At 44.8% G+C, this 248951-nt stretch overlaps 6 protein-coding genes and 1 long non-coding RNA gene across 13 annotated transcripts in view; 3 read left to right on the top strand and 4 right to left on the bottom strand.

Moving 5' to 3' along the window:
- Nucleotides 1–228, bottom strand: part of IQSEC3 (IQ motif and Sec7 domain 3) — a 100630-nt gene extending 100402 nt beyond the window's left edge. Inside the window, exon 1 of the mRNA XM_021389394.1 lies at nt 1–228. Within this exon, the coding sequence (XP_021245069.1) occupies nt 1–220 (220 nt within the window). The 5' untranslated portion in view covers nt 221–228.
- Nucleotides 20674–61697, top strand: WASHC1 (WASH complex subunit 1). Of its 3 annotated transcripts, XM_021389343.1 has the most exons (13): nt 20674–20830; nt 32641–32794; nt 35794–35863; nt 50285–50396; nt 51077–51223; nt 55383–55519; nt 56353–56488; nt 57324–57528; nt 58021–58185; nt 58473–58631; nt 58764–58824; nt 59281–59349; nt 59930–61697. In XM_021389343.1, the coding sequence occupies exons 2-13, from the start codon at nt 32749–32751 to the stop codon at nt 60051–60053; spliced, it is 1431 nt and encodes a 476-aa protein (XP_021245018.1). In that variant the 5' UTR covers nt 20674–20830; nt 32641–32748; the 3' UTR covers nt 60054–61697. The 3 variants fall into 3 exon arrangements, with proteins under 3 accessions (XP_021245018.1, XP_021245001.1, XP_021245011.1); XM_021389326.1 differs by lacking the exon at nt 35794–35863; XM_021389336.1 differs by lacking the exons at nt 35794–35863; nt 58764–58824.
- On the bottom strand, nt 61643–81962 carry DDX11 (DEAD/H-box helicase 11). Of its 2 annotated transcripts, none has more exons than XM_021389313.1 (27): nt 81843–81962; nt 80075–80209; nt 79474–79710; nt 79046–79132; nt 76395–76552; nt 75170–75215; nt 74546–74653; nt 73917–74004; nt 73239–73441; nt 72473–72625; nt 72339–72385; nt 71393–71472; nt 70381–70425; nt 70187–70254; nt 69613–69651; nt 69236–69359; nt 68662–68796; nt 68096–68208; nt 67220–67292; nt 66759–66862; nt 65863–66012; nt 63834–63902; nt 63572–63672; nt 63066–63150; nt 62409–62484; nt 62077–62231; nt 61643–61943 (listed from the first exon to the last, which is right to left on the bottom strand). In XM_021389313.1, exons 1-27 carry the CDS (start codon nt 81867–81869, stop codon nt 61920–61922), a joined length of 2730 nt encoding a protein of 909 aa, XP_021244988.1. In that variant the 5' UTR covers nt 81870–81962; the 3' UTR covers nt 61643–61919. The 2 variants fall into 2 exon arrangements, with proteins under 2 accessions (XP_021244988.1, XP_021244996.1); XM_021389321.1 differs by lacking the exon at nt 81843–81962 and adding an exon at nt 80321–80425.
- LOC110395215 lies at nt 63679–73395 on the top strand. Its single transcript, XR_002436257.1, has 2 exons — nt 63679–65146; nt 73200–73395. It is a non-coding gene; the product is annotated as an uncharacterized LOC110395215 (long non-coding RNA).
- LOC110395182 (zinc finger protein 501-like) lies at nt 80678–142743 on the bottom strand. The gene is made up of 13 exons (XM_021389347.1): nt 139495–142743; nt 138360–138453; nt 135178–135385; nt 134713–134860; nt 134253–134325; nt 133413–133674; nt 130489–130712; nt 122739–122854; nt 120047–121024; nt 116585–116656; nt 85208–85367; nt 84119–84225; nt 80678–83150 (listed from the first exon to the last, which is right to left on the bottom strand). Exon 13 carries the CDS (start codon nt 83134–83136, stop codon nt 81718–81720), a length of 1419 nt encoding a protein of 472 aa, XP_021245022.1. The 5' UTR covers nt 83137–83150; nt 84119–84225; nt 85208–85367; nt 116585–116656; nt 120047–121024; nt 122739–122854; nt 130489–130712; nt 133413–133674; nt 134253–134325; nt 134713–134860; nt 135178–135385; nt 138360–138453; nt 139495–142743; the 3' UTR covers nt 80678–81717.
- On the top strand, nt 85364–89851 carry LOC110395185 (acrosin-binding protein-like). 4 transcript variants are annotated; one of them, XM_021389364.1, is made up of 5 exons: nt 85364–85852; nt 86794–86826; nt 88069–88284; nt 88676–88770; nt 89321–89851. In XM_021389364.1, the coding sequence occupies exons 1-5, from the start codon at nt 85819–85821 to the stop codon at nt 89813–89815; spliced, it is 873 nt and encodes a 290-aa protein (XP_021245039.1). In that variant the 5' UTR covers nt 85364–85818; the 3' UTR covers nt 89816–89851. The 4 variants fall into 4 exon arrangements, with proteins under 4 accessions (XP_021245039.1, XP_021245045.1, XP_021245031.1 ...); XM_021389370.1 differs by having other exon boundaries at nt 86744–86826; XM_021389356.1 differs by lacking the exon at nt 86794–86826 and having other exon boundaries at nt 85364–85791.
- The window catches only part of TMTC1 (transmembrane and tetratricopeptide repeat containing 1), a gene marked incomplete at its 5' end in the record, with an annotated part of 152534 nt that continues 54128 nt past the window's right edge, over nt 150546–248951 (bottom strand). The window contains 15 exons of the mRNA XM_021395874.1: nt 150546–155746; nt 156487–156564; nt 157431–157553; nt 157897–158034; nt 158365–158509; nt 159145–159280; nt 162492–162594; nt 167950–168058; nt 176179–176322; nt 193551–193664; nt 201578–201742; nt 215419–215540; nt 230025–230214; nt 242270–242373; nt 243682–243763. Of these exons, the coding sequence (XP_021251549.1) occupies nt 155606–155746; nt 156487–156564; nt 157431–157553; nt 157897–158034; nt 158365–158509; nt 159145–159280; nt 162492–162594; nt 167950–168058; nt 176179–176322; nt 193551–193664; nt 201578–201742; nt 215419–215540; nt 230025–230214; nt 242270–242373; nt 243682–243763 (1894 nt within the window). The remainder of the gene's footprint in view (nt 155747–156486; nt 156565–157430; nt 157554–157896; nt 158035–158364; nt 158510–159144; nt 159281–162491; nt 162595–167949; nt 168059–176178; nt 176323–193550; nt 193665–201577; nt 201743–215418; nt 215541–230024; nt 230215–242269; nt 242374–243681; nt 243764–248951) is intronic.

Here is a 248951-nt window from a genome sequence, read left to right as displayed (position 1 = left end):
GAGGGCCCGGGGGCGGCGCGGGGGCGGCGAGGGGCTCGGCGGGGGCCGGCTGCTGCCCGCGGAGGTTGCGGTTCTCGGTGCTCAGCTCGTCCAGCCGCCTCTCCAGCTCGTCGATGCGCTGCCGCTGGGTGTGGATGAGGCTCTGCTGGTTCTGCACGATGGCGGTGAGCTCCTTCAGGTAGAGCACGGCGCGCACCGGGTTCTCCAGCAGGCTCTCCATGCCCCGGCTTCCGGACCGGGCCCCTCTGCCCGGCCGCCGGCGCTCCGGCGAGAGCGGCGCGGGCTGCGGGGAGGCGCCTGGCCGCCCCACGCGCGCACACGCGCACACACACACACTCACACACGCTCGCTCACACGCGCGCGCGCACCCGCCTGACCAACAGGGCCCGCGCGCGGGCACGCGCGACCGGCGGCCGCTCGCTCACGAGCGCGGGGAGCGAAGCCAGGCTGCTCCGCGCCCGCCCCGGCCCCCACGCGCCACGCACGGCGAGGACGGGGGAAGGAGAGAAGGAAGAAAGGGGCGGGCTCCGCCGCCCAGACCCCGCCCCGCCGCGCACGCGCAGGGGGGCGGGGGGAGAACGGCGGCGGGGGTCCCGGTGAGGTGCGCGGGTTGAGATGCGCTCGCCGGTGCTGAGGGGAAGGTGTGGCGGGAGCGGGCTCCGCCTGGAGGCTCTCCGCATCGTAGAGCCTGTTGCAGCGCCCTGTCCTAGCGGCATCTGTAGATGTTGCTTTGGTGTTCGTTTTTTTTCCCGTCGTGCTTAAGTGACTAGAACAATTTGGGCTGCTTTTGTCTGCCCAACACTCGTGGTTTTTTTTTGTTTTTGTTTTTGTTTTTGTTTTTGCTTATCTTTTTAACGTGCAGAAGGCAGGACCAAAGATGAACCCGAGGGAGATGAACGTTGGAGAAATCTGCTGCATCCTCATACATGGAATCATAGAATCATAGAATCACCGCAGTTGGAAAAGACCTCCAAGATCGTGCAGTCCAACCATCCACCTATCACCAATATTTCCCACTAACCATGTCCCTCAGTGCCACATCCACACACTTCTTGAACACCTCGTGGGATGGTGACTCCACCCCCACCCTGGGCAGCCTGTGCCAGTGCCTGACCACTCTTACAAAGAATTTTTTCCTAACATCCAGCCTGAATCTCCTCTGGTGTAACTTGAGGCCATTTCCTCTTGTCCTATTGCTAGATATATTGGAGAAGAGGCCAACTCCACCTTGCCACAACCTCATTTCAGGCAGTTGCAGAGAGCAACACGGTCTCCCCTGAGCATCCTCTTCTCCAGACTGAACAGTCCAAGTTCCCTCAGCCACTCCCTATAAAGCTTGTGCTTCGAACCCCTCACCAGCTTTATCGCCCTTCTCTGGACATGCTCCAGGGCCTCAATGTCTTTCTGGTAGTGAGGGGCCCAAAACTGAACACAGCACTCGAGGTGCGGCCTCACCAGTGCTGTACAAAGAGATGATCACTTCCCTACTTCTGCTGGCTGCACTATTTCTGATGCAAGCCAGGATGCCATTGGCCTTCTTGGCCACTTGGGCACACTGCTGGCTCATGTTCAGCCGAGCGTCAACCCAGGTCTGTTTCTTCTACACAGACTTCCAGCCACTCTGCCCCAAGCCTGTAGCATTTCTTGGGGTTGTTGTGGCCAAAGTGCAGGACCCAGCACTTGGTCTTGTTGAACCTCATCCCATTGGCCTCAGCCCAGAGATCCAGCCTGTCCAGATCTCTCTGTAGGGCCTTCCTTCCCCCACGCAGATTCACACTTCCTCCTAACTTGGTGTCATCTGCAAACTTACTGAGGGTGCTCTCAATGCCCTCATCCAGATCATCAATAAAGATACTGAACAGGACAGGCCCCAGCACCGACCCCTGGGGAACACCACTTGTGACCGGTTACCAGCTGGATTTAACTCCATTCACCACCACTCTCTGGGCCCAACCATCCAGCCAGTTCTTTACTCAGCAAAGAGTGTACCTGTTGAAGCCACGGGCTGCCAGCTTTGCCAGGAGATTGGTGATTCATTTGAAGCTTTGGTCTCCATCAGCTTCTTAGGAAGAGAACAGGACTCCGTGTGGAGTTCTGCTTTGGTGTGCAGAGCTGTGGGTCAGAGACGAGATAGGCAGGTCCTCTGCTGTTTATTGTCATGCAGATTTGTCCATAGCTCAATAAATGCCTTCCCTGCCTTTCCCCATCCACAGCTGTAAGAGTTCGCAAACTTGGGTCTGACAAGCTATCTGCATGCTTTCTACCATATCCATTAACAAGTGGTCTGGCTAAGGGTTATATCCCTATTTACAAGAACTCCAGTGTAGATCCACAAAGAATTTTGATGATCTTTGTGAAGAGTTAGAAGCAGCAACCTTTCCAATCACGGCTGGTAACAAGCAGCCAGACCTGCTCCTAGGCAAGCACATGATTCAGCTGAGCATATGAAAGTTCCAAGTTCACAAAACAAAAATCAACTATTTTATGAATACCATTTTGAGAGGGTGGAACTACTTTCATTTTGCCTTTTCCTATCAGCAAAAACAGTACCGTAGCAAGGATCTCCTGAAGTGCAGAAACTGAGAAATGTAAAGAATCTCAGTTTCTGCAGATGAGCAGAAAGGTGTATTTTCAGTCTTTTCTGTTCACAGATAGCCTTGAAAATGTAAACTGATGGAAACAGGATCACCAGGATTAGAAACTCTTCACAGATTCCTTCTAAAAAAGAACTGCTATTCACAGTTCTTTACAGCAAGCACATAGATGGCTTTGGGGCATCATGAAACATTGTTGAATGTCCCCTGTATGCTGGAGGAAGACCCCAGAGAGAACTCTAAGAGCATTCAAATCCCACACGCTTACAATTTTATTGGAAAATTTTAAGGAAGACCTTCCATTGCCTAGTTTGTCATTGATGTCTTGTGATGGGGGTTTGGCCGAGCAGGAACTGAGCAAGGTGAGATATGGTTAGAGAGGAATGTGAAAAAAGGCACACACAGAAAGACAGGAGAGGTGAATGCAACAAAGATGTTTCTTGAGAAGTGTGGAAAACGTTAATTAGGAAATTGTGCTGGCATGTGGTCTCCTTTCAGTGACACAAATGAGCAGAAACAGTTCAATCCTTCCTCACAAGTATGGATTCCAGAGAAAACAGTGGAAATAATGTACTTTTGGCATTGACACATTTTGGGACAGAACTAGGGATAGCTGTGGTTGAAGTTGTGTGTACATACGCACAGATATAAAAGAGCTACCTTGTCCCTGTAAGGAGAGACTTTAAACATAGATTGGTTCTCCTGCGGAACAGATCAGCCATGCATAAGTACAGGTGAGGGTTTGACATGCTGGAAAGGAGCTCTGCAGAGGAGGACAGGGGTGTGCCAGTGGAAAACAGGTAGACCATGAAGCAGCAGTGTGCCCTTCTAGAGAGAGTGCAGCAGAGGGCTGCAAAGATGGTTAGGGCCCTGGAGTATCTCCCTCATGAGAACAGGCTGAGAGACCTGGGGCTGTTCAGCCTTCAGAAGAGATGACTGAGGGGAGATCTTATCAGTGCTTATAAATATCTAATGGGCAGAAGTCAAGTGGATGGGGCCAGGCTCTTTTCAATGGTGCCCAGCGACAGAACAAGGGGCAATGGACGTAACTGGAACATAAGAAGTTCCATGAACATGAGGAAAAACTTTTTTACTTCAAGAGTTACAGAGCATAGGAACAAACTTCTCAGAGAAGGTTATGGAGTCTCCTCTGGAGATATTTGAGACCCACCTGGACACTTTTTTATGTAGCCTACTCTAGTGAACCTGCTTTAGTGGGCAGATGGACTACACCGTCTCCGGAAGTTCCCTACAACCCCTATAATTATGTCATTCTGTGATTCTATGATTCTGTTTTAGATCTCAGGGGCTAGCCCTGTACGCAGTTCTGAATTCACACTGGACATAATGTTCCTTTACTGCCCAGTTGGGTAAAAGCAGTGGCAAAAAAAAAAAAAAAAAAAAAAAAAAAGGTCATGGACACTGTGCTGGCCCATCCACATACAGTAAGATAGGTTGTGGCATATATTCTTAAAGAAATAGTAACTAAAGAGAAAGATAACCCTGGTGTGAAAGGTCAGGGATGGGACAACACAGCTTGAAAGTCCCATGTCATGGTGCTTGAATGCTTATTGGTTGATGTTTTACTGCGGACCTGATATATTTATTCATTTTTTGCAGCTTTTATTTGCTTGACTGGCCTTGCTAGCCCAGTTTCTGCTCATAAAGCTCTGTAATAAATTAAACAGACAAAGACATACAGCCACAGATTGGTAAGTGAAAAATAAATAAGCTAGGAGAATCAGAGAGAAAGCAGTTTTCTGTATGGGTCTAGTGACTGGTAGACAGAAATTTTAAGACTCAGCCCTGACCTTCCAGGTTTCTACAGAGAACATGTACCAAAGAAAAATGCAACAGAATACTTTTGTGCCTAATATGAAAGACTACGCAGGGGTCTACTTATAAAATTTCAAGTTGCATAATCCTTCCTAATAAGAAAATTCAGTGAAGACAGTGTATTCGTTCAAGAGGAACGTGCAAAGATATCAGAAGAAATTTAATGTCTTCTTTTGCTCGGTAAGCAAGATTCCTGCATAGCTAGGAAACGCCTCCTCTTTTATCCAGCCATCACTGTGTCCCTTTGATTACATTGCCACAATGCCTAGCATATATCATTTGAAAACTCTGCACATTAGTGAAGTAAGCTTTACTATCTGTAGAAGATGAATGCTAGGATTGTAGCCATCAGAAATAGGGACATGGGGACACAGAGTGGTTAAATAACTTGTCCAAGGCCACACGGGAGGCAAGGCTGGGGGGGAGAGATCTCTGATTTAAGGCATCTTTGGCATTTAGCCCAATCATCAAGTCATTAAATGCCGCTGTTTCTCTTTGTAGGAGAGACGATATATAGAGGAAAACAGTGGTGAAGATGATGCAAGTATGAATTCTGCTAAAACTATTTTTGCTATAGCTAATTTGTTGGTATTGTGTTTTACAAAGTCCTGATTCTTTTCGGTCCATTCCAGAAAAAAAAATAATGAATAATAATGGATTAATTATGTTATTATGGAATAAAGTGGTTCCCTTATCCACTTAGCAAGGTGCTTGGGCGTTGCACAGACAATTACAATTAAAGTACAGCAGTAGTAATTAAAATAAGCGTGCATAATAAAAACAAAACAAAATGCAAATGAATAAAGCCCCAGGATTTAATGGAACAGTCTAATACTACAGGATTTAAATTTATATTTATTTAGCTATTTACTTCAGTCAGAGTAGAGTGGATCCACAAATAAGACTATACTAATAAGCATACATGATATGGAAGGTAGAAAAAATTTTAGTGTAGAGTGTTCTTGTAACTTTTTCTGAGAGGTTCTAATCCCTTTCCAATTTGCAACAGCTCATTGAAACTTGATGCGAACAAATTGTTCCCACCTTTTGACAAGTAGAGACTTCCCATGTTTTTCCATTTGAAATTCTATTCCAGGCATTTCCCACTTCTCAATTACATCTCCTTTTCCTGGACAGGAGCTCCAAGAAATCCAGGTATTCTTCTCTCAGTTTCTTGCACTGATCTCATTCTCCTGCACATTGTTGGCTGAGGGCTTCCCAAGTAAAAACTTTCTCCTGGTAGTTCAGTATCCATAGTGCTACCAGTGTGAGATACAGCTTAGGTTCCCAGCTATGATTTTATTGTCTTTTAATCATAAGCTTATGATAGTTTTGTGGTTTTGTTTCTTATACATACTTCAATAAGACATGTATTTCTATTGTCTTTCTTTTAGGAGAATTATGCACAAGCACACCTGAATACAACAAAGATTATTGATATCAAGTCTTTACAGCCCAAGGAATGGCAGGTATAATGTTGGCCAACCCACGTGAACTCACATTTTCTCCCCACTTCTTCCTGTTCCTCTTAAACTGTGAAAGAAATTTGAGTGAAATCATTACATCCAGTGGTGTTTCCCAATTTATATATTCTCATTCAGTTATTAAAAAGAATGTACAAGGAAGCATTAGACAAATAATCTTAAAAACGAAGAACTGAGTAGCAAGAAGAGGGGTAGGGAAGGAGAAAGGGAAAGGGAAGGGGAAGGGGAAGGGGAAGGGAAAGGAGAAGGAGAAGAGGAAAGGAAAGGGAAAGGGGAAGGGGAAGGGGAAGGGATGGGAATCACAGTCTTCTGTTGCCATCTTCCAGTCTGATTTCCGGGGGAAGATGGGGCTCTTCCACCCCCACTTGGAATTGAACAGCTGCTTGAGAAGAGATTCTTAAAACTACTCATAAACAGCCTACAGAACAAAAATTTCCTGCAGGGATTAGATGAATAATTTCAAAATAGAAGATAGAATCAAGACAATCACAATGTACTCATACATAATTCATGCATGGGAAAAAAAATCTGCATCTCCTAAATGCTTCTTTCACTCAGACTTCTTTCACTTAAGGCCTCATCCAAAACTATTCAGATCAATGAGAGATGTTTCAGCATCTTGAGTCTAAGCGAAGTTAGTATCTGCTTACACCTGTTAAATAGATGGATAAACTGAAGCTAAGACCATGTGTGTTGCCCGTGATCACAAAGGGCACCATTGTGGGTCTGTAATCACTAAGAACTGGAGTCAAGAGCAGTATTTCCTCTAATTTAGATGAGGATTGAGTAAAGGCAGGAGGAGTCCTCTGGCATCCTACTTTTGATCCTGCACCAAAAGACTCGGTGGTATAGTCTGCAGTCTTACCTATGTACTTTAAAATGAAATCTACAACATGCTGAACTATTTCTCTCATGTTAGGGCTGTCAAATTGTTAATTTAAACTGATACCATGAAATCAGAAGCAAAGGGAAAATATCTTATTCTATAAATCAAACATAAAGAGCTGAGATGTGGTAAGCACAAATGCTTCAGTTTCTATCATTGCTCTTTTTTTTTTTCTCTTCAGTGGAGTACAGCTAAACTGACATATAAATATTTCAAAACATCTGCTCATCAAGAAAAAGGTATGAATTCTGTATTGTAGCCTTAGCTGAGATGTGTAGTTTTGACACATTTGAAAATCTTGACTATATTTGAAATGTGCTATTGCAACCTTGCATTATTTACTGCAACTTTAAAGAATGAAAGTCCCTATTTGGAATGCACTTTCCTTTTTAATGTGGCTAAATGTTACATTATTTCCTGTCTTTTTCATGAAATAAATCTTTGCCCACTTAATTGATTAATTCTAGAGAGGAAAAGCTGTGCAGAGACATTTTCTTCTGTGTCAGTCAGGGTTTTGTTTGAACTGACAGTTGTTGAGTTCTTTATAAACACTGCGGTAAAATGAAAAAGGTGGAAAATGGGCTTAACTCTCCAAATCTTATCTGACCAGTCCCACTGACTTAAGCAAAGATTTTCAGATGGGACAAGTTTGTGTGATCTGACCTTGCATAAGACACACCAAATAAAAATAATAATATTTTTAAAAATGGAATAGTGTTAAGTCTAATCTTATACTTCAAATAGAAGATTTTTCTGCAGTGGCAGAGATCAAATTTTAGTTAAGAAAACAGCAAAAAAAAAATATCAACATGCATGAACAGAATAAATCTCAGTTAAGGCTACAATATACCATTTTTCTGATGAGCAGCTGTTTTAAAATATTTATATGTCAGTTTAGCTGTACTCCACTGAAGAGAAAAAGAAAGAGCAATGAAAGACACTGAAGCATCTCCATATCTCAGCTCTTGCTTTATTTATTTTGCTCTTGATTTATAGAACAAGATATTTTCCCTTTGCTTCTGATTTTGTGATATCAGTATGAATTAAAAATTTGACAGCCCTAAAACAAAGAGAGTTCAGCTTGTTGCAGATATCTTTTTAAAGAACATAGGCAAGACTGCAGACCATGCCACCTGGTCTTTTGGTGCAGAACCAAAAGCAGAGTGCCAGAGGACTCCTCCTGCCTTTACTCAATCTTCTTCTGAAGCAGAGGAAGCGCTGCTCTTGACTCCAGTGCTTTCTGATTGCAGACCCAGAGAGGCATCCTGTTTCACCTTGAAAGAGTGGCTTGTTTGGTCTGTACTTGTATTATATAACAAGGGTAAGCAGATGCTGACTTTTCAGGGAAATTTAGGCCAGGACAAATCAATAAAACATCTGGCCCAACACGTTACATAGTGTAATCCTGCGCAGCTACTGAACCTGGAACTTGAACTTATTAATAATAGATCTCCAGAAATGCCTCTGGTACCACTATAAAGGTAGTAAAATGTAGAGAATTTGTCTCATTCCTCAGTATTATGTTCCCGTAGTTAATCCCTGTCAGTGTCGACAGGTTGGAGTATTCTTCTCATTTGAATCTATGCTTTCTACTTTGCAGCCATGAGTATTTAAAGAGCTCTTTACTCCTAAAGATTTACTCTCCTTGAAGGTGACTGATCAGATCACCTGATGATATTATTTTTAGCAAGCTAAACATACCGAACTCTTTAAATGATGCTTTTTTTTTTTTAAATTTAAGTCATTCTTATGGATTTTGAGATAATTCTTCATACTTGGTGATACACAGTGTGGTTCATGTTAAGGTAAGCCAAATGTTTGATGAAGAGGTCTCTGTTCTAAAGTGTTGCTGTCTCTTTTTGCTTATAATTTATGGGATCAGGCTTACCTTGGCCTTCAAGTCTGCTTATCAACAGGATCGGTCTCACTGCAACATGCTGACGTGTGATAAATATTTCTGTGGTTTATTTCAGCACCTAAAATAATTCTAAGGAGCAAATGCAGAACCAAAAAGGACCCTATGACTCAAAACCAAAAGAACTTGCTCCTGACTTTTCTTTGAGGAACATGACACAATTATTTCAGACAGCTACCACCATCCATATTCCTGCAACTGACTCCGTACAGCAGAACTTCTGTCTGCACAGCTTCTTTCAAAGGATACAAAAGACCACTCTGTTTTAGGAGGCCCAGCTGTAAGAGCAGGAGGAGGGTCAGACAGTGGTAGACCTCTAGTTTTTGTGTTATAGGCATTAACCTAACACAAGAAAGTTGTAGTGATTATGTACAGACTCTGTGTGCACGCTACTCTGTCCTGTGAATTTCTTCACAAGCAATGGGATTTTGGCAATGGTTGAAGCCAATCTAGTGATAAGGCAAGCAGCTAAGACCTTACAATGTTTTAATTTGGCCAGAGACAAATTCCCCACTGGTTTGCTTGGTTACTATATTTGTCCATTCCCCCCTGTAAAAGCAGCCTTTTCAGAAAGTGGGTAGAAGCATCTCCTCAAACAATATTGCACTCATTTTTAATGTATGGGAAAAAGAAAGAAAAAAGAAAAAAAGAATCCCAAAAGCTCACAGCAACTCCGCTGCTTCTCTTCATCCCATGCAGAGATGACAGTTGAGTTACTCCCTCCCTCTGCAGCACTCTGCAGCACTAACCTTGGCAAAGTGGAAAGAGAAATGGCAAAAGATGAGAAGTTTTTTTTGCTGGAGGGAGGTAGGGCTTAGGAGCCGAATAGCATGTGGATGGTGAAGAGAGAAAAATGATGTGAATTGGGAAGCATGATACACAGGGAGACAGATGCAGAATTAATAGGGTGCAGGGAACTGAGTATAAATAGGCTGTTAGTCATTGGGGTGGGCAGAACTGAGGCAGGGAGACTGATGTTTGGTCTGCAGGCAAGACTGATGTGGAAGTTGTGGAGGAGAAGTGAATGTTCATAAAGAGGCAGAAAGGTGCAATGGCAGGAGGTTTCTGAAGTGTTTCTCAGTAAACTGAAGAGATTGGCTGAGTATATGTTATAAAGACATGCTGAGTATGGTTGAAAGGAAGACTCCGAACTCAAAAGTTAGGATGAGATCTACTGTGTAAGACTTTAAGGACATACTAAGTAACAGCCAAAATCAGATGCCTAGGAAAGATAATTACAATGGGAGCAACACAAAGTGATGCTTTCCCCATATATGCTTCCAGCCAGACTTCCTGAGCTGAGGGTAATATCCTTGCAATTAAAAAAAAAAAAAAACCCTCAGTGCATTTGTACCAGCTTGGCTGGTCTCCTTTTGCACCTGTCTGAAATGTTAGCATTCACCTTATCCTTCAGCAGGAAGCCTCAAGAATTTTGCTTCAGCTTTATTTACCTAGCAGGTAATGCAGAACTGAGGAATGCCGATAGCATTGCATACCTGAATGAGGAATCAAGGCCACAGGAGCAAATAGAATCCTCTCTCCAATGATGTCACAACAGAGGACCCTGTAGGTACCTGGGCTGGGTCACAAGACAATGCCAGTCCTTCCACTGACTCAGTCTTAGTTTCAGATCTGTATCCTAAAGTAGCCAGAGTTGTTTGTGGATGTCTTAAGTTATGATTTGTTTAAAAGCTTCCCATCTGTTTAGGTTTGTACTGTTTCATACGCATTTAAATTACTGCTGGATGGATGTGGTAGAATGATGATTTTGGAAACATTCTCATTGTTTTTTAATTTCTTATGTGCTATGTTTTCTACAGAGATCAGCACAAAAAGGCAAAACACAACCAACTGTGACAGAATGTATAAAACAGCATGAGCTGCCTACAGATAATGAAATGAAAACCATCCGAAATAGTAGATACCGATGTGAATCATGACCAATAAGGCTATTTGTAACAATAAACATCATCTATGTCATATAAACAAATCACAAATATTTATTAAGATAACAAACAGATTATTAATAGGCAGACATCCCAAACTCAGATCACATCTTTCAGTCCAAGTACATAGAAATTAGCAGCCAAATCTGCCAAAATAAATTCAGCAATCTCACAGAGGTCATCACACCTAACAAATAAAAAGAGAGAGAGAGAGAGAGAGGAAATGCACAAAAGAGGAGAAAGCAGATAAGCATATTTTTTTCCTTCTACCAATATGACATAGTTTTAGAGGGATCGGGCTGCATTTAGTGCTACTAAAGATGATACAAACATGATGATAGAAAGAAAAAACTGGAGGCAGGGGTGAGGGAGAGGCTTCCCCTGGTATCTGAATCTCTGACCCCAATCCTGCTCCAGGCAAGTAGGAACATGAGACATCATTTTGGAATCAGTGGGTTCAAGCTACACACAAAAATTTGTCTAGCTGGAGCATCTGCTTCCAGTTGCCAATTTTTACTAGTCTTTCAGATGCAGATAGGTTTTGTTGATATGGCATGAGTTTTGCTGTTGTGAAAAAAAAGGAACAGAGTATTGACTAGTGGTTTCAGAATGAAGATAGACAGATTAAAAAGTGAAATCAATTCAGTTTTCAGGAGGAGCTAAATAAAAACAGTCATTGCTTAATGCAAACCTAGCATCAACGTATCAAGCAGGTGACGGATCTCCAGCCCTGAGCTTCTGGAAATTGAGAGGTCGAGGTTGTAGCAGCAGAGGGAATTCTTCCATAATGTACATCTGTATGTTTCACAGCACATGTTTCAGGACATAAGCAGTATTATACCAAACTGAATGGAACAGGCATAGATAATACTGTACGTGACTGAAACAATGTTTTGAGCATTAATTTATTGTGTATCCGTACCTTCTGTGTAGGTAATGACGCACACTCAAAGCCAAGCTCCCACTGCCTTGGCATGGATATTTTCACAGAGACTGTAACACAGTTTGATAGTCCACCTGTCCTGGCTGGGACTCTAGAAAGGAGCAGGAGCAAAACTACCCTATCATTGCTAGTGCTGGCTCAGCTAAATCCAGGGAGTTCCTGTAATGGGAGCCCAAGTGGAGACAATATTCTGGTGACTCTGTCATCTTTACCACAGTGTTAATTAACCCTCTTCATCCTTGCTGGCACTTCCAGTGGCATCACTGCTGCTTCAGCTGAACCGATAGCAAGTTCTGACCAGAGCTTGTTCGTGCTTAAGCATCTATGCTGCAGGCTTCAAACTGTTTGTTCAGTGGGCTCCTGGAAAGTTCAAACCCTCTGTTAGAGGAAATGTAAAGCTAAAGGCAAGGGTTCACTACATGACTGCAAAGTCAGAGAGTAAGACTCTTATTGACTTTAGTGGGAGCTATGCTCTCACCCTGTATGATGCTTTTCTAGTGGTTCTGGAGTAATGGTGAATATGAAGTATTTTGCAGCAATAATCAAGGTGGAGTAACGTGCCACAGTTTTCATGGCTACCAGGAATAATGCCCCAAATAAAATCAGGAGCTCTCAACTGAAAATACTAGTCAGCACAGTAAGAAAGAAAGGGCTGCTCCTACTCCCTGCTGGAGCCAATGCCATTGCTGCCAGGCCAGTCTGAATTTTAAGGATTATTCTTGTAGCTGATTTATATTTTCATTTGCCTTCTGATAAGTCCTGCTTACTCACTTTGAGCTACCCAAAATAATTCCACTTTTTTCTTTATGTTTATACATTTGAATCCTTTCAGATGTTTCCCAGTTGCAGACACTGTTTTGTGAAGGTCCTGAGTCCTTTGACTCCCTTACAAACCAGTTTCCTGCTCCTAATACTTTTTGACTTACCTGTCCTGGCCATCTCTGTGCTTAGCCTACTTCCCTGTCTGCTGGAAAGGTCAAGGCCAGAAGTCCCTCTCCCCACACACGAACACACCCATTACCACCTACTTTTAATGGTAGGAGTACCCCAAGGCTTTTGCAGGCAGAGGAGACCTGCACGGTTTCAGCAGACAGAGAAGGATGCAGCTTGTCATTGCAATTCTAGCTCAGCACTCCTGCCTGGCAGCAAAATATTCTGAAAATAAAATGTATAGAGAGCACACCCCCACCCCCAAACAAACTTACTGCATTTCTGGGATTAAACTTGATTTTCTGCATTCAGTGTGAAATTCAAGGGCATATTCATTATTTACATAGATTTGAGATCATGTCTTTGTTGATGACTGAAGCTCAGCCTGAACTGAGAGGTTTGGAGGTTGGCTGTGGTCCTATCTCCCTTCCTGCTGGAAATTTTTGGTGCCTGGCTCATTTCAGTGAATGTACTCACCCATGACCAAAGGCCATGTTGAAACTGATGAAGTGAATTGTTTGTCATAAATTGTTTACTTGCCAAAATAAGCATTCAGTGAATGCAAAATTATTTGCAAATTTGAAATGCACTCAGTAAACATGGACATTTAAAACAATGAGGACAACATCATAGGAATGCCAAATTACTTCTTTTGTGTATGTGTGTTTTTGAACATACTGCTTGGATTTCCCAGATGAAATCACAAGGCTGGGAGGGACAGAGGGGAGAGTTCTACACCATCACCCAGCTGCAGCCCTTCTATTTCAGCAGCCCCTGCTCAGGATGCTCACATGGACCACGACAGACTCATGTCACAGAGGTCATAGACTCATGTCATGTGCCACAAAGGTGCGCTAATGTAGCCCATTTCTCAAGGGAGAGGCTTTAACATTGGAACTTAAGGTGCACCCCCTTCATGCTCCCCAGTTCATAGGAAACTCTCCACACTTGTGATTTTGGAGGGTGTACTTTTTTCTAATCCTTTTGTCTTCTCCCAAGAACAGGGAAGAAAGGAATACAAGGGGTAGTTATTGATGCTTAACTTATTTTATTTTTTTTTAAGAATGAGTTATGCAGTTTAGCTAGCACATAGAGGTACTGTTAGAAATATTTATCAGATAAATGCACTGATTTTATTATGGAACAATGACAAAAATACTTACTGTTGAAATGGATATTGTGTCGCATACAATATTATTTTTGCCTGTTGACATCTCTCTAAAATGGAGGGAGGAATTAAAGGCTGAAGTAGGAAATGTATATCCTACTGCTTTGCAAATGAGAAAGAAGATTGTATCTGTAGCTCTTAGAAAAAGAATTAAGGACTCAATGTTATAATACAGATGCAAAGTAAATTCATGTTTCTAGGGAAGAATCTTGTGAAATTAACAACAGTTATTGCAATGCTATTAATATAGCATAATTTTAAGGACCACCAGGAAATTTGGCCTGCAGCACGAAAGAGTTATAGTACTCTAATGCGGTAAGATTTGAAATGAAAAAAGAAAACTTCACGTGAATACTTAACAGCAATAGAAAGCATTTGAAAGATTGAAATGCAAGAGTGATAACACCACTAGAAATGTTTAATACCTATTTCACTGCTCATTCAGAAAGGATACATATCACATAAGAATATCAAGTTTTCTCTAGATCTTCAGTTGGGTAGCAATTAGAAAATTACCTCTGAAGGTGATGCCTAAGTTCTTACGTGAATCTAGTCCTTTGCTTTTATTGCTCATATCTGGAAAACAGTGTCAGAATTAACACTGTCCCCAAACAACCAAATAGATAATAATTTACCTTAAATCTGTGTTTGCTTGGTTTTGATTTACCAAATACACTGAAAGGTTTGTTCTGGGGTTGACTTGGGGAAAAAGCAGAGTTTAATTTTTAGAATTCAACAACTGCATCAAATAATCAATTATTCACACAACCCTGCCATTTCAACACCCACTTAAATCCTTAAATAGGAGCTGCGAGTAACAGCAAAGAGTTTGGATGAACTTCTTCTCACAGGGGTGAGTCTTATTCCCACAGATTATTGATTTCTTTTATTTAGTTTTTATATTTGAAAAGATGAAAAATTGTTTCCAGCTTGAAACGAACTCTGTAGGAACAAGTTTTTATTAAAGGATTTTTTTCAGTTCTTTTCTTTTTTTATCACATATTACTTCATTTTCTGAAATATGCTTCTGGGAGGCAATGTCAAAAGTACAATGAAATGGTACCAGACTGAGTTCTAAATGATGGTGACAATAATTAAAATGAATTATCTCATCAAAGCTTCCTTTTTCTTTTTCTATTTCTTTTTTTTTTTGCTTCCCTCCTCTCATTATTCAGTTTGAAAACAAGCTGTCCTGAAGTGTCACACCGTCACTATTTAGACAAACATTTGTCAATAGACTCTTAATGTATACTAATATTTGAGTAGGCTTTTTAATGTAACATCTTTCTCTGGTTATATTTAACTCTAATCTTTAACATAGGGTCCTACCTCTCTTTTCATGCTTCTCTTTTTTATTAGCTTTCCAGATATATTCAGAAAGCCCCTAATTTGCATCCAACAATGACTTATGCCTTGAAGCATTAAAATGTACATTTAAAAACATCGGAGCTAATAGTAGAAACTGATAATACGCTATTAAAAGTTCCTGGTTTAAATATACGTGATTTGAAAAATATGAATTTTTTAAAGAGCTATTTAAAAAGAGGAGGAAATGTTCTTGAAAATTCCATTCCATCTTTTTTTCCTTTAGGAATTAAAAGTCCAGAAGATTAAAAAAAAAAAAAAAAAAGTCAGGTCCAAAGCTGGGTGGAGAGAGTACAATGAATTTTCATCGGAATCCTGACATTTGTTTGAGAATTTCAGAATAGACAATAAATAAATAAATGTCCATGTTTTTGGGACAAGGTCAACTGTTCAGCACCCATGTAGCTCTAAAGGAACTTGGTGGATATGGTCAGGATCAGAAGAATGATGCAAACGATGACTTGCTAACATAGTGAGTCAGTAGTTGTGGCTCCTTAGTTCTTGGGATAATGTCCTCTTCAGGCAGCAGAAGGGGATTAGTCAATCCATGGCAACTCCTGACTTTTATAATAGCAATAAAAGCATGGCTCAGCAACGGGCATGGGATTATGAGTAAACATTCAGTAAGACTGGATCAGAGTTTGTATCTGAAATGAGGTAGAAGACATTTCGTATTTGGGAGTGTACGCAGCTCCTCTCAGACTTCTATGTGTTGACTTCAAAATCAAGCCCTGTGTGTTTGCTAGGAGCATGGTTAAGAGGATGCCTTAGAATACTTGTTGCTTTTGTCTTATGGTCATGGCTGCTCTTAATATTTCTCTCTTTATTTTTTTCTAAAGGCCTGGTGCAGGATGTTTGATCTATTGTCGGGTAGCCTAGTGGGAATACTCTGCTCAGTTACGCAAGGAGCAGGGATTTGATCCCTAACTCCTGTTATCATGCTCCTAGGAATACACGGTTACAAAAATAAAAGCATTAGCCTGCAGCCATCCTGCTGTGTGCCATGCTCTTGTCAGATCTCACATGTTCAGCAAGGTCAGGCCTGCTAAGGACTCACGTGGGTGGGGGGTGCCATGGGGATGTGGAAAGGAGACACAAAATAAAAGACCGTGCATGAAACACCTTCCCCTTCTGTGCTCCACCTTACAGAGCTTCTATTCTGTCTCCTCTCTTGTCTACTTTTGTTTTGTTACTTTCTGTCTCAGACGTGCCATTATTTCCTAAATGTGCATTTTTTTCCTTTTTTTTTTTAAGTGAGCAAAGGCAATCTCTGTGCATATGCGAACTGCCACAGCCTGAGCCCTACATGGAATGCTGCAGCAGTTGGTGCCCTACAGAACAAGCAGCAGTCTGATGGACAGTGCAGGCATGGGGTCTCAGAAGAGCTTTGGCACTCAGGAAAGATAAGTAATGTGATGCTGGCAAGTGGCATTTCAAGCCGTGAGTTTGGGATGAGGAGGAGGAAAGTGAGGCAGAAGCAGAAGGGGATGAGGAGGAGGAAAGTGAGGCAGAAGCAGAAGTGGATGAGGAGGGACCACAAGAGGAGCAGCAGAGAGAAAGGCAAAGGGTAAGAGATGGTGCTTCTGTCAACTTCAGGCTCTAGTTTGCTCCATTACACTGCATCTTATCCCAAATCTTCCTTAGTAGGGTAAGGCAGTTTGAGGGGAGGCACGTGGGAGAAATGTCTTGCACAAATCTGAGTCAGCAGAAAGCTTGTACAGAAGGATAGGTGGCTGCTTTTTAGCACCTGAAACAACAACACTCAGAGGTAACAGAAATACTGAATGTCATACTTAAAGCATCTACAGCTTCCTAAAAAGTATGACAGTGCTTAGCAGATTGCTGTTCCCAAACGATAGAACATCATTTAGTAACGTGTAATTTCAGCATTCTGAGAGCGTTCACTGATCATTACTGAGCACTGAGGAGGTGCTAGTTGTCACCAGACACAGAAAAAGGAAGAGATGTCCAAGCAGTATCCTGCCTGCTCCTCTAAGACTACCACAAAAACAAAAAAAAAAAAACAACCCAAAACATTAAGAGTCAGGCCTGGAGCAAAACCTGATGTCCAGACACTTCTAAACATTAGGTGAATTTAATCCTATGCCCAACTGCAGTAGCAAAACTCCTCAGATCTGAGAAACTGCAAAACTCTGGGGAAGTCTGAAATAAGATCCTATCTCTTTTCTGGCCCTCCCCTGACCTTGTGCAGAAACAACTCAGCCAGCTCTGCCTGCATGTTTGACAAATGCTATTCAAGGGGCCAGGAGAAATTTCCGGCATCTTCAAAATACACAGTCACAGCAGCGCTCTATATTCCACTCACCTTCCCTTTTTGCATTTTCCCTTCAGGTTCTGAGTTTTATGTTATTAAATTCTGGTGTAAAACATTATAATAAATAATAAGTAGCAATATTTTCCATCCTAAAGATATCAAAGGTGGAAAAATGTTATCGTTTCCATTTTTCTAGTGAGGAAAGTGAGGCACTAATTACTTGCCCAAGGTGACTTTGCTCAGTAAAAGATACTGCAGCAAGAGAAAGAGCAAATTAATTTAATGTTTTGAAGGCTGGGTGTTAGTTTTTTTTCTCAAGAAAAAGCACTCCGGTGGAAAAATGCAGTTTCAGAAAAGTGAAAATGAGTTGAAATACAATGTGAAACTAAAAGAGCTGGCTCTTGCACATAAATTGGTGGCTGTTCCACAACAATAGATGAGTGATCAGTTTGTGTATTGCAATCAAGAAATATATGCCTTTACGTGAGTTCTGCATGTAGCAGAAGGGCTTGAATGTTACTGTGACAGAAAAGCTAACAGACAGAATAAGCACTCTAGAGGGAAAACAGGGAGAAGACAAATGCCCCGAGCTGCTTTGGATCAGCCCCACTGCTCACAGTGAGGATCAGTACAGACAGCAGAGCCAAGCGTGCAAAGCCTCTGTGCAGCCTGCAAGAAGAGCAGTGGAAACAATCTCTTTCATTTCTCCCACAGGCCAAGGGCAAAACCAGATCTGCCCTGAGGGTGAGGGAGGGTCTGAGCCACTACCCTGCCATGGCAGAACAAAGTGCCTGGAAGTGCATAAGCAGGATCTCTTCACAGCAATCCTGACTAGAGTCTCCTGTTGGTATCGACTTGGGGAATGGCACTGGGAAAGCTGGAAGGCATTTTCCAAACCAGCAGCTAGCGTATTTCCTAATTGCAAAGTCCCTGAAACACTGTCATGCATGACTTGGCACACCACTCAATGCTTCTTCTGGCAACCTATGAAAACTGACGTCTAACTGACTGAATGGGAAGAAGGACCTCTGTCTAATCCTCCCTCACCTGGGCAACAATGCTCAGTAGCATTCCCTGTGCTGGGGGAGAAAAATCCTGTGCCTGGTTTTATTTTTCTTTGCTAAAACTTGCCAGCATAAAGCAGAGAAAGGGGAGTTTGGTGGATGTGGGTGTCAGCCAGCTCCTCAAGGATCCCATCCTCAGTACCACAGAAGAATATGCAGCAAGATGTTATGAAATGCAAACATTAAAGAGAGAGAAGAAACCATGTCCACAGTGCTGCTCAGCCTCTCCCTGCCAGCTGTGTGGGCTGAGAGAAGCAGACAGACAGAAACCATGCCCCCAGCCTGCCTGCATGCCTGAACTCATTGTGGCACATAGCCGCTGCTCTCCCAGTTTGCCTCTGGATTATTTCTGTGCTGGTAACACCTACACATTCCCAGTCAGTTAGGTCTTGTCTGCACAGGGAAGATGTTTGATGTGTGTCAGGGTTACACAGGAGTTCACTATGATTTATGGCATCTCGCCCACTAACGCAGTCTCCCTGGTGCTTTGTCCAGTGCACCGCTACGCTGCTGTCACTTCTTCCTCTGGGCTCACCGTGTCCCTGCTGCTCTTCCACCCATCCATCTCTCTGCCTCCCCAGCCTAAGACTCACTCTCTTCCCTCTATCCAGTTCTGTTAGCTCTCTTCCTGCCTCGCACTGAGGCATTTGGCAAACCTGCTGTTTCCCCATCCTCAGGCTGAGAGGGGAACACGAGAAGGGGCTGCATCAGCCTGCCTCCACCTTCTGCTTCCTCTTGAATTTTATAAATGCAGAATTGGATTTTTATCTGAGCAGCAGAAAGCATTTGGAGGTCTTTCCGTCAGCAGTATATAAATAAAAATGGATCAGAATAGATTGGATTGTTGCTTCTTACATCCGCTTCCCTATTTTGTCTCTGACAGGTCCCGACACCCACACACATGCTCCTTACTAAGACTTTGCTAGATCTCCTTTTTTTGTCTGCTTTGAGTTTTGGCATGATTTTACATTCCTCCCTCCCTTTTCAAAGCTCTTAGCCAGGCTCAGAGGGCTTAGGCCTTTTGCCCTGACACTCTGCATACTGATGGGCCTTACCAACCCCATCATTAAAACATCACAAAGGCAACCACCTGGGCAAGGCTCTGCCATGGGCAAGCCGCAGCTGCTCATCTCCTCTGGGGTCTGTGAAGTCCAACACTGCTCCTCCCCAGCAGCCTGCAGCAAGTGACTCTGACTGGACTTCCCCCTGTGATGGAGCAGGACCGAGCCAGAAATCTGCAACAGGCATTTAGGTAATGCATTTGCCCTTTTTCCTCAAGTTGTATATGCATGAGCAGACCCCGATTTCTTCAAATGTCTTCACTGTTTGAAGAGAAATGCCCTCTTTTTTTTTTTTTTTTCCCTCTGGTGCGCTGTTTTTAATGCTATGTATGAATCACAAGCATTCCCTGTGTGCATTCCGAAACTGATATTTGCTATTCAAAGAGTGGTAAGGTACAACTGGTTAAGTTACTCTTGAAGAATTGTTTCTGATCCTGAAGTGGAGGAACATGCAAATACCTCTGTCATGCGTAGCATATACCCCTTCAAAGTGTGGTTTTAATATTTACAGATGCAGTACTGAAATACACTTTCCATGAATATTTGTGCTGGAGGAACTTGATTGCTTGAATGTGCACATTAAGGGAGTATAAAAGCAACACGAGAACAAGCGGGGAGAATGTGCTTTAAAAAAAAAAAATAGAAGAAAACATTCACTATTTTATAAAGTCAAATTTTAAATCGCTCGACTCAAACATGAGCACTGGAGAGAAAACAAGCAAGTGTATGAGTCAGAGATTCCCCTTTTGTTTGCTGTGCTCAGCAGCAGATCCGTGGCAGCAGACACGCAGCAGGGCACAGAAGCAGGGCTGAGAGCAGAAATAAGCAAACTCCATCTGCAGAGTTTTCTCTCAGACGATGACTCCACAACACATGGGTGGGAATAAGACTGCTGTGCCAGCACCCTTTCCCCTCACAGCTGGGGCACTGCTCACAGAAGCACAGCGTTGTGACGGCAGCCTACAGCCTCCCTCACCCAACACCCAGCAGCACTCCAGTGCCCTGCTGGGGCTTGGGTCACGCTGTTAGGCTACCCAACACAGGGATGCCAGCAGTACCAGGAAGGGCACGAGCAGGACAGGGAACATGACATCTGTCCCTTCTGGGCCAGGAGATCGGGCACGGGTAGGACCGAAGGATGCCTCAACATGGCGAACGGCCCCGCCCGCCACGTGCCTCCCACCTCTCTCCCCCACTCTCACCGCGCGCATGCGTATCCCCACCCCTCCTCCCTCGCCTCAGCCGGGCGCTCCGGAGATACAGGGGGCTTCCTAAGCCGGGCGGAAGTGACGTAAACTAGGGGCGGAAGTGGGTTTGGGCGCTGCTTCCCGCTTGTTGCTGGTGTGTGGCTGGCTGGTGGCAGGTGAGGGGCGCTCGGCTGGGTCGCGGGGTCGGGGCCGCGTCTGGTTCTCTCCCCACACACCCCCCCGCTGCGTCTGAAGTGCCGGCCTGCAGCGGCAGGTGGCCATTGCCGCGTGGCTCTGCCCGTTTAACGGCCGGGCTCACAGAGCTGGCGCGGGGCACCCGGGAGGGCCGAGCTGAGGCTCGGGGCACTGCGCAGGGGCGGGTGGTTAACGTTGTTCCCTTCTGTTGTGTTTGGAGGACGCTCCGTCACCCCGCAACCGGGACCTGGTTCAGAAATGAGAGCCCCGATTTGGCTGCATGCACTCTTGTTGCATGCAGAGATCACGGTTTTTTCTGAGTTGGACTCAACTGCAAAGAGTCAGAGCTTGTAAAAGTTCCTTGCCTCTGTGTCTGCTTTGTGGGGACAGGGAGCTGGGTGCTGCGGCCAGAAGGCTGGCATGAAAAACAGACAGAAGTGTCTGAGACAGGGGGCTAGAAGGTTGCAGGGTGCAGGTTAAGTCATTTTTGCTCAAAAAGTTAGCTGACACGTTGTAGCAGAGTTGTGGTTTCTGCCTTATTCTGAATACCAAATGGAAATGATCCAGGAGACTCCTGGAGCCTGTTGGTGATAACTTTGTGGTCCAGGTATTGGACATGCCAACTAGAGGTGAAGTGTTACTGGACCTTGTGCTCACCAATGCGGAGGAGCTCATAGAAGAGGTTAAGACTGAAGGCTTAGCGACTTCAGCGACTGTGCCCTGATTGAGGTTGTGATCTCAAGGAATGCGGGCCTGGCAAAGAGTGGAGTCAGGACCCTGAACTTCAGGCTGCTTAAAGAACTATTGGATGGGATCCTCTGGTAAACTGTAGGAACAAAGGAACGGAACAGAGATGGTAACACGCTAAGATGCCTCTCGGGGTGCTCAAGAGCTCTCCATTCTCCAGCAGAAGAAATCAAGCAAATTAGGCAGGAAACTGTCATGGCTGAGAAAGGATGTACTGATCAAACTGAGGGAAAGGAAGGAAAAATATAAGCAGTGGAAGCAGAGATGAGTGGACTAGGTATAATTTAGGGATGCTGTCTGGATGTGCGGAGATAGGATCAGAAAAGCCAAGGTGCAGATGAAATTAAACTTAGGGATGTGAATAATAACAGGAAGGGATTCTTTAGATACGTTGGTATAAGAGACAGGCAAAGGAGAGTGTACTCCTTTTGATAAATGAGAATAGAGAAATAGCTTCCTCAGATGTGGAGAGGGCTGGAGTATTTAATGAGTTCTTTGCCTCAGTCTTCACTGCCGGGCTTTCCACATCTCTCATGTCCCTGAACCTCTAGGCAGGAGTTGGAAAAGCAGAATCTCTCCCACTGTAAGAGTGGAGCAAGTCTGAGACCATCTCATGAGGCTAAATGTATACAAATCTATAGGGCTGGCTGACATGCATCCCGGGGTTCTGAAGGAACTGGTTGGTGTAGTTGCCAAGTGACTCACCATCATGTTTGAAAAGTCGTAGCAGTCAGGTGAGGTCCCCGATGACTGAAAAAAGGGGAAGATTACTCCCATTTTTAAGAAAGGCAGAAAGGAATTCCTGGGGAATGACAGGCTTGGTGAGTGTCATGTCTGTGCTTGGGAAGATCATACAGCTCATCATCTGGGAAGCTAGGTTAAGGCATATGCAAGATGAGGAGGTGTTCCATGGCAGCTAGCATGGCTTTACCAAAGGGCAGATTGTGCCTGACCAATCTGGTGGCCTTCTACAATGGAGTGATGGCTTTGGTGATCAAAGGAAGGGCAACTGATGTCATCTACCTGGACTTGTGTAAGGCCTTTGACGTGGTCCCACACTACATCCTTATCTCTGAGTTAACAGTTCTATGTCCAGGGGGAGGCCAGTCACAAGAGGGGTCTGTCTTGGAACCAGTGTTTGTTAACATCTTTACCAATGACACAGATGGTGAAATCAAGTGCACCCTCAACATGTTTGTAGGTGACACCAAGCTGAGTGGTACAGTTGACACAATAGAAGGAAGAGATGCTGTCCAGAGGTACCTGAAAAGGCTTGAAAAGTGGGCCCACAAGAACCTAATGAGGTTCAACAAGGCCAAGTGCAAGGTGTTGCAGTTGGGTTAGGGCAATTCCAGATATGTCTTCAGACTGGGAGAAGAACTTGTTGAGAGCAGCTTGCAGAGAAGGACTTGGGGTTCTGGTGGATTAAAAAGCTGGGCATGAGCCAGGAGTGTGCTCTTGCAGCCTGGAAGACCAGCTGTATCCTGGGCTGCATCAATGGAGAGGTGGCCAGTAGGGTGAGGGAGGGGGAGGTGATTGTCAAGGGGGAAGGGTTTTAAACTAAAAGATGGAAGATTTAGGTTGGATGTCAGTGGGAAATTTTCACCAAGAGAGTGGTGAGACCCTGGCACAGGCTTCCCAGAGAAGCTGTGGGTGCCCCAACCCTGGTGGTGCTCAGGGCCAGGTTGGCTGCTGGGGGGCAGCCCTGCCCACAGCAGGGAGGTTGGAGCTCAGTGATCTTTAAGGTCCCTTTCAACCTAAGCCATTGTGTGATTACTATGCACCATCAACTAGTTCAAAGAATCGCACAGATGGTAGATGTAATCTATAGTCACCCATCAGGGCATCAGCACAGTTCACTATCTAGGGGAGTGCAAAATCGTTTTAAGTATGCATTGCCTTTAAGTTGCACAAGGGCAATGTTCCCCACTCAACCTGGTAGCTGTGGTGGTGTACTTATTGGTTAAATAAAACCACGATGTCACTGCTTGTGAGTGAACCCAAAACGCTGTTGTAATAAATGCATTTACTGTATTAATCTGTTCAAAAGAAAGGAATGAGTCAGCCAACAGTAAAAAAGACCACGGGGCTGTTAGACGTAGCGGTGCATATGAAGAAAGGCCGCTGATGGACGTGGTGAACACTGTGAATCTACATCTAGCACTGACAAGCACTTGCTGGTATTTATTTTAGTACAGAACAGAAGCTGCATTGTGCTGAGGTTTTACCCCTCAATTTTTGTGGTGTGGTTTCAATGCTGAGTGGTTGGACAGCACCTAGGTTTTCCCGGAGGCTTTCTACCCACCCATGGGGGAGAGTAGGCTGGTTCATGACTTCTGCAGCCTAGCTTCCAGCAAAGTGTATGGGACAGTGCCAGCTGTGGTGGTGGTGGCATTTTGCGTAATGCAGGCAAATGTCAGCTGGCCGAAGATGACCTGTTTGTTTCATTTAGGTTGTGCAGTGTGCGTTGCTGGCAGTGTTCTACAGACTGCATTGACCTCTCCTGGAACAGACGAGGTAGAAGCTGAAAGTGTCGCTATTTCTTGCCAGTCCTCTGAAACTGGGAGACTTCCATGAGCAGAGAAAGGAAGTGGAGCGGGTAGTGCTGCTCCTGCCAGGGGCAAGGGCTGGAAGCAAACTGACTCTGGCATGTCCTTGTAGAGACTTTGTGCGTTTCGGTCGTCCTGGGAATCAGAGATGCTCTGGTCAGCTGTCCCTAGACTTCCTCTAGGAAGTCTGGCTACAGACTGGCAAGCTCTCATGGTACTTAATTGGTCTGTCTCTTGTGAGTAGCAAGCTGGGATGTAAGGGCTGCCCAATGTACCTTTTTGTTCCTGAAATGCTTTGGTTATGGAGGAACAGCCACGCCTCCAGAGCCCTCAGGCCGAAAAATGCCTGCAGCGCTCCCAGAGCAGCACAGGCTGTTCTTGTCATCTGTCCTTCTTCCGTCACTTTGGATATTCAAACTGAGTTTTTAATCTTCATTCTTTCAGATAAAGAGTGGTGTTCTTTTCTCTGAATTCTGGAACTCATTGGCAGGATAACAGAGAGCAGATAATGGCTGGGATTTGCTGTGTGCTCAGGTTTCTGGGTTTGGTAGTGCCAGGTAGCCGTAGTCACCACATGATCAGCCTGAGTAGTGAAAGAGAATGGTCGGAATTGAGGGCTGGGGAGAAGTAGTTTAGAAATAAGCCTGAAAGCAAAGCAGATTTTTTATTTGTTAAGATTAAAGCTACTCTGCAAAGGAAGAGGAGGATTATGTCTGAAATTACGATATTTTCTGTGACCATGGTGTATTAGCTTGAAGGGAATCATTTTTATCACTCACAGAGCAATTTCTGCAGCTGCTCCGATCTGCTTGGACCCCTTCACAAGATTACCCTTGCCTGAAAATAGTCCATCCAGCAGCTTGTTTAGCGGGTTATTGATTCTTCAGGTGTCTCTCATTTGACCCAGCTTTTTGTCAACTGTGGTCATCCAGCCCACTTCGGGGAAGTGTATGGTTGTTGGATTATGCACTTGTTGCGGTGGTCTGATAGAAGAGGAGAGCAGGCTGTCATTTTTCTGAATCAAACTTTCAGCAGGAACCTCTGCAGCAACGCTTGCGGTAGCCTGCTGGTGGAATGCTCCAGCATTTAAGAGAACTTACTGCAAGGGAATGGACCTCAGTGGGTCGTTTGGCACAGCCAGTAGCTGCTGTGTTGTTTAGGCATGCAGAAACAAAGTTTTTAGTTTTAGGAAGTTGGATGAACAGATGCATCAGGATGCTTGGGCTGGGACTAGTTTAGCCTAGATGCCTGTACTGTAGTTGTATCTAAGCTAGTTACTTAGTATTCTTTTATATAGTGGGAGAGAGAGAAGGGCAAGGCAGGTAATTAGAACATACTGCTTATGGTCAATTTTGGTTGGTTACCTTAGCGTAAGATCAATTATTTGTTGGAGTACCTGATTGACTCCGTTAATGATGAAAGCCAAGGGTGCTGAGCAGAGTGCGTTGTCTCATTAACGATAGATATCAACATCTGTCCATCAAAATGAGCTTCGTGTATCCAACTGAAGGAAACTGTTTTCAGCCTCAGCTTAGAGGACGAGGCTTTCTGCAGCTCTGTGCTTGTGGGAGTGAGGGCCACTGCCTGTGCTTCTCAAAGCAGAGCTCTGTGTTAAGAGGAAAGGTTACTGTGAAGACAGTAATGGCTTAGAAGCTGTTGTAGCTTGTGGAGCTCAGATGACTGAGGGACAGCTCTGAATTCTTTTAAGTGCCTGCTGTTCCGGTTCTGTTTAGAAAATAATCTCATGTAATAGCATTTCTGTCTTCTGGAGAGCTAATATCATTTGATTTTATGTGATTCAACTTTAAATGTCAAGTATTGTGCCATTTGCCCGGGAGTTGCTATATGCTATCATAAAGCTGGACTCAAAGATCTCGAATCTTGACTCTTACTCTTCATACTAAGTGGAATAGGGCAGAGTAGCATGTGGAAAAACAACAAATTTAAGAGTATCTGAGCAGTTTTTAGGGAAGAGGGAGAGGGTTTGATTTTGAGAATGATCACCCAGTGTGCTAGTGGATTTGTTCAGGCACATGCTTATTTGATCCAAGAGCTAATGCTGCTGGTGGGAAACCAAATCCTTCAGTTTATGTGCATTAGTTAACTAATCAGTAGTGTCCTTACCTTAATATCATCTTGCTCCTAGATTTCATCTGTCTCGAGTAGCTGCAATAGTTACTGTTTCTTTCAGATCAAAGTATCTGAGCCAAAGGTATTAACAGACTGAGAAAGTCTGTGAGTCTTTCTTGAGAAAGACTGTGTTAAGTACAGGGCTCATGCTTCCCTCTGTAAATTTTTGTCAGGCCAGTGCTTTTTTTGGTAGGTCTGAGTGCTCAGGAAGGATCACGTATAGCTGAGATCGCCTTTTGATCCAGAAAGAGCAGAGAAGGACAAACTCAGAAGTAGCCAATGGTGTTGTAGGTCTTTGACCATGTCTTATGGTGCAACATGATGTTTGTGTGGTGCCCAGGTGTACATGGCACCATGTATGTGCCAACTGCCAGTAGGTTCACACCACATGGATGTGGAGAACGGCGTTACATCACTGTGTCTGGTGGTTAGCGGTGGCTTTGTTAACCACTGTGGCACAAAAAACTTTTCTCCCGGCTGCTGCTATGACTGATGAGGTGAGATCACTTTGCTGCTGTCATTTCCTAGCAGGATATTAGTCCACAAGGCCAGGCTGGAAGTATGAGGTGGTTGATCCTGAGTAAGTATTTCACTTTCTAACACTGGAGCGCAGGACTGAACATGGCTTTTACAGCTGCAGCTGGGTTAGCTTTGTGGTACAGGTCTGGCCTTTATGTTTTCTGCTCCTTTGAGAGACAGTGATAGCATCCAAAGCTGCTCGGTTTCCAGCCAGTCTTTGTGGCTGAGGAGCTCCAGTTCATTGATTGAGAGTAGGCAGAGTGGGAACAGCTGGAACTGAGAGCTCCCTTGGTTCAGAAGTGGTACTAGGAAGTAAAATCCTAACAGGCACCAGGCCCTGCCAAAATGGAGAAACCCTGCTCTTTATAGCTTTGTCAAAATAGCTGCTAGAGGTCTTGAGAGTCAAAACAGTCATGTCTGCGACGGAGTTTGAGGATGCTACTACGAGAAATGTCGAGTAACATGAGCACCCTGGTGGAGTACAGCCTGCTATAGGGTCTAATTATGGTCTTATTAATGCTTTCTTTCATCACTGCCTTCCAGCCTTCAGATGGTGATTAGACCTATTTATAGGGGCAGACTTCCTTAATATTCAGCACAGTGCACCTCTCACCAATCAAATCAGTACCATCTGCATCTTTGATTGCTGCTTAATAACACTGCAGAACATGTTTAATTAAAAAATATAAATAGACTTTTCATCCTCTTAACTTAACAAAGTGCTTCTGTCTTCCTCCCTTCCCCTCTGTTCCCCCACCCTGCCCTCTTGGCACAGGGGCTGTGGTGAAACCCTCACCTCACTCGTGGAAATACATACCAAGTTACAGGTATGACTTTCGTCTATCAAAGGAGACTGAGCTTTGTGATAAGCTGTGCACCAAACCTATCTCTGTTCCATCTTCTGGGTGTTAACCCACAGTGCATTTGTGCCTTGGTCTGTTCCCAGCGTGGAGCCAACCCATTGGTGAGGATATGCAGACTCGTGCTTTATTGCATGTTGCTTGTCTCTGTGTCTTTGCAGGTAGTCACTGATCTTTTGTTGGAGACCTACAAAGGAGAGGCAGAGGGCTAGAGCGAGTTTGTCACTTCTTCTTGGGGCTGTTACTGCATATGGGAATTAAAGGCCGTTACTTGGTGCTGCCTTTCCAGTGCAGAGATAGAAGCAGCGGCACAGCAATTTCTGAAACAGCTCTTGTATCTTTGAAGAACACACACTGATTTTTTTTCAAAGTATTTAAGTGCTGTTCTTCCCCTGACCCCTTTTTATCCCTTGGAGCATGTTAAGGAAGCAAGTATTGTTGGTGGCTTGCTTTTATTCTCCTTTATTTTCACAGCTAAGTACGCGTCTGGTAAGTGCTTGTATATATAGCAGTCTCTGCCTGTGCTGAGGGAAGGCAAATTATTAATCCGTGCGTTTGTTTGTGATCCCTTGAAGAATTAAGGTTGTATAAGGTTGTGGGGCTTTTTTTGTTTGCAGATAATCATCTCAGTGATCTCCTCCATGGAGCATTATTTTGAAGGAGTTTTCCTTCTCTTACAGCCTGTGTTTGCTCTGTAACGAGTTCTCCTGGGCTTAGCCTCTGCATGAAGAGTTTCATTCTTGGGCTCAGAGGGAAATAACCCAAGAAGCGAAGTAGGGGTTGTGTTTCTCTACTTGGAGTGGTCAATTGTGTGCTTTCTTCTGTGGCTTCAGAGAACTGCAAGTCTATCCGTAGCCACTGGAATATTTATTAGACTTAGCTGTGGTGGTTGAACAGTCTGACTGGTTGCAGATACAGGCTGAGCATTCCAGGTTTTCCAGGTATATATCGTGGTGCAAGTTTTTTGGGAAGGTAAGACATTCTGTGAGAGACTGATGTTGCCTTTCCCGCTGCTGTTGTTTCCCTCAGTTTTTGCTAGTGCGAGTGCTGGAGCTGAGAAGGGACTGGCTTTGTGCAAAGGAGATAGTCAGCAGCCCTGACAGCCTTTATCCCAGCTTACTTGAGGTTAAAGGCACAGACAGCTTCAGGCAGAAGTGCAAATGTGAACAATCACTAGCTCAAGTCAGAACTTCCAAATCAGGATATCGCACACGTAAGCAGGAGGTGCGGTGAGAAAACAGTCTTTTTCTCGTTCTTTGCAGCTTAATAAGGCAAATGAGGTTATTATATAACACCAGAATGCATTTTTCTTGATCATGAAAGTTGACATAGAAAAAATAATTGAATAAAAACTGGCTGGAGCCCCCAGATGCTTCAGCTCTTCTCCAGAGCCTCTTTGATCACAAAAAAAAGAGCCTCCGTGCTGCTTGCTCTGCCTTGTGCGGCCCACAGGTGGTCATACCACTAATGATGAGATCTCCTGGGTGATCTGACATCTGCTTTTCTGAATCATACTTGCCTTGGGGTTTTATATGCCCGTTTCTCACTGTAGCGTCAGAGCATTTCTTGTTGGCCTGCCTTCATAATTCCAGGATGCAGTGCTTTCTGCTGACACATGCTAGCTCCCTCTTTAAGAGTCTAGAGAGATAACTGAAACCAGTTTATTGCTCTGCTGGAAGGCACTTCCAGGTGAAAGGCGTGAAGAGTTTATTTGTGTCTTTGGTGTGTGTTAGTTGAAGGCTTGGTGTCCATTGGGCAGGATGGGAAAGCTGAGACATTTCTCATCTGCAGCACTTAGTTTTTAAGTAATGCTTGATTGTGATAATGGAGCGTGGTAAGGAGATTGGCTGCTACTTTTTTGCTACGCTGATGGCTGAGATCAAGGAAGAACTGGTCTTGCTGAGTGACATTTGGTCTTTGCTTCCCTTCCTGCCTTTGACTGGCAATACTTTGAATCTTTCCCATTAAAATCTTCCTTATACCTGGAGGCCTCTTCTCTCGGAGGAGGCAGCCCTGCTGTTATTCTAAGCACACGGCCAGGTCTTTACTCAGAGTGCTTGTAAAACTGGCTTGCTTCCCCAGTTGGTTTGCTCACAAAAAGTAATTTTTCCCAGCTGTAGCAAGGGATTTTAGCCTTCTGGTCATTTAGAAAGCTGTTGCTGTTTTTGCTCCTTCATGCTTTAATCTTGTTGTTTGTTACCTTGCACAGAAAGAATATTCTCTTGTAGGAATTGCTGTCAGATACAGTCTACCACAGCTCTCTGGTGTGGTGAATTGTTTTTAGGAAAGGTGAGAATCTGAAGCTCATGTGAGAGGCTGTACCAAGAGCCTGCAAAGCTGAAGTTTACTGATGGCCAAAATGTAAGAACAGAGGCAGGAACACCTTGAGCCTTTCGTACTTTGCCCCACCAGCATGTGTTAGTTTTTTTGCAGGGCAGCACTGGGACATGAAGGGCAGTTTGTAGCTTCTGAGTGCAAGGAGATAAACAGCTTGGTAATGGCTGGGGAAGTGGTGCCTCAGAGTATGGGCCTCTGTCCATTGGCTGCTGAGTGGAGCGTGGCTTTAGAAAGGTCACCAAAAGAATAAGGATTGGTGAGAATCTGGGAAATGATATTGGGACTGCATAATCTCATCTGGTTCCACAGGTGAGAAGCTTGCCCTTGTTATCCTCTGGGGCAGGATTACACGGTAATGGTTTTGATAAGCAAGTTTAAGAAGTCCCCTTCTTGCCCCTGCTTCCCACTCTGTCTCACGGCTGGGCGATTACAGCTGTTTCTCTGGCTGCAGTAAATTGGGTCATTGAACTGATCCAAGTTTAAAATAGGCATCGCGAAACTCTGCAATATCGATGCAACAAATGAGTTGTGACCAGTGACAGGCAGGATCATAAACTTGTTTTGCTGCTGAAGCCAAAGTATCTTGCAGCTGCACGCTCACTGTGTTGGCCTGTCGCTTTGTTCCACTCGATCGCTCTGGTCAGAGATCTGAAAGCAAAAGGATTCAAGCTTGGTTACGGTCAGCAAATGAAAAAATGCCATCTGAGAATTAGCTGCCCTCCTTCTCAGATTAACTTGTATGCTTTACAAGTCAAAATAATAATTTCCTGTCTGCTGAATAGGCACAGTCACGAAGTCTAATCAGTGTGCAAACATTGCTGCTAAAGAGGGTGGGTGGATTCAGAGCCTGCTGCCAGTGGTGCATGAAGTGAAACAGAATGGGCCCAGGCTTCCTGCGGCAGCGCCAAACCTTCTGATGGCTGGGCTTGATTTTGCAAATTTGTTGTCTGTGGAAAGGCTCCTTGGGCTCCTACTTCTTTTTCACTTTGCGTGATTCATTTTTGAATTAAAAAAAACCAACAACAACAAAACAATGGAAGACCCACACCACATTTAGAGATGGTCTTTCCCAGCTGCTACAATAGGATCAGAGAGGGTGCTGCAGGAATGGCTGCAGACACATCTAATCGGATAGCCTTGCCTTTTGTGCAGCAAGACAGGGAAATTAAAAGTGTGTGAAGATCCCTGTAATTTTCACCTGCTAAACTGCTGATTGATGCTGCAGCTATCTCTTCAGGCTCTTGTTTTCTGAATTCCTCCAGCCTTGCTTGTGTTTCTGGGTTTCTTAACCTGCTCTGCGTGTCCTTCTTTGGGAAGGGGGAAAGCCTTCCTCTGTCATTAACAAGGGTGCAGCATCCGTGATGCTGTTTGCACACCGCAGTGCTCCCTGGAGCAGCTCCTGGTAACCTCCGAGTGCCGCAGGGAGATGTGTGCATCCTGAGACAGATCTGTCCATTCCTGATACCTGGCACTGCCATCCTGCTTTTGTTTGTTTGCATTCGCCTGAGTGAATATTCAGTTGTACAGATGTACGGCACCCTGCATGATGAAAACTCGTAATGAGCAGCTGTATGTAGATGGTGGGTTTTTTACAGTCTGAGTGAGCAAGACACATATAGACAACATATTTGAAAGGATTTGCTTAGGCCTAATAGCAAAACTTCAGAAAAATGTATGGATGCTCTCCTCTGTTAGATCAGACTGTCCAAGCAGTTATCTATTTGTGAGTTTACAATTTCTAATATGATCAGAGTAACAAATTTTGATACCGTCCTCTATGATGAGGAACTTTTTGTTATGGGAGGCAGACTGAGGGAACAATGCAGGGAGACGTGAGCACAGCTGGCAGCATGGAAGCATGGATGGTGCGTAGCCTTGTCCTTTCTCAGTTGTAGAGCAATGCTCTTGGCTTGGCTGTATCTATGAGCATGTGTAGCAATCTGGTGCATGTGTTGAAGACGACTGAAACATGGCAGTGACTGTTTAGGTCTCATATCTGAAAGGATCCTGAAATAAGGAGGCTTTTTGCAAGGTAGTTACCAAAGAACAATCCAGTCACCAGAAGTAATGAGCTGCTCTTGGGAGTCTCAGAATGGAAGAAGTCTCATTAACCTACTTGGAGCAAGGGCATGTGTGCACATGCATGCCCTGTCGTTTTTTTAGCTGCCGTTCTTGGAAGGGAGCAGTGCTTGTGTTTCTTGGAGCAGAAGTGTAAAATGAAATACTGCGTTTTGCTAATAGAGTTGCATGACCTGAAATATATCCATCTGGAATATGAGAATGGGAGGAGAGGACAGGGTGATTTCTGACAAATCTTAATCACCAGCCTGAACTGATTTTGCTCCAAAGTGTGGCCTTCGTTTTCAGCATAATATTGAACAGAAAAATTGTTAATTATCATGCTAAAAATAAAATTGTGGTTCCTAAGATCATTCATGCAAGCAAAAGTCTCCCACCTTTGCTGTAGCTACCTTGGGTTTCTAAAAAAATCGGTACATCAGCCTTATAATGTGCCTTCCTCGTCAGCTCACTGATGACCTTGCAAACACTTTCCTAAAATAGTTAGGGGGCAGAGGGTGAAGTCTCTGAATAAAGCTGTGATACAGTGGAAGAGTGTTTACTATAATACTCTTTTTGCTTTTCCTTTAGGCACAATGACTCCAGTGGCACAGAAGCTCTTTCTGGAAGGGCAAACATATTCCATCCCCCTGATCCAACCAGACTTGCGCAGAGAGGAGGCTGTTCAGCAGGTGGCAGATGTACTTCAGTACCTGCAGAAGGTGGCAGATGATATTTTCAACAGGTATGGTTCTTTCACGTAGGGGCTGGGGGGCTAGCAGTTGGCAGTTGGAAATGGACTTCTGTGATAATGCTAGTGCAGTGAAAAGGCGCTGCATTGGCAAACAATGGAATTTCAGAAAAGAACTGGATGTACTTCCATAAAAGGTTGTTGGATTCAGGTGCTGTCAAAGTGAAGCATAATCAAATGTCTCATGTTTGCAAGAGGTTGTTTGTTATTAGTTTCTAATTCAGTTGCAGATTCCCACAAATTGCACTGCTACTTCAGCTGTGGTTATCTTTGATTCTTTCTTGCTCATGTTTTAAATGGGAGACTTTGTTATTTGGAGTATTTTGAAGATCTGTCGTCTTGAGTTACTGTACTTGGAGCAGTAGAGTAGAAAGTGTCTCTTTGTTCTGATCTCTGGACTTGCAAGCTGTTCTTGAGCTACTTTTGTAATTCTGTTTTTGTATGTTGTTGGGAGAGCAGAGTGCATGAGTACCCGTTCTTCTCATCATGATCTCATAATCTATCTAAACTGGTGTCTTCAGCAATTCAACCCAGGGCTGTCACTTCTTGTGCACAATCGTCTTTAGGTAGATAGATCTGTAATACTACTTATATAGCAGATCAGAAAGATTCTTGGGTTTTCTTTCAAATTATAGTTTGTCTAGAGTCTTCTTCATCTGAAGCCATCTTTGATATGTCAGTGCCCTGAGACAGCGTGTCATATCACTGCTACAGAAACGAGAAGATCAATGTTTGTCTTCTCAGAGACTGAGAGGCAAAAGCACTTGCTTTGCTTTCAGTGGGGCTCATCACTGCCTAGTATGATTTATTATGGTGCGAGTAGGAATATGATGTTCTTTCTTCTTTTGAGTTGTTGCTTTGATTGCTTTTTTAAGGGCAGATTGAAGTCCTTTAGTTTTTGATAGCAGTACTTTGAAAGACTGCCTCTGAGGACAGGGTAGCCATGAAGGCTGAGCTCAGGTCACTGAGGTAAATAAAGACTTTCCTTTGGAAGAATCTTTCTTTAGACAGGGACTAAAGGGCTCCTGAACAGAGCTGTGTGTAGGCTGGACTTAATTGAACAAAAGGCCTCATTCTTTTGTGTGCTTCTCAGTATGGGAATTCATGACATAAGGATGGGAAAAGACTTTACAGAGTTGCTACAGACACCTGGATGGCACCCCTCAAGCCTGGTACTGATTGGCAGTGCTGTGCCTCTCTGTGGGTCAAATAAAGCTATTGATAAAGCAGGAGTGATTCTTCCTCCTCTTCCCCACTCCCCACCCCCCCTTTTTTTTTTTAAGCCCACTGCTTTGTAATGCAGTGCCCTGTAATTTCCCTAGGGAGGCAAGCCTGTTGTTTTGTATGCAAGTCACTTCTGAGTCCTGAGCAGTGACTGCGATGCTGTTCCCTCATTCTTCGGTGCACTCATGACTTTTAATTACCAATTTTTTTCCAACAGCAGAGGAGGCTTCGTTGGGCTTTTTGTTTGCTTTGCCTTTCCTCTGAGGTCTTGCCTCTCTGATATAATTAATAATGATTTAGTAATTATGCAGGCATCTGATTAAAAGTTCCATGACCTTGGTTGTTCCATGCTTATCAAGGGGCAGAGCTTTCAAGGTGAGAACTTTGCCTCTTAGTGAAGAGTGACCTTTTTTCTTCCCTTTCCTGAGATAAGGCAGCTCTATCTTCCATTTCCAGGAAGGAGCTGCCTTATCTGGGGAAGCTGACTGCTCTGATTTGCAAAACATTTGCTTGCAGTGTTGATGGAGAGGAAACTTGTTCTTTATGGCAGTCTCAGCTGAGTGTGTCAAACTCATTACTTCAGTGCTACAAAGATGCAGATGTTCTGTAGGAGCTGTTTTGTAGGAGCTATTGGGTTGGTACTGTGCTTCTGAGAGTGTCAAGCCAGTTTGTAATTTGTGGAAGGTGGAGTGGAAGAATCTCCCTTATTCTCCACAAGCAGTTATTTTTTCCATTGTTAGCTCATCAAAGTTTCTGCTTTTAGTTGTTGCTGACATGGTAGTTGAGTATGAATTCTTCAAATGAAAATGTCCGTCCTTTGTGCAAGGGAGGTGAGCTTTTCCTCACTTCATTTGGTGAACGACTGAGGGCAACTGTGGTACTGTTGTGGTCATAGGAAAAATACTCAGGGAAATTACCATGAGAAATTTCTGCCAAGCTGTTATCTCCCAAAATGCTCTCAGACAAACTGACTTGCTGTTAGATTTAGCTATGGCAAGTTATGTGGTGAATGGGGTACTTGGGAGAGTTCAGTATTTTGTAGAGGTTCAAAAGGATGTGCATGTGCAAAAAATTGGGTCAAGTACAGCTGAGACCCAGAGATGCAGTGGGGGCAGCCTTGGAGAGCAGATCTAGCAACCCATAGCAAGTAAACCTCCTCTGTACCTTGCTAACAGCGCACCTGGGCTGTGAGCTGGAAACACTAAGAGGGCAGCATCCCTCTGGGTCACGTTCTTAAACCATGGAAGCAGGGACCCATCCTACGTCCTTCAAATGGAGAATAGCAAAGTACCATGTTCTGCAGGGGGAAAGCCCTGACCCTGGCAGGCTCTTAGTTGCTGGGCAGTAAAGGTTGATGTCTTCTGTCTCTACTGTTAACAGTCTGGTTAGGACTCTTAGGAAGTCCTGTCCACTTGGTGCTGACACCAATGCGTGGGGTAGTCAAGAGGCTGTGTGTACTTCCTGGGGTTGTGTTTTGGAGTAATAGAAGTTCTTATTTTGTGTATGTTAACTGAATTCATGTAATTAATCTGCAGCGGAAGCTGCAGAGAAGATCAAATTCATTGCCTGCAGCTATTGAGATTTTAATATATATAATTACTGCTGAAAACATAAATATTCTAACACATCCAATCTGGCATAATATCTATATGAGTTTAACTCTTGGACATCTAAGGAGGGCTTCTGACATGGGTCGCAGTAGACAGAATGACCAACTTACACACTCATTTAATCAACAGTATCTCATCTATTTGTTTCTTCATTACCAGAGCTTTGGGTGAAAGCTTGCGTTGGAATCGTGTGCCGTGGATTTTTATTTTTTACGAAAATGTTATTGTGGTAAGTACTTAAGAATGGTGATGGATTAAGGTTTTCTGATATGGCCCCTTGGTTAGCTAGGTCTGCCCTCCGGGATTTCTCAGTTGCTGGAGGGAGTTTTTGTTGCCAGGAGATGTTAATAACCTCTAATATGTCAGCTCATTATTCAGACCGTACACTTTTGTATAACAGATTTGTGGGAAATTGCCTATCCGAGTTATCTCATTTAGTGTGATAGCAGTAGAAAGAAAACAATTACTTGGTGTGGAATGTCATTATCAAGGTTGTGGTCTCCTTTGCCTATAATCAAGCTATAAGTTGTGCAGTATATAAAGTTTCTCACGAGCAACAGAGCCCTAAGGAAAGTTTGGGACAGGAATAACACTGAGATGTACACAGGGAGTACTCCATGAGATGTGTGCCCTGGACAGAGCTTTGACGATGATTGCCTGTCAGTCTGGCTTGAAAATGAAAGTGCAAAATTGAAATTGAAAAGACGAAACCTTAATTGTGAGGTGCGTTTCTTTTAAATTCATCTCTGTCATTAATCCAGATCATCAGTAGTGGAAATGGATGACTAAGTATCTCTGTAAGAATGTATTTGATTTAGAAGTATTTGATTTGGATTAACTAATGCATTTCTGAAATGCACGTATTAGTTAAGCAGTTATATAAATTTGCAAAGAAGAGTCTTGCTGTGAACTGTGTTGTCCTTTGCTGCACACTGTGTCTTAGAGCTTCAACACTGCATTGCATTTATTCCTCTGCTGGCTGTATGGGTTTGATTTTACCAGTAAGAGAGATGTCAAGCAGGCTCCATTGTGATGGGCTCCCTTGTGATAGCTTTACACCAGGAGACAGGCTCTAGCACGGAGGGTTGGTTTTTCTCCAGATCCCTTCATAGACTTGCTAATGTTGGAAGAAACCTCTAAGATCATCCAATCCAGCCGTCAGCCCATCCCCACCATGCCTACTGACCACGTCCTTCAGTGCCACATCCACATGGTTCTTGAACACCTCCAGGGACAGTGACTCTACCACATCCCTAGGCAGACTGTTCCAATGCATCACCACTCTTCCTGAGAATAAACGTTTCCTAATATCCAGCCTGAACCTTTGCAAGTGACAAGACCCTTGTAAAGCAACAAGTCACCCCATGGTACTTTGAAGGCTTCCCAAAGGCCATCTGAAAGAAAATGCTAGTCTAGTTTAGTTACAGCATTTCAGGAAAGAGAACTGAAGATCCTGTCATTCATTACTAAGACTAAGCAAAAATGGTGAGGTAAAGGAGTGGGTGCATGGTCTGCAGCTGTGGGGACATGGAGCATGGGGAAGACAGAGAGAGAAACGTTGCCTGCAGATATTGATTATTGTTGTAGAGGCGCATCCAAGTAATGTGGAATTTTTGTAAATGTGGCGTGCTGTTTTTAAGAAACTGCTCAGTTGTTTTAGCTCTCGTGGTTTTCTAGAAGCTGAATTTGAAAGCTTGTAAAATGGAGCTTGAAAGATGTTCCAAAACTATTGGGAAGGCTTTAGGAGTTGGTATATAGAGGGTCAGGTCAGCATGCCTGGATGGCTGGCAGTAGCAACTATCCCATGCACTGTAGTAGAGGGGAGGGATAGCGAATGTTCTGTAGGAGTCCAGATTAAGACTTTCTGGATGCTGCTAAAATCTCTTAGCTTAAAACTCCGTATGACTTGAGACTGAGACTCCATTCAGATGCCTTGACAACTCTATGGAGTGACGAGGTGGGGAGCACAGTTCCAGCTGTCACAGCTTGAAATGAAATTGGAGTAGTAGGAATGTTGAGACCGAATGGTATTAAGTCCTTAAAAGATCTTTCCATAAAAAAATGAAACAAAGATGATGGACAGAATTCTTGCTCATTTCACAAAGTGCTGAAAATCTGTGTCTTTTGGACTTCCAGAGATTAAATGCGTCTTTTGAAGGGGAAGAACAGAATGCTAAATTTGACTCTGCAAGGTTCTTTTTACGGCATTGTCATTGAAATGTAGTGATGGTTACTTAAGCCCCTGCTCTCAGTCTAACATCAGCTCTTCCACACCAGTTTCTGTCACTTGCAGTCTGTTTATCTTTGAATCCCATCCCCCAAAAAGGACGCTGATCTATCTGTTCTGCTTTAAGAGATTGAACGGCAGGCTTGGACTTGGTAAGCTGTAGCCTTCTTTATGCTAACAAAGCCTTCAGCGTGGTTTAAAATGAGCAATTTAAAGAAATGATTGAAGTGCTTCACCCTCAATATCCTCCTCCAAGCAGACTAAAACTTGTCACACCTAATAGTAAGTGTGCAAATAGAAGAATGTTTTAATGAATAACTGAGCGACTGGGTCTAGGCATTAATGCAAAGCATTCTCAAAGCATGAGATGACTTTGCATTAGCTACAGAAAACATTCTTTGGGGAAGATGGGCTCTTAATGCTTCATTCTGTATCTGAAAACAAAATGAGGGAAAGTTGTGTCCAGGCTGCTGAAGTGGCTACCGAGGAGCACAAAAGGAAACACAAGTCTTAACTATAATCTCAGTTACTAAAAATAAAATGAGTGGTTTAGGTGCAATCATACTAAACTGCTGATATATCAATTTGCTTTAAGTAGTTTTTTTTTTTAAAAAAAAAAAAAGAATAAAAATGCAAGAGTTTCAGAAGTGTTTTCCTGCTTCTGGATTTGGTCTCAAGGCTGCTTAGAATAAGGAGTCAGGCAATAATTTCAGAATAAGTTTAACTTCGGTGCATATGGTTTATTGTTTTGTGCTGGTATGTACATATTTTTTAACCCTAATAGCCCTGTTTGTGCTGTGTGCCTTATTGCAGAAAACTCATTTTGACTAGCAGCTTTTAAGTTTGGTTGAAGTAATTGGTGGTGTTTGGCTTATATGCTTTGTTCATTTATGAGTAAGGAGAGATCCAACATGAGCTTCTGTAAGACTGATTGGTGTGATGCCTTGCAAAAGGGATGTTGTTGGCTACAATTGTACAAGTTGGATTTTCTGAGAAGAAGTGTCCCAGAAATCTGTGATAATCCTAAAGCACATTAAAAAAACATACTTCAAATCACAGGAACTTCTTGCTTTGTAGATTCTGTTCATGCAGCAAAACTGCATCTTGAAGAAACTCATTAATCAGATAAACATTTAGTCCGATCACATGCAGATTGTATTGGTTTTCTGACTTAACTTTTATTGCTTTTTGTTTGTAATGGGTTTTTATATATCTGTGGGCTAAAATGGGTTTACTACCATCTATAGATTCGCTGTGGCTCAGCTCAACTTCTCTACAATTTTTAAAGAGCTATGATTTTAACATGGGAGTTGCCACATGTAGTAGCTGCCATTGTTTGATATTCAAAGACTATCTTACAAAACAGATAAAGCCAGTTTCAAAATTATCTACAGAAATAAAAGCTGTGGCAGGAAGACCAAAAGAAGCAAACATTAAACCCATTTGTGAAGGCGAGAAGTAATTATCTTGATAAGCATTGCTTTATTTCAACAAATGTTTTAAAGCACAGTCGATTTGAGGCCAGAGCTGTGACTAAGTTGAAGGATGGGTCATTTTGTATACTTTAACAGCTATAAATTGACTTCAACTTTTGTGAAGCCTAAGAGCTTATAGCTGTCTGCTATTGACTTAGTTGCTTACTAAACTTTTTCTGGAATGAGAAGGTAGCATGGAGTTCGAACACTGTGGAATTGTAGTGATGCCTTTAGAAGCTTGTGGAAGTCAGAAATAGTCTGATTTATTAACACAGTGAGGTTGTTGATGGCTGGAAATAGTAATATCTAGAGCCTGAGTAGCATATCCAGAAATAATAGTGGTGATGTTGAAGAACCTCACACTGAGCCCTAAAGCTGAAGGCTTTTCTGCATAGGAGGAACACTAAGAGCCCTTTGAGAAACAAAGATTAAAAAAAAAAATTGTCAGGGGATGGAAATGCTGGTGATCTGTCTGTGGTGCTGTTCTCTCAGGAATTCAGTGGAGGTGCCCAGAGAGCAGAAATGGTACTGACATCCCAGGCATACCTGTGAGTGACTAACGCAAAGAGCGCTCATGGCAGAGTCTCTTAGTGTGCAAATGTTAGGTATACTTCCCTAATGCCTTTCCTCAGTTCTTGTGCCCTGAGAACTTTCTCCAGAACCGACCACGGCAACACTTATGTCCTTCTGAAACTGCTGTTTGTGCAGCCAAGTAAGCTTCTCACCCTTGATGGTGTTCTGGATGAAGTGCTTAAAGTGCTCTGGACGGCTGTGGTTTGGAAGGAACTGGATCCATTTCATAGGATATGCAATGACTGAGATTTATCCAGCAATAAGTTACGTCTACAAACTAAGGCAAGAGTTGTTGTTAACAGAGGTTTGGAAAAGATCTGAGGAACCTTCCCATCCAGGGAGGCATCCCTTTCTTCCCACTGCTACCTCAAATGGCTGTAACTATTACTCTTGTCTGGAAATAACCAAGGAAGAGCAGATCTTAACAAGTTAGTGTGTGCTTCGCAGCAAATAAAATCTTTCCCTTTTCCCTTGTTTTGTAGCCTGCAGGTATGGCAGTATTGTCTGATTCTCCCACTCTTCCTGACACAATTGTCATGTTGTTCTTTTCTTATACAAAGTGATAGCTCTACCTTCTCAACCAGCTTCAGATGCCGGACTCTCACACATGTGTTGGAATCATTTTCTCTTCCTATGGATGAGTTTTGTCTATTCAGTCAGCCCTGAAGGAAGAGATGCAAACAAGTCACTTTGTTTTACAGGCATGACTTCCATCAGGGATCTAGTGTGGAGAAAACTGTCTGGAAAATAACACCAAGAGGCTTGAAATGTGTATTATTGACTCCCACCTCTATAGATGGGAGTGTGTGCACTGTGGAGAGAGTTGGGGGAGGAAACAGGAGTGCCAAAGGTCTGTTCTTCACAGTTGACTGGCAGATTAAATTCTCTTTCAGCGGTCCTTCTTTTTGACTAGCTGTGGTGCTGTCACTGGGCTTTTTCAGAATGAGGTAGGTTAGAGTTTGGGTGTAAATGCAACTGACGGTTGAGACAGAACAACTCTTTTGGAGACAGTAGATTGATTTGCAGATGATAATAGAGGAAAAGTAAGAACTCTTTAATCTAAATCCTCCAGATAATCACTTCATTGAGGGGATCTACCATGCTATGCCATTAGGGAGAGGAGAAAATGAAGTATTTAGAAGCAGTGTGTGTTAAAGAGAAACCCTAGGAGGATAATGTAGTGTCTTCTGAGTTCAATGCCATTCTTAATTTATTCAAGAATATGATCCTTATTCTGGATTAATACATATTTTAAAGGGCAAATGCATGGTTTTATTTTGCTTTGAGGAATTTAATTTTAGATCTGCCATCAAAGCTGAACATAAGAAATGCTTGAGGGGCCTAAGAGGCATGACAGGACATTCCTTGTAGAAGAGAAGGTAACGCTGTTGCACTTGTGCCCAGCGTTAGTGCAGCAATAATAGCTTCTTTGGTTATCAATTAAATGTAACACGCCAGTCATTCCAGTAACTCAGCATCAAGCCCAACTAAAAATTTCTTGTTCTTTCTGTTGCTTTGGCCCAGTGACTAGATTTTTTTTGTTTTTTCTTCCACAACAGCACTTTTGAAAGTGGCATCTTGGGTTTTGTTGGTTCTACACCAAACTCAGGACTTTTCTGTGTGACTTGAGAGGTAGTTTGAGAAACTCCTAACTCCTGTTGGGTTACTGAGCACTAGGCAGGGCTTCCTTTGTTCTTTCTAGCTTATGGACAATTTAGGAAACAAATAAAAAGCCATCGCCAAAATCATACCTTTTATTATGCTTCGTGCTTACTTTGTTAGCTGGGATTAGGGGTTTAACTGCTGCTGAAGGCGTTAGTCTGTGAGAATATTTATTGTGTTAGTATTTTACAAATAGAGTAGACTAGCACTATGAATTTGTGGTCCTGGAGGTTTTGTGGTGGGGAGGGAGGATTGCAAAGTATACTGTACACATTTGTTGTGGTATTATTGTGAAGGTAGTATTTCCATTCTTAATGACTGTTTGCAAGTCACCACTTAAGGAAGATGAATTTGAAAGGACGCTGAGGAAAATTAAATCATACATCTAGAACTATTCTCAAGGTGATATCTGATCACTGAGTGCTTCACTGAAATGATAGAGCAGCAGTCAGACAAAGCAGAGAGGTTCTGCTCTTTGATTTGGTTACAGAAAGCCTTATCTCTGGAGCCCAAAGTTTTTTTGGGGGAAAAGTAACTGGAAATCTCTTGGAAGTACTTTAATCACTCAGGAAAGGTGTCGGATGAAAAGCATGATAAAAAGTTACTCTTATTTCGTGAAGCACTTAGGCTCAAATTGGCTTGTTGATGGGTTTATTGTAGAAGGTGCCTTTGGAGATTTGAGTGTGAATGCAATTGATTATAGGAAAATAAGGCAGTAGCATGAAACAGATCCTGCTTCTGAAGCGCAAGTATTATGAAATAAAAGGCACTGCTGGCAATAAATAAAGAAATAAATGTTTCTTTTAAAAGAAAGAGACCCTTTTTGAAAGATCTGTTATGAGAAGAAGTTAAAATTGGAAGCATGGTTGAGAAAGGGAGAAGTTTTGTAGTTATCAGTGAGGTTTCTTAACTAGCAAAGACCTGCTGACAATTTCTGAGAAAGCGATTCTAATGTGGTTGAGCTTCTTTTCTTTGTAAGACAATTTGGTGGGGAATCTTGTGAGTCAGTATTGGTTGTCACAGGATAGTGAGGAGGATCGCGGGTGAACAGAAGCAGCGAGTGGCTGTGCTCAGTCCATAACAGTCTCTGCTGTTCCTTCATGGTCAGTCTCTGCCTCTTCTTCTCCATGGGCTGCACTCTGGCTGGCCTAGGCTGCTCCTGTGGGGGCTCTCCATGGGCTGCGGCTCCTTCAAGCCACGTCCGCTGCTGCACTGTGGGTTCCTCCATGGTTGCACGTGGTACCTATGGGCTGCAGGGGGACAGCCTGCTCCCCCATGGGCATCTCCTCTGGCTGCAGGGAGCTTCTGCTCTGGGCCTGGAGCATCTCCTGCACTGACCTCAGTGCTCACTGTTTCTCTAACATTTTTGCACTCCTCTTTCTCACGTGCTGTTGTGCAGCAGATTTCCCCCTTTCTTGAATCTGCTCTCCCAGAGCACACCAAGCAGTGCTCGTGTCTCAGCTCTGGCAGCAGTGGGTGCCTTTTGGAGCAGCAGGAGCTGGCTCTGATCTGACATGGGGCAGTGCTGGGCTGCTCACAGTGGCCACCGTTCAGGCCTCTGCTACCAAAACCTTGCCAGGTAAGCCCAATACAACACCTTTACATTAGTGCAGCCCACGTAGTAGAGCCTGCAGGGATTTTTACTAAATCAGTTCTCATCATTGCCCAGCTGGATGTTGCTTACCTTGGTCAGGAGCACTGATTTAAAACTACTTAGGTGCTATCTGCAAAAGCTGGGAATAAAAAGGAACTTCCTGACCTTCTGCTACAAACCAGCCTGTCATCTTGTTCTGCATGCTTGAGATGATGTGGGCTTCCTTTCCCATGGTGAGGAAGACTCCGCAAATGTCAGTCTTGCTTCCCTACTCCATCACTGTGTTGTAGCAAGGCTGCTCTGGCTCCAAGTGAGGCAGAGAGTGGGGAAGCTGCCATGGGCTTGTAAGTGCTAGGTTCCTTCTGTTACCGCGTTCAGGTGAAGCTCAGAAGCTTCAGCCAGTTTGGGCTGGTGGCTCAAGCATTTTTTTCTCACAGCCCCACTTGGGAGAAGGCACGCATCAGACACTTAGATCCAGAGTGATCTGTCTTCTCTGACTACTGCTGACAGGAAATGTGGAGTGAAATCTTGATTAAGAGTAAAGGGTGTAACAAAAGAGTTGTTTGAGTAGAATCAGACATGGTGCCGGAATGAAGACTGTGAAGGAGTTTCTTTGACATTCAGTGATCCAGAAAAAGCTGAAAGCTGCAGTTCACCACAGGGTCACCTGGATTCCACGCTGAAGTTCCCTGTGGTTCTGTGTGGTGATGCATATTTTCTGATCTGTGAGAACAGAAATGAAGATCTTTGGCTATTCTAAGAAAGGAGTTTTAGCGAGAGAAAGGAGCAAGAGAAACCTAATGTTTGTGTGCACAGTTGATTAATTTAAGATTACAAGGTGCCAAAACACCTTCTCAAGCTATTTGCCAAATATGATGCATAACTTCAAGCAACATGGAAACAAAATTCAGTGTTTTCCTTTTGACAGCCTCATAAAATTCTGTCCAAACAAGGAGCAACCTTCCTTTCAGTAGTGATTTAAAGAACCACAAACCAAACCAACCAACCAAAAAAAAAAAAAAACACTTAAGGCTATTACTAAAAAGATTGAACTTCAGTGAGTAAACATTCATGATAAATTTGCAAGGAGGAGTGAAGACGATATAGCTAACAAACCAGTTACACTACTGAAGGCATCGTCTGCCTGGTATTTCATGACAATTTCCGTAGATATCACTGTGAGGGTAGAACCTATTGTGCTTATACATCCTAACATGTGGAAAAGTGGTTTGACCAAAAATCAGCCTGTATAATTAAACTAAGGGGTGTACTTACGTGATTTATTTGCAAACACAGTCTTTTAACTCAGTATGTATTTATTTTGAAGAAAAGAAAGGCTGTCCACCTTGAGATCAGCCCATGGTGGGAGGCAAGTATACAGGCTAGGTTAATGAAGAACTCGTCTGTGGCCTTTTGGAAAAAGAGAAGGCTTTTCTGGAGAGGAGAACAGTGCTGCAGTGATAAGTCAACATTTAAAACAGTTTCCATTTCTGTGTAAACTTAAATCACGGTGAATTAAGTTCTTGCTTCACCTTGTGAAGTTCTTTTTGTGTGAGAACATGACCTCTGAAGAGCGGTGCAGAGCGGATCACGCTGAGGGTAGCCTGATAACCTTGATCACCCTCCAGGCTGAAAAACTGTTTGGCATTGCGGGAGTGGGGCAATATGCGAATACTGAAACACCTGCAAATCAGGCTTAAGGAGCAATCAAAGTGTGATAAACATTAATTAGTATAATACCCAAACCCTTAATGGAGGAAGGAACATTGATTGCACTGTCTCACTTGGGATTTCTTTCTGCCAGAGACGATGTATGATGACAGCTTCTGATTACACTTACTCAGACATGAAATAAGACTTTAAAAACTGCTTAAATATGAAGGAGAGAGAAGAGCAGAAAGCAAACAAGTTGATCTTTCTTTGAGTGGCTGAATGTATTTGGCTTTCTGTAAAAGCGTGCGTTTTTGCTTTTTGCCTTCCCGACTTCTGAGGTGAACTGACATTGTGAACTGACTTTGAATGCTTCCCCGGATTGCTGCAAACAGTAAACATTTTAGCAGCTTTTCTCTTGCCCTCTTCATCTCAATTCTGTGGTGTTGCTGGCTGCTGGGTAGAGTCATTCTATGGGAGTGGTGAGAGGGGGGCTCCGGCTTCTCACAGTCCATTTCTGGCTCTGCTGATTGTTGTAGTAAGGCTGTTTGTAAAGAGCACTCTAGTGCCTCATAAAATGTGATCCTTTGTTAGCCAGCAAGGATGCACTGAGATATTCTAGCATAGCTCTCTTGGCTTGTTTCAGCCTAGTGGACTCTGCACCTAAGCCCTTAGTTATGGGTACCAGGGGGTGATACTTGATGTTTCCCCATCACTTCAGCAACCTGAAGAGTCATAAAAACCCATGGCCTTCTTCCAGTGAGATTCTTACACAAATTGAATGTTAAAAAGTTTGAGCTTTTATTCTTTGCCGCAGCATACAGATGGTTGTAGAAAAGAGTAATGACGTATTTCCTGGAACCCACGGACGAGTGGGCTTTGTAGCAGGAGGAGGAAGATGGATACCTAGTGTCTCAGCACCACCTTGCTCTGCTTTCATCGTGGAACAATGTATTCCCTCCCATGGGCTGCAGGTGGTCTCTGGTCACCTTGCCAGTCATTCTCTTACTTTCAGAAACGCACTGAACCTTTTCCTAGAGGTCTGATGGTATATCATTGGTCAGCAGTTTGGAAGGATACATGGAAGCCGGCAGTGTTATTCTTCACCATTACTCTGTTTCAGCACCAGGCTGCTTGTACAGTCTGGGGATGTACTAAATTTCAAGAACCATAAACACCATCCCTTGTGATTCACACCTCCTGCAGTAAGGGAGGAATTTAATAAAGCCACTCTTTGTTAGGAGAAAAAAAAAGCAGCTTGACTTTTAGGCAAAAAGCCAGGGGTTTATAGAACAAATTTACGGTATGTACCTAGAGGTTTAGAATAACAATGCCCAGCATCTCCCTGCTATCTCACAGGACCGGAGCCTGGGCTGGGAGGAGACCAGAAGTCTGACTTGCTGTGATGTGAACAGTCCTCATTTAAGCAAAAAAAAGTCATTTAATACTTTGGCTGCCTTATCCTCCTGTGCAACCTCGTTTCTCATTCTGCTCTGTAATGTTCTTTCTCCTTGGTTGATCGCTTACTTTTGTACTTCAGACATGAAATTGAAGTTCTTTGGTATTCCAGAGAGGTTTGCTCCCAGACTCTGTTGCCTCACCTTTCTCATTCACCTTGATGTGGAGTTCACCTCTTCGCTCTCCTATGTCCCAAGTTTTGTCATCCCTGTCACTTTTGGGTGATATGTGTGCTGAACATGGACAGGAAAGGGTCTCCTTCTGCTGTGACACTTCCCTCCAGCTCAGTTCTGTCTTTCCTCAAGCTGCTTTGTTCAGTCACCTTTCCGGTAACCTGTCAGCCTACCTGCAAACCTGCCCTGATTTTAATATTTTTTTTCTGATGCTGTCTGATCCCAAGCAAATATAAAAGTGATAAAAGTCTCAATTTTTATTTGGCACTGTGGAGTGCATGGAGACTGAGAGGAATATGTGGTTATTACCTCAGCAGGTCATTGACAGGAAGCATCTTGTGTCCTTCATGCCAAATCCCAAATGCTTCATGTCTTTTTCCCATGGGAGTAAGAGAACAATAATCTTTCCCCTCTGAGCAGGCACAGATAAAGCAGAGGAGATTTCTCGGTAGCTGCCTGAATATGAGGATTATCAGAGAAGTTATAAGGAGATAATAGGAAATGATAAACTCTGTGGCTGCAGATGGGCTAGAAGATGCAGGCTTGTCAGGGCAGTGTTGAGGGGGGAGGGAATATTCCTGAGAACTGCTGAGGGTGCTTAGAGGGAGTCTCCTCTGAAATGGGGAAGAGGACAAGGCAGCAAGGTGAGGCTTTAGGAGAAGGGAGACCTCAGCTGAAGGTGAGGGGTGCATGAGGCTTAGCTGTATAAAGATTTTAGAGGGACAGAGGATGTGAAAGCTTGAGTCAAAGCAGCTGAAAGATTGGCTTTAATATCTGCATAGATAAAAATAAAAGTCAGTATGGATTAAGAGATAATCCACTAGATAGATTTAATCTGCCACATGTATTACTTCCCCGAAGGAAAGCACTGGGACGGGAAGGTTGGCTTGGCTCTGAGCCTGGGTTTTGAAGGCAGGTGAATATATCCGTTCTTCTGCAGACCCCTTTTTCCCTTGTCCTAAGGCATGCATACTGTCTGAAGCAGGGGAGGGCTGTCCCTGTGCGTTTCCTGCTTCTTTGTAGCTCTAAAGTCGCATTGAATCTAACTACAGGAGTTCCTGAAGCAGAAAAGAGTACCAAGAGCAAAGTAACACAGCAGTGACTAATACGATGAACGCAGGGTAGCTTCAGACAGTGGTGGTGTTCTCGGCTGCCTGGGAACAGGATGCTGAGGGGCAGTAATGAACCATTTTATTAATGTTCACCCTTCCTGCCCATCTTCCTGTTGCCTTTCATATGGACCCACTCCTTCCTAAATGGAGACTGAAGTCCAAATGCAGCCCTGCTTCAAACGCTTTGCCCTGTAAATCCTTGGGTACGCGGCCCTCCAGCCCTTCGTGTTTCTTGTCTTAACAAACACCACTTTGACTGTAACTTGAACTGCACACACATAACAGTCATACATTCCTAGGAGCCTGTACATGTGATGGAATTTTGTGGATTGGTCAGATTGAGAGGGTTTAATCATTTTGTGATTGTTAGCTTGGTCAGCAAGAAATAAAGCAATTCTGGTGTATATTCCTTCTGTGTTGTGTTTGGTGAAGGTGAGCCTCAGGTGAAGGTTTTTGGCAGGTCTCCTAATGTCAGTCTGGCAAATCCTAGAGCAGAGATCATAGGAGAAATTACAGGGTGCTGCTGGGAGCAGCCAAAGTGATATTTAAAACACCTCAGCTGGGGCTGGACAACTTCCCCAGCTTGTGGTGGGAGCAGGCAATCTGTACAATACTGCCATTCTATGGATGACTGCAGTCACTCTTTAATTATTTGGGAGTAGAAGGGAAGGATGAACCTGTAGTTGAGTTCCTTCTTTCCCTTCTGGGTGCATCATTACTCTTTGGAGTCCAGCTCGCTGCCTGCCATGGCCTAGCATTGCCCTAGGTCTTTGGGGATTTTTTTTTTTCTGTGTTGCTGCAGAGATACCCTGTGGTGCTCAGAGTTTTGGGGCTGGGGATGTACTGCAAAGTCTTTTTTCTTCCTGGGAGGAGAAGGAGTGAGTATGGGAAGGGAGGGGAAGATGTGATACCTGGGGAAGGAGTGGTGATAATGTGGGGCAGGTAGGGGAGGGAGCGAGGGAAGAAATTGCTGCCTCTCTTGACCTACTTGCATTCATGGAGCAGTAGGATGGAGAATGGTTACCGGTACTCAGGCCTGCACTTGCATGAGCAATTGCTTAACATTTCCTTTTGGAAGAGAAACGTATGCCTTGTTTGCCCCTGAGAACTGGGTCTAGGAGTCAGCAGAGTGCTGACTGAAAGTGTTTGACACCTTGTCTTTACTTTGAGCTTCGGGAAGGCTTTTGCTGAGTTCTTTTAGGACAGAGGTCTACTCACAGGTGAGCGGGAAAATTACATCATTGATTTGAGGGAGAGAGGCAAAGCAGAAATAAGTGACCAATTTTTTTTCATCTTTGAAGGAAGTAAAAATAGGCAGATACCCCCAGGAGCAGCGCTGGGAATGAGGTCAATCAATACGATTATGAAACATCTGCAAAAGAAGTGAACTGTGAGGTGGGAAAATTGGCTGGGAAGAACAGTTAGAAGAGATTTAGGTCCTTGGGAAGCATCTCATGCTTGAACAAGGCAATGGGACAGCCCTGTGACAAATGGAGTTTGCTGCAGACAGGTGCTAGGAAATGCACACTGAAAGGAGCAACATAAGCTACTCTGAGAACTATCAAGTATATAAATGATGTGGACTTCCTCCACTGAGACGGAGGGAGGGTGTGGGAAGGAAATCATGAACAGATTTGCACTTAGTGTTGGTACAAAACACAAGCTGTTAGGCTGTATTTAAAATAAAAGGATGGAGAAGTGGAGGATGCTACGGAGAGGCGGGATCTCATGAGGTTCAGTTTTGCTCATCTCCCACTCGAAAAAGAGTAGAACAGGCTGTGTTGCTCTCCTGCCCTGTGCACAAGGAAGCATTTTCATGCCTTCAGAAAGAGGGGTGTGTGGTTATAAGCAAGCAGAAACACTTAAAGCTGGCTAGAGAAAGAAGTGGGGATCTTTCAGAATGAAAGGAGGTGAGCTGGCTGCTCATATTTCGTTTTTTCTCTAGCTGCAGCCAGCAGGAGCCTTTAGTAGAGTCCATTTTTGTACTGAGAGAGTGCATTGCACTGGGTGAAAATACTCGAAAAGACAGCTTTGGTAGAGCTGGAAAGTGCTGAAGTCAACTTTGTTACTAAAAGGAGTTATACAGACAGAATGAAAAAAAGGGGCATAGGAGTTCTCAGCTTAAATGTGGGGTACTTGGAGGTGGAATTTAAAGATAATGCCGGGATTGATTTTTACAGGCACAAAATGGTTCACTGGAACTCGTTGCTACAAAACAATGCTGAAATGAAGTACTATGTCTCCTGAAAAATTGCGTAGCCATAAAAATACTCTGTGCTGGTTTTGCTAAAGCGATGAAGTTTCAGAGCAATTGTTAGTGTTTGAGCTAGGAGTGGAGATGCACCGAGGAGGAGGAGGAGGGTCTCTTCTGAGAAGGTTGTTGTCAGTGATAACTGGCTGTGGCTTTCTTATTAGCTGTATCTGCAGTGAGGCACGGGGTTTTCTGCGCTCTGGTGTCCTGCAGTTCTCCATCTTACTGTGCTGTGCCTCAGTCAGTGAAGAGAGTGTTGTGCAGAAAGTCACAGACTAGTCTTTGTTGCATGTTGGAGCACATGAGAAACTCCTAATGGGACCAAGACAAGAGTATCTCACTCAGAACTGTTTTGCCTTGGGAAACAAGCCAGACCGCTGAGACTCGCATCCTTCCCCTTGGTGTGGCCACTGGCTCTTGCCAAATAATCTCTGGCTTTGGATGCTTACCCTTTAGCAATGTCCTTGTTCCTTAGGATCTCTCAGCGGGTGGAAACCAGCCGGGCACAGCTTCAGGCAATCAGTGAGAGAGTCACGCTCGCACAAGCAAAGATTGAGAAGATCAAGGGCAGCAAGAAGGCTATTAAGGTAGTGACTCCAATGGAGGCTGTATGGCCTCCCTCCTTCTTTCCACCTTCTGTCTTTACCCCTGAAATAAGCTCTGCAGAAAAACAGATGCTGCCCATCCGCTTCTCTGTGCCTGGCTGTCGAGCAGGAGTTGTGATGAGAATCCCCATTCTGACAAGGCCAGTTAATGATTCTTAAACCCATGGACCACCCAGCTCCTGGCCGTATGAGGCCTATATAAGTTGCCTTAGCTACTACCTTTGAAACAGAATGGCTTTGTGCTTTGCTATGCCCAACATCCTCTCATTTCATGATCTTACAATCTTGCATTATTTGAATAGAAGCTGCTGTTAGAGAGCCTCCCCTTCAGTGCATGTTTATCTGCATGACCTGTGTAAAACTGGTGGAAGTCTTCTTTTTACCATTCCTGCTGTATTTAATACAGTGTTTCTAGTTACCTTCCTGCACTTCAGAAGCCTTTTTGCCTGTGGCCTCCTGCTTCTTACACAGAGCAAATTTTTGGCACTTCAACCTTTAAAATGGATGGTCCACGTGATGGGTTCTGTAGAAAGAACCCTTAGGAGCCCGTTGACTCCAAGGCTCTCCATTCCCATAGGCAGCCTTAATCTACTCCACGTGTTTCCGTAGCAGAAGATTGCTTAGTTGCTGGCGTTTTGAAATCCCTCCTTGTCTCTCTACAGGTATTTTCCAGTGCCAAATATCCTGCCCCTGAACGGCTGCAGGAGTACTGTTCGATTTTTGCTGGTGCAGAAGACCCAGCTAAACAGAAATGGCCAAGACACAAGATCCAGAGCAAGCACCGAATGCTAGATGAAAAATCCTTGCAGGTAAGGAGGTGAAGAAAAGACCATGAGATGAACAAGTAAAGAGAAGTCTCCTTGATGAAGCAGAGTTTTAGGTGTAGATGGGGAGCTGAACAGCTGTTGTCTGCAACAGGTAGTGTTGAAGGAGGTGGTGGTGTCACGTTCCCTTTTTGTTTGTGTACTGACTGACAGGGAGATGCTTCTTAAGGAGGTCTGAGAAGCGATAGGTTTGATGTGAAGGAACGCCCCAGCAGCGTGGGTCAAAGTCTCCTTGCCTGGGTTGGAAGGAAGAGAGGACAAGTTGCTGTCTTTAAAGGTTACTGCATGTGAGCTATGCCAGGAGTAGCAGATATGCTCTTCCTGGCAGGTCAGGGTTCAAGCTGGCAGCTTCCCTGCTCTCTTCCCTTTAATAGACTTGCTTCTTCATCCTTGTATGCCTTGGCCCAAAAATAAACCTACCACTGAATGTTTTATCGCACTAAACTTTCTTGAGTTTTAATGGAGTTGAGGCCTCTATACAGCGAGGTAGTTATGAATATTTCAGCCAGGCCGGGAAGGGGGGTTGCTGGCCGAATGGACAGCTGGCGCACTTGAGCAGGGTTTGTGCATCCTTCAAGGCCTGGCAGTAGCACAGGGCACAGCTGCATGGGACCTGTTGTCGGTCGGCCGGGGCAAGCCAGCTGCTGTTGTGCTGGCTGTCTGGTGGCCCCGTCCTATCAAACAGCCTGTGGGGAGCAGAGGTACACAGGCATTGGCAAAGGAGGGACTGGTACTGATGTACAGCCCCTCACACAGGGAGGACACTGAAAAGAGAATCAGCTGGTAGAGGCAGCGCCCCACGAAGAGCAAATGGCGTGCCCGTTCGACTGGCCTGCTGGTAAGCTCTGCATGCTCCTCCTTGCAGCCTATTTCACTCACCTGCAGTGCCACCCCTTCCCTCAGCCAGGCGATCTCTGTACCATTGCAGAGTTCTGCTCTCCATGATTAAGGCTGCCATCACCACAGGGATTTTTGCAGATCCAAAGGATGTTTGTGCTTCTTCCCCTCCTCCTGCGACTCAGTTCTCCCTTTGGACTGTTTCTTTTTTGGGAGGGCCTGTGGCTTTGTCACCCACAACTCTTTTGTGGGGTAGGACAGTGCTGTGCTGACAAGTGGCTGTCAGCTTATGAAAGATAGAAGGGCCTGCAAGAGTGGCAGCTGCTGTGCAGCGGGGCTCATTGTGGTCCGAACACCATCCAGGGGACAGGGCCTTCTTAACCACAGCTGAGCATGAGCCTGATGTGCCTTGCAGTAATGAAATGTGACAGAGAGAAGTCTAATGTTTGCATTTATACCCTCCTCAATTATTCAGGGCTTTCAGCAGAGGCTCACCGCCTGTTTTCACTTCTAATGAGGGTTTCTTTGCTGGGAGCAGTCACAGTGGCCTTTGCTAACTTCACTGACACACACACACACACACACACACACACACACACACACTCCCCGTCAGGAAAGCAAGCTCTGCTCCTGTCATTTTGAGGGTAAGTAATGGCGGCCTGTTCTGAGTGCTTAGGGTTTGTGCTCTGGGGCAAAAGCATTTGAGTTAGAACTGGATGTGATTCTGCAATTTTATTTAAAAAATGCTTCCCTTCTGGGAAATTCTCTTTTGCCCTCCGCTCCACAAGCAAATGAAGACTCAGCTGGTGAGAGGACAGAGGCACAGGTTGGTAACATAAGCACTGATAGATAGGAATACTGGAGATGGGGTCCTCGTGGTAAGCCTGATTCACTTGCTTGGCATGTGGCTGTGCTAGCAGCTAGGCACATTTAAATGTGAGCTGGCTGCAGCCTTTTAGGGCTTCTGAGGTGTGGGCACTGCCTTTATGGATGGGATGTGTCTGAGTGCTGAGGTGCCCTTCGGGAGGCTGGAAAACAGGGTCTTCCACCAGAGTGTGGGAGACACAGTCCATCTGGGACTGGGGAGAGCTGCAGATTGCTGGAGACACCTCATTAGACTCCAGCAGTGTCAGTAACTTGAGCTGTCCCTGTGAGCTCTTCAGAGTCCACCATGGGTGAGGGCAGACCCTTCCTAACCTTTATCTGCTTTTCTGGCTAGCCTCCATTAGCATGAGAGAGAAGGGGGTTTCTGATGCATCCCTTCATTTCCCAGCACAAGAATGGACGTTTAATTAAACCTTTAGAACCAGAGTGACTTATATATTGTTAACCATAGGCTCTTAGGAAGAAAAGTGTCCGGAAGTGCACCCTACACAATCCTGCTAGGTGCCAAATCACCACATTCAGGTGTTTGAGCATTCAGGCACACTCCATGACTTCAGTACATTGAGGCTGCTGAACCTTTGGCTTACGGTCTTCATGTCACTTTAAGAAAACTCATCCTTAAATGATGCGTCAACTTGCAGAATTCACAGTTGCAGGATATTATTGATGGCAGGTACCTATTCTAAATATCAAAACAGATCTAGATATTTTAAGCCTCGCACTTTGGCATTTAAATTAAAAGGATTTACATTTCAGAGTAATACGCTTTGTGCTTTTACAACTGCCTTAGATTAGACTTACAAGTAAATGTAGGTACCGATTGGTTTCTCGCTCCACCCTTAAAGTGACGCACAGTTTTCTAATGCTAATTGAAATCTACAAAGAGAGAATTAAAAAAAAAATATTTGACTTGAGGGCTAAGTGTGTGTGAACAGTTCTAGCAAAAACGTCAGTACTCCCTCATGCTTAAAAAATTAAACGCTGTAAAATGAATATTAATGATCAGAAGGGACCTTTATTTCTGGGCCTCTGATACTAGAGTCTCTAAATAACAAATTACGCATGTGTTTTTGCCTACTTGCTGCTGCAGAAATGCAAAGTGTTTATTTCAGTGTATTTTTCACAAGTTGGAATCTGTTATTTGGAGGGGAAGAAAAAAAATCAAAACCTCCCAGTGTTTTCTTACAGCGTTTGTAGACTCAGAGCACCATACAAACTTTTAGTGGATATGCTGAGCTGTGACTAAGCCATTTCCCAGGATTTCTGACTATCAAATGCAAACCTGAAATTTCCATCAGGAGAAATTGCTTATGTTGCTGAGCTGTGGTCTTAAAACGGAACCAGCAATGGTCTCCAATTCCCCCCTACAAGTACAAGGTACATCTAATGATGCTGGAAGTAGCGAGTCAATAGAAGGCTGTGGACGGCGTGTGAAGCTGTATCAGCATGGAGCTGCGAGGCTGCTGCTTGTCCCAGTTTGACTGAAGAAAGAGTTGTGAAGGTGCTGAGGAGGGATGTGGGGAGGGGTCTAGGATGAGAGTTTTTTGTTACATAGGCTTTCTCTGGGTTCAGGGACAAATTCCTTTCCTCCCTGTGGTGTCGTGCATGCAGCAGTGTGTTGTGGTCACTGAACATCATCCCCCAGAGCATCTGGCAGCGGGTGCTGTCACGCTAGCTGAAATGCTGGTCTGATCTGGGATGGCAATTCCTGTGCTCTATAAAAGTCAAGCAGTTCAGATGTAATAAGTTCTTTTCTAAAGGGAGTTCTATATATTATGCATGAAGTTTTAGAACCAAGAGAGAGGAGATTTCAGTTCATTAGAGTTGAAAACTCCTGCAAATCCCTCAGGCTTTGCAAAACCATCTGGCACGTTCCATCCTGCGCGCTCCCTTCTGCCTGATCTCTTGCCTAGTGAAGGCATGCGATTTTTCTCTAACCTTCCTTTGCCTTCTCTGCATACCCCACTAGTGGGATCACCTCTCCTAAAACATCAAGTGAAGGCAGCAGAGGGGAGGTAATAAAGATGTTTGAGGACTCTGCTTGCATGAAAATATCTGGTATCGCCCAGCTGGAGACACTATAGCAAATGGCTTGTTCAGACAGAGATGCTCAATCCCTCCCTCTGGTTATGGAGCCCAAATGGTTGTTTTATTTTGGTGGATTCTTGCTACTGAAACACCAACTCAGTATAACCCATCTGTGGCACCAAAAGCAGATTCCATGAACCTGAATGGATGATATTTGTAACCTGGGGTTGCAGTGTTGTCCATGTGCTTTCTTGCTCAAAGGGAGGTAGAGAGGGAGAGGTAGGGTTCCCAGACTTGATAGTGGAACCAGTAGTGTGGGTTTTGGTGGCTGGGGGGAGCTGTCCCATTGGCTCTGCTTTTAGTGTTTTGCTACTCGTTATCTGTCCTCTTGCAGGAGAAGCTCAAGTATTTCCCTGTGTGTGTGAACACCAAAATTCACCAGGAAGATGATGCAGAAGAAGGTCTTGGCAGCCTCCCAAGGAACATCAGCTCCCTCAGCTCCCTGCTGCTCTTCAACACCACGGAGAACTTGTGAGCTGGCTCAGTACCATGCTGGCCACCTGTCTCTGCTTGTGCTCAGAGGAGCTATCCCTGCCCCAGGGCAGCAGTGCTGCTTGCTTTCCTAGGGATCTTGCTTAGCAGATTCCTGATAGGATAGGGTTTGGTAGCTCCCAGCTAGCAGCCCTTTTTCACTCACTCTGCCCCATGAGTGGAATCCTCCGCTCACCTGCTTTCAACCCAACTTAACACTTCCTTGCTTTTTCCTGTCATCCACATGCAAGTTCTGACCAGCCTTGAGAGCTGCTGCCGCTTGTCCTCTGCCCTATGTGCCTGCTTAGGTACTGCTCTTTCTCACAGCAGCGCTTGACCACTGTCATGGCTTTAATATCTCCATTGCAGTTTCCTTTCCCATCAGACTTTGCCTCGTGGCTCTTCTTCTTACCCACACTGAAGAGCTTCTGTAAGTCCTTGTTGAGCTTTCAGCTGAACCTCCTCTTTCTTCCCAAGCCACTGATTATTTCTCCTCTTTTTCTTTCCTCCTCCACTTAATTAATAAGGCACTTGGAGAGATTGTTGTCTCGCTGAAGGTTTTGAGGCAGTCTCAGGCCAGAAAGTGGGAGGAGAGCTAGATTATGGTGGCAGTGTGGTGGGGCTTTGCTGCGGGATGAATGTGTGTGCTGGAAGAGTGGAGAACTGATAGGCTCCTGTTTGTGGAGGAGAGAAACAGGAAAAAGGGCTAGGAGGAGACAGAGGGAGGGCCCAACATGTTCCACCTGCCTGAGCAAGTTGGGAGCTCTCCTTCAAGTCCTTCTTGGCTAACGCTGTTGAGATGGCCTCGCTGAAATGCTTGCCCTCTGCCCTAGGTACAAGAAGTATGTTTTCCTGGATCCGCTAGCTGGAGCAGTGACCAAGACCCATGTGGCTTTGGAAACAGAGACAGAAGAGAAGCTCTTTGATGCTCCTCTCTCCATCACTGAAAGGGGACAGCTGGACCGGCAGGTGAGATGTAGCTGAGGGGATGCAGTTGCTTCCCCTTCAAGGGCATGTTCTTAGCTTTCTGAGAGGAGGAGAAGGCTTTTGTAGGGTGGAGAACAGTAGGGGAATGCCCCCCACACGGCTGCACGGTAACTTGCTTATCAGAAGGACCTTGCCTATTTTTGTGCCTGAAGTCCTGATTTGGGCTTAATGGATGAGCCAAAGCCCTCAAACTTGGCAAGTGTCTCTCAAGCATTTGCTGGATGGTGTGGGAAGTGTCATCTAATATGGATTCACCTTACTGCTGGACCTAAAAGTTATAGAGGAGTTTGGAGGCTCCATCGCTTGATCATCTATCTCTTTTGTGCTAACTCCTCTAGAGGAGTGAGTGTGAGGTGCCAGGGCTGGAAGGTGCCTGGGGGATGGCTCATGCCCCATTGGAAAGGCCAATGAGCCTGAACCCCAGCCTGAACCAGCCTGGGGTTGGTGCTTGGTGTGGACATGAAGCAGGCAAGGCACCAGTCTATGCTGCCCCAGCATGGCTGACCTTTTACCCAACACCCTGTAGTGGCCGTACCTAGGGCTTTATTGGTGTGATTTATTGGTATGATTGAATGTGGTTTGGGGCTGGAGAAGGGAGGCTGGGAGCTTGTCAGGTCAGACTGGAGGAGAAAGCATTGTGTTCAGCAAACAAGAGCACAGAGTTGTGTGGCCAACTGAGGGCCAGCCACTGAAGCAAGGCCCACCCATGAGCCCAGCCTTGACCGCCACCCAGGCTGTTCTCTGCAGTGCCCCTACTTGCTGCAACGGAAGATGAGTGCTTTCACTGCGTTGTCTTTTTATTTTGTGTTTCTTTTAGGTAGCTGAAAATTACTTCTACGTGCCAGATCTGGGGCAGGTCCCTGAGATCGATGTGCCATCCTACCTGCCAGACCTGCCTGGCATTGCTGCAGATCTCATGTACAGTGCTGACCTAGGCCCTGGCATCGCACCATCCGCTCCAAGCAGTGCTATTCCAGAGCTACCCACTTTCAGCACTGAGTCAGTGGAGCCTTCACAAGCAGGTATTTCCAATCGCCATTCCCAGGACCCTGTGAAGGATGAAGTGGGGAGGGGTTTGCTGAAAGAAGGTGGATACAAGGCAGAAAGTCCCTTGGTGGAGAGGTCAGAATGGGTGCATTTGGGTCTGAGTCAAAGCTGCAGCATGCTCAAGTGCTGGCCCGACTCGGCCCCTCACCTCAGGTGACTGCAGAGGTGAAAGAGCAGTGTGCAGGGAGGGTCTGGCCTCAGGGCAGGAAGGTAGGAATCCCTTGGGTGAGCTGAACAGGCCCAGTGGAATGGAGCTGGGGAATGGAGCTGGGGAACGCAGTGGATCTCAGGCCTTGCCTTGGTCATGTCTGCTGTAAGAGATGCTGTACAGGGTGAGAGTGCTGTACTGTGTGGTGCGTGCTGAGGGACTTGTGTCAGTTGCTGCTGAGGCATGCAACGCTCTCAGCGGAAGCTCTGAGATTGATGTCCTCTGAGACTGTTCAGATGCAACTTCTTTCATCTTTCAGACCTTCAAGATCCTGGGCTCTTGCCACCTCCCCCACCGCCACCACCCCCACCTCCTCCTGTTACACCAACCATTGTGCCTCCTCCACCGCCCCTGCCACAGCCTACAGCCGCCTCAGAACCAGCCCGGACAGCAAGTGAGGACAGCAGCAAGGCTATGCCTGCAGGTAAGGGCTGTGCGTCTCCACAGCTTCACCACCAGTATCTAACTCAACTCCTTAGCTTCAGCTCACGCCCTCAGTCCCCTTCTAGAATGACCTCTTAGCCTTCAGTTTCACCTTGGCAGGCCTCTTGCTGGCTGAGCTGAGTGCGAGCCTGTCACTGAAGGTGTCTGTGTCAGGCTCACAGTCCCAAAAAAGAAGATGGCAGGGCATCAGAGCAGCTCTTTCTGTGGCGATTTGGCTGGGCTTGCAGCTGTACCCGGGGCTGATGTGTGTCCTTCCTGTCCCTGTAGCTTCGGTCCAGGGAGCCCCAAAGGAGGTGGTGAACCCCTCAACTGGGCGTGCCAGTCTCCTGGAGTCCATTCGCCAGGCTGGGGGCATTGGGAAGGCCAACCTCCGCAGTGTCAAGGAGAGGAAGCTGGAGAAGAAGAAGCAGAAGGAACAAGAACAAGGTGCTGAGGCTCTTCTACAAATCTAGTCTTCCTTTCTCTCTGCCCTGGGTTGGGGGGATGTAGGTCTGGAGGGAGACTGGCATCCAGGAGCACAAGTACTATACAGAGCAGAGTGGTGTTCTCTCCTTACAGGTTGGCCTCAGTATTCCCATTCAGACAATGCTCTGTGGATTTGTTACGCTCCATCTGCCAGGCAAGCGTGCATGTTCGTGGTGGACACCCAATCTGTCTTAGGACATGTTTAGGAGTTCACAGGTGCTGCATGAGGGACAGGCAAAGGAATCTCTGGAGCCAAGAGAGGGACAGAGCTGAGCTGGTTAGAGCACGTTGGTTTGGGTGGGTGCTGAGGGTGTTGAAACATTTGATTTGGCAGAATGGGACTGCAGATGCCCAAGCCCTCTCGTTTTTGGAGCAGTTCCACACTTAAATTTCCCCAGCTAATGTTGTTATTATCCCACAGTGCCTGGCTTCCTGACTTGAAACTGGGCTGTACTGGGAGGGGAGGATAGGGGGTGTGTTATGAGGCTGAAGACTATATTATTTTTCCTTACTCTGAAAAGACTATTCCAAGAAAATGCTTTCACCTTACTGCTAGGTTCAGGCTGACTCTTCCTTCTCATATGACTCTTGGGGTTTTGCTCTGTTTCAGTGAGAGCTACGGGACAAGGTGGAGATCTGATGTCAGACCTTTTCAACAAACTGGTGCTGAGGCGCAAAGGTACTGTCACACAGGGTGGGCTGCTCTGTCCCTCTAGGAAGGAGGTGGGGCTTTTTCAGATACCTCAGTTCTCAGCCACAGCCCCAGAACAAGGGGTAGAGACTCCTTCCTCGGCCCACGTGCCAGGGCATGGCTGGGAGAGAATTTGCAGAGGGATGTCAGGGGCATCTCCCATCTCAAGACCAGCTGGAGACAGCAGAGGGAGATTGTGTGCCCCAGGTAGCTAATGGGCTCTGAAAGCTGCCAGTGAGGGGCTCTGCAAGGTGAGGGTGAGACAGCGCTATCCTTCAGAATTTCATCAGTGCAAGGGGAGCTGGTCCCCTCGCTCAACTTCAGGGCATCTGTGTTGCCCACAGAGGGCAGGGGAGGGCATGGACCTGCTCAGATGGAGCTTTGCCAAAACCAGCCCTCGCAAGGAGCTGTGCTGCTGTTTAAGCACATTGCAGTTCTGCTTGCTTGGGTCACCTGGCTGCTGAGGGCACAGTGCTGTGAGGCATTGTGTTTCACCTCACCTTCACTAAGCCTGTGTGTTCTCTCAGGCCCCAGGTGCCACTCACTGGAGCTTTTCCTTTCCTCCCAGGTATTTCAGGGAAAGGGCCAGGAGCCTCAGGAAATCCCGATGCTCCTGGAAGTCCTGCTGGTGCCTTTGCTCGTATGTCAGACTCAATACCACCCCTCCCACCCCCACAGCAGCCCCCGGGTGAAGAGGATGAGGATGACTGGGAGTCGTAGATGATAGCAGTTGTGCATCAGCATGAATCCCAGGACTTGTGAACTATGCACCTTTGAGTCACCAGTCTGGAAGTATCTGCAGAGGGTGGGCTCTGGCATGGGAGGGGCACCCTGTCATTTCTTCCACAAGAGGAGGAGCAGGAACCAACCACTGCCACATTGTTATCCATGAGGAGTTTTCTGCTGTCTGCTGTTCTCCACCCCAAATACTACATTCCAGCTAAAATGCTGCTGCAGCTCACAGTGATTCAATAAATCCTGCCTTAGCTGGAGGGCAGTAGGGCAACTTGCGCTTAACGGATCAGAACAAGTATTGTTCCTGATTTAAAGGGCCCTTGATCTTGACTAATGTGTCTGGTGATGACTGCAGAAGCATCTCTGGCAGGCGAGCAGTCCTTGCCGCGTTTGTTTCTGCTGCTTGCCTGCTGAAGCTCATGCTTGTTTGGGTGTTGCAAGTCCTGAGTTCTTGAAGATGAAGCTGGATAGTGATGAGTGAATAAGAGAGGAAAAGAGGGTCTGTCTGTCCCTTTCATTGAAGAGTCTAGTTACTGGTGCCTCTGTACTTGGTTTCTTTCTCTCCCTGGCTTATGGCGATTCTTTGGCTGTTGCTTTCTGAAAAATTGCAATAAAACTCAAGGAAGCAGGTCTTTGCAGCCTTTACTCTGGTAAAGGAGAGAAATGTGCTCAACTAAGAGTAGCTTCAGGGAAAGCCCATCTGTCTCCTCGCAGCTCAAGCTGGGGCTCACCTTACACCACCACCACCAATCGCAGGGCAGGAAGGCACCAGCTGTTTACAAGCCCCCTACTCAAGCTGCTGATTTTGCTGGGGTTCAGGCAAAGCTCATCCAGACTGGGAGTTCTGTACCTCCAGAAGGGGCAGCAGACTCAGAGCAGAAATTTCTCAGAATACAGCTGCATTTGCCCCTGTGGGGCCAATTAACACAGAGGGAGCAGGTACAAGCTCCATGTCTAAATTTAAGTGCTTTCTTCACTGTGAAGAGCATTGAGAGGTAGCATCCAGTTGCTGAAACCGGCAAGGAGGCAGAACAGCCTCTTTGAACAGCCTTGTTTGTGATGACAGAAAGAGCCAAGAGCAGCTATGGGATTATACAGCCATCTCTGTTGTTAGCAGTTACCCCCAAGCTCAGGACCCAGGAAAGAACCTCTAGGAAGCTGCACCAAAAAGAAGTTTGACCATTTTCCACAGAAGGTTACTATGAGTTCAGAAAAGCCTGTATGCAGTAAAAAGCACAGAGTAATCCTATGATTAAACGTGATTATTCCCCTTGAAAGAACAACTCAATCCTTCAATCTAGTACCAGCTTGAAGTAAGGTAGAATGAAAGAATGAAAGAGATTAAAGAGCTGCCCCACATCTTACCTGTCTTACTGTGTAATTCCAACATGATACAAACTAATGGCTTGTTACCACAAAGCTAACAGCTGAAAAATTCCACAAGAATTGTGAACTTCCTTTGGTCGTCAGGCCCCTCTAAAGTTGGTGGTTATGTGACAAAAATAATGTGTTCAGTCAAAATAATCATAATCCCCACACTTAAGTGTCTGGGTTGAAAATATTTAATAGTCTTAAATAAAACCTTAACAGCTGTAAACAAATAGGAGCCTCCTGCTACCTTCACCAGTGTCACTCCTGCAATGGGTTTCCCTCATGGCAGTGGTGGGGAAGGCCAAGTGCTCACACTGAACAACAAACAAAGGGGGCAGAGAGAAGATTAACAAACTTCTTGGAACAGAAAAACAGGAACGTGCGTTGCTTCGGGTGTTCTTCAGAAGGTGTGGTTCACAGAGTTGACCTACAGCCCGCTCCTCTGGTCTGCATCAGTCTGATTTCCCTCGGTGGAACTAGGAACACGTGAAACCAGATAAGGTTGGGGCAAATTAACACTAAAGCGCCAAGCTGAAGGTTTGAAAAAAAGTACAAGTGAATACAGTGGGAAACAGTTTCTGCAGCAGTATGTGAGAACCAAATTCTGACCTTTCTTAACTCTGCAAAAGCTGATCCAAAGGCAGGCTTGACCTGGGTTCTCTCCCTGATCCACTGCGGCAGCTTGTTAAGGATGGCAGGGCGTGCGTACCTGTGGTCCAGGAGCAGGATGCTTGCAAAGTCCTTCTGGTGGCGAATGGCTCTTCCTGTACAGAGTGTGCAGCTGCATTAAACTGCTGTACTGAGCTGTTAGTTCCCAGGCAAGTAAGCTCATGTATGCATCATCTGTACTCAGAGTGATTGGTTCTGCTTCCTTTTTCCCACCCTGCTTTGATGCGGTCACATTTTGTATCCCCCAGCCTGTCCAAGGAAGGATGAATTACCTATTGACTGGTTTACTGCCTTCATGCACAGGTTTTCAATCAGTGCTCTGCTAGGTGCCTGGCCAGCAGCTCTTGGCTGGAAAGGAGAAATAGGTCAGAGTGAACACAAGACAGATGTTAACCAAACTAGGGAGAGTCTTAATGAAGAGGTGAGGTAAACAAATACTTTTATCCTGGTAGAGTGAGTGGGTATCCACACAGACCCCAAGCTGAGAGTAAGGAGGGAAGAAAGGTTGCAGTTTTTGAAAATGATTTCGAGCAGTTGCGGAGAGCAGAGCTCTCTAGCTGCCCAGGAACAGCATCTCTGGTGGGCAGTGAGTAAGCACAAGTACACCAAGAGAAGAGAGCCTAGCATACACCTTCTACCACCTTGCCACCACCTCGCCACCACCTCTGCTGTGAAGGGACCTGCCTCCTCTTGGAACTCACTTCCCAGGGAGCCCTGGTGTTGCTTCCCTCCACTGACCCCTGTGCATAGGGCTAACTGCATACATGCAGCATGGAGATGGCTGTGCTCCCACTGCCACAGTCTGAGAAATATGGACAAGCTCAAAGGAAGAAAAAGTCTTTGAAGGCAACAGTAGAACTCGTGTGCCAGGAGGGAAGTTAGTAGTAAAAATCAGAGTTAAAAAAAGCAGAGGTGTACGTGTCTGTTACCATCGTTTTATCAAGCCAAGTCATTTTCTCTTGAAGCTCTGGAGATTTAATGTTGGGGTAAGGCATTCCCACCATAATCACACACCTGCAAGGGATGAGGGAGGACCACATTATTCTTAACGTCTCATCCTAAAGCACTTTGCCAATAAGACTGATAAATTAGAGGTCACTGTACCCCTGAAAGACAGCCAGCCTTGAAAACCAAAGGCGGCAGTAAAACACAGCAGGCTGACAAGCACACTCTGAACTGGAAGCTGCAGAAGGATTCAGGGTGCCAGAACAAGGAATTATCTAGCACAGCAAGCCTAACTGCATTACTCGCATGAAAAGTACACTGGACAAGTGAGTTTTACATCACCTGCAGACTCTGTCCCATTGGCTCAAGCATCAGCCCCAGCCACATGATTCCCAGATTTTCTATCTGTGCAAGTACGGGTGCATCCATCCTGCTTAGAGTCACTGCGCTACGAGCCAAGCGCTCGCCTCAAAAGGAGCAGCCACCTTACCTTCCCAAGTCATCCGAGAAGTTGATCCCTTCACTCATTTTGCCTCCAACTACAGAAAGCAGCAGAGCCCCCGTCATCTGGCCTCCAGCCTGGCTGCAGCGCTGCAAGGGAGGGACCAGCAACTTAGACCAGAGCAGGGAAGATTTCTGTGCTTCAGAAACACACACATCTTTCCTAGCTAAAAGCTGCAATGCCCTCTTTACCAGCGCTCCCCTCTGCAGATGAGATGATTCACTCCCACCACCCTGCCAGCTCTGCTCACCTTTATGCACTTGGCATACTCCGCCAGCACCTGCTCCACCTGGTTTGCTTTCTTAGGCTCCTGAAAGATCTGTCACAGACAGTGCATCAGTTGCAGCATCAGGAAGCAAGCAACAACAAAACAAATCATTTTACTCACGTGCCATTAAAAAGCACACGGAACTAACACCAGGGAAGGGCAAGTTTACTGTAAGAAAAACCACACTTAACTGACAGCTTTCCCCTCTCCCCCTGGAAAAGCAGGGCATACTTGGTACAGCACTTCTCAGCTGAAGGAGAAGGGAAGCAGCAGCTTCTCCTGCCCTCCAGCATTCCCTTCCAGCTTAGGCTGCTTTGTCTGATGCTACAAGAAGTCAGAAGTCATCTGAGAGATAAAAGGCTGGAAAGCACAAGCCCTTCTTCCAGAAAGAGGCGCAGCATGAAGGAGAGACTCTCCAGCTGCAAGGTCTTGGAGGACAGTGATTGGACCAATTAATTTGAATCACCAGTTAATTCTGTGTAGTAGTTCTTTAGCCCAGGAAATATATTAGTTTCCTATGCACAGAGTAATATTTCTTTACGTTATTCCAGCATACCTAATGGGGTTATAAACAACAAGTTACTGAAAGCCCTTGCAATTAATTGAGCTGGCTCTCAATAGGTGCTGCACCTTGGCTTAAATCACAAGTTATTTTTCTGGTAAACAAGAAATGCAACATCTGTCTTTTCTGTGACAGTAAAGAACCTGTAGGACGCGTTCCCTTTTGGTTAGCAAGGAGTGCTGTGAGCATTTTACCAGCCAGAGGCAGTCTCTTTCAGTAGAAAAGTAACTGGCAATTACAAATGTAAGCCAAATCTATTTAATTCATTAAACAGTAGCTATTTAATCCTCTGATTTAAATTAATTTTTCCTCTGTAATTTAAATAGAATCTCAGTGTGATCTCACCACAGCCACCTCAGGAAAGACTTTAACCTTCCTCTTCTATGATATGATCTTGTGTGTAGGCAGCTGAAAGTCACACACCGCACTGCTACCAAATTGCTTTGCTAACGCATATCCAATTTGCTGGAGACTGCAAAGGCCAAACAAGAACAAATCAGCTGAAAGGCAGAGCAAGCAGCATGACTGTGGTGTGAGCCCTTGGAGGTGCCAGGCAGACCGTGAGGACTCCCACAGAACACACCTGAAAGACGCTTTGAATGACAGCTGTGCAAACCCTTGGAGAAGCTGAAGCGTGGTGTTTCCACTACAAAAACCTACAGGCAGATCCACCTGCCAGGATGCCTGCACCAAGGCTGTGAAATACTGGGACTGTGCTCTGCTAATCCATGAGGTAAGTTATTAGCTTTTGATAAAAGAAAAAATCACATGACAAGATAGCTGTCGTTCTTTTTTTTTTCCTGGCACATGACCAAGGTCCCTACATCACCCCCCAGGACTGTCAGACTGCCTAAGCTTCAGCAGCACCAACCTTCAGGTACCTGGGGCAGTACTTGCACAGATTTCATATCTGCAGTGATCTCCCTATTTAATGTTTCTCATTGCTCTTCCAAAAGCAGTCACCACTGCTGGTCTTTCAGTTCTCAGCTCTACACTTCTACCAGAAAAATACCAACAACATTTGTCTTACGAATTGCAGGCTAGTACAGTTCTGTCTGTCCCCTGGCCATGCTGGTCTGTGGTCAAGGGACACACAGCTGAGGCTGGGAAAAGCCAGTTTCCTATAAGAGCTCAATTCGAACAGCTCCCCAGATGCAAGGGAACAAGCTCACTGGCTACAGAAAGCAAAGACTGGCTCCCCCCATGGCCACTACAGACCGCGCTCTTAAAGAATCTATAGCTGCATTTAATCTAATTTAGATCCCAGCTCCGTGATCAGCCGCCCGGGAAGTATCATTTATTCATTACTGGAGGGATTGGCTAGATAAACATCCGCTCTGCTCTGCAGAGTACGAGAACAACTCAGGGAGAGGCCTGTAATGCATAGATAATTGTTTGACTTTTGAAGCTTCTATTTGCAGTACCAACTGCCCCTGGCTGCACAATTACCTTCTTCTTAGTTGCCAGGCGGGTGAGCAGCCCTGTTTTCTCCCAGTGCGCGTACACCTGCTTCTCGTAGTCATAGGAGGGGAAGAAGCACACCACACCCCCTGGGACCACATTGCACAGGTTGCAGAGGATTCGGCCTGTCTCATCCATCTGCAAGAGAGAGACAAGAGCATATTGCAGCTGACAGGAGCTCCAGCTAATGCCGCTCCAATTCTGTGCACGATCCCAGGATCGCACCTCCCCTGTGACATGCATCGGTGGAGGAAAAATGTGGGAAATATGCGAGGCCTGAGAGGTGCCAAGGGAGCTGGGAATTGCCAAAAAGCTGTTCACTGCTTGGCTTCTCCTAATTCAGAGTTTCCATTGCCTGTGTGGAGCACTGGTCACTCAGGAGGGTCTGTGCCTGTTGTCCCAGTGGATGGAAACATGTGAGAAGAAGAGATGTGGAGAGCTAGCTAGCACACCTGGTGGGATTCAGAACAGACCTAGCACCTTGTGCTGGGTGCTAACTGACTGAGCAAAGGAAGAGAAAAGTGCAGAAACATCTGATATCACCCCGTGATTTGGGTTGCAGTCTGCAGGGCTGCTCTGCTCCACTGACAGAGACCTCCAGACTGGGAAGTAGTCAGCTCTTTCTGGTGTCCAGCGTACAAACGCAGGATCTCAGTACAACCAAACAGTTGCTAGTCTTCCTAGTCTCTGAAAGATTCTTGCAGGCAGGCAGCTCAACACCACACTCTTCTTTCCCAATTACCTGGCAACACACCAGCCCCAAATCCCGCGTATTGCCCCTCCCATGGCCTTTGATCATTGCACCTCTTGAAAGTACAGCGTCCTATGAAACATAGGCAAGTGAACCAAAAAAAGATACACTTAAGAAGAGAACAAAGACTGACCATCTGGGGTAGGTCTCTTGTCTGGTAGGTGAACTCCAGCTGCTGGTTGGAAGGACCGCTGCAAAGGACTATGGGTAAAATGTTTTCTGGAGGGATCACATGTCCTGGAGACAAAAACAAGTAGTGAGAGTCAACATCGCAGCCCTGTGCACCAACACTGCTAGCTGAACAGCATCACCTGTGTGCGGTGACACAGGCACACGTTTGTCTGTCTAGGCCACAGTATGTAAGTCACTCAGCTGCTCTGGCCTCTGCTACCCAAGCCCCTGGGAAGAAGGTGAGGTGCTGCCTGCTGCTGCTGGCCAAGAGCACTGAGGAGCTCAGTGGGAGGGAACAAGCACCCACTGCTGCCATGATTTCTAGGAAAGATGATGTGTTGCATAGCGTGCTGACAAAACAGCACCAATGGCAGAAGGTTCGACACAGATTACAACTATTCCCTGTTCCCCCAGCACACTCACCACAAGAGAACTCCACGATGCGTGCAGGATCCACACCAGCACAGGACAGCAACTGCTCTCGGAAATCAGCCACCTGTGGACCGCAAGCCAGAGAGGAGTGAAGTCTCAACAGACACTGCACCAACAACCCTGATACTACTCCTTGAGCACCAGCATTCAGAGAAAGCTGATGAGCTCAGTAAAGGGGATTGCGAGCATGGAAAGGAGATGAGCTTTCTCCATGATGTGAAAACTGAGGGCATGAGAATGCTCAGCCAGCAGCCATTCTCTACTCCCAGGCTTGTGGGACCTTCTGCGCCCCTGCCTTGATGCCTTCTGCTCAGGCTAATCCCAAGTGCCCAGGAGCAGAACCTCAAGCTGTCCCAGGCAGAACAGGCAGCACAAAATGCAGGCAAAAGGCTCCCCTTTTAGTGCCCTTGCTCCTGAGCCCTGCTGTGGCCCCGCTATGTGGGTCAAGTTCCCTGCATGGAACCCCTCCTCTCTTTGCCCATCGTGCTCCAATTTCAGACCTCTCCAGGCCCAAAAGCCCACTACCAGGACTCCCAAGCACTGTACAATCCACATCATGGACTGCAGCTATATCCTCTCTCCAAGTTGCAGTCGGAAGGGTTCAAAGTTGGAGTGGAGGCCTTCCAAAAAAGGCCACTGCTTCTCTAACGTCCTGCACTTCACAACTTTCTTCTATCCCTTGTCTTTACAAGAGCAAAGAGAAGATTTCAAGACATTCCTACCCAGAAACAGAAATGGAGGAGGAGGTAGGAGAAGTCTTTTCCCACACACACCACAGGAGGTGAGAAGAGCAGTCCCAGTGGGACCAAGCTCTTATCTTTCTGTGCCTGCTTGTAGATAGCACCAGAGATGTCCTTACTCCCTCACCGGCTGCATGGTGCCCCCAGCAATGATTACAGCACGGCATTCTTTCACCACCTTGGCAAAGTGGACAGCTGGATTCAACAAGAGGAATTTGAGGCTGCTCTGACCAATAGTGCCTGGAAAAAAAGAGAGGCGGCATTGTGAACGACCTGTGACAAACAGGGTTACAAGTGATATTCCCTCCTGCCCTGGACACTCTAGCAGATCCCCACCTCTCAAAACAAGGTCCTGCTATTCAATGCTGCCATGGCAGCAATAGGTAATGACAGCCTCAGAGTTACTTTCCATTTCCTATTCTTCCTGGAGCTGCAAAGAGGTGGACTGAATTGCAAGATAAAACCCAACATCCGAAGTGGGAGCTGAGATCTGCAAGCCCTAGCCCCAAAGCCCTTGTTAAAAATTCCTTTGGATTCATGAGAGTCCTTGCAAAGCCTGAGCCTGCCAGCCTCAGCCAAGGCAGCACAGGTACATTCTGGTAGGACTACAGACTCACGATCACCTCCCTCCTGCTGGTGAAATGGCCTGTTTGTAAGTCACGTCTCCTCTCGACAGCTCTCCTATTCCAGTACCTTGCCTGTTGAGAATGACTCGACCATCTTCATTTGCATTCGTGAGGGCTGAGAGAAATCCCTCGATGTGCATCAGAGGAGAGGCAGCTCGGAGCTGGTCACTGTCAGCCTCCACGGGAGGGCTCTGGAGAGGGTCTGATAGCCAGAAAAGAAAAAGAGAGGCAGGCAGCATAGGCTACACTAATAAAGACAGTTCTGAGTGCTAAGTACAGATGGAACACAATATCCAAGTTTCATCTCATTGCTAACAAAAAAAAAATCTAGTTTCGTAGCTGGCACCCCTAAACAGTTACCCATGATAGCTCAAGTTGGAAAGCCAGCAGGACACAGCAGTGCAAAGCTTAAGTACATGCGGTATAAACACTGAATCATGCCACTCCACTTGGTAGGGACCTCAGGAGATCTAATCAAATGTATAATTGCTGAAGTCATCTAGTCAGATATATTAAAAACACCTCTGCAGTACACCTCCTGCAGTCTCTTCGGTTCTGCCCTCCCCTTTCCCCCAAGCAGATGCACATTCCACGTCCTCACTTTGTCCATGAATGCACAAGTGGAGGATGTCTGAACTCACTCTCTTTAGAAGATCCCTGCTGGAGAGTCAGAAGAAAGTTCTGCAAGCCAGCCAACTTCTGGTTCTCCTTGTTGGTCTTCACAGCTGGAGCAGGATTGCCATATCGCTCCACAAATCCAAAAAGCTGCCAAGCAAAAGCCATAAAGACTAAGACTACCAACAGCAGGAAACAGATAAGATAGAAACAGCTTTTCTGGCCTGGCACAGATAAGGTTCCTTGGCAGGTGTTCACAAACCAGCCCAATCAGAATCTGTCAGCAAAATCCAAGGCTCCCATTATTTTTCCCACCTATCAAATCAAAACCAAAACAAGACTGATGCTTCCCATCAAATCAAAACCAAACAAGTCATTGACCATAAAGCTGCAGGGGCAGTACCTTCCTACTGATGAGGCTCTTCTCACAGTAACGCTGCACCTATTGGAAAAAGACAGAAAAAATAACTGGTGCTCAGCCTCCCATCTCCCATCCTGCTGCCCTCAGTCTGAGCCCAGCAGGGATATCACTTGCTGTGCTCGCTGTTCTTTTGGGGAGCGGTGGACAGTGAGAGTTCCCTCGCAGACAACATTTTATTACAAAGGCACTGCTTCTAGAGTGGGAATCTCTTTGGTTAAGGCACTGTCTTTGGAGATTTGAGGGATGGGTTAGGTTACTGGAGTAGTAGAGCTTCTTTACCTTCAACCTTTACAGTTTGGCTTTGTGTACAGACAGCGTCTGCACGCATATGCACTTAATTGCTCGCTTTCCTCTGCCCCAAGACCACCCATCCAGCTTTAATGCACTGCTAACCAGATAGTAGCAGAAGAGTTCTCTACAACAGGGAAGCATGGAGAAGCTGCTAGAAAGCAGATACTGCCATGTGGCACTTGACCCTTCTTCTAGCTCTCACACAGGTTTCCTGATAACTTTGAATAAGCCATCAGCTGTAGCATACGGAAAACACTTGCGCTACCTTGAAGAGGTTGATATTGTCAATCTGACTCTGAAATAGGAAGTCATTGATGGATTTCAGCTCTGTCCCTAAAAGAAAAGGACAAAAGGAAAAAAAAAAAAGTAACTTATCAGCTGGTGGGCCTGCAGCCCCTTATTGCCTACATACACGTCCACACCCAATGGTACTACCCTAGATGTTTGCTAAAGTCTTACCTGTTTGGGAAACTGCCTGGCAGCTAGGGTTTTGGTTCACATTTCCTGTAAAATATTAAAAAAATTCAAGGAAGGCTTACTATGAGTCTGTCTTAATGTTAAGCAAGGAGCTTAAGCAAACAACTGAGCCGAAAGCACAGCACAGTACAAAAAAAACCCAAAGAACTAAGAATCAATTTCACATCTGGAAGAAGCAGCTATGCAGAGAAAAATGACAGCTCCTGCTCAATTTTTCTTTCCTTTGCAGGACAGCCCCACACTGTAGGACAAGTGTGCTGCCACATCCTAAGAAATGCCACCTACATTCCTTCTACAGCAGGAGGCAGCAGGTAGGGTGGGTGCATACAAATGCTTGCACAGTCATCATGCTGCAAAGATGAGGGATGAGGGATGCAGTGCATCCCTCACCCCTCCTTAATGCAGCACCAGGAGCTGTGAGGTGCACAGGCTGACAGGTGATTGAAAAAAGGGGAAAACCTGAGGACCGTTCCACTCTCAGACCCTGGCAGACAGAACAGTATTAATCGCTGCCATTCACTGTGCTTTATGTGCCAGTGTTTAACACCCACCTCACAACTCACTTTGCAGCCTCAATCATGAAGCTGTACACAGGCTGCAGGCTAATGAAAGCCCTGAGCTGAGATGACACAGGAAGATTATTCTGTGCAGCTTTTGTGCTGCGCTGATTGCTGTCACATCTGCTGTATTCCTCACTTTGGACCCCACCACCTCCCCAACTCATATCAGATCTGAATATCACACAGGAAGAGGGGAACCGCTCCTACCAACTTACAGCATCACCCGCTGCTCCTCAGCTAATGAAAAAAGAGAGGGGGTCAGACTGACACCGTAACCTCATGTTATAAAACAGGCTGAGAAATGCTATTACTGGTACCCAAACATGAGCAACAACTCCTCACAGCCTGTGCAGGGGCAGGAGGGACAGTGCTCCAAAGAAACATCAAATGCCTCTGAGTCTCTAAGCATCCACAGAGAGAAATGGCTTGCTTACCTCCCAGCATGACTACAAACCGCTCCAGCAAATAAAGGATCTGCTTAATGTACATTAAGTTCTTTGCCTTCAAACGTTTCCTATGAAAAGAAAAAAAAAAAAAAAAAGAGGTATTAGGCCCCAAAATATCTTCAAGGACTAACACACAGCTTCCTAAGCTGCAGAGACAAGCAACTCAACTCCCCTTAATTTGGGGCAGAAAAGAACCCAGACAGAAGTAGCAGATTCTGCTGCGTAGCACTTGGCCCTACTTCCAGGCTTCACACAGGCTTCCTGATAACCTTGAACAAGCCATCAGCTCTGCCCTACATAAGACATTTGCTCACACTCCCTGTTTGTGTCAGAGCTCTGAACACCCTACTGACAGCCACCCCCCAGCACTCACCCATGCAGCCCAAGTGCTTCGCTGTTCCTACAGACGCCTTTATCCTCACACACAAATTACAATGGCAGTGATGCCCAAAGTCTCTGCTGTGGTAATTCAGTTATTAGCATCGAGCACAATAATCAGCCACTGCAGGTATGACAAGATGTGAGATTTGGCCACAGTGAAAAAACAGAGCTTCCTCCTCCCCAGAGCTTCCTGCCTCTTCTATATTGGGAGTCAGCACATGAAAGGTTAAGATCCAGGAGATGAAAGGCTGGAGCTTTCATAACTCTGCATCACAAAGCAGGCATGATTAGAGAGAGATTGGGAAAGAAACAGAGTGTAAGGAAAAGCCAGAATCCTCAGGGTATCCCCTTTCTCACTGCTTAATACCAGCCCCAGGAGTCCGACTTAGATGGGTTCTAGACAGAGATAATGATGCAAGCGGCTTTTCATCTGCAGAAGTATTAATGCAAATAACCTTCCTCTGGGAAAAAGCAAGAAAGGCCGTGCAGACATGAGACAAGCCACAGCATCCATGCTGCCTGCTGCTGTTACATTCTTCTCTGAGATCCTCACCTGTATCGCTCCATGTACTGCAGCAGCTGGGAGTGGGCACAGCACAGCTACAAGAACAAAAAGCAGAGCTGGTATTAGAGAGGAGTCAAGAAAGGGCGCTCACCCCACAGTTAATGGGCCAGACCGTGACTCACCTGAGAGCCGCTGACCTCCGCGCTATGGATACAGGTGATGGTGTCTATGAGGTTGTGGGCCTCATCGATGATTACAACCTGGTCCTTCAGAATGATCCCTGCAGCGCTCCTGGTAGCCTCATGCAAGAGCATCTGGTAGGGCAGCACCACCAGCTACAGGAGAAGAACACAATGCCCTGGTTCTAGCTCTCATCCTGACAGACTTAGAGCACTCACCAGCTGCTCATAATGCGCCTACATCAGAGGGTCTTGCACAAGTCCATCAAGTTACTTACTCTTATTATGGGAGAAGTAGCAAAACAGACAGGAGAATGTGCTTGAGGGGAAATGATTGTGCATGCCGATTCCTGAACTTGTTTGACCCCCATATAATTATGGTAAAATCAACCTAGAAGTGCAACAGCAGGTTACCTTCCTAATCTCCTTCTAAGGACTGAAAGCATGTCTTTTGACAGAGAACCAAGCAAGGAAGAGCAGTGGCAAATGCTTAAACTACAAACATGTGCCTATATCACCCCACTTACTGAATGCTTCAAGTATTTCATAATGCTTGGCCCAAAACTGAGACACACTTACAGCCTCCCTACTAACTTGAAACAGGTACTCTCACTTTCCTTTTTCTTTTTCAGCAAAACTAAACCTGACAGAAACACAACCTGTTTACAGACTCACAGACCACTGTGCAACAAAGTGCTGGTTTGCTTTAGTAATTGGTTTGTTCTTACAGGTCTTGGCACTGTTTCCCTAAGCAGCGTCCACACCTTACCTGAGCAGCAGGAATGGCATATCGACTCCCATAATAGGGGCAGGCTTTGGTGTCCCTTCCCAAAGTCACCAACTGCTCGATATCCTTCACTTCCACTAGAACTTCATCGCGAAGAAACTGCATTTGCTCGTAGGAATAAAATGGGCACACAGTGCGACTCACGCGTCTCTTCTTCCCTTCAACCTCTGCATCATTCTTCTTTTCTGACAGCAGAAATCAAAAGAAAGCCATGAGTACTACTGAAAAGTCTAAACCCACTGCTCTTCACCCTTGCAGCAATACCTTCTGAACTTCAAAGCAGGCTTTGTCATTAGTATTTGACCCATCATCTATTGAAAGACATTGCCATCCTCACTGTGGGCACTGCTCTTGCAGGTTAGATTAAGTCATGTGACATTCCCCCGCATTTCTAGCAGTACGTTACAAAGACAAGCATCCTTCCATTGCACAAGTCCTGGCCAATGCAAGACATTCAGCAAATACATACGGCTCTTGGTGTACTAACCTGGAGTACAATAGGCAAAAACACTAAGGATCTCTAGCTCTGCTCCCCCAACTTGCCCTTTTCAGACTCCTATTGCTCCCTTGCTAGAACTGACTGGCAGAGAGCACTGCCGGCAGCCTCTCACTCCCACCAGCTTTATCAGCCATTGCTTCCCCACCCTGAAGTGCTCATACCATGTTTGTTCTTTTGCATCTCCGTGCAGCGGTCATTGATGAGCTGCAGAGCCCCCAAGCGGCGCACCTCCTCATTCACACACAGGTTCTTAGACATGCAAAGAGAGGGGGCAGCAGGTTGAAGAGTGCCCACTGTGCACCCTTGGCTGTAAAACAGACTTCTTTAAAGCAATCCCAGGCCAGATTCCAAACCAGAAGTCAGGCACCTTGTGTACTTGCTGCTACAAATATGCTCAAAACCCGAAAGAAATCAGTAAGGAGACAAAATAAGGAAAGGTGTCCTCAGATGGCTCACTGCTGCACAACTTCTAAAGAAATGCTTCTAAGGAAACGCTAGCAGAATTAATATCTAAACGAGTGCCTTCCCAGTGACTCAGGCATCCATAATCTTCCACATCAGAAGAGGGAAAACAGACTTTTGCGTTTACATCAAAGGGCAAATGGCCAAACAGCTCACAGAAAAAAGTACATCGCACGGATCTATATCACGACACATGACTAGCTTTTCCACTGGAAGACTCACCTCAGTCCCTGAGATGCCTTCTGAGCTGTCACATCCACACACCTCCTAGCAAAGTCCTTCATACTGAATGAACACACACTCAGTGTGTTCATACCATACCACATACCTGCCTGGATCCCAAGGAGACCAGACGCGTGTCTTTGCCAAAAGGACTTTTCTGCACTTCGTGCACAAACTGAGACAGCTGGGAGTGAGTGCGGCTGCAGTAGTAAATCTACAGTGAGGAAGACCAGAGAAAGATGAAAAGAATGCGGAAGCCAATCTCCTATTCTACAACCAATCCTGCAGGGAGGCAGCCAAGCACCTCAGCAATGTTAATCTTGCTCAGGCCTTCAAAACACAAAGGAAGGCATATGCTGGAATGTCACCATACAACTGCCAAGGCCAACAGCCTTATCTTTACTTTCTACTGTGCATTTGTCCTTTGTTCCCATTGAATTTTCCAAGCCCATATAATAACTGGGACTCACTGTTGTAGAGTGATGAATATGTGCTTCTTGCAGCAAGCCACAGAAAAATTTCAGCAGTGTTAGCAGAGCAAACTGCTTAGGCAGCCAGTATAGCCCAGAAGGAGATGAGAGCAGCAGAACTGGGTGCTATTATCAACAAACTTGGCAGTCCTTGGATGCCTAAATCCCTCCATACTGCATTACCCTGGGAAGGGTGCAAGGAAGCCATAATTCTTTCACACTGTTCTACGAGGTGGCACAATCTACCCTCCTCATCTCACCTTTGTCACATGCTCTTCTTCCAAATCGTCATCATCTTCCTCCAGCCTAAGAAAAGACAAAGTCCAAAGAGTTTCCTTTCAGCATATAGTCACTGGGAGCTAGAACCGACTGATGCTCTACCACAAGGCAACAATCTCAAGGGAGGTGCTTGTGTCATCAGGAAGTAAATCAAAAATTGACTTTTTAAGAATATTATAGGTGGGCACAATCAAGCCAAGCCTTGCTCTTTAAAAGAAAAAATGTCTGTTGGCTTGTGTCTTTAGCAACTTCAAGAAGCATCTTTTTTTTTTTTTTTAATCTGGTGTTTCTAAGCCCCAGGCATAAACTAATCAGAGCTATACTATCCTTTGGTGTGCTTATTTATTTATATTTATATAAGCATTCCCCTTAGAGACAATTTACCACCCTCAAGCTGTTGCGTGAAGAAAAAAAAAGTTTCAGGAAGATATTTAGCTGCTATACAATTCCTCAAAGGCAACAGCAGTTTAATGCTTAGTAACTACTTCATTTATATGTAGCTTAAATGCTTTGCAATTTTAAGGCAGGAGGATCTGTCTAGATACTAATTAGTAAATTTGTATTTTAGATGTATTTGACTTTTCATGCTGAAGTATGGCTTCTGGCTTTCTGCATAACGCAAAAGAAACAATTGTAGGACAGAGAAAAGCGTGCCCTTGGTTTTCATGCTGTAGCTCAGTCTTCAGAAATGTGACCTTCTCTCCCTTCAGAATATCAAAAGATGCCACTGCTAATCTGAAGAACTGATAGCTTCCTCAGATGCCCTGAGGAGCATTTTGCTTTTCTAATGCAAAAAAAGTTCATCTCAAGGCACTCGCCCAGCATCCAGAGGCACTCTCTGGGAAACAGACATGGATAAAGGCAGGACGTTGTCATGCATTTTAAGAAAGATGCGCTTTCTTAGAAGATGCTAGAGGCAGACCACAGTAGTGGGAAAAAAAGCAATAACAACAACAACAACAAAAAGCAAAAAAAAAAAAAAAGAATCCTAACGAAAAAACAACCTACCAACCAGCCACTACCACAGCTTCAATGGGGGAGAAACTCCAGATCTGCTCAACACAGAGCCACCTATATATCCAACACCGTAAGATGCTCAAGAAAGCAATCACTGCTGAACAGCTGAATTCCCTTCAATTAAGGCCATCCAAAAATGATAAGGAAGGCATTTCTTTGACAGGGAACCCCCTCAGTCCCTGTCCTTACCCCGATGCCACTTTCTTTTCCTCATCACTCTCATATTCAGCAAGAATCAGCTCCTCCTCGTTGTGATCTAGCTGCTCTGGGACAGCTGCTCCAGCTCCCTCTGACAGAATCTCCTTGCTGAGCTGAAGAAGACGCTTTGTCTCATCCTCCTCAGATCTCTGAAAGGAGCACACAATCTCATTATTTCTCACACAGGGAAGCAGCGCTTGCATCACTTTATGCCACCAGCAGTTCAGAGGACAGCTCAGTCCCTTTCCCATAGCACAGAGAAGGGATTGCTGAGCACATCCCCAGCAGGACAAGCAAATGCACCACGAGTGCCTGAAGCAATTCAGCCCCATGCAGTGCAGGTAACAGCAGCAATTGAAGACTTGCCCACATAGAAACCTTCTGTGCAAAAGGCCCTCTCAACACCTAACTCCTGAAGTGACCGTATGCCTGTAATCCAGTATTAGCTGCTTAAATTAGCCCATAAAAATGACTGCCTCAGAAAGAAACCGTGTAAATAAAAAAAGCCAACAACCAAGCAAACACATAAGGACATAATCAAATAATCCACAGTTAACCTAAGGCTACAATAAACTCAATACTTGTTTTAGAATATAGAGCACAAGATTTCTCTTGTTCTTTTTTTTTCCCCCAGTTATGTGGTCCTTATTCCAACACAGGTCTATCCCTCTGCAGAAATTCTATTAAACTGTTGAAGAACAGTTTTTTATTAATTTGCTGTTCTGATAAAGAAAAGCTCCTTCTTCAGTCTCAAGACAGTGCATTCTAACTTTAATGAGCATTCCATCACTGTGGCATGATAAAGAAAGGCAGTTTACAGAGACTATGGAATAGCTGAAATAGCTGCTTTTCCAAATTGTGTATCATTTCTGAAATTTGCTTTCATCCCTTTTTATCATATTTCTCATTTCCCACGCTTTTCATTCTCCTTTAAGAGAAAGAAGTTCTTTGTTCTACTTGGTTTTGATTCACCATTCACCTCTGAACCTTTGATATTTATGCTACATCCTTTTGACAGGAGTTGACACAGCACTTGAGATGGAGTACACAAACAGCCTGGCTGCCTTATAAGTGCCTGTTTACGGACCTGAAGTGGGTATTTCTGGGAAGATTAAATCATACCATCAAAAAGCTCTTCAAGTTAAGGTTATTGGAGCCAGTTCACTCAATTAAATGGCAGAAAAATACATGTCAACTTTCTACATGTAGAAAAGAGACACTTCTGGACAATACAATCATATTTTCGCAGAATCATAGAATCATGAAGGTTGGAAAAGATCTCTAAGACCATCCAGTCCAACTCCAACCCAACACCACCATGCCCTCTCCCTTAGTGCCATATCCACACGGTTCCTGAACACCTCCAGGGATGGTGACTCCACCACCTCCCTGGGCAGCCTGTTCCAACGCATCACCATGCTTTCTGAGAAGAAATGTTTCCTAATAACCAACCTGAACCTCCCTTGGTGCAACCTGAGGCCATTCCCTCTAAACCTATCGCTGTAATCTGGGAGAAATGGCTGACCCCCACCGCACCACAACCTCCTTTCAGGTCATTGTAGAAAGCGATAAGGTCTCCCCTGAGCCTCCTCTTCTCCAGACTGTACAATCCCAGTTCCCTCAGCTGCTCCCCATAAGACTTGTGCTCCAGACCCTTCACCTTCTTCAGACACACTCCAGCACCTCAATGTCTTTCTTGTTGGGAGGGGCCCAAAACTGAACACAGTACTTGAGGTGCAGCCTCGCCAGAGCTGAGTACGGAGGGACAATCACCTCCTTGCTCCTGCTGGCTGTGCTATTTCTGATACAAGCCAGGATGCCATTGGCCTTCTTGGCTACCTGGGCACACTGCTGGCTCATGTTCAGCTCGATGTCAGCTAAGACCTCCAGATGCTTCTCCTCCATGCAGCTTTCCAGCCACTTTGCCCCAACCCTGTGGCACTGCATGGAGATGTTGCGACCAAAGTGCAAGACCTGCAACTTGGCCTTGTTGAAGCTCATGCAATTGGCCTCAGCCCAGCAACCCAGCCTGTCCAGATCCCTCCGTAGGGCCTTCCTACCCTCAGGCACATCCAACACTTCCTCCCAACTTGGTGTCATCTGCAAACTTACTGAGGGTGCATTCAATCCTTTAATGCAGATCATCCATAGGGATATTAAACAGGGCCAACCCCAATACTGACCCCTGGGGAACACCACTCATGACTGGTTGTCAGCTGGATTTAACTCCATTCACCACCACTCTCTGGGCCCGGCCCTCCAGCCAGTTCTTCACCCAGCAAAGAGTGTACCAGTCCAAGCCACGGGCTGCCAGCTTCTCCAGAAGAACTCTGTGGGAGACAGTGTCTATGAAGGTAAGCAAATACAGTGCTGAGCAAAGTACAACCAAAGCCTGACCTCACTATTTATTGGGTCTTCTGTTCCTGCAATCAGCCATGAGCTGCGCAGAGAAGCTGCGGGTGCCTCATCTCTGAAGGTGTTCAGGGCCAGGTTGGATAGGGCCTTGGGCAGCCTGAGCTGCTGGGTGGCAGCCCTGCCCATGGCAGGGGGGTTGTAACTAGATGATCTTTGAGGTCCCTTCCACCCCAAGCCATTCTATGATTCTATGATACTGTGATTCTAACCTCTGCAGGCCAACTCACCTTCCTCTTTGCTGCATATTTTAACTGCACATTATGGCGGATTTTCTCAAGACGTTCTTCTCGCTTTTTCCTCCTGATCTGCTCTTCCTGAAACAAAGGGAGAATGATGGAAGGATGAAGTCTATTTAGTCCTATATAACAGGCATAATTATTTTGCTATTACCTTGAAATAGGAAAACAAACAAACAAACAACTCTGAAACAAAACTGTCAGGAGTCCCTTACTCCTTGCATGCCTATGAATGTTACTATGCTGACAGCAACCATCCTATATCTTATGCAACTCACACAGGAACGCCTCATCCCTTTTTAGTGACAGAGAGTCCTGTCAAAGGTGATGACCACCAAGTCACCCCCCGTGATGTCACCCATTCTGCACCTTACACCTTGCTGTTTTGCCCCCTTCTCTACACATGAGCATTTCTCAACCTTCAGTCTGTGCAACAAATCCTGCTCTTCTTTCTTCTGCACAAATGCCGTGATCCAGTCCGGTTCCCCAGACACGTCCCCGCTGTTCGGACACGCCGGCCCACCAGACGCCAGCAGCTGCTTCTCCTCCTGCCCGCTGTTCTCTGGTGCCATAAGCCGTGCCTCCTCCTGCTTCTTCTTCTCCTCAAAGTCACGGAGCCAGGAGAGGGCCCCGCAGATGAGGCTCAGTGATTTTCCCTGGTATTGGAAACAAAGAGGACAAGCCACACACAGTGTCACTGCTGTCACCGGCTCCTCCACAGAGGAGAAGCACCCGGCAACAGCTCCAGCTGAGTGGGGCCAGGCCAAGGCCATGCATAGAGATACCAATGTCACACTTTACAGCCCTGCAAGTGGCACCTTTCTGTTTTTTCCCCACAATTCCAATACCAGCACCGCAGACGTGGCTAACACGTCTCTGAAGCAGGAGCCCAGACTTTCTGCTTGTGCGGTGATCGAGCCCGGCCTGCCCTGCTCCCCTTCCCCATGCACTCTGAGCACCGTCCTGCAAGCGGCCCTGTCCCTGTGTCACCCCCTGGTCGCTGCTCCCCCCGCTGCTCACCGTGCCCGTGGGGCTCTCGAAGATGCCGACCCGCCCGGCCTCCAGCGCAGCGTACAGCGCTGCCATGAACTGCTCCTGGATGCGGTACGGCGTGTAGGGGAACGGGAAGTGGGCCCGGACGGGGCCGCTCACCGCCTGCGGGCACACGGACACAGCCGTGAGCGGGCACCGGGCAGCACCCGCCTGCCCCACCGCCCGCGCCGTCCCCGCTCCCTCCCAGTCGCCAGCTGCCAGCCCGCCGCCCACCTCCGCCGCCCCGCCGTCCATCCCGGCCTTCCCGCTTCGAACCGAGCGCCGCGGGAACCCCGCCCGCTCCCCGTGACGCGGGGGGACGGCCGAGCGCGGCGGAAAGTGCCCGGAGGGGCGGACCCAGCGGCCGACCCGACTCTGAGTGGAGGATTTCCCCTAACATCTAACCTAAACCTCCCCTCTGTTAGTTTATTTCCAGCTCCCCTTGTCCTGTTACTACCGGGCTGTGTATAAAGTCGGCCCCCTGCTACGTGTAAGCTCCCCTCTCGCACTGGAAGGCCGTAACAAAGTCTCCACGGAGCCTTCTCTTCTCCGTTCCCATTTATGCACACACAGTGACACAAAACAGGATCATACAGAGGAAAAAAAAGGGTTTATTTAGGATGGAAACACATCCATAATAAAACATAGCAATATAGAGAAGGTTTCTGTAACATACAGTCATTACCACAGTACTACGTGTAAATACAGGAATTCCTATCTTAACACTAAGCTTTACACGTTATTACAGCACAAACAATAGGGAGCTAAAGAGTTCTCTCTCACAGAAAGGACTACAAAATTGCAGACAGTCTCTGGACTGCCAGTAGGAACCCATCAGATATACTGGGTGCAACTCACACACACGTGTAGGGGGAACCCTTTTTTTTTTGGTTAAATAAGGTAAGGCCACTGTTTTGCCCACGTTTTGTTGATGTCCCTAATAGGAAGGTGTTAAAAACTAAGGAGGACAAAGCTGCCAAACACTGCTTACAGGCAGTGTTTCATCTGGCCATATTTGCACATCCACGTCTTCTGGGAACGGCCCCATCAGTTTTGCTTTACTCAACCATTTTGTCAGCCAGATGTTGTATATGGAGGTAGGAATTCATTGTCCCATGTAGGATTTGGAAAACAAGGAAAAACAAAACAGGTTGAGGTTCAGCTCCTGAGTTTCAGACTCAACTGGAAGTGCCTGCTCAAACACTGGGTCAACCTACCATGTTCATGGAAAATATGAGTTTCTAAGTCTACTACAGTGCCTAACAAGCCAGAGTTTTGAACTAGAGCCAACTTAGAACTTTTTAATTTGATCTTTTATTTAGTTGAAAAGTTCTTTTGAAAGCCCAGTTCTTCTGCTTGTATTCTACCACATACTCACAGTCCCCAAATTACCCAGAACTAGGTCTCCCTTGAGCTCTCAGTACTCTTTCTAAACCACCAGTACGAGGCTCCCAAGATGAGCTCCCTGACCTCATAATTTAACATACCACTGGTGTTAAGCACCCAACCTTGACACTAGAGCTGCTATGGTGACTCCTTAGCCTTTTGCCACTGTAGTTCTCAGCACCCACATTTTTCATGTGCCCTCAGACACAATCAAATTCTGTTTTTGTTTCCTGCTCCAACCAGCCCTATGGGAGAAGAGAGCAGGAAGAGAGAGTTCTACCTACAGTACATTTATAAGGTTTCTTGGACACATGGATTTTCAAATGCACTTTAAGTGTCGAGCTTTTACGGAAGCTTTTCCCACACTCACCACACTCGTAGGGCTTGGATCCTGCATGGATCCTCAAGTGTGCACCAAGGGCTGAGCTATGCCGGAAGGTTTTCTCGCATTCCTCGCATTTGTAGGGCCTCTCCCCACGGTGGATCCTCAGGTGGACATTGAGTGCTGAGCTCCGACGGAAGCTGTCCCCACACTCCACACAGATGTAGGGCCGCTCCTCCACGTGCGTCATCTGGTGTTTGACAAGAGTGGGGTGGTCGCTGCACCGCCTGCCGCACTCAGCGCACTGGTAGGGGCTGGGCAAGAGGCTGCCATGGTACAGGGGCAACGCCGTTCCTCCATGGATGCGGCGATGCGTGGTGAGTGCCGAGCTCTGGCTGAAGCTCTTCCCACACACGGGGCATTTGTAGGGTTTCTCGCCTGTATGCGTCCGCATGTGGGTCACCAGCGAGGAGCTCTGGCGGAAAGTTTTCCCACATTCGGTGCACTCGTAAGGTTTCTCTCCCGTGTGGATCCTCTGATGCCGAATGATGGCCGAGCTGTCCCGGAAACGCTTCCCACATACCTGGCACTTGTGGGGCTTCTCTCCGGTGTGGACCCTCCGGTGTATGATCAGGGAGGAGCGGTCACTGAAGCTTTTCTCGCACCGGGGGCAATGAAATGGTTTCTCACCTTTGTGGCTTCTCTGATGGACGACGAGATGCGAGTTTTGGCTGAAGCTCTTCCCGCACTCAGTGCACTGGTAGTGTCTCTCTCCCGTGTGGGTCCGCTGGTGCCTGATCACGTTGGACCTCTGGCTGAAGGTCTTCTCACACTCGTTGCACTGATAGGGCTTCTCACCAGTGTGGATCCGCTGGTGTTTGATCAGGTCCGAGTTGCGGGTGAAACTCTTCCCACATTCAGAGCAGCTGAAGGGTTTCTCTGCCAGGTGGATTCTCTGGTGCTGGCTGAGATACGAGCTCCGGCTGAAGTTCTTCCCACACTCAGGACACTCATAGGTTTTCTCTCCCACCTGCTGAATCCAAATGGTGCCATTCCCACACACGGGCGGGTCTGGCCTGTCCCCAGCAAGGACCACCTTGCTGATAGGGGTGCCACCACCATCCTCACACTCCCACACTGCCATCACACAGGGAGCTCCCTTTCCCTGCCTCTTTCCAAAAGACAGCTTCACCTGGTTTTCCATCTCCAGCTCCTGCTTGCAGTCTGGTCTTTCATCAGAGCCCCCGAGGGTATCTGTAGCAAGTCTTCTGGAGGTGAATGGGTGCAGGTCAGCTCTCACAGGCCCTTCCTGATAAAGCTGGCCCGTCTGTGCGTCACCCATAATCTGGCTACCTGCTGGAATGAACAGAGGAACTAGCAATGAATAAGCCCCTCCACTTCTCCTCCTGTTGTCTGTGAATCACTGCTCTTCTCCAGCATTCCCATGCTTAATCAAGGAAAGAAGCAGACAGCACCACAGAAACATCATCCCCTGCTAAGCAGAGTACTTTTCTTCTTTGCAGTCATAAACCTTTTCCTTACAAAGAAAACCAGACATATTCTGCAGCAAATTGTACCTCGATTTTGTCTACAGAACAGATAGGCAACTCAATGGAATGATAAACTGTTTTATTAATCAAGCAGGGAAATATTCATTTAGACTGAAAAATTCTGAGGCTCCAGATTTGTGTTTGTGTGGAGAACACAACTGGGAAATGAATCCTAGCAGATTAGCTGGAGGGCACTGCTTACAGAGCCAACATCATCATCTTATGTGTGGGAGGTCAGAAGCTGAGCAGAATGCATCAGGATAAGCCCCTCAGGTTTTGAGTCAGTTGATCTGTTGATTTGGAAAGACAACACCACAATGGTTACACTGAGGCCCAAAGTTCTGCTTATAACACTCAGGGCTGAAAAGTGCTCACAGTACAAATAAAACAACAGCACTGGCCCCCGACACAGACCCCAGGACAGCTGACTGACCAATAGCACATTAAAAATATTGTCAGAGTGAAAGGAAGAAAAAGCCACCCTGTGGTTATTTATGCCTTCTAACATTCCAAGTATAGATCTTTGCTGAAAAAGACACAGTATTTGATTTCATTCCAGATAGACTCCTTTTTAAAGGGTCTTGGATTCCCCAGGATTGCGTTTCATCTTTGCCATACCCTGCCTATAAATCTTCCTGAGAGCAAAGTCTATGTAGTACAGGAGCTGAGATGCAGGATGAGCGTGAAGCATGCAGCACAACATAACCAGATTTTCAGCATTCACTCTTTTATTTCTTCCCCAGGCATGCGCTATTCAATTTCTCAATTTCTCACCTTGTGAGCAGTACCTCCACTGTTTCAGCGTTCCGTTCCTCCTGGCCACAGTGCTGTTTCTCTCCACTCTATCCACGAGGTCAAAGCAAAGTCAGGGACAGCAGCTCCTGATCGGAGAGGGAAAACAGATGTAACAAATACCATCAGTTCTAGTAGCGGTGTCAAGAATGAGATTTAGGAAATGAAAGCATCCTAGGCCAGAGTAAAATGATACTCAGAAACACAAGTCAGGGTTGCTGCTGTTCTGCCACACGCACCGTGACACTGCTGGTCAGGTCTGCTAGCCAGGGCCGCTCACTCAGCAAAGACAGGGATGGCTGCACATACTGCAGAGAGTTGCCTGTCAGCTTGCCGAGTTTTGTACAGAAGCCTCAAGCCATTTTCTCCCTGTCAACTTTCTTCCTGCTGAGTTAAATATGAACACGACACAGTACTGTTCTGAGGTGGAGGGAAAACGCTGCCCGCACGCATGTGCTGACTTCTGCATCTGCCTGGAGTCTCCTTCATTGCTTTCATGGAGGAGCATTTGCTCGGTGGCTCAGCCAGGCACACACAGGGCTGAGGGAGGGATTTCGATCTGTTCACACATTAGCAGAAGCAACAGCAGACCAAAGGCAGAGTTTCCCATCCTGTTCTCCAGCAAAATGGCACTGTGGCTGCCTCATTCCTGACAGAGCCCTGGGACACAGGGCTGGAGATGAGCTGAAAAATGCAGCTACACACACCTGTCTGTGTGTAAACACTGACATCATTTGGTTTGGGCAGTTTTGCGTGCCAACATACAATAATCTCCTCACAGAGTAGAAGTACAGCATACAGGAGTGGGTTTTGTGGGATAGAAAATTAGGTCACCTATTTAGATCTGTGCTATGTTTGCACAGCAGTAGAAGACTGAGGCATTTTCAGATGCTGACTTCTGAACACCCAGAAAGGTACAGATTAGAGAAGGAAGATGCTTAAAAACTGCACATGTGAATACCAACTCTGCAACAGCACTGCATCATTTCAGTTACATGGCTTCACACCGTGCCACTGGAACATGGCAGGGAAGCTGAACCCTTCCTCCCCATGTGTCCCCCTTCAACCTACAAGGCAGCACTGTTAAGCAGGTAGGCCTGACCCCGCTGAGGCATCCTGATGGATGGAGGAGATGGAGAGGAGAGCCACCTAGAAAGCTTCAGTGCCTTTCTGCTGTCGTTCAAGAGCAGCTCCAAGAAATGGTTAATACATACCCCAAAATGGTGAGCACCTGCAGAAGAAGAAAGCAGATAGAGAGCTTATTTAGTGAAGCCATGCTTGGACAAGTCCTCAGGCAACATCATGGCTGATGAGACATCAGTTAGACAAGGAAGGAGGGAGATGAGCTGCACTGAGCTCCTGACATGATGGGCAGAGGCCCAAAGGGACTGCCCCATGAAGGACACAGCTGGCAGGGCACAGGGAGCCACCGAGACCCCAACCCTTGGTGAGGCAGAAGTCTGGAGGGCATATGTCTGACACAAATCCAACAAACAGCTGCTGCTGGGTACACAGGGTGGGAGGAGAACGGAAGGAAGGGACAATAGAGCAAAGAACTAAGGTGTCTGTGACACCACCCAATCTCACCAGCAACGAGGGAAGCAGGCTGTGCTCCCCACTGCTCCCACAGGAGGGAGGACACGGGCAGGTGACAGGTTAGCTCAGGCAGTGCACACAGTGCCATGTCAGCCACACGGGCTCTCCTGGTTCTGTTTGGTGAGTAGAAAATGTCTCCCCTTCAGGTCAGGGCATGAGGAAGGATGACTGACCTGGCTGCTCTTTGCCTCCTCAGCCCTGGTGTACACCAGTGTGGGCACACTGGAGGCGAGAGGAAAAGAAAAGGGCACCCCCAAGCACCTCCGATACACAGATCTCAGATGCTTACAGTTTTGCCAGTCCTCATCCATCGGGACTGGTATGTTATTCATCAAGGAGAGATAGGGAGGGATTGCTGAGCTGAGGGAGGAGGATTTGGAGCTGGACACAACTGGGCAGAGGCTGGGGCAGGGGTGGAGACTGGAGATGTGACACAGCTTGGCACACAGACTGGAAATGAGAGCAGAGACTTGGGCTCGAACCACCAGCTAAGAAGGGAAGAACAGGCCAGATGAGGAGGTAGGGGAGGCAGAGGGAGATGTGAGAGAGGATCTTGGATAAAGGCGAACCAAAGGTGATAGAGTTGGAAGAAATGGTCAGAAAGCCATGGCCTACCAGGCCACATCCTAGTGAGAGGCTGTGGAGAGGTCCCGTATTTCCCGGTTTCCTCATTCCCATACTTCTGTAGATTTCCACAATGTCACTTGGCAGTGTCTCATTCTCATTTAATACTGTTTCACGGAGGGCTCAGTAACCTCTGCGATTGTTTCATGGGGGAAAGTGACACACTTTTATTTGATCCTGCTGCATCTACAGGCATATAGGTGTTAATAAGATGGCAGAGATGTTAACAAGATAGAGGCCCTAATTCTTGAGTGTGCCTTTACAAAAAAAAAAAAAAAGACAGATTAACAGACTAATCCAGAGGTTGCAAAGTCAAAGACAGTGCTTAGATCATCCCTAAATCGCATTCATTTTGCAACTCTTGATTTGTTCCCTCTGTGCACACAGTAACACAGCTCTCACTTATATTCTTTTCCCATGGATTTTGGCTGCTTTAGTCCTGGGATGCCTTTGCAACGAGCAGCTATTCAGTAAGTTGTCACCCTTACTGTTCTGTGCTTGATTTATGTGCAGATCCCATTCAAATGACTCTCTACCTTGTGAACTTTCTATACACTCTACATTTTAGTGTTTCACAGCTGTTAATTCGTTCATAGCGATTTTGCAAATAGCAAAACGAGGGCAGAGAAGGATTAAAGTTAAAAATATCCACTACTTTCAGAATCTCAGTTTGAGATGCTTCAGCCCTGTCTTCTCAGAGTAGATGCTAATGTAGCACTTACATTTAAAACACAGCACATGCAGACTCCAAAACGCTAGGAGACCTCAGCCTTCGTATAAATGGCAACCCACGAGGTAAGGAAAATTCCATCAACAACACACTGAGAAACCTGGCACTTGCCTAGAATCACGCAGAAGCCTCTGTGGTGTAGCCAGGAATAAAATCTACTTCTTGGAAGAGTACCCACAAAACTACCCTTCCTCTTCCAGCATCTTCCTGCCTCCTTCTTCCATACACTCATGGGAAATGAGGCAGATGTCCTAAATGCAGCACAAGCCTATCTTACAATCTTACTTCCCCACCTGGGGCAGGTCAAGTCTCTACAATGAAGGGACACTGAAGTCCTAAGGAAAGAAGAGCAGCTTGCTGTGCACTTACTTAAATAATGAATAAAAAGCATATGCACAAGGAGATGAAACTAAGGTTGCATATGACACTTATATTTGGGCTCATCTAGCCTCCAAATGTTTGATTTTGGCAGCTTTCATAATGTTCTTTACAGAGAAGAAATAGCTTTAAGTTTTGCACGTGGGTTCAGTGAATGCTTGGACCATTTTAAGGGCATATTCATACCTGTTGGGGCACGCCTCATCAACTTAAGAGGTTACACACTTAACAGAGGAAGAAAATTTGCAGACACAAAAGTCTTGAAAGGAAACCATCTCCCTGTTCCAGATCTGACAGCAGAGCTGCATTCTCAGTTCCAGCCACAACTTCCCAGACCTTCCTCCCAGCTCAGGACTTCAATCTCTAGAGATTTTGGTGAAGGCCCCTCAGCCATGCACCGTCCCCAAAATACTATGCCCCTGCTAGCATGGGCAGAGCTGGCCCCCTCCATGCCTAGACCTCCATTTTGACCCTCTCACAGCATTCTTCTGGACCCTGCATCCAGAGAAGGCAACAGAGGTCTGGGCTCAGCCTGACAGCTCTTCTGAGTGTTCTAGGGTTAGCATTTCCTCCTCCTACCCCCCTGCACTTCATTTCTCACCAGTGCTGTCAAGTTGGGGCCGCGTTGCTGGCCCTTGGAGTGGAAAGGCACAGCAACTGGGCACACCGCTCTCCAATGATGAGTACCGCCAGTTCTTCAGGTCCCTTCGGGCCGCCCATCGTGCCAGCACTGCCTGCCACCTCCGCATGCTGTATGGCTGCCAGAACCCCCTGGTCCGGAGACTGGATGAGTATGAAAACCATGGAATCATCCCCAAAGGTAAAGGCAACTGCAACTGCCAGGGAAGGCAGATAGATAGGGGTACTGCACGGCCAGCACTGCACCTCTGTGCTGGGAGGGGACTGAGACTTGGGAGGTAAGGGTAAAGTAAGGAGGTAAAGGAGAGGGCAGGCAGTAATCCCAGGTGAGGAGAAAGCATCTGCTCCCGAGCACCTTCCCTTACACCTGATGGCAGCCACATGTCCTTAACACCAGCCTCTTCTCATGGCTTCAGTGGCAGAGATGACCAGGAAACAGTGGCGTTTCTCTTGAGCACATGAGGTTTTCTAATGGAGAGACGTCTTTGACAATGAGGTTATTACTGAGGGTTGGTGGGACCTCAGCACTGGAGTTTACCTCCAAGTCCATGTCTTCATTTGCCTTTTTCTAGGGCCCATATGCTCTGAACTGACAGAAACTTCCTTCTTCCCCAACTTCTGCGCCTTTGCTTTTTATCGCTGCACTACAAAAAGGTATTTCATTAAGGTGAGTTATTCAGCAACTTCCCAATGACCTTGATGTGCTCTGGGCACTGATAGGTGAATGTGAAATGAGGAAATGGGAAGACAGAGGCTAAAGACAGGGAAGGTAGAAGAGAGCTGTGGGCAGCCCATTTGTCAGGGGCACCCACACCAAGCTGACCGGTGTACACAGGTGGCACTAGCAACCACCTGCCAAAAAGGAGACTCTGGGGAAGGTATTCTTGAAGAAAATGAACCTCTGAGGACCACATCAGCCCTTATGTCCAGCTCTCATTCCCAAGCAAAGAGAGATAACAAAGCTACTGCAGGAGAAAGGGTGAGTTGTGCAGGCTTAAAGGGAAGGTAACTGGGAGTCCCAAAAGGAGACTTTCAGGGAGACACGATCAGGAAAGGAGAAGGTTTCTTTCCCTCCTTGGGCTTAAGGGAGCTCATCTTGGCAGGGAATGGGAAGGATGGAACAGCACTGTGAGTGCCAATGTCACAGTGCAGGGCAGTGGCCGGGTGCCTGTTCCTCAGGCCCACCGCTTCTACAGCAATGTTTTTCTCCTCCACAGAGGACTGCATGCCCAGGAGAGCACAAGGCCAACCTGGGCAGCACACAAACCTTCAACAACATGGCCCTGAGCAGTGATGCAGAACTGTCTGCTACCTTCAGCCCCCAGCCCATTTTTCTCACCTCTCCTGCAACCACCCAGCCATCCAGCTCCAGCCCTAACATGGAAGGAGCAGGCATTTCCAGCTCCTCACCTGATGGCACGCTACAGCTGAGGAGCATGCAGCCTTCCGCCTCACATCCCGCAGAGGTGACAGTCAGCAGCCAGCAGCAGGGACAGCTGCCCACCACTGACATTGAGGATCTCCTCCTAAGGCTGCAGGACAGCCATGTGCAGAGCTTGGTGCACACAATGAAGCAGCTGCTGGCCATGGGAAAGGCAGTGATGGAGGAAGAGCTGCAGGCTGCTGCCCTGAGGCTGCTGGTGGCCCTGAACAACGCAAGTGTGTCTCAGGGGGCAAACAGCACTGATACACAGCATGGAAGAAAAACGTGATCAGCAAAAGGGATGAGCCACTGTGGCTTAGAGGGGATGTATGGGAACAGAGAAAGCAGAACCCTCCTTCCCAGGCCTGAGGCACCATCAGGGCTGTAGCGCTTCCTCAGGCCAAGGGTGAGAATTAGGGAGAAAAGGCCTCTTCTGAGGGCAAGGGAAAACCCAAGCCCAGGATTCAAAGATAAAGATGTTATCTTCTCAAAAATAATTGTCTCAAAGATGCGTTGTTCTTTCCTACACAAGCTGTTCATCCACTACTGTCTGGTCTGAACATCTCCATCCTTGGACAGGGCAAGATGGAAAGAAGTAATTCTCTTCCTAGGTGGGGTTGTACCACCGCCATCACTAGCTCTCCTTGACAGAGAGATAGCGTTTGTTATCTCCTTCAGTGATTGCACGGGAGAATGCTGGCCTTTCCTCACCAAGGAGAGGTGTTTCTGCTCAGAAGCAAGAAGAGAAGAATCTTTGGACACATGTGTGTGAATACACATGCACGGACACAAAAGGAGTGCTCTCCCTGCAGAAGGCCCATCTCCCTGCAGAGGAACTGCCGGTCCTGCATTCTACTGTACCAGTGTAGGCACATGGTTTGTGGCTACTTCCAAAATAGATGCTGAGATATGAGATAAACGTTCATGTTAAGGAACTCCTCTTGTCTCTCAGAAAGTAAGTAGCAGAGTCTCATTCATGGGAACTCTGGCTGTAGTGCTGCTCCTTTTACAAACACTGACCATACCTGTAAGTAAAACCATATGAAGCCACCCATGCTGACAGCAGGGTGGGAGCTCCCTGGGGACCAGCTGTGGTTTTCTGCACCTCCACTCACTCTGAGTTCAGAGCTGCCTCGAAGCTGCTCAGAGATCAAGCGGTCAGCTTCAGCTCTCAAGAGAGCACTGCTGAACAAGAACCTCCGTGCACTTTACCCCACAGGCCTTGTGTAACCTCCTCCTCTGAGGGCTGCGAGGAGAGAGGAGCAGTGATGCACCACACCGGGTGCACTGCCTTCAGGGCAAGGATAGCCGTGCTTCCTTCACCCTGCCTGAGTGACACATACAGTAACACGCAGAACATCCGACCATTGGAAGAAGCCCTTAGGACAGCTCCCTCCTCTCAGACCCTCCGCTGGCCCCGGGAAATGGAACCTTTTCCAAGGCCGATGGAGGTCACAGGCGGGACCGCCAAGCGCAGCGCCCGCTGCTGCCGAGGCACCATGGCTGCGGCACGACGTTCCCCCGGCCCCGGCACCACGGCTGCGCTCACCTCCCTCCGCTGCTGGCCAGCAGCCCACGCGTGGGCCGACACGCCTTTCTGTTCCGGATTTAGCGATCCCGGCGCTAATTCCGTCCTCCATCGGCTCTGACCGGGACAGAGGCAGCCCGGAGCTGCCCCGTGTGCCCGCGGCAGGCAGCTAGCGCCGTTCCGCTGCCCCCCCGGCCGCCCCTCTCCCGGCGCTCCCCGGCAGCGCCCCGTTGTGTCCCAGCGGGCGCGGCCCGGACCCGCGAGTAGCCCCTTCGGAGCCGCCCGCGCCTCCTCCGCCTCAGCGCCGCCCGCTGTTGTGGTGGCGCGGCCGGACTTACCGCGGCAGCGCCATGTGCGCGGCGATGGGGCCGGGGCCGGGGCTGGGGCCGGGCGATGCGGAGGGGCCGCCGGGCAAGGGGCGGCGCGGCGCGGAGAAGCGTTGCTGTTAACCCGTGTGCGCCGGGGCGGGGGGAGCGGGGCCCGCCCGCGCACCTGCGGCGACCGCGGCAGGAGGCAGCAAGGAGGCAGCCTGTGGGGTTCCCGTTGTCCGCGTTCCCCGCAGTGTGTGTGTGTTACTGTACCCTGGTAAAGCCCGGCTGCTTTCTGTCCTCTTAGTGACAGGACGGTGTCACCTTCCTTCACAGAATCATAGAATGGCTTGGGTTAGAAGGGACCTTAAAGCCCACCCAGCCCCAGGCCTCCGCCATGGTCAGGGCTGCCACCCAGCAGCTCAGGCTGCCCAGGGCCCCATCCAACCTGGCTGTGAGCGCCTTCAGGAATGGGGCACCCACAGCTTCTCTGGGCAGCCCGTGCCAGGGCCTCACCGCCCTCCGTGTAAAGAATCTCTGCCCAACATCTTACCTAAATCTCTGTCTTTTAGTTAGCAATGGCTGACCCCAGAGGTAGACATGAAGCCTGAGCAAAGCTCAGAGCAGCCGCCTTTCTGCCAAGGGAGGACTTTGCACAGACAGCGCATTCCTGTGAGCCCTGCCCTAGCCCCACCAGCCTGGTGTGAAGAAGGCACCTCTCCCTTGCACACCTTTCCCTAGCACTTTGTCCTCTGCCTCCCAGGAGCGCACCTCAGTGAGCATGCTGCGTCTCACCACTTGCAGCTTAGCTGAGATGTCAGTGGAATTTTCAAAGCAGTACCTGGGTGTTAGCTAAAATGCCCTTGATCAGTTTAAACACTACTCAGAAAACTCTGATTTTATGGAATCAGGGAATCATTTGAGTTGGAAGGGACTCTTAAAGGCCATCTGGTCCAACCTTCCTGCAGTGAACAGGGACACCCACAGGTAGATCATGTTGCTCAGAGCCCTGTCCATCCTGACCTTGAGTGTCTCCAGGGACAGGGCATCCACCACCTCTCTGGTCAGCCTATTCTAGTGCCTCACCACCCTGACTGTAAAGACTTATTCCTTATATCCAGTCTAAATCTCCCCTCTTTTGGTATGAAACATTTTCCCTTGTCCTATCACAACAGACCCTGCTAAAGAGTCTGTCCCCTTCCTTCTTACGGCCCCCCTTCAGAAACTGAAAGGCCACTCTCAGGTCTCCTCGGAGCCTTCCCTTCTCCAGGTGAACAGCCCCAGCTCTCTCAGCCTGACCCTTGTCCCTTCCATCCCTGGGATCATTTTTGTGGCCTTCCTCTGGACGCACTCCAACAGATCCACATCTCTCCTGTGCTGAGGACTCCACACCTCGTTGCAGTACTCCAGGTGAGGTCTCAACAGTGCAGAGTAGAGGGGCAGGATCACCTCCCTGACCTGCTTTTGATGCAGATACGTTGGCATTCTGGGCTGCGAAGGCACACTGCTGGCTCATGCTCAGCTTGCCATCCACCAGTACACCCAAGCTCTTTCTGGGACACGGCACTCACTCTGTAAACAAAGAGATTTTGCTGTGCATTTGGGCAGAAGGCATCTCCACACCTTTCCAGTACTGACAGCAGGCCCACAGTGGGACAGCACCAGGCCCAACGCAGCATGGCCCAAGCAGGCAGCTCTCACGCCATCACACAGCAGAGCTGGCCAGTTCCCTTTCTGCTAGCAGCTGCCTGCATCGGGTAGAGGTTCCCTTCTCCAGGAATTCAGCAACAGCTGCCGTTGCACTTTCTCAAAGTGCCATTTACGGAACATTAAGCTTTTGCAGAGGTTTATGCGTCTCTGCTTTCTGTAACTCCTTTCTCAGTACCGTGATACCTGTGGACAAAACCAGTAGAGTTTGCTATCAGACAACAACAAATGGCTTTTCCAAGCCATATTACCTCTCCTTCCTCCTACCTTTATCACAAATCAAGTCTTACAATATTTTGTCTGAAATTGAGGGCAAGGGCTATTAATTCCAGAGAACAGTGTCACACATCAGCTGCCACTGTTTTCTCTGCCTGAAGGTCAATAGCAACAGCAACTGTATCATACTGTATGGTAAAAGGAAGAAAAGGGCACATTAAAAATTAGAATTTAAATATAAACTAGTAGAGAGGAAAAAGGCTGACAAGCTTTACCACGCTTCTTCCTGACTGTACAAATATGTCCGGATCAGTCATAGTGCTGAAGAATCCAGCACTTGCTCTTCTTCGTGCAGATGGCAACCACCCTTGTATTTGTCAAGATTTTGGTGCAATGCCTCTCTACCCTCAAGTGAGTCAACACTCCTCCCAGTTTAGCATCATCCACAAATTTACTTCATATAGCTTCCAGATCGTTATTGGAGTAATAGATAAAAATCATTAAAGAGAACTTGTTTGAAAACGGAGCCCTGCAGAATCCCACTAGTGGCAAGCAGGGAAACTGTCAGGCCATAGCAACATGGCCCAACACAGCCATGTCTCAGTTGTCATGGGATGTCCTTAGGGTCACACCCGCCATGGCTTCATGATGTTACGAGCCAGCTATCTGCCAACCCTTATAAATACGGGGACCCTGACAACAGAACCCCAGTCAGTAACTGACCTGCGACTTGTGGCCATCTTCTGGCACGAGAAGCGGCTTACATAGGAGATTTCTCTCCTGCCTCAGTCAGTGGAGGAGTATGGATCCTCCTCCACCAAAGAAGCTCAGGCTTCAGGGGAGCAGCAGTGAACCTGAGCCAATGGATGCTGATCCTCCTGAAGGCAACATCGAGCCCATGGAGGTAGATCTGCCTCTGGAAGAAGAACCAATGGACGTGGATCCATCTCCACCTAGGCAAGGCAAGCACTATAACATCATGCTTGCCAAGAGACACAAGTCACCACATCCACTGGCGGTGCACCAGGAGCTCTCAATTTGCATCTCAGTGTTGAAATGTCATCATCTGCCAGAAAGCCCCAGCACCAGCTGCTGCTCCCTTCACCCTTCCTGCCCCGTCTCCCATCCTCTTCCTTTCCCAAGACCTCTCACCTCTTCTTCCCCGAGCTCTGAGGAAAAGGGAAGGACTTGAACTGGGACTGGTGTCCTCTGAGATGCTGTGCTGGGGACAACAGGAGGAACCCAGAGGATGGGCCTAAGCTCTCTGCAGCCTCCAGGTGGGCAAAGAGGGCAAGACTGGGAATGTGTCCTCTGTGCTGCTGCACCAGGACAACAGGAGGAACCCAGCAGATGGCCCTGAGCTCCCTGCAGCCTCCAGGTGAGCCCTGAGGAAGAGGGCAGGACTGAGACCGGTGTCCACTGAGCTGCTCTGTGGACAGCCCCAAGCTCCTTGCAGTCTCCATGCAGTGTCAGAGAAGTTACAGATGCAGCTGTTCCTTTGGAGAAGCAGAGGACTTGGGTTTGGATGGGAAAGATGGCTGAGGTTCAGCATGAAGGTCCATTCCAGTTGCTCCATTTGGACTTTTTTTCAAGACAGGGCAATAAACAGTTCAAAAGGACAATACAATTTCAAAAGACAATAATAATAATCATAGAAAAAGTAAAGCTACTAAGTGCGTCTCCATTTCTGGTACTTTACAGTTTGCCCTCCTGCTCTCCCCAGTGCAGAAGAGCTTTGCCCCATGGGGTGAGGCCCAGTGCAGGCCTCAGGGCTGGGGAGGGGCCCAGGCACACAGCAACCTGGAGCAGGCTGCAGGCACTGCCTTTGCTCAGTGCTGGGCACAGAAGACCGAGGGGGGAGGGAGGGCAGCAAGGGTGTCCCCTCCTCTCACTGCAGGGTGGCACCAAGGGATGGGAAAGGCCTCAGCAGCTCCTGGCACCTGGCAGTTGGTATAGAGGGCAGTGGTTGGCCAGAACCAAGATGGCAACAAACAGCAGCAAGAGACGCCCAGAGTTTCAGCTGCAAATATACTGCAACCATGTGAACCCACCAGCCTAGGGGCCAGCCTGCCCAGAAGGAGTGGAGGCAGCAGCCTAAGCAACATTCCCGCTCATACACCTACAGACGTGCACAATGGCAGGGACCACCTGCAGGACCAGTTCTTCAGATACAGGAATTATTGCTGGCTGTCAATCAGCCTGATGGAGCACAGCTCCCCCTAAAAACCATGTCCAATTGTGCCTTCTCCAGAAATACCATTGCCAAAGCAGATGAGGCCAGGTGAGGACAGTGGGGACAAGTGCTCAGGTTCTAGTTATCAGGCAACATGGACAAACCCTGTACCAAAAGAGAAGGATTCCTGTTTATTTAGCTCTAGCTGTTGCTGTCCCTGTTACTTGCAGTAGAGTTGGACTAGATGACCTTTCATTGTCCCTTCCTACTCAAACAATTCTATGATTAATTTGGCTGAGATTGAGGACCAATCACTAAAAGACACAATATCCAACAGCACTCTCAAAAAATCTTTCACTAGCCTACATGGGATGTGTTTGATCACTTCTCCAATCCTGCACATGATATCTGTATCCAGTGAGGATTCTACTCATAAACAAGGAATTTGGAAGTATTTAAAACAGAAAAGAAAAAAAGAAAAACAGACAACGCTCGGTGAAAACATGAATCAATCTGAGTATTTCAGATGTAGCTACAAATCCCCCTTCCTGTTGTTACTAGCAGCTGTCAGCCTTCCCATGACATCCATGATTCAATAGCAATACTACCAAGCTGTTGCTACCATGCAGACACCTTCTTTCTTTGTAAGACAGGGGAAGTACAGTATGTCTGCGAGGGCCAGACAACACATGGCTTTTATAAATACTCTCTGCATTCCTGAGAAGCAACAGTGTGCTGCTATCTGTCCTATGCAGCATTCTTGAGGTCAACTCAACGGACTAGGCATCTTACCTGCGCATTTCTCTTCTGTTCTCATTGGAGCACTTGTGGAGGCAATAGCTGACACCCACAGAGTTTGGGAAAAGTGGGATTTTACAGGGACTAGACCTTTCCCATTGAAGTATGGGTTGAGGCAACTACACTGTGACAAGGCATGAGCCTGCACGATGCCCTGCCCAAACTTGGCAGTAGTAGAGTCACTATTTCCTAGTTTGCTTGGTTTGGCAGTCTCACAGATGCTAAGAGTACCGTCCTTCATTTAAGGATTCAAGTCTTTAAAAAAATATTTGTTAATTAAGGGAGAAAAAAGAAGTCCAACCCACCTTAAGTAATCCTGAAAACCCAAGCATGAAAACAGAATCAACAATTCAGTGAATCCAAGTTAATTAGGATTTTATGCCAATATTTTGCAACTATTTATTGAGTTTTTCAAAGCTCACTAAAATGGAGCCAATTTTTCCAGCTCCTTCTGAAATGAATGGTTTTGTATCTCAAGTTGGCTACAGGTGGCTGGAAATCTTAATTACTTGTTTGCCCATTAGCAATATCTTTCAAAACAGACAGCATCTGACTTTGTAATTTACAGGTATGCTGCTTTAGAGATTTTCAGAAAACTAAGAGATGTGTGGATGTATCAACAAGGAGCTCTGGTTTCTTTGCAGGTAACTTTCAAAGAAAACAGAGCACTAAAATATTCTGAAAGACACAGTAAAAAGTTTCTCAAAGACCTTACTCTGCTCCTAGTGCAGTGGTTTCAGGACCGGAAGAAAGTCAGGTTTATTTTTCTATAAGCATAAAAAACCAAGCTTGTTTTTCTTCACTTCCATGTGTACAGCTGAGGAGTCTCATTATTTTCACAAGTAATAGGAAAGTAAATCTCTGACTAGGCTATGAGGCATTCAGAGTCTCTGGTTATTCAAGTGTCAGCAGCCAAGAGCAGCAGTTGCTGCTGCAGAACACCAAGATGCACGGCACAGAGGTGATGCAAGTGGAAGAAGATGGTGCTGAAAAGATAAAAATACCTTACAAATAGTCAACAAGCTGGCAAGGCAGGAATCTTAGAGGCCCGAATGGCAGTGAAGTGAGTGCCTTCATCACTGGAACATCACCACTCCAAAGAAAGGAAGAGGTGGTACAAGCTGGGACAGAGAGTTGAATGCTCTACTGGAGATTCATATGGAACACAACAAACACCCCTTTTATCCCCATATTGCTCTGTGGCCATAGAGTTCATCTGTCAGCAGTATCAAAGGTATTCTCCAAGTGTATTTCCTGGAAATACAGCCTGATACAAAGGGACATAATTTCTTTTCTCCAAAGTGAAATAGATCTGAAAGTGCTTTTGAAGTATCACCAGATTTGGTACATGCCTGGCACTCAATATTTTGGCAACGAGTATCCCCATGAAATTCCTTCCCCCCCACAACAATAAAGGCTCACCCCTTCTGACCTGAGCATCACTTCTGCACAAGCTGCATTATTGGTGGTACATGAAAACTGTGGCTATAGACAAAGCCACCATTCAGCCACAGCCAAAGATGAGACATCACAATCAGGCTAAATATAAATGTATTCCCAGCATTACGGTAAGCACAACCTTCATGAAGACTTTTGTACCATAACACCTTGCCACAGAATCCAGAACACTGCTGCTTTTACCACGGTGACACACCTATGCTGTACACAACCTAGCCCAACCCCTGCCTTTCCTTCCAGAGGCTGCCCATGGACAACCCCTGTGCCTCTGGCTTCAGCAGCCCCAGCAGGGCATGCTCTTCTCCAGAGAGCTGGCTTGGGCTACTGAGGCCAGGGGAGAAGAGAAGGGCCATTCTGCCCCAGTTCTTCTCAAGTCTGATCCTCTCAGGCCAGTTCTCACCTTAATCCTCTTGATAATAGTGTGTGTCACTCGTTTTTTTTTCCTTTTCTTTTGCTGTCATGGTTCTTACAAAAAATGACGAACAAAATGGCATTAGCTGTCTTAACAGCATGCAAAATGCCTTCCAGGAGCTCCTACTTAGTCTGCTCAACCTCAAGATCTTTTCAGGCACTACATCTGGTCTGATTTTTGGGTGGTGCTGTGTGGAGCCAGGAGCTGGACTCGATTATCCTTATGGGTCCCTTCCAACTTGAGATATTCTATGGTTCTGTTATTTGCAGGCTTCATCTCCATATTCTTCTTGTCTCCCCAAAGCCTCCCCTTGAGGAGTTTGCACTCCAAAGGTGCCAGAAGCCTGCCTTCCCTGGCAGGCAGAGCTCTGAGTCCATGAAGCTTCATCCCACATGCAGACTGCATCTCACTGCACTTCAGTATCCTTGTTACCCATGAAACAGTGTAACTCTTGCATAGCTTCATCTGTATTTATAGGCACCAAGATTAATCCTATACTGGAAAGTCTGCTTCTCAGCCACCTCTTGAAATAAAGGGAGATTGCCCATGTTTTAAAGGCAATCTCTTAAGCTCAGCAGCAGAAGGATCTCTTTCAAGTCCAGTAGCTTTTTACAGAAATCTCAAATATCTTAATTCCATTTTTCAGTTGACTTTTCAGTATGGGATATGCAGGATTAGATGTCACAGGCTGGAATCCTCCTCATCAGCCGTTGCAAATGGTTGGAAATCCTGGCCTGAGCTGCAGCTCCTTGCTCAGCCCGCTCTGTGTTGCTGCCTGGCACAGCAAAGGTGCTAACGCTACATTCCCTGTAGTACTGCCATGGGGAAATGCAAATAATGATGCGACGCCGCAGTGTAATCTCTGCCAGAAAAACAATGTGTAAATTTATCAAACCATGGCAGTTATTCACCCTGATCTGGCAGCATGAATTCTATTCTTTTCCAGGTTGATATTTTGAACAAACAGCTCACTCTTAGATGATTTTTTTAATATTTGGGTTTTTAGGAAGCTGCTGCACGTACATACCCTATGTTTTCCATTTGCATTGCTCTATACCCACACAAGCCTGTTGAATTCTCCAAAGAATATCAGATTGCAGTGCACTTTGCACAGCCATTCTGTTCCCTCCAAAGACCAGGCCATTCTTCACAGCAAACTCCAGCCTGAATTGGTAATGCGAGCTTGCTGTGTAATTCCCTGACTACTTTACAGTGACAGCCTTAATGTGTTTTTATAATCTCTCATCTTTTACTGTGCCTCTGCAAGTTCACTCCACATTTCTGAGAGCAAGCAATTCCCTTTTCTCATATTTATATGCATTATATTTCTGGGTTTCTTTATCTTGTGTAAGTCATGTTTTCAAACCTAATATTGGCTCTTTTTTTTCCAGCAGCTATAACAAACTAAATATATAACAAAGAATATAAGAGCAGGGCAAACATACATCCGTGCCTGACTTGCTCTCACTGCTCCTCCAAGGGGGCAAGGTCATCTTCTCCACAACACTTTCTAAGTGGCTTTGTAGGTTTATTATATAACTCGCATAAGCAGCTGTTGATATCAACACAATTATTTGAAACATAGGCATTACTGTGGCTGGGAGCAAGATTAAACTTTGTGTCCTGCTTATGAGGAGGACCATCCTAGAAGCACTTTCCATCAGGAATTCTGTGGATTTTTAAAGATTTTAGGTGGTATTCTAAATCTGAACTTTTATCCAGTTGGGTGGTTAAACCAGCAGTTAGGCTCTTGCTCCTAGAATACTTAATTCAGTCTCACGTATAGCTCAGTGACATTAATTATTCCACTGTCTTGGAACTAATCCACAAGTCTAAGCAGTTTGCAGATATGTTTTGTAATACAGCCCCTATGAATTCCCAAGAACAAAGTGGAATGAATCGTTTTATTTTCTCACTAACGTTAGCTGTGCCTATTCAGCATCAAATCCAGGCTGAACAGAGACTTAGGCAAGAACTAGAACTGCCCTGAACACACAAGTAGAGGTTCAAAGGCCATCATACAGTTGTAAAAATGCAATGAAAATTTGTCCAGGAATTTGATGTCTGGCTGTCTCTCAACAGTCTCCAAACTGATATGTTCAGTAAGTCCTATCTAAGTAACTAAAGGCTGCTGTGGTTTCACGTTCCTGATAGTGCAAGCATAAGGCCAGATTTTCCTTTTCCATGTCAACATCAAGTGTGAAATCCATCTTTTTTCTTTCAGTTCGGGATCTGTGACATAATTTCACAGATCACACTTGCATGTACTCCCACTGGATTTCTAAGGTGGGCCTTGGTATGAATTCTTCTGGTAGTTTCCAACCTCAATCCAAATTTTTGCTTTTGGAGAACAAGACACAGATGGATGTCAGAGACCTGCTAGGGACCAGATGGATCCCAGGTTGTGACTGTACTACTCAGGGATTATGTAAAGCAAAACCTATTGCTTACTTAGGGAGCCTCCTACGGTTTTTTCTCTGAGTTGGGGCACAAGCTAACTCTGCACTGTTTAAAGGCAGCTCTGGTAGGATTCCTTACCAGAGCAAAGTCTTTTCCTACAATAGTGAGAAACTGTCTTGTTAAGATTTCTGGTATGGTTTACTCCAATTTTGTTGAGCTAGATTAGATCTTACTGTTACTACGGTGATTTTCTCTGTTATTGTAGATATTATACTTTATTGTAGATCTTTTCAAATGTAATAGAGGAATTAAGGTTCCTGCTGGGACCGTGCAGTCACAGGAGGCTTTACATTACTATTCATTCAATTACTGCAATTATTTTAGTATTGGGCTTTACAGGAGCTTTAATAAGGTCCTCCACATCTCCCATACAAGCATTGCTGGGAGCACTGGAGATTATTTCACATGCATAATACAAAAAGTTTTTTCCTCCACACCTGAAGTGTTTTCCTAGCACATAGCACTGCCATTCCTTTACCATGTATTTTATTACTTGAAGCATTACTTGACTGTCTGGAATGTAAAACTAGAGTTTTTTCATAGTTATAGGGTACGTTTATAGTCTTTCATAGCAGTTTATAATCTTAAACCACAAAAAAGTGACACATAGACTGAAGCAAAAAATACCATGGCAGGAGTGCAATGTTCCGATTCTTATTTGTATATACCAGAGCAGTCTCATTTTCTTGTCATAGTTATCCAATGGACTATCTACAATGGTTTACTGCCTGCTGGGTAATGGTTCCTTTCTAATCAATTTTAGATTATTTTTCTCCATATTTACTCATATCTTCCTTCACAGCCCTTTTAAACCAAAATCAATTTCACTTTTGCCTCAGTCATCCTGGCTGTGTGTGGACAGACTCTTGAAATTCATTCCTGGAATCCCACTTAGAGCCTGCGCCATATTTATCCGGGTCCTAAACACACACATGCAACACATTCAGCTTGTCAGAGAGCCTAGCCAAGGCACTTTGTCACCATCTGTGATTCATTTCACAATTGCTACATCTACACAGAGATCCCAAACAACTCTGGAGCTCAGTTCTGCGTTTCAAGCAGCCCAAGTCTGCATTCACACACAACATGATAAGCCCATCCCCAAGTGCTTTTCCAGTCTCTTACTATGACCAAAATTAAATTATTCCTACTCTGCCTTTGCAGGGGAGAAATGAATTTACTTTGAAAGCTGGGGAGCAATCCTTTCATGCAGTATTGCCTTGGGCTCCACCCTGACATTATGGAGCCATGTGCTTTCCAAGGAGGCAACTTCTACCAAAAGTCCTGAGTCCAACACCTCCTGCAGCAACACCCAGCATGAAGGATAACCACAAAACAAAACACAAGCTATGAGGAAAGGGTCAACACAGAGGCATGTGCTCCTCCTCATGCAGTGAGGACATCTCCAAAGCTTTTGGAGGTATGGGTATGTTTAGCACTGAATCCCAGTGAAGGGTTGAGGTAACAAATGTACATGTAGGCTCTAACTTACCTATGGACTCTCAGCTGTCTGGAACAGTGATCTATGACATTTGCATGAGTTGCACTCATGTGAGACCTGTGGTTATTTTTGACAGTGCAGATCTTTGGATGAAGCAGGAGGAAAACCTTTAGGTTTTCCTAAAGATTGCTAGCTTCTGGATGTCTCAGTGCTGGAGCTCCTTCCAAATGAAGGCTGCTTTCTTCTCTGTGATAGGGGAGTTAAAAGAAATAACTGCAGGGTAAGTGAAAACATTGTGGTTGTAAAGAAATATAAAAGAGGGAGTCTGGATCCCAATGGCAGTGCAGAGAGAGGAGAGACAGATTTCACATAATGGATGGGGAGAAATAGAGAGGGGAAAAAAGCCAAGTCTTCAGAGGTCTGAAAAAGTTAGTAGCAGAAATATAGTTTATGTGTATGCAAGTAAATCCTACTCTTTTTCTCCATCAGCAACTTACTGTAATGAATTATGGGGAATAGCTGATAAGACTTAGAAGTACAGATAAGTTGATATTCTCTGTTATTTTTTCCTGGCCAGCCATAAAGATGTCTGTGTCCTGAGATAACAAATAAGTGAGCTGGCTTAACGGTGAGAAAAGATTTAATCCTGACTTTCCATCCAAAGCACCATTTGGACAAAGGAATGGAAGAAGCTTAAAAGCATCCTTATTGGTCCATGGAGGGCCTCAGAGGTCACACTGCCTTTGTTTGGATGGGGGATGATGCAGCAAGAATACTGTGGCTGTGAGTGGATCCCCAAAACAGCCTGAGAGCTGCCAGTCTCAAGAAAACCCATAATCTGTTCAGACTGGGAGCTGTATGGATGAGCTGGTATCTCCTTGGAATGGTGTTTCCCAAACTTTCTAGACACACACCTGCTCTCAACTTTCTTGGTTCATCCACCTTCAAGTGATCTTAAATGTTCACACTGTGGTTAGACTTCCAATGTAATTTAAATATGCCCCTTAACATTACTAAATCAAGATCATTTCATTTTATTACTTAAGTTTTATGGTTGCTATTTTTTTCAATGGAAATTTAAGACTTATCTACGGAAAGAGTGCTACGCAGACAAGGAAGGCATAAGAAAAACTCTTTTCTCCAAAGTATGATTCAGTAATGAATTTGTATGTAAAAAACTGGAGAGATTGTCTCTCAGAAGGGTTGTTCTGTGCTTGTTTAGAGGCAGACAGTAGGTTTCCATTAAAAAAGAAGTATGATGTGGAGAGAAGCTTGGGTTAGTGGTACTCAGGTGGATGCCTGTTTGCTTAAACATCTTTTCATCTTATAGCTCCTTGGAGAAGCAGAGGGGCCATGTTTAAAGATACGAGCAACTATTTGAATGTAGTGCCCAAGTGCAAGGAAAAAATCCTGTATGAAACCTTAAAATCTAATGTTTCTGCAAAAGTTCTTTTTTGAATGGTTGGATGTCATCTTCCTCCTAAGGGAAACGAAGAGAGGAAAAGAGAGGGAGAGGGGAGAGAGAGAAGGAGAGGAAAGAGAATTATAGGAATTAGAGAGGAAAATTGTGAAGATGCAGGAGTAAAGAGAAATAGGGGGAAAAAGACAAAAGCATTTAAGATAGAAAACAGCTAAAAATGAAGGCAGCATATAGGCAAAAGAGTAGAAAAGGAGGATCAGCTTCCCGTGGCAAGAAGGGAAGTGGCCAATATCCTCACGAAGCCACTCTATAATCATCAAGTGTCTTGGAGCTCAGGGAGGTTCCTGGTGACTGGAAAAAGTCAAGTGTCCCATTTACCTTCCAGAAGGACAGGAAGGAGGATCCAGGGACAGACAGATAGATCAGCCTCCCATCCTGGGCAGGTTACAAAGCAGATCCCAGCACATGATGGATACAGTCATTACTTTCAGGTGATTTGCTGACTTACCAATGTCTGACCATCTCTAACCAATATGACTGTTCTGTGATGAGGTGGCTGGCTCTGCGGACAAAGCATGTGGTCAATGCTGTTTTCTTGATGGTGCTACAAGTAGTGTCTGCCCCTGTCTTGTAAGAGGATACAGAGAAGCCAGAGCCAAAGAAAAGGTCCCTTCCAAAACACTTCGATCTCAGCAGTGAGATGTCATTGGAGCCTTTCATAATGTTAGTAAATATATGTCCCTAAACGTGTTGTATGCAACCTAGTGCAATTCTTGCCCAGATGGGAAGAGTTCTGGATAACTAGGGAGTAAAAGACTTGTAAACTGCTGGGCTTCTACACATGGTTAATAAATCATGTTTTATAGAGTGATTTTTACTGTATATTTGAAAAGTGCCATACATTTATAATAGAATGGTTCTCAGAAAGGTTAAATGTGCCACTACTGAAGAAAATGTATTACAAACCTGCTACTGCTGGAAGGGCAACTGCTCTTTTCCATGAAACCAAAAACAAGCTAAGGTCTTGAAAAATGACAGGCAGGAGCCCAGCTCTCACAGCAAGATGTACGTGCTCTGTTCCTAGATAGCAGAAATAAATTTGAAGGAAAACAGAATTACTGCTGCAGAGGCAGCCAGCTGGGCTGGGCTGTTCTCAGAACATCACAGAAATGCTGGCAACTCTGTCTGAGTATGCCAGACCTGAGATGAGGTCTTTAGCTAAATGAGATGATGGAAGACTCAGTTGCCACTATTTAGGCAGGCGCCATTTTTGCATGTCTGTAAATTATGGTTCCATTAGGACAAAAAAAATCCCCACTAAATAAGTCCTCAAATACATTCTTCACCACTCTGCTACCAGTAATGAAGTCAAAGCTGATGTTGTAAAGCAATTTAAGAGCGCTTTAAAATCTAAGATGCAGAGGTATTTTACAACCCACCACACATTTTGTACATCAATGCATCTGTCACAGAAGAACATTCATTCTACAGCCCTGAGGCTGTGACTACCTAGTACTCACAGAGGGCTTGCAAAACTATTTATAGGAAGTTTTTCTTAAAAAAAGACCCTCCATCTTTAAAAGGTGCCATCTGAAAGCATCTAAATCCAAGGAGCTATCAAGTAAGTTTATGGATGGTTGTTCACTGATGACATTTTCACAGTGACTGAAATCATTAACCTGTCACAGAGAATCACTTGTCAAAGAAAAGTCTGTAAGGGAGGGGTGATTTTTTCCTTTTTTTTACCCTGGAGAATCACAGAGCACTTGTACCAAACGGTATGTTTGATGGACTGAAAGAGCTGCACCTCAAAAAACAGAGAAGGAAGAAGAAAGTTGTCATTGCCAAATTGATGGGAATGGCTTCCTAACTCCCACGCATGGGAGGATATTTCCCATGTCTGCACGTTCGGATGTGATGCTTTCCAGAAAGACTATGTAACGAGAGGTTTCTATCACTCTTCCCAGCAAAGCGCCTGGATATTTCAATGAAAGACCAAATCTGCTGTTCCAGTACAGCTAGTTACACCCTTGGATCTCTTGGGAAGCAAGGGTAATGGAAGCGCACCAGCTCAATGGCTGGAAAACACTATTTCTCAAAATTTCTTATTTGGGTAAGTAATAGATACACCGTGCTTTTCTTTGGTCCCCTGGATGTTACTGCTACATATTTTAACATGGCAGCCTATAACTTCTGAGCTAGCCCTGATGGATGATGTGCTTGGACACAAACTAACCCCAAAGTTTTGGACAGCATTCAAGCGTTTTTCACCATGTTATACAGTGAGCACCAGTACATTAGAAAATCCTTTTTATTCCTCTTTCTGCCGGCATTTCCAAGGGATGCAACTTTTTGTAGCCGTAAGCAAATCCTACAGAATACCAGTGTTTGAGTGGCCATTTTCATTGCTGCTGCATTGCGTACTTACCCAGGACAAAAAAGCCATCATGTTTGTTACTGCTGCTTGTGACTCAGACTAATACTAAGTATTGCAAGGGTGAAAATTATGGAGATCCCAAACAATTGTGTAGTCTGGAGGGAATATTTCTCCTTAAAACGTGGGATTCCTTGTGATCTATTGAGGCAGAGCTGTTTTTTGAAAAACTGCACTTGGGAAGGAAGAGGTGGTGACCACTAAATGCTGGATTAAAATAACCTTAAAAAACATTCCCAAGGATGTTACCTCATTTTCAGTGAGGAAGTGAACTCGATATACAGAGGATTTGAAGAAGTCTTGTAAGAAACACATTCCCACACACTGGACATTTCTAAGCATCTCGGAAGACGAGCTAAGAAACATCAATCTGCCATAGATGAAAAACGTAGAAGAAGCCGTGAATAAAAATGAAGATGTCTCCTGAGGGTAAAAGAGATGGTTAAAGATGGCTTCTCTCACTATATGTCTAAAGAGTGTATTAAATCTAAACCAGATCCATTCCAAATAACTCCCATACAGAGCAGCAGAGAGAGAGAAAAACTATGCGTAGAGGTCCCAGTAATAAAAAAGACAGCAAAATTTAACTTTAGCCCAGTATGCCTCCCCATTATTTCACTGGCTGTTTTTTAGAGAGTATCTTTTATTACACATGCTTTTTATGAGGGTCCTTTATTTTTTTAGGGGCTTTGACAAAAGCATGTTTCCTTTTAAGATGCTGAAAGCTGTTTTTGAAATAGCTGCTACTAAATTGTCTAAGGCAGAGCAGAATACGGCTTTCTTCTGTTGAGGGGGATGAGCAGTTTTAAGAGGGTCATATTTCTTTAAATGAGGCTGGACACATTTTTTTTTCAGCAGAAGTAAATTTAAAAAGTGTTTGTTGCTGTATCATCTCATTTTATACTCAGAAATTGCTTTTTAGAAAATATAAAGCAGTCGGCAATATAGAAGGAAAGTCAACCCTTAATCTAAAACTCTGGGGTGTAAAAGCATTCAACTCCAATACTGCATATTTGCAAGGTTTGCAGTTAGCATCCTCAAAAGCTTCTAGAAGGAACAGAATGACGCAGGTTATATTCCCCCTGAACAGTGGCTCTTCTAGTACAGGTTGCTGCGTGTTTCCAAGAGAACCAGCAGTGTTATCATGAATGCATTGCATAATGAGATCTCAAAATCCGAGGAAAAGGGCTACTGAAAGAGCTCATCAGCATCTCCCACGCTAGCTGGGTTGGAAGCTTTATCCTTTGGCCAGAGTTTCCTCCCAGGTGGGAAACGACGCAGCTGTTTGTCACTCAGCAGGCTCCGTCCCTATCACACAGGCCCAGAACTGCACCTCATCTCACATGTGGAAACCAACAACAAACTCATTTTCTTTTCCTTAATCTGAGCGCTACACAGGACAACACACAGTCTCTAAAATAGAAGTGTTTTGGGTTTTTTTCCCCTCCAGCTGGAGGCCGGTCTGCAGCAGCATACCCCAGGGGTGGGTAGTGGGGCCAGTACTGTTTGACATCTTCATTAACAACCTGGATGAGGAGGTACTGAGAGGTTGATACATCAGTGGGTTGTGCTGCCATCCAGAGGGACCTCAACAGGCTGGAGAAATGAACTGGCAGGAACCTCATCAAGTTCAACGAGGCAAAGGGCAAAGTCCTGCGCTTGAGGAGGAACGATGTCATGCAACAGTACATGCTGGGAAAAAGAGAGCTCAGCAGGCTCCTATCCATGTGTCAAACACCTGATAAGAGGGAGCAAGGAAGACAGAGCCAGGCTTTTCTCAGAGAGGAAGGATAACAAACAGTGGGCACAAACTGAAGTACAAGAAATTCCAGTTAAACAAAAGAAATATATATATATATATATGTATGTTACTATGAGGGTGGTCAGACACTGGAACAGGCTGCCCCGAGGGGTCGAAGAGTCTCCATCATTGGAGGTATCCAAAACCTGACTAGACACAGCCTTTGGCAACCTGTTCTAGGGCAATTTCTGCTTAGGGCAGGACACAGACCTTTTTAGAGCATTTCTCTGACAGATGCTAACCCAGACCTAGAACTCAGGTTAGCCCTGGAACAGCAAGTAGACCTCTACTAGGTCATCAACGAACCTATTTGTGATTATCTTCATACTACGCTCAAGATGAATCAGTTGGAAGTTTTGCTGAATTCTAGACTAGGGCTCTGAAGACCCAAATTAAAATCTAAGCACTTTATGATTTTATTCTGTTGGCCAGCAGAGGGAGGAAAGAGAGAGAAAATGGAAAGAAAGTCATTCGTGATTTTCTGAGGCCGAATAGCAATTCTCTTTCATATCGGCACCAGGACTTCACTGCCTCAGGGCCAAACTCTCGCTTGTCAAAGCTGTGATAACGGATAAAACCACATGAGATTTAATTATTCTTTAGGTACTCAAACACACTGAACATCCTGCTATGTGGCTAATATCAAGAGGTGAATCCAGCTGTAATCTTTGCTGGCAGCTGACACATCACTGCAGACAAGTGGACTCAGCACAGGCTTTCATACACCTAGAATTGCATTTGATGTCCTAAAGTCTGTCTCATTTATTTTTTGTCCCCTAGCAAGGCTGTGAAGTGAACAAATGAGACCCCTCTGGCCATTCACAAGGGTGTTCTCTGACAGAAAGTGAGAGAGCACTCTTCGGTGTTTTCTTCTAACAACTACCCCTGAACCGCACTCAGGACTGAATGGGGGGAGTTGGGAGACAAAATGCCCCCGTGCCCCAACCTGCCTGTTGCTTTCAGTGCCTTACTGCCAAGGGAGGGGCTGTTCTTTCCCCTCCTGCTTCCCTATTGCTAGGCAAAGTAAGGACTCACTAAGTGTTTTGTTCATGTGCAATGCTAAACCAACTAATTTTAGCCCCACAAAAATTAAGGCTGCAGGACCTGTCCCCACCCATTCTAACAGCTGCATTTATCTACTTTTTTTTTTTTTTACCATATCTATATAGCAAAAGGCAATAAACGACACATTTAGTGATGAAGGATATAGACAGAAAAAACAAAGAAACAAACAAAAAGAAAAGAAGCTATAGTTTGATCTAAAATTAGATCATCCCTATGTCCAACTTCAAATGCTGTTATTGGCTTTGGCCCAAGGTGAATAGGACACAGGTTGCACTATTGCACCAACGCTCTTCTGAAATAAAACTACGAGCTGCACCACACATCTCCATTAGTCACTCTCCTCCTCCATAAGTCCTTGCTGCCAGTTTTAATAGAGTTCTGCTCACAAAAGAGTATTTGCAGGAGTGCACAAATGGTGTAGAGTCCCATGTGCGATCTTCAGAACTGAATGTATGGCACGTAGAAGCCAGTCAGTCAATCAACCTTCAGCGACACAGTTTCTTCTGCACATAATTGCCTCATAAAAGGCCCTTTGGAAAAATTTTGCTCAGGCTTGAGCCCGGCTCTTGATTGAGATGTCTGCAAAACTTCTGCCTGAGATTTGTAACTTGCTATGCAAACTCATTACTCTACATAACCTTTTCCAGAGTGTGAAAAATGCATTGCCGTTGGAAATCTTTCAACAGAAAAATGGCAAAGAAAAAAATGATGAAGAGCCTCTCTCCTTGCTTTGTTATTTAAATGTGTCAGAAGTTCCTCCCAGCTATATTTGACAGCAAACAAAGAAAACACGTGTTGTACACTTAAAAGCTGAGATACAATCAAGGATGGAACACATCCTTCTCTAAGCTTAATCCGAACTCTAAAGGAACACAGTCGCATGTCCACGTGGTGGCAGCAGAGGAGGAAAGTGAGAAATCATCCAGAGGAAACCCGAAGACAAACGTTAGTGACCTGAGCCAGAGTGTTTCTTAGTTAAACGCGTGCTGCTGTATGCATTTTCACAATTAGGTATGACCCTCCCAGGAATCATACACTGAGCATCTACCTGTGGCTACCCAAATCCAGGCAGAAGACAGATGACCATGCAGCAGCTCAGTGAGACTTTGTCACTTGGCACTCTGCAGAAACCCCAGGACCGGGTGATCACATGGAACCCAAACCATGTGGCATCCTTCACACAGCAAGCTGGCCTAGAGGTATTCCCCAGCCCCTTGCCACGTGCATGCATACACATCTTCTCTCTCCTGGGAAGACTGATTCAGCTGTCACAGATCAAGGATAAAGAAAAATGAGCTTAATAAAAACAGAGACAGACAAGGAAAACCCTCAAGCAACTAAACTGAGGTTTTCTACTCTCAGAAATACCTGGTATAATTGAGTCTGTTGCATCTTTTAAAGTCATCTTTGTATCTTGAGAGCCAGGTGGGTGCACCCTTCTTCTGTCCCATTGCCATGGAAGGTTCCAATGGCTAAATAAGAAACCTGACAGTACCCAGACTCCCCTCCAGCAGGACTGTGGGGGTAATTCCAGCCAAGTCACCCCTGCATGTATCTCCCAGGGAGCTATAGGTGAGAAGTAGCCCACAGCATGTGTTTTTCTAAACTTTATACTTTACTTTGGTGCAAATAATAGATGAATTCCTGCTGAGGTAGAGAAGAGAGCTGTAGGGAAGAGTACTCCTCTTGCTTTTTGCAGGAATTGTAATTTCTCAGAAATTACTGATATGAGGAAGGGGACAACTGCAAAGGAATTCAACTCAGTTCATCCCTGTTTAAGTGTTTTCCCTTCCTGAACACAAAGAGAGAATAGATCCCTTACAGCTGGTTTCAGAACCAGGCATCTCAAGCAGCACTGTGCTCACAAAGAGGTAAGCTCCTTTTCCAACCTACACAATGCCACCAGTAAATGAACACCAAAGGAAAGGCCTGAGCAGTCATCTCATCACTTCCAGCTCCACAGGTACCATCACATATGATGGAGTATGCCACTGAGGTACAGTATAAATGTCATTCTCCATAAGGACTGCAGCTGACTGCTGACATTAGCATTAGGAAGGCAGGACCTTGGGCCTTAGGCCACACTCTGCAATCACACAGGAGAAGGACAACAAGGATCGTCATAGCTTAACACAGAACAAGTTAATTAATCGTATCACTATGCAGTGCCACTTTCCAAAGGCATTTTGAATACAGGAGAAGCCAGTTCCTATCAGCTCTACTCAAGCTCCAACTTGTTTCCAGCTTATATAATCATGTTTTTAATAGACCAGGTAGAAGTTAGTATTTACTAAGCCAGAGTCCTCTATTCACACAAGTATCACACACAAACTATTTATGCTACCCTCGATACACATGAATTTCAGGGCCTGCTAGTCAGCAATAGATTTTTGCAGCTTTTTACCGAAATAGGGCATTTAATGGGTCCATTCAGGAATAGCAGCCAAGCAACTGTAAGTTCTTCCTGAGCAGGCAGGCCCAGCTAATTTCAAAATGGATTGCTCTATGAAGGAAGGATAGCACATCCCAGATCAGAGAAACGGTTTACAGGCCCAAGTCTCACATAAAATAGTCTCTTGGTGAGAGATAAACAGTTTTAAAATGTGTCAGAGAAACCATTAGGCGATAAAAATTCACAGAGCAATTTTGCCAGAGAAAAAGCATAAATAAAAAGTGCATCATTTCTTTCCCAGACTTTCTCGCAAGTCAGCTGCATTCAAAGAGATATGCCACAGCCAGAGTTGAACTAAAGGCAATTAAAAAGTGTTGGCTGTCTTATATCAAACTTGCAGTTTGTACTCAGCACTTTAATTAAAGGCAGCAATTATATAAATGGTGCCACTAAGTGGAGGGAGAGCAAGGAGTACAGCAAGCATAGATTAAATCCTGTATGCATCTTGAGAAGAAAAAGAGCAACTGATTCGTATTTGTGTGTGGGTGCATTCATTCTGTATCCAAAGAAAACTTACACACAAAGAGCTGGCTTGCTCTTGCAAGGAAATGTAGATGCTAAAGCAGCTTCCAGCCAGTTTGGGGGAGGGAAAAGTGGCATCTCATCTACTTTGCTTCAAGGACATGCTGATCTGCTTTTGAGCTTGTAAGTTTTAGCTATGTCAGATGTTTCAGATTCTTCTCAGAGGCCTTTCAGTATATATACAAATACGACAGGCTACTTAGAGCATTAAAAGGAAGAAACCTCAGCCCCAGCATTAGGAACAAGCTATTCTGGGAGAAAAGTAATTAAAACGCTGGATTTTGTCTATAGTTTTGTTGGTTTTTAGTTTAGTTTAGTTTTGTTTTTTTTTTCCCTTTAAAGAAGCTTCATGCCACTCATCTTAAACCAGCAGTTGCTAATGTGAAAAGAAAATGTTTATTCAATCAGCATCTTGTAGTTGCATGCTGAACTACTTTTAAGTAAAGAGAAAAAAATCTACAAAGCAAGAAGCGTGAAACAGGATGACATCCCCACTGCAATTAAGCAGAACGTCCCTCTGTGATAGGAGGATCAAATTTATGCAGTAACTGCTAATGGTAGGACATTCTAGAAGCATCAGGACACACTGTGTTCCTGGCTACTGAAGCCTATTCGGGATTTCATAGTCTCACTTCTTGTGCCATGAAGAATATGCACAGAGTGCTCAAACACATCCAGCTAATACCCAGCAGGAGCCCTCCCCCGATCTCTAGACTTTAAGACACAAACTGCAGAGTTCACAAAACAAGAAAGCCAAGCTAGCTTGAATCACACCTTTGGGCCAGTGGAAGAGCTGGTGGCCAGATCGTACCTTCTGATTTTGAACACCTCTGCTGGCAGCACAGACAAAGTAAAGATTAGTTTACTGAACCACTAAACTCATTGTGCCCTCTTTAAGTGGAAAAACATCTGTACTGTGGGATTTGTGCACAAAGATGTGTTTCTAATGGGCTGAATCAGGAATAACATCTGCAGCGTGGTAAACCCACAGTCCTGGAGAGCAAAGATATTCCCACAAAAGCAATGCTGTGTGGATTAATTTATAAATTTTCTAATGCATCAACAAGTTTAGAACTGAAGAAAGGAGTTTGCTAAGGTCTATGCTTTCAGGAAATACTTGTCACTCTAATTATACAATTCCACCCTTCACCAGCCACCCAGCCACTCTGTTTAGTATCTCAGTCTCTTCTTTCAAAAAGTGCAAAACAGTTCTCGGTTCTGACATTCTCTTTCCTCCTATGAGTACTGGAAAAATGGAAACATCACTCCCATTTTTAAGAAGGGGAGAAAGGAAGACTTGGAGAACTACAGACCAGTGAGCCTCACCTCTATGCCTGGGAAGATCATGCTGCAGATCTTTCTGGAAGCAATGTGAAGTCATATAAAAGATGAGAAGGTGGTCTGAGACAGCCAAGGGCAGATCATGTCTGACCAATCTGGTAGCCTTCTACAAAGGAGTGATGGCATTGGTGGACAAAGGAAGTGCAACTGACATCATCTACCTGGATTTCTGCAAGGACTTTGACGTGGTTCCACAACATATTCTTATCTCTAAATTGAAAAGATATGGATTTGAAGGGTGGATTGTTCAGTGGATAAGGAATTGGTTGGATGATCACAACCAGAGTGTTGTGGCCAATGGCTCTATGTCCAGATGGAGGCTGGTAACAAGTAGTGTCCCCCAGGGGACCATCTTCAGACCAATGCTCTTCAGCATCTTTATCAACAACATAGACGGTGGGATTGAGTGCACCCTCAGCAAGTTTGCTGATGACACCATGCTGAGTGGTGCAGCTGATACAATAGGAGGAAGGGAAGCTATCCAGAGGGACCTGGACAGGCTTGAAAAGTGGGCAGATGAGAATCTAATGAGCTTCAACAAGGCCAAAAGCAAGGTGCTGCACTGGGGTCAAGGCAATCTCAGATGTATGTACAGACTGGGAGAAGAACTCACTGCGAGCAGCTCTGTGGAGGACTTAGGGGTCCTGGTGGACAAAAAGCCGGACACGAGCAAGCAGTGTGTGCTTGAAGCCTGGAAGGCTTCATCTGTAGGAAGTGCTGCACCTCACACTGGACTAGAGGCTCTCTCTTCTCTTACCAGACATCCCTGTTTCAAACAGATGGTCCAGAAGGAGAGCACGCAGCAGATCTTGGAGGACAATGTAAACAGCAGATGCCTTACATGTTCATTTTAATTATAACTCTGAGCTAGAAGTCCAAATTATTTTATAGAATGACAGCTTCCTTACAAGGCAAGTAGTTAACCCTCCCTTAGTACCCGGGCTGCCCAGTTATAGATTAGTAAAGAAAAAAATGGTCAGATGAATGTTTATTGCTTCTCTTCAGCTTTACCAGAAGTTTTCCTTAAATTTCAATGGGAGGAAAGTGTAAGCTAAAAAAAAAGCCCCAAAGGCAGGCTGGGGATCCTGCTGCTTCCACAGATGTGCCCCACAGCCTGGTCTCACCCTGCAGCTCTGCCTAGTACACCTGGGATGGCCTCCGACTAGGCATCACATCCTCTTCTGGGATGTCAAATGCCTAGTGACAGGTTTCCTTCTCTCTATCTGCCTGCCACCAAGAGCAGTGGATGGGTGACCCATCCTATCGTTGCACCTCTGAAGATTTCAGTGAGTAGATTATTTACTTAATGCTGCACATGTTTTCACAACAAAAAGTCTCAGCAGTCTGTGACACAGCGCTGAATTACAAACCCTAAGCTGCTCTATTTTCACAGCTGAAGATGCATTGGGGAAATCATATCTTTGAGCCAAAAACCCACACCATGGTTGCTGTCATGGTGGAAAAGCAATTTTTTAAAGTTAGTTATAACACAGAAAGTCAGTCATCAGTAACAGCAGCATGATAAATACTGCAATTTACAGCTCCACTAGCTCAGGAGAACTATTATTTCTGTAAGGATTGACGGATGTTTTCTGACTTGTGCTAGCATATTTGAGGTTTTCTTCTAGAAGTAGCATGGGACAGTGACTAAAGAGAGAAGGGTTTCTTTAAGCAACAGAGAAACTAGTATTTGGCAAGTCAAAAGGTCACGGGTAACTTCTAATTTATTAAACTATTGTACCTGAATGGCAGACAGCATAAAGGTAGGCTGTAGCACTTAAGCCATTTTGGCAGCAGATGGTGGGCAGGCTCTCTTGGTCAGAAAACAGCCATGAGGTTTCTTCTTCACAACCACTCATGTTCATATTTCCATATTTAAGTGGACTACAACATACAGTAGATTGGAAGAGAGCATGCCATTTTCTGTGTAAAGAACAGATTTGTATGTCGTGCAATAGTGCTGAAAGTGGAGGAGACTGATGCAGGCAGTAGATGTTTCTTGGCTTGTACATGCATGCATTTGCTTGTATAGATATTATTCATAAATACACTCACTTCCAAGTCTAGTTTTTATCTAAAGTTTCTTGGGAACCAGTAGCTAACTCAGCCACCACTTTTCCTTCCTGAAGTATTCTGTGTCTATTCAAAAGTATACTTAAAACCTTCCATTAAAAACAAAAAAAAAAAAAAGACCAAAAAATTCTCCCAAACTCCTGGCAAACTGAATTGTGTCAGTGTGGCCTTTCTAATCGAAGTTGAGGCTAAGAGCTTGTCATACAAAAATCTCTCCAACACTTGAAGGCATATTTACAATGGATGAGCTATCATGCCAAATTCCAGGTTGCTAAAAAGGAAGAAAAGTACCACTATTGCTAAAACACTTCATCTTTGCTATCCATGCTATGGCAGCAGCATTTAAAAAACAACTTAACCCTGGTAAATCAGATTATCTGAGATGAACTGGAGTTACCAGTTTTATTTTGACAGACGAGTACCAGTTGTGGAAAGGACTTGATATTAAACATGCACCTAACTCCTGAAGAAGCATGCATTCTCTATGCATATCTCTGAATTTAACATCTTCAGAACTACAGCACCACAAAACATGCTGCAGTAAAAAGATTTCTAAAACTGACTGCTCAGTTTTGAAATTCCAAACCAGAAAAAGTCTACAGAAAGGTGGCTTGAATCACACATTTTACCCTATGTACTCCACAACTTCTTAGCAGAGAAGAAACCTGAAAATTTTTCAAAACCTGAAAATCTCCAGTTTAAGTTCAGATATTTTGGTTTGTGACTGATGAAGTCCAGTCTCAGTAGGCTGAAGATATAGACTGTTGGTGACTCTAGATGGAAGTTGTCACTGATCCAGTATGCAATACCAACCAGCCTACAATGCCCATAGATCCCAAAGATCAGTGGCCATCCATAGAATCACCAAAGTTGGTAAAGACCTCCAAGATCATCCAGTCCAACCATCCATCTATCACCAATATTTCCTCACAAACCATGTCCCTTAGTACCACATCTAAATGTTTCTTGAACACCTCCAGGGACGGTGACTCAACCACCTCCCTGGGCAGCCCGTTCCAGTGCCTGATCTCTCTTTTGGAGAAGTACTTTTTCCTAATATCTAACCTGAACCTCCCCTGGCACAACTTGAGGCCATTTCCTCTCATCCTGTTGTTAGTTACGTGGGAGAAGAGGCCACCCCCACAAGTTCAGAGTCCCCTGAGAGAAGGAGAAAAAAAGAAAGCAGAGACTTACCACGTGTCAACAGCATCATAGGCTTATAAATCCAGCAAGTCCAGGGGGAGCATGGCTTTGAGCCATGGCCTGGGCAGGAACATCTGCATGCAGCATAGCACTCCCACCCCTTTGTGGTGATACATGCCATGCAAATGTTGCCCCAGTAGCTCTTTACAGGTGTTGTTCTTTTCAGTATTTTGTCTCAAGCAGTTCACGTAAGCCCCATAGGGGCCCCCTGAAGCTGGGAAATGTGCAGCTGGCAGACGGACTTACCTCAGTCAGCCCCCTGATTTTCTTGCCTCTTGACTCACTGCTTCGTCCCCCCTTCCTGCCAGCATCCCATAACTGCAAAGCAGATGAGAAAGAGCTTTAATAATGCATGTGTTCTCTCACTGTACACGCTGAATGCCTGAGAGCACTGTTTTAATGAGTTGAGTCTGCCTTTTTCTCAGTAATACTGTCTGAGGCCACAGCACACTCAAACTGAACATCTTTTGAAGGCAGTTTCTGGGAAGACAAGAGGGGAACCCTGCAAAGAGTCAGGGAGCCAGGGGGATGGGGCAGCTGCTTTCCTCCGGCTGCTTTGACCCAGGATCTCTCTCCTTGAGGGCAGAAATCCTATTACACTTGCATGTAGTTAAGCAGTTCTTAAGGGGACTGGCATTTTCTTTGTGGATACTGTTACCATGGTATAGTGAGATCCATACACCCATTTATCCTCCTTATTCAATGCTCTGCTTTCATGCCCTATCTCTGTCTAGATCACATTCTCCCACTGCTAATCACTCATCCTTTTTCCTTCCCCCAGTTCCTGCCCCGAGCTACGTATATTAGCCAGAAAAGTAACTTCTCTCAGCTCTATCCAAGCACTACATTCGGTTGTATAAAACCTAAATTATATACTGCAACAAGATATTCGTTTAACAAGAATCTGTGCCTTTTAGGCAAAATATAAAATCTTTCTTTCCTTCAAATCTAAGCCCCTGCTATCTCTAAAGGTACATTACTTTGCTACCAGCACAGAGGTGCATATCATTAGTGCTGTGCACACAGACGGCAGGGATGGGCTGCAGCACTGCTCCCTTGGGACATGTCTGCTTAATTTTGGCTCATTAATTTGAATGGTTGCAGTACAGCTGAGACAGGTAGAATAGGTGACCACTGCTATTCTCCTGACCACATCCAGCTTACACTTACACCCTAAAGTCACAGGTAAGTCTGCTTGGAAGAGCTTGCTTCAAAACCTGTTGAAGACAGCAGAAGCATTCCTAATCCTTACGCTGCATTTCAGTCAGATAGGAAGCAAACTGCCCCAAAGGTTTGCTGCTCATTTACCTGGTAAATGATAGTTTTCTGCAGCTCCAGGAGTGCCAGATTGTTTCTGGAAGGAAACCCACTTAAATCATAGTACACGTGCACGGCTTTTACAAGCATAGGGTTGTTGCCCTTCATGTTTGGCAACAAGCATGTTTCTCCCAGGACTACCCTGTTCATCTGAGTGCTGAGTAAGGAAAACGAAAATCATTTTCAGTCTAAAGTACTCCATAGTTTCACAGGGAAAACCCAAGGTTCACAAGTAACATTTGCTGCCAGCAATGCTCATGTTCCAAGACTTAGAACCTTACATCATGCCGACAGTGTGGGGAGTCCCAGTTGGGGACTGCTTTCTGTGCTATGCTGACAGAACCTGGACTTTCATTTCCAAAAGTTTTCTGCTGTCATGATTAACACAGAGTCCAGAGGTGGATCAGTCACTCACCTTCTCAGGAATCAGATCCCAACATGGACTGAATTTACATAAAAACTACAGATTTGGGCTGTATAACAGCTTAGATGAAACATTCAAGACCAATGCCACCATCACGGGCATATAACAATATAACATATAACATATGTTATAACATATACATATAACAAAATTGAAGATTCAGCAATATCATGGTGGTACTACAGATTTACAGGGTAAATACATAGTTAGAGCCACAGGTATCATGCATGTGCGAGCAGCTTTGGAAGGCAGATGACAAGCTCTTCCATGACTGCATGCACACAAATTACCAGGTACACACCAAAACCTATCTTACTGCCACCATTGCCCGTACTAGCAGCATGCTACTGTCAGGAAGCTCTGGTTTTATGTAGACACTTGGGGAACAACAAGCTCACTTATTTTTTGCCAGGACTGACAAAATAGCTTATAGCTTGTCCAGTTCTTCATGCTAACAATCCTTCAGCATTCTGAGGTGAGAGGACATTACCCACCTGAAGTTGCAGTGTGCAGCTGCCAGAACTCATTTTTTCCATCAGCCTCCACAGAAGTGCTGACCCTTATACTACAGGTTGACCAGCCATGTCTAGAACGCCAGGGCTGCCCAGCTGCATTCAGCCAAGCAAGGCTTCCCACGTGACTTCCCCAGTTCTGCACTTGTTGCAGGCTCCAGCACATGGAATGGATCCACTACTGGGAACGTGCATGTCTCTAGAATTATTTCCATACTGTTAGCATTTATTTTTTCAAAAATAAAGAAAACAGAGTGAACTGATGTGCTTCAACACCAAACTGATACCAGACTTGTTCTCGACAGACAGATTGAAAGGTTCCAAAACAGCCCTCTGGTGGGATTGAAGCATCTGCATTGGAGAGCTGGAAACATTTTGCTCTTCAAAAGAACAGAAGATATCCATACAGACGGTACTAAAAAATAAAGATGTCAACTAATACAAGTTTAGGAAGGACTTGAACCTTGACATCTTAGATGTGTAGAGGCTGGCCAATATGTTGTGGGTAAGTGATTCTCCTACATGTTTTTCGGGAGGTGGCATTTCTCAGGTAAGAAGCATTCGTTGATTTATTTATTCATTTCAAGTCAAAGCTGTTATTTTTGAAGCGTTTCCCTTATAGTAAGTTTCCATTTTCCAAAATTAGTTTGTTAAAATGTTCTCAACCAGCTCCAGTAACAGCAAATCAAACAGGGCATAAATAACTGCAATCCCACCATCATCAGCTTTCACTGGTCACAAGAAGTGTTAGCATGAGAAAGGAAAGAAAACTGCAAGTGAGCAGTATTTACTTTCCTCAGATGTCAGTAATACAGAGGATGAGTCTAGGCAAGGAAAAAATGCTTAAAAAAAGAAGCCCATGAAATACTTGCAATTGGCAGAGCTGGTTCAGAGAAAACCATAGAGAACTTTAAGGGCTGAGGTACGACACATCCCCTATTCCCTTTCACTCACAGCGGGGCTTCTGGATCATGTGATGAGAGCTAAACTTTTAATAACAGGCTCCTTTTATCCATTTTCTGTGCCCCAGGAAAAGGCTTGACCTTCTAGTAAGAGGAGCCAAACTCTCAAGCAAACGTTAACGCAGATGGACTGAACTGTTTGGCTTTCTGCTTCCTGTTTATAAGTGTCCAGTTCCAGAGAGTAGTTATTAATTAATCAGAGGTCAGTTACATGGTGAGACCAATTGCTCTTCCCAATATACATCTATTTTAAACTAGTTTTTTGGTTAGTCTTTTGTTTAGAGAAACAGTCATCCCTCAGGAGCGTTTCTATATTTGGCTTAGTGATGTGAGAACTGCAGAGATAGGAGGACTACTGCCTAATGAGAAGTGCCTGGAGTGAGCACTGAATTAACTTGCTACAGTTTTAGATACATGAGAGCACGGAAGACTATCCTGACACCATCTTAGGGCAATAACCTTAGGGGAAAAGCAGAAAAAATTTCAAATTTACCTGCCTGTAATCTTCGATACTACTTTAACAACAGGACTTCTTCGCAAAGCAGACAGGGAAGGACCCAGATCATTACTTAGATTGGCTGCTGCCTTCCATCTCACTTTCTGTTGGCTGGTGATATAGCTCTTCAAGAAGGATTTTGAAGCCTCGTTATCCCACAGATTTATCAGTTTTGAAATGAAGGGTGAGGAAGCTGCTACTAGAGAACATGGTAAAAGATTATTTTCTGGCCACATCAGTTTGCCGAAAATAAAATACTGTAGTTGTAGTCATTGCCAAGTACAATTTGACACTCAGCACCTATGCTTACTATTTCCAGTGACATATTTTTAATCCAAAACATTTGATATTTGAAGATGCTAGTGATGCCAAGATGGCTCTGAGGTCTGTCAAGAGGTGTGTCTCCAGTGGCCTATGCAACATCGCTTCCTGCCCAGGATGAAGCGAAGCATACTGCAATGGCCAAATTGCTCCCATGCAGTATATGAATGTGTATCTCATACTTCAGTGAGATTACTTCAACAACCAGCTTTCTAAATGTCTACGTATGTGGGAGGAGAACAGATGGAGGCAGTGGGAGAACCAGAAAAGCCATTGCAGTAAATACTTCTGTGCCCAAAGATCCCCATGTGTATATGGCACAAGGCAGCTTTGGTACTCATAGCAGTACCTGCTCAAACTGCATTTCATACAGAGAGATGAGTAGCAAGAAACAAAGGGTGTGAAAAAATGAACTTATATAAGTGTCCTCCCACATATTTATGATGGTGGAAGTCAGGATGTTCTGAGTCCAGGTCACTTCCACCTAAGAGGCCCTTGATGACAAACCTTCTCTCTATGTTTCTTGGGAAGCCTGCTGACACTTGACTCTTGCCTCAAAGAGAGATGTGATCCATCATAAACACTCAATCCCAAATGCAGATCCTTGCATCCTTAGTTACAGTCTTTAACAGCCTTCAGTTTATTTCCTGGGCACTGTCAAAACAAAATACAGAAGAAAACAATCATATCACTTGCCTGAACCTTTTTCTGCATGAATTTCCTTAAGCAGGCCTGTTGATACTGGAGAAAGCCAAGACTGTAATGCTAGGTTTAAGTTCTGTTGTTTGAAATGAAGCTTGCTTGGCTTCTAAGCACAAATACTACATGGAGTTTACACAGATGTGATCAACCAGAAAAAGGGCTACAGACTTGAGAAACAACTTGAACTCTGAAGAGTTCAGACTGTGAGGTCATTGGTTTGCTAGAGCAGAACAGAATGGGACATATAAGGCAGCATCTAAGCTAATACCTCCTTTCCACAAGTTTGTAGTAGGGAATGAGCACAAGACTTCAATCACTACATTCTTAATACTACTATTCTTAATGATCATTTCTCTCCAAAATCAGGTAGATCAGACACACTAAATACTTAATGCATCGCTTAACATAAAAAAAAAATAAAAATAAAAAATAAAAGAAACTTAATAGCATGGAATAGAAGTCGCCTGCAAAATAGGCCAGGCTGGGATGTAAGCCTTGCACTTTCTCCCTTTCCTCAAGTCCTGTTGAAGCAGAACCTCCAAAAATGCAGTGTTAGAAAAGATTTCCCTTTCTGAAAGTCTCTTAGTACCAAACTTCTGGTGCCATTCAGGTTTGAATTCGTGCACTGGACTACAGCACAAGTTGAGAAGACAGTTGCCATGCTGCACATTCAGGCCTGGGAAAAGCAGCCCAGACAGACTTGCACTGTTCCCAGGCACAGACCTGCCATGAATAAAACCTCACATCCAGTACATTTGATAGCAACAGCATTCCTAGGAAGGAAAAGATATTGAGCTAGTAGCTCCAAGTACTATCAGAAATCCCTCCTGGAGCATGGAAGCGTGCCACGTAGAAATCCCCATCTGTCTGCAAAGAAACTTAGAACGGTTCCTCTGTTTCTCCCACCCCAGCATTAAGGTAAGCGTTCTCTCACATATTAACTCTTTGGTTAGTCCAAATTCTTCATACAACATCAGCTGGCCATGACAGACAGATTTCTTTCAGTTCATAAGTCCAGGACTTCAACCCAAATAATGGATTTTAATGGGGCTATAACTCTCCAGTGGCAGCTGCTGCACAAAGCAAAGAACAAAGTCACAATGCTGGCACATTTTACAATTGGCTCTTATTTCCTAGGGATAGCTATCAAAATGTGAGCCAAGGGAAAATGGGATTGTAATGCCCGTTAAAGAGAAAATGTCAAAGATGGGATACTGGTCTGAATCTATTTCAGGCATATTATTCATTACTTCTGAAGTTAAGCTTTCAAACAGTTCAAAAGTCTGTGCTATTGCCCAGTGAATGGAAAGTTATCTCTTATCCTAACTAAGCATAATAAAGGAGGTAGAAAAGGAAACAGATGAAAGTGCCAAAAGATTTTTAGTAGCACAGTTAAGTATTGCCATTTTTAACCCCTCAGTTGTGCCACATTCAGCAGTCTAACAGGTTATATGATGACAACTTTGCCCAGAGGCGTCAGGTTTGTCTGATGTTTGCTGGAGAGAAGGTACAGGTAACCCCAGTTTTCCTGGCAGTTTTTGAGGAACTTGGCCAGTTTGTTTTTTTAACATGCACTGTAATACCTATAGATTCATTCAAAGACATCTGAGATATTTGCAGATTTTAATGCGGGAGTTCTGAGAGTCAGAAGAACTCGGGTACCCACCTCGTGGTATTTCTGCATCTCAACCCGCCACCAGGATACTCCATCTTTCCTTCCCAATCTGTACGGATGGCATCCTGGCATCATTACAGCTCTCAGCATGTCTCCTTGGGATTTTTCTGGATATTGTCAGGTCATAGAAGGAATAAGAAAGTAAAGCATGAAATTCATGTTTAATACTATGATTTAAATGGGCTAGGACAATTCTCACATGACATGATGTGTTCAACTAGAGGATGAGCCAATTGTGAAAGCTGCTGCATCCCTATTCTGCTAGGCCCGACCTTGTTCATCATAACCTGGTAAAACTCAATTTCATTTTATCCTCATTTTAAGCTTCAGCATATTGCACATCAGTCAGTTTTACCCAAGCTAGAGCTTAAGAGAGTTCTGCTTCTACGTATGTTTGGAGAACATCTATATGGAAAGCCTCCAGAAAGCCCATAAATGTACTTTGTAAATGCGGACATTCTTGAAGCTTTAATCAAAATCAAACAGCTCAGTTCATCTTCTTTAGAGGGAAACAATGTACAGCTTGCTGTACCTTGGACTGTGGGCATCAAGTAAGTTTAGTCTGTTGTTTAGACTGGAGAAGGCCCCGGGGAGACCTTACTGCTCTCTTCAATGACCTGAAAGGAGGTTGTAGTGAGGTGGGCATTGGCTTCTTTTCCCAGGTATTAGCTATAGTACTAGAGGGAATGGCTTTAAGTTGCACCAGGGGAGGTTCAGGTTAGATATTAGGAAACATTTCTTCTCAGGAAGAATGATAATGCATTGGAACAGGCTGCCCAGGGAGGCAGTGGATTTACCCTCCCTGGAAGTATTCCAGAAATGTGTAGATGAGGCACTGAGGGAATGTTTTAGTGATATGGTGGTGATGGGTTGATGGCTGGAGTGGATCTCAGTGGACTCTTCCAACCTTGGTGATTCTATGATTTAAGTAGTATTTAATTCTAGAAGTAGCATGGCTGATGGAACAAAGCGTGACTTTCACCACAGGCCCAAGGCTCTGGAGGAACCCAGGAGACCTCAGGGCACTGCACAGCACAGCTAGAAGCAAATCCAAGCACAACACCACTGTAAAAATGCCACTTGAGAAGTATCTCATATGTAGTCAAAGCTCATACAAGTTACTCTGTGGAAGGGCAGAAAAGTGGGCAACTACTCACATTTTAGAGATGCGCAATGCCAGTAACACAGCTGCAATGAGATCAAGTCCTGATGAAGCAGCAAGCAGAGCCTCCAGCTCTTGTTCTGCAAGATCTGCCCTACTGCTAGCCAGCAGACATTTGTGCAGTTCATTGCTTGTCATCAACTGCCTGAACTCTGCCTAGAAGTGTAGACATTTTGTTTCCTATGGCTGTTCTGAAAAATTGCTGAACTACTAAAAAATTAATAAATTGAAAATGAGATGGGACAGAGAATTGTCATTATTCCACCTCCACTGCTAGGTACTTCCAATTGTAAAGAACACTAAAATATTTTGGGATTTTTTTTTGCTCTCTGAATTTTCCAGCCTCTTTCTCCCCCATCATACCATCATCCTAAAATTTGACATGTCAGCATGAAAGACCAAATTCATGTTTTAGATTCCTCAATAAAAGTGATTTGGTTTAGACACAGGCACCCACTGACTTCTGTTGCTCATTGGACTCTGGAGGAGTAGAGAAAAAGAAAAAAAAAGGATGCTGTTTCAATATGTTGGCATATAAATAGACATAGGAATCTAGTTTAATATACCCAGCCTTGAAAAACTGCCAGCCATAACAAATGCTATTACATAGCAGTGAGTCTGTGTGCTGGAGGATGCTCTAGGGAGACATCTATTAGACTCCTGTTAAGGGAAAAGTTTGACTGATGGCCCCATTTCTGATGGTATTTTCCTCTGTCCTGCATATAAATAGTTGTAATAGTTAAAACTGCTATTCTCAGCTATAATAGGCATAATTTTAGAGGGTTTTTTGTATGCTTTTATAAATGAGCTCTCAGAGGAAGATAGCTGTGGAGTGCTCTAAGTACTCCTTAGCACATCCTCTCTCTTTTCTGCCCTTTCCCTTTCACCTCAGAGTTCCCTGACATGGTACATTTAGAACTTTTTCTCTTATCACTGGTGTGATGTAAGAGGAGGGTCTACACAGAATGGCTATTATCTAAAGACTTTCTCCAGAGGCATTACTTTATCCTGAAAATATTTGGAGAGCAAAATTTCCATTCATTGGCATTCACCCAAAAGGTTCTCAAAGGCTGATGGTGAATTTCTCCGCCACCCTTCACCTTGATGTCAGTGTGGATGCCTGCCCAGGAAAAATCCTTCTGTATAATTCCCTTATAATTTCTATAGTCACAATAAAAGTTTAACTTATATAAAGGCAGAATTAATTAAGGGGAAGAAGTTCAGGGGAGGGGAAGAAAAACTCATCAAAGAGCTGGGAGCAGGAACATCATCTCAGATCAGCACACCCAAAATAACCTCTGCAAGATCTAGCCTTCATGAGTTTTCCCCCTATTCCTTTCCCATTACTTCCCCCTCCCCATTTACATTTTGTACCAACAGCTTCCAACTAAATCTTTCTGCTTTCAAGTTGATGCGTGATACTTCCATTTGATATCCCTATTCCTTATGTTGCAAAAATTAGTAGCTAAACATTCCTTCATATCCTTTCTGTGCCCCTTATGGCAGCCCATAAAGCCATTGCCTTTCTCCTCCATTACCTTTTCCAGCCTGTTGAATCTCTGTAGTCTCTCCCTGTACAGTGCCAGACCTACCTCTGGACACACGTCATGCTTCCCTGTACTTCTAAATCATTTTGAACCTTCTCCCCAGACCCTAAAACTTCAGTGTCATTCATTCCCTCTCCATATAACACCTTCTGCCACAGAAGCTGTAGGTGCCCCATCCCTGGAGGTGCTCAGGACCAGGTTGGATGGGGCCCTGGGCAATCTGATCTGCTGGGTGGCAGCCCTGCTCATGGTGGGGAGTTGGGACTTGGACTCGATGATTTCTGAGGTCCCTTCCAACCCAACCCACACTAGGATTCAGTGCTACTGCCATGACATTTCACTTCATTATCTCATAGATTTTGCAGCACATGGAGAAAAGGGGATTAACTTTGAATCAGAAGCTGCTACTACCACAAGTGTCACAAGTTTCTTTCATTACGGCTTGCCCAAATACCACAGCTCATTGCCATACAGTTTGTTTTATCATTCCCTAGTGGACTAATAGGGTAGCTCTCCTACAGGGTCAGTGCAGCACACACACAGGGTTTAAGGGCTGCAGCCAAGTTTACAACTCAGGCTCTGGAGCTAAGGCCTGTACCACACACCAGAGTCATGCAATTAGAGATGACAACCCTTTCTGAAACTGGCTCAAGTGAAACAGAAATTTCTAGGACTGAGCGTCCTCAGCTGTATCGTTTGTTGTTAGCTAGCACTTTTCTTCCTCTTCGACTCTCTTCATAAATCCCAAGAAATGGCTCTTGGCAGTTTGGTGTTGTCACTGACAGATGTTTTACTATAATCTTAGCCATATTCTTCAGAGATGTTCCGAGTAACCAAGCACTCTGTGGTTCCCACATACCCTGATGAGGAAGGAACAGAGATAACCTCCCGGAGCTCTTCTAGCTTCACTTCTGACACACATTCCATGGATCAATGCACATTTCAGCGATAAAAGCATCAAGAAAAGACAGAGCTTTATATGAAACCTGCCATTTCTGCCTATGATTGAAAACAGTCTAGCAGGTCAATAAATGTAGTAGGAAATGGTTTTCCAGTGTGGGAAACATGCACGCACACACATACTTGGAAACCAGTTCCTTCCCTCTCTACCCCCACAGGTATTATCATAATATTCAAATTTCCAGTAAATCCAATATCATGGGCAAAAGCACAGCTACTACAGACATGGGAAAGGCACACACAAATAAAAAGCATAGGCTTAAGCTCTTTGTTTTTAAGCAGACCCGTTCATTTTGGCCAGTGTATATATAAAAATAATGTGTCTATCAGTACAATTTAGAACCATTCAAGTTGGAAGGGACCCTTAAAGGTCATCTAGTCCAACTGCCCTGCAATGAACAGAGACACCTACACAGCTAGATCAGGTTGCTTAGAGCCCTGTCCAGCCTGAGAAAGCTGGACAGGGCTTAAAAAAAGCCTTAAGAAATTTAATAATTTCTTAAGTTCCTTCATGCAGACTGTGTACAGGGTCATGATGTAGTCCTGTTGCCTTACCCTCAGAGACTCGGGCAGCAGACACAAGGTGGGCAACAAAGGGTTGAGACACCAGGTCATAGAGGAAAGCTGACTTGCTTGCAAATTTGTGTTGAGCTATGCTATAAATCCGGTATCTATTAATCTGTTTTTCAGGTACAGGTTGGTCAAGTGCCTATGCTAATCCTTAATAATTTGGGCAGCCTGGTTTAGTGGTTGGCAACCCTGCACTCAGCAGGGGAGTTGAAACTCGATGATCTTTGAGGTCCTTTTCAACCCAGGCCATTCTATGATTCCAATCCAACTCAATGCTCACTCAGAGCTGAGGAAGAAGCAGAATTTTTTTTCCCTTAACCTTGCTACCAACCTTTGACAAGGGTTATGAAAACTTACATTTTGGTCTGTGCATTCTCCGGCTCTCCAGAAACACAGCAGGAGAGCAGGATTAGCCTGCAGCTACACACACACAGAGTGCAGTAAGGCTCAACACTTGTTAAATAAGAGACCAACTCAACAGAGAAATATTTGGAAGCATCTCAGTAGTTTTAATAGAGCAGGATGAGAGAAAACAAGATCACTAATGAGAACACTATGTCCCTTTAGTGCAAATAGAATGGGGTTGTTCGCCTCCCAAGGCAGCAATTTTTGAAGTCGTGCCCTCTTATAGAACAGCTTTAATTCTGTTTAAGCGTGATTTCTTCTACAGCAACATTTATGAGCTTTCTGCTCAGAGTGGATGCATACACCACACGTGTCTCTGTGTACCTGCATGGGATACTGACAGCACCAAGGGGGAGAGGGAAAGCAAAAAGCTGAGCCCCCCAGGTTGAAAACTAATGAGTTAATCATACAGCTTTGCACAAGAGCAAGACAAGGGCTCCTGCCTGTATGCAGCATTGCTGGAGGACACGGTCCCTGTGCTTCCAGCAGGCAACGGCAATGTGAGCATGCATGCATCCATCTGGAGGAAGGTAAAGGCTATGGGTTAAGCCATAGGAACTTGTCTATAAGTTAATTTTAAAGTTGTTTTGCATTCAGAGTAAGCCCCACATTCAGGTCACAGCAACACCACGGACCTGCCATGGCTTTGAGCTCGCCCAGCAATGAGCAGTGCAGTTAAGACAAGCCTTCAGGGCTTCCAGGAACCTCATGTGAATTTCCAGCTAACCAGCGCCGGAGCTGCTGGGCTGATGCAAGGAAAGCAATCTCACCTCCCATTGCTTTTCCCTTCAGGGAGCCTATTTTTATCTCAGTGGTGTGATGTTTTGCAACACCAGCAAGGATACCAATGGGAAGAGCAAAGCACACACTGCATGCCAACACCCTGGCTATAGCACAAGTCCTCAAACAGAGCTGGTAGCACCTCCCCTTCAGAACATACTGCTTTTTGAAGCTGTGAGCAATAGCACTTTCTGATTTGTTGCCAGAGCCACTGGCACCCAGTAACTTTAGGGTGCTTCAAGGCTTTCCCCCAGCACTGTCATAGAATCATAGAATCATAGAATCATAGAATCATAGAATTAGCAAGGTTGGAGAAGACCTACAAGATCATCCAGTCCAACCATCCACCTACCACCAATAACCCCACTAAACCATGTCTCTCAATGCTATATCTAAACATTTCTTGAACACCTCCAGGGACGGTGACTCATCCACCTCCCTGGGCAACCCATTCCAGCACCTGACCACTCTTCCAGAAAAGCAGTATTTCCTAATGTCCAGCCTAAAGGCACCCTGGCGCAGCTTGAAGCCATTCCCCCTCATCCTGTCACTAGTTACAAGAGATAGGAGGCCGACCCCCAGCTCACTGCAACCTCCCTTCAGGTAGTTACAGAGAGCGATAAGGTCTCCCCTGAGCCTCCTCTTCTCCAGACTGAACAGTTCCAGCTCCCTCAGCCGCTCCTCATAAGGCCTGTGCTCCAGCCCCCTCACCAGCTTCGTCGCCCTCCTCTGAACACACTCCAGCACCTCAATGTCTTTCTTGCAGTGAGGGGCCCGAAACTGGGCATGGTACTCAAGGTACGGCCTCACCAGTTCTGTGTACAGAGGGATAATTATTTCCCTACTCCTACCGGCAACACTATGTCTGATACAAGCCAGGATGCCACTGGCCTTCTTGGCCACTTGGGCACACTGCTGGCTCATGTTCAGCCGAGCGTCAACCCAGGTCTGTTTCTTCTACACAGACTTCCAGCCACTCTGCCCCAAGCCTGTAGCATTTCTTGGGGTTGTTGTGGCCAAAGTGCAGGACCCAGCACTTGGTCTTGTTGAACCTCATCCCACTGGCCTCAGCCCAGAGATCCAGCCTGTCCAGATCTCTCTGTAGGGACTTCCTTCCCCCACGCAGATCGACACTTCCTCCTAACTTGGTGTCATCTGCAAACTTACTGAGGGTGCTCTCAATGCCCTCATCCAGATCCTCAATAAAGATACTGAACAGGACAGGCCCCAGCACCGACCCCTGGGGAACACCACTTGTGACCGGTTACCAGCTGGATTTAACTCCATTCACCACCACTCTCTGGGCCCAACCATCCAGCCAGTTCTTTACTCAGCAAAGAGTGTACCTGTCCAAGCCACGGGCTGCCAGTTTCTCCAGGAGAATACTGTGGGAGACAGTGTCAAAGGTTTTGCTGAAGTCTAGGTAGACCACATCAACAGCCTTTCCCTCATCCACCAGGTGGGTCACTCAATCATAGAAGGAGATCAGGTTGGTCAAGCAGCACCTGCCCTTCACAAACCCATGCTGGCTGGGCCTGATCCCCTGGTTGTCCTGTGAATGCTGCATGATTTCCCTCAGGAAAATCTGCTCCATAACCTTCCGTGGCACCGAGGTCAGGCTGACAGGCCTGTAGTTCCCCGGATCCTCCTTACGACCCTTCTTGTAGATGGGAGTCACACTGGCAACTCTCCAGTCTTCTGGGACCTCTCCAGTTGACCGGGAACACTGATAGATGATGGAAAGCACCTTTGCTATCTCTCTCCTCCACCAGCTCCCTCAGTACTCTCGGGTGGATCTCGTCCAGCCCCATGGACTTGTGGCAGTCCAGGTGGAGTAGTAGGTCTCTGACCGTTTCCTCCTGAATCATGGGGGGTTTATTCTGCTCCCCATCTGAGACTTCCAGCTCAGAGAGTAGAGTGCTCTGAGGATAACTGGCCTGACTTTTAACGACAGACGTAAAGAAGGCATTGAGAACCTCAGCCTTTTCATTGCCTCAGTGGCCACATTCCCAGCCATGTCCAGTAAAGAATGGAGATTCTTCTTGGTCCTCCTCTTACTGTTAATATATTTGTAAAAGAGTTTCTTGTTCCCAAGATGTCATAGCATCAGATGCAGAGAAAATTAAATGCTTCATTGGTGGGAGGAGGCATAAGTAGGACAAGGCTGTTTGTTGTACTTAAAAAGCAGCAACAAGGTGACAGAACTCCTCGCCCAAGATCAGGGCTCTGGTGATGCTAAGTACATGCATAAGAGTGTAAGTAATCATTTCTGCCCTGAGAGATTCAGTCTAAAACACAGATGTTTCAGGAGACTCACACATGTTACCAGGCATGACACATAGCTGCTCCCCAGATTGATTAGCTTCACCACCTTCTGCAGATGATGTGCAGTGGCCTCTTGCCCTCAGACACACCCCACAGCCACGCAGTTATTGTGTGTGGATGCCTCTTCCCATAGATTTGTGGACAGCTTCGCTGGCTGCTCTTGTGCCAAGACCCCTGGTGCAGTGCTGCTTCCCCATGGCATGTTCTGTGCAGCATCTGAGGAGAGGCACAGAGCGCTCAGTTTAACGTACAGCTCAGTAACTGTTATCGTGGCCAAACACTTACCGCAATGAGAAGCGAATATGCTTGTATGAATGTCAGATAAAGGAGTTAGTGGTCAGCATCCAGCTCAAGGAGCCCTCAGGGCTCTGAACATATTGTATGAAACCATATGTAAAAGCTGTATGCGATGAAAAAGCATCTAACTCCAAGGAAGATTTACAGCTACAGAGCAGAGCAGTCCCCCGTATGAACTGCCTGACCTCCAGTAAATCCACAAAAGCCATTACAGCCTATGGAGCATCAGGGTCAGCAGCTGGTTGTGTCAAATCTGAGGGGATGGAAGCTCTCCAGCCAGCTCTCAGGATATTTGTGGGAATGGTCTGGCTACCATTCAAGTGATAACTTGTTTTGGTAACTGGTTTTAACTCAGAAGAGAGTTCTCCCTTAGTCAGCACCTGTACTAACATTTCTCACAGGTCTACATGGGACTATGAATGGCACCATGAGGGAGAGAGACAGGCAGCTGCAGCACAGAGCAGGAGTACAACTGCTCATCTGACCCGAGAGTGGAGCAATACCCACACTTTAACATAGACTTTAATTTCCTGCTCATAACTACAGCACACTACGGGGAAAAAAAAAAAAAGCATTCTTGTTAAGTCTTCCATTTTCTGTAATATAATAAAACGCAAGAAGGATAGAAACATGAAAACTGTCCAGGATTAGCTCTTTCCCAAGAAAAGTTGTGGGACAATCCCTACTATTCACCAAGTGGAGAGAATTGCATTCTTGGCTGTATGTATGTGTGCACAGACAGGGAAGGAGGAGGGACAGCGCCTTGAAAGACAAATGTTTTGCATCAGCAGTTTCCCAAGTGCAGCTACCTTGAGCCAAAGGCCAAAGTGGAAAATTTCTCTAGAATGACAAATCCATTTATTTAACATGGGGGGTGGGAGGGACTTGAAGCCATCTGATGGCTCTTTGAAGTCTCTTGAATCATATCAGATTAAACATGGTGGAGGAGCTGATTTCTCCATTTGCCAACAAAACTGTAAAGCCACATTCACCTTGACCTAAGGAGGAAAGAAACTACTGGGAAAGATGAGCAGAATAGGTTGGTGCAGGAAAGTGGTTTGACAGCACTGGGTTCACACGAAGCACTTTGTGAAGGTTTGCTCCCCTCATTTCTGTTGTGAGGGAGCACCCAGTTTGAGAACAGGGACCTCTATATTTGTAAGAGTCTCCTCAGTTTCATGAAATAAGTCCCCATTCACCAATACATATTATGAATTATTGTTTCTCTAGTACGTTCTCTGGAGCAGTTCATCCCGCAGACTCGAATACCTAGATACATACATCCACAAGTCCAGTTCAGTGCTGTCCCAGACTGCCCTGTCTATCAAAGCATGGGTCTGGCAGGAATTTTCAGCAGCAGCTGGTTTTACTGAGAAAGGTATTTGTCCAAACATAATATTCCATTTAAGAGACAGAAGTGTTAAATATAAGACTTATGCTTCTGAAACTCCCATTCCAATTTCTACTAGACTTTTTTTTTTTTTTTAAAAAAAAAAGGGGGAAGCCATGAGGAAGAGAAGGAATAAGGGACTTTCTGCTGGGAATCACTGAAGCCTCCTGGATTTTTCTTTCTTAAAGTCTACCAGAAAAAAACCTCAACACGCTTCAAATATTTTCCACAAAGGGGCTATAGTCAAGTGGCCACCAGAACCACCCCAGGAACCAAGAGACAGGGATCTTGCAGTTATCTCATCTGGCCTCTGTACCACTGTACCTGAGAGGAGAGTTGTCACAGCTCAGATTTGCCCAAGAAGGCCTCTGTGCAAGAATAGGGCACAGCTGGTGGTGAAACTCAACCTAGATCTGGAACCAAGACACTGATTTGAAGGTTTGCTTATGAGTGTGGATGAGGACTGGGCGCAAGTCGAAAACCAAAAGGCACTAGTCAATCATGTTTTATTGTACATGTGAAATAGCACCCTACCATAAGATTGTGATATTGCACAGAACCTGCATTTTAGCTCGACAGCTCCTCGGTAAAAATTACTTCGCCTTTTATTTACTCAGCTGTTCTGACCAGCTTGCCTCATGATTTCACAGAGATTAGTTAGTTCTTGGACACTGCTCTAATAGAAATTTTATAAAAACAATTCAAATCTTCACAGATTACCTTGAAGAGCATGCCCTGAAAGAGGTTCCAAGCCAGCTACAATTAGGAAATATTTCACTAGGAAGAAATGGGACTCAACATGCAAGTGAAGAACATCCTCTTCTCCACAGGCATCATGGACATTGTTGTCCAAAGAAACAATACTACAGTTCGTGATCCCACTTCCAAGCAATACTGCACATCGCATCTGCAGTACAGATTGACCACCTCTTGCTCATGTAAGCAGTGTCCACTTCAGGGACAGCAGGTTGTTGGAGTTTTAGCTGTCATTTGTGACTTGTGGTTCTCTGTCCTGGCCGGCTCCTTCTCTCAGGTGACTTACCAACGCCTGTATGCAGGCACCTTCAGGAGTGCTCTCCTCTACCAATTCTGTCTGCTCCAATTACTTAGCTCAGCTCCCATTGGCTTGGGGAACAATTCTAGGTTAGGTCTGGGCACAAGAATGGAATAAGAGATGGAAGTGTATGTTCCATCGATAATGGGTAACATGCAAAACTCAGAAGACATACCTTCTTCAGCGATCTTCCATCCAGACACAGTGCAGAGGAAAGAGGAAGACAATGTCTCTGGGCTGTTGGGCAGAAACAGCGGTCTCACAGCAGTGGTGTACTCCAGAGGGACATCCAGCTGCATCAGGGCAATGTCAGAGTCAAAGCTCACCACCTCAAATGGGGCTGCAGCACTACGGTTTTAACCTGTCTCACCTGTGACCACATCAGAGGGGTCAGGGCAAAGGACAAGTTGCCCTGCAAGTGCATCCTGAACACATACCTGTAAAGGAGGAGGGCAAATACGCAAAGAATGACAGAGCTCATTAAAAAGAAACAAATAAGGTGCAAGGACTTTGAATACAAATCCTCCACTTTTCAGTTGAGAATATTGCTAGGACATATTATTTAGATTTCCTGAGCCTACAGATATGGTTGACTGTAGCACTGTGCAAATACAAGCCAATAATTTACTGTTTTTTTTAGCATGAGTCACCTCTTTTCCACATGTATTTCTTCCTCCTCCCTATTAGAAGAGTCAGCAACCTTTTTATAGGCAGATATATTGCTCAGCACCAAGAGAGTAAGATACTGAGGACATTCAGTCATCTGCCAGATTTTTAAGTCTTTACCACAAGTAATAAGAACCAGGTATAAAATACACTTCCAGAAGCTGTAAGTTACCTCAGTGAGACCAAGTTACTGGACTTCCTTTCTCACTCCTCAGCCTCTGCTACACACCAGTCATTTCGTTTTGCTGCCAAGACAGCTTTCTTTGTGTACACAGATCTGTTTTGAGAAATACGGTAGGGGTAAATGTGTCACAGTCAACATTTCTCATGTTCTTGCTTGTTTTTTTACCTGTTCAGTTGACTCTCTCAGGGCTCTATCATGGTCTCCCACTGTCACAGTACAGAGCAAGGGTTTATTGGATCTGTGTAACGAGAGCAAACGTATTGGAGCTACTTATTGTCAATTGTTCAGCTTCCTTATTCAGCAGTCATACATCCCTTCTGGCTCTTTTCTAATTAGTCACTTATTCCCAGGACTGCCGAGCAAGAGCTTCTTGCCACAACAAACGCATTGCATCAGTTTTGGCTCTGTTACAGCTCTGATTGCAGATAGTCCAATTAACTTTAACAGATCTCAGAGGCAAGACAAAGTCATTGCTATCTCCCAAATCACTATTCACGGGAGGAAGGGCAGAAGGGAAGTTTCAGAGGTGTGAATACAATCTGCAGCTCTCTGGCTGCTTTCTCTCCAGCCCAGAGGATCACACAGTGTGAGGAGAGGAGCAGAGGTGACAGTTGGGCACACTCACAATGGCAGCTGTCAGGATCCATGTGAGGCTGATGACAACACCATCACACTGGTAGTCTCCAAGGAGGTTCAGAGCAGCATGCTGTGGCCAGCTGTGAGGAAAGGTCTACTCAGCCCCAGTAATGCCCCTTGGGGAAGGCCACAGATGTCTGCAAGAGAGGCAGAAAAATGGTTACACTTTTGCAGGCAAGTTTCTTGTTTTTCCAGATAACTACAAGCAATGGATATGGGTAGGTCAGAGATGCAGAAGACACTTTCCTGTCTGGAAGTGGTGTGGGAAGGAAAAACAGATACATGAAAGCTTGAATCCTAAGGAGTTTAGCACTTCAGTGAGAAAACAAAGGCTCAGGAACTGCAAGCAGTTCTCTCCCACCCTCTACCTCCGTGGCCCCAGTCCCAGCTGGAAGTGCATGCAGCCAGAATAAAGAGAACATACTACATGTACGAGGAATGAAAGACTGGGTACCTCCTTATTACTTGTTGTCCATGGAAATAGTACACAAAAGGACCTGAGATCAGCAAGCACCTGTCTCGCTGCAAAATCGCTCTTACACACCGGGGGAAATGTCCCTCAGACCAGATAAGTGAGCAGAAAGTCATGTCTTTACCGAAGGAAGCAACACTCAGAGGCAACATGAGTGCAGTAGCTAATCCTGAGGCTTCTCCTCCTGTCCCTTCAGCAAGAGGAAAAATAAGAGTTAGCTCTTAATCAGATTAATAGATCTATGCTGTCACCTCAAAAAGGCCCACTCAAAGAGAGACGTTATTCATGTCCCCAAGCAGCAGCTAGCACACAGTTGTGAAAACAGAAAGCAGTGACAGCAGACTAGGTCCCAGGTTCATGACTCTCTATAACTAGATTTTCAAGGGGATTATAGAATCATAGAATCATTTTAGTTGGAACGGACCATTAGAGGCCATCTGGTCCCACTCCTCTGCAATGAACAGGGACACCCACAGGTAGATCAGGTTGCTCATCCAGCCTGACCTTGACTGTCTCCAAGGAGGGAGCATTCACCACCTCTCTGGGCAACCTGCTCCAGTGCCTCACCAACCTTACTGTAAAAAATTTCTCCTTTGTATCCAATCTAAATCTCCTCTCTTTTAGTTTGAAACCATTTCCCTTGTCCTATCACCACAGACCCTGCTAAAGAGTCTGTTCCCTTCCTTCTTACAGCCCCCCTTTAGATACTGAAATGCCGCTCTCAGGTCTCCTTGCAAACTTCCCTTCTCCAGGCTGAACAGCCCCAGCTCTTTCAGCCTGCCCTCGTAGGAGAGGCGTTCCATCCCTGGGATCATTTTTGTGGCCCTCCTCTGGACGCACTCCAACAAGTCCACGTCTGTCCTGTACTGAGAACTCCACATCTGCACGCAGTTCTCCTGGTGAGGCCTCGCCAGCGCAGAGTAGAGGGGCAGGATCACCTCCCTCACCGTGCTGGTCACACTGCTTTTGATGCAGCCCAGGATACGGGTTGGCTTTCTGGGCTGTGAGGGCATGCTGCTAGCTCATGCCCAGCTTGCCATCCACCTGTACCCCAGGTCCATTTCGGCAGGGCTGTGCTCTATCTTTACATCCCCCAGCTTGTACTGATAATGGGGGTAATCAGAATAATAACATTAACAAGGCTGCTTGTTTCAGGTATCAGAAGTTAGTTATCTCATTTTCCTGAGAGAAATAAGAAAAAAACAACCTTAACTCATCTCCCTTATTCAGGGCTGACAGCTCTGCTACAAGGAGCTACTCTATTTTAAAATTATCTTGACATAGTGCAGCAGGATTAGGTTAAAAAATAGGCTTGGCCATCTAAGAATAGGTGCAGATGGTGCAGACATTGTTAGACACAGCAGGCATCTCTGCTAACCTGAATGAATAAAAGTGAGCTGGGCTCTGGAACAGCTTCAGCTGGGCTGAAGCTGTTCTCCCCATCACTTCCAACATGCACCAGCATAGTATTTCCTGGACTCAGCACTGTTTTGGGAGCTGAGAATCCACAGAGATTAGCTGCAGGAAGGAACAAGATGTATTTTTAAGATGAGAATTGATATCCCTTAAGCACTTGCATCTTTAGCTAATCTAGGTTTCTAAAAAACACATAAAACTTTTAGACTTAGTGACTTTCTGAAAAAGTTCTTGTTTTGTTGAGAAGAAAAGCTTGCATGACAATGGTAGTTAGTGACATCAGCAGGCAATAGCAGACAGAATGTATCTCCTGCAATCATATTACAGGTATGCAAAAATAATCCCAGTTTTCTAATGGAGGAATTACAAGTAGCCTTTAACAGACCATGAATGCCTTCCACCTCATGAAGAAACTCCACTTGAGGACTATTTGCTGCCGTTGGGACGGTACCAGCAGAGCTTCTCCTGAGTGGTCTACCTGTAAAGCTGAGGGCCTAGAGTGCATCTACTAGAGGTTTCTTCTTCCTCTGGAGAGCACACCATTTGCACAGCATCTGGAATTCCCATCGCTGCAGCTGGACAGGAAGCTTGCACTCTATTCCCAAGCAGCTTTCCTACACATTCAGAATGTGAATTTCCTACAGCAAAACTGTACTGGAAAGCATCAAGTGAAATGCTTTGGGATGCTGAAATTCTTCCCTAGAAGATTACAAGCTTAATTTTGCCAGCCTTCTCCCCTCCCATTTAAGTACACTTTCATTTCCAATGGAAACCAGATTTTTTTTCAAGGGAGTTGTAATGTTAATACTTATTCAGCACTTGGTAAACACATGCAACTAAATTACCACTACAAAACAGATGGGAAAAAAAAAGAAGCAAATCGCCAAAGATCATTTGTCACTGGTAAATACAGGACAGTTTATCCAGCTTTTTCGGTGTAAAGAAATGGACATCTCATCACCCTACTCTGTTTTTTTTTTTGGTTCACATATAGGCTTGTAAAGAGAGAGCCAGAATTCAACTCAGTCTTCACTTCTGAGCACCAGATTGCTTTTCACCTTAAAAATAGATATCAGGCTCTGCTAAACTGAGCGTGGTGCCCGGAAACTGTTTTTGAAAGAAGCTGGAGTGTTACAATATGCTTCCTTTTGGTCCAAGCAGGAGAAACATCTGGAAATATATATTCAAGAAAATTAAGAACACTTATTTCACTAAAGTTAAAGATTTTCATGTTGATAAAACTGAAGCAGATTTAAAGTGAAGAATTAAGAAAATATTTCCCTCTGAAAGCATTGGAAAGAGATGCCTCAGGTTAGCAATTTTTTCATTAATGAAATCCCAACCAAATTAGCTATGAATTCATAAAGAATTCATGTCCACTGCAGTGGAATAAGACACCAATTGACAACTGTGCTTTTGCTCTGCCTTACTTTAAACATTTGTCTTCTTGATAAAACTTAGAGCAACATTGCTCTTGCTCTCTCCTTTGATAGAGATGCAGAGCAGCAGTGTGCTCTGCAGCAGAACATGAGAATGGTCCTGTACAAAGCCCCACAACACCATCCAGCAACAAGGAAAAGCAAGGCCTCAACTAGGACATCTCCTGTGGCAATGGTACACTTGGCCATGGTAGGCAAGACAGAAGTGCTTACAACACTCTTCCTGTGGTATCACGTTAACAGAACGTATTCTGGTGATGTGGCATCTGTTTCCACAGGGATTTCCAATTTGAAAATATTCACACTCACCCAGCTGGTTTTCATCTTCTTCATCACTGTAAGCAGCGACTGAACTGGAAATGCAACCTGGGCTAGGTTCAACAGCAAAGTCCTCAAACTCCAGCTGTAAAGAGGACAAGTGAGAGGGAATCGTCAAGAGTGGAGCAGTAACTGAAGCACTTAACCTTCTTAACCATGGGCTAGAGAAAAGTCACATTTAGGAATGCGTGTGTGGCTTTCCTTGGCAAGCAAGTCAGATTTTGCATTAGAATGATCTGTGGGCAGTCTTGGCCTAATAGTGCTGACTGCCCCCTGTGCAGGACTACAGACTACTGCAGAGGATGGAACCAGCCTAAGTCTTGCCTTAAGAGATCTCTCCTGCTATCTCTACTGGGGCATTCCATGCCTTATACTTTAGAAAGGTCGGTATCCCCTGTGGAATGCACTTTCAAGAGCTTTTCCTTCAGGCATATAGAGTGGGTGGAGTGGCTGATTTTTTTGTTTGTTTGTTTGGTTGGTTTGGTTTTAATCCAGACCAAAAGTTCTAACACCAACAGAGCGGCAGTAACCTAAAGAATAGGTTTTCATGCCCTTGGGCATCCCTAGGTTTAACACTTTTTCTACCCCTCAACCAAGGCAGCAGGGGAGGAAAGATGCTCCAAACAACATAAGATTGCATCACGGAACAATATCAGCTGGATGCTTGCTGCATACCAACAGTGATGCACAGTAAAACTAAAGAGAGATGCTGGTACTGTGAGTGGGAACCATCACCACACAGCCCACACACAAGAACAAACACCTTGGTATGTGGCTAAGGAACAGTCTGGAGGTATTGACACTGCCACAAGGAAAAAGCTGGCCATTCACAACATGATCTCTACCTCTTCTTTACCTTCAAATGCTCTGGATTTCAAGATAAAGCTATGTAGGGATGAGATTAGTGCCAACAGACTTAAAGCACTTAGAACAGTCACAGCAGCTCCACACACTGATTCAGAGGTGATGTTTAATTGACAAAATACGCCCTGCAAAGAGTCAGCGACCTAAAAACCTTACAATTTATGCTCTTGCGTGTCACAGATGTTTCTGCCAGGATTTTATTAAATCACTCCCCTGAATGGTTCTCAGTGCAGAGGTTTAAGTGCAGTTTCTCCTTTATTACCTTTATAGCATACTCTGCTGGAGCCTCAATGAGCCAGTGGCACTTCGTGTTCCTGGGATACAAGCCAGGGTAATTAGCAGTATCAGTCTTTCCCTTTTCCACCAGTATTGCAACACTCCCACAGCCCAAACCTACAGTACAGAGAGAGAACAGAGACAATTTAATGACTGGTATTACACAGTGCTTTTTAATAAAGACACAACACTAAAGATAGGGTTTTTTTGTTATTTATTTTAAGGGGGTCAGAAAGAAAAGTGTAGAAGTTTCTATAGTGTAAGTATGTTCACCTGCTTCATAGTCCTTATGGACGGCCATGAAGGCAAGCTTGAACCCCCTGCCAGCATTGTTCCCATCAGAAACAAACATCATGGTGGCCTGGACTGACTACCAGCAGAGGGCTGGGAACATGTCCCCACAGACCTTACCTGAGGGAGACAAGGATTTGGTGGCATGGGTGGTCAGAGCACGCATTTATTCAGGCAAATCTCACCGTGATTCGTTAAGCTAGATCCCTTTGTGAAGCTGTCAGCCCACGCTGAACGGAGAGACTGTTCAGCTTTCTCTACTTACAAAATATTTAGAGGCTGTAGAGAAAAACTGGAGAGGGGACTTCGTCGAAAACAACCACATGAAGGACTGAGTGTTCCTAGAGGATGAATTGTGGACTATGGATGATAGGTTATTACAGCACATAGCCACTAGTAACGAGAGGGGAGAAGTAGTCAGTATTTGTTTGAAATATTTATTCTCTATCAGTTCAATATTAAGAGCATCTTAGAGAAGGGCAAGAGGCTGCTTCTTTTGGTGTCACCTCTACAGTCACTCAGTGATCTGTACATTTCCTGGGCCATGCAAAGAGTTTGGAACCAATAAATAGCCATCCTTTCTGAGCTGCTTCTCCAACATGCCTGCTGGCAATGCTAACACATCAGAAAGTCACCTGGACATGCACCAGTTAAGCAAAGATAAGCACTCAGCTCAATCTGCTGTCCATGGTCCACAGGAATAAAATAGGTATGAGAGAGACAAGGAACACTGGGCACAGAGAATTATATACAGCTGAAAGGCACTGTTGAGACACTTCAGGCCACCACACCACGCTAGATGGCAACAGAAATATGAACTGCCCAGGGAGGTAGTTGAGTCACCACCCCTGGAGATGTTCAAGAAATGTTTAGATGTTGTATTAAGGGGCTTGGTCTAGTGGGGAAATACTGGTGATAGTGATACTGGTGATACTGGATCATCTCGGAGGTCTTTTCCAACCCTGGTGATTCTATGATTCTATGTCCCTCAGCCCCACTTGGATATCAACTCCAGCTTGTCAGATTCATATCACATAATAAAAAGAGTTTCTCAAAGCCAACTAGATTTGCTGTTCTTCATGACAATGAATGAAGAAAACTAGAAACCGAGCCCCTCACTTCCCTAAAGCATCCAGACTTACTGGTCAGCACTCTTCTGCTTGAGTAGAGGGACACATAGTCACAGTCACATCCAACACGGTACTCTACATCTAATTTGGTGAAGTAGATCAGGATAATTTTCTCCTCTGGTACTGCTATATTCCACATGCACGGGCTAGAAGCAAGCAATAGCAAAGGCACGCATCTGTAGGGCTGAGCTTAGCCCACCTTGGTCTGGGAACCTCCAGCAATTACTTTCCTGCAAGCAAGCACCAGAAGCCGACAGCTAGTATATCCAACTACACTCTTTATCATCTGAGAAGTGCAGAGGAGTGCTGTGAATTTGCCCAGCCCTAGGCGGGGACCAAAGTTTCCTTACAGCAGCAATAGCTTTGTGTTGTGCTGCTGACACCGCCAGCCCAGTTATCTCATTTCTGTGCCTCTTGCAAGAGCTGAAAGCTTCTTTGTGTGAGCTGACACGGATACAGCTGAGCCACAAAGGGCACAACAGATCTCAAGCCAGCCACGGCCATTTTGTGAGTGCAGCTCAGACACAAGCTGCGTTACAAATAGACTTTGTGTCATCCCTTCCTCATGGAAAGGATTCACATTACCCTGCCCAGCAAGCACAGGGGAATTCGCATTGCAGGGAACACAGAGCTGCTGTCATCTGGACACTGCCAGCAGCAGTTGGTGCTTCTGAGCCCTGGGAAATACTTCGGTGGGTGCCCAGGGGAAGGCTGCAGTTGGCTGCTCAGGCAGATACCTGTTGTCAGGGTAGTCGTTCTCCTGAGCACGGCTGCTTTCTCCAAAGACCAGTGTGCCTGAGGACTACACTGCTCTGACACAGGAAGGCGGCTTGGCACAGCAGCTAGGGAGAGAAAAGGCTTGTACAGGGTGTTCCAATGCAGGCATAGGCTGTGGCACTACAGTCCTTTCAAACCAGAAGCGCTTGACTGAGTTGAGAGAAGACTCTAAAGTTAACACACCATTTATTCGCTCAAGTCCTACTTAAAAATCCCCAACATTTCAGGATTTGTCTTGCCAGTACAGCGGGCCTGCATTCATTCACCCCACTAAGAGCTGACGTGGCTGTTCCAAGCTTATTTTTCAGCACAATTTTTATAACATTTTGTCCTTCATCTTCTGTGGGCATTTGATCCATGTGGATGCCAATAGCTCTGCTTCACACAGGCGAAAGCAGTCACTTTGTAGCCACACAGCTCCTACTCCTTGCAGTTATTTTTCCCAATTACCTGGCCCGTACTCAGCTGCAGACAGAAACCTTTTGAAAGCATAACCATTATGGGGCTCAAGCAATGCCATAATGGGTTGGGTATTATTTAATACCTCGACTTTGATGGCTGTGACAGAAATATCGCCATCTCCTTAATAACTTGCATTAGCACTGTAATCATCTGTACAGAAGAATTCAAGTGGCCTGCAGCGAGCCCCCAGACCTGTGCCCAGCTATAAAAGGCACTTGTGATAAGTCACTACAACTGCTGCACACCTCTTCCCACATGCGATCAAAGTAGTGTTTGATTAGGAGATAACCCCCATCAATCCTGCATGCTGTTACAGTGCACAACAGCAGCTTGGTGTTGTCTTGGTGCTGGCTAGCACTCAAAGGGAGTTTTATTAGGGCAGAAGTGATGTGCAGCAATCTGGGATACTTCTCCCAGCTGGAGGGGTGCATCCACCCGGGAACATGTCAGCTGGAGCAGTCTTCTGCTTTTCCTTCAGAGTATGAAGGATCATTTGAGTTGGAAGGGACTTTAAAGGCCATCTGGTCCAACCCCCCTGCAATGAACAGGGACACCCACAGGTAGATCAGGTTGCTCAGAGCCACATCCAGCCTGACCTTGAGTGTCTCCGGGGACGAGGCACCCACCACCTCTCTGGGCAACCTGCTCCAGTGCCTCACCACCCTGACTGTAAAAATTTCTTCCTTATAACCAATCTAAATCTCCGCTCATTTGGTTTGAAACCATTTCCCCTGGCCTTATCACCACAGACCCCGCTAAAGAGTCTGTCCCCGTCCTTTTTACAGCGCCCTTCAGACACTGAAAGGCGACTCTCAGGTCACCCCAGAGCCTTCTCTTCTTGACGTAGAAGTGCTGCTGAGCTGGGGAGGGACAGCAGCAGCCACCTGCCCCAGCTGCTTCACTGCTCCCTGGGCTCAAGAGAAGAGTTTTAGAGAAGGAGTCACCAGGAGTAGCCCTTGAAACTATAGATTTGGGCATTTTCATCTCCATTAGAGTCTATCATTTATTCTTAAGTGGAAGGGAACCTTGTAGGGACAGCTCTGCTTGCACAAGGCTCTGCTATCCACGCATGAATATGCACAGCAGCACTGCAGAGCACAACCATTGCTAATGAACTCCAAGGTCCCGTGCTGCAGGAAAATGCTGATCTACACATCTGGTCCAAGGAACGCTTCTCTCACGAGCAGAGGAGCCCTGACAAGAAAGGTGTATCCTTTCAGGTGGAGAATCAAAGTACTCCTTTTCTTGCACTTCTGCTTCTCAAACAAAATGCCTCCTCTCCCTTATGCACTACTCTTTTTCCCTGGAGTGAGTTAGAAGTACAAACTGATGTTAGTCACATGTCATTGGCTTTGCACTGAGGCATGGAAAATTCAGAGGGATTGGGAAGACAGCTGCCACTGAACATTGCCTTTAGCAGAAGGATACTTGGGAAGGGTACAAGAGGAAGGTGGGAACAGCATGATAGACCAGGAAAGCACATGACCTCCGTATCAGTCTCACACAGTGAGGGAACAGCACAGTGTTTAGGAAATTCTGTACATCACTCTCCTTCCTGAGGACCAGTGCTGGTCAGTGTCGGAAGAGGACTTACGCAGGACATTAAAAACGTGAAAGCTCAGCCCTGTTCCACTGAGACTCGTTTTGGTTGGTTTTTCCTTGACATTAGCGGACAAATGGATCACAGTTCTACCATAAATGGATGCCTTGGCAGAGCATTGGCAGTGTCCAGCCTTCAGAAGGGCTGGGCAGGGAGCCAGGGCATTTCTTCAAGGGTTGTCCGTAGGACTCGGGTGCTGTCAAGCCCAGTTCATGCTGACACACAGCTCACAATCTGCAGTACAGACATACAGGCAGCCCTTGGGCAGCCTTCCTCACCCTGACTGCCAGGATACCTGAGCCCTTGTGAGAAGCTGGAACAATTTATGGCTCATGGGGTTAATACCTACCATGAGCACAGTGGTAAGAGAAACGTATGCAGCTCAGCAACCAGGAAAAACTGTTTTCGGCTGCTGCTCCTTTTGGGCATTCAAGCTGACTTCTGGGGGTCATCTCAGAGGAGAGGACCACCATGCAGTCAGCGCACGTACCTAGCAGCCCACCATGCCACAACTGTGTGATCAATGGCCAATTACCCAACGGGAAGTTCAAGTACTACAGACATACTGCTGCTCCTGGCAACCAAAACAACGCTATGGAGAGGATAAAAACCCAAAGAGTTCCAAGGTAGAACAGGCACCCCCTCCGCCAAACTGCAGCCGTGCAGGGCAATGAGATGTTGCTGACCAACCTGCTGCCTCCCTACAGACCAACGAGACGTGACTGGATCCCTGGTGGTGACCATCCCCGCTTTAGAAACCGTTCCTTAGGATTTCTCTTTACTGTCACCAACTTCCCCATCTTCCCCGCATTCCCTAGCTGCTTAGAATTTGTAATATATCAATTGACAGCATTTGGCCTCTTGCTGCCTGAATCTTCCTCTGTGTATATATATGTCAAACCATCGCCTCCAATAACTGGATTGAAACAGCCCTGAAACCACTATTTCTTGGGTCTGATTTCCTAGGTTCCTACTATTACAGGCAAACAGCAAGGCTACCACCACCAAGACAAACTACCTCAGCTCAGACTACCAAGCCAGTATGAGAAGGGACAGATGGTTATTTTATGTTGGCTGATCTGTCACCTGATGGCCCTGGACAGGCATAGCCAGTTCGCTGCATCTCAGTGTGGCTTTATATAGCCCAGGGAACTGCTTTTGAAAAACCCAGGAGGTGAGGCTCGCACCACTTCCCTAACACTGAGGCTCTAAAATCACTTCCAGAGACTTTGCACACAGAAGTGCTTGAAGCAAGTAGGGTTCAAGCAACAGCAGGTGCAGAACAGCCACATCACAGTCCATACAGCACAGCTGGTTAAACTAGAGGTGCACAATGATGCAGGAGATGGGGACACTCCTGCCTGTCTGCCCACAGCGGGTGACACATTCCCCTAGTTGCCACTAGACTCTTCTGGAGTCTCCTAACTGAAAAAAAAAAAACAACACAATGAGGGAAGGGGTTGCTGCCACAATGCAAAATATTTCCTGCCAGTTCCAGTGAAGGCACAGATGCTGCAACCTTGAGACATGCTCCTGTGCTGGGAACTGGGTCTGGCCCTCAGTCACAGGACTCCCAGCTGGGCTGACTTCACTTCAGCAGCCATGCAGAGAATCCACTGATCTCGCTGGAAAAGCTGCACTTCACTTTTGAACTGATGAACAGGCTTGTTTCACCTGCTGCCCATTAATGCCCATGCTCACACATGGCCACACAGAGCTGCCAGAAGATGTCCCAGCAGATTCCTCTGCAGCCAGCCTGGATGGGGAAAAGCACAGTAGCTATTGCCTTGGGCCTCACTCAACCTTGATGCTGGTTTCAGCCCTGAAACACTAAGCTCAGCCCTTGTTACCAGCAGTCCACGATCTTACCATCACTAAGAATCACTAGAGTTGGAAAAGACCACTAAGACCATCTAGTCCAAATGTCAACCCATCACCACCATGCCCATTAACCATGTCCCTCAGGACAAGGCTACATGCAAAACCATAAAAGCAATGGGAACTGAGCATCAGAGTCATTCCATTCCCATAAATCCCTCTCCCTTGTTTGTCGACAGTGCATTTGGGAGATGAGCAGAGGCAGACATTTAAGAGCTTTAGGATGTTTTTAGGCAGCTACACTATATAGATCCATTTAACGCTAAACAAGAGTATGCCTGTTTTGCTTTTTCTGCCTATTTTATAAGCAATATGACATCACAGTTCAATTGAGAGCAATCAGCTCCAGCAGAGTCAAGATGCCTTTCAGCATGTCTTAGCAATCAGGCAGCTGTGCTGTCAGAGCTGCGTTACCCAACACCTAGAAACTCAACCTCTGGGGCCTCCAGCAAGTGCACCAGAAAGCTGCAGGTCTTTCCTTCAACTTTTTCAGTAAATTAAGGATTTTCTTCATCTAGGGAAACCTTTCCTCCGAGGAACACAGAAACAGCTTGAGCAGCACAACAGCTGAGAGTAGAAGCACTGGCTATAGAAACGAGGCACTTTGCCATCAAGGTTCATCTTGCACATTACAGTTTTTATTGTTGTCATTCTTCAACATCAGCGCTCAGAAGTGATGCTCAAGTTGAGGAAGAAGCAGACGTGAAGCGGACTGGCCTGCAATTACAGCATAATGGATTGTAAAAGGGCTGGTAAAGGCGTCACTTATATCATTGCCCCTGCCCATTAAGAGGTCTTTAGCAATGCTGGTCTTGCATTAAAAGTACAGAAGCCAAAGTGACTGCTGTGGGTAATAGGACAGATGCCAGGGCTGCTATTACTGAGCAGCTTCACTGATGCTCCCTCTGACTCAGAAACGCAGGCCCTGCTCAGCTGCATGGCAGCCTCTGACCAGGGCACCAGTTGGCTGTGCCCAGGAGCTCCCTCCAAGGTGTTTTGAGAGCAGTGGTTCAGGCAGGAGACTTACTGCTCCGGGCCGGCCATGCAATGAGCTGCGGTGATTATCATGGCTTCTAGACCCAGGATACTGCCACAGAAATTGAAGCAGTTCAGCTTGAGGGATACCTTCAAAGGAAGGATTAGATAAGTTTTGAGATGGGGTAACTCCCGTTTCCCCACAAAATGAGGTATCAAAGATCAGCACAGCCTAGAAAAGCCATGTATGGCTGACCTGTAGCCGCCACCTACATCCCCAGTAGGTATTTGAGGGAAATGAAACCCTGGAAGACCCCCAAACAGAGGGGACTTCACACAGGTCCCATTCCTCTTCCTTACTGCTGCAAGAGCATCCCCAGAGCTTGACACCAGCCAGGCATCCAGAGGAACCCACCTGATCCCAGCACCGTCTCCTCCTAGAAGGCCTTCCTGTCCTTCACTCTACCACCAGCACACGTTTCCAAGCTGCTGCACACATGGGGATTGGGTTTCGGGAAGAAGGAGGTGGTAAAAACTGTTTGCCAGAGTCTGATCTGGCAACATGCAAAATAGAAGTACCAGTCCTCCAGGATGGAGGCAGTGGAGAGCCCCACAGACCTGCTAGGGCTGCCCCCCAGGCACCATCTCACCCCATCCAACAATCTGAGAGAAGAATCCCAGCAGCAGAACATCCTCCAGGCTCTTCAAGTCAATGGGACAAAGTCCGCTTCTGGGTATTTCTTAGAGGACAGAAGGAAGAGTGCTGCAGTGAGACAACCCTTACATGATCAACTGCATCACCTTAGACGTTCTGGCAGGTAGAGAATTAACAGGACAACTCTCAGCTGTCACAGGTTTCCTGACTCCAGCCTGAGCTTCAAGTGGAAGGCAATTACACGGAGGTAAATGAAAACACACAGAAATCACATTTCTTAACATGATGAGACTGACATACACAAAAGTGGGGTCTCCTGTGAGGTACTTTCACAATGTGTGTGCAGACACAGTCATAAAATAAAATTCAGATTTCATCCAGTAGCCTAGATACGCTTAACGAAACGCAACTGGAACTTAAGAAAATTAAGTAACAAGTGCAACAGACTATAATGGTGCTGCCTGACTTTATTCAAAGCTCATTATTTCAAAGCTTCCATATCTAAGCAGCATCCTGTGGCGCTTAACCAGAGCAGCTAAAGTCATCCTGAAAGAGCTCATCACTGAATCAAGCTGACCTAGCACTCAGTCTTGGCTTGGTCTGAAACACACTGTAAGGAGACAGAGCTTTCTAACATTGCTTTTGGCACAAAGTGTGCCTTAAAAATGCGAGCAACGAGAACAGCGGAAGTTTGACTGAGAACTGAGGCCAGCCAGGGATGGCTGGAGCTGATTAAGGTTTAGATGCTTCATTGAACTGTGCAGCGGGAGATAGATTCGTGGTGATCCCATGTCCTGGGAAGAAGTGCAAGGGGAAAAGCCCGACGATCCTCACCCAGCAGGGCATAACATGTACACCGACCAGCCCAGAGGTGGGGTGGTCAAAATAGCTAGCTGCCCAGTGTGGGAGCACAGATCGCACCTGGAGGGCCACAAAGCAAGGAGCCAACTGTAAGCATTCACACCAGGGGCCTGCTGCTGTAGCCTGGGTGGTTTCAGAGAGCTGCAGCTTCAGGTTTCTGTCTTTTCAGAGGAGAAGGGGACAGCAGCTCTTCCTCCACTCCCTTCAGCTGGCCTCTGTCTGCACCAGCCAAAGTCACTCTGTTAATCACTTCGGCTCCTGTGTTTCTCATGGTAAGAAGCCAACGGGAGGGGTTGCCTGCCCCTCCCAAGATGGGAGACCAGGACACAAGTTCATTTCTCAGCCTTTTAAACAACGTAACTGGGAGACGCTCATCGTGTTTGTCCAGGGAAGAGCCTGCATTAACTCACTGGAGTCACCAGAAGACAAAGCCTGGATACAAAATGTCACCAACTACCACAGCATTACCCATCCACTCTTCTTTGGCTTCAGGCCACGTCCTCTGCGTAGCCTTCAAAGCTCACACTTACCCTTTCCATGAAGACAGCAGCATGAGAAAGCCCCACAAGCCCTTGCACCACTGAGCCTGAGTGCCAGTGAGCTGAGGAGCCCACATCTCTCCTCCTCCCACATGGCCAGCAACACAAGGCTCAGCAGCAACCACCAGCGCTCCATCACAAGGCTATGGGGATCCCCACATGGCATCATGGCTGCAGAGGAGCTCTGAGCCTCTCTCCCCCTCCTTTCCCATTTTATCACTTGGCCGTGACACTCCCAGGCCTCCACCATTGGCCTCAAAGCATTTGACTACCACAGAAAGCTCAGTCGCAACACCAGACACAATTTTCTAAGCCACTGACCTGGACCAAGCTCTCCCCAGCCCCTGCTGCTGACTGGCTCTCCTGGCAGGGGAGTGTGGTGATTACTGCTATAGCAGCAAGCCTACTGCTGGAGTAGAAAATAGTTTATCAGAGAGGTAAATAATGGAGAAAACACCATCCCTTGGGCGGGGAAGAGAAACTACATTAGTAACAGTGGAAGAACCAACATCACAGTGAAACAGGATGGGAGGAATGGCAATTGGCTGGACAGAAGGAGCCCAGTTGCCACCATGACCCAGGGAAGCACCTGACACTGGAGCCTCGAGCACAGCCTGTACTCTACCACACATCAGAAGAATCCTCCTCCTCCTAGTTAACAAGCCCCTGTAACAGGTGAGGGGCCAATCAGTTTTGGCAGGTGAGGCTGCAGGGCTGCAGATCAGGTGGCCACATCTTGCTGGAGGGCACTGTCTTCCTGGTTTCTCCTGTTTGTGCTGTGCCAGCAGGGACACAGCAGAGTATAACAGCTCCCACACCACCACCAGCAGCCCTGGAGTTACCTCAGTCTTTGCCAGTCAAAGCAAAACTCTCCGGCGGGTGTGGGCACAGGCGATGCAGCCGTGTTCCTCACCCCATGGGCTCCTTGCCTGCCCTCCCAGGCCAGCCGAGAGGAGCACACCTGCAGGGGCAAGGAGAGCAGAGTGGGGCAGGAAGAGATGTGGGCTGACAGACGTTGTTTGTACAGTGTGGTGGTGTGTTTGCCTCTCCCTCCCCAGAGGCACCAAGCAAGCTGTCTGAAGCATCCAGCAGCTTCTTTGAAGCAATGCACAGGGCTTACAGAGAGGCTGTAAGTAGGTGCCTTAAGTACTCCCATTAGTGCAAATGAGGACCTGGGCAGGGGGTGCTGGGTAGCAAGCTCCATTATAAAATCATGCACTGTCCAGACCTGGGAGAATCCCAGGACATACAGGATGTCTTCAAAGCAAGCACACAATTTCCCTTCACACTACAGAGGGGTGTGCACGCACCTAGATGGCAGAAAACACTACAGCTTGTTTTCAGGGCTTTTGATTTTCTTCCGTTTCCAACAGTGCTGTTTGTCACCATCATATATCCCCTGAGAGAACTCAGGCCCCAGGGGAGCACACTGGAGTACCTGGGGACATACTCCAGGGAGAAGGGAATTAGAATAAAGTGAGTTTCTTCTTCCAGTTTCTTCTCTTTACACCCTGCAGGCTTTGCTTTGTTTGATACATTTCTGACAGATGTGTAAAGCCTGACATGCAGATCTTATGTCAGCGTAACGTGTCTAAACCACCAAGATAATTTGTAAGCGCCAGCCCTCGACTTTTCCCATGTTCAAGTTCCAAAAAATGCCTGCTGAAATATTTTTATATGGCCAGATGCACATGTATGTGCTGCAAAGCTGCTCCTCTGTGAGCAATTGGTTTGACTCCTTGGGCAGTAAAATGGAAGGCAACTGGAATGAGAAACAGAGGCCTTTCCACCTCCAGGAGAATGTACTCGTGGCTGCTCCTAAGGGACAGCCTGACCTCACAGCCAACAGAACAAAGCCAGGCACACCACTCGCTTTTCTTACTTTTTATATAAAATAGACATTTACATACATTTTCTTTCACAAAGAAATTCGAGCATAACTCCTGTACGTGAAATCTAGCTGTACGTCCACAGTGAGAAAAGCAAAGACTTGCAAATTCCTGTACCACTGACATACATCCAGCTGCTGAGAGTGAATTTGTTTCTAATCCACGGGCTGTTCTCTTGGTTTTTTTTTTGAAAAGATATGCATAACTGATCTTAAAAAATTAGATACAGAAATAAGAACCATATGAACAACAGCCAATGCAAACAACTCCCACACAGAGGAACACGCAGCGTGACATCCACTTCAGGCAGAGATTTCTACAGCAATACGGTTGGAAAAGCTGTAACTTTTACAGAGGATACCACCGCGGGTATTTTCCAGAAGAAAAACGTCAGCAAGTCAGTACGAACATGGCAATGAACTTTTGCACAAAGTTAGCAAGATTATCTGAAGCAACTTTGCCACAATGAAACACAAGTGAATGCCAAGCACTTTTTTTTCCTTTTTTTTTTTTTTTAAACTTATATTTTTTGCTGCTGGGTTTAAAATGTACGTGAAAGCAAAATGGTGCATTTTGAAATTGCTGCAGGAAAGTGAAGGTTGGGGAGAAAAAGCCTCCAAGGGCTAAATTTTTCAAAAGATTGTATATAATCTCATACGTGAATAACAGAAATTGAGCACTTGGTCAATTCAATGCACATACACTTTTTGGAGACTTAAGCACTTGCCAACTGCTTCACCAGTTTGGAGGGCAAATAGGGCAAAAAATTACATTCCAAAAGGCCTAATAATTAAAATTAAAATGACCATTATCTTCCTTTACCAAATACTGTACACCACCTTTGGCTTGGTTTCCTAACTGCTGAAAAGCTTGAGATGCTTTTTTAGATAGCTTAAGGGGTGTCCAGTTTCCCCTACAAGTTAGGCTGTTTATTTTGAATTATTCAACTTTGATGTCTTACACCCACGTGCCTGCTTGCATGCACACACCCTCCATCCTCACTCAGATCTCTGGAACGAAGGCCATTTTCACTGCTGCATTCACTTACTGTTGGGCCAAAAGAAGTTGCCTGCACATTTTTAGAAAAGTCAAGTCCAAGCAATCTATGAGAGATATAAAATATCCCCTCCATTGCATCATTTGTCCTGAGGGATGGAAAAGGAATGGAAGCAAAGAATGTTGGACCTTAAATAAGCAATAAAATAAAACAAAATCCATCAGCTGAAAATGTTATTCATGGGGAAAGGAAAAAGCAACACAATTATGTTTTTCATTTAGGATTAAAATGCACAGTGAGCGTTAGACAGGAGCCATCTCACCAGCTTTGAGTTAACTCTCTACTTTAATATTGGTGAGCATTGAGGTTTAGCCAACACAACTTACACAAAGAACGAACTTCCCTCCACTTCATCGAGCTTCAGCCATTTATTAATTTGTAATCTCCGCTAACCATGCTGAGCACCGCAGTTGGCAGAAAACAATGTATTTATAATTCATTATTTTATGAGCCATGCAGAGCTAGAAGAAGAGGACATTTCCTATGATTAATTTGGATAATACCCAGTTTATCACAAACTAAGTTGCTCTATTTATCTTTCACAATCGTATTCTCTTTTGGTGGAGGTAACCCATTTCATACTATATTCCATCGCTCTTCTTCACCTGCAATAAATCTTTTACAAGATTAATGTCCTGAATAAACACAGCGTTTTAGCATGGGAGCCAATGAGACAGGGAGTCAGCTCGAAACTTTGCGAGCGTTTAACTGCTTTGGTAGCTCATGGCCTGAATCGCTCTCCAGATGCTCTGCAAACTCACAGACCATCATCCTGCATAGATGGGGTATAAAGTGCTGCTTCAGGAATCTGGGGTTCATTAACCACCCTTCCTCTCTCTGTAACTACCATAAACATAGTCTTTTGTCATAGAAACACAACCAGTTCAGCTGGGATTATTCTACATGGATATGCTGTCAGCCTATTTGAGGAGACTGGATGAACATGTGATGTGCCTTCCAGCCAACCTGTCTCCCTCAGTGGAAAGAGGGTCTCATCTTTCTAGGTTGTTCTGAAAGGAAGACAGCATTACCAAAATGGTAATCCTTTCCCAGGATCTGGGAGGAGGCACCCAAGGCTTTACCGTACTTATGCACGTGCACCAGCTTCAGGAGGCCAAGATCGCTTTGACTGGAATCTAGGACAAGAACAAGACATTTGTACCAGGTCTCTCAAGAAAGACAAAGTTTTAAGCTAAAGTTATAAACACAAAACCAAGCCATCCCCCTCACAAAGCACTGTTATAAAAAATACAACTTCTTTTTTTATTTGAAAAAATATGTTTAATTGGCCAAAATTTAAAGCTACACAATTGTGCGGCTTGTAGAATATATAGTATTTATTTAATAGATCTTTATGAGACAAACTTTATAGATGATACACATCTCCCCTGGCCCATTCCCTGCTTCACTGGGTGTTGGAGCACCCTCTGCAGATGCCTCCTAGCAGGGTCTCTGCACAGCTCCCTGTCAGGGTCTGCACCACACACATCCCCACCAGCCCCAACCTTGCTGCTGCACAGCAGCACGGCAGGCAGCCAGCCTTCTGGTGAATGTATCTGGAGATTGGCAGGGCACTTTGCCTTACCATGATGAGGAGAGCCTATGGTTCTTGGCTAGGCCCTGGCTGTTTTTCCCTGCTGCTCAGTATGGTGCAGGTACCTCTGAATACCTTGGTTATGAATCCTCTACAGCTTTGCAATGCATAGTGTAGACCAGCAGCTCTCAGAGTCCATCTATGTGCTGGTTTCCCCACCAAACATACCACAGATTTCTGCTGGTAGGACCCCATCTTCTCCTGACAGTGCCTGGGCTGTGCAAAGCTACTCTGTGCAAGGCATCAGGTGCAGCGCTGGCACTGGGAACCTGTAGAAACGTTAGGTCAGTAAGTCTATGGCTATAAAAGTTGTGCAACCAGACAAGAGCTGCTGCTGATCCAGCCCCAGGCTCTCAAACTCACCCTCACCCACAAATGGCAAGGAGGCTGGAAGGAAGAGGGATTATCCACCAGGGAAAGGCTTGCTCTTGGTCCCATCTGCTCCCTTGGAATTAAAAAAGCTGCTTTGAAGGGAGAAAGCCCAGAAATAGGTCAGCACGTTCTCCCAGTCTCTCCCTCCCACCAACCTAAGGAGCTGGCCTCTGCCCAACTGCAAGCACTGGCTGATCTCCTTGGTCTTGCCCTTACTGGGCTTCAGGGCCTGGCACCTTACAACTCCAGCCTCTCCATGGCTCTAGCTGCTCCCCAGGCTATAGCAGAGCAGATGTCTATGTCAGTCTGGATTCCCTTTCAGCACCAAATGCAGCTGCCTTACATCAATAGTTTGACCAACAGCAGCAGCAAGACACCAAGTTTTATAAATGAAGCCAGTGTAGCCTCCAGCACAGGGCTGTCATGGCCACCACTAAGTAAACTTCGGCTCTTCCTGACAAGACGTGCATTAATGCCAAACCCTGGGCTGCTCTTCTGCAGGGACTGTGCACAAACAAGCTTCAGTACACATTTTAGGGGCAGTTTTCTGCTGCAACAGGAAAAAATTGATTGATCTACCCTGATGTCTAAACCCAATGGCAGCACCACCAAGCACAACACCACCAACCATCCATGCTTTCTCTAAACTGGTACAAACAGAATGAGCAGCAGTGCTGTTATTGTGATGAAATTTGGTCCAATGTGCTCCACAGCCATTTACTTTAGAATTATTGTCAGGGGAAATTATTCAAGCACACTTCAGTGGTGCTGCATTTTTCCAACTTCAGACAATACAAGTCACAAAGCCCAGCCACATGGCCAGCTGTGAATGACACTGCCCAATTCATATAAAATAGAGAAAATATATTAATCATTTGATTATAAGTTAAATAAATAAAGCTCAAAAATAAAAGCCCCAATTCTGAAGGGAACTTATTTTCCCATTTCAGTATTTAAAAATAGAGATTTATGACTGATCAGCTATAGCTTATTTTCTGCATCTCTTAGGGGAGGGGGTAAGAACACTTTGACAAAGTGTTTTGTCAGTGTTATCACCATGATGAATGGGCTTTGTCCCTGCACACCCATAAAAAGCCTCCTTAGTACCTTCCCAGCCTGCCAAATCTTCCCTAATCATTCTGTGGCTTTACTTTACCTCCTACACCAATCAGCTTTATTATTTTTGTTTTGTTTTGTTTTTCTTACTGGGGACTGGACAGGAAGACAAGTAATCCTAGAGTTTCCCATTGCCTTTGAATGCTTCCAATTTTGCAGAGTAGCGATTATTTGGCCTGCAGGGAGAGAGCAAAGGGTAAAGCTATATGGTATTTGACAATACTGATATCATGTACCCAAATTATTACAAAATGACTATCGTATGTGTAAAACATTCAGCTGAGGTTTTTCCTCAAAGGATCATTTGTTCCACTTGTACAATTATCCTTCTAGGGTGATATTCAGATACCACTTTCCTTCTCTTTAGAATAATTTTCAAGTCACATTTAGAGCTGTATGAGTGGCCACCATTTCCTCAACATCAACCCCTTAAACCTTTTTTTGTGACCTATAGGACCATCCTTCCTGGCTCAGATGGATCTGGTGGCACTTGCAACAAAGCCCATCAGTGGTACTCTCTGTGGACAAGGTGAGCCTGTGCTGAGTAATAGGAGGTGCTTCTTCACCCCTGCTTCAATGAATGAGTGCTTTGTCCCCATGGCTTCCCCAGTGATAACCATGATATTGGAGTTATATGTCCCACCCACACTCACGGTGTGATTAAAATGGGTTCAGCCTAAACATAAATCTTGATTAAAGGGAGGTTTTAATTCGTTCTCCAGCATGTCCCACAGGAGCTGAGTGCCTCCTGCTATTTGATCAAATGTAAGCATGCATTCAAAAGTTGCCTTCCATAACTCTGAGTCCTGTCAAAATTCCTTCAGCGTCACTTTGAGCAATAGGCTTCCACCGCATTATTCTCCAAAGGGCATGAGTTTCTTTCCACTGGTGTGACTGAATGCTATGTCTGATCTTTCTCCTGGACTTCCTGAAACCGTTTCTCTAAGCGATCAAGTTTGGCCAGATTCTCCTTCAGCAACTTGCTGTTTGGTACCAGCTGCAAAGCTTTCTCATAGTAGCCACGGGCAGTGATGTAGTTTCCCTACAAAGAAAATGAGTGATAGATTGCATTTGTATTCCCTGGCATAGAAAGTTCATTGCTTGGGAAAAGTGAAGACTGTAATATGAAGGGAAAAGCGTTTATAAAACTTGATATTATTATGTAACTAGAATATTTCATTATGGAACTGATCATCAAGTGCTGTTAGCCTGAATTCGAACTAACACACACAGAAAAAAGCAGATTTACATTTTTCCATTATGTTGTACCAGAAGAGTTAACTTTACTTGGAGACAGAATACCTCGAGGATGTCACACAGTGTGAATCCTTAAGACCCAAATCATAATTATATGCTAAAGTATTCACAAAGATAAGAAAGCTGGCTGTCTATTTCCATAATTTCATGTCAGTATTCTGCATTAGACATCTTTATTAAATTTATTAGGTAGAAAGGAATCTTGAAAGTTGGCTCACTGTGAAATTTTTCTAAGGCAGGTCAATAATTCAGGCACAGAAACTTTAGAGTTGGGCAGGTTCATCTTTGCAGCCTGTCCTCTTAAAAATACAGGATTTACATTAAATATTTCTAAGCAATCTGGTTGGGAAAATCTAGCTGGGGTTGTATAGACTTTCCTCTTTTTTAGATAAAATACGTCGAGGATGCTTACTGGTCCATACTGGTACACAAACATGCAGCTCTTGGCAATGTGAAGCACGTTTAGCTTTCTATCCTGAGTAGTCCCTGCAGTTGACAGCATAAGGAAAAGAAAAATTAACATACCTTGATGTGCTCAATGCCTCCCATATTCATCCAGGCCTGAGCTTGGTCTGGGTTGAGCTCCACAGCCCGTTTATAGTTCTACATAAATATGAAACATTTTTAGGTTAGGAGTCTGGGTCTTCAAACAAAACCAGAACTGGAACAACACAACAAAAAAAATGAAGCGTGCACTCCCTCTGCAAGGCTTTAATTTGGAGCTACCACTCCAAATTAACACAACTTTAATTTGGTACAGCCACTTGCACACAAGTTCCACAAGGACCTGACAGCAGCTCTATTCCTCCCCATTGCTTCTGCCACTGTACATTGGAGAAGCAAAAATGACTTTGTGGACTCTGTCAAACAGCACTGTTTTTACCATTTCATAACAGAAAAGGATTCAAACTAGGATTAGATGTCTCTAGGGATACTGAGGATAGTCCAATCTGTCCCAGTAACATAATTTTCTGTGCTATTATTCAGCATTAACATAATTTCTGAGCTGTCAAGCCTCCTATTCCACAGGATAAGCCAGTCTATCAGCAGTTAGTTAATGAGGTGAGATATAATGACATAGTGAGCGCTCATAGGTCCCCGTGCTTTCAGCTGAGCCACCTGGACTTGGCCAGTGCCAGTGAGAGGAGCTGGGGCAGGATGGACCAAGGGTCTGGTCCATGCCTGGTCCCACCATGACTCCGTAATTAACCTCTCAGGGCAAGGAGCTGTATTTTCACACCTCAGTGAAAAAGATAGATGTGAAGGGTAGAAAGAAGTCCTCTGCTGAGGAGAAAAGTTGTAACTAACTAGCAAAGTTGGCTGCTCCATATATTTAGCTGTACCACTGATGAACCGATAAGCTCCCAAGGCCAACAGCCAAGGTACGTGCACCATGGAGTATTAAACACAAAGAGTGAACTCTGTATTTTAACTTATACAACTATCCATTGGGCTTAGAGCAGTCATACCTCAAAAGCCTCATCAAGGAGATTCTGTTCTCTGAGCTGGTTTCCTTTAGTGAAGAAGAGCTCTGATATGATTTTTGGATCCTTTGGTTTCAGCTGAAGAGCTTTATCTATAGCTTCAAGTGCCTGTGAAAAAGCAAGAGGACACTGAATCACTGTATTCTGTGCCTTTCCCCTTCTCATGCTCTCCTCACTCTTAAGGCCTCCAAGTACAGGAGTCAGAAGAGCAACAAGTCATCCTCCTTCCCTTGTTTGCCCCACAGTTATTTCATGTGGAAGTGGGCGTTTTAGATGCCTGCGGCTGATGGGCAGTGGGGCTGAGTGCAGCACAAGCAGTAAGTGCTCATAAACTTTGAAAATCATGCTGCATAGTGAAAAAAAATGAATCTCCTGAGTGTGTGCTAAGGGACTTTATGTCTCTGGAGAGATGGAATTCTGTGTGTGAGCCCTCACCTTGTGACCACAGTACCTTAGCATAGTGCTCCTGCTTGCTGTAGATGGCTGACAGAAGGCGGTAGCACTCCAGACACTCCACATCTTCATCAAGTATATGGTTTGTCATCTTCTCTGCTTCCTTCGTCCTCCCCATCATTGCTAACACTTGGGCCTGTGGGGACATATTAAAAAGAGTTATGATTTTAAAGGCTCAGCTCTCTAATATATAGTGCTGGTGCTGGGCTCCAGCGAGGCAGGGGCTGGTGTTAAGAGGCATCACCTCAAGGAAAGATGGAAGGGCCACACACAGCCTGGAAAGGCAGTGGTTGAGACACATGTTCTGAGGTTGAAAGGAGATGAGGAGGAAACAAGAAGGGTGGGAAAGATGGTCACTGGATGGCTGGGACAGAGGCAGAGCCAAGTCCTGAGCCTCCGGCCGCACTAATGTGGCCAGCCTGCTCCACAGGTGGCCTTGGTTTGGGCATGCCCATCTCACACTCACCAGAGCCAGTCGAGTCTCTTTGTTTGAAGGCTGCAGTGATGCTGCTTCTCTGTAAACCTGCAAAGCTTCTTCATATCGCCCTGTGTTGTAGTACAGAGCCCCCAGCGGGGACAGGATTTCAGCCTTGCGGGATACCTTCAGCGCCCTGGAATTTGGGAAGAAGAGATGCTTCCAGGTGATACGGGAAACAAAGCAGAAGAGTAAGGTATGGCTTGCACTGAGATGGAGCAGTAAAGCTCTGCACTCTGCATGGCATTCTCATCCCACCACTTGAAGCATGATTTTAGGTCATGGGGAGTGATGAGTGTGCCCACAGCAGCTATCTCTCTGGCAACTCAAGAGGGAGAGGCCAAATCCAAAGTGCATGTGAGCATACAGCAGGGGCTGGGATAGCTGGCAGGGGCAGGGAGTGTGAGCACAGGTTTAGATGCCAAGAAGGAGGCTGGGCTATGCAGGAGTTATAGCTGTTACTGGTACAACACTCACACAGCAATTCTCAGCACAGTAGGGACAGCACTAAAAATCTGCTCAAGCCACTGCAAACACCTCTGACATTGTTGTTAAGAGCATCCCTTGTCCAAAAGCAGCAGTGTGCCCAGCCTGGAGGCCTCAGTCAGTGCTGCCTGGCCAACCACTCACAAAAAACAGCCAAATAAATCTGATTTTGAATGGACAGAGAATCCAAGCATGCACTGACATTCAGGTATCACAGGCATTTCAGCAGGAATGAGCCATATGGAGGGGCAAGGGAAACCTCCTCCTCCTACTTCAGTTCCTTACCGCTTGTACCATGCCTCAGCCTCTTTGTTCTGGCCCAGGGAGCGGTGAAGCCTGCCCAGGTTCACCATGGCGACGTGGTGCGTGGGGCTCAGCTGGATGGCCTGTCTGTAGTGGGACACGGCTCTCTCAGGAGCCCCTGGAGAAGAAAACACTTTTATACCACTGCCTCACGAAACCCCCCATGGCAAATTCAGCCCACAGCAATGTGCTGGGCTGTCTTTCAGCTATCACCATATGCATGGAAACCATTTTCAGAAAGAAATCCTGGCTTAGCCTTTCTAGAGACAAAGCATAGGGAAAACTTCAGTCCAAATGCAGACAGGATCCAATATTCTTGAAGAGCAGACTTTCGAGGTGTAGGCTTTTGCAAGTTAGGGTGCATTCACCAGCAGAAGGCTCCTGTCTGAAATCACCCTCCTATCCTGCTGGGAGGGATATAACTCCTGTGCATGTCCCACCTCCCATGAGAGCACCCTCCTACCCTAACCCGCTGGCTCTGGCTGAGCAGTCCACAGGGGCACGGAGAACAAGCCACCAGCATTCCTTCCAGCCCCACCAGAACTGCAAATCATTTCAGCCATTTCAAACCAGAGACTATTCCCTGTTGCCCTTCAGTGTTGGCCCTGCTCAGTCTTTGCGCGTTGTGCAACAAATGGGAGTAGCTGCCAGTAGCTCATTCCCAGCTCGGCACAATAAATCCAAGCCTGCAGGTGCCTGGATGCCTACTCTGGAGCACATTAGCACTGTCTCTGTGCTTCAGTGCCATTGGGTGGCACTGCTTCACTGTGAGAAACCCTCTACCTGGGAAAGGTCCTGCAGGCCATGACATCATCACCACCACAATACAAGACTGTGTAAACACCTTGGAAAGCCCAAAATAATTCACCACTGTCCCATATTTTCAGGAAACCCCAATGCTCAATCTGAATGGAAGAAAGGTGCCAGACCATGCATTCATCAGCTTCAGTTCTATTTCTTCTAGTATATTTTTATTTATCTAAACAATGTCTGTCCTCAAGGGGGACCCTGCAGTGCTTTCCTCAGGCAGAACTCGCTAACCAGCTACTGAAGAAATGAATGGGGCACAGTAAAAAGTCCCAACATTTCAACAATGCAAATATTGTAAATTGAGCTACAGTGTGGGTTTAATTGTTTCATATACTCCAGAAAACCTAATCTGGTGGTGAAAGCTGATACTCAGAGATCTGTGTCCATCAGCCAAGCATTAGACTGCACACTGACATCCAACCCACTTTCTCTTTATGTTTTAATGCAATACATAGAAATAAAAGAAGTTTTATTACTTTTGTACATTAACTATATGATATATTTTATATGAGGCCCAAAACAGTACCTCCTCATTCAATGCGGTTCAGGCAAGCCAAACGGTTGGACATCCCTGCATTACAGTATTTGCATTTTTAAGCCAAATCATTTCAAAATGATTTAATTCAATCTCTAGCTGGAAAACAGTACTTGAAACAGCCTGTGTGTGTTCGAGCACTGAACATATGCTGCTGTGGGAATTTTATTTTCACAGCTTTCCAGACAAAGTTTGGTTTTCTTGAGATTATCTGCGCAACATAAAAGTACCATTAACACTCCTCAGTTATTTCCTCTACAGGAGATTGGGAGAAGTCTATTGGGAGATTTAGAAGCACTCAAGATTCATCAAAGACCAACTGCTTATCTTTCAGGGCAGGATTTCTTAAAGCATCCAGCAGCAGTCTCACTCTGTTTCAACTGCTGAGGAGATGGAGGTTTGTGAAAACCACACCTACAAAACAGGCCAGGAAGTGGCTAGGCGAGCACCAAAGTCCTTAAGGTCATCCAGTGCCTGCCCTGCGCAAACCAAATTGCTGCACAAATCACAAAAGGAGACACACTGAGTGTCTCTGTTCACTGCAGAGTCACCTAAAGACACAGATCTCCAGAGCTGACACTTGCTAGGGGTCCTTGCACAAAACCTGCAGGTTCCCCAGGGTGGTGCGTCACAGCCATTCCCCAGTGCCCACTGGGGGAGAACACAGGCTGTGAGGGACTCACAGCTCCTTCACGTCTCACCATGTCTCCACGAGAGTTATCTACATGTCAGGATTTTAGTTTTGAAATTCAGTGGGGCTTTTTTTTTCCTATTGTTTGTGTGTGGGAAGTATAGTAATAAAACAGGAAAAGTTAGTTTAGACTTTGGCAGAACACCCAAGTGCAGAAAAGAAAGTGCGCTGCACTGCATTCGAACCAAAATTTTTGGCAGGAACAGGGCCCGTTTATCTGGGTTGCAAAAGAGAGAGGAGTGCAATGCCAGAGTTTTTATTATTCGCAAGTTTGAATGTTGCCAGTGCACAAATTCAGGATCTCTGTGTCTGTCGTTAATGCTGCAACACATTTTTCAATGATGAACATTGCTTTTGGATTCGTACTTATTTCACATTGGTACCACAGGAGAGAGATGGCTGAGTGTCACCTCAGAGGGAGGGCACCCGGCCGCACAACAAAGGGCACTGCCCTTTGCCCTTGTCCTTGCTTCCCAAGCACCACCAGAGCTGGGCACAGTGTGAAAGGGGCTGAACGGGGCAGCTACACACTGTAAGTCTACAATGATTCACCACTGAGTCACAGCTCTGTTTTGGGGAGACTTCGGGGAATAGCTTGGTTTCCACTAGCTCTTTGTCAGCTCAGATTTGGAAGCTTATAAAGCTGTCAGTAAGAGGTGGCAACTGCAGACGCATTTTATGTGGATGCCAGGAAGTGCCCGAGTCTGTGGAAGTTGGATGGGAACCAGGAACCCAGAAAAGAAAGGCTTTCTATGTCATTATGGAGCCCCTGAGAAATCAATTCACCCCTTAGTATCTTTAGTTTTGTTTTCACAAAGGATTGTGGTTTAAAAGCCATATTTGTTTTTATAGAAGTGGCACGCAACCTTTAGTCAAAGAGCTGCTTTGTCACTAAAGAGCTGCAAGTGCTTCAAAGACCATAACGATCCACTTGTGTGCCTGGGGTTTTAAACTGAGGTTTTACTTGATGCTGCTTGCTATCCTAGAGAAACTGCAAGATTGTTAGGGTGCTGTCCAGCTCGAATTGAAGAGGGTAACTGCCTGTGCAAAGATGGTGAGAAACAGTGTAGGAAACATGCAGGCTGAATGCCATTGCTGCACACTGAGTGCACTGACTACACATTTCAGTACACTGCCAGCTCAACAGAGCAGGGATATTTATTTCTAAGCTACAGTGGAGGCACAGCTACTGCTCTGGAAGCTTTTGAAACTCTTTTTGAAGTATAGCACTGAATAAAACATATCAAAGCAAATAAGCCTGAGAGAGAAAATCCCTTGTTCCATCTCACTTACCGGTATCAACCAAGAAAACACCGTAGTTGTTGTGCAGATCAGAGCTCTCTGGACAATTCTCTATGCCAGCCTTGTAGACCTCCTCTGCTTCCTTCAGCCGTTCCTTGAAACAGGATCACAGAATCATAGAATCATTAAGATTAAAAAAGACCACTAAGATCATCCAGTCCAACCATCAGCCCATCCCCACCATGCCCACTAAATCACGTCCCTCAGTGCCACATCCACACGGTTCTTGACCACCTCCAGGGACGGTGACTCCACCACATCCCTGGGCAGTCTGTTCCAGTGCATCACCACTCTTTCTGTGATTGTGGCAGTGCCCATGTTAGCATCACCACTGCCTTTCCCTTGCCACACAGGGAGCTCAGTCACCAGCCCTCCCCCTCTAAGCCCCTTAGCAGGGGAACACGGCCCCTGGCTTCTGAGCAGTGAACAATTTACCCCGTGACAAAGACATAATTTATCTGCTGTCTGGAATCCCAGAGCAATCCAAACAGCTTTCCTCCTTGCATTCACAACTGGAGCTACCTGTGAAACAAAAACATCAGCTGGAAAAGGCTGGGTGGTTTGTGTGCAATGTCAGTGAGCCTCAGCTAGCACGCACCCAGCTGGGAAACGCATAGCGACGGGGGTCGTGTTGATTCTGTTACCAATCTGTCATTTGGGAGCTGATATGTTTTAATTTATTTGTTTAATGAGCATGTTGCTGGCTAACTTCCCCCCTCAGGAGCTCCACTCTTCATTCCCCGAGCAGCAGGGAAAATACAAGGAATGAAAGCTCAGTGTGTGTGACAGCTGAGGGATGGGGAGCTTGCACAAGGCAATGAGGGAAGCAGGAGGAGGACTGGGGGTGATGGAAGAGTGGGGAAAACCTGACAGATTCAGATGAAAAACAGGTGTTGTGAGTGTGTGAGATGTACCTCCCTGGGACTGATGGGATGTGCCACTGCTGATTCTCTGATAGCCTGAGCCCTTACACTTCGCACAGATTTCAAGGAGGTTCGTAGCTGCAGAGCATTTCTGAAAAATGCACGTTTCCTATGGGAATACCCCGCCTATGGAAGTGTCCCACCGGCTGTGACCTGTCTAGACTGAGCTATAGGCAGCAGGTCCCGAAACAAAAACAAGGCATCTAGTTTGGATCAAATAGCAACTTAATAAGGTTTCCATTTCCCTCCAGCCAGACGGTACGTGCCAGCTGCCCACACGCTCACCAGCTCCAGTTATTAAGGTTTTCCTCCCACCTCAGCTCAGCGTTTTGCTGTTGGGTGTACTTATGGCAGGAAGGTTGTTCACAATGGAAAACAGCAGTGTGGAGGGATGCCAGGTAAACCTCCTGAGGCAAAGGCTTTTTTTTTTTCCAGTTTTTCCGCTTCCGTGGAGCAGCCCTATGGCGACAAACCCCACAACCTCCTAATGATGCTCCCAAGCAAAATCAACCATCCAGGGCCCTATAAGGAAAGCCTGGCAACACCACAGCAGACCTCATGCTGAGGAGCTGAAATGAGGTTAGTCCATTCACTCCCTGTCTCACCACTGCTCTCTGTGACCGGGACCCAATAGCCTGGCATCAAGTGGATGGTGTCTCCTTGGCTCTCTGTCACACCCGGCTGTCAAAGCAGGCCCTGAAAAGGTATTTGTTTTGGGATCCTGGGCCACTTCTTTGTGTGAAGCAGAGCTGGTTTTGCTGTTCAGTCCAGCTGTGAACTCTCCTCCAGTCCTGCAAATCCCAGAGTGTACCGGGCATTCTCTGGATTTAAAGGGTGAACCTGAGAGCAGCATTGGGTCTGTGGCTGTTTAAATGAACAGACTCCTTTCTCACCTCCTATTTCATAACTGGAAAGCTGGAATTAATAGCACTGAAGACTATGGCTTGATGAAAGCAAATGGTTTGTCATGGTTAAGTGCTTTCACATTTATGTGATGAAGGTCAGCCAGCAGAAAGATAGGGTGGGATAAAACACAGAAGCACACTTTTTAAAAGGGCTTAAGTTTGGACATTGTGGAGATATTTATGTGAATTTGACGTCATTATCCTGCAGGGTTGGGACAAGTGAAGCAACCATCATAACTGACTGAAATGAAGAGTGACTTCTTGAGAAAGCATGTGTGTCAGACAGGCATTAATAAGTATATGTTGAAGTTTTCCTGTATTGATTTCTTTTCCTCTAATTTTCATTTTCAGAAGAGGAACATGGCTTTGTATGCATGGATGTTAGTTTTCTTTGTATTATTTACCATTGATAACCCTGATCCTGAAGCAAGACAGGGCTGTGCTAATCTGGATTTGCAGCAGCATCTCACGTCAAAGCATTCCCACTCCCTTGATTCTAAGCACTTTTAGCATTTTTGTCACGGTTGCATTGCACATGCATTTGTACAACGCTTTTTTGGCATCTAACATCCTGACCCTGCATGCCTCAGGCTCAATGCAGAGTCTAGAATGATTTCTCTAACAAAGCATTTGTACTAAGAGCAGTCAGAAGTGGGGAAGGGTGGGCCCATCTCTTTCTGCCAGAGCTTTCTCCCTCACAGCCGCTCCTCTTCTGAGGAGGAACGCTCTAAGTTCATCAAGGCTTGATTCTCATTAACACTTAATAACGCCACTTCCCAGCCTTCATGAAACATTCATCAAGCTCACAAAATTCAGAAGACTGGCTTAAAAATGTATGAGATTTTTATGATATTAGAAAAATTATGCATGTAAGGATCTCTCAATTAAACTGCAGGGTTTTCGAGTCTGCTTTTCTGTTGTTTTTTTTCTCATGACTTGGATTTTCAGTGTGGATATGTCTGAGCAGGCTCTCTTCTGCAACTAAGTGGGTTAAAAGGTTTCTCCTTCTCAGTGTAGGCTGATATTCTTCCAAGGAAAAAGAAAAAGAAAAAAGAGAAAAAAAACTAGGAAACACTTGGATCCAGAAACTAGAACCTGAATAGAATGATCGAGTAGTACGAGATGACCGTTAAAACTAAAAGAGCTGGAAAGAAGGCGTTCATAGAATCTAAGACTGTTTGGGCTGGAGGGGACCTCAAAGTCAACCCAGTCCCACCCCCTGCCATGTGCAGGGCTGCCATCCAGCAGCTCAGGCTGCCCAGGGCCCCATCCAACCTGGCCTTGAGCACCTCCAGGGATGGGGCACCCACAGCTTCTCCGGGCACCCTGTATCAGGGCCTCACTGCCCTCTGAGTACAGTGTAGCTCCAGTGGTTCAGAGTAAATGCTATGACAATGGCAAAAAAAAATGTTTGATTTCTGATACTAGCACCACTGAAATGAACCGGGAAAACAGCAGTACATCGTGAGTTATGCTATCAAGCAGAAAGCAATAGTAAGGGCATGCATTTATAAAAGGCACAAACAAGGCAAATTTCTATACAGTGTGGAGGCTTTTTTTTTTTTCTAGATGGGCTCTGACTTCTGAATCAACCAGCAAGGACAGAAAAGGGCAATCAAGCCACATAGCAGGCGAATGCTGCAGGAGACTTCCTTCTTACAGTATTTTTTACAATTTCAACACTATTCTACTGTGTCCCTTTTACTATTTTTTCCTCTTTCTCAGCCTTAATGCAAGGCTGAAGGAGCAGAAGCTGGTCACAGACGTGGTCATTTCATGAGAGTTACTTAAATGTGCAGCTTTTGGCCCTTCAGCCCCTCTCAAACATTTGAGGTAGGACCCCTGCCAAGGTCACTAGGATGGGTGTGTGAGGAAGGAGGTGCTCAGTCAGGCAGTTATCAGCAGTGGCTGAACGTGAGAATGTGTTAAAAGCCTGCAGGAAGTTGTTATTTTCTGAAGAAACTTTACAAACTATCTTTTCTTCCCTAGCAATTACTCAAGTCACAAGAGGATGAACGATCTATACATAAAAGCAGATGAATTATTGCAGGTCTTACTAACGACATTTCCTTTGGGCAAAAGACCTCAGGACTCTATAGTGGTTTTATTGCTCTGTTGACCTTACAGCTGATGGTTCTAATTAATAAATTCAATTAATATTAAAACCAGGTATTACTGCAGACAACTCATTTCCTATACTTGCAGGAGACTCTTCACTGAGGGACTTATTCAAAGTAGAGTTGCCATTCAACAAGGTTCTTCTTTCAATTCATATACTATATTTCTAGATTCCCACAGCTGATATCAATAATATTCAAACACTTGAAAGTCATTTAAAAGGGAAAATAAAATAGCATGTCTTTAAGTAAACCATATATATCATAGATGAATTTTGCAGAGTATCTACGTCATTAAAGAAGCCAAAACCATAGTTCTGCTGAAATTTATCCACTTGCAGAGAGAAGATATAATTAAGCAGACTAATGGAAACTAGTGAAAGATGACATTCCATTGCTGTGTCTGTATTTGCATTTTGGCAAGCTTTTATTTAGAAAGCTTTAGCACCCCATGCTATGGAACGGTTAGATCTGAAATTCTGGGGAGAAAAAAACAGTTTTCAAAAGTTGTGTAGAAGCTTGCTGGAGTTGTGCAAGGACCTTACCACTCACCCTTACAGGGCGAGACTAGGGCCATTGGTTGAGGCTGCAGACCATGAGAGCAATGCCCAAAACACAGCATCCCTCATATGTGCTGCTGTGTGCTTGCAGGAAAGAAGGGCTTGGTGGTCTTAATGTGGGCACCCACACTTCTTTTTGTGCCTCAATTTCCCTCTTCCTATATGGAGACAGTATTTCACCTCACAGGGACCTTGCAGAAAAAAATTACCTCACCACAGCGAGCAGTAAGAGCCCTGAGTAATGAGCATGGTGAAAAAGCCCATGAGGAAATGAGTAATCCTGCCTCTAGAGCACAATCTGAGCCCTGTGCAGTAAATAAGGTCTGGGGCACATATTGAACAATGAGGTTAAATCAAATATTGAGCAGCTGCTCATTAAGAGCAACATAAAGCAAGTGAGCCTTTCCACCCACCATACGTGATCATCTTCTGTGGTAATTAAGGGCTGTATCCTGTTGGGTTAGATGCAAGGGGCAGAACTGAAAAGCAGAAATTCAGAAATCTTGTTTCTGGCATTTCCTAGCTTTGGAGGGGATTCTTATAAAACCCCAAGGTTACCTCTGTAACCTCTGTGTGCGTGAGGGGGGAGCACTCACCTATTGTGCCGTCAGCATTCAAGGTGCAATGGATAAAGACTTCGCTATAGATGTAGGGAGGTGCAGAAAGTGCATGTACTCACAACTTTAACAGTGATTTAGTTCAGAGCCTTGTCATGTGGGTGTAATTACTCAGCGAGACCAAGTTGCCTCTACACTGAACAATTCATCTCTAAAGCAGCAGCCCAACAAATCTCTCCAGATACCCCCAGGCTTGTGTACTTTGCTGCACCTGTGTAAGGTGAGAGTGTTTCCACTCTGCAAAGGAAGAGTGAGTGAGTGTTTCCACCAGTAGCACCAGTGCATCAGCTCTCAGGAGGAGTGAGAGCCCTGCATGAGGCCCCTTACCTGTTCAGCCAGCAGCGAGGCCAGGCTTGAGTAGGCATCTGCGAAGTCCGGACCATATTTGATGGAGTCCCTCAGTAAAATTACAGCCTCCTCCTTCTTCCCTTGGGACCTGCAAGCCAGGGAGGGAGGGGGGAAAGAAAGAAAGAGAAGCACCTCAGCCGTATGTTTAGATCACCCACTGAACAGCTACTTGAAAGAGATGTGAAAGACTCTGTCTTGTTCTTTCCAGGAAAGACTAAATAATTCACTCGTGCCTCCTCTCCACAATGCACACACCCAGCATCACCTGCACCATACTCAGCCTCTCTGCCCTCCCCGTGAAAGAGGGTCGGCTCTCTGGTCACTGCATACACGCTCAGTTTTGCTTGCTGGCACATGCCCTTTCCTACAGGGGATGCAGATGCCCCTGATATGACTCCTGAATTGTCACTGGAATGGTAGGCATACCAAGGACAGGTGCACAGGCACTGCCCTGCTCCAGATTTGGTGCTCACAAGCAGAGCATGCTGTTTTGAGCTAACCTGGGCTCTTTCTCCAATCTCTGCTGTAAAAATGCCTCTCCCTTCCCAGACAGCTAGGAAAGGAGGGGAGACTGACATCAGTCATGTCTGGAAGGAGCCAGAGAGAAGCATGTGGCTCAGCTGTTGAGGAAAGAAGTGACACAAGTATTTGTATCACATTGGTAGAGATGAAGGAACTCATTCTTCCTCGTGCCAGGGTGGGAAATGTGCTAGTCAGGGCAACTCACTTCTCAACAAATTCCGAGACTTTCTGCTTTTTGCACCCATATATTAATCTCAGCAGCTGAGAACACATATATTTTAATGAATCTACTGTTCGGTCTACTGCTTTGATGATTGTTCATACTGAGCATTATGCAATGATCTCAGTGAAGACAAAACATCCCCAGAATGGTGAATTCCTCAATACTCCACACTGAAGAACAAAGAGTAATTTATTTTGACTGTCCCGCAATCAGCACAGGCCACACGCTCTGTCTGTTAAGTCATAACCTTTAGATTTTTTAACTTCTCCATCCCTACTGTAGATCTACTCTCAGTATTTCTCCTTTTGGAAAATAAACCAAATTCTGCCTTATGCATCCCATCAGGATCTTTAGATACGCGAAGGACAAGTCAGCAAAAGCATTCCCAGGCATGAGTCTTTGAAAGTCACTTGCATGCCACGAAGGGATGCTGGCAGGTTAACACTGGATCTGCAGTCAGCTGATGTGGCCCCAGTTGTGCCACTGAGGCACTGAGTGACCTGGGACCTGCCAGCAACCTGGCTCCCACAGCTGCGGGGCGGAGATGCAAAGCATTTTCACTTTCTAAAAACACTGTGGAAACTTTGCAAGCTGCTAGACTGCTAGCGCTGTTCTATACCCATGCTTATAGTTTGTTACATTAATATTTTTTTTAAAAAGTATTGGTCAGTTAAAAAGTGCCTGAGATCTCTAAATAATTCCTAACCATGTCAATCGTTAGGCTAGAGGATTCTATTCTTCAGATCCTATGGATTATGAACAGAGATAACTGAGAAATGGCTATGTTAATGAGCAAGATCATTTTTTTCCAGCATTGCTTTGCACTTACTGCCCTGGAAAAAGGACAAATTTTCCTCAACAAAAATCTAAGGATGTTTTATTATTTGAGCTACAGTTTCACCAGTACCACTCTGTATTCCTTCCCTTGGAAAAATTAGAAGGTTTCCTAAGCAAACATCTAAGGATGCTTAGCTGGACTGGAACAACATTTTCTTTGTGCTGGGTGTACAAAGAATATGAATAGCAGGACTTACAAAAAGAAACAAAGGATTCTGGAACACAGAAAGTATGTGAACACCTTGCTGCTTTGGCCTTAGATTTCATCTGAGTGACAGGGTCAAGTAACCAGATCTTGTTTATAAGGTGCAAATTTCAGCTGATAATATATGTGGCTTTGCAGAATTTTTCCCTTTCTAGTTATATAACTATAGGAACATTTTGCCTGTCCATTATGCTAAGTGAAAACAGTTGTGCTACTCTTTCTCTTCTTCCAGTGGTGCTCCATATAAATTACACGAATGAATCAAAAACAAATAAAGAACCACTTTTCCCCTGCACTAATTAGAGACCAGCTAGCTTGTCAATTTATAATACTTTTGGATTCCTTGGCTGGAGTTTCATGACACATTTTCATAAATCAAAACCAGATGACTACTTCATAAAGGTATTGATGTTTGGCAAAAATGTAGGAAATGCCAGCTACAGAAATAAAAGGATTAAGCGATCCGCTCAGCAGCAGTAAAAGTTCCCATTAACCACAAGCATGCACTAGGAATATAGGGCAGTCCTCCTAATTACTCGTTTTTTCCTAAATGGCCTTTTCCTCGTTTGATCCAAGAACAATGTTTGTCTCCTGAAAGTGGGGGTAGAGAGGGAAAGATTATAGCATCTTTTTATGTGACAGACTGAATTATATTACAAAAAGCAGATTCAATAGTTTGTCAGAGGGCTCAGTCCTGCAAGATTCTGACTGCTCTGGCCAAGCACTTAAACACATACTTAACTTTTATGTATGCAAGTTGAAAATTAATTACTGGCTGAAGTGCTTTCCTGGACCAGGGCCAACATATTCAGCACTTTTCAGAATCAAGGCTGTAGTTTATACAAATCTCATGCAATCTGGGAGAACACTGAGTGCTGGGAGAACAGTCCGATACACTAATTCACCATAAACTGAGGATCTACAGCAGGAAAAGCTAGGTAATATATACCTTCAACATGACAGAGAGAGGAACAAATTCAACTGACACAAGGAGCCTATGATCACTTAATCCTATTTTTCCCCAAATTACCTTAGTTTACAATGCCCTCTCCTAATTCCCTCTTCCACTTGAGTCTCCAGCCCTTCACAACCAGCATGGCAGAGCGGAATGCAAGGAGTAGCTCCTTCCCCCTGGAGCATCATTTACGTATTTTTGCAAGTGCCCAGCAGTTTGAGAAGCATCAGCTTAAACTACCCCACAGAAGCCTGGGGATCCGCAGGCCTGTGTGTGGGCTATTATTAGCACTGGAGCAAATTTCATTCACAACAGAAAAGTAACCTAGGAATTAGTGCTCTAGAGGACTTTCTAATTTTCAAGATTTGTTTTACAATATGAAGTTAGTTTGACTGCATTAAAGCCAGAAACATGGAACTCAGTAGGGCTCCACAACAGTTCTAAACATCTCATCTCGGTTTTACACTGTAATCCAAGGGAAGCTTGTAGTGTGTAACTGTCTGAAAGGAAACTCCTAAGTCTGTTCAACTCCCTGGGTTTAAATCAATTCAGATAACTGAGATGCACTCCTTTGGTTTTCTTCTATACTTTGTGGATGGACGACACCAAACCAGGGCACTGGGCAATACAGTGCAAGGAAAGGCTGCTTTTCAGAAGGATCAGGTCTGACAGGAAACTCCAAAAGTTGAACAAAACCAGATTCATGTCCTGCATCTGGAGCTGGATAGCTCCATGCACCAGCACATGCTGGGGGACAACAGGCTGGAAAGCAGCTCTGCAGGAAGGGCTCTGGAGGTCCTGGTGGACAACGTGTTGGCCATTGGCCCTTTGTGGAGAAGAAGGACAACAGTGTCCTAAATTAGTGAGCCCAGGGAGATGATCCTTGCCTTTCTTATAATATTTTTGATATTGGAGCAATGCCTAGTGTTGGGCTCTCCCATGGAAGAAGAGCATGATCATACCTGAGGAAGGCCAGCAGAGAGACACTGAAAAGGTCAAGGCTGTCCTTGGAGATGTTCAAGACTCACCTGAACAAAGCCCTGAGCAACACAATGCAATTTGACCCACTTTGAGCTGTGGGACTGACTAAATGATCTCCAAGAGGTTTGTTCCAACCTGAGTTATTCTTTCAATCTTTGGTAAACTTGATGCTGCCAGCATTTGTTGTGGTTTATTTTTGTTTTGCTTTTGTGTTGTTTTTTTTTTAAGTGAGCTAAAATATATATGTGATGCTGAGGTACAACTTCAGCACTTCAAACAATAAAGAGTATTCTAACCAGAGATCATCCAGAAAGCCAGATGTAGCATCACTGAATGTTATTGTTCAGTTTGCTTCTTTGAAAGGAAGAAAGGAACATTTCACTTCCTGATCTTGTATCTCAATACACATAATATCTACCTGATGTTTTCCCATGTTTTCAGACACTTACACAAGCCCATGTTAGCACATTCAAATACATACATACCCAAAAGCCTGTATTAGGGAGGCAGGCAACCCTCCTTCCTCTGACTAGATGGGTTCACTAAACTTGGAACAAATCAGAGCAAAAAATGCACAGAACACCTTGTGGTACTCTACATGCAGAAGAGAATCATCCCTTTGAATAAACTCAAGATCTCAGGGGACATTGTTTCTAGGCATTTCACTTTCTCCTTGAAAATTCAGCCATAAGACTCTCAAAGCACGTAAGAGTTATGAGGCATTTCTTCATAAGAAATGCTGCACTGAATATTAGAGTGCTTTATGTATGGAGAGAGACAGTACAGCAAAGAGTAAGTTCCCTCCCATTCTGCAAAAGAAAGCTAAGATCCTAAATATTTACTTCAAATGTTCATAATATTTTATTTCTTGTCTCTTTACAGAATATCCCACGGGCTATAAATTTATGTGAGGTATTCTCAATGATACATATTTATCTCAGTTTTTCAAGCGGTATCTCAACAAAACTGAATCTATATAGAGGAGTTAAATATTTATGTAACAGGAAACTTTGAAACAAAACAAAAGAAAGCAGCGTTTAGCTGCTTTGGAACACAAAATCAGAAAAGGCGATTTCTCACTTTCAGGCAGGCCACCTTCTGGGGTTATTTTAACTAAGAGATCTGTCCGTGTTGTTTAATTATGCACTGTCCAATATTTATAGTAGGCAAGAAAATGATGACATACAATTTTATTTTAGGCTATGTAAACAAAACCAGTGGTTTATTCAGCCTTTGTCCTGCAATAATTCCTGAGAACATTCATCTCCTGGCGTATAGTTTTCTTCATCATATGCAAACAGAAAATGGAATCTCTTTCTCATCAAGCGTATCCAGAGAAAACAAAATAATAATGATGAAAAATTTCCATCCTGTTGCCCTCCAAACAAATTTTTACTCGAGCTTAAATCACAAGCAACAGATGCTCGAACAGACAGCTTATATCCAGGCAGTAATGAGCAGCAGATTCCTGGATGAGAATAGCAATCCCATCTTTCCAAAACCCTGGAATTCCCCTTTCCCAGCACTGCAGAGGTGAAATCTAGTATCTGCAATCACATTTCAGTGGATGTAAGGAATGCAGCAGAATTTGACTGGGAATTCCATGCCAGATGCCAGACCATTTTGTTACATGTGCCACTATACGTAATGCAGTTACTGGACATGATTTGGATGTTGCAGATGTGGCTCTTTCTGATCTGTCTCTGGTATAGCCACCAAAGCCTCTGTTAAGAGGACAGAAAATCCTTTCTATGCTCTAACCTTTTATCCTCTCACTGCCATCAGTTTAAATATCAAAACAGCCTTTCCAATGTCTCATGTCACAGCCAGAAAGCAATATCCGCCTGTAATATTCTGAAAATTTCAGTCCATTACCTAGATTGTAATAGCATTTAGTGTCTGCAGAATTCTGCTTGCCCTATACACACAGCACAGCACTCATTTCTTCCCAGCAGACCACAGTCTCTCAGAGCATGCTCCAGATTAAGTTGAATAAAGGGATAATTTGGTAGAAATTCAAAGAATCACAGAATCACTAAGGTTGGAAACGACCACTAAGATCATCCAGTCCAGCTATCAGCTCACCGCCACCACGCCCACTGATCACGTCCCTCAGTGCCACATCCACACGGTTCTTGAACACCTCCAGGGATGGTGACTCCACCACCTCCCTGGGCAGCCTGTTCCAATGCATCACCACTCTTTCTGAGAAGAAATGTTTCCTAACATCCAACCTGAACCTCCCCTGGTGCAATTTAAGGCCATTCCCTCTTGTTCTTTCACTGTTACCTGCTGTCTACACAGCATCTGCTTTCCATGTTGTGTGGAAAAATACAGATCACAGCCTGAACAGGCAATGAGCCTGTGAGAAAGGGCTAGCACGAGCTTGGGAACACAGGTAAACTACCTCTAGATTCTGCATGTAGCTAGAAGAAGCTTGTTTGTGAGAAACTGCTCTGCAGCTGTAACTAAGTCTCCTTTGCTTTCTGTGAATGACTTTGCTTATCCTGATACGTGATGCCTTACTGTTTCCTGCTGTTATATATATGGCCACAGTACTGAGGGGTGGCACAGACACCTTGCCAGCCAGCCTCCACCGGTATCCACTGGGGGTAATGCCAGGGCAGACACTACACCAGTCAGCTGCCACCAGTACCGAGAACTTGGCGGAGACTGACTGCCTGGCCACCCTCAGTAACACGAGTACCTCTCCATTAAACTGATGAATGGTGGTAACTTGCCTCCCTGTACATTCTTCAGAATTAGTAAACCTTACGCAGAAGTGCTGGTGCTTCTGCATTACACATATACGTGCTCATCCCTCACCAGCAATTCTACCTAAATGGGAAGATACAGCCATTTTCTATTGCAATTAATACTCTTATTGTATCCAGATGCAATAGGTTGCTTTGGAAGCCTAAAAAAATTTCAAAATATAGGAGTAAATGGGCATGGGAAAAGGGGAGAGGGAACCTGAGAGCTTTGTTTTAAAGAGGTTAGCAGAAGTATCTTAAACCTTTAACATATCGCAATACGTGGTACCACAGGATGCAGAGCACACACAACCTGATGCGACACACAGTGTCTTAAATATCGCATCAGGAAAAACATGACATATTGCACACAAAACAAGACAATTTCCCACAGGCCTCCTTTACACTTTGCCAGCACAACAAATCCAGTTTCTGCCCATCTGCTGGGTCATAAGAGCCCATCAGCTTGCCAGATTTAAGTGTTATTGACATAGAATATCTTGATGCTGCTTCTGCCTTTTGTCTTTTTGTATTAATATTTCATATTTGGAAAAAAAAAATCACAGAGAATAGTAACTAAAGCAAATGTGATGGAATAAAAAGACTATATATTTTTAAATAGCATTGCCATCTAAGGTTAATTTCAATCAACCAAATCTCACAAATAATATAGACTTTTCATCTATCTTGCAATAAGACTGTCTTAACCTTTCTCATGAGTATTTCCAGTAAAGCACTAACCTGCCTTCTACATAGGAACTACTTCTCTGCCATATTCTAACCCCAAAGCATCAGATTTACCTGTAGTATTACTCTGACAACTTCTCCATTACCAAATGAACCAGGCAGAGCTTCAGCAATCCACTTAATATCCTTCACAAACTTCACACTCAAAGTGTCAGGCCAGGGCAGGGCAGGGCAGGGAAGGGAAAAACCCACAATACTATCATGACAAAAACATAGCAATGCAGTAATAGAGATTCATTTTGTTTAATTGCACTCTAGTAGATTTTAACATAGTGGCAAAGCTTTTCTTGTAAATCCAAGTTCAGACTTTAGAAATGGTAAATCAAATTAATTTGCAAGATTATGATTACTATTCTCCTTGCTAAAGGCTAATGCTCTAAATGACAACACGTCAAATTAGGAATTGATCAACTCATTTTCTTGCTCAGTGGAGTAACCACATAGGGATGTAAGCCAGCTTTCCCCTCAAACACAGACCCAGCCCACCCCTGGAATGGGATGAACCTTCTCTTCTGCCTCTCAAGCATCTCAAAAGTTAGGGGCTTATACTGAAACTATACAGCTGACCTTCCAGTTACAGCTAACTAACAAGGAGAAGTGGGAACTTGCTCTGAGGTATCTGCTGGGTATGTGTTATTCATTAGATCTGCATCAAATGCCTGCCTTTGAACAACATGGCTTGCTTCACTGGAAAGGTTTACACCTCTCCACTGAGATGGAAATCTCAGGTGACTGGTTTGGGTTTACACTCCTCATTTTTTGATGCCTAATTTGGAACAAGTGAATGCCCTCCAGCTGAAGCATCACTGTAAACAGCACCTGAACTGACCTGGCAGACAGCATAAGGACATCCAGACTAAGCCTTGTCTCCGTGCCAGCAGTAAGAACTAACGCCATTCCTTTACCAGTTGGCAGAAAACCCACTGTGGTGATGTGCACAGAGAGAATCTGGATTTCCTTGGCCCCAGGTCTGTGTACAACTTACTTGAGCAGGTTGCCAAGATTGAAGAGAGCTCGATTGTGCTGAGGGTTTAACTGAAGGGCCCGTCTGTAGTAGTCCTTTGCCTCCACCACATCTTTGGTCAGTGTCCCCAGGTTGTTGAGAGCACTTGCATGACGAGGGTACAGTCTGTGAAAAAAGAAATATCAAGTTACAGAAGCTCATTAAGTGACACACAAAGCCCAAGTCACCTGTCCAGCCACCACTGCTGTCTGGCACTCGGTAATGGGAAGGATGTCAGTTAGAAAACAACAACTTCCCTTCATTTGCTGCAGGTCCTGATGGTATCATGAGGAACCTTTTCAACTCCCAAAGAGATTGTAAATCAGATCTTCTCCTACAGCTCCCTTATGCTTCCAGGGCAGAAGGGAACAGCGAACAGCTTTGAAAGTCTGTTTTACCCTCCAAGCAAAACGCAGAGTGATCAGAGCAGCCTGAATGTTTTTATTCAAAATGTTTCTCGAACAAGCAAGAACCGCTTAGTCACAAATATGTTTCCAATGGAAATATGTTTTGACATATACGGAAACCAACACAACACTGCTAAACTGATCTGTGGCTTTTTTTTTTAATATCTGTTTTCCACAATAAAAGTGACATTAATAAAGGGCAAAGTGAAACTTGAAATCAGCTGCTGAACCATGTTTTCAGGATGAAGCAAAACGATAAAAAAATCTGGAAACAGAGTGCATTATAATATGAATTCCCTGAGCTTCTAGCTGTAATTTTTTTTTTTACCACTTGGTTCTTCTTTTAATTGTTCAAAACAAACATTTAAATCTGTTTCAGTTAAAACATTTCACGTTGGGCCCAATGTATCTCTGTTAAAATTCCCTACGAATTCAAAAGCACTTTGTTGTCCACTCAGCTGCTTCAGCTCTCTGGCAAAATTGTGCTCCTGCAATAAAACTTCAGTTTGTAGGTTTTTCACTGGAAAACTCCAGAGGTGAAATTGATCCAGAGCCCTCTGTATCACAGATGAGTGAAAACTGAGGTTCATGAAGATAATGAACAAATACAAGAGGGATGCCCACAGAGGTCCCAGGTAAGCTGGGAGACCAGCTGGAAAGGAAGGTGACCACAGACCCTGTCTTGATGCTCATTTTATTCATGACAGGGAGGAAGTAGGTTAGGATGGCCAAGGCCTCAGTCTGAGGAGACCTAGCCTCAAATCCTGCTGCCAGTGCACATCTTCTCTTTCAAGCCAGGACAAGTCATTTGGCATTTCTTTGCCTTAGGTCCCTGTTTGTAAAGTGTGGATAATAGCTTTGTAATTCATGGGAAAGAGATGTGGATAATGACATTAAAAGAGGTTAGCTGTTATAGCCCAGGGTATGGCATGAGGAAGGGCTTTTAAAAGAAGCAGAGATTAAGATTATAATGTGGTCTAACTCTCAATTTTGAGAATGTTTTTAATCTAAGACTTTCCATGTTGTTTTTTTTCCTTGCCTGGAGTTCTTCATTTTGTCAGTTCAGCCCTGGGATTTTCTGTACTTAAGTACCATGAATAATTTAGTATTTTATACACTGCTGCAACATTTGTATCATTCACATTTTCATTCCACAGCATATAAGTGATTCTGGCAGGGTCTTATTTGGGGGTGAAGCCAGGAACACATGGGGAAACTCAGAAAAGAGGACGTGCACCAGGAACAAATTCAGGATGTTTCCTACAACTAAGCAAGAAAAAGGTCCCAAAACTCTTTTTCCACCCAACACAGAGCCTGGCAGACAAAGATCGCACAGCCACATCATTGAGGAGAGAGCATCCAAGGATGCAGCTGTGTATGTTTTTTTTAAACTCAGAGTATTACACAGACAAAGGGTAAGTGTAATAACCACCACTCATATCTAATGACTACAGGCTCTGTCAACATCCCTCGTGTACAGATAAGCATCTTGTCTGTCAGAGGTAATCACTTCTCCTGATGCAAGCCTTCAGGTGCAGTTTTCATGTACAAACCACCATCTGAACTATCTGCACAACATTCACCCACACTACCTGCATTCGTGGCTTAACTGATTTTGGAGGAGGTCCTTTATTGATCTTGTTACAGAGAAACAAATAGTAGGAAATCCAAAGCTAGCCTCCAGTTGTCACGAAAATAGCATCACTTTCCATCACTGAAGCTACCCAGCCAGTCTGAAGCACTTCTGGATATGAGAGGCTGCCTGTACTTGGAGAAGAGTCAGTAAAAGACAAAGCGATCAGTGGATAGGGTCTGAGTCGTACCCTAGCCCTAAACTCCACTGGCCAGCAAGGTTAAGCCTCGGTGGATGAAGAAGTCTGGGGGAAAATTTCCACAGGAATGGCAGTGGAGCAATGGACAGGATCGCGCTTGCCCACTTTTCACCACATGGGATGCAGTTCTGTATGATACCTCAGACCACCATCTTGAGTAAAGAATGTTCTATCTACCCTTTGGCAAACAACGAAAGGGTCAGTCTTGCTTCCTATTGATTCCACGTGATTTTGACGTTGCTTTCAACTAAAATGATTTGGTAGTTATATTTGAGCCTTGTTTTCCATTTGGCTACGATAAAAGCCAAGCATCCCATTTGTCAGTACTCATATAAAAAGAGCTCTTACGTCTGACATGAAGTCACTTGATGTGTAAGTGGACAGAAACATTTCAGACAATTCTTGGGAAATCCAGAAACACATGAACATTTTACAAAACCCGACAGTTTTGTCCTCAAACTTTCAGAAATTAATTCTACTCTTGGCCTCTATTGCTCCGCATGACATTTAAGGCCCAGGAGATTTGCTTGCAACAATTTGCAGAGGGATGAAAATTCAAGATTAAAAAACAGCACTGATTTCTCCTCTAAACTGTACAGTTCCTACCAGCAGTTCCATAAATACATTTCTGAGCTCAGCGCTAAAATCTCTCGACAGCAAATCATGGGATGCAGACACAACTCCATGTATCCTGGGCTCTATTTCTTATGTTTTACATTTATTCATTACATCTCATTGCCCTTTCCAAGAAATATAAGTGAAAAAAACAGAACCTCAACCAGCACAAATTGTCAGCTTAAGCCAGCTTAGCATCTGGCCTGAAGAACTTATGACAGTTGCAATTTTGCATATCCGAACAAACGTTAGGAGAAAAATCTGAGCACAGGGAGATAAGGCAGTGGTGTTGGGCTTTGCTGCTAGGGTTCAGTTCTTTAAATTTTTATTGGAATATCACTTTAGCATGGTGATAGAGCAAGATGACACTCAGCTGAGCTCGGCAGAGAGCATAACCAAGCCCTAAGACAGCAACACCTAGAGTAAAGCAACCAGAGCCAGAGCATGGGCCATCTTGAAACAGTTCCCAGGAGCGGTCCAGTGCTAAGCCCAGACCGGGGTCTGATCCCAAAAGTCAGCTTGCACTCAGCTACCATCTCTCAGATACTTGCAGGCCAATTCATACCAGCTGTCCTCAGGGCTACAGAATGGGGGCCAGACCCTTTTCTATGTATTAATATGGATGTTGACTAAAGGTCTAATGGTCTACCCTCTGTATACCCATATGCACCCACTGCTTCTAATAGCAGCTTCCTGGGGATAAAACGGCAGAACAAAGTCTTGTGGCTGGATTTACAGAACATCATAAAACTTGACCACAGATGACTAATTAAAGCAACATTTCACAGAATCACAGAATATGTAGGGGTTGGAAGGGACCTCTAGAGATCCCCCTGCCAAAGCAGGCTCCCTACAGCAGGCTGCACTGGTAGGCGTCCAGACAGGTCTTGAATATCTCCAGAGAAGGAGACTTCACAACTTCCCTGGGGCAGCTTGTTCCAGTGCTCCATCACCCTCACCATGAAGAAGCTCTTTCGCATATTGGTGTGGAACTTCCTATGCTCCATGGCCATTTCCCCTTGTCCTGTCCCCACAGAGCACTGAAAAGAGGTTGGCCATGTCCCTGTGTGTCCCAAAATTTACTAAAGAACTCTCAAAAGGTTTCTGCAAAATTTGCAGATATACCACCTGCAAACTGTTCTGCTTTTTGCTGCATGTGATCTATTATCTTACTAAAAGAAGGGAGATGTACTTCTTTCTTCTTCACTTTTACGCTCTTGCAAGGGTTGTGCTGTTTTTCAAGATTTTCTGAATTGGTCTCAATGATTTCTGATAGCTACTTTGTTTATCTTGACAGAAAATTCCCTGATGCAAAGATTGTCTCTTTCGCATGTGAGTTTATTTCTTGGAAGAGTAAGAAACACCTCACAATGAGGTCTCAAGGTAATGTGGAGTCTCTTCATGCCACAATAATAGCAGTACCCAGAATGCAGACCTTGTTTTACAAATAGTGGGGACTCTAGCAAAAAATCAGCTGTTACAATGTATATGTTCTTTTATAACTTCTCTTAAGAAAACAAAGCATTCAGTCTGGACGCACACAGTGCTGTGTTTTCATTGCCACCACCACTGATAATAGTAACAGTCTGTAGGCAATATCCTTCTTGCTATGCATCTGATTAGGTAGAAATTCCTCTAGGCTTCACCTAATCAAATGCAAGTGCTGCATTATTTATGAAAGAAAGCTGAATTTCATTAAATCTATTCTACAAGAAGCAGTTCATGTAAAAAAAAAATCAATTTCTCCTAGAAATCAGAGCAATCTTTTTTTAAAAACTTGCATTCATAGGTAATTATAATAGAAGTCTTGAAACAGCAGAGTTACTTAAAAAAAAAAAGAAGAAGAAGAAATTAACCCCATATATTTTAAAGCATATTTTAATCAGACTGGGATTTCAACTCTGAAGAGAGGACAAGTGGGATGTTTCCTTGTTGCACAATGAATAATTCAAACGATTCCTCCCATGCTGCATCTGCAATTGTCAGAATAAATTTAAGCAGCTTCTCCTTTAACTACTACAGGTATACAGTGCACAAGAACTCCCGTTAATAATGATCCTCACTTCTTTTAGGCTTGCAAAATTCCCTCTAATACTATCAAACAAAAGCATTATTGACTTGCACAGTCAAGAGACTTCTAGTCTCATAAGAAGATAGCAGGCATAAAACATATACAATCATCAAAATGCTGACAACCACTTATTTTGCTTTTTAATTAATGCTGTTATTATGTGAAACATTAGTTAAAAAAATAAACTGAAGAGTTTTGTTTGGCAACACATTTATACTACAAGAGATCCCCCCAAAAAAGAGAAAGAGAGGGAGTTTGTTGTCATGGATACAACCTATAATCCACTAAGAATTTTAATTCTTTTAGTTCAGATGTAGAGAGACCACTTAAACACTTGGCAAGCTCTGCTCACAGTCCTGCCTTAAACAGCCCTTGGTCTGGTGCCAGAGGTATTAAGGGGGCACAAAACACTAGCCTGACAATTCCCCACTCACTCTTGGAACGTTACAGGGTTTTTTGCACAGCCAACACTGTGCAGGGGTAGAAAGCAAAGGGAATGGAGCCACACTAAGGCACAGTTATCCAGGGAAATGCCCACAAACAGCACAGAACGGGTCTCACTGCCAGCTCTGGGGGTCTAGCAGCCCAATGGGGGCTGCTGAAAGCCATCCAGAGCTATCTCTTAGAGCTGGGACACCCATGGGATGTCACCGCTTCCTAGTGGCTTTCCCTGATGCCCCAGGCACCTATGACAAGCCTGTCAAAAGTGTGATACCAGTGAGTAGGGACGTAAGTCCTTAGACTGTTCTAAAAGCCATAAGCAGCATGGGACATAATTAACCTAATAGCCATGCCCTAACAGCAGCAGAAAGGAAAAATCCACCTGCATCTCCTTGCATGATACTCGAAGAGGCTTGGCACATATTCTTTTCTGCTAGAGAAAAAAACGAGCAACTGGTTGAGCTGGAGATGCAGTATGCCTGCTTTTTGTTACCGCATCTTTTAACTAAATAATCATAGAATCACTAAAGTTGGAAGAGATCACTAAGATCACCAGGGCCAACCCCAACTATTCCCACCATGACCACTAAACCATGTCCCTCAGTGCCACACCAACATGGTTCTTGAACACAGACAGTGACTCTACCACCCCTCTGTTCCAATGCATGACCACTCTTTTTGAGACAATTTTTTTCCTAATACCCAACCTGGACCCCCCCTTGGCACAATTTAAGGCCATTAACTCTCATTCCATCACTAGTTATCTGGGAGAAAAGGCCAACCCTCATGTGTATGTGTCAAGCACACTAAGTACGCTCTACCTTTGGAGCAGCTGTGGTTCAATATCACTACTGTGCCACTGTGGGCAAACTGCTGGTGTTCCCTCATTTTGACCAGATGAGGCTGTAGGGCCCTGAGACAGGTTGTGTTTTCTCACCCATTCTTCAAGATGCTGGACACTGTCTGGCTGCCACTCGCCATCCTTCCAGTGCCTGTGTGATCCTACCACAGTGTTCTACAGGCACAGACTGGCTGTAGCCAAACTAAAGGAGCTGTCAGGCTTTAGTTACCCCAGCCCTATTGCTGCCAGCATGGCAACTTGTTTTTAAGACACATTTTGCCCCATTTCAACACATATAGTAATGTTCTATTGGCATAATCTTGCCAACAGAAGTAAGAAGGTTACATCAATAATGTCTCATCTGTGCCAAATTTTTATACTATCCACTTTATGTTTACTCCTATGCACCCAGTTTCCCAATTTGAGTATTACATCACACTCATTTGCATGTGTTTTCTTAGGTTTTCCATAAAGCTCCGTGTAAGGTTGATTTAAAAGCTGATGCAATTCTGAGAGCAGCTACCCTACAGGGAATAACCCTACGCTGGCAACAAGTCAGGCCATGGCCTCATGACATCATGGCACCTTGGTCTGAAAGCTGCTCTATGTGATGCAGGTCACAGAACCAGACCCTATGTCATCCTCTAAAAGACCTTCAATTTGCAGCATTTTAATTCCTTTTACAGAGGAAGAGGCAATCCTGCAATATTAAGCAGCAGCTTGTTTCTCTTGAAGAGTTTTAGTAGTTGCATCAATATTTCCTCAAAGTTAACACCCTTCAGGTTGGCAGAAGATTTGTGGCAGTCTAGGATTTTTTTTAAACCTGGAAATCCTGTTGAAAGTCAGGCAAGTGAGAGATCTAAGGCTTTTAGGTTCCTTTGAAAGCCTCAGGCATAATCTCCTTCAGTGAAAGCATGACAAAGCAGTCAGACTCCGGGCTGTACGTGTGCAGCCCTGATTGCTGCTATTACACCTCACCCATTTCTATATTACTCAGTGATGAGGCAGGCTGGATCAGCACTTCACACAATGCTAGGAATAAGGCAGGGAGCAAACCTAACCTCATTGGGTGCTAGCAGCTCTCAGAGCACCTCTGAGCCTCAACAGTGCACTCCACCCCATGAGTGGTTCTGTGGGTCTCACTAGGCTCTTCACCAGCATTACATGGACCAGCTCAGGCCCTGATGGAAACGCCAAGATCATAACTTGATCCTTATGGGTCCCGTCCCACTCCGGATATTCTATGATTCTGTGATAACTGGTTTCGGAAGTGATGTTGCGTGCAGTTAGCAACTCAGGTTCATGGAGTGCCTACAGCTATTTCAGACACCCACCAGTTTGTCCCACTCACCACTGCTGAAGAGCAAGAGTCCCCCTACAGGTGCCTTGGGTCCCTCAGCCCACCCAACGAGCAGCACTGAGCAACTATAAATGTACATGGAGAGTTGGTGCTCACCTCTACCATGGTTTCTGATGTGGCCTGGGACAAATCTGCCTCACAGGTCCTCATGCTCTATCACTAAAGGAACAGCAGTGAAGACAATCCCCAGCTCTGTTCAGAAATGGGTAAAACAGGGCTTCGATCTCAGCTGGGACCTCCAGTTGCCAACTTGGTATAAAAAGCAAGTGCTGAAAGGCAGCCAGGGCTCAAGGAATTGCGGGCTGCCCAGCCTGCACGCTCTGCTTCCCTTGCCTGCAGAATGTTCCAGCATCGAGGGAAAGCTCAACAGGACACAGGCATCAAAACAAGAGGAGCTGAATGGATTTAATCTGTAAATTGACAAAAGCCACAAGTATTCTTTGACCCCAGCACCTACTTTTAAAATGTCATATTCAGAAGCATGACATTTTAAAACCAAGCCTTGTAGCACTTAAAATAGTATTTCATTAAATTTTCAAACTTGGGTGGGGATGGAAGCTTTAGAGCTAAGGAGGAAAGAAAGGATTTTATGTCAATGTCACAGCTAAACTCACATGTTTCCTGTGATGCTGAGCCAATGAAAGGTTATCAAATGGGGCCGTCTGCCTCTGCTTTCATATAAAGAATGTATGTAGGATCTATGTAAGTCCTTAAAATCCCAGAAACCACTCAAGGCCAACAAAGGACTAATAATTCAAGACATGCCTGCCTTGCAGAGAGAGGAAACAGTGCAGGCTTCTTCGGAGACCCCGCAGAAACCAGATCAACATCACAGCAGACAGGAGGTGGTGAGGTCGGATGAACTCTCCAACCAAGCATTTACATGAGGGTACAGAACAACAACATACGTTGTGCCTAAGCAGATGGGACAGAATCATACCTGCTACCTGTTTAAACCTATCCAAGTTTAGATTAGACATTAGGCAGAAACTCTTCACTCAGAGGGCAGTGAGGCCCTGGCACAGGCTACTCAGAGAAGCTCTGAGTGCCCCATCCCTGGAGGTGCTCAGGGCTAGGTTGGATGGGGCCCTGGGCAGCCTGAGCTGCTGGGTGGCAGCCCTGCCCACGGCACAGGGTTGGAACTGGGTTGGCTTTGAGGTCCCTTCCAACCCAAACGATTCCATGATGCTGTGATCTCCGGAGGTTCCCCATAGCGCATCTATGGTGGCTCTGAAATTGCTGAGGATTGCCTCAAACATAAGTGTTAACTGGAGCAGCCTCATTCCAGCATCTCCCACAATGCTTGAAGGGGCCATTCAAATTCCTGAGGATAAGGAGCACCCTGTACACTCTTCTACTAAGGCTTTGCAAAAAGTCTCAAGACTATTCTCAGTAGACACTTGCTGGGAACTGATTTTTCTGCTGCCCATTGATAAAGACCAGAGAAGTCAAATCTCTCATGATTTGTACAGCAATAACCAGTACAACCTGGCTGTTCTCTGAGAGAAACGTGGTCGCAAAGTTTCAACAAAGGCAAAGGCAGCTGGCTAGCAGAAAAGAAACTGGTGCAGGAACTAAGAGTAATTTGCCCTTAGATTGGACATTCTTGTTTGCGAAAAGTGAAAAGTACAGCTGAAAGTAGAAACTCTCCATAGCTCACATAAAAGTTGAAATAGACCTCATCTTAATAAGACAAAGGCTTTGCAGCTTCATTAGGAAAGTGTTTTCCATTCCCCAGAATTTTAGCCTCAATATGCAAGTGCATTTGCTTCCCTGGAAACAATCTGAGCAAAGACATGGTGTTCAAGGAACGTTCCATAGCTGTCCTTGCAGATGATGGGGGCTATTCTCTGAGGAGATGCTTTTCAGAAGAGAGAAAGTCCTTGTATTACAGCATAGAAGTGCTTGCACCCATGACAGAAGCCACAGCCTAGGAAGGGACCCAGAATGCAGATGCCTATGACGAGAAGGAGCGATTCAGCTCCCATTCCAGCAGGAACATCCAGCTTCCATTGCTGCCAGTGCAGTGACACACGTAATGCCCAGGCTTGAGGGCTCATGGTTACACTTACACCAGTCTGGTTTTGAGTAAATACAGCCCTGCACCCTGATTAATATTCAGTCAACAAAAGGCAGAACACCTGAGCAACCACGGAGAACACCCCAAAATAGGCAGAGAGTAGCGTTTAACAGGTTAAAAAATAAATTACAGTGGCTGAAGTAAGTTGGCCATCATCCCGTGCACTCTGTTATAAAGGCCATTAAGCTCTGATTCAAATTATCAGGCAGCCTTTTAATCGTCAATTATTATTAAATCACTCAACAGGTTTGTCTCGCTTCAGGACAGCCACCACATACATATACAAGAGCACCAATACCCCAAAAGCATCTTGACAAGGCATGATTTAGAAGAACACCACACAAAGATGTTCCCAATAGCTTGGACGTGATCAGTCTCAGACCTGTAAAATCCACTGAAGCAGGGCATTGTGTTAACTCTCTGTGAAGATGTTCCATCAATGCCTAACCACATGGCTTGCTCCAAGGGCCTGACCTAAGGAATTCAAGTGTCAGAAGAGCACTCAATGCTTTGGGAGCAAACACAGCCCCGGCAGTCTCAGCAAAGCAGCACTGCACATTTTTGACTCCCTGTAAAAACAGGCTAACAAATGGTGCTGGTATTTTAATTCTTTCCAGAAATAAATCACAGATGGTATCCAAGGCCACCTGCAGTCGACACTGAGAGGCATTTCCAAGGCACACACATGCATCAAGGACCATACAAACACTATTTTCTTACTGCATGGAGAGTGCAATTTAACTGAATTTAAACAACCCCAGATAGTGTTGATGTAAGATATATAGAAACCCAGTGAGTAGATGAGGGAGAAAGCTTAAGCAAGAAACCCGAGTCTCCCTTACAGCATTAGGGCTTTATTTCTAAAGTGGAGTGGAGAGAAAGGGCAGCCTAGCTTGTTCCTTTTCTACTCATTCCATCAGTATTATGCACCAATTTATTCCCTCAGTGAGGGATATGGCTTCGGTACTTATACTTGCTTCCTCCTCTCCCATCTAGTCAGGATCTCATGACGTTTCCCCGTGCCACAAACCAGCATCCCCAGTTTCCCTGCTGCAAGCAATGCCCTTAACTCCATTACTTGCAAGTTCTCAAAAGACAGTCTGCCCACACTGCAGCATCAAGCATTTTCCTATTGCCTGCTTTGCCTCCTGGCCCAGCGTCTCCCTTCTCTCAGGGCTGAGCAGCTGAGCAGCTCTCTGAGCCACAAAGCAAGCGAGCCTGAGGGTTCCTGCTTGCTGCCCTTCAACCCCATTCTCTGGTGAGTGCCAACAGGGAGAATGGAGGTTTCTGCATCGATCTGCTGACAGCAGGCTGATCCCCCTTCCACTGTTTTGCCAGCTGCACAAAGGGAACATGTGGCTATGAGACTGCTGATGGATGTGTCCACCCACAAACATGCTGCAAAAGCATGTATACTGTCCACATGTACACACACTGGTGCATTTATGTACAAAACTCACAGGATTGCCTGTAAAGTGAATACGTTCAGCAGGACTCTGCACCATCAGATATTACACTGGTGTTAAGAGCCAGTTCACACTGAGCACTTGCCTTCCTTGTGAAGAGCAGTAACCCAAATGGCAGCTCCAGGTTGCTCTAGGGCTGCCTGATGCTAGGAGGGCCAAATCAATCTCTCTCTCTTTCTCCTTACTCACTGTTTATCCGCCTTTCCAGCACTTTTCCTTTCTTAGCTGCCCCAATCTTAATTCATTTCTGCAACTTTCATCCACCAAAAATCAGTTGGACAGAAATAATTCAGTTATGATGCCGCCATGTTGAACCACTTGATGGTCATAGTAACTGACTTCAATCACATATAACTCTTTCTCTTCCACTATTAAACTGATTATTCTACTGGTATTTTATTAATTAAAGGCAAACCTTTATGTTTTTATGTCCGAAAGTATAAACACAAAATTTCAGGTGTCGACTTTTTGCTGGACACAACGATGTAGCTTGCATGCCATTGGATTATTATTACCATTATTACTTCCTTCAGCCCCACCTGCTGCTGCTCACATTGATGAGAGATCCACAGGAAGCAGGACCCTGGTAGCAAGCACAGCATGCCTACGAACTATAATCTGAGATGCTGGCCATGGAAACGCAGACTGTAAGATGGAGCTGCTTTGGGAATTAGATTGTGAATGAGTTCAGTTGTATTAGGGAGAGTGATTCCTTCTCCCCTCCCTTCATTGTTAGAAGGGTTATTAAAGACATAAGGAATGGCGGTCAGATGGGTTTTAAGCTTTTTGGTTATGTCAGTTCATATGCATTCCTGAGGAGTGATAAAATCTCAAGCAATATCAAACAAATGAGGCCACAGAAGAAGCAGGACAAAAGCTTGTTAGCTATCAACAACAACAAAAATATCTTCATTAGCACATCACAGATATTCTTCATACTAGCATAAGGTTGCACAGCCTTGTATTCTCACTCACAGATATGAGAGTGGCAAAACAAGTTTTATTTTAGGTAAGATTTCATCTCCAGCTACAGGAGGTCTCCAAAATTCCTAGCAACAGCAGCAAATGTGCAGCAGAAGCAGTGGCAAGAATTTTCAGGCTGGCTTTCAGAGTAGCCATGGTCAACTCCATCTCAGGCAGAATACTTCTGGCCTTCACTTTTTGCAGAAGCAAAAAACAAGCATCTCCTGGGGTCACTACCATATGGCAGGCAAACCACCAAAGCAGTCAAACCCAGCAGTGTGTTTTGATTGTTTACCGAAGGTAAGCTAAAAGCTTTATAAACCATTGCTACAACCGCAGAATGCCAGCTGTTGATAAAATCTGCTTTATGGATAACTCATTTTGCAGCTGCAAAGGGTTATGCCTCCATTTGCTTTTTCTTAACCTGACGTACAGGTGGAGCTTTTCCCATATACACAACACTTTTTTTTTTTCCCTTTCATTCTCCTTCTCTCCGATTCAAATTATGCTGCTGTTATCTATTTCTGCATATCATCTCAGTTTTCATTTCCCTTGCTCTTGAGCAGCATAACTGGTTTGCACTAATTACCTAAATCAGGCTCCATCAGGACACTGCATCACCGGCCACTTGGCTGGGGTGAGCCCTTTGAGGGGCCACCTGCAAAGAGTCTCAAACATCAGCAGCGTATCAGGCAGGAGCTGGCTGATGGGATCAACTGTCGAGTTTGCCTTGGAAACCTGCCCTGCAGTTTCAGTGTCAGAGAAAACACATTCTTCTGCTCCATCATTTAGCTGAAGAGATAAACCAACACATGGCAGCGGAGATCCTTCCTACAAATGCCTTCAAAAGTAGGAATGGGATTGAGTTTCCTGGGATTTAGTCCCAAATGCTATTATTTCCCTATGTAAACTATGTGCACTTCAACATCTTTTCCCACAGCCATAGCTACAGCACCTGCCTCCACCACAGGAGCAATAGGCCACTTTCACTAAACAGTGACGTGGCAGCTGACACTTCTGGCAGAGAAGCAGCAAGTGGAAACGCATTGTTACGTTGGTGGAATGGTAATTGCGAGCAGTTAAAAGAGCCAAGCGCGGACTGACAAGATCACTTTTGTTTAGCAAACAGTTAAACTCACTCACCAGAGATCAAGCAAACCTACACTGCAGTTTGGCACAAGCTTTGGGAGCAAGCTGGAATGATTAATGAGCCATCAGCCACGTGCCTCAGAAAGAGCAGCTATGGCAGTGCTGCTCCCTCTCCTACCTCCCAGAAGCTGCAGAGTGGCGGTGGCAGCAGTCTGCTTCCCTATTGACTCCGTTTTCCTTATTAATTCCTTACTGCTATGCCCACTGCTCCTCATCACACTAGGCAGACATGATATTTTGATCTCCCATCCCTCTGACAGAGCTGCTGCTGGATTGCTAAGCCCCTTGACTAAGCTTGTATTTTCTGTCATCTGGGGAGCATAGATTCATCCGGACTCACCTGGAGATTGAACACATGGTGAGGGGCACCTGGGGGAACATCAGAGAAGCTGGTGTTGTAAGCATTGAAGGCCAGGTAGGTTTGGGTCCTGGGCAGCCTGATCTAGTGGAAGGTGCCCCTTCCTATGGTAGAGAGATTGGAATTTGGCAGAGGCTTTAAGGTCCCTTTCAACCCAAACCATTCTGTGATTCTGAGTGCTGCCTCGGCTTCCCAGCTGCTCATCCATTTCCAGGTCAGGCCAGAGGCCAAAAATATTCTGAATCATCAAAATGCGGTCAGGACAGTACAACTACTAATTTCCTTCTTTCTAATTGTAGAGTAATTGGTCTACAATCAGGGCAGTGATTTGCAAAGCTGGAGTCTGTGAGGATGCATAAAATGACTTGGACATGAAAACTGTTCTTTTCTGCAACACCCATCTACAGTATCCACCATCATGTCATCTGTCCCATACCCATCCCCTTCTCTATCTCTCCATCACAGCCACTGCCATAGGCACCCAACAGGATCTGTGAGGCCTACACAGAAAGCCAAACACTTCAGATGGGTACGTCTGAGGGGTAAATGTGGAATGTAATTCTCCACAGGCAAACATACCACACTTTTTAATTACATAATTCTATTGCTTATTGTACAGCCTCAAAAACCCAGTGACAGGGCTGGGGAGAGGGAGTAAAAATAAGGAAAGCGTAAATGAATCGCTGAATCATAGAATCGTAAGGGTTGGAAAAGACCATCCAGATCATCCAGTCCAATCGTTCACCAACCACCATGCCCACTAACCATGTCCCTCGGTGCCACATCCACACATTTCTTGACCACCTCCAGGGACAGTGACTCCACCACCTCCCTGGGCAGCCTGCGCCAGTGCATCACCACTCTTTTAGAGAAGAATTTTTTCCTAATATCCAACCCTAGCCTCCCCTGGCACATCTTGCGGCTGTTCCCTCTCATCCTATTGCTGTTATGTGGGGGAAGAGGCCAACCCCCACCTTACGTCCTCTTCTCCAGACTGAACAATCCCAGTTCCCTCAGCCACTCCCCATAAGCCTTGTGCTAGAGACCCTTCACAGTTTCAATGCCTTAAGTGCAGATTGCTGAGGTGGTGGAAGCAAGGAGTGCAGCTCCCCAGTGACTCCTGGTGTGCACGTAATGCAGGCCTTGTGAGAGCAAACAGTGAACGTGCAAGGTGGGGACAGGGGGCGGTTTTTCAGAAATGCCAACTAATCCTGAAATTACTGAAGCAACCAGAGCACAAGCAAGAGCCACTGAGACACTGGTTACCTGGAAAGTGCTTCCATGTGGACTCAAGCCTTGACGAGGCCTTGGATGCTCTATAAACAATACCAGCAGCACAAACTGTGCCATCTAATGAAGTTGAGGAAACGTTTGAAATCGCATCTCAGAACAGACTCTTTCATAACTGAAATACTGCTGAGCAGAAGACAGCATTATAATTATAATAAATGAGTGCTGCTGAGTCAGAGGAGAACAAAATGTTTTGCCAGTAAATCCCATTTACGCAGGCAGAGGTGATGTCAGTAGGAGCGGAAAGCAGCGATGTCAGTAGGAGCAGAAAGCAGAGTTTTTACTTTCCATACTATCATGCTCAGTGTGGGGTTTGGAATATATTTGTTAGTCTCTCTCCTTCCTTTCAACTGCCTTTTCTGGTAACTGGGAAAGAGCTTGGAGAAGAGCTATGAGAATTATTAATGACCGTGAAAACTTGTGTAACACTGAAAGTGCCAGCATCTAGGAGGGCTGCTCCGAAAGTAATGCCTCCTATTTGATTATCTCAGCCCATGACATCAGAGGCAGATGCTGGTGGTATAGCAGTAGAGGTTGAACCTTCCCACCAATATCTCATTACATTTTGTTGCCCTGTGACAGATGGCAGCAGAGGGAGAGTCTGACAAAATGGCACCTGACATAGAAGTAAATGCGAAGCAGAAGTGTGGAAGCGAATTTCTCCACACAGAAAAAATGTCAGCCCCTGACATTCATTGACATTTGTTGAACATTTACAAAGACCAAACAGTGGATGTGAGCACAGTGAGGCTGTGGATGGTGCATTTCAGCTGTGGTGACAGCGACATGAAAGATAAGCCACGTTCCAGACGGCCATGCAGATTTTTCAAGCACAGCATGGAGGCTGGCGAAAACGCACAACTAATGGTGGTGACTATGTTGAAAAATACTGCTTTGTAGCTGAGAATTTGCTCTATCAAATAGCGTTATTGTGCTCTTTGTAGCTGTTGTAGATTCCATGGAAATAGATAGGAGGCATTACTTTCGGAGCAACCTACATACATCCATTTATTGTATCAAGCAGCAGATTAGAGGAGAAGCTGATCACTCTATGGAAAACAGTCTTCTGATAATGGGCTCTTCAGAATGGCATTTAAAGATGTAAACAAATCCAGTGACTGGAAGCTGACGTTAAAACAGACTAAAAATAAAGGAGGACATTTTCAACAGCCAGGGTAATTAACCTTCAGTCCAACTTACTGATGGCTGTACTGGATTTTCCATTCCTGGAAACGTTAAAAAATAGGATGGAGGCTTTTCTAAATGACTTCCTAAATCCTGAGCATGGTAAAAGAGAAAAGGATGCTACACAAATCCTAAAAATCACCTTCACCCAGCTTCACTCAATCCTTAGTGACAAAATGACATCCTGTCTTCCCAGCTCATGGGTGGGCTAGGAGCCCTTGAGAGTCTTTGGCATAACCCTGTCAGTTGGCAAGAAGATAAAACATAGGTGTAATTTCTTGAGTTTCCTCCCACACCACATGTCAGGAAAGAATATTTCTTGCACCTCCTGACGTGCCCTTTTGTGCTGAGCTCTGTTCTTGCTGCCAGAGCCGCTCCTCACATTGTCTGCCCTTTCCACACATGCCTTTTTTTCCTGGTGGCACTGTCTGCACCCTCTGTGCTGGCTTTCCTTTGCCACTCCCGTTTTGCCTGCAGACCTTCCTACAGGGCTAGTCCCTTCTCTCAGGACTGGAGGGTAGTAGGGAGCATCCAAAGCCCTGGCCAAGCATCCCCTGTGGGGCAGCAAATGGAGGGACACTGCCTGCAGGGAGCTGCCCCTACTCCACGTGGGGTCAGGAGATATGTGGCCCAGGATCTACCACATGCACAGCCTGGGCCAGGGGATGTTGCATATTATGGCCCTGTCCTTGGCCCAGATTTACCATTCCTCTATAGGCCAGGCAGTTCACCTTCCTGCTTCAGCCTCCTCCCTTGCAGAACTACGGTAATTATATTTACCTGCTACTGCACAGGAGCATTGTCGGCACCAATTAGTTTAGTGTTCATGCAAAGCTTTGCGGACAGGAGCCTCAATACAAGCAGTAAGTACTATTATTATTGCTCTACTTCAGATGGCTACAGCACTGGCATTTTCCAGGCATGCACCATTAACAATTTACTAAGATAAATGGCCCAGGAACCTGAAAATGCATTTATGACAACTACCTCCTGCTTACCAGCACACGTTCAGCCAAGTAAATGACACCTCATTGCTCAATGTGTAGCTATGGTAACATTTATATCTCATATTGAAGTGTACACACAAACACACACGGAGCTGGAGGGAAGCCAGGCTCCCTCTTTTAATGACACACACAAGACTGAGCCAAGGAACCTTCCCAACCTCTGAAAGCTGAGCTGCCCCCAGGGAGGGGGCTGGGGGGCAAGGAGCAGGCAGCCCTTGCCAGGAAGTGATGAGCTACTGGTGGGCTGCATCACACAGCGCGAGCCTAGCTGGGGTTTCAGGGAACTTACTTGAGAGCAGTTTTGTAGTGGTAGATCGCTTCGATGTTACGGCCTTGGTCTTTCAGAAAATTGGCATAGTTGTAGTGCACCTTGGCGTTGTGGGGTAGAGTCCTCACTCCTGAGCTGCAAAGAGAAACAGAAGCAGGATGGTGTAAGTACCAGCATGGCAACTTTCGCTGGGGTGAGATACTGTGGTAATTCAAAATACAAGGTGTTAATTTGGAAGACCCTAAAAAGCCTAACATTCAGAGGGAAAGTACGCAGTACTTTCTGCAATACAGCTGTAATAGGCTCCCTTGTCTCCAGCCCTGCTTTAACTTCAGTATCACGAAGCACCTTACAAAAACCTTGATTTCAATCTGTCAGCTGCAGGCACCAGAAAGAAGTATGCTTTCCATAGGCATCAGCCACTAGAGGGGATGCACAGCACACTCTGAGCACCTAGCCAGCACGTATATAGGCAGCACAGCACTGAGCAGAGTGCGACCAGGAGGGGAGGGCTAACAGGAATCTTGCCCTTAGCTGGCAAGGAATACACTCTCGAGTTATAACATATGACCACGGATGTGTGACTGCACAGCCAACCCAGCCCTCCCCTTCATCCTCCTTGCTATGCAGATTGGACTGAATGTTTGGAATTAATAATGAGGGCGCAAAGACAAAAGGAGAAGAGCAGGCATGTGCTTATTTACTTAATTGACAGCACATAAAGCAAGGTACACCTTGCACAGCTGGAGGAAATGCTGTTTCGAGGTTATAGTTAGAAAGAAATCTCAAGAGCACGTACACCATGGAAACACTTCCCCTGCAAGAACCCAGAGAAGTCGGAACGCTGTTTAACAGGGGAATTCTTTCCAGCACATAAATAGGGACTCTCTGAGGTAATGGGAAATAAATGTGGATTAAATGCAGAAAAAGCACTGTTCCTCGCTCACAAGCAGACTCCTGCCAGCTGCTGTCTTCCTTTTCCCCATCAGCTCTGAGCTTCCTACCCCAGGTAAGAAACTCAGGACGTAGGGCACTCTAAACCTTCCTACTCTGCCTACCATGTCTCTGCTGTCTAACTAGGGTGGGCAGTGAAGTTAACCACGAAAAAATGAGGTTGCAAACAACCTCTACAGTGGGGAGAAGGCACCCACAGGCGCCTAAACCCTTTGCCAGGAATTTCATTTTAAATGGCACTGGAGAATCTTAGTGGCAAATCTGCTGCCTTTTTGGTTATCTGCAGCCAGTGGTATCAAGCGTCACTAATGCCTTCTTGTGAGAGCTTCCAAAGCTTCGCCCACAGCCGCCTTACAGAGTTCAGCACAACACAGCTACAGTTTGCCCACAGAAATCAAAAATAGACCTTGCAGTTGGCTTCCTAATCATCAGGTACTTCCAAATTACTTACTGGGAGCACTACAGGAATAAGACATTTTGTGACTAATCGCTGAATTAAATCAGTTAATTGATGCTATTCTTAAGAGAATGATTTTCTATATTAGTTTTCACAAAGATATACTGCACCAGCAGCAAGTAATGTGTGACTGCTATGGCTGTGTTAATTTCCATTGGCCTTGGGAGCTATTAACTACACACTTACAACCTCTGGGCATTACCGGAATATTAATTCTTATACAGAGAGGGTTGAATTACATCAGTGACAGCGTTACAGGCAGAGACGCAGACTCAACGCTGTTCCCATCTCAGAGCTATGTGCAATGAGTTGCTGGCTCCGTTATAGCCTCTGCTGAAGCAGAGCTCACCGAGTTAATGGTGAGAAGTATATTACATATGCACAAGTACTGCAGTTCTAATGAGATACAGTTTTAACAGTAAGATGCATACGTTTAAATATTTTAATTCTGGGCTGTTTCTCTTTAAATAGAATTTATTACTAATCCTGCCGGTCCCATTTATTAAAACGTCACCGATAAAGCTCTTTCATCTGCGTGATTCTGCTGGGGGTGGGGGTGACACAGGGAACACAGAAACTGGCTTGAGTTTGAGACATTACGATGCTGGCTTCTGCATCACACCACTCACATTCCCTGACCTATTTATTCTCCTTGCATGGGTGGGGAGGGGGGTGTTTGGTTTTGCAAATGCACACAGCAACGACTGAGGCGAACTGCTTATCAGCTCCACACTGCCAGCAGCATAGCAAACACCCGGCTGGAGGCAGAGTGGATTTTTTGGAGAGTTTAGGCAAACACTTCTGCTAATTGATTCTTGACCAGCTGAGAACAGTGCTCATTGACAGGGGAAACAATAATGTCCACAACTGAAAGCCAAGTGGGAAAGGGTGGAGTATAAATAACAAAGCAAAACACAATGGCTTTCCATTTCTGCTTCCCACATGCCCGCAGACTCACAGTTTCAATCTCTTTTTCCAACTTCTTTTCCAAAATCTCCTGTCTCCCTCCTCCCCAGCCCAGCACATGTGCCCTTCTGACAACCTATGGACCTACTCTCTAGCCAGCCAGAAACAAGTCGCCTGAGATCCAACATCACTAATCAGGAGCATTTCCTTCCCTTCTGACTTCTGTGACAGCACTAAATAACATAAATGGAAAATAAACAATAGGAAAGCCATCTTACGTAGCACTTCCTCCCCATGGAAAGGAGACAGCCTGATAACCATAACGGAGAGAAACAAAATACCATCGGCACTTCCAACCTCAAACCCAAATCCCATTTAGCCAGCAAAAGTCTCCCATGATATTGTTTTCTTCAGTGCCTGTCCCACTCTGCAAAGTTCAGGTCAGAATGTTCATCGATTTTCTGTGATTTTCGTATGAGAAGCATTCAGTTTGCAAGGAAATGAGACCACTCCTGTCTCAGCAGGAACCTTGGGACACTGAAGCAATCTCATCTGCTTTGGGAATCATTATCGCCAATAAAGGTTCTCTATGGCAAAATGTTCTCTGGATGACCCCAACAGCCGCTGTCCCTGGCCTCATATCCTCGTATTGATTTTCACAGATATCAGCATGGGGCTCTGAACCATTCTACAGAAGATGCACAAAATGCAAGGGAAGTTGCTCTTCTTAGCTGAGTTGACTTGCAGAATCAACAAAAGCACGCAGCAGTAAATGTCACCTGTGGGGTGGGCTGGTTAGTCGGTTATTTTTCTCCTGTTTCTTTGGTTTTTTGTTTTTGATTGAGTGTTTTTTGCACATTACTGAGGTCAGCAGACCTGACTTGGAAGGGAGAACTGCTGACAAAGAAAGAGACACTTTTATATAGCTCCTTCACTGGCTACAACCATACTTCCAGACACTGTCACAAATGTGGGCTGTACACACGATGCTTTCCAGGAGCAATAGGAAATGCGGCAGCTTCACAAACCTTGAGAAGGTTGATACAGCGGATGCAGGGGTTAGCCCACAGCCCTCATCTCTCCTGGCCTGTGCATTCATTCTATGGGGCCATTCCCTAAATATTTAACAAACAAGCCCTCCTTGTCCACCTGCCAACACAGTCAGGCAAACTGCTTGAGGCTTCTAGAGATTTATTCGAATGCTTCAAATAGCTGTATCTATGCATTTGGTCACTTTTTATGCTTGTGGTTCATTTGCTTCTCACTTTTAGCCCTTGCACACATACTTGTGCACAAATGTGTAGATGCATCCTCTCCTCAGGTGGTATCACTCTCTTCCACACTAAGGGAGCCAGGACTCTGAGAGATTTCTGCATCCTCCAGATTTGGACCCTGCTCTGGAGCCCAAGAGTTGTGGCAGCTGTTAGCAGGGAGTGTGACAAGGCTGACACTGGCAGCATCGCGTCAAAGCAGGGCAAACCATGAGAATGAAAAAAGATGGGGTGCAAAGCACAAAACTGGTACCTGCTGATACACCTACATCTCCTGGAGAAAAAAAAAAGTGCAGACAAAGCATGTATAACAGAACCAAGGGAATTGAGATAGACTGACACTGAAGAAACACACCTAATCAAATGGAGGAATTGAAAGGAGAGGTGAAGGGGAAGAACGAGAGGAGGGAAAAATTAGTAATTAATTAAAGCGGCAAGTGGAGGAAGAAGAATAGAGAACTAAGAATGGGAATAAAGATCCTCTCAGCACATTCTTCTTTAAAAAAAAAAAATAACACACAGTCAGACTACCAAGCAGGTTGATTTATGTCTCCTTTCTCCACATATAGATTTGCTCTGTTTCCTTATTATTTTCTCTCAAACTGCTTTACTGTTCCTTATCTCCTCCTCCTGCTACGTCCTTTCTAATTTATTGCTGTCTAACATGCCTCCATCTACTTCTCCCTCCTTCGCTCCTCTCAACATCATCCCGTATACAGCCTCTACGCTCGTCAGATAATAAAATTATCTTCTTGTTCCACTGTTCTACTGTTGTATTTCTTTCACATCCTACCATATTATAGACTCTCAACAGATGTATAACACTTATGAAAAAAGATTTTAAAAGGACAACAGAATGCCAACATGGTTAAATAGCATAATAAAGAAGGCTATGAGAAATGAAAAACACACATTTAAGAAGTAAACTTCACAGCTAAAGAGGTAAAAAAGATAAATGTATAAACTTTATCCAGTTCAACATAAACCATAATTAGGCAGATCAAAGGAGATACAAGGAAAAACTTGCTAAAGACATCAAAGCTAATAATGGAGTACATCAGATATAGAAAACCAGCCAAAGATCCGCTAAGGACAACAGGTTCTAAAAGTAATTCTTGAAGATGAAAAGGCCACAGCAGACGAGCTCACTACAGGGGAACTGGAGGACGTTCCCACACTAGAACCTTTCCTTACAGCAGCAAGTCCAAAGCATTGTCTCAAACTAAAGCGGCACTAAGAGAAGCATTAAAACAAACCAACACAAAGAATGCTAAAAAATCCATAGGGCCTGATAGCATGCATCCAAAGGAAATCAAATGTGAAGCTGCTATTAGCTGCAGTATGTAACTTATCATTTAAATGAGCCTTAGCATTGGAGAAATGGGAGGTGATGAACATGATGTCAGCTGTCTCCACTCAAAGGATATGGAGAGAGACAGAGCAGCAGGTCTAATTTCCTGTTCAAGTAATTCAGGAGAAACAGCAATAAAACCAGATCTAGCAAACTTCTGGATACCTACAATCCAACAGGGAAGAATTTAACCTTGAATTTTGCAGAAAGAAGTTAGGTGAACAGATCCATTGTTCTTTGATAGACTCAACAGGCATGTGGTACTAAAGCCATTGAAAGCTTTTATAAAAGTCCAGTCAGTTTCAATCATGTCAATGTTGTGCACCTGGATGCTCAAAAAGGCTTTTGATAAAGTCCCTCACTGAAGTTTTCCCATTTCTTAAAGGCACCATGGAATAAGATGGAAGGTCCTCTGTGAATCACTGTTTGCTTGAAACACAGCAAGTAAAGAGCACAGGTAGGTGAAAAGTTTTCCTAAATGGAGAAGACTACAAACAGGGTTCCCAAGAGCCACACACTGGCACGTAGGCTCCTTCGTGTGTTCACAAAATATCTGAAAAAGGGAGCAAGCAGGGAGACAACACATTTGCTGATGACAACAACATGAATCACACTGCAGGAATTAAAGCTAACTACAAAATGTTGCAAAAGGATCTCATAGTATTGAAGACTGAGCAAGAAAGTGGCAAATGAAATGCAATTCTAGTACAGCCACAAGTTTTAGATTGGTGTCTACACATCAGACATTTCCACTCATAATAGGTATCTCAGATTTTGTGTGGACAGATCAGGAATTAATAGGAAAGGAACAGAGAACACCAAGAAAACAGCCCTTCAGTACCATGCTGCACATCTCCTGAATGGCGTATGTTGTTCTGTCTCAAAAGGACAGGTTAGAGTTGGAAAACACCCAGCAAATGATGACAAGAAGCATCAGAAACCACTGATATGGAAGCAGAACAGCTTCCATATGAGGAGAGTTCAAAACTAGCAGACTCCAGCACAAAAAAGAGGCAACCCTAGGTGAGGGTCTTGGGGAGAGGCTGGGCTACAAAGGCACAAAAGGCACATGAAAAGTGACCAGCTGATGGGTTACTCCCTACTGATTCAAAACACCAGGATTAGAGGGAACCAAGAGAGATGATCAGGCAGAACATCCATGATATACAAAAGGGAAGTCGTTTTGTGCACACTGTGTAATTTAACGATGGAGCTCAGTGCACAGGATGCTGTGGAAGCCAAAACTATAAATAGATTTGAAAAAGCAGCCAGGGACATTCATGGAAGAAAAGTCCATCAGCAGCTGTTAAATGCAAAAAAAAGCAAATGACTCCTGACTCAGGAAGTCTTTAAACTGGAGATCACTGCAAGCTAGGAAAAGATAGAGAGAAGTGTCACTGCTGCTTGTCTGGTTCTTATATTGCTTTTTGAGGCATCTGCTGCCAATTGCTTTCTGAGACGATACCAGGTAACCCAGTGGGAGCACACCTACATTCTTGCCTTCTCCTCAAAAGCTTAGGGCAGATATCTTTCCTAGACTTGTCTCCAAAAGATCCAAGCTGGCTGGCCTGACCCAAGCCACCAAGTGTACTACCTAGTCTAGCACACTGTCATGGGCAATACCAGATCCCTACCCTGGGGCACTGTGTCCAAGCCCTGGTTCAGTGCTGCACTGAAGAAGTGCCATGGCTTCTGAATTTGATCCGGTTTGTGGAAGGCCACCTTGCTTTGAATGGAGGCAGGATGGAAACAAGCCTATTTCAAGAAAAGGGCAGATGTGGCACTGAGGGACACGGTTAGTAGGCATGGTGGTGATGGACTGATGGTTGGACAAGATGGTATTAGAGGTCTTTTCCAACCTTAATGATTCCATGATTCTATTTGCATCCAACTAAGCTGAAGGAACAACAGGTTATGTCACTTTTGTGACAGACCTCCTGGCACACGGAATCATCCCAAGAGGGGTTCTCAGTGACAGATAGCCTCCTCTCATCCACTCCAGTTTGATTTCATCTCTTTTAAACACAGGTGACCACAGCAGCATGTAACGTGACACAGGTGATGCCTAAAGCACAACCTATGGAACTGCCATCTTCCCACCCCCTTTCAACACGGCAGTCACCCCATTTGGGAAGCTGTCTGGCTTTCCTGAAAGTAGCCACCACCAACCAGAACGGCTTGGACTGGAACATTTAATGTGGAGCTGCGAGAGCCCAGACTGGTCACCATGGCTGCTGTTGTCTGAACAGCAAACAGAGGTTCACGGAGACAGGCAGTGAATTCTGTTGGAATAAAGAAAGCCCTACTCCAGATTTAAAACAAAATCCCACTAACAGAGCTCCAACCACTTCAAGAGTGTCTCCTGAAGTCTGAAAGGTACACATAAAAAGTGATTTCATACTCTTCAGTGCTGAGTAAGTTAAACTTTGCTCTGGCCAATAAGTTAGGAAATAAAGCTAAGCAACCAGTGTGCAAATCACCTGCGCTTCTACAATTACCTCACAATTAGACAACTGCTGAAAGCAGCTGGAGGCAAATGCAATACATTTCCTAGCAAAACACAAAATGAAACAGTCTGTTTCAATGCAGAAAAATATATAAATGAGGTTATAAAGAGAGCTGTTTGGCAAAGAGTAATCAAATAAAATGAAATATGGTACATTAAGCTTGGCACTTTGTTGCATTTCATTTTTGTCATTAAGAATATTGCTAAAGAAAATTCAATATATTCAATAGTGTTACTATGGTGTTTTGTAGGGCTGCAACAAAATTCTGCAATGTCTTTAAAAAGGAATGCATTACATTATTGGTAAATCTACAGCACTGAAGTTATTTAAGAACAGTGTCTTAAAAATGCTATTGCTAGAACAAAAGTTTGTGCATACTCACATAAAGTGCTGACACCAGTTTTTGCACAGCTGTCAGAAAACAAAGTAGGTGGTGGTGTTTTCTTTTTTTATGTATAATAATCAAAATGTTAATCGCACCACTGCATTAATAGCAGGACTAGTCCTTGTGATAAAGCAAACCATTTATTCCACGTAGCAAACAAGCACAAGTTAGTTTAAACAGCACGAAAATGCAAGTACTCTCCCACGGCAGCCCATACCTGAACAGAGACTCTCTGGAGAGCCAGATTTCATTCTGCTTCACGGTCTTCCAAGAGAACAGCAGCAGCAGTAAAGCAAAGAGAGTCAGAACAGTAATTCTCCACTTATTTAACCGTGTAGACAGCTTTTTCAGACCATGGACAAAAAGGATGCAGTACCCCATACTGGAAAAAAAGTGAAAAATGGAAAAGGTACAGTTACATTCTAGTACTGCTATTTATATGCAACACCACTCAGTATCTCGTTTATTACGCAATTACTGTTTTTTGAAACTAATTATATTGTCCAAGATAACAACTGCAAATTCAGCAGCATTCTTCCTCAAGTCACAACATAATTTCCAAATTAATCTAAATGACAGACCCAGATGCCAGAAGTATAGTAGCGTACATAATCCCACACAATGTAATGGTAGCCTGCACCACTCTGTGGAAGGCAGCTGCCTTTCCCAACAGCAAGCTAGCAAAGCATAGTGTAATAACAGTAATACTGAGTGCTACCAAAGGGAAAAGCATTTTGGCACAATGAAGGCTCGAGCAAACAACCCCAGTGGTGGTTGCTATTAGTGCTGGTCTACACAGCATGGAACCCGGAGAGGAGTGAGGCACTGCTGGAGGGGGGTCAGAGGCCACCCCAAAAGGTTCTGGAGGGAACCATGTTTTGAACCGAGATCTCGTTCCTGTATAGCTTTAAACTAAGTCAGTAATTATTAATTACTTAATGCAAATGTTGCCCATCCTGCCAGTGACTCCCTCTGAGCTGGAAATTCAGGGCTTTGAGTTGCTGTACTTAGCATCCCACTAATTTTGCTCAGCATTTTTAAGAAGGAACTTCAATTTCCACTGCCTGAGGCACTTCATTAGCTTATCTGTAACTATTTAACCCAAAGTACTACATACTGGGCTACAGCTTGACACTAGATAAAAATTTCGCTTTAGACTTAAAGTCTATCTTAGCTTGGCAGCTCCCTCCAAAGAAAAGTGGGAGCAGAAGGATCTGAAATAACAATTGAGGATCGTGGATGCACTGTGACTGTTCTGCTTTGTGGGCTCTACCTAGAGAGAAGTCCCAGTGAGCCTGCTACAAGGGAAGAAAAACTAAAAACCTAACTCCATGGTCAGATGTAACATTGCGAGCAAGCACGCAATGCAGCATAAGTCTACCTGGAAAACAGAAAAAGAAAAGTGTCCCATCTTTGAGGAGCTGTGAACATGTTTCCCCACAGTTTCCCTGCCCCATGAAAGGCTGGGCATAGTGCTAAAATGCTATGTGGAGCGGGACAATTGTTCTTACTGAGGAAGCTTTCACCTGCTGATCAGTACATAATGCCTCTGATGTGTACTGATCTGCACCAGGCATCGCCTCTGGCAGGGTACCAGTGTCATACAGGACACTGAGAGAGGCACAGGCACAGGAGACAAATCCAGAAAAAACATCAGTTCTAATGATTATTCTGAACTTTTGCATTAGGTTAGAGTTTTCCCATTTCTCAGATGCGGCTGTCAATATTTATTTTCACTTAACTACACTTGCATTTGGCTGAAACACATTTCTTACAACACTCACTTTGCTTTTTTCCACAAATTCTTTTGCACACATATGTTTATTGCACCTACATTAATTGCAAGCAGACATTTAGAGCCACAAACTGAGAGGCTGGTGCCAAACAACCCAGCCTTTATAGCTGCTGAACCCTCCTTTAGAAGTCTGAAAAGCTGATCTCAGTAATAAGCCCTCCCTTCCCAATGAGAAATGCCTCAAAAACCTGCAGATTGTTTTCATTCTGTTATTTAGCCTTTTAGCAATTTAATCCTTCCCTTGAAATTAATTATGTGACATAAACATTACTTAATTGCTTTAGCACAAAGCTGTTTTCAAAAGACGTTCCCTACACCTTCCCATCTTTGAGAACGGGCCTTTTCAAACAGAATGGTGAACAGATCCAGAAAACAAAATATGCAAACGTCAATGTCTTGGTATTTCTATCAAACCCTGCCACAGCTGCTGGAGATGTTGGCCCCAGCTATACGGCCAGAGCTGTGCTGCGGCTGCACAGGCACTGCAAGGCTGCTGCTTCCAGGGGAGATTTTCTAACATCTGAGACAGCTGCACACTGACACTGCAGAGGGGTGAGGGTAAGGGCCCATCTCAGGCTGTGACTCCTCTCTGAGCTGCACAAGGCTCCCTTAGAGACCAACAGTCCGTAACCCAAAAGGAATCATAGAATCACAGAATCATTAAGGTTGGAAGAGACCACTAAGATCGTTTAGTCCAACCCCAGCCCATCCCCACCATGCCTACTGACCATGTCCCTCAGTGCCACATCCACACAGTTCTTGAACATCTCCAGGGACAGTGATTCCATCACCTCCCTGGGCAGTATGGATTCAGTATGGACAGTGAGGGGAATGGTTTCCCAAGTGGCTGCCAGAGGATGACTATAGAGCCAACTCAGAGGAACCCCAAACTGCAAAGCTGCTCCAACGAAATTAGGACTGAGCTGTAGTTGTGACACAATTACAGTCTAATTAGTCTAAAGTTAATGTATCTATACTATAAAATGCACAGGTATCCAATAGAAAAGAAGGAAAAGGATCAGAAAGTGTGAATCTGGTAAGTTCGTCCTAAAATTTCAGGCAATTCCCTGTCTCAAATCCAAAACAACTGTCTGCAACATCCCTAAACCTATTACCCAGCAGTATCCTGGGCTGCATCAAAAGAGGGGTGGCCAACAGGGTGAAGGAGGTGATTGTGCCCCTCTGCTCTGCCCTCCTGAGGCCCCACCTGCAGTGCTGTGTCCAGGCCCGGGGCACCCAGCACAAGAAGGACATGGAGCTGTTGGAGCAGGTCCAGAGGAGGGCCATGAAGATGGTAAGAGGGCTGGAGCACCTCTCCTATAAAGACAGGCTGAGAGAGCTGCGCTCGTTTGGTCTGGAGAAGGGTCAGGGGAGACCTCATTGAAGCCTTCCGATACTTAGAGAGAGCTTATAAACAAGAGAGGAATTAACTTCTTACATGGGTACGTGGTGAAAGGACAAGGGGGAACGATTTTAATCTAAAAGAGGGGGAGATTTATATTAGATGTCTGGGAAATTTTCCACTCAGAGGGTGGTGAGGCCCTGGCACAGGCTGCCCAGAGAAGCTCTGGGTGCCCCATCTCTGGAGGCACTCAGGGCCAGGTTGGATGGGGCCCTGGGCAGCCTGAGCTGCTGGGTGGCAGCCCTGCCCATGGCAGGGGGTTGGAACTGGGTTGGCTTTGAGGTCCCTTCCAACCCAAACCATTCTATGATTCACACTATGATCCTTGACATTTTTTGCACCTCCCTTTACCTTTCTACCTTAAGACCAAATAATGATGATGAAATCATGGCAAAACCAGACCCCTCTCCTCCACATGCACTGGTCCACTCTAAACAAAAAAGCGTCCACATCAGTATATTACTCATCCCTCAAAATATATATATATATTACTACTGCTTCATTTTCCCACAAATGCATAATTTCTCTTACTCTACAACCCACTTCCTTCACACCAGACTAAAAAAACCTGGTAATGAAATTAGCTTTCATACAGAGACCATAAAGTTTGGCAACTGTAAAGCACCAAGCTTGCTTATGAGAGAGTTGCTGCACAGCAATATGCCCTGATGGCTGCAGGTCCTGAGCAGCCCAGGACCACTCATCCTGTGAGTGTTAGCAATGGGCAGCAGTTCAGGCAGAGGTGTGGTGGTGGTGAGAAGACCATTTACAGGTGACACTGTACTCACCTGCTTCAAGTAACTTGCCAAGTGACTCTAAGGCACTTCCTATGTGGTTTGGGGCCATGGCCAGCCTGATCTGGTGACTGACGACCCTGCCCATCGCAGAGGGTTGGAACTCTATGATATTTAAGATCCCTTCCAACCCAGCCCATTCTGTGATTCTATAGTTAATGCTGACATGACGCTGTCATCACCTACAGGCACACAAAGCACAAATACACCCGCTTTTCTTCTCAGAGTGTCAGATGATCAATTCTGTATCAAAAAATAGTGCCAGCTCAATGGGAAATCAGACTTTACTCACATGCATTTAAAGAAAAAAACAAAAAAGCCTCAGAAGTACCTTGCATCAAAGAGCTATTTCCCACCTGAAAAAATTAATATACTTAAGTACCAAAATCTAAGCATTCTCATACTTATCTTTCTATCTATCTGTGGTTGTATGATTTATTTTTGTATTAACTGTAGCATTTCCTATTGAGAGAGAGAGAGACATTTCTCTTATAGGGCTTTTGTCCTGGCATTGGCATCCCCTCTCATTCAAGCATTTTTCTAACATACTTTGTAGCCAATGCAAAATAATGGAAAACAAGCCAAATCCCCAAGCCACTATTATTTTTTTAAGTCCATTTTCCACTAGATTATTGTAAAACTGCTAATCTTTTTTTTCCTTCTTCTACAGAATAGGCAACAGCTTGCTCCAGCAACTTTCCCCACTGTGAAAAGTCTGTGACAGCTTAGCCCTGGGTCAGATGAGAAGCAGAACCTAAGGAACAGGTAACACGGTAACAGTTTTTGCATGGGCTCACAATGAGAACACTTACAAGGGGGGAACCTGCAGCTTCAGAGTATCACTGGCACTGTGAGAGGGTTCAAGAGGTTCTTGCTGGGCATGCAGACCCACCAGCCTCATGGTTTGGACTCCTACCATACCATAGTGGCACCTTAGTGGGGTCCTGAATTACAGTGAGGGCAGAGCTGCACTTGGTAGGCAAACGCTGTGCACTGGTTTACACGTTTCTGGCAGATTGCATGCAGGGAGCCATGCAGTGACAGATTTTCATCTGTAGCTTCTGTGGTTTGTTAATATCGTTCCACCTGCATGAAGTGAAGTGAGAGGAGGCACAGATGGGAACGAGGTGGCACGCAGACCCCGTATCCCACAGAGCGCTACAAATACCACCTGATTAACGTAAGAGCCAAAATAGCAGATACTTAATATTTGCAAACTGCAATTAGATCACAAACTCGACCTTTTCTTTGGCCACTAGGGCTCCTTTTCCCAGCCAGAGCTGTTGCTGATTTGCTTACCCCCTGTTCCTCTCCCCCAGTTTGGATCAGGCAACTCATTTTTCATCAAGAAGCCAAGAGTGCCTTGCTGCACTTGGTTGCTGGACATGCTGCCTTACTGCAGATGCAATGTGGTTAGCACTGCAGCCCGAGATTATTGGTATGTTTCGCTGCAGCAACCTGTCTGTACTGGAAACCATCTCACCTCCTCTGGGAGGCACGTGAAGCCCTGCTGCTACAAAGCACTCCTGAAAGCAGAGGCGTGTTTTACTCACGTGTTTTACTGTATTTTCTGAACTGTGACTTTGCAAAGTAGAGTCTTCCACTGCTAAGAGGAGCAGGGTGGGTGCTGCAGGAGGGATACACCAAGTCCCAGCACTCAGCTGCCCCTGGTTGCAGGGCAGCAGCAGGTATGGCTGTAAACATGGGTGGGAGAAACTATGCCCAAAGGATGCCTTCCTCACACTCTTTAATGGTTATTTTGGGGATGTCAGATCTTGAGAAGTCATTGTTTGGTGGCTGGGATTTTTGCAACTGATTTAATCTCAGCCACATGCATGTAAGCCTGGAGTAAATCCACTGATCTCAAAGCAGTTACTCCAGATCTCAGCCCAGATAAGAGTCCAAGTAGATGCATACATACATAGCAGTTATGAAAAGCCCTGCCTGGAAGCAGCCTGTCAAAGCATGGAAGAAATACTGCCCCATTCAGGGGCTGTTAATACAACGAAAGGGATTATCTCAAAACTATACTGAGAGCAGAAAATGCACTCAGCTTTGACATTTCGCCCCGGAGGCTCTTTCTGGGCTGCAAACCTCCTTCTTGATTTCCAGCACTTAGTTCAGATGGCTCCCTTTCCCTCCATAAAAACTAACCCTCACTTTCGAGGCACTCTGAAGCAAGTTTAACCCTTGCATACATCGCTTAATTTAAGTGCATACTTTGCTGCTTTGGGGAGGCGCAGCCAAGAGAAGGATGCTCTCTATTGTCAGATCCAAATGCTGAAAGCAAACACTGGACTCTCTTAAAGTCACTCACAAACTTCCCAGTCCAGACCCACGCACACGTTCCTAGGCACAACATGCTTTTCATGCTCCCAGCCAAAGCTCCTCCAGCTCTATAGCCTGAGCTGAGGATACACACTGAGAGGGGAAGTCAAAGCCATATGAACTGCACAGGCATGGCTGTTGCTGCAGGGCAGAAAGCTGGAAAGGCAGTTCATCCCCCTTAAACAAAATGGCTGCAGTCACACTTCTCTAATGGGGAGTCATTGATTGCAAAAAGCACACTCTGCACATCATTCAGGCTGTTCCTGTCTCTCAGTCACACAGTCAGATGCAGAAGGGAGCAACGGCAAAACAAGCATAGCCAAAGTGGCTCGTTCTGCCCCCAAACAGTGCCCACAGTCATGCAACTCCAGTGTGAGTGGCACTGGCAGGTAGTAAAGATGCTGTTTAGTGAAAAAATGCCATGCTTTTCAAGGTTGGAGCTGTTTAGGGCCAGGTGAAAATCAAGACTTTGAAAAGATGTTTTGGTCTGCAAAGATAGTGTATGTGCACATTAGCTTCTGGGTCACTCAGAATAAACAGAGAACCAAATTTAGGGGCTCTCCTTGTGACCTGAGTCACCCAGGTTCACATCTCTGTGCTAGGTCAGGGTTAGAGCTGGGGATGTGAAACAATTCACCTGTATGGCTCCAAGCCTCGGGTCCTCAAAACACTCCAGTCACCAAACCCTACCTGCTGACCTGGAATAACTGCACTCTACCAAGTGTGGGAATCGAATGTTGATTCTGTATTAGAACAAGATTAGAATTTTCTTGATTTCATGGCCTCTGCTGCCATTTGGGTCCTTTATCAAAATCTACCTAGTAACAATTTATGTATAGTCAGCATGAAAATATATGTTGTACTTTGTCACACACATTGCGAGAATATCCTGCACAAATTAAAAGGACAAGTCATGACATGCCTTAGAGAGGGCCTGAGGAAGGTAATGAGGAAGGCCTGGCACCTCTCCAATCCCCTACAGTGCTCTTCGTTTAACAAAAGAAGCGTCCTTTGGACACAGTGGAAGAAGCTTTGGAGAAAATCACCGTATCAACGTGATAAGAAGAGTACCGAGACATCTTGGAAACAGCAGGATGGCCACTGACTGGCACAAGATAGAACAAGTGTCAGAATGTAATTAACAAATGTAAATCTTCGATAAGATTGTGAACTTGGAGTACCCAGCCAATGGGGAAAGAGGGCAGTGGGTAGGCAAGGGGGGGAAACAAGGTACAAAAGCTGTCATACTGTGTCCATAGGTGCGCTCCTGTTTTACAGGACGCCCACCATTGCAATTGCGAATTAAATCTGCTTTTATCAGAGATACCGTCCTGATAAATTATTTCGATATTTCCAAAACAAGCCAAACCTATTTGAGAAGTTTTGAAAAGTCAGCTTTGTACAGCCAAATTTATTGCTGGATCAAGTTTTCTCTTGTAGCTGGTTCAAGGCTAGATTAAACTCAGTGAGCATAGGCTGGCTCACGTGACACAAGTGCAAGCGTGGGCGTGGATCGGGCCTGGATCAAACTGCTCTCACACTGATCTGGCAGAGTGTAGGTCCAGTGCTAACGATCCTGGGAAAATGAAGGTGTGCACCAGGTGGACTATGTTATCCCCACATTCACATGAGAATCCCTGCTGCGCTGAAAAAAACAACTCCAGGCCACATGTGTCCTACTGTCCATTTCTGTCATTCATGTCCTTTTCTGTCATTCATGTCCTTTTGACCATAAGGTCCATCTTGGGTAGACAGAGCACCTTGGCAAAAAGTTTTGCATTAACTAAAATGTCCTGTTTTCCATGGGAAAATATTGTATTAAACCTTACTTTCTAGACCTGACAGGACTAAGAGGGAAAAGCCTCTTGGAACACTTTTTTGCACTAAATGTCCAAAGGCAAGCAGGATGTGGGATGTGCCTCTGTTACCTGCAGCCAGTCAGTACCATTCACTGTGCATCTCTGCTTCCTTGGTGGCACCGAGCTTTGGGGACAAAAGGAAAAGCATTCTTTGAATTGCTTGTCTCCATGATAACATGGAATGGATACAATTTATTTATTTATTGGCAATTCTTGGATACGAGGGGTTTTTAAAGACATGAGACCCACCACCAATGGTATTTATTGTATAAAATAGATCGTGTTGGGAAAAAAAAAATGTCTCACAACTCAGTACAATTACTGTGATAACAAAGTAACAGTACTGTGTTTAACTTACTACTAATTAAGAGGCCTTTTCCTGGAAGAAGGTCCACAAGTCGTAATACAAAGACACAGAGAACCATAAACACCGGCAGAATACACCTAATTTGGAAACATACCTTAGGAGATAGTGCTAGACTTTCTGGCTCTAAATTAAAATCTGTAGGCCTATATTAAAGACACTTAGACATGATTGGTTAAGTCATCAAAATGATTTACCTCCATGGGCAACACCATCCTCTATTCAGAGCGCAACGAAATTATAGAAAATATAGGAACACTTATTTTCCTTATTAGAAAGAAAATATGAACTAGAAATGAATGAAATAGACTTTGAATGGCTATTTAACATTTGGACACATTTCCCTTCCCTCCCTTCCAGTGTAAGTCATGTGATAAACAAATTCACTTCATTAGAGCGCTTGAGTCCAAGACTGAATTCACTTCCAACAGATTCCTGTCTGAAATATTTCCAGGTAATACAGAATCTTTTCATGCTTTTGATTGCCGTATGAATTATAGAAAGAGAACAGTTTATAAATGAAAATTCCTATATGATTGCATGGGGATTCCACAGACAGTCCCCTAAAATCTTATATCCTTTAGCAGGGAAGAGCCTATATGCCATAGTTTTAATTAAAATACAGTAATAACTTCCAGAATTCTGTAGCAGAGATATAATTTTCCATTCAGTTCCACCTCAAATCTCTGAAAACTTCATGTAAAAAACTACTTACTATTAAATTTCACAATATATCTTCTTAAGGGAACTATATTCTATTGTAAATAAGAATTCCTCTTTTAATCAGCACAACCAAACAGATTATTTCTACAAGATGACGTTAACTTAATTTAGTGTTATTTCTCAGAAGCAATGCCTTTACATAACTGTCTTATCTTCAAGAGCAAGATAAACATGTCTGAAGGTTTCCCTTTAACCTAATACAGCACAATAAAATGAAAAATCTTTCCAGAACAGCCATTAATGCTCATGCTCAACACAAATACAGCCTTTTCCTGAATCAATTGTACATGGGCAAAATGCAACGTGCTTCTCAAAAGCATGTTTTAAATTTAGTTAAAACAACTCAAGACTGTAGTCTAGACCAAGCGCACCATGAGCTAATCTTTTTCAGCTTTGCAGAATCATTTCAGCTTTTATTCCTACATCTTTATTGCCTTTCGCCAAAATATCTGGCACTAGCATCTCAGCATTTCTTGCCTGCATTAGCAGAGGATGGCTGCTTTGATTTCTCCTTGAAGTGTTTAATAGGGGTAGGCAAGCCTTCAAAAGCAGGAGCTTAGCTTTGGAAATGCATCTGAAAGGTAGGCGCTTACAGGGTTTAGCCTTCCTACAAGCAGTAAATCCCCACAGCCCCTTCTAAAGGACGGGGTGGAGTTGTTTTTCAACAGAGAGTGAAGCAGAAGCAGAGTGCCTGCCTCTGCACAGACCCCAGCGCACTGGCAGAGGGCTCAATGCCACATTGACCTCAGCCGCTGGCTACTGTGCAGCCCCCAGCCTCATGGTAAGGAGGGCTGGGGATGGGCCTGGCTCAGTGCCACCAGTAAGGTGCAAGTACAGCAGTTAACGATGTACAGAATTACACTAATTTGAATGAATGCATTAGCACAAAGAACCAAAAACGTCCTCTATGCAAAGGCAAAAATTCAATGGAGTCTCTGCTTTGCTGTGGCTTAGGTAAAGCCACGATACATTGCATTCCTGAAAAGTACACTTATACCTTATTTCTTTTTGTTGTCCTTCTTGTAGATTACTAGATAGACAAATGCCAGGATGACTATAGCAGTGGTCCTAGCGTCTAGTATGGACAATTAGGATTGCAAAATCAACTCCTAACAGATTGAAGATCTGGTGAAAAAAATAGCCTCAAGCTGCAATTGTCCCAGTTGGGAAAGAGTAATGGTGCACTCTGTGACCGACTCATGGCAGTACGCACCACAAATGAGCTGCCAGGGAAGCTGTGTAGGTACTGCTGGGTTGCCTACTGCTTTCAGCTGGGTTGCTCTCCAAGTCAGAAATAAGCCATATACCAATGCTTTGATTGATTTGTTGGTTGATACAAACTTGTAAAAAAACCTTCAGACATTCAGCTATAGCACAGCAGCCCAGCCAGGAGCTAGCAGAGCAGCAGTAAAAGATGAGGAAAAGGCAGAAATTGTTCCCCTAGGATAGGTCTGATCCTATGAGGCAAAGAGCAACTACAGTTCTGCTGCAAAGTCAGTAGGGCAGGCAACTCCTGGAAGAAGGGCCCCAGAGGTTTCTCTACCTCTCCTGTATCTCCACGTGTAGGGCAACACATGGCAAAAGTGAGTGCTCCCATTCAAGTACAAACAAATGGCTCACGGCTCAGAATGACTGGATGCACAAAGTTGTTCCTGATTTTAAAACAGTTAGGTTGTCTGCAGTGTTCTGAGCAACACCGGTGGATAGGCATGATGAATAATTACATCTACATTTTAACACAGGGGAAAATCTGCTGTGGTTTGAGTCTTTCACTGATCCAATTATTCATCTTGATGCCTCTCTTGAAAACTGTGTCCTCTGGAGTTGTATTCTGTCCACCTCTCCCAGGATATATATCTCACACTTTTAGCTGTCGTTAAAACAAGCTTTCACCCCTTCAGGATAGGAAAACAACAACAACAAAGATTCAATTCGAAGTTGAAAGACAATAAATAGATTTTCTATGAAAATTTTCAGGTTCAAGCAATGCTACTTTTAAAAAGTCCTGATTTAAACAAAAAAAGTACTTGTAACCCTCAAATGAAAACTAAATACAAGATATATTTTCTCCAAATACTTCTGTTTTGCTAAGGCCAATTAAAGAAAACATTCAACCAGGTTGACTTATCTCGTATCCCTCTTCCCTGAGGCACAGCTCAGACAGAAGAGGAATTGTTCAAAACACCCATCCGCCTCCAGAAAGGAAGGCCCAGCTGTAAAATTAGCCATTAAGTGAAAAGCCTGTTCCTTGTGCCTTTCCATTTACAACATCTTTTACATAAATCCTTGGGTCCTTACTCAACTTTTATTGAAAACAAAATGCTTGACTTTTTGCCCAGGTTACTGAACAGCACTGAATTAGGACTTCAGCCTCCAACACATGTAGGCAGTGTGTACACCTGTAAAAGCTGTAACAACTAATAAAAGGCTTGAAACAGAGGTAGAGAAGCACTTTCTTGTATAACCCCAAAAACACAGGTCAACAAGTTGTCACCATCTGATTCAGTACTTCTGTCTAAATAAAGCTGAATTACCACCTCTGACTGGTTAACTGAATTTCAGAGAAGAAACGGCAAAGCAAAGGAAAAGTGCTGCTTTTCAAGACATAACAGAAGAAAATTGCTACAGGCTGTTCTAAATAAAGAACATGCTCCTTGCAAGAGCCATCATTATTAAACTGCTGCGCTCCCGAGGAAGAGAAAAAACATCATCATTTTGGTTCTGCCATAGTCAGGAATGCACACAGAAGCCCTCCTCACCACTCATGTTGTTTGAACCCAGAGGATGAAAAGAGAGCTCATTTCTTAGTAATTGAGCCAAGAAATCAGTTCTCAAGATCCCTCGGCTGGAAAATGTCCCCTTCAGCAGCATTCACAATGCCGGCCCTCCTCTCCCATTAGCTGATGGGGCTTTCTTTCATTCCCTTTCTTGTCAGCTGCCTGGGCCAAGAGCAACCACCACACATTGCAAAGTAGGATGTGAGTGATCCCAGCAAAGTAGGAGAACCATGGACTCTAACATAGGCTTACTCTGGAGAAACCACATAATCCTCCTGCCTCCATTTTCCTGCCTGAAAAAAAAAAGGGTCAACTATCAGTTCCCTACATTGTAGGTCATATATCTGCAAAGCCCTCAGGGAGATAAAAAGCATTATACAAACTATACGCACACATGTTAACGCTGATTAATTTTCTTTGTGCAAACATCTCCTTTTTTCTTCTTCATTGCCCCTCCTCTCATTATATCAGCAGTCTCATCTGGAGGAGGACAAGGAACTGCTGACAGCTGAAGTATTTTTCGCAGTTGTTCTTTTCGTGATTCAGAAACGCAACTACTCAACACAGCCTTGTGTTCAGCTGACTGTTTCCTTAATAGCTTTGCGCTTTCATGTGTTTCCTCATTTTCTGTTACATGAATTTAAAGCAATCTGATTTTCAAGTTAATTTGAAATGATGCAAGATCCATTAGTTGAAGGTATCGTTTGCAAAATATCTCAGAGGAACAACTTTCACTCACTGTACTTTCAGGTATGCTCCCATCAGACAAAAGCAGGTCTAGTGATGTGAATAAAATCAGTAGAACTTGGCTCAAGAAGCAAGTCAGTATATAGCACAGCACGGAGATATAGACCAACTGCATAGGAGGCTCAAAATAAACGCAACAGCTCAAGTTTTACACCAATGAGTAGTCCTTTTGTGATATTACTTACACAAAAGATTATCAAATATGTGTAATGCTTTGCAAAAGAAGACCTAGAAGTTTGTTTTCGTCGGATTTTTTGAACCACGCTTTCTGAGGACTGTGCTTGTGGACAGCTCCACAGGAGTGGCTCCCATTAGAGATAACAGGAGCTGACCCTCTGCACCAGCAAATAGAATTAGTCCTTCTAACTTGTACCGTTGAGGAACGATCATTTATGCTCACGGCTGGAACAAACTGCACTGGCACAAGAGGTTCAGAAAGGCTGTGGAGTCTCCATCTTGGAAATACTCAAAAGCTGCCTGCACACGTTCCTGGGCAACCTTCTCTGGGTGCCTTCCCTTGAGCTAGGAGGTCAACCAGACGGCCTCCATAGTCTGGTGCACCTCTGGTGCACCTCCTCTAACTGCAGGCTCCAGTCTGGATACTGTGGATATGTCAAAAGTAACACCTCAATTCTGTCATTAAGTAAAAGACATGGGAAGCACTCAGACCACTGAAGGAACACTTGTTAAGAGGCTGGAAACTGAGGGAAACCCTGGGGCAGAAGCTGACAGATTTCTCTTCCACAACTGCAAATCCTCTACTCATAGATGTGAATGTCATCAGTAAGTCACAGATATGTCATACAAATATTCAACAAGTTAGCAGCCTAATGCTGTCACCTTTGTTTTCACTGACCACCTAACATAGCACAAAAGCCGAGCAGTACAATAAAAATGACAAGTTATCACTTCAGATACTGTCCTTAAGGTAAAGCCATTGACAATTTCAGTTGAGAATGCTATCAAGAGAAAGTGTCTGTGGGAACAATCCTCAAGAAATAACACCTCATCACTGTATTCAGCTGTTTCACACAAATCAAAATCTGTGTTGAAAAACAAAAGGGAATTTGGCTAGCTTGACTCCTGCCAAGTAATCTGCTCTCAACTGAAGACAAAATCCCTCATACTATCACACCAACTCAACAGCAGAGAGCATACGGACTATCAATACACCATTTGAAGTATTGTAAAGTGTTAGAAGTAATCTTGCCTGTTTTTAGGAAACCGGATGGCGGTCTCATTAGAAAGGAATTCAATTGCAGTAGTTACCTCGGCATGTAAAGGACTCGCTCTGCCACCACAAATCCCACCCTGAAGAAGAGGTTGCTGGCTGGGATGAAGGGGAAAACCAGGAACAACAAGCCAACCAAAACTTCTTTGTGTTCCAGTTTCTGCAATAACACAAAATTAAACAAATATCAACTAAAAAAGTCCAATTTCATTCAACACTGTTTACCCTTTCCTTCTGAGACCCTTGTTTAGAAAATACGCAACTCAAATTGGTGTCTATATGTTTTGCATTTAAAGAAATTATCCCAATATACTAGATTTCCATACTTTATATATAAAGTCTGAGCATCTGATATGCCCGAAAAGTGCACAATGTGCACAGTACACAGTGTGTTTTACTGTTGGAAAGTCTTCTAAGGTCGATTCTTTGTATGCAGTTCTCTTGAGATGGCATAAATTGCACCTAAGATATGTTCCATTCTGGTGATAGGTTAAGTTCACAGTAGTGTGAATGTATAAATTAACATGTCCACCAGAGTACATTTGTATGTATATATGTAAGTGCATATCACACACACAGACTTCTGTGTGCAATTGTAAGTGTCTACGACTGAGGAAAAGCTTTTCAATCAGCCACATTTTGTGTGAATAAATTAGCCCCAAATGGCATATTAATGTAGTCATTTTATCCCTTTCAAGACAATACCTAAACTTGAAATGATATTTTCTCACACAAGGTCGCTATATTCATACAGAGATGGAAATTTGAGATGTACTTATACTATATATATACTGTATCTTTCACTTGAGCTCAGTTAATGCCCTTCACTTGAGTTCACTTTAATGTTCCTCTTTGCGGAGAAATCCAATTGCCACATGCAGTTTTAAACAACTGTGATTCAGAGGGCTGACACAAAAATCTCAGGGTGCTGAAACCAACAGCATTCCCACCGCCAAAAGAACAAAGCCTCTTTCAGTAAGTTAAGCTTTACCATTAGCTCCACCCCAAGATGTTGACTCATTTCACACTTTCTGTTGGTGATGTCAAGGCATAAAATCAAGCTAAAAGAAGTGCAGTATTAGGTCTGTAAAACCACCTGGCCAAGCATTCGTGCTTTCCTGCCCCACCTTCTGATACCACCGTCTCATCAGCTGCAGCAGTGCTGTTCTGCATCCATTCAAAGAAGTCTAGCTTTGTCACATTTGGAAACAGATGCAAGCAGAATAGCTTAATAGTTGTAGTACTGTCTAATTGTTTTGGGCAATTTCTCAACTTTGGAGAGCAAATTGAATTCCAAAGCTTTAGCTGGGGGGACCTAAATTTAGATATATCGAATGAGAATTTTAAATAGAGGAGCCGAGCCCATTCAGTGACATGGGGCCATGCACTACAACCTCTCTTGCTGCTCCACAGCTAGAGACTGTGATGCTAGTTACCACTGACCTTGTCCATGGCTGAAGTTCAGAAACCTCGGTATTAAAATCCTATTCTGTGGAAAAGACCATGAACATTTTCTACGGGTACAAAACACTACAGTATATGTTAGAAGGCTAATCTGGCACGCAGCCACATAGTAACCTACTACAGCTACAGGACTGAATCCATTATGCATACTAAGTATGCTTATGAGGACAGGATCTATCTCTTCTACCTTTGGTCACCTAAAAGTTAGCCATTCAGGCTAGACTTAATATCCAATCCACCTCTTTAGTCAATGGGTGGTGAAAAGCACACATGGCAAATGACTAAGCGTCCTAAAGTACTACAGTAGTGTGACATAATACTCTGTAAAGTCTTCTCCACCCCAGGTCCAGGGGAATTGGTTTTAGGTGGGTCAGATTACATCTGCTCAGTGTGGAAAACTATCCAGGTTGCCCCGATGTGGACCATGGTGGTATCTCAGCTTTCACACAAGCAAGAATGACAAGCAGAACTTTCATATCTTCTTAGACACACTAATGGTGTGTTATTTCTCACAGCCACTAAGCAATATTTTTTCTCACAGATTCTACTTACCAGTTTGCATCACCAAGTTTATCATGTTTGGTTTACGCCCTTTGAGGAACACATACCACCACATAAGCATTAATAGTAACAGAGACCATTTAGAAGGAGAAACTAAGGCATAGATGGACTTTCATCTAGATAAATCTCCCCAGGGAGCTTGTGATTGCCCCCTCCCCAGAGGCTTTCAAGGCCAGGCTGGATGGGGCTTTGAGCAACCTGGTCTAGAGGGAGGCGTCCCTGCAGGAGGGTTGGAACTGGATGATCTTAAAGGTCCCTTCCAACTCAAATCACTCTATAATTCTTTGATTCTATGATAAAAGTTACACCTGAATGTCTGAATGATGTAGATATACTTGCCACAGAGAGAAAACAAAGTTGAAAAAATGTTTTAGGAAAAAAAACCCACCTTCTGAATACAAGTTTTCAACCAGCACCAGTTTCTATAAATGTTTCCACAGTTCTACACATTGGGCACTTGCTCACAAAAAGGAAAGGGACCAGCAGACTCTCCCACTCAGTTCTGGCACTTCACTGGGCAGAGCGCTTGGAAACCCCTCAAGTTAGTTTAAAAAAGACCTTATGTTGCTTTATAAGAGAGTCTTTCTACCCTCAATGAACTACAGGTTCAAAAAGAAGTGCACTGGCTTCCACTGTGTTAGAGGAAACAGAAGGCGGGGGGGGAGCATAATTCATGTCTCCAAACTTCCTTATTGATACCTGACTTAAACAGCAACACAATTACCTGTGTCTGTTGTCTACTTTTTCAGTATGTTTAAAAACACAGATAGTACTGCCTTCCTGAAGTCACAGAAGAACCTGAAATATCTTATTATCAGAGCTGAAGCAGAAACCAATCCATTAAGCTGATGAGCAGAGATGCCCAGTAATGGTCATTTAGGCTTGTAATTACAACAGAAAATTGGATAGAAAAAAGAAGGGATTAAAAATGATTCCTCAACTCTAAATGCAAATTATCAGTCCTTCCTCCAAACAAGCTCTGGACATATACTCCCATTTCTCTCCTGCATCTTGATTCTACCTTCCCTTCCAACCTTGTCTGGCCTAATTATGGCACCATTTGCTGCCATCACCATTCCCCAGGAGTCTGACAACAAAGATCCAGAGGCACGAGAAGGTATGTTGGGCTAATGCATAGAATGTTCCTTGTGCCCAAGATACATTCCTGCTTTAAAATGAACCAGCTATCAAATAGTTCCTCATTTGCTGTTTGCTGAATCAGTAATTGGGAGAGCAACTTCTAGTTAACCTCTCTAGGATGGACACAGTGTTATCCAAGGCTGCAGTGCTGCAGATAAGCAAAGGAAACTTAATGCTGCAGAAAGACAAATAAAACCTGCACATCCAACGAGAAAAAGGAGAATGTGGGAAGGAGAAAATGTTATTGTGTACCTTTTCTCCCTGCACAACAAGTCACAGCTCTAGACTAATGCCATTGAAGGCTGCCAGCTTGGTTCCTCTGGCAGGGCTCAGAGACAGGAGCCCAGTGCTACAAGCCAGCTTCATGGAGAGGCAGAGCCCACTGTAGCAGCACTGATTTCTGAAACAAGACATCTGGCACACAGCAGCATGCTTGTTAAAGCATTTGGTTCAGGCCGAGGGTTTGTTAAGAAATGGTCCTTGAAGGCCTTTAGGTTTAAGGGCATGGGACTCAGTGTTGTTTGGCTGTATTTCAACTTTCCCATCATAGGAATGTGAAGTCAATATTTTGACACCCTTTTAAGGAGCTGCTCTAACTGTGTGTCAAAATAGTACCCCAGCAAAAACAACAAAGAGGACACTACTTAAGTGGGGGAGTAAACAACATCAGTTGTCTTTGTTATTCCAAAACAAATGCACAAAACAGAAGAAATGAAACCCAGCGGTTCTATGACTTCCATTTCTTTTACATCCCTTACCATTCCCACCCCACATCCCCCCCGGCGCATCATGCTACAAGGCCCCAGCCAGGCTTTGGCTGGTTCTGAGCTATGCGTGGTCATGCTGATGAGCCAGTGGGTCAAACTGCTGAGCTCGTCCCATGGATCTCAGCTTGGGGTTCTCTCCTCTACTTGGCCATTAACTTTTCCACAACACGTAAGCACACTGTCGTAATCTGCCAGGGAGGACTGGCCAAACAGAGAACCTGGGCAGGAACAGAAGGTGTGGCTGCAGGTCACCTGAAACTCATTTGTGGCCATTTATTTTGAATTTATACTGGAGAAAGAGACACCTTAATGACAGACTGATTCCATTTCCCACTTCCATAAACAGCTTCTACTGATGTAGAAACTTAGTGTCTACTGTTGGATCAGACACTAAGCCAAACCAGTCTTTGCTCAAACTCAAGAATGGCAAGTTCTCCTCTTCCAGCCTTGTGAAGACTGGATGTATGGCACCTGTTCCTGCACGTCTGCTCACCTAGGCAGCACAGGGAAAACAGAAAAAGGGACACAAATGTGACCATGAGATGATGCAAGGATCTTGTGTAACACAAATGATAGCCTTAGAGAGCTGAAGCTAATGACAAAAAGTCTCATAGGGTACTGTTTTCTCCTTTACTGTTTTCCCTATCAAAATTTACTCAGCAGATTCCCCTTTTATTCCCCCTTCCCCAGGAGGGGCTGCAGATTTAGATATGAGTAGACAAGCTAGACTGGATGGCACAGGATTGCCAGACACTGGTACTTTCAGGGCATGACGAAGAGATGGCAGGAGGATCTTCAACTGAATGCAAGCTACAAGGAGATGCGCTCCAAGTTTTATTAAAATAACAAAAACAACTTGTAGTGCTACATTTTTCACAATGTTTTATCAGGGGAAAAAAAAAAGAAAAAAGAGAAGAAAGGAAAAGAAAACCGGGACCTTTTATTTAGTTGCTGACTTATTGTATAAACACTCTGGTCATCTGAGCCGCTTATGAGACAGCTGAGCTAAACACTGGATAGCCAGCATCTTCCAAGAGCCCAGAGCAATAGTAAAAGCTTTTAAAGAGTGGCAGGCAATTTTGTCTTCCTTTTTTCTTTAAAATGAAACATCTAGGACTAAAATTACAGAACACTTCATTCATTTCACAGAGAGACGTCTCCTTTCTTCTTATAAACCACGCTTTCTCTTGGAAATATTAAACTTCTTTTCCTACCTATCACAGAGTTCCCTGGAAGAAAAAAAAATACCTTTGAATTAACCTTAAATTATTCCTTTTGTTAAAGACAAACCAGCTTTACAACAGAATAGCATTCCTGACAACAGTTAGGTTGGTGTGGGTTTTCAGTTTCACATCTACCTGTAATTATGACTAGGCATTACTTACACTGTAACCAAAATCAATAAAGAAGAATTTTTAAACCTGTTGCTTTTCATACACTTACCAAGGAACTGAAGACCACCATGTCTTTTCCCAAAAGGAAGAGAAAATACTATCACGCTATCTCAGACAAAATAGCAAAGAATCACTCCCAGGTCAAAAGACATCAACACAGCAATAAATTTGAAAAATTGCTTCCCTGGCAATTGGGAGGAAAAGGAGGAAAGACTCGAGTTTACAACTGAAAGAGAGGTTCCACAGTATTACATGTAAGACATTCCTGAGCTACAAATAAACATCTGCTGACTACTGCTAAATCATAAGCTTCTGCAAGCCAAAGCCCATGAAGCACAAGTATAGGATGTACACAGATTACTTTGGCAGACCTGTCCAACTTGGGACACCTGTAAATTTTCTATCTTTCCCATTAAGAAAGTGCTGCCTGAGGTGCCAGATCCGTTAAGTCTGATATCGTGATGGTAAGACACATGTTCACACCTCCAGCACCTCCAAGACCTGAGGCACCTGGAGCAGAGCTATGAGGACAACCTCCCGCCGGGCTCACGGAAGGTAGCAGCTGGGCAAACAACTTCAAGCACATTCAGTTCTGTTATACTTTGAAGAGGTTCTGAAGGTGTTTATAAATGCTTGCCTGTTTGGTGGTAGTCAAATAGGTTTAATGGGTCCTCCTCTTTGTCTACTTTGGGAATGAGACAAGTACCACTTCTCCACCATTAAGATCTAACAGCTGCATGGAGTGAAGACTTCCTTCCTATCAAAAGCATACATCACCCTCTTCCAGTGAGCTCTGCATGGTCCACTGCAGATGTCTTGTGCTTGGAACATTGGACTGCAAGTGCAGAGAAGCTGGCATCCAGGAAAATTGGTAGTGCATGTCTGTGTAATAGTAATAAATGCTATTACATATCTTCAAATGCTCAAAGGCTGATATGGTAAGTACTCCATCAAACAAGACAGAGATTCAAAGAAACTCCCAGTCCATCTGTAAATCACAGACTATGGTTCTTCTGTTTATTCCTGAACTAGTGGGAATTGCTTAGAGCAGACCACACACAAACTTAATTTATCTGCTCCTTTTGGATCAGCTGCTTGTGAAGCCCCAAGCAGCTCAGCAATGTGATGCCTCAACAGCCTGCATCCAGCCACCAGAAGCATCACACATGGCATGAGGTCAAGATTTGCAGACTTCTAGTCTTGCACTTTCCATGTAAATGGTATTAAAGAGAAAAGGGACTGTGTTAGAAGCATGTCAAATTCACCACATATTCATGAGTAAACGATAAAAAGCAAAAGGTTGAGGGAACTGGGCTTGTTTAGCTTGGAGAAGAGAAGGCTCCAGGGAGACCTCATTGTGGCCTTCCAATACTTGAAGGGAGCATATAAACAAGAGGAGGTACGACTGTTTACATGGGTTGATAGTGATAGGACAAGGGGGAATGGTTTTAAAATGAGACAGGGGAGGTTTAGGTTAGATGTTAGGAGGAAGTTTTTCACACAGAGGGTGGTGATGCACTGGAACAGGTTGCCCAAGGAGATGTGGAAGCCCCATCCCTGGAGGGGATTTCAAGGCCAGGCTGGATGTGGCTCTGGGCAGCCTGGTCTAGTGGTTGGTGACCCTGCACACAGCAGGGGGGTTGAAACTAGATGATCATTATGGTCCTTTTCAACCCAGGCTGTTCTATGATTCTATGATTCTATGATTAATTTGGTGGTGAAGCACTTCAGGTTGCCCAGAGAGGTGGTGGATGCCCCACCCTTGGAGACACTCAAGGTCAGTCTGGACAGGGCTCTGAGCAACCTGATCTACCTGTGGGTGTCCCTGTTCACTGCAGAGGAGTTGGACCAGATGGCCTTTAAGGGTCCCTTCCAACTCAAACAATTCTATGACTCTATGATTCTGATCAGGAATGAACCCTAGGGATTCACTCCTTCACAGGAAGAAATCTCTGCTGATGGAAAGTCAGCAGAAGCAAGCACCAGGTGCTCCCCAGTTCCACCTCACTGCTACAGACACAGAGAAGTGATGGATGGCAGAGCTGAACTGTGTCCCTTATACCATCAGCATGCTCTCCTTTAGGTCAACAGCAGAAATCGGGATGGGACACATAATCTATCTTCTGCAGCCAAACAGGAGAGCACTGGAGAGCTACAACTGCTTTTTGCACTGCCAGCAAAAGTCAGGTATCTGAAAATACACAGGATGGTCTGAAAAATACAAACATTTGGTAAGGAAAAGGGAAGGGCCTAGCTTCAAGGTTAGCTTGGGTACTGGGCTTAATTTACTTGCTCCTACAAAAAGGGACTGTAATTTCTGTAATCACCACAATTTATCAGGAGTTTTATTCTTTCATCTCATCAGAAAAAAACAACCAAACTGAAAAAAAACAACAAGCATCTTCAGTAATGCCAGCTGCTTGAATGCCAGGCTTAGCAAATCACTGTCTTCCTAAAATAGCTCAATTTTACTTAGTGATCATCTAGCTCTGGTAAAATCATACCCAGTTACTACTGACTAGAATCACGCAAATTTTATATTTCACAGTTAGTCCAAAGCCATGGAAATCTCCAATGCCATTTTGACCACCCATGCTGACTGCCTATTAACCACCTGACATGCTGATTCCATTTCTGTCATTTGGTGGCAGAATCAAAAAGTACTTTGCAGTTCAGCAGCCGCAGTACCTATGCAGGAGCTGGTGCACAGGCAAACAGAAACCAGTCAGAGACAGATCCAAAGCCTCTGGAAGCATCACTGGCTCCCTAATCACAGATTAGCTGAAGAGAAATCCTTGGCACATATCTCAGACTATCCCGATGAGACTGGTGACTTTCGGTTTTCAGGAGGAAGCAAGTCCTGGTCTCCATCAGTAGGCAAAACAGAGCCCCTTTCTCAGGAATGCTGAAAGTGCCTAAAAACTCCATTTACATCAGTGGAAACTGTGGATACTCAGCAGCTCAGGAAATCAGGCTCTCAGCTATGGAATATAAGTAGAACATAGTCCTTTCCTCATCCCATGACCTGCAGTAGGGCACAGAGTCGTCTTCTATAGATATTTCACCTTCAGTATCCTAATGTAAAATTTTGATATTAACTATTTCCTTTTGCCCCATACACTTAGCTACCCATCCATTCAGATGCATGTTTACAGTCTCTCCTAACCAGACTGCTAAAGTTCCCTGGAGAAATAAGCTCATTTTCCCAGTCCCTAATCTGTGCAGCCCCTAATTCCACTTCATGAGCTAATTTGAGCAGGATGCAGGAGCACACGTCTTTAAAACAGAAGTGGAACATTCCAAAAGGAAATAGGAAAGTCAACAAATTGCTCCAGGAGCTATAAAAATGCTTTTGACCTTGTGGTTGTTTTTCCCTCTCCCCTTTTATTCTGTGACTGCAAACTGCTTCACTACATGGAAAATAAAAAAAGAAAAAGGTAAAATTCAAACATATTCTCATTGCTTGTGATATGTACAAGCATGATCACTGGAAAATAAATTGCTCATGGTGGGTTTGTCCTTGAGAGGTAACACTGAACAAGAAGATCCTAATAAAACCACACAACAGTTTGGCTCCGTAATGTTTAATCAGACCAACTAAGAGCAATGAGCGTCATTATCAGCCCCACCTATGTATTTCTTGGTCCTCATTCCACTTTTCCTTTCCTTCTCAACCGTGCTATTGTGCCACTCCAAAACCTTTCAGCTCTGAGTGGGCTTTGAAATACTAACTGAAACCACAAGAAGAAAATGGTAGCAAACAAAAAGACCATTTTTGAAAATATAGAAATTCAGTGCTAATAAGCTGAACATGGCAGAACTAATCACCCCTACACAAAGTATCTACCTAGCATGACAAAGCCCTGCGGGAGTTAAGAGCCCATTTGGTGAGATGCTAAGCATCTTCATGGTGAGCAAAATGAGAGCTGCTTCAGCTATGGCTGTACTCACTCAGAGTACCCCAATTCCAAACCTCTTATTTCAACCATCTACCAAGAAGAAAAATCTGATACAAAAGCTATTTTGGCAGTTCCTGCATTTACTTTTTTAATGCAGGACAGCGATAACATACTAACAGACTAAAGAAGGTTTCTTTTGCTCAGTTTGTTGGGGAGCACCCTGGGAAGGCTTCTGTGTGCCTGCAGCCTTGCTAGGGCTCTGCAGCTGATCTGCTCACAGAATCCCGCAGAGCAGAGCCAGCGCACGAGGCATGCTGAGAGCCAGCACAGGGCTCCCCGCTTCCTGCAGCTCTCGCCAAGCACAGTCTTTCTGGCTTATTACTCTCTCCCTGAAGCAAACATTAACAAGAGAAGCAGCACTGAAAAACCGCGCTGCTAAGGATTAAGAACATCAGTCCTGACCTTCTCTGTGTGGAAGGAATTCAAGTGGGCCCTCAGGAAAATGAAAGCAGGATTTATTTTAAATGGACCTTTTATGAAAATGACTGTGGTTTCCAACTCGTCAGATAGACTCAGTCAATAAATAGTCTTATTCACCTTGCAGTGTCTTTGAAGCAGGTATTGTTCTGGGAGTGTTGTGGAATATGAATTTTGCAAGGCATACTTTCCAACCATGCTGTTACTACTACAGAATATTACAAAAGGCGATTGTTGCCCAGAAAGGTCCATAAGCTGTGATTTATTAATGAAACGCCAAATCTGGGAAATCAGGCAGAGGTCTCAGGAGTGCAGGGTAAAGTAAATAGCACGAGAGAATACACATAATGACTGCTTGCAAAAGCAACAGAAACATGTACACAAGGAGAAGACACAAATGCATTCCCCTCCTTGATGTTATCAAATGTTGACAACTAAGAAATATAGCCTGTGAGAGGCTCAAGAATATGCTTGGAAGATATTCATATGTATAAAGCTCTGGATAAATGATAATAGGATGCCAATTATGGCAAGAATTAAAGTCATAATAATTTGGTATGAAATGCCCTGTCTTGGCTAAGGAGCACTATGCAGAGAAATGTAGAGGCAGCATTACCTTAATGCTAAAATTATCTCTGAAGTAAAAAATAACCAACTGTAGCATATAAAAGAACAGAATAATAATATATATCTCAGTTGCATGTAATGAATATAAACTGAAAATCAGCACAACTTCCTGTGCCATACATAGCAATGTCATTACACAGCAGCAAAGCACATTCTTCATAAAGATATGTTCCTAGAGGATGCTAGAGATTACTTTTTATTACTGATGTGAAACTTATGTTTCACAGCACTCCCTCCTTAGATAAGAACAAACTGTTGCACATGACTGTGTTCTGCTGAACAAGGGGAAGGGGCTGCTGGCCACCAGAAGGTACCTCAGTAGCACTGGTCAAATGCAAGACAAGGGCCAAATTGTATGAGGCAAATAAATTGCCCCAGAATGGTTGAGTACATCAGTCACTATTTTGAGTGAGTTTTACAGATCACCTTGCTCAAAATTATCCCATCACACACACCTGAGTGTTCCCACTTCCAGCCCTCCCCATGGCTGCCCCTGGTTTAGTGCTGGTACCATATGGAATGTACAATCTGATCCACTGTGTGCTCTGCACATACACTCACAGCCACAACAACAGGACAAACTGCATTTTAATCACACTGCTAATTAAGCAGCAACCTCAAAATGCCATGCACCGTGGCATTTCAAACATCTGAAGGGTTTTCCTTTCATGCTCATTGACTTATTATGACATGTCAAAGAAATAATTGTCATCCCGACGATATGCCAAAAAATTGTCCTCTCTAGTTCACTACGTGCTCGCCATTTCTTCCAGTATGGAAAGACAGTGCGATGGGCCCCTGGTTATGTTAGTGGCCATTTGATGCATTCCACAGATTATTCCTTTGGGCTTGCAACCAGCTTGCTTGGCAACCAGAACAAGACAGTGGTTCAGCCATTTCAATGACCTTAGCTGGAAAACATACCAATTAGACCCAAAGCTGGAAACACACCAACTCCACTCCTTCAGGCTGAGGCTGGCTTTGAAAACAAGCAATAATCAAAATTCATCCTTTTTTTTCCCAACTACTTCTCTGGGATGCAGGCATTTGCTGTAGTGTCCCCTGCTTTGTCACGCTGTAGATGACATCAAAGTCCTTTACTCCCACAGGAGACTGCTGATGTGTGTCAAGGAGCAAGCCTTTCCTTTCATCCCATCAGGCTTCCTGAAGATTGTCACGTGTGACAGGGACAACCACAGAAAGACACAAGCCCAGCTGTGCACCTGAACACTGAAGAGCAGCAAGTCTTTCCTGGGGAGCTCTCACAGGGGAGCTCTTTCCATTCTCTTTGGCCAACATGCAAGAGATTAGCACTGCACACACAAAACAACTCAGTGAATGAAAGTTGTATTCAAGGAATTCATAAAGCAATTTTCAAAGTGGCTTCCTAGTTATGTAAGAAGGAGATCAACAGTAAAACACACAAGTAGGAGGAGCAAAGTTTCTCTCTCCAAACTATGACAAACTGGATATTTGCCTTCCGTTTCTGCTTTTCCAACATAAGAACTCTATCCAGTCTAGAAACAGACATATACCAAGCCAAGCACTTATGGGTAGAAATCTTGCACTACTTCCCTTTTTGAGGTATAACAACATTCACAAAGTGAAATGCAACAAGACAGCTCCATGCCTTAGATGTCCTTTATCAGCATCCCACATACATGCCAACAGGGTTATTACCCTAGTCACAAAAGTCAACAACAAATTAGCCCTGTTTAAAATTCAATGGCAACAAAAGGCAGAAATCCAATACATGCATTCTCTAATTACATTCCATGTAATATATTCTGAGAGTCTCCTGTGAGCTTGTTTTGTGGATACACACACCATCTCTCGCCACTGAAAATTAATTCAGTGTTCACTGCACAAATGTCTTCAATTCCGCCAAAACCACTTCTAGCATTTCCATCCTCCATACCACAGAAAGAGTTCGTGCCAACGAGAAAAAATATGAGGTTCTGTCCTCTCTTGCCCATGCACACCTACACACTCAAAGAAGAGACACACAAACCATTTCCTCGCTCACTTGAAACCATTCCTGAGAAAATTGCAGGCTATTACTTCCAGGTTGGACTATACAATGAAAAAGGAAAGAAAATGGCCGTTAAGAAGTTCAATGCAACTGCTCCAGAAAGAAAGCAGGACTTCTTACACTTTACAAAATGAGAAAAATCAACTGACACATCTCATGCCACCTACAAACTACAAAACAGTGCAATGTAGTTTGACAGGGGCTTGACAGAAGCATAGTCTTCTTGAGGAAGCAATGCTGTAATAAAAGTCACTGCTGTTGCAGTTGGAAAGGAGCTTTCTTAAGAGCCAAAATATCATGCATTGTTCCTGCAGTTCAAGTGTCCTGAACTTCCTCCTTCTTACTGTAGAACACATCCCTGAGAGTGTCCCAAGCACTTTATTTCCAGGAAATGTCTCCCTTCCTGCTCAGTATTTCACAGTCACCTTCATACCATCTAACAGCAATACCCCAGCTGGGTCATTATGAGTGTTATTGAAACTAAAGTGGAAAACAGCTTCAGAAATTTACAATTTTCCAAAAAGCAGAATGTTTCAGATACTTCTAATTGTACCTAGGGGTGGGGGAAGCATCTCCCAGTTGACATCCAGGAACCATTAATGGTTCACAGTAGTTTTGCTGGGAAACTGGTGAGTTGAGGCTGATGAGAGCACTTTGCCAATAATATGTGATTGTTTTAGTTCTACTTGCATTAGATACAAAAGTAGATCACTTCAGATCCAGTTCATTCTATGTCTGGGGTTTTCAAGAACAAACACAATAATATCTACATCATGAATTTCAAGGTGTTCAATAAGTAAATGCCTGGAGAGTGAAATTCACTTTGCTTAAAGGAATGTGAACAGTGGTTAAAACAGTAAAATCATCCTCACAAGAAAAAATATATAGAAGTTTTAGTTTCAAATTAAATACTGGCATTCATAAATCCATACTGAATTGTTTTGCCTTTAAAAAAAGAGTAAAAATGTGATAAAATCTAGACATCTAATGCACAAAGTGTTTTGAAATACTTCATTTTCGATTTTGACAGAAGACACACAATTTAGCTACCCAAAGGAATTCTGCTGGATTACCATTTTACCCACATAAATGTCTCTGGATGATTCTGAAATATTTTTTCCCAGCAAACCAGCGACATTAATCTTGCACACAGTACCAATTCCAACAACAGGTGAAGAAATAAAAAGCATCCAAAACTTCAAAGAATGTGGGATAAGATTTTTCAGAAGTGTTCAGTACTAGGGTAATGAGAATTTTATCATTAACTTCCCTGGGAACAGGATTAGGTCTAATACAAACACTTCTGGGTATCTCTAGCAGTGAGTAATGAAAGAAGGAGGAATACAAGATGATGTACAACCTGCAGGTAGAAAAAGTGAATACCTAACAGAGTATTTTCCCATATTTCCCATACAGCACCTGTCAATGTATTATCTAAATTAATGACACTGCAGTCTCAAACCATTTGGTTCATTTTCTGTCTCTTACCAGGAGCACAGAGAAGACTGTTGGAATAGACTGAAGCATATGTATGACCTGCTCATCTTAGCATAATAAAGACACTAAAAACCTGTCACACCTCTGCTATTTTTTTCCTAAAGAAACTTCCATAGCACGACTGCACAAGGAATAGTTAGTAACTCCCTATACCCTACAAAGACACCCTTCCATGCCAGTCCATATCTGATCTCCAGCCCCTCTCGAGCCTGCTATACCCTCACTTTCATTTCGGTAACAAAATTCACAGCGGATCTGAAATGCTGGAATGCAAGGCTTGGTTTACCAACTAGATCATTTATGCTAAATAACATTTTCCAGATCATTTCAAACTTCCTGTATTCTGTTACTTCACTGATGGGGAATCTTCTCATCAAGATGTAACCAACATTTGGGTTTTAAAAGCACAGCTAAGCTACTGGTACAATAATTGATTTCATTTTCAAATGGCTCTGCAGATGACAGTCCCCAGTCCTGTTTGAAGTAAGTGGCAAAGAGGCTACTGACTATGGGGCATGCTGAAACTTCAGTGGGGTTTGGATCAGTCACTGAATGCAGGACTCTGGTCTAAGTTTTGCCCTCAAATCAAACCAATTAGAGACTCAGACATTCAACTAGACAGATGTTTTCATCTGTTAAGCTTGCTTGCTTTAGTTATGTAGTGGTGTGTTTTTTCATTTCAATCCAATTCCTTTGGGAGGAAAACTGGTGCTTACTATTTCAGCTGAAGCTTAGGAAATGAAAGATTTTAAACAAAATGCTGTATTACATCTCTTTCAGTGCTACCTTGAACGCAGCTAGGCAGTGAAGGCCGAGTAACACCAGCACCAGCACCAGGAAGACAGTGGCCAAGTTCCTCACATCCCAGACAGACTCGACCAGAGGGATACTGCCGACTTGCCAGTCATAGCACAGGGTAATGGGTGCCAGCAGAAGCCACGCATTGAAGGCCAGAAGGTATGAGTAAGTCAGAAACCTGCAAAAGAAAACAGGTAACATAATGCACGGGATGACCGCCAACACTATGAAACATTTTCCTTATACCACAAACAGAGCTGAGTTCATGCTGATTGAGACTCTGGTATTTACTACTTACTTGAAGGAGGAAAATAGAATAGCTATGCACGCACAGGTAACACCATACCTCTCTGTTAATAAAGACATACTAACATAGGTGGGAGGAACTTCAACAGATGATTAAGGTGAATAACATGGGATACTCAGCCAATCCCATCTGAGCTTATTAGGGCAAGAGACAGCCACAAAAGTGAGAGAGAAAGTAGGGAGCCTTTCAAGTTGTTGTTATCTTTATTAATTGATATTCTCAATACAGAGGAAATTAATGGAGAATGGAAATAGGGAACAACACTACCCTATGGCAAGTACACAGGACTTTCAGAGGCCTGAACAAGAACAGCATGCATGCAATTGGGTTAAAGAAAAATACAATAGATAAAGCATCCCCTCTCTCCAGCCTTCTTCTTGGCCCCTACTTGCCCCCAGAAGGCTCCCCCTCAAACCACATTTACAGAAGTTCAACTATGTGTGTATGCAAAAGGTTGGGGCTTATTCCAATAATCACAAAGTCTAGCAAGCAGAACTGCAAGAGCCTTCCTTAATACGCAAATGGAAAAGTTCATATTGAACACAGCACATAAAAAGGGAAATACTGAAAATAAATAAATGAACAAACAAATAAATAAATAGATCCTGTATAGGATTTCTTCCATCTGAGCCTGCTTTGGCTGTTGTTATCACACCCAGTTGCCATGGTACTTTAGCAGGTTTATTAGAATGATAACAAAGGATCCCCAAGAGATGCAGAGCCATACAAACAGAATTGCTTCATTTGCCACTTACAAGGCTGCCTCTTTGGGGTCAAAATGCAGCCTTTCCAGCAGCATTATACTGTATTTGCTGCAGAAGGGATAAGATACTGAAGCAGAATGCGACCCAGGGAAGTGCGATGGAATTTCTCAGGTGCGTGCTGGGCCGTGGCATGGGGATGAAACAGGCCTACATTTTTGCAGAAGCATTTTGAAGTAACCAACAGTCAGGATACTGGTTTCCCTTCTCATCAAAGAAATGAACATCTCCAGCGGCACAGCAACCCAAAAGCAAGGAGGCTTCAATAGCTGGAATAAAGTTCAATTGTAAGAAGTGGAAAATGCTCATGCTCATTTCCCCCTAGATCTTTCTAAGTTCATAATTCTGATGGAAAATGACATATTCCTACATTTTTAAGGTTTTCGACCGCTCAGCACATTTCTCTTCCATTCCTTCATTTTTCTCCCCGAGGTAGTAAACAAGGAAAAAAACGAGACAAAATTCATTTTTTCTCTTAACTGAACCTGCGATTAAAAGGACAGTTTCTATTTAAGAAAGCATCCCTCAAAAAAGCAATGTAATTCTACTCAAACTCTTCTTTAAATTTTGATTGTTCACTAGTTCTACAGAAACAAATATGTCTTATTTATTTATTTATTTATTTTTAAGTCCCCAAGCCGATTCTTTCTGGTCTGCATTACTCAGAAACCCACAGCTCAAAACCTGGTGTAGCTTAACCACACCAGGGTGCTCTTGGGGAAGTTATATGTGGTGTGCCCAAACTTCTGCTTGGCTGGAAAATGCAACAGGATTCTGCATCAGCCTTAATAAAATGACAGTCTAGAAAAGGCTGCCAGCATCTATTTAGAGCTACTTAAAAGTCAAACTAAGATCCAATGTATATCCATTTACATCAATCTGAATAATGCCGCAGCATATAATACTTTTACAAGTGTGCATTTTAGGACTTTTAAGAAACACTGAGTTAGGTTTCTATTTGTTGTCTGTGGAGAGACAAGTTTTTGGAGGACATGTCCTTTTATGCTCTGCATGTTAGCATTTTCAATAAACATAATGATGGCCATGGAAGTTGTTTAACAAGTCACAAGACGCACCAGAAATCTTCTCCTGATTTCTCAGACCATGTTTCTAGACAGCGAGGTGGACTGAATGCTGGCTGAATGGCCAGATCAAGAGGGTCGTGCTCAGTGGCGCAAAGTCTTCTTGGGAGCCAGTAACAAGCAGAGTCCCTCAGAGGTCAGCACTGGCCTCAGGCCTGTTTAACTTCTTCAGGAACTGTCAGGACAGTGGGGTAGAGTGCACTCTTAGTAAATCTGTTGATGACACAAAACTGTAGTGAGTGGCAGACTCACCGAAAGCCACACAGCCATCCAGAGGGACCCTGACAGTCTGGAGAGGTGGGATGACAAAAAGCTCATGAAGTTCAGCAAGAAGTGCTGAGTCCTGCACCTGGGGAGGAAAAGCCCCAGGCACTAGGACATGCTGGGTGCCACCCAGATGGAAAGCAGCTCTGCAGAGAGGATATGAGGGTTCAACACCAAGTCGAGCAAGAATTAGCAATGTGCTCCTGCTGCTCAGAAGGCTAATGGTATTCTTGTTCACATTAGGCAAAGTACCACCAGCAGGTCAAGAGGTGCTCCTTCCTCTCTACTCAACTCTTGTGAGGCCACACCTGGACTACTGAGCCCAGTTCTGGGCCTTCCAGTGTGAGATATGGACATACTGGAAAGAGTCCAGTGGAGGGCCATGAGGATTACAAAGGTCCTGGAGCACCTCTCCTGTGAGGGGAGGCTGAGAGAGCTGGGACTATACAGCCTGGAGAACAGGAGGACCAGGGGGAGCTCATCAACATCCATAAATACCTGAAGGGAGGATGCAAAGAAGACAGAGCGAGGCTGTTTTCAGTAGTGCCCAGCGCTAGGACAAGAGGCTTTCAGCACAAACTGGAGCACTGGAGGTTCCTCCCAAACAGAAGGCAGCACATCTGTGCTTTGTGGGTGATGGAGCACTGGCACAGGTTGCCCAAAGAAGTTGTGGAGTCTCCTCCCTGGAGATCTCTAGAGGTTGCCTGAACATGAATGAGCCTGGGCAACCTGCTCCTCCCTGATTAAGGAGGAGTCTTGGACCATATGACCTCCAGAGGTCCCTTCCCACCTCAGCCATTCTGTGATTCCTAGCAGAAAGAATTAAGAAGGTATTTTGGACCCTTGCAAACTACAGCATTTCACATAAAGGCAGACTAGCCATTTTTCTGCATCTTCACTTCAGACAGGAGCTGATAAATTGTTATGCAGCACAGAAGAAATAAACAGTTTGCTGCCACAACAAATCAAGTCAGTTTAGCAGATTTTAAAAGGAATTCAGGGTAGACAGATTAGTGAGTGTTAAAGCATTTCTAATGGAAGGTTAGGTCAAAGTGCCATGGGAGATGAGAAGAAAATCTCCAGGACAGGCACTGACCAGGGTAGGTTTGTAACCAAATCTCTTTCCCCATGCTTGCAGGATTTCCATCATCCTCAGAAGCCATGTGCACAGCTCGCAGCTCACAGCCAGACTCAGCTCCCAAAGGAGATGGACAACTGCCCTGTTCCATTACGGCAATAATTAGCACATTAAATACGCTCTGCCAACATCAGTGAACTATTTTAAAGCCTGTGACAGTCATTACTGCCTATGTACAGCCAACTGGTTCACATCTCCAGACATCCTACTGGAGAACCCTTGGCCAGCTCTCTTGATTGCCAAGCCTGATCGCTCTGTCTGAACTTGTATGTGCCAAAAGCAGACACGGAAAGCAAGTACCAAGAGGCTGCTGAGCGACTTTAGCATGTCTTCTTAAGCTGCAAGAAAGCCTAGAGTATAAAAGTCTGGATATGCTTTCAGCTTTGGTAACCCATCCTTGAACATGATTGATGGCTGTATAAAATAAAGCTGTAGAAACGATCGCTATTCTAGGTGCTAGAAATAGAAAAATAACAGGATGCTAATAATAGATGCTGACAATTCTGTGCTGCTTTTACTTATGGATCTCTAAAGCACATGATATTTCTCTGCATCCACTTGTCTCTCCCCTCACAAGGCTAACTAGGGAAAAATCTAAATGCAAGAGAAATGTTTGAAGAACATTCTCTACAAAGCTGAAACTGCAAGGAGATAATTTGCAAATTTTGAAAACTTGGAAGATTCATGGGATGATTTCAGAAGCTAATTACATTTCAGCGGCCTACCTGCGAATGGCAACAAAAGTATTTTCTTTTAATTAGTTGACTAAGTGAATTACCTTTTAAATTAATGATCTTGTCTGTATTGCTATTCATGTCTCCTAGAATTCCAGGGGAGAAAAATCCCTGCTATAACATCTACGTATCTATCGGCTAATCCCAGACAAGACAGAGTATTACCAATGATGTGATTGGAAGAATCTGCCTCTTAATTAGCAACCAGTTTTCCCCCGGGCTGGTTAGCAGCATTTGCATTACAGCAGAGTCAATTTTTTTTTGCAAATTGAACACGAAAATCCAAGTTTCAGCAGGCATCCAGTGTATCTTTTCCCTTCTCATAATCTCTGGCATATACAAAAAACCACAACTTCTCCTGTAGGTAGCAGGTGTTGTCATGGCAATCCAGTTTGTTTAGTTTAAATTTTTTCAGTTTAAATGTACTGTTGCATATTTTATTTAAGATAAATACAGGATGACTCGTATCTAGAACCTGTAGCAGAAAACAACCACCTCAACTGATTGCTTTTGCTGCAAAAATGAAAATAAAGAATGCTACTTAAAGCCATAAACAATACAACATAAAAATACTTGAGGTATTGTCTGTTACCCTGAAACAGGGACTAATGAGCCTGGAAAAGCTCTAGTTTCAGCTCTGTCAAACTGTGAGACTAATTAAACACACATACACAAAAGAAGAGAGACTTACAGAAATTTATGAGGAGCTTCATTTGCTATTTGATTTTGGAGCATTTTAAGCTTTTTTTCCTCAGTTCCCAGGGACTGATCTATAGATTTCTTTGCAGATCTGTGCTACATGAGTGATCACAAGATGCAGACCATTCACTGGCAAGGCTGCATGAAAAAGCAGAGGCTGGTGACACTGTTTGCTGTAGGTGCATACGGTGGTGCAACCTAGTGCCTCACCAATTCTGGGACAACACGTCATGTTCCTGATGAATAAAGGGGCCCACCTTATTCCCAAAGGCCCAGCAGGGTATACACCCACGAATTGAAGTTTTTATTGCACTGGTACTTTTAGCAAGGCAAAGGCAAAAAAATATTCTCCTGGTGGGGAACAAGAGGGACCTATCTAGAGAACAAGTGAAGAAGTGCACTAAACTGGTATTTGGGAAAATGAGGAGTTGTATGAAGAAGGGAGGATCTCAAACAGAAGCTGGAAGGAGATGGCTGTCCTTTCAGAAATCCCTCATGTTAGTGGTATTCTTCTAAAGAAGGCCTGTGCATTGCCAGGTGCTCAGGGAGGTTTCGGCTCAAGTAAGGGTGAGAAGAATGTCTTTATTAGGGAAAAGAGCTTCTCACTTGCATTAACAGCTGAACTGACTTTAGCTCCAGGCTCTCTTCATTCTATACAAAGCCCTAAAGCCAAATGTACTTGATGAGCCACTTCACATTAATGTCCTCCTAGGACACATGGCAGCAATTATAACCAGGTGGTATCATTTAAGAGTATCGTCTTAAAATTGTATGTATTTGCACCTCCCCTAGGGAGCTGCCAGTTCAATCACACTTTCCCACATGAGTTTATTTTCCTGATCTGTACATTGTCAGCCTAAACATTTTCTTTTCGTAGCCTTAGAAGAAAAATATCACACTGTGTCTATCCAGCACATCCTGTGACAGTGCAGTAAGACTACACAAACAACAGACAGGCTAATTCCAATTTGACATCCAAATCCAAGCATGAGCTAGACAGAAAATACTGCTAACTGGGAAAACTGCCCATGCATTCCCCTTCATCAAAACTCTCACATCTAGGGGAAAAGAGCTGCCAGTCAGGAGAGGATGGGAGCAGAAAAGTACTGACAGACTGCTGCAGCCTGATGAAGAACAAGGTAACTTCTCGGGAAAGTGGGGAGGTATGCAGCAGGGGCACATGGGGAAAGGCAGATTGTATTGTTCCTGAAAGCTTCACTGCCTGAAGAGCTCTGATTCAGTGAACAGCTGTATCTCAGTTGTTTCAACTCTTTGGCTGAATCTGAAAAACCGTTAAATTCTTCAACAGGAAAGACTTTCAAAGAGCCTGCACATATCTCATAGAACCTGAGCCTGCTGTCAGAGTCGGAGTACTGGAAAAAAGGGGACAGATCTCATGATCTCACTCAATTTTTCCTCTCCAAGAACAAAACATGTTTCGCCTACAGGAGTTGATGGCCTCTCCTTCAGCTGCACTCCCCTCTCTCCAAACACTAGCTTCCAGCAGGGAGGGGATTGTGGTGCAACCGGCGCATCAGGAAGTGCCATGGCCCACTAAGATGCCTCTCCAGCCGACTTCCAGAGCAGCACTATCTACGCCTGGGTTTGTTCATTAAACCAAGAAAACTAAGAGAGATGATGAAATCTTTCACACAACTCTGGGAAAGCAGGTTCCTCTGGGAATGTACTGCTATGGTAAGTTGGCCTTCACTTTGTAACATCATCTTCTAGATAGATGTCAACATCTAGCTGTAGATGTCCCTGTCCAATGCAGGGGAGTTGGACTAAATGGCCTTTAAGAATCCTTTGGAACTCAAACAATTCTGTGGCTCAATTCTATGATTCTCTTTTTTGTTTAGATGTGGGCCCTGAATTCTGGGCGCCCATCAAAATTGCATGTATTATGCTGAAGATGTTAAGTACCTTTGGGCACACAGAAGAAAGCCCTGACAAAACAGGCAGAGCTTTTCCACTCAGGAAGCATGTGAAAACCTGGCTAATTAAAGGCTGATACATGGCAGGGGTCCATTTTAATGCCAGCTCCTAGCCTGAGGTTAGTGCAAATCGCATACCAGAGGATTTGCTACACTTTATTGCCTCGGCAGAGTGGCTGGCACTGGGACCTACATCCCCAGCACAGGTTTGCAGTATGCCTCTCTGTAGTTCGTTCCTGTGGATGTTACAGCTGGGATGATTACACACCTTGCTCAAAAAACAGTCACGGGCCTATATGACAAGGCATATGCCCCAGTTTTTATGTATTTCTTCAGCTTTCTATGGGACTGAGTTCTCATGTATCTGTTTGACATACCAAAGAAATGCATAAAGCCAGCCTACAGAGAGAACAGTTCAACCACAGGGCAATGCCATCTCAAGGCAGAAATGCATTAACTATTTAATGCAGCAACACAAACGAGGCTACTTTATGACCACAGTGAGCAGCCAAGGAACATCACAAGGCAAATGCCAGAAGATGTTAATATAACTTGACTCCCAGAGATACAGTTTGAAAGAAACACATTTTCTTAGTCTGAAATTACTGGCAGGATTTAGTATTTCACACACCTTAAGACACGCTGTACAGTGGACTTTTTTCCTTGTCTTACCATGGTGTTGGTAATACAATCTGTTTATTTAGAGGCCTCCTACTTCTTCCCCCCTCAAGAATGGCAGAATAAAGAAATGTGCTAAATGTCTGAAGCATGACAGCTCACCACTCAACGCCCTGCTAACACTCTAGCTGCACTTCAGAACACTGTTTGCACAAAGCTGGGTAGCTCTCCAAGCCTTTCTAATTGCATTCTTCCTCAACTTTCATCTAATTCAAGCAAGAATGGCGGAAGAGATGTATGGGATTGCTTTCTGTATTCAACAGCTTTCCCACAGCAGATTCTGGGATGGCAAGTCACAGTGACTGAAAGTCTGCGCTCTTTAGATTAGGTCACTTGAGAAGCTACTTCCCTTCTGCAGCAAACAACAGATTGTGTGGACAGGCTCTAATGGCAGCACTTAGGAGTAGCAGGATTCCCAACACCTTCATTTCTGCTTCAGCTGAGAGAGAGAGTGATGGACAAATTTCTTCTTTTCGTATCACCTTTGCCAAGCAACATACTGGAGGACAGAGAATGCAGCTTTCATTTATCTCAGAGTTTGTCAGTATTAGAAAATCCAGTACCTTACAGTGATGGAAGCATTCATATTCTGACTTTCAAAGCACTTATCTGAATCCCCATTGATATGTAATTGTAATGATGGTAATCTAGTGAACATACTGAACAGATTTTTTTTTAAGATTGAAAAACTGTCACTATCTCACGATGTTTCTCCTTTCGATAGTTAAATCAATTCTCTGCCTACATTGTTCAAGATTGGAGATAGGTTACCTAGAATATATAGTCATTTTCTAGGGCCAATTTGGACCGCAACAAAGGTCTGCCCAAAACAGGATCCTCTCACCAGCAGTGACCAAAAATTAATGCCCAGCAAAACATATAAAAAAAGCACAGGGATATACTTTTTTCCAATTTCTAGCTACCAAGATGTCCCCAGGTTAGATGAGGTTTCTGCATATTTAATAGGCTGGTTATCTGTTTTGTACTTGGGTGTACTTTTGTTTTTCCTTAAGACTTGGTGAATCTCTCTCTCAGCCCACATAAGCATTCAGCACACATACCACATTCTGTAGAAAGACCTCCCCAACTCAATTACATGCTGCAAACCACCTCCTTGGTTTGTTTTGAACCTGTTCTCCTCTCCTCTCTGTTTCATATACCATATTTTCTTTATGCTCCCCTACTCTATACAATCACAGAATCATAAATTTTTTTTAGTTGGAAGGGACCTTAAAGGCCACCTAGTCCAGCCCCCCTGCAATGAACAGGGACACCCACAGGTAGATCAGGTTGCTCAGAGCCCCATCCAGCCTGACCTTGAGTGTCTCCAGAGATGGGGCATCCACCACCTCTCTGGGCAACCTGTGCCAGTGCCTCAACACCCTTACTGTAAAAACTTACTCCTTATACCCAGTCCAAATCTCCCCTCTTTTAGCTTGACACCATCTCCTCTTGTCCTATTACAACAGACTCTGCTAAAGAGTTTGTCCCCTTGTTTCCTACAGCCCCCCTTTAGATACTGAAAGGCTGCTCTCAGGTCTGCCCAGAGCCTTCTCTTCTCCAGGCTGAACAGCCCCAGCTCTCTCAGCCTGTCCTTGTAAGGGAGGAGTTCCATCCCTGGGATCATTTCCGTGGCCCCCCTCTGGATGCTCTCCAACAGGTTCATCTCTCTCCTGTACTGAGGACTCCACATCTGGACTCAGTACTCCAGATGAGGTCTCACCAGCACAGAGTAGAAGGGCAGGATCACCTCACTCACTCTGCTGGCCCTTCTTTGGATGCAGCCCAGGATATGTTTGCCCTTCCTCACACCCTCAGTCATGTAATTTACATTACAAGCGTTGCAAGGGCTGGCAAAATCTGACCTCATTAACCAATGCTTTTTCAAACCTAACCATAGCTTATGCCCACCCCTAATCTTTGCCACCTTCCAATAACCCTTGGCAGCCTTGGGACAAACCCACCTTCACAGCCCAACAGCTGACACAGAAACCTTGCAAGAGTTGACAATACTCCTTTGGGTTCATCTTATGTCAGGCAAGACCCCACCTCCAGATCTAATTTCATGCATTTCACAATGACTGTCATATATTTCTAAACTATTGTTTATTTTTTTGCCCTTTTTTCTTGATACCAGCCTTCCTCCTAGCTCCACAGATTTGGCAAAGTCTTAAAATAACTTTCAACCCTGCTGAATGCCGTAAGATTTACCCTGGTGAGGCATGCACAGTAACCACATTTCAAGCTCAGAGCAAACAAAGACTTTTGCTTCCAAACAGAAACTCCCATTCGTGCCCTGTGTGATTTTCACAGAGTTACAAGCCCTGCTGCCTGAGCACTATCTTTTGCTTCATCAGTACTTCAGGCATTAGTAGGCATCCCAAGACCACCACCCAACACTGGCCTTGCTTTTAGTTTCAGGGGGTTTGTCCCTTTTGGAAATTAAGTAATGCTTTCAGTCTGTATTGGTGGGTGGACTTGAAGGCACTTGCTCTCATGCTATAACCCCACTACTATACTCCACCCAGCCCTATAGGCACTGCAGGTCTTGACACCAAAAGCACTTCTTTTACATCAACGGATTTACATTCAGTGCTATGAGCTAATTACTGCCTTCAAAACCTCTCTAAAGCTTTTCACACCAACTTCTCATAGCCTGCTGCTTCAGGTGTCCACAACAGGAGCGCGAATTGCTCAGCAGCTTCTCCAAGGCTGGACCATAATGAAAAACTCTCCTATGTGACATAGGATGGTCATCCACCAGCTGGGCAGGTGACCACACATACCAGCACCTACCTGTATCCTGAGTACTCACCCTGACTGCTCTTGCAAGCCCCATGTTTCCACCCACTTTGCAAAAATTTGCCACCCTTGCTGTCCAGAAACATACCCTAAAGTACCATCCAGACTTTAGGGGCTGCTGCTATTTCAGCAGAGAAAATTAGAAAGCCACAGAACAGCTGCCAGCTGGGCTTGCTGAAGGAATGTGTTTTTTGCATGGAAAACATAGGCCTCTGGGTAAATTAGCTAAAATTAGAGTTAGGATCAACCTCAGCAGATGTGGAAGATCCAGGCTAACTGCAAGGTTTTAGAACCCCTTCAGAGAAACAGTAATAGTTTTGCCTTGGAAGGGCTTCTGTCGTGAGTTTTCATGATGTGTGGAGCAGACAGGTGTTGCTGGACAGCAGGTGAGGCCAGGGAGGAGCTCAGCCAGCAGCTCTCTCCTTGTCCTTCAAGAGGCTGTCAAAAAAAATCCACAGCACAGGTGGCAAAAATAGGCACTGTTTTATACCCCCAAGAAGCTTAGCTTTGGGATTTAAAAACCTTCCCCTGTCATTATAAGATGAAGAGAGACAAACACATAAAAGACATTTGCAGCACAAAATAAGTAATTGGAATCAGCCCAGGATCACTTGGGATGTGATGACCCCCACCTCAGCAGAAACATATCAAAAAGGGACAGTGGCAAATCCTTCGTGCTGTGCTGCACAGTCTGGTATTAATGACCCTGCCAGAAATGCTGCGAACAGATCAGAGCTTCCCAAATCAGACAGCGTGCTTCCTGGAAGCACTTTTAGCCTTGATGGTAATAGGAGCTGTTGTCACATTATCATAAAGGTCTCCCAAATGAGATCCAGCCTGACTCTGCAGCAGATGTTGAATAAGAATTTCTTGATCTTAACTTGTGTCTCAGCTGAAACTCTGCTGCTGGAATTAAGAGTCATTGGGGTCAGAAAATGACACGGGAGGACAACTCCCATTTCATTTAAGATATCAGGAATTTCCCCCAGAAGCCTCCAAAGCATCTTTCCCCAGTTTAGTAGCAAACCAGAACAATCAGTTATGCACGTGGCCCTGTCTTAAGAGGAAGTCAACTTCCTAGCACCTTCTTAGTTCTTAGAGCACTGGTCTGGCTAGGTCTGGAAGGAAAAGCTACACTGCAGCTGCCACTGCCCTGATGGTCAGGTCCAGCAGAGCCAGAGGAATGCTGCATCTTAACTTAACCATATGCCAGGTCCCAAGCAATGAAAAGGCCATTTTTGCCATGTTTAAGTATTTATGCATCTTTTGAAAAACAGAAAGGTGGTTATAAAATAACAGAAGTCTGTTAACACAAATTTTTAATACCCACAGCAGCCCATCCTATGCTCAAGCTAGAAGTGTGCACTAGTAGGTCAGTACTCTATGCTAGTGGGATCCTGACTTCCACCTTCACAGTCCTGATCAGCCACCCATATTTCACCAACAGGCACGGTCATCCCCCTCCATACAAACTTCAGCTGATGCCAAAACTGAATGCTTGCATCCCATACCTAGGAAGCAGCCAGTTTTAATGCTGAGGCCTCAGTCACTGGGCTTCCCAGTTCCACGCTCCAACACTTAAATGACACGCTTTGGACTTCGCATAAAAATAAGCCCAGAGATTTCAGTAAGAAAGGATGTAGCTTAATTTGACAGGAACTAGAGCGTGTTTTGGGGTTCTGATTGTTTTCTATTTTAGACAGAGCAATAAGGAGAAGTAATTAAGACAACAAAACAAGTCTGCTCATTTACCATCTGTAAAATATTTTAGCGTAAAGAAAAAATAATGTCATGACCAGTTTTGCAAACTTTTGTTTGATTAATGGTGTTGTACCTCGTCAGCAAATAGGGTGAGAATGAAGCTGGATTGTCCTGTTCTGAAAACATTGGCATGGATCCTCCCATTATCCAGAGACGGAAATACAAAATGAGAATCACCTTCAAAGAAGAACATCTATGTTAGTAATGTGCTGCTAAGAACAACTAAGGCCTCTGCCAAATATTTGTTTTGATAGTTCTCTTGGCTCTATGCTGTGCTCAGAAGTCAGTCAGCTCAGCTGTTTAGGCAAAATTCTATTTTGTTACCCTGTGCAGGTGGCAAAATTCAACTCTGAGTTGCGTTCACTTTCCTGAGCATCCAAGGCTGCTAGACAGGGGAAGAGTTGCCCAGGGCCTGCATGACTGAGGTGCAAGATGTTTCTGCCTAGGACAGTCGAGCCCACTCTGGCTTCCCAGGCCAACGCAATCCCCAGCCCTATTGCCCCCCACTTCCAGCCCAGTAGCCACCACCTTCATTCACACCGCAGGCTGCTGCAGTGCAGAGCCCAGCAGCACAAAAACTTGCAGAGTAAGGGAAGAGCACTAATCTTCTGGGCATCAGCTAGAGGGCTATGAATATGCATAGATCAAATGTGCCAGCTTTCAGCACATTGCCTGGTCCTCTCCACCCCTGCTCACATGCGCATTACTCAGAGGAACCAGCTTACCACAGCTACCCACAACAAAGGCAGAATTTCGAAGGACAAATCCATCACCCTGTTGTGGCTCAGTCTCAGCGGAGGTTAGCCATTGACCTCTAACTAAATACAGAGGAAAATACAGGGCTCGTATCTTAAAAGCTATTATTATTCACTCATGCTGGCACCAGTCTAAGGACAAGCTCCGTCTATGTTTCTCATGCTGTGTAATCCTAATCTCCGGAAGGATTTCTGTGGTTTGGCATTTCACCACCTTTCTGGGAACCACTTGTCACTTCAGGACAGGCAGGGGGATTTGGCTCCTCTAGAAGCACAAGGTGTTGCACACCCAGCAGACCCACGTGGTGGTGGTGGGTTTCTCCCCAACAATACATCAAGAGCTGCTTGGAACACACCAAGAACAAGGTATTTGCAGGCTGAGCTGTTCTGGCGACTGACCAAGCCCTGCTTTGAAACTAACAGCATGCCATAAAAGTCATGACTTTCCACACAGCCCAGCGCCACCAACTTCCCCTGTATTTAGGGCAGGAAAGGCTTATAGAAGACTATGCAGTTGTAATGGGAACCACCATAAACTAAAAGAAAATCTGAACGAAAAACACAACAATAGTTTAGTTTGTGCCCAGATGAAGTTTTTTAGACCATTTTCCAACACTAACTTTGCTTAATATCCACCATCTCAGCTTTCTGACTCTTTTGGGATACTACCACACAATGCTCATTCTTGTCACGTACACAGAAATGCATGTTCAAGTCCATTCGTACTTACATAGCTTATTACCAGAGCAGCTCTCTTCAAAAAAGGTCTTGCAGTGTACAAGAAATTCTCATTGTTATTTGCAGTCAGGTAGCTGAAATACAAGGAAACAATTTTTTTTAAAATAACTTCTTATTTAAGTAACTTATTTTTCAAACTGGAAGAAAGTTATGCATTAATTTAATGACCCTCAACCGCCCTGCTGTAACAATGAGACCCCTTCTATTCTTCAAAGCCCTTTCCAGGTTAGAATTATATTTGTAAAACAGAGATTACTTGAAATAATACATGCTATAAGACATTAGAGTTTCCCCCACAAAATTTGTGGGGTTTTTGCTTTTTGTCTTGTTTTCTGTATGTTTGTTTTTAAATCATCAGTTAACTCCTTAATCCTCAGAAAAACCTGTGTGTCACACTGTGACTGCTGTGTTCAGTCTCCCAAAGGAATGTATCAACACAGCAATTCAATTTCAGGCTACGATTATGATGCAGTACCTACTTGCTCCCAGCTCTCTACTCAGTCTCTAGAGATGGGGAAAAACTGTCCAGTAGAACTGAACTTAGAATAAGTTTTTGTATTTTAAGTGTATTCTGCACACTTGTTTCATTACTGACAAGACTACTGACAAGGTGTTATGATAATTACCTGCACAGAGACAAACACACAGGTGGTTTATTGTCCTAGGAGTGCTCATGAAAACCTTTCTGTTTCTCAATGAATAAAATTAAACTGTATCTGGAGCCTAAGCTACATATTTATTTTGCCGTAGGGTAGAAGCACTTGTCCAATTCCAGGGAGCCTTCTTACTGTAACAAATGGTGCCATCCCTAAGACATTAATTCAATGAGAATTCCATTTCTACAGAACCTGATAGAGTTTTTGTCATTGTAATAAAGCACTGAGAAAGAGAAAGAAATACAGAAGAGATAAGAATATTTTAAGCAGAGAGGAACTAGAATACTATTGGAAATCTGACAGATAATTTTAAGAAGTTATAAATAAGAAGTAAACAAAATAAATTCAGAGCTAAAACATTTTTGGGTTCTTCTGCATAACAAATCAGTACCAGGATACTCTATTTAAATGATTTACAGAAATTATGGAATGAATCAACACCTGCACACAAGTTAGTTTTCCAAGCATGACAGCATCATACATTTTTCCCGCGAACACCCAGCACATAAACTGCACCTTATTTCCTTCCCAAATTCCTCAGCACAATTTATCATCTGATTGCTTCCACCTTTCAAGTCTCAGGGGATAAAAAAACAAGATTGCAACATTTCCTAATGCTGCCAGGAGTCTTTAATATCTAGCTTTTTGTTCAAATTTTCTATAGCAGGAAGCTTGCAATCCTGGTCACCGCAGAAAGATGAAGAAAAAAACTGCACTGCAGACAAAAGCAATAGTGGCAAAGCCAGCAAGAAACAGTCGGCATTTAACATCCAGAAGGACATATGGGTGCCCTCTAGAAAATAACCGTTCTTCAGAAAACTTTCCCCAAGTGTCACACCTAAAACTAGTAACCAAACCATACACTGTAAAGAAAGTCAAATGACTTTGCATCTTTGGTGTCTACTTACTTAGGAACGTTGACATTTAAGCACAGAATCTGACTTAAATGTCAGATGAGTCTTCAAGGGCTGAACTCTGCAAAGTGCGAAGTTTTTTGAGCTCCTACTGATTTTAATCAGGCTCCAGTAAGTACAAGTGAGATGAAACTAAGTCTCCAGCTTTCCCTCTCCGTGAAAGGTCAGGTTGGCCTTCAAGTGTTCACCATGGCCCAGCTCCAAAACCCACCACCGACAAAGGGAATGGCTCTTAGTCACTTTAATAGCATTTGGATCAAACCTGGTCTTTTGTTCCCCATTGGAACCCTTTATGAAGTGTAACCCCCTTGTGACTTGCAGCAAGAATAGAAGTGTTAGGTTGCATTTTGTTTATATTTTTTTATAGGTGGAGGGAGGTGAGCCTCTATTAATCACACGCCCTGACTGTTTTCATTATGAAGAACCTGTTTTCACTTGCTTGAAGTTTTAACTAGCTGTAACACTTTGGGCAGAGATTTTTCCATTACAAATATTTGCTTTAGGCGGAATTATTCTGGAAAAAGAGCAGCCAGAACAGTTCAGCTTCTTTTTTCTGAATCTTCAGTTAAGAGACAGAGGAGCACTTTTATCGGTGTTGAGAAGTTTGCCAACTTTGTCCTCAAGAAACCGTATCACCTCACACCAGTGATCTGAAACTGGCGAGGCTGCCATCACCTCTAGGCCACGTGCTCACCACCCACATCCAGGCAAGCTGCAGGGATCACGCAGACCCTACCACTTTGCACATGCTGGGCAGGGATCTGATATGCAAGATAACATTTCCCAGATTACTCTTTCGTCCTTGGCAGTACAGTGCAGAAATGCTCAACTCTTCATTCTTATTTTCACAGAATCACAGAGTTGGAAGGGACTCTTAAAGGCCATGTGGTCCAATCCCCCTGCAGTGAACAGGGACACCCACAGCTAGATCAGGTTGGTCAAAGCCCCATCCAGCCTGACCTTTTTGTCTGCCTGTGAATAACTAAAAAGATGCCTGCAACTCACACCTTCCTTGCAGCAAGTATAACACTACACAAGCTACCAAACACAGTTTGAAGGCATGAATTTATCTACAAGTAAGTCTGAAGTGCTCCACAGAATTACAGGGAGATCCAGTGGTAACTCGGTGTTAACTCTGGCCACTGCAAAACAGGCCTTTTGAAAGCACTTCAGAAAATCCTCAGTCCCCTCACCATTTGTGTTTGTGGAGCTGTAACACCACCAAGAAAAAAGAAAAGAAAAAGAAACCTTTACAATGACACTAATTGCAGATCACCACGCTGCACTGAAGAACCAACAAACTGCAAGAAAGTAGGCAGAAGAATGAAAGTAAAGGAGAAGGACGAATGAGTGAAGCAAGAGTGCTCAGAGAGCCGGGAACCTTTTTATCCATCCTCCAAATGTTTTTACTGCTTTGGTTACAAAGCGTTTCTTTCCATGATAGTTCAAACAAGAAGCAAAATGTTCATTTTCAGAAAGCTGCCATCCTGAAGTCTACCTGGAAACCAGGAAAGACAACATTGATCAGTGTTTGGTATCCAAGCTGTCTGCCCATTAAATCAACCTGCACGAATGGCATAAATGTACGGGTTCCCTCAATGAATAAAAGTTTCACAAGAACCATGTGGCTTTCCAGAGCACCTTATCCAATCTTCAGGTTGGATACTAGGAAAAAATTTCTTCTCAGAAAGAGTGGTGATGATGCATTGGAATGGGCTGCCCAGGGAGGTGGTGGAGTCACCATCCCTGCAGGTGTTCAAGAACCGTGTGGATTTGGCGCTGAGGGACGTGGTTAGCGGGCATGGAGCAGATGGGTTGGCAGTTGGACTGGGTGATCTTAGAGGTCTATTCCAACCTTAAAGATTCAGTGATTATGGAGCCTACTTTATGGTTTGGGAAGTTAACTAGGAAAACATTTTACGTCTGGCGTGAGTCAAGAACAATACACGTTTGTGCATTAAAATCAAATGAACTGCAAATGACACCTGGAAGTTCGCTAAACATCAGTGACACAGAGCATGTGCAACTTAGGCATGTGAGATCTAGATGTGTTTGCAAGCTGCAAATCACAGTGAGCTTTGCTCAGTCAGCCTTAGGATCAGCCAAAGCTCTTGATTTTGTCTTTAAGTAGGATAATCAAAGAAATCACTATTAGAAAAGTTTAACTGTTTTATACCTGTTTATAATAGCTGCCTTGCATAAAGTCATTTACAGGTCAGATTTCTGTGCATGTGCACACCACACAAGGCTGCCAAACATCCCACTGTTAATGAGAGCCACTCCCTATCACCTGCTCCACCCAACCACTGTAATATGGCTCCCGGTGCCAAAACACACACACACGCATTCCCACATGAGAGCAGGCGTGGGACATATGCAGGAAAACTGTACAGACGGTAGCCCCGTGCAGCAAAATATTACCTCCAGAACATAAAACAAGGTGAACATTTAAAGATGTGGGTCTCGCAGATTTTCATGATGAAAAGTTGAAGTTCAAGCAGGAAATCGGCACCACCAGGTTTGCTGAATGGTGTGAAACAAGCATGCTGGACAGAGGTTCTACCTCAGCTTTGTGCCAGCTTTCCCACAAAGCAGAACAGCATGTAATTGGCTACTTGCTGTCTTTTAAAAGCCTTTCAGGAACACTCCCTAAAGCAACCAGAATCACAACAAACAATAAATCCAAAAAGCGCTTCATAACGCAGGAACCTCTTTCGCAGTTCGAACAGAGGCCAAGACAGCTCTCTGGCAGCTCCGGCTTCCTGAAAAGCACAGCTCATCCTGAAACCAATTACATCATCAGAGCACTCGGAGAGCTCATAATTGAAGACAGCAGAGTAGGTGGCCTAGTAAAACTCAATACCGTGCAGTTTACAGGAATGTAAACTTTGCTGGTACCAGATGGACCTCGTGTTAATCAAAACAAACTTTGCTAAGAAGCAGACAGCTTTTTAATTTGCCTTTACTGTTGAAGGCACCCAGAGTTTACAGACAAGAGCGGGACAGCTTCTCAGCTGCAGTTAATTGCCATGACACGAAGCTATCGCAAACCGCTATCAGCAACACATTTATCCCACACTGTAGCTGACACAGTTTCAGTGTAAAACATGAACACACTCTTGTGTTCTCTTTAAAAGCTTTCTCAAGGGAAAGAAGCAAAGGATTGGATGTATGATGGATACTCCCTGTCGAGGACATCTAAAAGACCAAGACAATGACACACAGAATAAGTTATGGTATTCCAAGAGCTTGTTTTGGGCAGGTCTCTCAGCTGTGAGAATTGTTGCTCCCACTTACATTCTTCCCAGGAAGCAGATCCAACTCATAGTAAAAAACAGTTTCAAAACAACACTTTGGGAACCTTCATGATAGGGAAGAAGTTAGAAGGATAAGTATAAAAGCAAGGCTGTTAGCTTAATCTTCGCTCCCGATGATAAGAGCAAGACACTTCTAATAAAGGCATTTTTCAACTCAGAAGGGGCTGCTTTAAGTGAATGACGAAGCTTTAGATCATTGGTAGATGCATATCTAGTCAGTTAGACTCCTCTTGTGACATGGCTGAATTTTTACATGATTCAGATTCTGTCTTTACCATTTCTACTTAGAGATGACTTCATTCCAATCTGCCCAGCCAGCCATATTTTATATTACAGAAGGAGCTTTTCAGCTTAGCTTGGCCTACATTTCTCCTT

Source organism: Numida meleagris, chromosome 1 (assembly GCF_002078875.1).
Source record: "Numida meleagris isolate 19003 breed g44 Domestic line chromosome 1, NumMel1.0, whole genome shotgun sequence".
Lineage (NCBI taxonomy): Eukaryota > Metazoa > Chordata > Aves > Galliformes > Numididae > Numida > Numida meleagris.
Note: the sequence above shows the minus strand (reverse complement) of the source record. Positions and strands in the feature narration are given on the sequence as shown.

Excerpts from the sequence above, each read along its gene's own strand:
- LOC110395182 (XM_021389347.1), bottom strand. The coding sequence starts at position 83,136 with ATGGGTGACGCACAGACGGGCCAGCTTTATCAGGAAGGGCCTGTGAGA.
- WASHC1 (XM_021389326.1), top strand. The coding sequence starts at position 32,646 with ATGACTCCAGTGGCACAGAAGCTCTTTCTGGAAGGGCAAACATATTCC. Across the intron at positions 55,520-56,352 it reads TTCAACACCACGGAGAACTT|GTACAAGAAGTATGTTTTCC; the intron begins GTGAGCTGGCTC and ends CCTCTGCCCTAG. Across the intron at positions 56,489-57,323 it reads GGGGACAGCTGGACCGGCAG|GTAGCTGAAAATTACTTCTA; the intron begins GTGAGATGTAGC and ends TGTTTCTTTTAG.
- DDX11 (XM_021389313.1), bottom strand. The coding sequence starts at position 81,869 with ATGCAGGATCCAAGCCCTACGAGTGTG. Across the intron at positions 68,797-69,235 it reads GCAGGGATCTTCTAAAGAGA|ACCCTCTCCAGAGCCCTCCC; the intron begins GTGAGTTCAGAC and ends TCTGGCTATCAG. Across the intron at positions 66,013-66,758 it reads CAAGAGACCTACCCCAGATG|ATGGATGAGACAGGCCGAAT; the intron begins GTCAGTCTTTGT and ends TCTCTCTTGCAG.
- LOC110395185 (XM_021389356.1), top strand. The coding sequence starts at position 85,608 with ATGTCTGACACAAATCCAACAAACAGCTGCTGCTGGGTACACAGGGTG. Across the intron at positions 85,792-88,068 it reads AGGACACGGGCAGGTGACAG|TGCTGTCAAGTTGGGGCCGC; the intron begins GTTAGCTCAGGC and ends ATTTCTCACCAG. Across the intron at positions 88,285-88,675 it reads CCATGGAATCATCCCCAAAG|GGCCCATATGCTCTGAACTG; the intron begins GTAAAGGCAACT and ends GCCTTTTTCTAG.